Source organism: Rhinolophus sinicus, linkage group LG06 (assembly GCF_036562045.2).
Source record: "Rhinolophus sinicus isolate RSC01 linkage group LG06, ASM3656204v1, whole genome shotgun sequence".
Classification (NCBI taxonomy): Eukaryota; Metazoa; Chordata; class Mammalia; order Chiroptera; family Rhinolophidae; genus Rhinolophus; species Rhinolophus sinicus.
In genome coordinates this window covers 118,237,552-118,494,165 of record NC_133756.1, presented here as the reverse complement: position 1 = coordinate 118,494,165, position 256,614 = coordinate 118,237,552, and the positions used below count along the sequence as shown (strand labels likewise).

The 256,614-nt window shown below is 50.9% G+C and overlaps 5 protein-coding genes and 2 non-coding genes across 24 annotated transcripts; 4 read left to right on the top strand and 3 right to left on the bottom strand.

Annotated features, from left to right (window-relative positions):
* The first annotated feature begins 25,890 nt into the window (after positions 1-25,890).
* On the top strand, positions 25,891-29,610 carry TPBGL (trophoblast glycoprotein like). The gene has a single exon (XM_019726470.2). The coding sequence runs from the start codon at positions 26,905-26,907 to the stop codon at positions 28,072-28,074; it is 1,170 nt and encodes a 389-aa protein (XP_019582029.1). The 5' UTR covers positions 25,891-26,904; the 3' UTR covers positions 28,075-29,610.
* Positions 29,611-39,881: 10,271 nt separating this feature from the next.
* On the bottom strand, positions 39,882-111,387 carry ARRB1 (arrestin beta 1). 7 transcript variants are annotated; one of them, XM_019726468.2, is made up of 16 exons: positions 111,074-111,387; positions 64,599-64,629; positions 62,804-62,864; positions 61,083-61,127; positions 60,174-60,370; positions 58,805-58,864; positions 57,880-57,947; positions 55,644-55,779; positions 54,692-54,776; positions 54,149-54,221; positions 53,203-53,340; positions 51,977-52,060; positions 50,687-50,710; positions 48,404-48,474; positions 47,561-47,612; positions 39,882-46,233 (listed from the first exon to the last, which is right to left on the bottom strand). In XM_019726468.2, the coding sequence occupies exons 1-16, from the start codon at positions 111,091-111,093 to the stop codon at positions 46,122-46,124; spliced, it is 1,257 nt and encodes a 418-aa protein (XP_019582027.1). In that variant the 5' UTR covers positions 111,094-111,387; the 3' UTR covers positions 39,882-46,121. The 7 variants fall into 7 exon arrangements, with proteins under 7 accessions (XP_019582027.1, XP_019582028.1, XP_074191861.1 ...); XM_019726469.2 differs by lacking the exon at positions 111,074-111,387 and adding an exon at positions 77,187-77,206; XM_074335760.1 differs by lacking the exon at positions 111,074-111,387 and adding an exon at positions 76,881-76,942.
* Positions 111,388-137,961: 26,574 nt separating this feature from the next.
* On the top strand, positions 137,962-143,151 carry RPS3 (ribosomal protein S3). The gene is made up of 7 exons (XM_019726464.2): positions 137,962-138,109; positions 139,261-139,391; positions 139,670-139,763; positions 140,198-140,292; positions 141,756-141,943; positions 142,416-142,612; positions 143,078-143,151. Exons 1-6 carry the CDS (start codon positions 137,966-137,968, stop codon positions 142,607-142,609), a joined length of 846 nt encoding a protein of 281 aa, XP_019582023.2. The 5' UTR covers positions 137,962-137,965; the 3' UTR covers positions 142,610-142,612; positions 143,078-143,151.
* LOC141572531 (small nucleolar RNA SNORD15) lies at positions 138,956-139,104 on the top strand. The gene has a single exon (XR_012497856.1). It is a non-coding gene; the product is annotated as a small nucleolar RNA SNORD15 (small nucleolar RNA).
* LOC141572530 (small nucleolar RNA SNORD15) lies at positions 142,158-142,300 on the top strand. The gene has a single exon (XR_012497855.1). It is a non-coding gene; the product is annotated as a small nucleolar RNA SNORD15 (small nucleolar RNA).
* Positions 143,152-151,076: 7,925 nt separating the features above from the next.
* KLHL35 (kelch like family member 35) lies at positions 151,077-168,986 on the bottom strand. Of its 3 annotated transcripts, none has more exons than XM_019726462.2 (7): positions 162,187-168,986; positions 158,844-159,719; positions 157,526-157,710; positions 155,798-155,916; positions 154,961-155,149; positions 153,439-153,627; positions 151,077-152,520 (listed from the first exon to the last, which is right to left on the bottom strand). In XM_019726462.2, exons 2-7 carry the CDS (start codon positions 159,713-159,715, stop codon positions 152,332-152,334), a joined length of 1,743 nt encoding a protein of 580 aa, XP_019582021.1. In that variant the 5' UTR covers positions 159,716-159,719; positions 162,187-168,986; the 3' UTR covers positions 151,077-152,331. The 3 variants fall into 3 exon arrangements, with proteins under 3 accessions (XP_019582021.1, XP_074191860.1, XP_019582022.2); XM_074335759.1 differs by having other exon boundaries at positions 158,844-159,716; XM_019726463.2 differs by adding an exon at positions 153,280-153,338 and having other exon boundaries at positions 152,357-152,520; positions 158,844-168,986.
* Positions 168,987-169,119: 133 nt separating this feature from the next.
* Positions 169,120-256,343, bottom strand: GDPD5 (glycerophosphodiester phosphodiesterase domain containing 5). Of its 10 annotated transcripts, none has more exons than XM_019726455.2 (19): positions 255,518-256,276; positions 234,730-234,826; positions 220,849-220,931; positions 209,618-209,794; positions 194,267-194,370; positions 191,210-191,303; positions 190,505-190,564; positions 184,784-184,882; positions 184,435-184,528; positions 183,882-184,027; positions 179,924-180,006; positions 178,630-178,780; positions 177,862-178,080; positions 177,132-177,289; positions 176,646-176,793; positions 175,193-175,275; positions 174,619-174,633; positions 172,270-172,382; positions 169,120-170,076 (listed from the first exon to the last, which is right to left on the bottom strand). In XM_019726455.2, exons 4-19 carry the CDS (start codon positions 209,732-209,734, stop codon positions 169,928-169,930), a joined length of 1,833 nt encoding a protein of 610 aa, XP_019582014.1. In that variant the 5' UTR covers positions 209,735-209,794; positions 220,849-220,931; positions 234,730-234,826; positions 255,518-256,276; the 3' UTR covers positions 169,120-169,927. The 10 variants fall into 10 exon arrangements, with proteins under 10 accessions (XP_019582014.1, XP_074191854.1, XP_019582015.1 ...); XM_074335753.1 differs by lacking the exon at positions 255,518-256,276 and adding an exon at positions 245,365-245,383; XM_074335756.1 differs by lacking the exon at positions 169,120-170,076 and adding an exon at positions 170,104-170,272 and having other exon boundaries at positions 255,518-256,280.
* Positions 256,344-256,614: the final 271 nt, after the last annotated feature.

Here is a 256,614-nt window from a genome sequence, read left to right as displayed (position 1 = left end):
CAGGGCTGTTGTGTGGATTGACTGTGATATTGTGGCACCATAGTAGTTATCTATTGCTGACTAACAAATTACCCCAGAACTTAGCAGCTTAAGACAAGTATTTATTATCTCACAGTTTCTGAGGATCAAGAACCCAGAAGTGGGGCCGGCTCGGTGGCTCAGGTGGTTGGAGCCTCGTGCTCCTAATGCCGAGGTTACCGGTTCGATTCCCACATGGTCTAGTGAGCTGCGCCCTCTACAGCTAAGATTGTGAACAATGGCTCTCCCTGGAGCTGGGCTGCTGTGAGCAGCTGGAGGTGAGCGTGAGCTGCCACGGGCTGCTGTGCTGCCAAGAGCAGCCGAATAGACCTGGCGTGAGCTGCTGTGAGTGGCCAACCTACTACCTCAGCCGGGGGAGCACAAAGCTCATAATACCAGCATGGGCCAGGGAGCTGTGTCCTGCACAACTAGACTGCTTGAACCAGAGTGGCGGGGGCGGGGAGAGAAAAAAGAACAACAGCAAAAAAGAACCCAGAAGTGTATTAACTAGGAGATTCTACTTCAGGATTTCTCATGAGGTTGCAGTCAAGTGTCATCCAGGGCTACAGTCATCAGAAAGCCCAACTGGGGCAGCAGGATCCACTTCCGGGCTCACACTATGGTTGTTATCAGGCCTCCATTCTTTGCTGGCGGTAAGTCAGAGGTTTCAGTTTCTTTCTACACAAGACTCGCCATAAGGCTGCCCAGGACACAGTGCTGAACTTCCCCTAGAATGAATGATCCAAGAAAGAGAATGTGTGCTGCCCAGATGGAAGCTACACATCTTGGAAGTGGCATGCTATAACTTTTGCCATATTCCATTGGCCACACAGACTAACCCTGGTAAAATGTGTGGGAGGGGAGTACAAAAGGGTGTGGATACCAGGAAGTGTGGATCACTGGGAGCCATGGGAAGCTGGCTTCCACAAGTGCCCAAAACCATGCCTGCCACGCAGTCGGTACTTATTCATTAGTAGCTGCTATGATTCTCCCACTGTTCACAGACTGGCTGGGGAGACAAGATTTGGACATGAAAAGATGAGCGAACTTGGCACAGTAGACTATGACTTGATTTGGGCAATGCTGAATTGCATGGTAGAAAAAGGTGTGCTGGACAAAGTGGTGGAAATCAGGGAAGGCTCCCTGGAAGAGGTGCAAAGGAGAGGAGACAAAAGATGAATATGCCTTCCCACGGCAAATCCCCTCTTCCTCATTTTACTAGCAACAGGGATAATAGAGGCATTTATGCAATGCCTCCTCCTTTGCCAGTGAGTGGTCTAAGAGTAGACATGGGACCTCATTTTGATCAATGAAATAATGGGGATGGTCTAGTCGGAAAGCTCCTCTCCTGAATAAGAGAGAGGCATGAGGGGAGGAGACACTATTTGTTCCCATGCCCTTTCTTCCTGCTTGGGAGGACATGGCGCTTGGTGCCACATGAGCCATTTTGTGATCACAAGGGAGTCTCCCTCAGCCTTAGAATGGGGAAAGTCTGGGTTGTCAGGGACATGGTTGAATCACTAGACCAACCCTGGCTCCACCTTTCTCTAGCTTCCTGTTAAAGAAACAAAATGTTTAAGTCACTCTAAACCAGGTTTTCTCTTACTTGCGTTCTAACTGACTCAGTGAGCAAAATAGTCTAGTTCCCTTTGGGGTTATCACCTTTTCCTGAGGAAGAGAGTGTGGAAATGCAGAACAGGAAAGGACCCTGGGACTGGAGGCAGGAGTCCTTGGTCCTACCCCAGCTCTGCTTCTGAGTTGCTCTGTGATCTTGAGCAAGTCCCTGCTGCTCTGGGCCTCTAATAATTATAGCTAACACTTATTGACTACTTACTATGTGCCAAACACTTTGTTAAGACCTTCCCTTCCATTATCTCATCCAATCCTCACATCAAGTCTGCTATGCCAATATTTTTACTCTCTTTGTTTTAGGGATAAAGAGACTAAGGCCCAGAGATATTAGGAAATTTGCCCAAGGTTACACAGCCATTTAGTGTTATATCTCTGGATTCTGAATTCAGGCTCATCTCTCTCTAAAGCACAGGCTTCTGACCATAATGTTATACTGCCTGGTGATAAAAGAAAGTCTCTGGACAACATGACCTCTAAAGGCCTTTCCATCTCAAAGATTCTTTGATTTGCTATTCCATGTCTAGCTACATGATGAGCAAACCAACTTATCCCAGAGAAGAAAGAAATAAGGACTGTCTTAAAAGTCCATCTGAAAAGCTGTCGTGTGAGTGGGAGGTTAGATTTACTCAGTGGAGCTCGTAGGACATGAACTGGACCAGTGGGGGACACTACAAGGAGATACAGTGCAGTTTATATAAGGTAGAACTTTCCAGCTGCTGTTCAGCAGGGATAGAATTATGCACAGATGTAATGACTCCCCTGTCAAGAAGCTTATGGAAGCCTGTGTTTGATAAGCTTTTGTCAAAAGTACCGCATTGACTAGGGACGGGACCGAATGGCTTAAAATTTGTGGTAGGAATTAAATGGGATAATATACTAGAATACTCCCAGCACTTTAACTGATACAAACAGAGGGAATTGATAAATGATCGTTTCTTCTCCCCCTTGACACTGAAATTCTTGCATTTTAAGATTCTCTAATATGAATTTTTGGTTCTTTGGCTCTAATATTCTACAGTTCTATAATTTCAACACACTGTGATTCTGCCCTGCTAAGATGTTATGATTTTAATACTCTAATTTTCCATGATTGTGTGGCTCTAGAAGCTGAGCAGTCTATGATTTTGTAATTTAATAGTCTCTAGCTTTAACAATCTAAGATTCAATAAAGTGTCTCTCACCAGCTCCAGAAACATGAGGAAGTTGCTCTAAATGCCGTGCTTCAGTGGCCTGCAAACACATAGGGCTACTCCCTCTAACCCTCTTACCACTTCACTGCCGTCCCCCCACAGCATGCTTTCCATTCCAACCAACCCTTCCCGGATCCATACCCCAACTCCACTCTGCTGTCTCCCAACTCACCAGATAGGTACATTCACTCTCTATCTGCTGGTGATTGTTCACTAAATAAGAGCCTTCTCTGTGTCCAGCTTGTGCTTATTACAAAGGGGATATAAGAGGATGAGAAGTCATAGTTATGATTCTCAGGGGGCCTAAGATCTAGGGACCCAAGTCCCTTGCTTTTGTTTAAGCTCAACTCTACCAGGAATGCTTCCTTGATATCTAGCATTGATATCCTCACTTACATGTGTGAAGATCTGAACTCTTTGGTTGGTTATTGTGAACATTTTAACTTATCTGTCCATCCTGTATCCCTGATTATAATTGAGGTTTCCTTCTAAATCAAGAGCATGTCTCTTCAACTAGACTGAGAGTTTTCCAGAGGAAGACCATGTCTTCCCCATCGCACTGGACGCTCCCTGTAGACATGAGCCATGACTCTCTTATATCATACTTGAGTTAGAGTTAAAGATAGAATGATGTTCCTCCACCAGATTAATAAATTCTCAAAGGCAAGTTTGTGTTTCTGCCATTGCACTGAGGATTTTATAAAAGCAGAAGCTACATCTCCCCTTAAAATGAGGAAGTCCCTAAGGCCAAGGACTGGGCTTCCCCCCCAGACCGGGGGCTGTCTCCTTGCGAGCAAAGGGTCTAGGGCTTTCTCCTCTCTTTTTTATTCATTCAATCCCAGCCCAGGACTCGCCATAAGAAGGGATCTTTTCCCTAAAGCAGATAGACAAATAAATGGAAAACGGATGATTCCGGAGGCAGAGTAGGAACTCAAGCCTCTCTCCAACGTGTCCAGACCCTTTCTTGCTCTGTCCTGGGCCATCTCCTAAAAGCTGCCATCTCTCTGCCCAGTGGGCCCCTCCCAGCTCCTCTCAGCAACTCGGAGCAGTAAGTGAAGATGTCAGCACCTTGGACAGCGCCCAACCCATTACAGGGCTCTGGAGCCAGCGGAAGCCAAGCTCTCCAAATCCCTTAGCCTCTGGGTGATGGATTTCCTCGTTTCTCAATTTGATTAAAGACCCGTAGATAACCAGAGCGCCTTGTTCTGTTCTCTTCTCTCTTCCTGATGAACATAATTAACTCCGTCAGGCTGGGAATACTTGCTCTTAAATACTGCCTGCCCAGCCCCCACCAGGGCATGAATCAGTAAAACAGGGCCAGAACACTTGGAAGATTCACATGTTTCTTCCTGGGGAATGGAGGTGGGAGAGAAAACTCTCCCCAAGAAACACAGGGGCTGTGAATGGAGTCTTAAACGTGGTAGTTGGGTAAAGAAAACCATGAATTAAAAGTCAGGAAATTTGAAGTTTAGTTCTGGCTTTGCCACTAATCTAAATATGATCTAGAGCAAGCCACACGTCCTTTTTTAGTCAATTTTCCATTTGTAAAATGAGGATGTTGGACTAGATAATCTCAAGTGCTATATTCAGTGCTAAGATTCTGTGGCAAGGATGGGAACTTTTAAAACAGAGAAGGAAAGAGACTTGCCCGAGGTCACACAGCAAGCTCATGGCAATGCTGGGTTTAAATTCATGGCTCCCGGCTTTTACTTCAATGCTAATTCACTTGCACAGACTTTCCCCCTTCATCCACATTACAGACTTTGTTGCCTGGGAATGGGGCTGAGGAAGCTGAAGATACTTGGGATTGAATTCACCTGTGCCAACAAAAGACTGCAGAGAGCATAGGAGAAATAATTATAATTGGGGGAAAGGAGCACCTGATAGAAACAGAGATACAACCTCAAACTCAAAAAAGTCCAGAAAGGTTCTGTGACATCTAAGGCCATCTAGTAGAATCTTCTTAAAGAGAAAAAGTGAACTCTTATCCCAATCAAGTGTTGAGGGGTGTCTCTGTCAGAGAAGAGAAGGGAAAATATCAATCATCAAGTATATATTAGATTACTGAAGTGTGCCCAGCTCTGTTCTATGCACTTTGGAGAGGATATGAAGAACGATATATGAATTCTTTTCTCTATATCTTTGATGTGCTACTTCTTCTACTTGGAATTACTTCTAATGCATCTATGTACATCCAAATACTGCTGTTCCATGAATGCCCAAACCAAAAGTCTCGTCTGGAGGGAAGGCATCCACAACCTTAACCAGATGCAATTTTTCCCTCCTCTAAATCCCAAAGCATTTTCTTTGTGTCTGTTTTATAGTACTCAGCATCATCTGCCTCATTGGCTCCCATCCCCTCCCTGAAGAAGGCGGGGCGGGCTTGTATTTTATTCAGCTTTGAATCACTCAGAATACTCAGCACAAGATTTGAAACGTAGTAGAATCTCAATAAGTATTAAATGGATGGATGGAAGGGTGATGAATATAGATGTATGTGTGACTGGGAGAGAGAGCAGAGGAAGGGTTGGCTGTGTGGATTGGTGAATGGATATATGGGTGTATGGTGGGTGAGCGGATGAATGGATAGATAAGTGCATGATCAGCTAGATGGACAGAAAATGGATAAATGGGTAAATGGGCTGGTTGATAGGTGGGTAAATGGACAGCTGAATGAGTGCATGAGTGAATCTGTGGACAGCTGAATAGAAGGGGATGGAGGTGGACAGTGGAGTTGATGAACTGATAGATTAATATACAGTTAGACAGTTGTTGGGGATGAATGAGTGGATGGATAATTGCTGGATTGTGTGGAAAGATAAATGTAGGGGTAGATGAAAAGAGGAATTATGGGAAAGAATCATGGAAATGTTCCTAATATCACAAAGATCATTTTCATGGCTAATGTCAGAAAAATGACTATGGGGGTTACCTGACTCTATGTTTAAGCTGAGTCAAAAATGTGGCAAGGCCCCAAAAGGTTTCAGGCAATTTCGGGCTTATCAATGGAAGTCTAGTCTCAAGATCCAAAGATCCAAAAAAAGGTGATGGTCCTCCCTGGTGGACCTGAGCTGTTCACACTGTCCCACTGTCCTGGAGCCTGTCTTATGGTCCATGCGTCTTGGATGATGACATCCATGGCTTAGCCACGTGGGAGATACAGTGAGGAGGAATCTGTGAAGTCTACCAAATGAACTGGTGGAAAAACCCAGGTGTTCAGCCTGGAGAAGACCAAAGTCAGGGGCAAAGTTTCGGCATCTGGCTAGCTTTCCAGAGGCAAATCTGGGTCCCAACGGAAGGCACATGGCTGATGTCATAGACCAGGGGTGTCACAACTGCAGCCTGCGGGCCAACTGCGGTCCACAATCCATTGTTAATTGGCCTGCAGCAAATTCCAAAAATATACTTAGTTTACTTAAATAAACCAGGTGAGGCAATACGTACTTCACCTCGAGTGAGTGGCCCAGCTGTTTGTGTATTTTACTGCATATGGCCTTTGGTAAAAAACGTTGAAAAAAGTTTGGACACCCCTGTCCTAGACCCTTGTGAGAAAGGTCATAACACAAACGGAGGATTATCTGAGGGGTGTGACCCCCTGCATCGCTGGGGGTACATACGTAGGATCTGGACATCCTCCATCAGAGAAGCTGCAAAGTGGGGACTTGCTTGCTATGGAAAGTAAATAAAGGCAACTCTGAGGTCTCTTTCCACCCCAAAATTAAATCATCTGTTCATCTCTTTGTCAACAAATTAGGTTTAGCTGTGCCCTGTGCTCGGCTCAGAATGCCAGGAATTTCTGTCCGGAGCTGAGGGTTTGGGGAGATTTGAGAGACAAATAGAGTCTTATGGGACCCTCACCTTTCTCTCCATGTAGAACTGGGGTTTGAAGAATGAGGAGGAGCTGAAAATGTTCTTTCCGAGACACAAATGGTTGGGGAGGGGGGGATTTAGAGCCACTCAGAGCCAACCCATGACCTAGATTCTCCGTAATTAATGAGCCTACGTCACTGATGTGTTGGCTTCTGATCAACCTGTCTCCCTAACCCCGCCCAGCTCTCTGGTATGAGATTAAATCAATTAGAGGGAGGAGATCTGGCTGGCGCTGGTTGGGAACAGTGGATAATTCACTTACATAACAGGGGATTGAGGTTTGGACAAGGCCCTTGAATAGTGGGCATGGATCCCAGATCCCAGGCCTTTAGAGAGAGACATCAGGACTTGGGAGTGAATACAGGAGGGGAAAGGGAGACCAGGGGAGGGGGCAGAAGTGACTCCAGGCAAAGGCCCAACTTCCATCCTCCTGTTGAGAACTAACCCTCGTGTTCTCTGGGCTTGGAGAGGACCAAATTAAATCACTCTTCTTTCAATAAATGAAGGGGGCCAGCCACCAGGATCGTTCAACAGCTAAAATCTGGCCAAGCCTCTCTCCTTAGTCTGGCGTTCAAGGCCCTGCAAACTCTCTAGCCGCATCTCCTGCCTCCAAGGTATGGGGGTGGACAGAGAGAGAGACGTCCTGGTTTGCCCTTTGTGCTGGGTTCTGGCTAGGCACTAGAGGTACAGAGAGAAACAGACCCAGTTCCCTCAGAACTGCTGCCTGGGGGGTTGGGGGAATACCACAACACTGTGCCAAGTGGTATAACAGGCCTGCAGGGGCAGGGCCCAGACGTGGCACAATGAAGGACCCTCCGGGAGCCAGTTCCTGAAGGCTTCCCAGAGTGGCAGTATTTGCACTCACTAAGCCTTAAAGGAAGGATGGATTAGTGGGAGTTCATTGGGCCGACCTGGTTGACAGAGGGCCTTGGGCAGTGGGAACAGCATGTCCAAAGGTGTGGCAATGACAAAAGTTTGGCACACATTCTGGGAAGGAGTTGGTGTTGATGGAGCCTGGAGTGCAAGGTAAGAAGGAGGGCTATGAGGCAGGAGACGTAGCAGGGTCCAGGTCTCACGTTTGATGGCATGCCAAGAAAGGCCTCAGGCAATGATCCCCAAGTCTCTGATTAATCCACCCTGAGCACAGACAGTGGGCCAGACCCTGCACTGAACTGGGGTCAAGTGGGAGTGGGGGAAACAGAGATGAAGCAGACTCAGGCCCTGCCCTCTGGGAGTTCTAGAAGGACACACAAATATTTCCCCTTGCCATGCTGGATAGTTCCAGCTTGGCTCTGGGTGGGATTCAGGTCTGGCTGGTGTCTCTGGAGTTCTACTTGTTGGCTGGGCCTGCCCACAGCCTCTCGCCTTAGGACTGAGATAGTCGGGGAAGTCGTCTTTCTGCTCAAAGGTAAGCTGGCCTCTGGGGGCCTGTTTCTGCCACTTAACTGGTCTCCTGAAGACTAGTCCTGTGGCAAGCAAGGTCCCCATGAGCAAATTCTTATAGATGAGAGATAATGATGGGCTGAGCTCGTGTCCTGGGGATGGAGGCAAAGCATGGACCGAACATTTATGAGGTAGACTGGAAGGGTCTTGGGAGACACCTAGGGTTTTTATCTCGGGTCACGCCACCCTCTGGGAAACACAAGGGCACGTAAAGACGGGAGGGGAAGAAGATGAGCTGCAAAGGTTTCAGGCTGCTCACGTCACAGGATTCATCGGATGGAGGCCCAAGGAGCCTTAGTTCAAACAGACCTCACACAAGCTGCCTGCAGGAAGTGAGCAGGTGGAAATCCCTTTCTGGCCTGCTCTCTCCCTTCCTTCTCTTCTGCAGCAGTTCTGAGTACCTCCTCTCTCTAGGTAGGCTCTGGGTTGAGCAGTGAGACACACATCTAGGGTCGCCTTGTTCTTTGTCCAAAAGGCCAGCATTAAGCACAATATTTCTAGCACATCCAGTACTTGTCCGCATGAAAACTTTGGCTGGGAATTGAAGCTAGTGCCTGAAATTTATTCTACTGTTGAAAAGATTTAGGGACTAACCTTTGTGGTTGTAAGCAATAGAAACTCAGACTAAGTAAAACAGAAAAAAAAATATTGGCTGTTCCAGTGGGCAGCTCAGAATGGATGAGAAAGCTGGAGAACCAAATGACTGGGCAGCCGGATTGAGAGCCAAGGTCATACCATAGGAAAAGCTGGTCCCAATGGCTCCACCAGTAGAGCCTTTGAACGTCACCACATTGCACATGCAGAGGTGTCACTGCTCATGACAGAAACATAAATGAATCCTAACAAATCTTCCTTCCAGCCTCACTAATGGTCACATGGAAGTCCTGAGCCAGGTACAGTGGGCCAAATTGCCAGGTGGTGGCAGTGGAAGAGTATCTGACCCTCTTTGGCTTTGAAATGGAAGGGGGGGGCCCTAGTTTCCATAAAGATTCTCCTAGTGGGAGATTCACTCAAAATACAAAGCAAGGGATTAGTATTAGGCAGCAAAACACGTGACAACTGTCCATTGCACCTTCAATGAGGACACACTAAGTTCTGGGTGCATGGCCAGGAGTTTTATAAACCCAAATCTGCAAAGCAACTCTCTAACTATATAATGGTTAATCCCATTTCATAGCTGAAGAAATTGAGGTTTTAGTGGTGGAGTAACTTTCCCAAAGTAAGTGATGGAGCCAGGATTCGAATACAGGTGGGTTTTTGTTGTTGTTGTTATAAATAGGTTATGTTTTCTCCTAAATTGTAAACACAGAGCACTTGTACTTATGGTTCTTAACATGTTTTTTTTTAAAAAAAAAACAAAAACAAAAACAAAAAAACTGTGGGGCACAGGAAAATAACTAGAAATAAACATTCCAATGTCTTCACACAATGGTTGATGGGATAGTAGAATTATGAGTAATTGTTTTCGGCATCTTAATGTTTTTCTGTACTTTCCTTTTTTAAAAACAAAGAGCATGTTTTACCTTGATAATCATAAGAAAAAATAAAGTAAAACAGTTTTAAAGATTATAGCTTATTAATACAATTATGGAGAAAATATGCATAGAAAAAAGACTAGAAGGAAATTCGTCAAAAAAGTCTCTGGATCACATTTCTCCAAAGAGGACATACAAATGGCAAATAGACATATGAAAAAATGCTCAACATCACTAATCATCAGAGAAATGCAAATCAAAACCACAATGAGATATCACCTCACCCCAGTCAGAATGGCTATCATCAACAAGACAAATAGTAACAAGTGTTGGAGAGGCTGTGGAGAAAAAGGAACCCTCATACCCTGTTGGTGGGAATGCAGACTGGTGCAGCCGTTATGGAAGGCAGTGTGGAGGTTCCTCAAAAAATTACGAATAGAATTGCCATATGACCCAGCAATCCCTCTCCTGGGCATCTACCCAAAAAATCTGAAAACATTTATAGATAAAGACACGTGTGCTCTAATGTTCATTGCGGCTTTGTTTACGGTGGCCAAGACATGGAAACAACCAAAATGTCCTTCGATAGATGAATGGATAAAGAAGTTGTGGTATATATACATAATGGAATACTATTCGGCGGTAAGAAAAGATGATATAGGAACATTTGTGACAACATGGATGGATCTTGAGAGTGTAATGCTGAGTGAAATAAGTCAGACAGAAAAAGCAGAGAACCATGTGATTTCACTGATATGTTGTATATAAACCAAAAACAACAAAAGAACAAGACAAACAAATGAGAAACAGAAACTCATAGACACAGACAATAGTTTAGTGGTTACCAGAGGGTAAGGGGGTGGGGGGTGGGAGATGAGGGTAAAGGGGATAAAATATATGGTGATGGAAGGAGAACTGACTCTGGGTGGTGAACACACAATGGGATTTATAGATGATGTAATACAGAATTGTACACCTGAAATCTATGTAATTTTACTAACAATTGTCACCCCAATAAATTAAAAAAAAAGTATCTGGATCGTGGGATTATGGGTGTATTTATTTTTCTTTCAACTTCTAATTTTCAAATTTTCTACAGTGAGCACACTCTGAAAAAAAGTAAAACCAGTTGTATTTTAAAACTAAGCATAAAAATATTAGCAAAGAAATGGTACTGCCATGTCTTGGTCCTTTCAAACACCTACAGTCATGTCCTAGAGTGGTTTGGAAGCCGAGGTAGTTCTGAGTTTTCTGGGGCAGCCTGGCAGTCCCTTGCAGTGTCTGCTGCCAGAGCTGGCATGGATCACAGTCACACTTATCTCAGGCCGAACACTCTGAGCCAGGGTGGGAACAACCCAGCATGCCCACCTCTTGTAACAATGTGGATGTTACCAGGCCCTGCGACACTGAGGGTTCTGCCCCAGAGGCTGGAATCCTCTTCTCTGCCGGTTTTATCTCTTATTTCCCAGGCTTCAAGTTTTACCTTGTCCTTTGTGATGGAGGCAGGGCTGCTCAATCACGTGACACCAAGGCCCCTCTGAGGTGCCTTCTGCATCTCTTCTTCTGAGTTGCAAGCCCCCAGTCCCCTCTCCGCCCTGCACTGCTCCCACGATGAGTGTCATGGATAAACAGCGCATTTGGTCCTGTCTGGGCCCCAGTCTGGCGGGGGAGTCAGTCCTCAATCTCAGGACGACTCTAGGCTATTCCCTGCCTTACGAATGTCTCAGATGGAAGAGGCAGTCCCTAGTTTACAGGAGCTCCCAGTGTGATGGGGAGACAAGTGGAGAGAGAGTAGGGGCTGATTTATATAAGAAGACATCAGTCTCAGCCAACCTGGACTCCTGAGCCTTCTGCAGGACCCCTACAGCTCCCCACCCCTTCCTCCCAGCGGGACAGTCACTGTCATGGCCGCCCCCGGCCTGCAGGGCCCATGCTCCCTCCCCTCCCCCACCTCCTCAAGCACAAGAAGGTTTTCTTGTGGCCTGTGCATCCTCTGGCAAGTCCCCCAACCCGCTTCTCAGTTTCTTCCTGGGCAAAGTGAGGCAGCTAGATCATCTTGAAGGTCTTCCAATCCAGTGGGGACATTCTGTGTCTCATTAGCCCCTTCCCAGCTCCTCCCCTTTCCTTTCGCTTCCCAGCATCTTCACCAATCTGCTCCCTCTCCTCCTCCTTCCAGGTACACCCTCTTGTTGCCAAGCCCTCAGAAACTCCAGGCAGAGGTTTGCTTTGGCTCCTGCAGTGGCCAAGCTGCTGCAGTACGGGATGCAGTGGGGCAGAGTGGAGGCGGCTGGGGAGGGGGGGGGAGGAGGGCCCAGGCCAAGGCCGAGGTCGAGGAGGCTGGGCAGGGCAGGCGGCCAGCCCTACTAGCTCAAGCCAAAGCTACCTCAGCAGCTTCTGCTAAACTCTAGCAAGGCGTCTACGCTTGGGTGGCAGCTCCAGGGCTGAGAGGCTCATGGGGGAGGGGCCCTCTGCTGAGGTCAGCGCAGCCTCCATAAACCTCTCAGGAGGCCACAGAGAGTCCCAGCCCAAAGCCTGCCCTCAGGGATAAGAGGAAAGGACACTTCCTTCTCCTTAGGGGAGGTGACTCAGGTCCTGGTAAGCTAGAGTCCAGGGCTGAGAGGGTCCCCAGAGGACATCTGCTAGGAATCTCCTCTACTCCCCCACAGGGCATAGGATCCCTACTCACGTGCCTTCTGGGGCAGGAAGCTCATTCCTTTCTATGGCAGTCCTCTCCACTGAGAGCTGGTTCATGCATCAATGACCAAACTGCCACCAGTGCCTCCTCTGTGCCAGGACCAGTGCTGGGTTCTGGGAGTGCAGAGATGCATGTGGTCCCGTCCTCAAGGAGCTCGCCCTCTAAGGGGAGAGGCAGACATTGCCCACAGGCTGCAATGGGGGAGCTATGGGAGCCCAGAGGCAGCCCTGAGGCAGCCTTGGAGCAGGGTGGGGGGTCAGGAACTGCTTTCCATAGCAGACAATGGGCCCATGGGACCCTGACTAAGCAGGCAGTTTCAATTACCACCTGGATATCTCCACATCTCTAACTCATCAGGACCAAGGCCAAGTTCACCCTCTCTGTCCACCCTGCACCTGGCCTTCCCACTCTCAGTGAATGGTCCCACCATCCATAAGCCAGACACTCAGGAGCCATCCCTCCCACTCGCCTTGTACCCGGCCTGTCACCAGGCCCTGAATGACAAACCCACCATTTCTCCCACCTCCACACCACCACCCAGCCCAAGCACCAGCGTCTTTCACCTGTACTCCTCCAAGCGTCTCATTTGTCTTCTTACACTAGCCTCCTCCAATCATGCAGTGATGGTGATCTTTCCAAAATGCAAATACAATTGTCACCTCTCTGCTTAAAGGCCTTCAGTGGCTTCTTCTTGCCATTGGAATAAAGGTGAAAATCTTGAACTAGTGTGGCCTGCCCTTTGCAGACCTCACCAATTATATCTGGCAGCGGTCCCTCCTCCATCTCCAGCCCACCAGGTTTTATGCCCCACTTCAGAGACCTTTGTACTTGTTCATTGCACTGTCTCCCCTATGGGCCAAGGACGTGGGCTGCCCTCCTTTCCTCCTCCAAACGACTCCCATGACATCTGTTCTTTGTGTGTTCACTGCCTCTGAACACCAGCCTCTGGCCCTTCTCATTTGAAGGAACAGCTGCGGGACGCAGCCGGGGGTTATAAAGTAATCTGCATCTTGGAGCCTGTGCTCCCGGAACCTCCCAGCGTTCCCGGAGGCAAGCCCCTGATTCCAGCCCCAGAAACCTTTCGGAACCCCCACTCTCCTCCTGCGCTCTTCTTCCATTTCCTGACTGGGGGCTGGGAGTAGGGAGTTGCCAAACCTCCCCATCCCCTCAGCCTGGACGCTTCTGGGACTTGTAATGGAGCTCAGCGCTGAGTGGCAGAAATGAAGTGCTCAGGCTGGGGCTTCCCTTAGACCCTCAACCTCTGTGTTCCCTGGGCTCCCAGACAAGCCAGCCGTCCTCAGGCCTCGGGCCAGACACTGCCTCCTCTGTGTAGTTTGCTGGGACTCCCCAAAGCAGGAGGCCCCGGTTTTCCCTGGGCTCCCATGCCACTGGGTGGTACGCCCTGTCAAAGCCGTTGTGTCAGTTTCTCTCCTCAGACCAGAGCTGCTCAGCTTCCTCATGCACTGTTTTCATCTCTGCACCCCCGAGCCTGGTGGAAGGGTGGTCCCAAAGGAGAGGCTCAGAAAAGCCTCAGCGTTAGAATTCGGGACTAACATCACATAAATATGTGTTTCTATTTTCTTTTTATATAAACTACTGTTCAGCTCTGTCTCCTCCCTCCTGCATATTTGTGAGAAGGTGGACCTCTGAATCTGACCAGTTTTGATCTCAGCTCTCCCTCTTACTACTGGTGACCTTGAGCAAATGCTTAGCTTTTCAGGACCTCAGTCTCTTCCCCTATAAAATGAGAACACCACCCTCCTCTAAGAGTTTTCATAATTCAATGAGCTATCATATGCAAAGGGTGTGATATACAGTATATGCTCAGTAATTCCTTCCCTTCTCCCCACCCCAACCTTTGAGCCCTGAGAAGGACTTGACATTTACCTCCATGAACTTGAACCTATGGTTGACAGCTGTAGGTCAAGTCAATCCAGATCATTTTGAAACCCAGTTCTGCCATCTGATATAGTCACTCTCTTGCCTATAGATTTTAATACAAATGTTTTATTCGGCCTCATCCAAATCCTTCAAAAACACATCAGACTGAGCGAGTCAGGAGGAGGACTAAGGCCCAAGCAGAGCTGGAGTCTGCCCCCCAGGCTGCCATTGATGCACTTACCAATCCTCCACCGGTAGTCCAGGCAGCCAGGGACTCCCCTAGACTAATCACTACTTGATTCTGCCCCTCACCTTACTATAAAAATACCTTGGAAGAGCTTCCAAATGCCTTTTCAAAGTCAAGATTCTCAGGACTCTGACAGACCCCTGACCTGTTCCTCAGTTCTCCCAAAGGAGGAGAGAGGGGAGGTTAGCCTGACTTCCTTCAAGTAAACCTATGGTGGGTCCTGGTGATCGTTACATTTTCTTCTTCTTCGTGTTTTACTGATATAAATCAATGTTTTTCTGCTGTGTTTGTTAGTGCTATTAAATCTGAAGAATTTTCAGTCCTCTCTGAAAGGTCTCACTTAGAAATGATCAAATTAACCCAGGCTACTTGCCTACAACGGTTGGCTGTTGGTTGAAAACAGCTCAAAACACTTACTGAGAACCTCCCTCTACCGCAGGAAATTTGGTTTCTGATTGAAGGAAGGTTTCCCATAGGAAGGTAAATTTCCATCCTGCTCTTGTGACTCATTGTAAGTGTAAAATGGTGAAATTCAAATAATTGCTGTCTCCTTTTAATCTTGCGTCAAACAGTCACTTGTTAAAAATATAACAACATTGTATCTTAATAAAAGCTGTATATTTTAAGACCGAGAAAAGAAGCTTGGCCGACTATGATTTTCAAAGTTTTGTAAGATTATTGAGAACACAGAAAGCCAGTACAAGAGGGAACATAATGAAATCCAGCAGGAATAATTTGTAATTAGAAAACCCCACGCAATTCTTCAGCCAAGGAGAATGGTGATCCATCTTAAGAAACACATGTGTCCCATGCTGGGCACTGATGAGCCTAATCAGACACACTCCACTGACATTTTTCACAACACCAATGGGCCCCTAATTGCTGGTGGGTGCAGACTGGCAAGCTTCTTGCTGCTTCTCTCAGGAGATCATGATGATTAAGAACAGGCCTGGGGCCAAACAGCCAGGGCTGGAATCCCAGCTGTCCTCCTACTCACTTTGTGACCTTAAGCAAGCGACTTACCCTCTCTGTGCCTCAGTTGCCTCATTGTTAAAACCAGGACTGAAAATCACTACCTTTCAGGATGGTGGTTATGAAGACTGAACCAGCTGCTATGGGAAGTCTGCCTGACCCAAAATGTGTGTCTCCCACTCCCCGGTTGCTACTGGGGTGCTCATGGGCAGGGCCAAAAAAGGCTCCCCTCCCCCTCTCCATTCTGCTGCCTCTCTCCTTTGTGAGGGACACTTGGCCCCTCCCAGAAGATCCCGCCTGTGTGGAGGGGCACTGTGCCCACAGGGACCTGCCCTGAGGCCCACTGTGTCCTCTGGTTCTCAGAGCCCCCCACCCCACTCTGGACCACATCTGGTCCTAGCCCAGCTGGCCTGGTGGTGATGTGCCCAGGTTAAGCAGGGGTGGCTTGGCTCCAGCAAGGGCTAAACGTTCTTCATTGTGTTTTCTCTACAGCCATCGGGGGTGGGTAGAGGGGCAGGAGGAATGGCAGAGGGGAGAAGAAATGCACTATTCCCACACTCCTTCCTCCCCTGCCTCCCCCAGGGCCGGGCACAGGTTGTGTTCATTCCAGATTGTCCTCAGCCCCAGGAAAGCCCCTCCAGAGGCCTCCTGCATGGTGTCTCAGGGGCTGGGAGTGATCTGGCTCTGTCTCTGCAGCACCTCCATCATCCCTCCATCTGCCTCCCTCTTTATGTCCTTCCCTGGTTCTGCCTGTCCTGCCTGTTGCGTTCTACAGCGCCTCTCAGCACTTGCCACAGGCCTGGCTCTCCCCAGGCCGAGCGCAGAGGTGGGGGCACAGAGATGACACAGGCCAGGGCTCTGCCCTCCAAGCATTCATTTTATAGCAACAAGAGCACAGGCTGCAGAGCACACAGCCTGAGCTGGACTCTCTACTTGGTCCCTTTTAAGCTATGTGATCTTCGGTCAACTACTTAACCTGAGTGTCCACCTCTTTACCAAAAAATGGGGGCCAAAGTATCTCCATTTCAGGACCCCTGTGAGAATTAAATACAATCATGTATATAAAGTTCTCCACTCAGGGCCCTGCCTACAGTGGATGCTGTGAAGTCTGCCTGCCTTCTGTTCCTCTAGCCAGCGGCCTCTTCCAGAGGAGAGGACCAGGACAGAGTCTATGGGTAGATATAGAGCCCCCCCTAGCAGGGTGGTTGTGGTGGTGGTGGACTAAGGGCCAGGGTCTGACGGGCCTGCGTGGGGCCAGGCCTCGTGCTAGGTGGTGTGGGGGCACAAACCAGCCATGGCTCTGCCTGCCAGGAGCTTTCTTTTAGATGTAGACTCAGTCCTCTGACCTCTTTTTCTCTCTCCCAATGGCTCATTAGGGCTGATTGTGGGCTCCTTTTTAGCCTTTCCTTTTCTGGACTTCCAACTGGCTTCTTTTTTCCTTCCCCAGGGCGGGGCTGGAGACACACTGGCAGGGCCGAGCTGAAGTCCCCGCCTCAGCCAGGCCCTACACTAAGGAGCGGGTGAGAACTCTTTATCCTGGGTGTACCATGGGGGCTGCTGAGGCACAGAGTTTGGGGTGGCCCCAACAGGAAACTGCTTCTTGACCGTCCAGGCTGCTGTCTATCCATGTGTCCCGAGGGTCCTGTCCTAAGTCCAGGAACATGTGGGGCAACCAATAATCAGAGTTGGGGCCAGTCTGCAGGGTCTTCCTGCCCACTCAGGCCTTCCAGAGAGGAACGAGCTCAGCAATCCCCAGAGAGATCACGCCCTTATTAAGTTGAGGGAAGATACCCTAACCCCATCTGAGGCCGAATGCTTTCTCTACCATTTTGAAACATAGTTGGGGAAATCTAGGGACCTAGAACCTGACCCACTGGGGGAAACCAGCACTAGATCATCCTGGTAAGTGGCCAACATGAGGCTAGCAGGAGAGAGAGGCTATTGCGTGGCAGAGAACCTCTAGTTCTCGAGGCCTCGGCTGGTGGCAGTAAATGGCCTGCCTGCAAAGAGCAGAGCTCTCTGGGGGCTCCTGCGTGTGCTGGGAGCTCCAGCACTCCAGCGGTGGGAAGTGAGCCAGTCATGTGTCCCATGGCCAAGAATTACCAGCAGAGTGGGCTGAGACCCAAGGTGGGACCCAAACATCTTCAATCTCTAAGAAAGGACTGAAACCACAGTGAAATAAAGCTGCTCCAGCTGGGCAGAGAGAAGGAGGGCCACAGTCATGGGACTCAGGCAGGGATGCCACTTACAAAGAACACAGATCAATGGAAAGGGTAGGTAGGTCAGGAAAATGTCATACAGGAGCTCTGAGCACAAGCAGAAAGAGAGAAGGGAGTGGGGGAAGAGGATTCACAGGGAACCTTCTGGGAAAAGGGCTGTCACTATGAAGATCGGGAAATCTGGTGTCCAAGATTCAGGAGGGGAACTGGAGGTGGGTTCACCAACCAGCCAAAGCACCAGGGCCTGCGCTGGGGTTCCCTCTGCATTCTAGGTGGGTGCTGCGGGAGTGATGCTGGAACTACGTAGGCCAAGGTGTCCTCCATGCTCCAGCTCCAGCGGGCAGGAGGCTGCCACATGTTCTCATCACGCCTTCTCACCTGGAGCCAGAGCCTGCTGGCTCCTCTGCTAATGGCTTCCAGGTGTGTCCTTGGGCCCCTGGGGGAGACATCCTGAAGGACACACCCCCTCCTACCCAGGTCCCACCCGCCTGCTCCCCTTCAGCTGCAGAACCTGGGCTGTCCTGAGGCAGGTGGTGGTGACTGGTGCAATCTCCCTCCAGGTGGGAGGGGTACCAAACGTCAGACCGCCTGCTTCTCTGATTGGCTGCTGAGCTCTGAGCCCCCTTACCAATGTCATTTCTGGCTCTTCGGTACATTCGGTGTGTGGGTCCCAGGAATAACATGGGAGTTGTCCTATGGAATGAGGTGGCTGACGGCCTACATCTCTTTGGGGGGAGGGGTTACCCTGGTGCCTCCTTGTGAGACTGAGTGTGTCTGTGCCTGTGGGTCTCCATAACTGTGGGCCTGTTTCTTTCTGCAAATCTGTAACTCTGTCTGCATGTCTTTGCAACCATTTCTCTCTATTTCTCAGGCGATATGTCCATGTGTTTCTCTGTGCATTTCACAGCAAAGCTTTCCTTGACTGTAACAACAAATTCCTTCGGTGTTTATTGTCTAATAAAAAAAGTCCAATATTGCCCTTCCCGCTTCATCTCCCTAAGGCCCTAAGTTTTCATTCCAGAGTTATTTTCAGCCTCAATGGGGAGAATCTGATTTATGCTCTGCTGGGGGTGCCTTCGACTCAAGAAGATGAAAGGCTCATGGCTGATGAACGGCAAAGCATCCGGGAAGCCAGAAATCACTCCCTGGTGGCTTAGAGCGGCTCCCAGCTCCAGACACCTTACAGGCACTGGCTTCATCTCCTGGTCCAGGGGGATGCTTGAGTGAGTCTGTGACCCGGGACCAGAGCTTATATTGACCGTCAGCTTTATCATCAGCATCCTCACCGTCACCCCCTTCTACCAACATCAGCACCACCACCGTTCTTTCCCACTGTCACCATCGACACCACAACTAGTATATCACAGGGACTGTCACCATCAACACTGCTGTTCAGTTACTAATGGCAAAGGTTCTCGTTATTTTTTAATAGCTATTTTGCCTTCTTCTTCAATAATAAGGACCACAGCTATTTGCTGGCACAGTGCCTCCCACTTAAAAGACTATTATTTCCCAGGCCCTTTGAAGCTAGCTAGAGGTAGCCATGTAAGTGAAAGTGTTGAATGAAACTAGGGGAAGTGCCCATAAGGGGAAGGTGGACCCTTATTTATTCTTGGCCTCCATCTGCTACCTGATGTGATGCTGGTGCTCTAGCAGCTGTTTTATACCATAAGAATGAAGACTACATACTAGGGAAGGCAGAGGGGGAGGCTGATCGGAGTGCTGGTTTCTCATGATTGTGGAGAAACCATTAAGACTCTGGACTGCTACTTCCGGACTTTTTATGAGAAAAAGAAATAACTATTTCTATATCATTTAAGAGATTGTTATTTTGGGCATTCTGATGCATACAGCTGAACCTAAACTTCATTAGCATACATCACCACATAGTTTGCTTTTAAATAGTCCAGGCCAATGATTTCTATATGAGAGATGGGGGTGTGATGGGGTGGAATTCTAGGACATGGGAATGATTCCATGATTCCTACCCTTGGGAAGCAGCCATTCAGAATCAGACAGTGGCCAGGCAGATAAAGAAGTTCAGCACCACGGACAGATCCAAGAACAGCGTAATGAGGGGACAGGGCCGGGTACGAAGTTTTGTGGTGGTGGTGTTTTTCCTCAAGATCTGTTCATTAACCTCCACTCTGTGCCAAGTGCTGTGCCAGGAACTGGGATAAATATCAAGACAAATTTTCACCGAGTCCACATTTAGCTCCCAAGACCAGAGCAAGTAGATCAACGTGGGAAAGCTTCCTAAAGCATAAGACAGAGACTGAGAAGCCCGCTGAGGGAGAAGGAGAAATAGCTATTGAACAAGAAGGCTGCATGACATAAGGACAGAACACTGAAGAATAAGGGACCCTGTGGGGTAGGGGAGAGGGCTCCAGGTTTGGAAGAGGGTGAGTGGGTCAGTTGGTCTGTGAACTAAAGGAGAGTGCAGCACTATATGGGAGTGAAAACGTGAGTTCTCAGAACCCTTCTATTCTTCAGTTACTGTGTCAAAGATTCCAGTTTCTGGTCCCTAGAATCTGTGAGACTGTGATTGCAGGGTATATGGAATCAACGACTAAGATTCTGCAATTCTAATTCTAAGGCTCTGAATCAGTTATCTACTGCTGTGTAACTTAACGGCTTAAAACTGCAACCATTTTATCTGTTCACAATTCTGAGTCAGCAATTTGAGCTTGTGTCAGATGCGTAGTTCTCCTGGTCTTACCTGGGGTCACTCAGGCACCTGGAGGCAGCTGGAAGATTATCTGGGAGCTGACTGGTCTAGAGGGCTTCAGCTGGGATGGGTCATTTCTGGTCTCTTCCTCTAAGAGGCCTGCATGGGTTGCTACACATGAGAGGGGAGGGAAGGACCGGGGAGGGGAGGGAAGAGAAAGGGAGGGGAAAGGAGAGGAGGAGAAGAGAGAAGAGAGGGGAAGGAAGGGGAGGGGAGGAGAGGGGAGGGGAGGGGAGAGGTTGAATTCAAAGACATGGGAATGATTCCATGATTCCTACCCTTGGGAAATAGCCATTCAAAGGCAGATCATGGCCAGGAAAATGAAGGCGTTCAGCACCACGGACAGATCACGGAACACAGTAATGAGGGGACAGGGCATTTGTGTAACAACTGACAGCAGGCTCTGAGTGTTTCATTCACCACCATTCATATTACCAGCACCGTAAGAGTCTTATGTTCTGATTCAAACAGACCATGGTTCTATAGCTCTCCGAGTTTGTGGTTCTTAGAATCCAATATTTTGATTCCAAGATTCTGTAATTCTAGAAGTAGGTTTGGTACAGCTGAGAACGATCATGAGGACCCGAGAGGATGCTAAGGAAGTCAAGCAAACTAAGGTCACTCCCAGGTCTACGCAGGAACCCACCTGCTTCTCCCATTCCCATTCCTATCCCTCAGTCCCCAGCTTCCTGCCTGGAGGAAGGCAATGGCACGGGCACCAACTTGGGAATCAGAAAACACACCTTTAATCTGGGGTGACCCCAAGCATAGCTCTTACCGCTCCGTGTCCTTATATAATAAAAAGAGATATCAATCCTGGTCTGCCAAATGACACAGAACAATGGTGAGGCCAGGAGAACTGGGCCCACTGATTTCCATTTTCAGGAGCCTGACCCTGGCACAGCTTCTTAGGACAGCTTTGCTCCCACCTTCTGAAACTGCATCTACAGCTGCCGAGACCCTGAGTTTTCAGGAAACTAAGATTTAAACAAGTTATTTCCCTTGGTGTGTCCTGACCTCTACCTGCAAAAGAAAGGAAGGAGGGGAGGGGAGGGCAGGAGAAGAGAGGAAAAGAGTACAACTGTTCTTTCTCCTTTCCCCCAGTCACTCCTGCTCCTGACCCAAATGAGTCTACACTGGGGCCAGCTCCTGCCTGGCCTTGAGCCTCCGTCTGCTCTGCCCTTTAGCTTCCCCAAGAACAGGAGTGTAGAGACAAAAAGTAGCTCGAGGAGAGGAGACCTAGACTAGGGCAGCAATTCATGAAACTTTATAGCTACAGGGCCCAGTGGCAACCCACCAGCTGAACCACCATGAAGTACAAGTGAGGAAATAGAAGCCCAGAAAGGGATAGGGACCTGCTGACGGTCACACAGCCAGCCAGTAGCAGACCAAGACCAAAAGCCAGATAGAGTCACTTCCTTTTTCTAAAAATCTGTTTCTAATTCTAAACTGGGTATAACAAACCCAGCCTGTGGCACCACTTAAAAACTGTAACGCACTGTGTAAAGGTAGTAAGGAATCGGATTTTCCCTCATGACCTGGAAGTCTGGGGTGGGGGCTGAGGGTGGGTTGAGCTGGAGGCAGGAGTGCTTATGACTTTCAGAGGACTCAACCAGCTTACTCACCTTTCCTCAGAGGCCCAGGCCACAGAGTGGAGGAGCAGGGTATTAAATATCAGAGAGTTATTGAAAAGCCAATGTCCACCCCTCAGAAGCACTGTGGCCTCTGCTGACTCAAAGGAGAAAATGAATCTTGGGCCTATGGATTTTCCTGAGTCTCATGGCGGAGGGGGGAGGGAGAGTGAAAAATGGGAACAGCGAAGTCTGCAGTGGAGTTTTCCCCTCCTGCCAGTGCAGAAGCTACGTCAGAGGAAAGAACCTGGGGCCTCCCCCACTGTCTAATGACCGAGCTCCATCATGTCAGCCCAGCCCAGCTGCTCCTGGCTGCTCCTCCGCTTGCCTTAGAGGAAGGAGGAGCGGAGGGAAAGGGAGGTGCCGGGATAAAGGGACCTTGGATCACAGGCTGCTACGGGCATCAGACTTAGGAGAACCCCAGACCATCCTACCACCACTGTCTAGTCGGGATGGGGCCAAGTTCAAGGTCATACATTGGGAGGGCAGGGGCACCAACTTGGGCAAATCACTATTACCTTCCCCTCCATGACCCCCACCCCTAAAAGGCCAAGGGGCACATCACTCAAAAGCCTGCCAAGACTGTCCTATCCTGTGTTTATACACACCTTCTTGCAGACAGGGAAACAGCTGGAAAGGAAGAGGTGCCCAAGGATTTCAGTAACACAGACCCTTCTGATGGACCAAATGTAGCTGGAAGAGGATGGGGAAGGGGCTACCCACTGGGTAACTTCAGGAAGTCCCCAAACCTCTCCCGGATCCCTCCCAAGGCTCAGTGGAGTTTACAGAGGGCAGGGCCTTTGTGGGGAGAAAAGGTGCCCTAGTGAAGGTGAGCAGGGGAGGGGACAGAGCCTTGGACGGTTGAGAGGGGCTCGGGGGTCCAATGGGATAATAAATTCAAAACTTGGGGTCCAGAGTGGCTGACCTGGGGGACTTTCAACCCGGCATAGGGAATACAACTTTGTTTGGGTGGGGCTGGGGTGACTCTCGTGCTGAATCCTAGGGAAACCCTGAGGGCCTGAGCTCTTTGCCCAGAGGTTCCCCTGGGACCCGACCCAGTCACACTCCCCAGAGAGCGAGCCTGGGATGTGGAAGGCTGTGGCAAAGGAGAGGAGCAAGAAACCTGAGCTCCCGTCAGACTCAGGTCCAGTCAGCTGTGCAACCTGAGGGAAAAGCACTTCACCTTTCCGGGCAGCTCTCTCCTGGCATAAAGTGTAGATGGGGGAATCCTCACCTAGTCTGGGAGGGAAGGATCGAGCCAGAGGTTTTTAAATCATTATTTCAATGTTCCTGATGACACCTCCATGCTGAGCTCCGAGCTGTGTGCTGATAACGCAGGGAATCAGACCAGACCTGAGTCTCCAATGCCGACAGTCAAAGGGCTCAGGGGAGCTCTAGCCCTCTTATCACTAAGTGGAATCTAAAGGAGAGAGAAGGAAGCCATGAGGCCTTCCTGGAGGGGGCAGAACTCAAGCTGAGCCCTGGGGGCAGTGGGCTGGACTGGAGAAACTGTCCAGGGGAAAGAGCACCCTCGCGGGACAAGCAATCTGAGTAAAGATACTTCCACTGGACGCCCCAGAGAATAAACACACAGCCTCCCATGCAATTCGACATACATTTATTGAACACCTACTACATGCTGAACACTGACAGCCCTAAGATGGACAGGGCTGTTCCTCCAGAGAACAGATACCCCAAAATGGCTCACAGACTTGGCTGCAGGGGAAGCTGGACAGATAAGGGAACACCTGCACAAAGACGGGCGGGTGGGAAGGAGGCTGGGGAGAGGAATACGGAGAGACAGCGAGTGTCAACTCACTCCTTTTACTATCAACCATGAATTTGCTGTGTTTGGGAGGGGAGAAGATGGAGCACAGCCAAAAGACATGGGAGCTGTTTCATCCCAGAAACGGGCAATGCCTCATCCAGAGTCAGATGGTAAAAGCATGGCAGGATAGGTGCTAGGTCCCTAGATGCCAGATGATACGGCTTTTCTTGTTTTGAAGCCCTTTCCATTTCCTTTATCCTGTGAGAGGACTAGGAAGGAGAGGATTTGAGAAGCCCACCTACTTTCCAGAAGTAAAAGCTGACAGCTTCAGAAGGGTGGAGAAAGTTCCAAGGTCACACCAAACCCACGCTAGCATCTGTTCCTGGTCTGGAACATCTGCTTCCGGGTTTGGATGAGATTTCCCTGTGGCTCAGAACCCTCACAGCTGCAGCCACTACCTTGGACAAAGCCTTGACAACCACTGGCTTTGGGGCAAGTCTCTGACCCTCTGGCCTCTGTTTCCCCATTTATAAAATGATCACTGCCTTGTGCTCTGGCACCTAAATGATTCTAGGTTCTCTTTGGCTCTTTTCCCCGATTGAGGTATCTAGCACCGACCCCCATCCCCCCGCCATGTAAGGCTGCCTACGGCCCTGCAGCACTTTCCCAGGAGGCCAGTGGCCAACCAGGAACCAGCCACCATGGGGACTGGGGACGGGGCTCTGGCCTTGACAGTTGGACTGTGATTCCTCAGACGCTAGAGGCTAAAGGGGCTCCATGCAGTGGGAGAGGAAGGCCAGAGACCTTTTCACTCCTTCATTCATCTAGCAACATTTACTGTCCACTGTCCACTAGACACACAATAGTGAAGAAGAGTCAGTACCTCCCTCTGGGGGAGATGTCAGAGTTGGGACTTGGAGTTGATGTGGGCTAGGGCGGGGGCTAGGGGGAGGGTGGTGCAGGAGCTGAGGGCCCAGCCCCAAAGCATCTGTCTGAGTATTGGTGTCCATATGTGAAAAGACACCACAGCCTGTCACCTCCATGGACCAAGGGCATGGTGGAGGGCAGGAATGGACTCATTGGAGTGTTGGCCAATCTCTGGATGCACGTGCTTGTACTCGTATGCAGGGGTCTCTAAGCTTGCCCCTCCGAGAATGCACCCAGGAACTGCACGGGCTCAGAAGTGTGAACATTCAAGTATGAATGTGCTTATGAATCCACGGGCACATACCAGGATGCATTCAAATCTGCACATGTATGAGCCTGCACGTATTTGCATGAGGCACATCTGAGCCTGCCTAGAACCCTGCACAAGCTTCTGCAAGACTTCTGATGCATGTGTATTCACACCCAAGTTAGCATGAGTCTGTGTGTGTTCACATGTACATCTGTACAGACACATTCCATCACGCATTTGTAAGTTGCTGTTCTCATCTGCCAATACCTGGGACTGATGGCAGGGATAGGGGAGAGAGAGGGAAGGGGGATGGAAGGCCAGGCCCCTGCCCCAGCATCAAAAGCCCTAGTCCTTAACAATGGTCCTTGCCTGAGACCCAAGCAAGCCACTGCAGGGTCTACCGCTTCTCCTTAAGTGGTATTGATCTGTCGGTCGCTCTGTTAAATATAACCTCAGGGACAGAGTCAAACCAACAACCGTCCCTAATTCAGGAGAAAGAGACTGACTAATTCTTAGGTGGGGGGAGCCTCTATCCCAACTAGCTCTGCTGATACCAGAATGGCCTGCTGGATCAAGTGTCAGCCTGAATAATTCATGCCAAGGCCAGGAGTGCTCCCTTTTCAGGAGTCTGTCTCTTTAAATCAGGTCTGGAGCTTCCCAGTTCTGCCAAAAAAAAAAGAAAAAAAAGAAAAATCCAGAACAAAACAAAACTATAAACAGCTCAGCCCTGGCCCCCTCTAAGACCCCCTCCACTCCATGCTGCAAAATCTGCTCCTATTCTCCTAACCACTGGCTCCCCAAACCCTTCCACCCATTCACCACTTCTAGGTGGGGTACCCTGGAGGCAGGAGGGGCAGCTGATGGTGTCCAACAACGCCAGAGTCCTTGAGATCCAGTAGAACAGTTTAGGGGAGTGCTGGGGTGCTGGGATGCCGGGGAAGGGACAGCAAAGAGTTGAATCACCACACCCACCGTTCCCACAGCTTGGGAGTGTTTGGTGGAGGAGTCCAGCCTGGTGGAGGAAAACCAGATGAAAGAACTCCAGGTGTAGCAGCCAGTGAGTTGGGGAGGGAGGGGAGAGGGGAGGAAAGGGAGGAGGGGGTATTGCTGACTTCCGGGGGTGGGCATGGGATGGGGGTCGACAAAACGCCAGTCCCACCGGACGTGCAAAAAGGTGATACCCGAGCCAGGGCTAAAGTCACTGGAGTTGTAGGCAAGGGGGCTGAGGCTGGGGATTTTCCAGTTTCTCCTAGCACAGCCCTCTCCTTGATCACAGAGATTAGGAAGAGGCTGGAAAATGAGTAATTATCTCAGCCCACCCCTCATCCCTGCCTGCGCTTGTAGGGGGAACGCTAAAGTCCTCTCCCCAAATTATCGCTTCGTGGTGCTGACCCACCTGCCGGCTTTTCCCGGTCCGGCTCCGCCCCACACGTGCCAGAGAGGAAGGAGGAAGGAACCAGCTTAAACTTGGGATGGGGGAGATGAGGGGGCAGCAAGTCAGATCCTCGGAGAACCAAACTTCTCAGGAGCCCCCGAGAGGGGGGAAAGAGAAAGCGCTGCAGCCCAAAGCCTATTCTCGGGAGCCTCCCACCCCGCCTCTTGGCGAGGAGGGCGCGGAGAGTCCGCTGGGGGCGGAGGAGGAGGCCAGGAGGCGGGGTGGGGGGGAGGCAAACCCTGCCCACTCGGCTCCGAGCCCGGAACGGCCGCGGAAGCCGGAGGCCGGCGCACAGGGCGAGTAGGGCACCAGGGCGGGGGGCGCCGCTCCCCGCCAGACCCCTCTCGACCCAGCCAGGAAAGTGAAGCCTCCTCGGACTTTACAGCCAGCGGACAGACCGACCGCGACTGCCAGCCTCTCCGCATCAAGGACTTACCCCACCCGTCCCCCTCCCCGCCCCCCAGGCGCTCCGAACTCACTGGTGAGCGCGACGACCCGGGCGCTGAATGCGGGGGCAGCCGCGATGGCCCCGCGTGCGGGACAGCTGGAGCCAAGGGGGCCGCTGCTACCGGGGCTGCTGCTCGTGGCAGCGGCGCTGAGCCGGCCCGCCGCGCCCTGTCCCTTCCAGTGCTACTGCTTCGGCAGCCCCAAGCTGCTGTTGCGCTGCGCGTCGGGCGCCGAGCTCCGGCAGCCGCCGCGGGACGTGCCGCCCGACGCGCGCAATCTCACCATCGTAGGCGCCAACCTGACGGTGCTGCGCGCTGCTGCCTTCGCCGGCGGGGACGCGGACGGGGAGGAGGCGGCGGCGGGCATCGTGCGCCTGCCACTCCTGACCGCGCTGCGCCTCACGCACAACAACATCGAGGTGGTGGAGGACGGCGCCTTCGACGGGCTGCCCAGCCTGGCGGCGCTCGACCTGAGCCACAACCCGCTGCGCGTCCTGGGCGGCGGCGCCTTCCGCGGGCTACCGGCGCTCCGCTCGCTGCAGCTCAATCACGCGCTGGCACGGGGCGGCCCCGCACTGCTGGCCGCACTGGACGTCGCGCTCGCCCCGCTTGACGAGCTGCGCCTCCTGGGCCTGGCAGGCAACGCGCTGAGCCGCCTGCCTCCCGCCGCGCTGCGCCGGCCGCGCCTTGAACAGCTGGACGCGCGCCTCAACGCTCTGGCGGGCCTGAGCCCCGACGAGCTGCGCGCACTCGAGCGCGATGGCGGCCTGCCCGCGCCGCGCCTGCTGCTCGCCGACAACCCCCTGCGCTGCGGCTGTGCCGCGCGCCCCCTGCTGGCCTGGCTGCGCAACGCTACGGAGCGCGTCCCCGATGCGCGGCGCCTAAGATGCGCCTCCCCGCGGTCGCTGCACGACCGCCCTTTCCTGGACCTGGATGAGGCGAGGCTGCGCTGCGCCAACCGCGGCGCCGACGGTCGCGGGGAAGAAGGGGAACTCCCTGGCCCGGAGCTGGAAGCCTCCTATGTCTTCTTCGGGCTGGTGCTGGCGCTCATCGGCCTCATCTTCCTCATGGTGCTCTACCTAAACCGCCGCGGCATCCAGCGCTGGATGCGCAACTTGCGCGAGGCCTGCCGGGACCAGATGGAGGGCTACCACTACCGCTACGAGCAGGACGCCGACCCGCGCCGCGCACCCACCCCGGCCGCCCCAGCCGGCTCCCGCGCCACCTCACCGAGCTCAGGGCTCTGAGAATTGCCTTTTGGGGTTTGGGTGTGTCCCTGCCAGCTGATGACCTTATTGGGGCTGCCTGGCCTGAAGCCTTCGGTATGAGACACTTGAGAGCTTGGGGCTTTTGAGACCTGACGCTGACCGATCTGAGACCTTTGGATTATGGCATCATTCCCCCCGCCCCCCCCCTCCGCCCCAGGTCCCAAGCTGTACCCTTCTTCCCAGCTTTGAAGGCTCTCACCATCAAAGACCCAGAGACACCCCCTTCTGATTCCAGAAACCCTACCCACCCATCCCAGGCTCTGACACACCTCTCTGGATCCACCAAAAGTCCCCCCTCCCCACCTCCCACCATCGCCTTTCAAGACTCACCCAGAAACCCTGTCCTAAAACCTGAAAGCCTTGAGACTCTCCACCACTCTGTGCTTAGAGCCCTAACCTCCCAGAGGGAAACACCCTTAATGTCTCGGACCCCCATCTCCAACTTGGAGCCCTCAGCTCCCTTCCCAGGGCTTGGGCCCTCACGTCTCATTCTGGTCTCAGAAACAGAGCACTCCCACAGGAAGGTTTTTGTGGACTTTGAGCCTTTTTTTCTCATCCTGCATAGAGACCCACTCCCGGGTTGGGAACCCTCTCCCAATCTGAGGATGTATTTCATACCACCCACCACCCTCGCTTTCTTGGCCTAGGCTTGGGGCTCAGCTGCATTGGTCTCTCCCATCCAGGGACAGGTACACCCCATTATAGCCTTAGTGTGGAGCCAATCCTCAGCCTTTCCCACCAGGGCTCTGATCCCCCAGTACTCAGTACTTATCCCCAATCTCAGACTCTCAGCTCTTCATCCCCATCTGAGTTTCATGCCCCTGCCCAAGTGTTAGGCTCTTGATTCCCCCCACACCCATAGCTTGCACTCAGTACCCACCCTTGCCACTCATTGGGTCAGGGTTCAGTGAGGAATCCATCCCTGGGATGTGCCCACCCCTTTTATCTCCTAGGATGAGCTCTCCAGCCCCGCAAGATAGGCGCAGATGCCCCCACGCACACACACCCAGCCATACTGGCAGATCCCCATGGGGAAGGGAGAGTCCTGGGGGTGTGAAATCAGGCCTCAGCACCAGGGTCACCTGCCCATCATGGCCTCAGAAGGGTGAGGGAGGGGACTGTGACGGACTGGGAGCTGCTGCCCACATGCTGTTTCCCACCCACGTGCTTCTACTCCCCTAAGGATTCCTTGCTGCTGTACCTCCTCCCCCATATGCCTTCTGGAAGAGGAAGGGGGTCTAGTCTTCTGTCTCAGGCACAAGCCCTCCTGTTCAGGGTCAGAGCCTCAGCGCCCTGCCTTCTGCATGATCCCAAAGCACAATTGGTGAGTGGGGAGGGGGCGGCCTCTCCCTGACTCCCACCCCCTTGGTCAGGCAGAATGGGTGGCCTGCGCTGTCTCCACAAACAGGAAGTCACCCTCTTCAATATACTGGCTGGAATCCTGCCTTCCCACACCTACCCCCAAATCTGGATGTCCCTTGGGCAGTTTTCTATAAAGTCTGCAATAATCTCCGATACTCTGCTCTTGTAAGTGGTACCATGTCATTCCTGCTGACCTTGGGGCATTGGAGGAGGTGGAAGGGGATACTTGGGAGGGCATTTTGGACTGCCCTGAGGTGAGGCAGTGACCCTTGGTGTCTTCTCCCAGGCTGTGTGAGAAGAAATGGGCTCTGGCCGTGTGTAGCAGGATTTAGGCACGTAGACTTCCCATTGGGATGGCATTGCTGTCCAAACCAGTCTGCTGTTTATCCTCTGAGATGAGGTTATCCGCGGCCAGGGTGGGATCCTACACCGCTTCTACATCCTTTTATCCTCCCATTCCTCATGGGGATGGGGATGGGGGTTGTGGGGGAAATGTAGTCGGACTGACAAGCGCTAGCATCAGACAAGGCCACCAGGGAGGAAATCCAGCCACAGAGAATTGAAGCACTTAATTCAGACAGGAAAGGGGGGGGGGTCATTGTTGGCTGTTTTAGCATCATCCCCTCTGACAAATTGCCTGATACTTCCATATGTCCTTTGTCACGCCATGCTCTCCTAGCTCTCCTCAGGGGTAAGAACTGCCCCTTAGGTGTGTGAGAGGCTGAAAGGAGAAGCAGCCTAGAGGTAGGGGTGTGGATAAAATGTCCACTTGAGATGTGGAGCAAGGAGGCAGGTGGGTTCTGGGCCAGTAGGGCCAGGGTAAGACTTACGTCCTGCCTCAAGGTCCCCAGGCTGGGTTATTTTCCCTTCAGGGTCTCAGAGCCCTGGAACCATACGGCAGAAGTCCAGAATTGTGGCATTTTAGAATCTTAGGGCCACATAATCCTAGAATTTGTGCCTTCTAAACATTGAAAAGGACCTCAGAGGTAATGTGGGAGCCATCTCCTAAACCATCTCAATAAGGAGCACCCTCTCTTGAGGAGGTGCTCACTCCCTCCTCTCCTGGGAGCATCCGTTTCAGTGCCAAAGGAATCTGCCTCCCAGTCCCAGCTTTGCCTTGAGGCCAGGAGCACACCTCACCCTAGGACAGCTCTTTTCAGAGTTGGAGGCAGTGGAAATTTTTCGCAGTAAATTCCCTATCCCTTTTCCCAGTCATACCTCATGAGAAGGGGTTGAATTCTCTCAAAGCATTTCCATCTATCAATGACCTTCAAAGGGTGCTCCACCAATCCTCCAAGACAAAATAGGGTAGTGTCTCTAACACAGAGAACTATCCCTAACAGGTCACCTCCCCAGTTCCGAAGACGTGCCCTCTAATGATGTAACCAAAGACTGCAATAAGTCCTGGCAAACAAAACCTGCTGTTGGCTGTGGGTTCATTGTCAGCAAAAGTCTTTGAGGGTTCAATGTGAGAGCTGCTGCTAAGTTAAGTATCAAATCAAGTTAAAAATCAACTAATTGAGTGCCTAATATTTGCCACTTGATATTTACCTTTAGTGCCCACTAAATGTCTCTGGGCTGCCACCCTTCTTGCAGCCTGTTAGTGGCCTTTGTCCTTATGGGACTCTCAGTAGATCCCCAGGGCCCTCAGCCTGCCTCCTCTGCAAATCCAGCCATTCATTCAGCCTCTACTGAATACAACTTTGCCAATTTCAGAGAGGCGAATGACCCAGGGGAGGAGCCATATTTAATCAAGGTCTAGAGAAAAGAAGTCCCAGGAAACTGAAAACTCAGAGTAGGGATCCGTGACCCCACCTATAGAGACTTCTTATAGGAAGTCACATTTGAGTGAGGTTTTGAAGGATGAGTAGGAGTTTGCAGAACACAGGAATATCAGAAGTATCAGCTTGTGCAAAGGCCTGGAGGCAGGAAGATCTTGTTAGTCCAGGAATTGCAGAAGACCATTCATGTCTGTGGTAGTAGGAGGATGAATGTGGGTGAGACAGTCTGTGTTCCCCACCTTCTCCACTGGGAAGCACAAGAGGGACGCCCTCTGCCCTCAGATGAGAAATCAGGGAAATGGAGAGGTGGGATATGTGGGACAGGAGAGCTGCATGGTGCCTCTTACTTGTTACTTCCTTCTGCCCATCCTTTTTGTGCCAGGCCTCATGCTGGGCCCTGGAGACATAGAAAGGAATCAGAACTAAACCATGCCCACTGGAGGCTAGATGGGCAGGGGGATAATGGAAGGGGCCACTGGAAGAGCCCAGAAGAAAGCTTGCAGGAAAAGGTGAGATGGAGGGATCTGGCTAGCCCTGCCCTGACACCCTGGTGCCACCCACCAGCCTCTCAGCAGTGCCGAGGCCCCCCTGAATGGCCAGCTTCCCACTATAATCATATGCTGTGAATGCTGCTGGAAGTCTGAGGTTGGCAGGGGACTGCAGGGTCCCAGTGCCAGGGGGAAAAACTCCCTCCAGGATGTCGCCTTAGAGAGTAGGTACGGGAGAGAGCAGGAAAGGGAGAGGAAGTATGTGTGACTGTCAGAAATGTGAGACATGAAACCAGCTATGCACGTTGATAAACATGTCAGACTGCCTGGGCTTCTGTGACCCTGTAAAAACGGAAATTCGTCTCAAAAACAGAGGGAAGCCACGATCACCATCTCCTTGAGACGTTTACCTCCATGACCCCTTTACTCCCCACGCCCCGCAGGTCTGGGAGTGGGAACTGCCCACCTAGAGTCCAGAGGATGGGGTTTCAGTCTGAGTTAAGCATGACTTGTCATGTTATTTGATTCTTAGTCAGAAATACCAATTGAAATCCTACTGTGTGCTGGGAATCCAGCAGTGAACATGGTAAAGCCAGCTCCTTCCCCCGTCCGAACTGACTTTGGACACCCTGTCCCTCTCTGGCTCCAGGGTCCATCTGTCCAGGCTGGGGCTGGACTTGGGACCTCCAGAGGCACTGGCTGCTCTCACTGAAGTCCATCTCCTTCTTCATTAAGTCTGCCTGGCAGACTCACAGCCCTAATTTATGGGCGTGGCCTTTCCCAGAATGGGAGAAGTGACGGGGGCAGTTAATATTCCTGGGGTAATGCACTTGGCTACCTTCAGAGTCCCCTCCTCCACCCTTTCACCCCTTCCTCAACACCCCCACCCTCTTACCTCAGTGATGCCTCAGGGCAATTTATCCTGGCCGACCAGTCCCATGCAGAACCATCTCAATTAATCCTTCGTTGTACGGGTAGGGAAACTGAGGCCCTTCAGGTCACAGAAGGTGTCAGAACAGAGCAGAACCAGAGTCCAGGATGCCCTGGGGCTCTCCCTGCCCTGCTCTGGGTCTGTCAGACCCAGGACCACCTCACCTCTGTATCTCTACTCCTGTGGTCATTGCCTTCTGCAGCCAGAGCCAAGCCTGCGGCAGCCGGGAAATGGAAAAAGACTGCAAACAGGAAGGCGTGGGGAGGACTCTTTGGCCTTCATCTGCAGCTTCCAGCGGCCTCAGGAACCCACTGTAGCCTCCTTGTCGTGCGGGGCAGCCTGTGGGGTCTCTGCTCCCACTCCCCACACAAGAACGCAGGATATGGTGAGGCCAAAAAGGAACACCCACGGAGCCATAGATGGGGGAGTCATACCACTATATTCTCTCTGGCGGCACTATACTCTCACTGGAGGCTGGATGCACACAGTCCGCAAACCGCCATCCATGCTTGCCAGCCCAGCCGCCATCTTCTTGCTAGCCCCCATTCTTTCTCTCTCTCCTCTCTCCCTCTCTTCTCTCTCCTAGCGTAGCCACAGCAGTTATATTAGTGGCCAATGGCTCACTGGTTACAGCTGACGGCCAAGTAGCCACAGCTGATGGCCATGCAATCACAATTGATGGCCATTTACTACCTAAGCCAGCACCTGTCTATGTGAGGCTGAGAGCCTGGAAACTACTTTCTGGGGCTCTGCCCCCACACTCCTGCAGGCAGGAACCCTGCTGGGGAATCCTTCTCTACCCCTCCCTGAGAAGAGAAAGAGGTTTGTTCTGGACCCCCAAGCTCTGAAGTCCCAGGCATGAAACTCATTCTTCCTGAGCTTCTCCTCTCCACTGAGCACTGCTGAGTTGGACCAAATCCTGCTCCTGTCTTCATTGTGATAATAGAAGCTCAAGGGGCCCCTAACTAAGGTGACCGCTCAACCTAGGAAACTTTGGAGAGTGAAAATGGCTACTATTAATGATTACATGGTGTCATGCAGGGCGGCCTGCGGGGTCTCTGGTCCCGCTCCCCACATAAGAACGCAGGACATGGTGAGGCCAAAAAGAAACATGAACGGAGCCATAGATAGGGCAGTCATACCACTATAGTCTTGCTGGTGGCTGTGTTGGAGACACAGGAAGCAGAAGCCACACTATCCGCAACCTGCTATCCACTGCTTTCTGCCAACCCACCTCACTTGCTAGCTGCAATCTGCCGTGCTAACTGCAATCCACTCTTGCAGCCACCATCTTCTTGCTAGCCCCCATTTTTCTGCTAGTGTAGCCATGGCAGTTATATTAGTGGCCAATGGCTCACTGGTTATAGCTGACGGCCAACTAGCCACAGCTGATGGCCATCCAATCAGTTGATGGTCATTTACTACCTGAGCCAGCACCTTTCCACGTGAGGGCGAGAGCCTGGAAACTGCACTCCTGGCTCTGTCCCCACACATGGGGACAAGAATAAGCTAGGACTGTGCCTGGCTGGGGACCTGGACTTCATGACTTTTGACAACACCTGGATGGGAAAAGAAAAAGTGCTAGACTGCTAGACTAGTTAGTCTGCCAGCACTGCATAACTAATACACTCCCCACTATTGACCCTGTTCTCCAGCCACACCAACTGCTCAGATCTTAGTAACTGAGCCCAGCTATTCCAAGCTCCATACCTTTGCTCACACAGTACCTTCTGCCTGGAATGCCCTCCCCACAGCATGAGTCCCCTCTGCTTTCCTGACCTCACCCTCTTCCTCATGTCACTGTGCCCCACCCCCCGCAGACCTTTACTTGTACTGATTGGTTTTCTGGCCCATTGTGGGCACCAGACCAGATGCTCCCCACAGGGGCCCAGTTCCCTTTCCAGTCCCCAGCCCTGGTTCACAGAGAAAATGTGTGAACACTGCCCCTGGCCCACAGAAATCCACAGGACGGGAGGAGGAGCATCACGTCTCCCTCCGCTGCACGTCAGGTGCCCACTCCCTTTGACTCCCACAATCTACCACCTCACTGAACTGAGGTGGTGGTTCCTAAGATGCCTGCATGGCCAGCTGCTTATTGCTATTCAATCAAGTGAGAAAACAAAGAAAATGCAGCCTAAGGATATGTAATCATGCAAAACATAATTTAGCCTTAGCTTCTTGACTTTGATTTTTTAATACAATTATAGTTCTCTGGCCCTCCATTTGGAGTACTTATCCAGCGTCCTATCTGAGCAACGTTTGCCATTGGCTGGTTCAGCCTTAATTCCTTGCCCCCAGGGAACTGCAGCGACATCTGTTGGCCAGTTGTGTCCAAGCCGGACCAGTTTTAATTTTTCTTTGCATACATGCGCCATCTGCTGGTAAAGATGGGAAAGTTCCTTTTTGGATTGGATTTAGTCACAATCCATTCAACAATAAGTGCCTACTATGTGCCAAGCACTGGGCTAGGAAGAAGCTGAGGATACAGTATTAAAGAAAAATGACAAGGTATATGCCCTTATAAAATGATAATAGTGATAATTAACAGTTATATATGCTTACTATGTGCCAGGGATTGTTCTAGGCACTTAAGACATATTAACCCATTTTCGCCTGATGACAATTCTATGAAGTAAGTATTATTATTATTCCTACTTTACAAATGAAGAAACTAAGGCACACAAAGATAAATAATTTTCAAAGTCACTCCACTAATAAGGGGCCAAGTTAGACTTAGAACACAGAGCCACGTGCTTAGACTATAAACAAATAAACAAACAAGATACTTAGGAGGAAAATAAATAAACAGTGATCTGAGAACGATGGGGAAGGGTGTCCTTTGAATGGGGTAGTCAGGCATACTCCCCTCCCCCAGAAGGTGTCTTACCCTGAAGAATGGGAGGGAACACAATTGGTTAGGAGCCCAGAAAAGATCCTTTCAGGCAGAAGAAACAGTGAGCGCAGTTTGTTTGAGACAGAATGTTCAAATATCTGATGAGAGTCCAGTTCTGGCTACTCTACCCCTAAATACCTTTCCAATCAGTCCTTCTTCCGCTTCTCCATCTGGTCCCAGCTCTCAGGTTCCTCTCTGGTCCCCCTGCCTCCAGCCCCCCACCCCCACCCCCACACCATCCATACTCTGCAATGCAGCCAGGGATCCTAGAAATGCATGAGTTTGATCCCTCTCACCGACCTGCTTAAACCTGGCTCACTGTCTTCTGGATAGAAACCAAGTTCTGAATATCTGTAACCTCCCTCCCATCTCCTGCCAGCTCTTCTGGTTCCCTTCATCCTAACCACACCAAAGTCCTTACAATTCCCTGAAGGTCTCAGGTTGCCTCACCCCCTGAGACTTCCCATGTGCCATCCCTTGTACCTAGAATGCCCTCTCTTCACCCGCCTAACTCCTTTTCATCCTTCAAAACTCAGTTGAAGCAATTCCTCCTCTAGGAAGACTGCCTTCTTTCCCATCTCACCCACTCCAGCTGGACGTGATGACCCCTCCTTGGCGCTCTCATGGCATGCCACGAATACATGTCAGCCTCATCTCCAAATTTCTTAACAGCCAATCCATACTTTTGTTGTCATACCTTATCCTCTTATGAATCTGGAGGTACCTTGAACAAAGGGATTGTCTCATTTATCTTTGTATCTTCAGGGCCCAGCATAAGCCCTAGTAAATGGTACAAGGCCAGTAAATATTGTTTGTGGTTTGTGAGCTATAAATTGTTTAGTTTCTTTTCCAGCAGCCACCCCCCACCACCACCGATTTTTTGGCTTTTTTGTTAAGATACATATTTGCATAGAGTATCCACTCTTTTTGGCATACAGTTGATTTGGACAATCAAGATATGGACAGTTCCATCCCCACCCCCCAAACCCTTCTGTTGCCCCTTTTTGTAGCCAACCATCCTTCAACCCCAGCCACTGGCAGCTAATGGTCTGTTTTCTGTCCCCATAGTTTTGCCTTTTCCAAAATGTCGTATAAATAGAATCATACAAATTTGTCCTTTTAAGTCTGGCTTCTTTCACTTAGCATAATGCATTTGAGATTCATCCATGTGTTGTAAGTATTGCTAGTTTGTTCATTTTTATCACTGAGTAGTATTCCATTGAAAGCCTGTACAATAATTTATCTATTCACATTAGCTGAAGAACATTCCAGTTTTTGACAATTACGAATACAGCCATTATTAATGTTCATGTATGGGTTTTTGTAAGAATATAATTCTTCATTTCTTTTGGGAGTAGAACTGCTAACTCTTGTAGTATGTTTAAATTTATAAGGAACTGCCAAACTATTTTTCAAAGTGTCTGTGCCACAGCATAGGGAATATAGTTAATAACATTGTAATAACTATGTGTGGTATCAGATGGGTTCTAGACTTGTCGGGACGATCACTTTGTAAGGTACATAAATGTCTAATCACTATGTTGTCCACCTAAAGCTAATGTAATATTGTATGTCAACTGTTATTGAAAAATGATTTTTTAAAATACATTTTTAAAAAACTGTTATTTATTTGTGTTTTTCCAGGACCCATAAGCTCCAAGTCAAGTATTTGTTTCAGTCTAGTTGTGGAGGGCGCAGCTCACAGTGGCCCATGTGGGGATCGAACTGGCAACCTTGTTGTTAAGGGCTCCGCACTCTAACCAACTGAGCTAACCAGATACATAATTTTTTAAAAAGGTGTCTTTACCATTTTTCATTTCCACAAAGAGTGTTCCAGGTCTTCCATATCCTCACCAGCATTATTTATTGAAAAGACAACAACTGGATTGCCTTTGCACCTTGTTGGAAAATCAATTGACAGTGTATGTGCAGGTCTAATTCTGGTTTCTGGCTCTCATTCCATTTATGTAGACACTGCTACCACACTGCCTTGATTACTGTAGCTTCATAGTAATTCTTCAGATCAGGTAGTGAGTTCTGTCTTCCTTCTTCCTCTTAAAAATTGCTTGGCTATTTTAATTTCTTTATCTTTTCACATAAATATTAGAATGAGCTTGTCAATCTACAAAAAAAAAAAAAAAAAAACCCTGCAGAAAGCTTGATTTAGATTGAATCTATAATCAGTTGGGAGAGAATTGATACGTTAATAGTGTTGAATCTTCCAATCCATGAACATAGTACATGTCTCAATTTATTTAAGTTTTCTTTGATTTCTTTCATCAGCATTCTGTGCTTTAGAGATGTGCATAGGGGTTTTGCACACATTTGTTATATTTATACCTAAGAATTTTTATTTTGGTGCCATTATAGATGGTATTTTTTTTTATTTGGCATTGCCTTTTTATTTCCAATTTCCAGTGTTTGGTGTTACTATACAGAAGTACAATTGATTTTTGTATATTGATCATGTATCCTACAATCTCTGTTAATTCCTTATTAGTCCTAGTATCTCTTTTGTAGCTTTCTTGGGATTTTCTATGTAAATAATCATGTTGTCTATGAATAGAGATCATTTTATTTCTTCCCTTATCATCCATAGGCCTTTTATATATTTTTCTTGCTTTACTTCACTGGCTAGGACCTCCAAGAGGGGTGTTAAATAGAAGTGGTGAGAATAATCGTCCTTGCTTTGGAGGAAAAATATTCAGTCTTCTCACCATTAAGTATAGTGTTAGCTGTGGGTGTTTTGTAGATGCACATTGTCAGATTAAAAATGTTTACTGAGAGGTGTTTTTTGTTTGTTTGTTTGTTTGTTTTATGAGTGGGTATTGAATTTTGTCAAATGCCATTTCTGCATCTATTGAAAAAATTTAGCTGCATCCAACAAATTTAGTTATTTGTGTTTTCATTTTTCATTTAATTCACAGTATTTTCTAATTTTCCTTGTGATTTTCTCTTTGACCCATTTAGATATCTGTTATTTAATTTCCCAGTGTATGTGAATTTTCCAGATACCCGGTTAAATGTCAGAGCTCCCCTAAATTGTGGTATCCAGGCCAAAGTGGTTATTTCTATTTTATGGATGAGAATTAAAGAAGAGCTGGTGATTTGCCTATTTGTTCTCTAATCTAATCCCCTGACCTCCTGCCGTGTATTTCAGTGCACCAGTGCACCAACCATCACAAACTACATTTCCCAAGATGCCTTGAAAATTAGCTTTTAATTCGATTTTGCCAATAGGAGGCGCAGGCATGAAATTGGAGGGTGGGAGAAGAGAAACCAGAGTATTTCTCCCACTCTCTCTGCTTTGGGCAGCATCCCCAGCAAGAGCTGTGTTTCTTCTGCGGTCTGGATCCTCAGATCCCGTCTCTCCCTCAGTGTTCCTGCTGCGCTGCCCCGGTTCCTTAGCTCTATACCACCACCTCCTCTCCCTGTCCTTCCACCCTACACGTGGTCGTGGTTTCCTGCTGTACCTGACCTCTGGGTTGCCTCACATTCCATTTGCCCTTTCAACTCCTGCAACATTTTTATAACCAGTTTCTTCGATTATATTCCTGCTACTGAAATACCAGCATATCTGGACTCAGACTGATACAGTCCATGGGGGAGGGCAGCATGAACATCCTAACTCAAGTCTCCTGATTCAAATGTCGGTGTCTTCCCACAGCGCTCCTCTGGCTGGAAGTGAGCACCCGAGGAAACAGACCACCTTCTGGCCAACCAGGAGGGCAATGCTTTGATCTTAGTTGCACATTATTTTACAGGAATGTAAAAGAATGTTGTTTTTCATATATAATCAATTTTCTAGGAAAGTCATCTTATATTCATTGGCATCTTCTTTTTGCATTCATACAGTACATGATCATTTGAATCTTGCTCACCTCGCTCCTCACTCCTCCCAGGTGTTCTTTTTGGAACAGGTATGGGATAAGTCATGGAAAGCTGAAGTGACTTCCGGGAGACCCAGCAGAGCAGGCGATGAGAAACGAACGAAAACCAGGGCTGGGACTGGGAAGGCCTCCAGAGGAAGTGGTCATGCCAAAGAGAAGATGGGATGGCTTCACCCCAGGAGCAAACAGGGGTCATGGGCTCCAGTGGTGTCTGAGAGGGGTCAGAGGTCTTCTCCCAAGGCCACAAAGCTGGTAAATGGCAGAGGGGTGAGGAGAAAGTTTCCTGGCAGTTTCTAGAAGGGGTGCAGTTTGGAGTTGGAGCCACAGACAAGGGAAGAAAGCATGTGACGGAGCCACCAGCCCAGGACATCAGGGACAGCATTTTCTGGTCTCTGTCCTGACAGGGGCTTATGAGACAGCAATAAAAGCACAGCAAGCATCTGTCACAAAGAACCTTTAATGGTCTCCGATTTATGGTTCTTTTGTTCATTTGTCCTGTTGAATAAACTGTAATAACTTATCTGACATAATAAGGAATGCCACAGGTACAACAAATAAACCTGGTAGGTGGCCCAGGAATGAGAGTGTCACAAAATCATCACTGAACAGAAGGGTCCACAGACCTGGAGATGCAGTTCCAGCTACTTGTCACTCCCCATGCCCAGGACCCACACACGGTCACTGTGTCAGGCTGAGAGCTGGCTCCCGTGGATTAGGAAGAGGCAGCCACCCACCACCGTGCCTGTGTCTGGACCTTAGCACTGAGCAGAGATTAAGACAGACAGTGCATCCTGTGCTTGTTCCCAAGTGCTCTGCTGATGTGCAATGCAGGCCTGACCACACCCCGAGTTTGTGAGGCTCCCGCCTCTCACATGACACCACCTTTCATACCCACCCCTCCTATGACCCTTGCAGTAATCCCTGTTAGGTGGGCAGAGTCTGGCACTAGCCCCGTCTTACACATGGAGAAACTGAGGTCAGTGGGTTCCCAGGGCCCTCAGCCTCACATCTTCATCTAGAATGCCCTGCGGGGCGAGGGTGGGGCAGGCAGGATTCTGTGCCAACAACAGGTCCAGGTCTCATCAAAGTGCCCACCCCTTCGTGAGCCCGGCTGAGGGGCCTGGGCAGAAGGCAGGCTGGCAGGGAGAGAATTCTGGAGATTGCAGGTGGGGGACCAGCCTCTCTTCCAGGCACTCTCCTGTGGCCCACGTGTTTGGTTGTCCACAAGTGTGGCCGTGGAATCCTATTAGAATTGCCGGAGGGCAACTTACTGCCTAAAAGGTCTCTGGACAGATCCTGCCCTCACAGACGGGACTTTTGTCATTAAGTCCTGCCTCAGTATTTCTTTGGTGAAACCTGAACTTCCATCTATCTGGTTGTAATATAAAGAGGAATCTGACTCTAGTTTCTCCTTCTCCCATCACACTGTTCCTTCTGTCATCCCATGGTCCTGGGCCAGGAGAGGTGAGGGTCATACTGGGGTGCAGACACAAGTTCTGGGGCGAGGGCTAGGCCTGTTTCCTTGCTCCACGGCCCCCACTCTTCACGGGCCAGTATCAGTGTCAAGACTCATCCTCACTGAGCACCAGGCCTCTGCCCAAATCAAATGTAGGCCACAGCTTTAGGGTGGGGTGCTAAAAAATCATCAGATGTGAGTGTGTGTGTTTGTAACAAAGATACTTTGTATTGGAATGCTAGAGCCATTCCAACATGAAAAGCAAGAGTGGAACATGTGCTTGCTGGTCTAAGATCAAACCTCAGAATGGTGGTTTGAAGAATTTTTTTCTTCAAAAGAAAGTTTGAAGGTAAAACCTCAATAGGCAAGATAGATAAAAGCAGAGTTGTCCTGGCGGAAGTGGGAATGTGGGGAGGGCTGGAGACCTAGCCTACGCCTCCACCCCCCTCTTCCCACCTTAGCAGCCCCTGACAGAACTCTGTGTCACACCGAGGGTTCCACAGCACCTGGTTTGAAAACCACTGTGTCAGCGTGTCTGCAGGTCATGGGTCCTGGGGACCTGTGCTTTGACTTCCCTTTTGGAGTGGAGTTGGGAAAGAGCGATGAGGGGGAGTGATGCTCCTCCTTCAACAGGTCTCTCTTTGAAGCCACTGTGCAGCGATGCTGCAAGAGGGTATCGGAGGTGCTGATCCTGCCCCAGCAGGGAGGCCATCTCAGTCCTGGAGGGAGGACGAGGTGATGGAGCTGCCTGGACGAAGATGACAAAACACAGACCCCAGGCAGGCTTATACACGAGGGGTGGGGAGGAGTCTGTTTTGGTCCTTGTTGACTTTAAAAAGTATCAGAACAAGTATAGGCTTCTGTCCATGAAATCCTATAGGAACTCAAGATTGGGGCCTAATGCCTTCCTCTGGGACGAGCGGAGAATGTCCAGTCCTCAGTCACTGGCAGGAGAGAAGCTGCCTTTGTGGGCTAACGAAACTACCGGGGGACGGGTCAGCTGGGGCCCAAGTCTCAGCATGAGGCCTGGGTTCTCCCCAAGCCCAAATAGCTCCTAAGTGTCATTAGGAAGCATTGGCAGCTGCAGTTGATCCTGAAGGCTCCCCAATTGAAGGGGGCCTTGTACTTTGAAGGGCAGGCAATTTCTATCCCACCTCACCCTTCGGGTTCTCTGATGGAGCAATGATTCAGGGGCTGAGGGCTCTCCCTAACCTGGGGCCAGAGTCGACGCTTCCTGGCCTCTGCGGGGCCTGAGATGGAGAATGTGGGTGACACCATGCCTGGGAGGCTCCAAGATGCTCCCCATCCCAGCCACTGACAAGATCCATATTTTGTCTCTGTCCTGGTCGCTGGGACCACTATCCATGGGCATGGCATTCCTACCTAGTGTCTCAATTTCCATCTCAGCTGGGTCACCAAAGCCTAACTGGATGCATCTCATTCTGGTTGACACCCACCTGCCTGAGAAGCAGGCAAGAAATGAGGACCTGTGGAAGGAGGGCTCAGCCCACGGCAAATTCCTGTGTGATCCTGGGCCACTCCCCCAAGGTGGCAGGGTCATGGCTTGTACAGCCATTTGCAATTTACAGGGCTGACTTTCATCTCAACTGACTTTCATCCGTCTGAGAGTCACAAATCCTTGAATCAGGCAGGGAAGGGATTACTGTCCCATTTTACAGTCAGAGAAACAAGCCCAAGAGGTTAAGTGACTTGCTCAAAACCCTTCAGCTGGTTGGGTACAGTCAGGACTGGGAAGCATTGTGGACTTCCGGGCCAGTGTGCTTTTTGCTGCACCATATGGGAACCAGCTTGCCAGCGGCTCCCCCAATTGAACCAACACCCCAAGTGAGCCCACTCTCGCCTGCCTGGGCTCTGAGGCTGAGGAGGCACATAGAGTCCAGCGAAATAACCCAATCCTTAGCTTCTCGGACACTAAACTCTTCTCCTAGTTGGAATGTTGAGGAGTCTAGCTGTCCCTCTGCCTGGGGCTTTTCCCTCAGGACCGTACTGCTACTTACATGCCACCCTCCTGGCCCGCTGGGAAGTCCCAGTGTGGCGCTGCATGGTCAGCACAGGTCCCAAATGTGTGCACAGAAAGAACTGGCACTACGGGCTGGTGCCTGGGGCCATGGGGCTCCCCAACTCCCAGGGTCTCACATGACTCCAGATGGAGAGGGACCCTGCAGAGAAGGACTCAGTCAAGTTTGGGATCTGCAAGGGGAGTGGGGTCTGGAGCCAACTAGAAGCTTGGGAAGCTGATCTGGGCCTTTCTCTTAGGAAGAGGCCAGAGGACACGCTCGGACCTGTGCATTCCCTGGCCTACAGCACATGGCTATGCAGGAGGGGTAAGTGGGGCTAATCTTCAGCCTGTGCACCATTCACAAAGCTGTACTTTCTGCTGTGGGCTGAGTCCACCTGGAAGAGACACCGTTTCTAATTCACATCAAGGCACTATATGGGCTAGCAGCAGCCATGGATCCCTGAATGATGGCCCCGTTCCCCCCCCACCCATGACTTTCCCCTGACCTTGAGCTTCCTGAGAACAGGGGCTAGGACTGACCCATCTCTGTGACTCTGGTTATCAGCCAAATTCAAATGAACTTGACCTCTGCCCTTCTGCAGTCCTGCGCCCAAAGAATAAAAGGCTAGACGGGGATATGACGCTTTCTATAGCTGGAGAAATTTCAGGTAAACACTACGATAAACCCAAAAGTGTGAGAGAGCTATTAAGGGAGCGGAAGCTCAAGAAACCAGCCTGACAAGTCTTTCGTGTGCACAGGTTAGGGATGGGGGCCAGGGGGTTGCAGGGGAGTGATCATCCCAAATCCTACAGGGTCTTGTATGAACCCCAAAGGTTCCAGAGGAAGACAATGGAGACCGTATGCCTGTCGTGTGCGTTATTCCAGCATTTGATCAGCTTTACAGTTGCCTGATGAGGTGCAAACGGCCCAGCCAGTTCTAGCAGGGGTTGGACGCCCAAACACCTACAGCTAGGACCCCAGGGTAGCCAGGGGAGTGCAACTCTCCAGAGCTGACTTGGTTCGAACCTGGGGTCCCTTGGGTTGAGTCTTCGTGAGATTCAGAAGGGAAGGGCTGGGGTGCAGTGCCAAGCATGGGAACTGGGTACTCTCACCATGGAAAATGGGTGCCTAGTCCACCCCAGGAGGGGATGGACTGAAAAGTGTTGAAATTTAACTTGTGTAATAAAATTTTGTTGTCTCCGTTTCAGACAAGTATGAGATAGAGATACAGTGGTACCTCGGGTTTCGAACGTAATCTGTTCCGGAAGACCGTTCGAGTTCTGAAACGTTGGGAAACAGCCGACAGCTAGGCCTCAGGATCTTGCACTCAGCAGAAGCCGCGTGACGTGTTTGACTTTCGAGGCGTGTTCGAAAACCAAAGCATTTACTTCCAGGTGTATGGGGTTTGTAAACCAAAATGTTCGTCAACGGAGATGTTAGAAAACCAAGGTACTACTGTAGGAGGGAGCGGGAATTGAGGAGAGTCTCTTGTCCTACAAATCAATATATTTGCTTGTGCTTAAGGTAAACCTGAGGGGTCAGCATCCACAGGGGACTGTGACCTCCTGAGGCCCTATTACAAGCCTTCCCCACCCCAAGCCTCAGCAAATACAAGCTCTGTCCTTTTGTAATACTCAGGCCCCAGGGGCCAGCAGCTCATGTTAGCTCTGGCTGCCTCTTGACATCAGGCAACTCTCCAGAGACCCAAGAAGGGCCCTTCCCAGGCCTGGGGCTGGGGGTAGGCGCTCTCTGTAGCCCTGCCACCTCTGAGGTCCCATGAAGCGTTAATGTTTACAAACTCTTAGAGGCCCTTTGTGATCATCTGGTCAAACCCCTTGGTTTTCTAGGTGAAGAATTGAGGCTGAGAGAGGGAAAGGAACTTGCCCAAGGTCACACAGTAAGTGAACACCAAAGGCCATTCTAGAACGGACACCTTTGAACACTTTCTAGCTCATCGTCTGCCTGTCCTATTGCACTGGAAACACCCCAAGTCCCAATCATACCAACACCAGCCAACGGGTACTGGGTCCCCATGATGCTGGAAATTATTGGGGAGAGTCGTCAACTCCCCAAGGAAACAAAGGGCTTCTTGCTGCCCACCAGCCCCCTCCCTTTCAGGTGAGGGCATCCTGATGGACCCTGCCACCATCTAGGGAAGGACGCTCCCCTTAGACTGTGGGTACAGTGGCCTCAGGCACTCTCTCCCAGCCTGCAGGGCCAGCCCAGCCCAGCCCTGGAGAACTACAAGGGGAGGCAGGAGGATACCGGTGGCCCCAGCCCTCTTTGAACCTCTAGCCTTACTTCCCGTGGGATCACTGATTGCTCTTAAGTCCACAACAGAAGGGAATAGGGCAGATTCTCACCTTCCCACCCCTGCCCCCATCTCTCAGAGCCACCCTTCACGAAACCTCAGGAGCTTTGGCTCACTCTTAGGGGATTGGAACTTTCTGAAGACCCCTCCCTTCTCTTTCTCTCTCTCTCTCTGCATATTTATAGATAGGACACACGCATAAGGTACAAGGTAGCTAGGATGTTACATCTGACAATACTGAAATAGGCTTGAGCTAGTCCACAGTTTGCCTTACACTAGGTAACTGCTGGTAAGAAAGTCAGTCCCGTTGCTGTCTCCACTCCTGGGGTCTACGCCAATGGCACTGTCAGACACAGGGGCAGGGACAGGGTGGAAAGGGAGAGGCATTTGGTGGGTCAGAACTGCAAAAAGGCGTTGGGAATCTAGCCCCCGTCCCGTCTGCCCAGCCAGCCGGAAGAAGGCGGCCTTCAGTGTGGTCATCCTGTAGCTGCCAGACTGTATTAACCACCTGGGACGGTGGACATCCTCTGACGCGTCTTGAGCCCTCATCCCCATCCCTCCAAGTCCTTCATGCCCCATCCTCCCTTCTCTGCTCCCCATCCCAAGTCAAATTCCAAGGCCAGAGCCATGGTGGCCTTTCTGGGGGTCAGGAGGAAAAGAGGGGAAGTGAGAGGTGACTGTGGTAGAGGGATGAAGGTCGTGCATGTGGCTCTGTTGGCATGGTGATGAGGCCCGTTCTGAGGCCAGAGGTTCATCACCATGACCTGGAAGACCACTGGGCCCCTGGTAGAAACTGGAAGAACAAAGGGGAGGGGGCACCAGAATAGGAAGAAGGCGAACAGGCAGCCCAGCGCCGGAGGCCCTGGCGCGGCCCAGGGGAGGGCCGGCCCCGTCTATCGGTCGTTGAGCTGAGGCGAGCCGGCGCCGTCTTCCTCCTCCTCCTTGTCGTCCTTCATGCCTTTCAGTCTCTGACGGGCAAAGTCCTCAAACACAATGTCATCGTCACTGGTGGGAAGACAAGGAAAACGGGGCGTGTTTGCAGGGCGGGGAGACTGGGCAGATCCAGAGGGGTCAGAGCGCTGGCCCAGCCGATGGGCCTCAGGCTGGCCTCCATTGCTGACCTTGGGCAGAAAGGCCTGCCAGGCTGGCACATCCGGATGCCCAGCAGTGACAGGAGGACTGGTCACATCTGGAGATACCAGAGGGAGGCATGAGTGTGCCTTTCATGCCACAGCACTGGCAAGTGACCCAGTTCTTGAGGAGTTGGGGGAGAGGGCGGTGGGCAGTGTGGCTGGGCTAAGGCCAGAGGAAGAACTTATTCCCACTGTGAGAGGCCACTTTCACAACATATTCTGAATCCCCCAAGAATAGGCCCAAGAAACCCCACCCACCCACCCACCCAAAGAACTACCCTCAAGAAGCATGCTTGTTTGTACACAGAAAGGAGTGGGCTTGGCTTACTGGAAGAGAACACCAACCGTGAAGACCCTTTCTCTAGGAAAATGTCAGCTCACATTCTACCCAGAGGGATCTGGGAGAGGAAAGGGTCTGGGGGGTAGTGGTGACAAATCTAAATAGGGAGGCAGAGGAAAGCTGGGGAAAGGAGGTGCCTGAGTGGGGTTTGAGGACTAAGGACTGCTTCCAAGAACAGTGAGTTCCCTTCTACCATGAAACATGTCCACTTAGCCCCACCCAAGCCCCCCGCCCCCCAGAATTCACCCAGCTGCATAGGGTGTCCTCATGGGGTGACTTGAGACCCCACATCCCAAATATCTCCTGGGGGACAAAGGAAGGGTAGATTTGGAGCTGGAGCGAGAAAGCTGTTTGGCCCTGGAGGTAGTTCATGATGTCGGCCCAGGTCCCCCACTCTGGCCACTGTCCAGTGATGCGATCACCTCTGACTGCAGGGAAATCTGCATTGGTCCTCAGGAGTCAGAAGCAATAAGATCCCTAGAACCTTCCCCAACCCCACAGCCTGATTCCACTGGTTGGTTGCAGGAAGGGCAGGAGAGCCCCTGCCCAGGGCCATGAACCAGCCCTGTTTGAGCTGAGCTGGCGCTGTGGATGGACGAACGAACTGACCGACGAACGTGCAAGGACGAGGGAGGAAGACAGACCCCACCAAGGCAGGAGGAAGAGGAACAGGCACGGAGGGTCCTTCAAGTCACATGCAGGCAAGCGGGTTGCTGAAGAGGCGAGCAGAGGCGGCTCTCAGCAGACGGGGTTAGACCAGCTGCTCCTCAGGGTTAATAAGCATATATGCAAATGACCCCGTTGCCCACCACCGCCCAAGGCCCGCCCCCCAGAAGTCTGCAGGCAGGGTTCCGCTTACTTTGTGTCAAGTTCTATGAGATTGGTATCTACTGGTGCCTCGTTCTCTGGAACTAAACACAGGGTGGGCGGGCGCCCGTTGGTTAGTGTTGAGTGGGCATGGAGCATAGGTCCCTGCCCCAAACAACCAAGTGAAGACGAGGAGGGCAAAGGAAGAAGGGAGTGGGGAAGGGAAGTTGGTCTCTGGCCTCAGAAATACCTCAAGTCATCCTAAAGGCAGGAATAAGGCACTAAGGAGGACCCCGCTGGCCCAGGAGAACAGAACACTTTCTGGATCCTGCTCCTTTTGGCCTGTCTTTGATTCACTTCTTGTATGCACGAGTTTCACTAACTCTAAAACAACCTTCTTTTTTTCTTTCACATTTTCACATCTCCCAACTTGGGGTATTTTTACAATCAATGGCACTGCATAGTTTAATTGTGGAAACATTTTTCTTTCTTTGAGGTACATACTATATATCTCTTTCAGCTGAAACAATCTGAGACTTAATTAAGTATGGAGACGGTGGGTCCAGGGGCCATCTTACTCTTGTAGCCTCTTCCCCTATACTTGGATGCAAGACAAGGGTTCCAAGCATGGCCAGTGGGTCCCCCACCCTCTACTCCCAACTTCCCCCCTCACCCTCGTGGAGAACAGAGTCAGACCTTTCTGTCTCCTGGGGGGTCAGATGCAAATAGGAATGTAGGCCTCACAAAAGATCCTGGGAAGCTGGGGAAGAGGGGTGACCCTAGACTTTAGGTTGTCCCAGAGGGAGGTGGGGTGAAGGGGAAACATGGTAGCTGGTAGAGAAGGGGGTCAGCTATCTGGAAACCCCCACCCCAGTGACCCAACGATCCTGCTCACCTTCCCGATGTGGGGGTTCCTCTTTGGGCTTGGGGTGCATTAGGGTGAAGGGCAGCTCCACAGCCACGTCACTGAAACAGAGACCCAGAACCGGTGAGCCGCAAGCCCAGGCTCGGGCTGTGAGACTCAATGCCCTGTCAGTTTGGGGATTGGGAAGGGTTTTATAGTCAGAGGAGGTAGCTCTCTGGGTTGAGAGGTAGGAAATCTGGTCTCAGGCCGGGGATCTGCCATTCTGTGAGCTTCAGTCTCTCTAGGAGTTGAACTAGGAGACCTCTTCTGGCTCCAAAAAGAAATGGAAACCTCCCCTTTTCCCAAGAAGGGTTTCTGGATTCCCACGAGCTGGGAGGAGGCGTGGGGGGTAGGGGGTAGGGCGGGGAAGGATGGCCCAGGTGTGTGTGCACCTCAGTCACTTGTGGCTCCAGAGGTGTCCAGGGACCCTGCCAACCTCAAATCACCACAGCCAGCCCAGCCTTCCCTGACACTGTACTTCCCAACTTCCTGGTTGGAACTACCCCCACCCGCACTGTCCCATCTCCCGGCATCTCCAAGAGGCTCCTATAAAAATGCTCAGGTGGCCCTAGCACCCCCCCATCTGGATGATGCCCTGACGAGGTTAGTTTAATCAAATTCAAGTTGGATGGGACCCAGGCCTCAGGGCTGTGGACACTGTGCACAGAGCCTTGAAGCCGTGTGGGGATGGAGGGTGAGGATGGTGAGTAATGGGGGGTGGGGGGGGACACCAGCCAGTGCTCCTGACAGGGCCTCCTCCCCCCTTTGGCCCTGATAACAAAAATAACAAGACACACGGCGCTGACTCTGTGCCAAGGACTATTCTAGAGTAACTCTAATCTTCACAACCATGCTATTATTATACTCAATGTACAGATTGGAAAACTGAGGCACAGGAGAAAAATATATCTTGCCCAAGGCCACACAGCTATTAATGGGAAATGACAGACAGGATTCCGACTCCATCATTCATGCCCTTAACCAATGGGTGATAAAAGCTCAGAACTGAGAAAGTGAGTCCTACCCACGCTCTGCTCTCCACTCTTACAAAAGCAGCCCTCGAAGCTCCTCCTCTTACCTTGGGGTGGTGTCACCCTAGGAGGCCCTGCCACCTATGAGTGCTGCCAGGTACATGCTCATCCTACTGAGCTTGCTGCTCAGGCCCAGTTGGGAGGGAGGACGGTACAGGGGAACAGAGTGGGCAGGGGCATGAGCTGTGCCACCAGAAAGGTCTATTCTGCCAGCCCCACCACTCACTGGGGGGCACTTGACATCCTCAAGTCTCACTGAGCTCATCTGGAAAATGGGGATAACAATGTCAACCTTCTAGAAACACTAGAACTTCCCAGAGATGGTGTAGGCAAAAGGCTTGGTTAAACTGTGAAGCTTGCGGCTGTCAGAATCGTTATCTTCCCTCAATGGGAACATAAACATTTCATAAGGCTGTTGAAACAACTTTTATTTTCTTTTTCGTACTTTGCATTTTGCTTCCAAAAGGGAATTACTTTCCCGAGGTCACCTGGAAGAGTGAGCTCTCAGAATGGAAGCTGCTGGAAGATTGAGTTTCCCCACCTTCACTGAAGCCATAAAAGATATGGGTGGAAGAATCTGGACCTTAACTTTCCAACTTAATCAAGGGCAGGGGTTGTGTCTGATTCCTCTCTGGGATCTCATCACCCAGCCCAAGCTGGGTACAAGTCTGGGTTCCAGAAATCTTTACTGAATTATACTGAACTGAATGGAATTGAATTAATTTCACCTTCCATGGACTAAGATTTTTCGGGACGAGTAACATTGCCATCTTGTGACAGGAGGAGGCAAAACCACTGCATGTGGGGTTCGTGCATTTTTGGAATGCATGTGGGTCCAGCTGGCAACATGGGGATCTCGTCCACAAAAGCAGATCTCTACAGGCCCTCTCCTTAGCAACACTCAGCCAGCAGTTCATTCTCATTAGTGTAGAAGTTTGAAAGCCATGAAGCCTGCATTTCTCCAAAACATGCTGCAATTCAAACTGATTGTGGCTCACTCCCCAGATCAGTGAAGCTGGTTTTGCTGTTTGCAAAGGTCCTGGTCACTTGAGTGGGATGCAAGGGAGGGCAGGGTGAGGTTTTTAAAGGGGGGAGACTGTGTCTCCCTGGACTCTTGGGAGAGGGTTCTCGTTCCGACACACGCCTGAGCCTGGCAATCAAAAGTGGCTGCCAAGACTCCTTCCAACCCAGCGCCCTGCTGTTCGGGAAGATGGGTTGATCAGGTCAAAGGGAGGGACTTTACCTGGATGCAAGATCTCCCAACAGGCTGGGTGGGTCATAGGAGGCGGGAGGAGTGGTCAGGAGAGAGTTCAGAGAGGAAGAAAACAGAAAGCATGTTCATTCACCACCCCTGCTGCCCGTCAGGGTAGAGAAGACCCTGGGACACACTCCCACCCCACCCCCCTGCACGGCTGGAACTTCTCATTCAGGAAGACACAGACATGGCATTAGCCCTGCCCGGGGCGTGGGGGGACTGAGATACAGGCCTGGCTCAGCCACACCCCCTGCCAAGCCTCACTGAGCCCCAGGATTTTCATCTGCAAAGGAGACCGTAAAACTAACCCCTGTGCTGCCTGCCCTGGGGAGGCCCATCTAAGGACAGAAGGAAGCCATTTAGGAGCCACTGAGGATTTCTCGAGGAAGAAGCTTTAAGCGGACTGTGGGTACTGCAAGAATCACAGGACATAAGACTTGGGATTTGCGTTTCTGAGATATCCCATAACATGTGGTCAGTATTACATGCTGCCACCTGCACGAGGCATTATTCTCATAACAAAGGGGATTTGATGTCTAATGCTGAGCTTTCAAATATCTTTGCAGAAACTGATCAATTAGAAAAGAAATCCCTGTGACAAATTAGACAATCCTAATTCCAGATTTATAACAGCATGTAGGGCCAATACACGGGGAAAAGTAGCTCTCTGTGAGCCTCCCGCCACCAGACTATGTTCCAGGGCAGGGAATATGTCTGGTCCACTTCCATGACAGCCCATGACCTGAGATTAGCGGAGAAGATTGCAGGAAATGTTTGGGGAGCTGTTCGGACCTCTGTTTCCCTATCTGTAAAATGGGAGAGTCAGAACATCCCCAATCCAGCTGTGGGATTCTTAGCCCCTTTAGCCATTTCCCCAGCAGATCAGCATGGACATGAATGGGGGTCAGTGCTGTACCCCAAGCTATGATTAGGGGCACAGAACCCCCTGGAAACCCCACAGCATAGGCTCTGAGGAAACCTCCCCCACCCATGTGCCCAGAGTGGTGGGGATAGGAAAGAGGGGGAGGAGGAGGAAGGAAAGACGGGAGGGGTAAGCGAGGGGCTGAAGGTCTCTGAAGCTGGAGAGGGGGAAGGGTAGAGAGGAGAAGAGAAGCAGGAAGGAAGAAGGGAAAGAACAGGAAGTCCTCAAGCTTGGTTCACTCTCAAGGTGATGCAGCTAAAGGTCCAGCCAACAGGCAGAACCGGGCAGCGGGCTGTGGGTGGTCGGGGGCACATCCCTCTGCACTTCGGGGTCCTGGGCTGGGCTAGAGCACTCACCCGCCCCGGGATACCACCAGCTTCACTTTCACTTTGTAGGAAACAATGATGCCCAGGATCTCTCTGTTTGCTCCTTCCCTCAACCTGCAAGACAATACAAGGCAGTCGGTTCAGGGAGCTCGCAGGAGGGATGGGACGTGGCAGGCATTGGGTGCAGTAGCGGGCAGAGGCCACCCATCCGTCCCCCGAGCCCCTCAGCCATGAGCAAGCAGAGAGCAGAGTGTGAGAAAGGTAAGCTGTGCCCTGAGGGGGCGGGGACTCGGAGCCCTGGGTTCCATATCTATCTGTGCAGCCCTGGGAAGCCCCTCCTCCTGGGCCTGAGCCCCAGCAGCGCAGAGAGGGCCAGGCTCCTCCTACTTTCCAATGAATCCACTCTGCTTCCCTCATTGCTCAACAACCAGTGGGGCACAAAGGGCCAGACAGGGATTGGGGGATGGGGTGCAGTTGGTAGGGGAGGGTCGAGGGTAGCTGGGGAGGCTCTGCAGCAGGTGGTGCCTCAACCAGGTCTTGAAGACAGGATTTGAGCCAGGGTGGAAGAGGGCAAACGCTCGGAGGTGCGTGGCTAGCCTGTGCAGGGGGTGGTGAAAGAACATTCGGGCTGGAGCACAGGGTCCATGTTGGGAGTCCTGGGCTGGGGTGCTGAAGAGACAGGCCCACACCCCACCAAAGGACCAGACCTGAGCGGGTAGGGAAAAACAGGTTCCCATTCCCAGGTCTCAGACAGTCAGTGATGACCATGGGGAAGGAATGACCATATGTCCCTGGGATCCCTGCCTTTGGGGGGCACCCCCACATCTGCCCTGAACTCTCCAGCCTCCTGATTCATTCTTTCTTGGAACCCTTCCAGGAGCCAATCCCTCCCTCTGGCCTTACTATGCCCCAGGGACACATCTCATCTGACTGAAGACACTAGGTTAGGAGCTGCTGCCTCTTGCAGGAAGCCTCTCTGGGTTGCCCTCCCCTAGGCAAGCCAGCAGATCCCTGCACTGACAAAGGGAGCTGGATCTAGGGGTCCATCTTATTCTCCAAGTCACCCCTGGATAGCGGTGGGAGTAAAAGGACAGCTTCCCTGGTAGGTCAAGCTCCTGAGGATGGGCTCTGGACAGCACCTGGGAACAGGGTAACCCATGGCTTGTGCTGGCACTGGTGGGACCAAGGTGGGAGTGGATCCACTGGGGGCTGGGAGAGCATTCAAAAGCCCGGGACCAGGGAGAGTGGGTCCTCACAAAGTGCTAGAAGCCAGATTCGTGTCTTCATGCTTGAGCTTCCCATCCAGGGCAAGGCCCCGCTTCTCTCGATTGTTGGCCAAGAAGGGGGTCAGCGTGTAGACCTTGCAGAATGTTGAGCTGGGTGCCACTGTGTCACTGGGAAGAGGGGAGACAAGTGTGGAAATGCCCCCATCCCCGCCTGAGCCAACCCCAACCTAGCCAGGACGTCTCAAAAACCACATAGTAACATTTGAAAACTGTTTTTAAGTGCAAAAATTCTGATTGCTATTACATGTAAATAAACACACACATACAGAAAAATTAATGAAATGTAACTGCCCCTAAAAAATATTTGCAGGTCAAGGAGAGAAAAAAAACAGGTGTGCTTTCTAATAGGAGCATCTACTTCCTTTAGGTAAGAAAAGATGTTTCACTCGATGTCTCTTCGCTTCCCTTAGTGGCTCACAAGTTTGGGACAAAGTTCCATGCTCGATCCTAGTAGCTCTCCTCAAACCTAGATTTTTAAAATAAAATAATTCTCTACTCTCCCACACAACCCCTTTTATCCAATGAGCTGGATTATTCCTTTATCAGACAAGAAAAGCTGTGCCCCTAGTGCCTTACCCTCTTTGCCTTGGCTGTCAGGAAGCTCAGAGCAAAGTACCTCTCTTCAATGTAGGTTTCTGGTGCAGTGTAATTATGACCTCAGCGCCCTTAGCGTCATTAGCTCTTATTTTGCCATTCTAATTTTTGCAGGTCTTTTCCTTGACTATAGCATGCATTTTCTTATACCTAAATCAAGTGGATGTTTTCTAAAGGGCTGTTGTGAGGGTCATGTACTATAAGTGGCAAGGAAGTGTGAGCGCAGCCCTCTGCCAGGTGGAGAAGAGCCATGAGGGCCAGTAACTCTTGTTCCCAGCCAATCCATGTGGGCAGGGCTGGGCTTGGGCTTGGGCTCACTTACTCAGCCTCTTCCATGGCCACGGGACACTTGTACTGGGCTGTGTTGAAAAGGCAAATGTCCGCATACTGGCGCACTGGGGAGGAAGGGGGAGACAGGTGGCATGAGAAAGGGGTGCAGCTCCCAGGCATTCTCAGCTCCCCCAACGTGGGAAAGTTCAGCCCCAGGCAATGGCCAGAGTCCACGGGGGGGGGGGGGGGGGTCTTCCACAGGACACAGGCCCCATCTTCCACTTAAACAGCAGCGCCCAAACACACCCATTCCCTTCCATAACCAAAAATCTTTCCCTCAAGGATGGTTTTGCCCAGAGCCCAGGAAATCTAAGAGGTGGCGGCTTAAATAGTAAACTCATTATCTGGCCAATAGGCAGCCTGTGTTACCAGCCTCAAAAGCCTTACCCTTTGGCTTAGAGCAGGCCCTGGGCTTCCCCGTGGGTCACTAGTTATTTACAAGGCTGTTAACAAGCAGAGAGCCCTCAGCGACCCCCACCCTTCGGAGGATTCCCTGTTGCCCCACCCCCGCCCGGCTGGCCCTCTGCCCGGGTACCCGAGATCTTGATCTTCTTCACCGTCTTGTTGGTGTTGTTGGTGACGTGAACATTGACGCTGATGGGTTCTCCGTGGTAATAGATCTGGGAGGCGTGAGAAGGGAGAAGGGGTGGGTGGGAGGAGACCAAAGCTCTAGAGAGGCAGAGGGAGAAGAGGCCTCCCACACATCTCCTGGGGTCCCCAGACCTCGGCCACTCTGACAAGGGCCACAAGTTCATAGCAACTTGCCACTCATGCTGGGCCACCAGGTATGTTAGACTTCGGTTCCTTTGTGGGACCTTGAAAGATACTTGAATTAGAAGGTGATATTCCTGGGCGCTAGGCCTGGCTTAGTCACCAGAAATGGTGCTAACAATAATAATAACGATGAGGAGGATGAGAGCAGTGTGTCCTTGGACAGGTGACCTAAGCCTCAGTTTTCCCCTCTGTACAATGCAGGAGTTGAGCTAGGTGATGTATCAAGTCCCTGCCAGCTCTGGCTGCCTGGAATGTTAGACACAGGAGATTCTAGAAGAAGCAGGAGAAAGGTGGGGAAGGGCTAACTGGCTCACTGAGGGAACCAGGCCTGAACCCTCACGGAAGGGCCTCCACTTGCGTCTTGCCCCAAGAACGTGCCTTCAACTGTCTCCCGAGAGGGAAAAGGGGTGCACAAAGCTCAAGAGGGAACGAGGGTGAGGGAAGATGGCCAGGACCCAAGAGCCTTCAGGGCACCCTGACTTCTGAAGTCAGTTGTATGCCTCAGGCTCATGACCCCCTCTGCCACCCTTTTAAGTACCAAGAGGCTTCCCTGAATCCCCCAAGGGAAGCCTCGGGTCCCCTGAGTCCTGTGCTTCCAGGGCTGGGGGCAGAAGTGTCAACCCAAGGAGTCCCGAGGCCACGACAGAGCTGAGATCTGAGGTCCCAGCCCTGGTTGAGCAGCCCCCACCCCCTGCCAAGTCCAAGCCTCCTACCTCCTTATCCAGGGAGGCCTCTAGATGCAAGGGCTTGTCCGACATGAGGAACTGCCTGGTAGTCTCGGCTGTGGGCTGGGGGCCAGGCCTCTCCGGGGCATACTGAACCTTCCTGATAACCAGGCGCACAGAGTTCCTAGTGGAGATGGGCGGAATGAAAGATGACAAGAGTCACCGCTTCTAACCCCTTTCCTTGCAATCCTCATATCCCTCTCCTGCTCAAGGGACTGCCACGGCTCCCATGGCCTTTGAATCCAGTCCAAACTGCAGAGGTTGGCACGGGGGATTTGTCCCCGTCTGGCTCTTCTCCATTCGCTCCCTCTGTCCCCAGTCACCCCACTTCCTCACTATCACCCTTCATGGACTATCTGGTCCTATCTCTGAAGCTTCACTCGCATTGGGCCTCTGTAACTCCCTCTCCCTACGGCTTCTGTTCTTTGCTTCCTTCTTCAAGGCCTGGCTAAATGCCTCCTCTTCCAGGAAACCTTCCTGGATCCATCCACTTGGATCTTCTCCTGGTCTGAACATGCACAACACCAGAGCCGAACCACCCCACGGCAGCACTTCATGTGGGTCTGTCTTGGTAGCCAGCAGGAAGGTAAGAAAGGGGCTGTCTTCACTTCCTGTATCCCTCATGCTACCTGATGGTGTAAGCCACTTGAGGACAGAAATTTTTGTCTCAATTGTTCACTGCTGTATTCTCCGCACTTGTGACAGTGCCTTCCATCTAACAAACGCCTGCTAAATATCTATTAAATAAAAATATGCAAAGTAGACAAAGGCCCCGTAATGAAATGGGGGCTTGGAGAGGTGACAGGTTCAGTTGGGGGAATGCAAGCCGATAAAGAGGAGAACCTCAGCGAGAGGATGGAGGTGCAGAGATGAGATGGGGCTCAACAAAGGTGACAGGGCTCAGGAAGGAAACAAGGACACGAGGGTTGTGAGGGCATGGGGACTCAGTGAGGCAGTCTCCATGACATCTGGGCATGCCGGCACCCCCATTTCTCAGATAAGCCTCCTCCATTCCCTGGAACCAGATGGCTAGGGTTGATTTAAAGTCCTAGCTCTCCTCTTACTAACTGTATGACACAGTAAATTAACCTCTGTATCTCACTTCTTCACCTGAAAAACATCAACAGTAGCAGGACCAACCTCTTAGGGTAGCTACGAGGCTTAAATTAGTTCATACATGTCTATCACTTTGAATAGTGTACAGCACTTAATAAGTTCTTGATAAATGATATTTGCTGTATCATTATTCTGGTACAGACTTAAAATGTCCCGTTGGTGTTGGTGGTGAGGGTGTTGGCTCTGTGTCGCTTCTCTTCCTTGCTCTAGTCAGGCTCCACCCCCACAACCCACAACCCCTTCTTTTCCCCTAGTCTCGTGCCTTGAGATGAAAAGGGGGACAGAAAAGCAAGGGTGAAGGGTTCCATCTCTCCCCACACATGAGCTGCTCAGGCTGGAAATGGAGATGCCTGCAATACACCCTGTGGCCTCCAGGTGGCAAACTCAGCGCACACCATGAGAGGTTGCAGTGCCTGCAGCCAGCCTCCGGTAGGAACTGTCCCAGGCAGGGTGCATCCGAGTTGAATGCTGACGCGGACGTGAGAGTGGGGCTGGGCAGTCCACCCCACAAGTCCGGGCCAGTGTTCTGGGCTGCCAGCCTGGGCTCTGTCTGCCCAAGGCAGTGCCTCTCAGGAGAACGCTGCCCCTCTCTGAGACATGAGCTGACCTCCCTCTCTCTCTCCCCTGGGTGGGTTTACTTTCTCCACTTCCCTCTCTTGCTTAGAAGCCTCCCCTGACACTCCCACCACCACCTGCTGCTGACTGCCTCCCAGGAGAACTGGGAAATAGGGGTCTAGGATGGCCTGGAAAGAATTGCTCACTGTTTAAAACAATATGAATTTTGGGCTTTTCCGAAAACAAAGTAAAAAGATACGCAGTCTGGAGGGGACAAGACTAAAAGCAGGGAGATAAGGGAAGCAGGTACAGTGGTAAAGGAAAAAATGCTGCAGCTTGAGCCAGGGCAATTGAGGCACCTCCCCCAGGAAGCCCTCCATGACCTGACAGCCTTGCAGAGTGCCCTTCTCACAGCTTCCAAGGCTGGAATGTATGGCCCCTCCTTGAACACTTCCAGGTATTGTTACATCTCTTCTTCTGACTCTGCCCAGCCTGCCTCCCTCCATCTGTCAGCAGCTAGCCCACACCCGGCCAGAAGCTGTGCCCTTCTCACCGTTTGTGGATCTTCTCCTCCAGGTTCTCCGCACAGAAGGCTTTGACTTCATAGTCCACACCACAGGCCTGTGGGGAAGAGGTCACTGCCCACAGGGCCTTGGAATGGGCAGGGTCTGGAGAGCACAGCCAGCCACCCTCTCATTTTACAAACAAGGATGCTGGATGGGGACCCCAAGCTCCCACAGCCCGGCAGCCCCTCGGTCTTACTCAGGAGCCCTGTGCTCAGCACCAGGGCCGTGCCACCTCCTTCTGCAGCTGCCTCCCCATCTGACCTCCCCCCAGAGCTGCTCCCCAGCTTCCCCAACACTGGGCATCCCAAACCACCCTAACTGGATTCCACTCCCTGGACTCCTGCCTCATCTGAGTGGCCACCCTCACCAAGGCAGCTGCCCAGACACAACAACCGGCGCCTCGGGAGCCCTGTCTGGGAGCACGTCCTGTGTGCAGACTCTGCACTGGGTGAGTTGCTTCAGTGTCTCACTGCACCCTCACAACCACACAAGGAGGCACATCTTATTATCTCCATTTCACAGATGAGGAAACGGGCTCAGAGACCTGGGGCCTGTGACACTAGTGATGTCACTTCTCTCTGAGCCTCAGTTTCCCCACCTATGAAATGACTGCCCCTCCATATAACGTGTGAGGCCAGGTGGTCGTCCCGAGAACATTTTGGTCTTGCTGCAGCCAACGCCAAGGTCAGTCAGAGTGAGTCGGGAGAGACTCTGCCACATAACTGAATGTGGAGTGAGGAGGACACCGTAACTGTCTGAAAAGAGACTGCTTATCTGGGGCGGGTATCAGACTGGCCTAGACACAAGGAGGCTTCTACAGGGAGGGTTCCGGCACCTCCCAGAGAGAAAGCCGGGGGCCTGGGGACACAAGTGTCCTGCACCAAGAGAGATACTCGCTGTGGGCTGACCTACCTTCCCTGTGTCCTCAGGCCCCGGCTGCAATGTCACAGAGCATGGAAGGTTCGGAGGGATCTGTTACAAGGACACACAGAATGAGCCTCCTGTCACATTCCCCACAAACTGCCCCATGTCTCCCACCCCCACCATCCCTCACACATTCATCACACCAGGGGCCCCTAAGAACAAGCGTGTCTCTTCCATCAGGACCAGGCCAAGCCACGCCCCACACGGGGCCAGAGGCCCCTCCAGAAAAGCCAAGGACTTCAATGTTTTTCTTTCTCTAAAAGGATTAGCTTAGCCCAATTCTCAAAGAACAACAGTTGAAAAAGATCTTTCCATGTTTATTGTTGTGGACAGAATAATGCCCCCCCCTGCCCCCGCCAAATCACCAAAGCCTGTGATGTGACTAAGCTACCTTACACAGCAAAAGGGACTTTATCTGTGTGATTAAGGATTTTGAAGTGGGAAGATTATCCTGGATGATCCAGGAGGGCTGGATAGAATCACAAGGGGTCCTAACAATGAAAGCAGGAAGCAGAAAAGTCAAGTGTCAGACTGATGGGATGTGAGAAAGACTCATGGGCCATTGCTGGCTTTGAAGAGGGGTTTGGGGGGTAGACCACAAGCCAAGGAATGTGAGCAGTCTCCAGAGCCTGGAATAGGCAAGGAAACAGATTCTCTCCTAGAGCCTCCAGAAAGAACGCAGCCCTGCTGACACTTTGATTTTAACCTGGTGAGACCCACTTTTTACTTTTAAACGCCAGAACTGTAACATAAGAAACTTGTGTTTTAATTGGCGGGTTTAATTGCCACCAGGTTTGTGGTGGTCTGTTACAACAGCCACAGGAAACCTGTACATCCCCAATGGACAGGATAATCCATACCCTCTCCCCATCTCTAACCCTCCCAGAGAACAAGGGGATTTCACTGAATCACAGATTCAGGGTCTGAGAAACAGGACATTTGAAAACCTAGAATCTTGGAGTCTCAGAATGGAAAGGGGACAGAGCAGGGAAATCTACTATTTGCTATCCAGTGTTTGTGAGCTAGGCTGAAGCCGGGCAAGTGGATAGCCAGTCTGAGGAAGGAGGCAGCCTTGTAGTGACCCCACGGTGAGAAAGGGTTCCTTCTTTCTCTGCAGCCCTCTAGACCTTCCTTTCTCCCACCAAGGACCTGGACTCAGGAGGGTCTGAGGAGTAGCCCAGAGGTAAGAGTGATGCCCCTGGCAGAGGCCAGAGAAGGGACACTCGCCAGGCAGTGTAAGTGACAGTACCCCAGGTCCCAGGGTACACTGGGAAACTGGGTAACGTTTAGCTGCTGCCCCAGCTGCCCCAGGTGCCTGCCCAGCGGGCTTCCCACGGGTGGTACTGGCAGTTCTGACCTCAAAGGTGAAAGGGTAGGCGTGCTCGCCCAGCTTCTTGATGAGGCGCTCCTGCAGCCGTGTCAGGGGCTTCTTATCCTCGGGGGCCGGTGGGAAGGACTGCACATTGGCCACAAACAGGTCCTTGCGAAAGGTCAGGCCCAGGACATCCAAGTCCTCCCGGCCATAGCGGAACGCGCAGGTCAGTGTCACATAGACTGTGGGAGCAGTGGGCACTGAGGGGCTTGGCAGGGCAGCAAACAAGCCCCCTGGACCCCAGAGCACCAGCTGTAGCCCTGGGATTGGCCCACCTGGAGGCCACAGGTCGGTCCCAACGTTCCCGTGGGGAGGGCTGCACTGCCTTTGGGACAGGAGTATTGGGTACCTGGAAGAGCCACCTATGGCCTGGCCATTGGGAGGAGGTGGGGGCTGACTGCTCGGTCAGTTCCGTCCTCCACCCCCCACTCCAGCCCATGGGATGTGTGGAGGGGCACAGTTGGAAAGAGCAGAGGGAGGGGGAAACAAGTGCTGGGTGGTGTCTGGAAGGCATGGGGTCTTATCCCAGCCCAACCTCTGCTTCCAATCTTCTTGCTGACCTTGGACAATACCCTCACCTCCCTGGCAATCCATGTTCTCTTCTGTAAAACAAGACTCTAACTTCTGCCCTGTTCGTAACCCAGCCTTGGGATCATCATGATATATTGTAAAGTGCTCAGGGCATTGAAATGGTATTTCCTAGTGGGATGGGGCAGGGCTGCCCAGGCTAGAGGAGGCCAGGGCACCTGCTCTGATGTGCAGTTGGGGCTGTGGAGGGAAGAACCAGTGGGGATGGGTAGGGAAGAACCAATAAGATTGGCCGCTGTCCTGCCTGGGAGGTCGGAGGGCGGGGGACGAGGAGGCCCCGGGACAGGCTGGGGGTGGGGGCCTTACCTCTCCTCTCCTTCAGATACTCAGGATCCACTAGGACCACACCATCTGGAGGAAGGACAGAGAGTTGAGCAGACACCCCCATAACTTGCCCTCTCAAATGCCTGAGCCCCAAACACCAAGCCAGACCGAAACCCAACCATCTGTCTGTCCAAAAGCACTGTGAGAGAAATGGGGAGGCCACCCCCACCCCCACCCATGGGCTGGCCTGACAGATCCAGCTGGTGATTTGGGGCAGGTTACTTAACTCCTCTGTTTCTTCATCTGTTAATAAGAATAATAACATGGGTCCAAAACCCCTACGATCAAGTATACTTTGGAATTTAGAAGTTTTGAATTGTAGAAAGGCCATATGTGGTACATGTTCCATATAGTCTGAAACACGCTCTGCAGGGTCAGGGCAGCTCCCCATGACCAAACCCACAGACACCTCTGCAGAGAAACGTGACTGTTCTCCCCAAGAGGCTACCTTAAGGCATAAACAGTCTCCTATCTAGTCAGGTCAGGTTGGCCACTACATCAAGGCTGTATCAAACTTAGGAACAATTTTCGGCTTTCATAGCTTTTTGAATTCGGGATTTACAGGTCAGGGGTTGTGACTGTAAAGTCCTATGAGGACTAAATGAGTTAATATGTGGAGAGCCTTAGACGGTGACTGCCACATCTGACACTTGGGAGAATGTCCCAAGGCCCGGCCTTGGGAGTGTCAAGTGCAGCCAGACACGAAGGACATTTTCTATGCCCAGAACCCGAGAGGCCAGAAACATTGGCTAGGCTCCTCCCCTTACCTGACGTCCCCAATTACCTCTGGCCAAACTCAACCCAGCCATATGTATTAAGCAAGCAAAATTGTTTCTCTGCCCACACCGTACGTAACCCACCCCAACCCCACACTGCCCCCCACAGCTGACCTTTCAGGGAACCTCGGAGACCACATCTGGCAGTGAGGGCCCGGAGGGCTCCTGGCCCTGTGCCAATGCTGGGAGGGTCTAAGGGACGGCTGGTCAGGGCAGTGCCCACCCGTCCCCACAGCCTGCCCTGTATCTTCCCTCCTTTCACTGTGAGCATTCCTTCTGTGCCTGGGCACCAGAGGCTCAGGGGGAACTCAGTGCAGAGGGCATCCCCTGACCAGGGGTATCAGGAAAGGCTCCCCGAGGAAGGAAAGCTGTAACCAGGTCTTAAAAGGCAAGTAAGACTTGTCAATTAGAGGACCAAGGGGCAGCGCCAGGCAGGCAGCAGAAAGAGAATGGCTGTCAGGCTGAGGAGAGCAGATCCTGGAAGCTGGTAGAGAGAGAACGGCCAGGCCTAACCTTAATTAAGTGTCCTGTCAGTGAGGCCGGAGGGCTTGGACTTGCCCCTGAGCTTGCAGTGGAACCACAGGGGATAGTTAAGCATCAGGAAAACACAATCAGCTCAATGTTAGGATGGAAATAGTATTTGTCACTGTGGGTCATTTGGTCAACTCTGGACAAGTCCCCAGGGCTCTCTGGGACCCCCAGGGCCCAGCACGGAGCCTGACACGACGCAGGTGCTCTGTGAACAGCTCCACGTGCCTGGTATGCTGGTAGAGCTGCTGCCCTCTCGCTGCTGCCCTCCCTTCCCCAGCCTCTGTGCCACCCCTGCTGCCATCCTTAATAGGCCAATGGGTTGGAAACTACACCTTGGAGGGGTCTGGCCAGCCCTGCCTCCCCAATCGCCTTCCTCCCTGGCCTCCAGGGACTCACCCACAGGGTCCACGAGGTCAATATGGTCCACAAAGTCCCGCTTTCCCAGATAGACGGTGAGCTGGGGAGGAGAGGCACAGGACACGTTAGCAGCTATGGGCCCGGAGAACATACCCCTGAAAAGCCCCATGCCCTTGCCCTGGATGAAACCTTGGGAGCTGCCCCTGAAACTCCTAGACCCATCCCCAACCCTCATCGAAATCCTAACTGGTCTTGGACCCGAGCCCCAGCCCCACTATTAAGAATAACAAACCCTTGGACCATTTTGAAAGTACTTGTTCATCCCAACGCCTATGAAGACGTTGCAATTGTTCCCATTTGATAGATGAGGACACTGAGGCCTGCAGAGATTGTCATTCCACCCCTGAGGGTGAAGCATCTCCGAGAGGCCAAGGAAACAGCGGGGACAGAGGTGTGGTGCTCTGAACACTGAGTTCTGCGCAGTCTGGCAGAAACCACTTCTGTGAGGGCTGGCTGTCCGAGCAGTGAGAAATCCGGAGCTGGCACCCCACTCAGTAGCCAGCCTTCAGGGAAGACCCTGAGCTAGAACCCAGAGGGTCATCTTAGACGTTCCTAAATCCTGAGGTGTCTCCCTCCGTCAGTTTCCAGCCCACCCCTTCCCCTCTGTCCCTACAGACACTCCTGCCTGGACTATACACCAGCCCCCCCACCCCACCCCACCCATGGCCTGCTCTCTGCAGCCTCACACCCCTCCTTAGCCAGACTGGCTGTCCTAAAATGCAAATCTAATGATGCCGTTCCCGTCTGAAAACCCTTTAATGGTTCCTCGGTGCCCAGAGGCAAGATGACAAATGGGTTTCATTCCAGATGCCAACTCTGATCGATTGGTAGGAGCTGCCCCGGGGGCCCTGGGATGAGACGGAATCTAGGATAGACTCCTGGCTCAGCAGCAAAGCTGAATGGCGATACCTGCTGTGGGAGTGCACGAGGTGCCACTTGCCAGCCCAGGCCAGGAGTACAAGGTCCTAAGCTGCCACCAGCCTCCCCAGGACCAGCCCTACAGCTACCCCGCCTCAGCTCCAGTCTCCTTCTTGGCACTCAGACACAACGGCTATGATCCCCTCACACTCTCTGATTTATGTGCATGCCCAGAATGCCCCTTTTCACCCTGCCTGTGTGGAAAGACGTGCCTCCTAGGGGCAGCCGTCCCTGACCACCAGGTGGGGTCCTGCAGCCCCTGGGCAGCGCTTTATCTCACACTTGCCACATTACATTAGAATCATCGGTTTCCGTGTCTGCCCCATCTGGCTGTGACAGTAGCACAGGCTGTGTCTTACTTGTCTCGGTACACCTACCCCGAGCCCCTCCGCTCACTGGGACCTGACATGAATGATGTCAGTAATATCTACATGCTAAACTGAGAGAATTTCAGCATGGAGCCTGGGGCCGGTGAAAGAAAGCAGGGCAGCGACTGGGAGCTGCCCCCGATAACTAGATGAAGCCAGGGTTCACTAAAGAGGCTCCAGAGGCCTCTCACACCAGGGAAAGCAGTGCCCTGAGGTCCTTGGCACTTATTCCAATTACTGCACTCACACGAGTCTGTCTGTGATAGGCTGCATTTCCCTCCACCAGGCTCCACCAGGGCAGGGGCTCCCGGAAGTCCAGGGGAGTTTCCCACCTTCCCACAGGCAGAAAGTTTCTGGAGAGGGCCCCTCCCTCTGTGGTCAGGGGCTCCTATGGACCTCAGATGGAGGTGTGCAGAGTCCTGCATGCCTAAGAGGCAACCAAAGTTTGGGGTCAGGGAGGAGCTGGGGTGCAGCTGTCATAGACTCACCTTTCCATTCGGGCTCGCCTTCTTGAACACCCTGTAGAGAGAAAGAGAGGAAAGGCCAGAGTTAGCATATCCCATGCAAGTGAAGGCTGCTGCAGGCCATCCCTCAGCAGGACGGAGGACAAGAGGCCTGGAGTGATTCTCAGGCACCATCCAAGCCTCGAGAGCATGATCAGATCCCACCATCTCCTCCGCTACCCTCACCCAAGCCACCACCACTGCCATGACAGCTGTCCTGGGCTGGGGCCCCTTCAGCCTGTTCTTCACCAGGCAGGTGGAGAGAGTCTTTCAAGATGTAAGTCAGACCAGGCTGCTCACTTGCTCCAAGTCCTCCCAGCCCACACAGAGGACAAGCCTTGTCTGCGTGTCTGCCCACGTCCTTCAGCTCCTGGCCTCACCTCCCACGTTCCTCCCTCACTCTTCCAGCCACGGAGCCTCCTTGCTGTGCCCCCACCACACCAGGGTGGTTCCTGCCTCAGGGCCTTTGCTCTAGCAGTGCCCTCCCCTGGGACTCTCTCCCCTCACAGATCGGCTCGCCCAGCCTTACAGGATGGGGCTTCACCCGTACCCACCCCTGCTCCCACTCCTTCTCACTCTACTTTTCCTTTTTCCACAGCACTCACCATTTCCTAACCTACTATGTCACGGCTGCTCACATTTATGCCTGTCTACTCTGCTAATGTGTCAGCTCCATGAGGGCTGGCATCTTTGTCTCTCTCGTCCACTGATGTATGCCAAGTGCCTAGATGGGTGCACCTAGTAGGTGTTCAATAAACGTGTTAATGAATGGCAGGCAGCAAGCACTCCATAAATATTAGTTGAGTGGATGAATGAATGAATGATTGAATATTGGAATTAACTGAGAAACGGAGACCCAGGAAACAGAGGGGCTGTGCCCGTGGCCACACAGCAGACAAGCACTGGATGCAGAGTCAGGCGGAGGTGTGCTCTCCAACTCCCACCAAGCGCTCACCCTTCCACAGCACACTGCTATCTCCAGCATCTCCCCCTGCCCGCTCCCCCTAGTTGGGTCTGGGAGCCTGAGACCCCCTCACCTATCTCCCATCATCAAGCCCCAGAAATTCTCAGAGTAATGTTAGGAGGGAGAGAAGAAAAGTGAAAGATAGAGACAGAGACCCAAGGGAAGGTGTTAGAGGAGGGAAGGGCGGAGGGAGAGGGCAGGAGAGGGACATGCTCCAGGAGGTGTGAAAATAAAAGATGGAATGAGAGATAAAAAAAGCAAATGAATGAAAAACGATAGGGAGAGACAGTCCCAAGCAGAGAGAGCGAGAGCAGACACAGAGAGATGGAGCAGGCCCACATGTGGGCCAGCAGGATCACACCCGCCAAATCCTTCCCCAGGAGCGAGAGGGCCAGCAAGGCGGGGTGAGTTCACATTGTCACTGTGACAGTCACTCCTCTAAGGAGCTGGCAGTGGCTCTGTGCTGCCTCTGTAGCACGCTCCCCCCCCACACACACACACCCCTTACTTCTGTGGCCCAAGGGACCGTGGATGCGTCTAAGCTTGGCTTGCAAAGAAGAGCCTGGTACATCTCTCCCCCACCTCCCCTAGGAGTTCTGAGCGTTTCTCCTCCTCATAAATATTTATCAGATTTGGAATGTGAAGATGCCATAGTCAGCTGGGGTATAATAATTGCTAAAGTGAGAAAAAATGCAGATCACATGGTTAGACCAGCAGCTCCCAAGTTGGGCTGGACCTGCAAAGGAGACCAGAGATCCACCTCTGGGCCACAGGAGGAGGGTGGGAGCCAGGCTGGGAGGACTGAAAATCAGGAAGGGAGGAAGGGTGGTAAGAAAGAGCTAGCGTTTGTTGAGCGCCTAATTATTTCTCCTAACAGCACTGTGACATAGGTATTGTGACCCTCATTTTATAGAAATGTAGTAGTTTGCCCAGGAACACACAGCAAGCAAGGAGCCAAGTCAGGATTCCGAGCTAATTCCGCCCGTCTTCCTCCAGAGGACGGCTACTGTATATCCAACCCTGCTGCTTTCCTAAAGCAGGTGTTTCCAACATCAGGAACAGAAAATAGGGAAAATGAGGGCAGGGGAGGGGAAGAGGAAGAAATGAAACAGCCATTATTCATTAAGGGGTGAGAAGGAGATTAAGGGTGACCAGAGGCAGGAAGTATGATCAGTGGTGGGGCATGTCCTGTGGCTAACTCAATCAGCCCCCTGGGGGGCCACCTCCTCAGGAAACTGACACACGGATGGCTTCCTCAACAACAGCAGCAGCTGCCATGACCTGAGAGTATGTTATGCCCTAGTCCTGTCTCTAAGTATTTTTCCCAGAACACTGTTGATCGTTCAACAATCCCACTTGAGAGATGAGGAAATTGAGGCTCAGACAGACCAGTGAACGGTGGCTGCCCGTCTCCACGCTGTCCTTTCCACTCTATCGCACAGCCAAGCCCTCCCTGAAGCAACGTCACCAGCTTCCTGACCCCAACGCTGTCAGAAAAAAAGGCCCCTCTGGAGGTGTTTCCAGATCACTGGGACCCCCACGTGTGCAGCACCACACAGATGGCTTCTGCCTGCCCACTCTGAAAAGCTAGGATAAACACGCAAGACTGTGATCAAAGCTAATCTTCCAAATTGTGGGATGGCTGGGTCTGTTTCACCCCCAAGTTCCATCTATGCCTCACAAGCCTGATTCTCAGACTCAAGACCTGTTCCCATAAGAGAAATACTGCTGGTTTTCTAGCTGATTAAGGCTCACTGGAGACTAGGAACAGAAACCCACCGAGGGTAGCTCAAGAAAAGGAGAGGGTATAAGGAGAAAAAAAAAAATCTCACGGGAAGAACGCGCAGGCAGGATGCACTGGGGCTGGAGTCAGAAACGGGGAAGCCATCCGCCCTCTCAGATGGTTGCTCTCTCTCTCCACCTCTCCCTCTGGGGCTGCATATTCTCCCGGCTGCACTGCTCTCTGTGCGGTTGATCCATTGTCTCTGTGGACCAACTCTCTCTGCTTACTCAGGGCTTTTCTGTTCTTCCATCATTTTGGTTTGCATCTGGCTCTCACTCTGACCCTGTTTCTACTCTGCCTCACTCAGCTTCCCACTGTTAACTGTTAAATGGCCCAATTCCAAATTCCCAGGAGAGGAATTTTATTGGTCAACTTTGATCAGGTGTCCCACACCTGGGCCAATCAGCTCTGCCTAGGGTGTGTCATGTGGTCTGTGAGGCATGGGAGAGGAGTCTATAAAGCAGTATTTTTCAAACCAGGGGTCAATCCTTAAGTTGGTAATGAAATCAACTTAAAGAACTGCCACCAGCCCTTTGCTGTTGTTGTTTTAATGGAATGGAATAGAAGATGTAAGCATGAGATGCAGACAGCAAAGGTATAGTAGATATTACTGTCCATTCCCCTCTAAGGCTGGGCAAATTTCTCCAGTGCTGTGAAGTTACACATGCCAATGTGGCTTGCTCTGGCCAATGAAATATGAGTAGAAGTGCCACATGTCACTTCTAGGCAGAAACATTTATCAGCTGGTGCATGGTTCCCCATACCCTTTGTGTTAGTTTTCCATAGAGCCTATGACAAATAACCTTGAACTTAGTGGCTTAAAACAACATAAGCTTATCTTACAGTTCTGTAGTTCAGAAGTTCAAATTGTACCTGGGTTAAAATCAAGATGTCAGCAGGGCTACATTCCTTTCCAGAAGCTCTAGGGGCAAATCTGTTTCCTTGACCTTTCCAGCTTCTCAGAGGCTGCCTGCATTCCTTGTTTCATGGCCTCTTCCTCCATCTTCAGAGCCAGCAGGTTAAGTTTTTATCACACTGCTTCACTCTGACCTCTTCTGCCTCCCTCTTCTACTTTTAAAGACCCTTATAAATACATCCGTCCTCCTATTTCCCTATTTTAAGGTGAACTGATTAGCAACCTTAATTCCATCTGCAACTGTAATCCCCCTGTGCCATGTAATAAAACACCTTCAAAGGTTCCAAGGATTAAGATCTAGACATCTTTAGGGAGCCATTCGTCTGCCTACCACACCCTCTTTCCTCTGCCACTGAAACCAACAATGATCTGGATGGGGAAGACTCCAGCAACCTAAATTCCAGGGCACTCCTGCTACGTGATAGACAAGTATTATAGCATGAGAGAGAAAGAAAGCTCTTGCACCACTAAGACCTGAGGGTTGTTCATTACTACAGCAGACCAGCTTCTCTCAGCTGATATACAAAGTATTATTTAGTGAAACTTTCATGTTAGGTGTACTGAGTTACAATGTGAAATGAATTTCATGCTGCAAATGTTTTAACACGTCTAAAATAAACATGCTTTATCAGTGTCTACCGTCTGTTGGATCCTGTTTCCTGATTCCATTCCATCAGGGTGGTGTTGCCAGAAAGGCTGGCAGGTCAGTTCTCCATGATCGAGAATGTTGGCTTCTCCAGTGATCCCCATTCCCCACCTGCAGTTTGGGGTACCTGTGGATCAATGTTGACACTAATATTTTGCTGCTATTCTGTGAGCCACCAGTCCTCCCAGAGTCTATTTGTGCCTGTAGGAAGAAGCCTGCACCAGGAGGGACCCAGAACAAAGCACCTTCCGTGACAGATTACCCAACAACCAAGAGTTTATAATCCCATGTAATACAGCCAAACAGTGGAATATTATGTAGCAGTGAAAGTATGCTTGCATCTTTCGTAACACAAGGAAATGCCTATGATGGAATACTGAGCAAAATAAATCAGGATTCAAAGCAGTACATTGGCATGAGCTCAATTTATACTCAATACATACCAAAAGAAAAAATAATAAGACATAATGTTGTTAAGATGGCAATACTCCTCAAATTGACCTATAGAGTCAATGCAATCTCTACCAAAATCCCTGTTGACGTTTCTGCAGAAATTGACGGGCTGATCCTACACTTCACATGGAAATGCAAAGGACCCAGAATAGCCAAAACAATCTTGAAAAAATAAAAACACAACAAAGTTGGAGGACTCACACTCCTGAATTCACAACTTAATACAAAGCTATCATAATAGTAACTGTGTAATACTGACATAAAGATAGACATATAGATCAATGGAACAGATTTGAGAGTCCAGAAATAAACCCATACATTTATGGTCAATTGATTTTTGACAAGGGAGCCAAGACAAGTCAATGGGAAAAAAATAGTCTTTTCAACAAATGATGCTGGGACAACTGGATACCCACAGGCAAGAATAAATAAATAAATAAATAAATAAATAAATAAATAAATAAATAGAAGTTAAATCCCCTACTTTACACTGTATACAAAAATTTACTCAAAATGGATCAAAGACCTAAATATAAGAGCTACAACTATAAAACTCTTACAAGGAAACATGACCTTGGATTAGGCAATGATTTCTTAGATATGACACCAAAAGCACAGGCAACTAAAGTGAAAAAATAGATAAAATTGATTTCATCAAAATTAAAAACTTTTGCGCTCCAAAGGTCACTGTCAAGAAAGTGAAAAGACAATCCACAGAATGGAGAAAATGTTTTCAAATCATGTTATCTGATAAGGTTCTAGTATCCAGGATATATAAAGGCCCTATTATGATTCATTAATAAACAGGCAAATAACCCAGGCAATAAACAGGCAAATAAAGGGTAATGAAGGGTAAAAAACAAACAAACAAACAAAAAAACCCAAATGTTCATCAATTGATGAATGTATTTTTCTAAATGTGGTACACACATACAATGGAATATTATGCAGCTCCAGAAAGAGGTAAAATATGGACGCATGCTACAACATGGATGACACTTGATAACATTACGTTAAGTTAAAGAAGAAGCCAGACAAAAAGACCATATATTGTTTGATTCAATTTATAGGAAACGTCCAGAATAGGCAAATCTATAGAAACAGAAAGTAGATTAGTGGTTGCCTGGGGCTGTGAAAGTGGGAAATAAGAAATGTTTACTGATACGTAGGAGTTTCTGTTTGGGATGACAAAAGTGTTCTGAAATTAGATAGTGATGATAGTCATACTACCTTGTGAATGTACTAAAAACCACGAAATTTTACACTAAAACAGTGAATATTATGGTATGTAAATTATATCTCAATTTTAAAGAATACTAAAAACAAACCCCAAAAAATGAATGAAAGGAAAGTAATAGGTGTTGAACGAGACTCCCTCCACCTACCCACCCACTTCTTTATATCCCTTGTTTTCCATTTTGTACAATAAGCATAAATTACTTTCTAAAAATGCGAGGGCTTCCCTAGCAAGATATGTCTCAAGTCTTGGTGAAAGGAGAGTCTGGAAAAACCATTGTAAGTAAAGTAGAGAAATATGGAGCCTGGACAGAATCCTTCGATGTCAGAGTCTCTGCTTCTGCAATTTCCAACCAGAGTCCACTCCCCTATGATTCCTTAGATCCCTCCCCAGGACTGCTGTGTCAGCGGTGAGAACGCCTGTGCTATGTCTTCTGCTCAGCTATCTCCTTCTCCAGGAAGCCTTCCTTGACTCCCCCTATGTCTGGGTTAGATGCCCCCCAACACCCAATGTGTCCCCCTTCACAGCATTTCCCACACTTTATAACGCTCTGTTTACTCACCCTCTGCTTCACTTCTATAACTTCAACGAGAATAGAAATCTTATTTGTGTTATCGACACTGGATCCCTGGGGCATAGCATAGTGCCTGGAGCACAGTATGTGTTCAGTAAATAAATACAGGTTGAATGTTTCTGGATGAATGCTCTAAGAGAGAATGAGTCTAGAGTGAGAATAGATGAAGTTTAAAAAGATGATGGCTGGTGATGATTCTTTTCTCTAGGTGAGTCCTTTTCACTAGGACTCCAGGGATCTCTCCCGCCTATACTTCTCTTTGGCTGTCAGAATCAATGGGTATTAGGCTTAGAAAATGCTTCCTAGGGGCAGGCTCCCAGTTGCCGTCAGGCTGAGTCAGGAATACAACTGATACACCCCAAACGGGCCTCTGCTCAGTTTTAACTAATGGCTCTCCACTTATCATTAACTGGCCCACATTCACACAGCCCCTACCAGTGCCTGGCTCTGGGGGCACTAAAATGAAGAATTCCTTTTTCTGCTGACAAAAGACCATGGTATGGCCAAGTTAGAGAAACCCGCCAGGTATGACATCCTCCACACATTAAGTTCTCCCTATAAGCAAGGTGCACTTCGTGCATGGTTAAGATATATTATTGCATCAAATATTCCCTTTTTTTTCAGAGAAGAAACCTAAGACTCAGCGATCCTACATAACTTACCCCATCATAAAGCCAGTATCAGAAAAGAGCAACCCCATGAACGAGCCACCTAGGGGAAATCATGTAGACAACATTCATCTTACTATCCGTAAAAGCAGATTCACTACCACTGACTTGAGAGCATTCCTTTGTGAAGCATCAGAAAATTCATGTTGGAGAAAAATCCTATGAATACAGTGAATGTGGAAGGACCTTCAAATATTACTCAGTCTTCAGTCAACATCAGAAAACTCATCAAGAAGAGAAACTAGGCGCCAGGTACTGTTCTATGTATGTCGTAAATCTTAACTCATTTGTTCCTCCAACATCCTTGTGAGGAGGTACTACTATCATCCCCATTTCGCAGATGAGAAAACTGAGGCAAAGAGACTCTAAGTAATTTGCCCAAGGTCACACAGTTAGTGAGAGACAGAGCTCAATTTTAGAGCCCAGGCAGTCTGGCTCCAGAGATCACACTTTTAACTGCTCATAATTCTACCTTATAGGTGGGATTGTGTGGTACTATCTGGGAAGTCAAGAGCTTCAAGGGAGGTGGAAGCAAAGAGGGAGAAGAATGCTCAGAGGTAAAGAGGTGACAGGCCTGCCAGCAGAGGCCCGAGGTGCTTGGGAAATAGTGGGCACACTGGAATGGCTAAAATGTGTCCTGAGTGCCTGGGAGGGGCACCAAGGAGGAGGCTAGGCCAGAGAAGGGTCCACTCGCTGCCCAGATAGTCATGGAGCCAGGTTCTGGACTAGGTATAAAGGGTCTTGAATACCAAGCTAAGGAACTTGGACCATATAGAAGGCTATGGAGAGCCCTGAGCATTTGGAGGAAGGGAGAATGATTGGCCAGGACTGTGTTTTGGACACAGAGATGTCCCAGACCCCGTAACTATCCCCCACCCCTGACATCCATCATGGCTCAGTTGGGTACGGTGGGGACCATGCAAGGGGGCATTTACTCTGAGGTACAGCCGCCCTACATTCTGACCCACTTTCCTGGGTGTGAGAACAACCATCAGGGAGCCGGGAGGCGTGAGGAGCAGGTGGCTGTGGCAGCAAACAGGTTTCTAGGGCCCTTATCACACTCTCCCTGGTAGCAGAGTTATTTGTGTACAGGCTTGTCTGCTCTGCCAGAATTGAACAGCCCTCCCTGTGTCAGAACATTGCCTGCCTGTTTACCCACCATTAATGCACCTGCTTCTCAGGACAGCCCAGGAGGGGGAAGGAAGCAGAAAGTCAGGATATGTCACCCCCATTTCACAGATCTGTGGAGCCTGAAGGATCGCAGGGCAGCCAGCTTCATTTCCCAAATAGAAAAAGTAAAGCCCAAGGGAGGGAAGAGTTTTGAGCTCCGGCCAAGAAACTTAGGCTCAGAGACTTGTTGGTGTGCCCAGAGCCACACACAAGAAGGAGAACCCCAGGCTTCTGGGGCTCCTGTCACATTCCGGCTCAAAATCTCGCAGGCTCCCTTGACCTCTGCATGACCTCTGCAGGCTCTCAGGGCACCTGGTGGTGTCTGGCAGGTCTGAGGGGCAAGGGGTGGTGGATGGGGGGGGGGGTGGCTAAGTCAAGCTCCCGGCCTCTGGACTTCCCACAGGCTTCTAGCAGACAGCAGTTCCTCCAGCCTCCTCTATATTCACGGGTTCACTTGACTGGCCATGATCCATATTTGTGGAGGTTTTCAGGGGGTGCAGAGTGAGGAAGGAGGGGAGCTACCAAGTGGCCATGACAGAGGAGAGGGTTTCTTAAAGTTTGGTCCATTTTCTGGCATCCAAAAAACAGGAGATCTAAAAGTCAAAGGCTAATAAAAATTTCACTGAGCAGGCTGGCAGCTGGGCCCCAAAGAGTACACTGACCGCACGTGAACACTCTCCAACCTTCTCTAGGGTCGAGATGGCAGGAAGGGAAGGCTGTTGGCAGAGGAAACAGTATGGATGCTGAAGTAAGCAGACCCTGCCTGACTCCTGTGTGACCTCGAGAGAGTTTAGCATCCACTCTGAGGCATACTTTCCCTGGTCTGGAAAATGGGAATGATATCAACCCCATAGGTTGAAGATATATATAAAGACTTGGTATCCAGTATGGAATTGTTAAAGGGCAGCCGGCATCAATGGTACTATAATTATTACTATTATTATTTATCACTCCCCTGGCCGACACTCTGCCCTCCCCTCCAGTGCCCAGGGGAGAGTTCTTCCCAAATGTTCCTCAGGTAAAAAGGCCTTGGGGGTGGGAGGAGGTGGTTATGTTGCCCCTGCTGGAGACAGGGAAGTTTTTTGAGTTATCTGTCTTCCTCCCAGTCTCAGATGAAAAACAACAGATTAGGACTAAACTAAATTCCACTTTAGTCCCTCAAATTCCAGAAATCTCCAGGGACAAGCTGTTATTCCCTCTTTCTGTACTAGCCTTTCTGTCAGTTCTCCCCACTGCAATCCTTCCCATCCTTCCTTCCCAATGTCACCTCATCCCAGAAGCCTTCCCTGACCGCTTCAGCTTAAAGTACACTCGCCCTGACTCTTCTTATCTCGGAAGGGAGTGGGGCGCGTTTCTTGATCCTCCCCGCTCTCTGCTCCCCTTCTTTCCTCTTTCCACCCATCTTTCCTACTTCCCTCCTTGCTTATCTTCCTTTTATTTTTCCAATCTCTGGCACTGGCACTGTTCTTACCTGCAGGAGATACAGCCCTTGCGCCCCATTGCCAGGGCACCTACTCTCTGGAGCAGGGAGACAAATGCTCCACAAATGAACACGCCCTCTTTCAAGTCAGAGCATGAGGGTGGAATATGATGGAGAATGTGCCCAGCTCAGCTCCAGGCACAGAAGGGCCACCTGACACATGTACACCTCCCCCTCCCTCCCCTCCATCCTCCCCACATCCCCTCGGCATCCACCTTGTGTCTCTACAGCTCCGCTCCTTGGCAGCCTGCCTTGGAACTGAAACCCTGACGAACTCCAGAGAGCAGGAACCCTCTTCCTTCAGTCATTCACTTTCCTTGCTACATAGTCGGTGCTCAATGAATATTTTGAATCAACAAATAAATGAATAAACAAGAGCCAAACTCTGAGCTCAAAACTGGGGAAAACTAGGACCTGGGCCAAGCAGCAAATCAGAGGCAGGCGGCCTGGCCACCAGGATGAGACACAGGTGGGCCTGTGGGGCCTCAGCAGGAGCCCGTCAGGTACAGGGCAGTCCCAGACACAGGGCAGTCTGCTTTTCCCAGTGGGAAGATTTTATTCGAAGTTTTATTTGTTTTGCTTGCCAATTTGAACACACAAGCTTCTAAGAATATAGAATAACATGTGAAAATGAGATGTTAAATTCAGAAGCATTACTTTTTCCCTAATATCACGTTTCATAAAATGTCAGAAAAGGTCAGCATGGATGAGCATCTCCGACTCGCAGCTCATCAACCACTATGGGGGCCAGTCAGGGCCTGAGGGCCCTCTGTGGTCAGGGGTCTGTAAGGAACGGAAAGCTACAGCCTAAGGTGAGCGCTCTTTCCTGAGAAAGAATTTTTTTTTAGTTGGGGAGGAATCCATGCCTTATATTTAGCCACATATGGTGCCTTAGCTGGAGCTGGCTCACACAGGCTGGTAAGAGCCAACTGTCACATTCTTAGAAATTTCGCGAGCTAGTTGTTACCCACAGCCCTTGCCAGTGGCTCTACACTGGGGGTAGAATTTGCCCCCCAGGGGACATTTGGCAATGCATGGAGACATTTTGGGTTGTCACAATTTAGGGGTGGGGTGGGGGGCCACTGGCATCTAGCAGGTAGAGGCCAGGAATGCTGCCTGCACAGTGCACAGGTCAGGCGCCTCCCCACCCCCAACAAAGAATCCCCAGTCCAAACGTTAACAGTGCTGATGATGAAAAATCCTGATCTAAACTTATAATTAAATCAATTATATTAAAAACAAGGGAATGCATACTCAAAACCTATCACTTACTAATTATTTTAGTAAATTTTACTATGATGCGCTTGAGGTGATTTATGTCTACTAATCTATATGGTGGGCATGCTATCTGGTGGTGTCCTCCTGTGCGCCTCTTCCCAACTCCACGTTCAAGGACATCATATTAGCAGTGTGAAATCTGTGGTGGCAGAATTTATACCACAGAACCTGGCAAACACCACAACCCCCAACCCCCTTTTTTTCTGGACAGCCGATTGCTACCAGTGTACCCCTGGGTGTAACCCTCAGTAGAGAAGAGAAATTCACAAGGCTGGTAGATGCTTCTAAGTCCCAGGCCAGGCAGACAGCTCAGCACCAGCCTGCTCTATGCCGCTTGGAACAGGGATCTGAACATGGCCACATGCACAAACTCTACACACCACACACACACACACACACACACACACACACTACAGGCTGCATAAATATCACACACCCTACATACATACTTACAGACACCACGTCCACCACACATGCACACAACATACCACATACCACACATACCACACCACAAACACATTGTATACACTTGCTACATATACCTACACCACACACATACCATATATACTTCACACCTCACACCACATGTACACCATACATAGACATTTCTACACCACACACGCACACACGCACACACACATAAATACGAAGCACACTACACACCTGCATCATACTCCCCACACACATCTCACATACAACCCCACACACATACCACATAAATACACATGCACTGCCACAGTAGCCCACAAGCCAGCAGAAGACTAACTCAAATGAGGAGAATATAAAAAAACACCAGTCTGACTGACCACTTCTTGAGCGTCTGAGCATCCTTACCTTTACTACGCCCTCATCTGTGGCCCACACTCCCTCCACCCAGCCTGCTGAGGCGAAGGTCTCAACACCCCCCTGGGAACACCATCCAAGTGACCCCATCTCAATGCTCACTCCAGAGCCCTAGGAGAGTGGTCCCCTACCCTGCTCTGTGCCCAGCTCTCCACAGGCTCCGGAGCTGAGCCGACTGGCTGTCGTCTCCAAGGGTCTGGCCTCCACCCCTTCCCAGGGCCCATGACAAGCAGTTCCCTGGGTGACTCCACCCACCTGGCTACTTTAGCTGCCACCAGATGCTGGTACATGCACATCTCCATCTCCAAACAATCCCTCTCCGACCCCCTACACAGCAGCCTTGGGACATCTCTATTTGGACGTCCCCTGACTTCTCAGTCAAGTCCCAAACAGACTTCCTGTCTGCCCACACCTAAGCTCCCTTCCTGTTTCTCACCTCAGCTCTCTGCTCTGCCCACCCCAGAGGTCAGCACACAGGAAGCGCTGAATGCACATCTCAATGATGTGAATCCTACAAAGAGGGGAGAAAAACTTCCTTAGGAGGCAGATAGGAAGTCTTACCCCATTTTATAGATGAGTCTCGGCAAAGTTAAGGGACCAGCCCAGGAGCAGCATCCGAGGAAGACCCTGGAAGACCCAGAGCCGGGGTCTGCAGGCAGCTGAGTCAGGCCAGGGCAGGCCCTGCAGAATCAGCTCTCTCCAGCCCCAAATGAGGGGGTAGGTTACAAAGAAAAGGAAAAGGCGTTCCTGAGATACGTGTCCTGTTTCCTCTCCTGCTCTGGGCTTCGCAGGCCTTGGAGGGCGGATGTCTCTGGGCTGGCAGCACTCAGCCTGCACATGGACTGGCTGAGGGTGAGGGTCTCCAGGGCCCTTTGCTCTCCAGCAATCTGGCCTGCATGGAGACAGGGGCTCCCTGAGGTGAGCTCTCCAGTTTCCCTTCTCAGCCTGGAGCAGCCAGTGGATACTCGTCACAGCCAGGAGCCTCTTGTCCCTCAGACTGTCCCATAAAGACACCTCCACTGTGAAGCCTTCCATGTCACCATTACTTGCTATGGGGACCCCTCTACAGTCCCCCTCCTTCCCTTTCTCCTTGCCCCACAGCAGCCAAGCCCATCCTTCTGCCCAGCTCTCTGTGGCTACTGCCTGTAGATCTGGGCTCCCCATGAATCAGGTGGGGAGGTGGGAGGCAGGGAGGAGGAGGGCAAAGGAAGAGGCCATCAAATAGGGCTTCTCAGTGGTTTTGACAAAATGAACCTCCCCCAGCAGATAGAGGGCCTTCCTGAGGGGAGAGGTCAGATCTCCTCTATCAGATAAGGATTTCTCTGAGGGAGGCGGCCATGAGTCGTCCATCAGATAGGAGGCTTCTGAAGAACAAAGTCATGCCTCCTTCCTCAGACAAGGAGCTACCAGAGGGCAAGAGCGCTATGTCCCCTCCATGAGATGGGGAGTCTCAGGGAACAGGAGCCATGCTCCCCTCATCAGACAGGAGTCTGTCTCCTGGAAGACAAGGCCATGCCTCCTCCATCAGTCTAGGAGCTCCCAGAAGGCACGCTTCCTATCTGCTGCCCCCACAACAGTTTCCAGAATAGACTTCTGCTCAGTCTAAGACACAGAGAAAGGCTTCCCCCTGGGGCAGATCTGGGGCAATTCCTGCCCACATCTTCCCTTGCACAGGTCCTATGCCAACTTCCCATTCATGCCCTCAACTGAGCTGAAGCTTCCTTGAGGTCCTTAAGACAGCCATGTGTCTGGGCAGAGGCCAGCGGCTATCTGTCCTGGCCGTCAGCTTCCTGAGAGACAGTGAAGTGGGCAACTGGGAGATCCCTGACACGAGGATATTCAGCACAGGCTGTGCACCCAGCTCTAGTCTGGATGTGTGGGCTGGACGGGTCTCTGCTCCTGGCTCAGACACTAACTGCACAAACCTCTTCCCCCTGTGGCCACCAATCACCTCCCTCCCCAACCTCCCAACTCTGAGAGCACCCACCCCTGGCTGAAGTGGCAGGAGACACGAGGGTCAGCAGGGCCCTTCCCGGGTCCCACCTTGAGGATATTCCTGGCCTTCCCCAGGTGGGAGCCGTCCCTGAGCCTGGTCTAAGCCGCCTCCATAATCGGCTTCCCTACACGTGCCAGCTCTAGGGAGCCGCTATTAGTTAGCATCGATCCACAAAGTGCTTTGCCTACGCGTTTTATAAGCTCAGCCTCACCAGGGGCCTCCACGCCTGTGAGCGAGAGGTAGAAATGAGCAAGCCCAGACCACTGGTCAGAGCAAGGGACCAGCTGAGCCCCAAGACCAAGGCCCAAACAAGCCCAGGAACAGCACTCAGCACTCAGTAAATGTTAGCCAAATGTGCATTCACTGAAAAGCAACTTGACTGGCTTGGTAACTCAATCTGGGTATATTTTTGTATTTAAAAATAATATAATAATAATTATAATAACTAATTATTATATAATAATAATTATTATTATAATTGATGTTTATTAAGTATTTAGTACAAGCCAGGCACTAGTCTAAGCACTGTATTAACTAATTTAATCCTCACAAGAACCATATAAGGTAGATACTCTTATTATCCCTACTCTACATACGAGGAAATTTAGACACAGAGAAGTTAAGTAACTTACCCAAAGTCACAGAGCAGAAAATAAGAAATGTACCATCTACTTGATAAATCAAGAAGTAAAAACATAACAATGCTTCTGAATTTTAAAAGAATTAGATACTTTTGAAAGATACAGTTTATCCTAAGTGTGTTCCAAACCAAATCTATTCACTATTGGACATACGGTGGTATAGTTCAGAATGTAAGAGGTTCTATAAAAGAGTAGCATTACAGTTTAAAACATGTGCTTATCAGTCATTAAATCATGTTGTCCTTCTTTTGAAACTTTTAAATGAGTAGTCTTATTAAAATTTAGAAAACAAAACACAAGAACAATTAATTTGAGATGTATTGTGTATTTGTCACGGGCTAGGTACCTTATATACTTATCATGTTTAATCTGGAGGACAATGCAAGGGCGGAAAAAGGCATTATTCCCTTGAGGGAAGCTTTACTGCATCCAGGCTGAGCATGCCTATTTTATATACCTCCTTGGTAGGCGTGACCCCCCCAGGATGGGCGCTGCTCCAGGGCAGGGATTGTGCTTGGCACAGAGAAGATGCATCATGAAAGAGGTAGGGCTTGGGGTTGGGCAGGACTGTCGCTTCATCAGCTTGCATTTCAGCTGTCCAGAGTGTTCAATGAGACCCTGGTACATCGTTAGAGCTCTGTAAGTGGTACCCACAATAAACAGACTGGACGCTTGGCCTTGGACAGGTCCCTGTCCATCTGGGCCTTAGCCGGCTCACAGGCTCTCAGTGGGGGTCTCGTTACCTCATAGGGGCCTGGGCCGCGGAGAGGAGATAATGGGTATGAGGAGCTCCTAGGAGTCCAGAGTGCTGGGCAGAGAGAAAGGCCTGTTATTAGGACAAGGCTGAATTATAGAGCATTTTTAAGAAATGCATTTCCATTACTTCCAAGAACAGACAGGCCTGTAGATGAGGCGGTCAGTGAAGCCAGCCAAGAGCAGCTGCCTGTGAGGCAGGGAGCAGGGAGGAGTGCTCGCCCGAAAACCTCTCCCCAAACCACACCCTGGGACTTGCTAATAAACACCCCCACACCCACCCCAAACCCTGCACCTGCCCCTCACACTGGTTGCCTTCCTTTTTCCCGGGGCATTGTGAAAAACCTGCCAGGAGGGATGGTGCTGGCCCCTTCGATAGCCACCAATCTGTCTGGAGTGACAGCGTCGGAACCAGCTCTACCTGTCCCAACCTAGATGTTCATTTTTCCGAGACCCAGGGAGGCCACACAAATGGTGACAGACGTGGGGAAGAGCAATTGGGAACAGGGTCTGAATCTCTGCCCCGGCATGTAATGGTTCTTCACCTCACCTGTCCTCACCTGGATAGTGGGATAACACGACCTACCTCCAGAGTGTTGAGGGGAATGAACAAGTGGATGTCTGCATATGCCTGGCACATCGTCCAAGATTGACATAGGAAAGGATTAGTGCACTAAGCGGCACCGCAAGCGCCAGGCTGAACAAGGCCATCAGCGTCCTGCCTTCATGTGGTCTAAAGTCTAGTGGGGGAAAGATTTCAGTAATCACACGAATAGCCAGGGGTTGGAGGAGTCTTTGACCACCATGCCGCATCTCCCGACATCCCTATGGCACTCTCTGTGTTATCCAGTGGGCTGAAGGCACTGGGACGTGGACCTCCTGGGGGCACTTAAGAGTGTGGCAGGAGGGCTTATGGAATATGCTCCCTAAGGCCTGGGCAGTCCCTCCCTTAGCACTCTCCCCTTGGCTCAGGGTTCACCTGCATCAGGAAACCTCATGACCAACATGGCCCCCTCGGTGTCCTGAGTATCAGCTGGAGGCCCCAGGTAGCGAGCACAAGCATTCACGTCACAGAAAGGGAAGGAAGGCCCTTGTGTCTGGAAGACTTGGCCACCCGCTTTGAGCTGGGACTCCTGTGAGTCTGAGTTAGTCATGGGGGTCTGCACAAATCTAAGGGCTGGACTGCCATGTGGGGACCTTCCCAAACCAGACTCCAGGAGGCCAGCTCCCCTGGTGCCTTTGCCATCCTGCCTCTGTCCTGTCACAACTACAGTGACCTTGAGAAGCAGAGGGGCCCGTGGTGAATGCAGTGCCCACATATGATAGAGGCGACAGATGCACAAACCAGCAACTAACTATCCGACACAGGAACCATACGAGGGGACTGTAAAGGGGGTGACAATAACTCGGAGGGAGAGGCTTGCTTTTTCACAGATGGATAGGGGGCTGCTGAGGAAATTACAGAGAGCAGGGGACATCAGAGCTAGGACTGGAAGGGTTAAGAGTTTGCCAGGTTGTCAGGGTGCAGAAGAGAGACCAGCAATGTGAAGAAACGCACACGCATGGAATCACACATCCTTATATAGCAGAGTGTACATTTCAAAATCACTCTCTCATTGGATTCTCTCAAATCCCATAATGGTGTCATTACCTGCCTCCACCGCATCACATGCACATGCAAATAAGAAAGTGAGGTGCAGTAAAGGCAGGTGATAAGCCTAAGGGCAAATGGTGAGTGCCTTCTGAGCAGAGGGAAGGGGTGGGGACGGGTGCTGGCTGAGATGGCCCTCTTCTCATGCAGAACAGTGGGTATTCCTGGCAGGCAGCAATCCTTCACTTCTGGCCCCTGCTGGTCTGTGACACCCTCCTCCCATTCCCAACATACATACACTCTCCTCTGGGCCCCAGGGCCTCTCGGAAGGGGGCTGGCAGAGGGACAGAGCAGCGTGGCCAAGGCCAGGCCCAGGAGGCAGAGAAAGAGCTGACCATTTGCTAAGGCCCAGCTTGGAGGCCCTGCCCCACCCTCTCCCACTCATCCTGAGCACTGATAACCCCGACCTCTCTCCCTGTAAATCTCTTCTCCTGGCCTCTCCTCTTCCCTTCTCTCACAGAAGCTGCCGCCAGCCTCTCCCTCTTCTCTCTCCACCCCTTGCCCTCCCCAGGGATCAGTGAGCTCAGCCTTTCCCATCAGCCATCCCTGGGAATGATGGGAAATGCTCAGCAAGCCAGGAACTGAGAGGAGGCCTAACCCAGTGAGGGAGGAGGAGAGGGGGTTGCTTTTCAAGGGCTGCTGGGGTCTCCTGGGGCGGGGCTCAATTCTGCTGCTTCCTAGGAATCCCGGGCTGGGCCAAGGGCACAGCTGGCCTGTCCATATTGCACACTCCAAATAAGGTGGGATCCCACTGCCGGAGCTATATGGAGTCTCATCTTGTGAATGGGGAGACAGGCCCAGAGAAAGAAAGGGAAAAAAAAGTATATTGAGGGGCTGACTGCCATGTCCCAGGCACTGTTTGAGCCTTTCACATTTCTTGTCTCATGTAATCTTCACAACTACCCTGCAAGATATGTGTAGTAGGCTGAATAATACCCCCTGCCCCCCAAGATGCCCATGTCTTAATCCCCCGAATTGTGAATGTTACCTTATGTAATAAAAGGGATTTTGCAGATGTGATTTCAGTTAAAGATCTGGAAATGGGGTGATTACCCTGCATTACCTGGGTAGGCCCAGTGTGATCAAAAAGGTCCTTATAAAGAGGGACACAGGAGGGTCAGAGAGAGAAAAGTCAATGACAGAAACATTGAGAGACAGACTAGAAGATGCTGCAGGGCTGCTTTAGGATGGAGGATGAAGTCAGGAGCCGAGGAACGCAGGCAGCTTCTAGAAGCAACAAAAGGCAAAGGAATGATTGTCCCCTAGAGCCTCTGGAAGGAACAGGGCCCTGCTGATCTTTAGTACTTCTGATCTCCGGAAGTGTGAAAGAATACATTTGTATTGTTTTATGCCACTGAATTTGTGATAATTTGTTACAAGAACAGTAGGAAACTAACATAATAGGTAGCTCCATTCTCATTTTGCAGATTGGGAAACTGAGGCTCAGGGAAGCCCCAGGACTTCCTCAGGTCCTGCAAGCTCCCCTCCACACCACATTGGCTTGCTGGGACTCTCCATGAGCTCTTAAGGCCAGAGCCCCTTGGTCAGGGCTTCAGGGTCATGGAGAGAGTCTCAGGAGGAGGCAGGGATCTGCCACCACAGGGCGGAGGTTGAGGACAGGGAAGGGATCTGGGGAAAAGAAAGCTCTGCCTGCAAGGGGTTATACTACGGCTGGGCCCTTCTGAAGCCAGTGATTGAGTCTTGCCCTGCGCCAAATGGTGAAGCAGGGAGGCATGTAACACAGAGGAAGGGCCCTGGCTACACAGCTGGACTTGGTGGTCTGAGTGTTTCCAGGATTGACCAGGATTAGATGATATCACCCCAGGATCTCTCTTTGATCCTGATACAATCCCTAGGAGGAAGGCTCCTTAACCTTCTTCCAGTATTACTGGTCCCAGGGTTAGTGACTGGCCCAAGTTCTCATAGCCAGTAAGAAGTCGAATCTGGGTATCCCTCATGACCGACTTAACAAAATGCATCACAACCATGACTCATGGCTATTGAATGCTGAGTGCCTGATACTGCCTTAACTCACGCAGGTTTCTCAGTCCCTCCTCTGCCTACAATCTCTTAAGCGCTCCCCACAAACCCTTTGCCATCTGGCCCCTGCCCTGTCTTCCAGCCTCCCCTCCCACGCTCCCCTGCCCCTCCCCCCACACACACCCCCTCCAGCCACACTGACCTTGGTCAGTTCCCCAGAGCTACCGAACTCTAACTTTGGAATCTCCCACAGGGCTCCAGCCACACCAGGCCCAGGCCACACGCACTTGTGGTGGAGAAACCATGAGTTCTGGCCCCTCCTGCTCCTCCTTGTGGGTAAAGGAGAGGGAGCAGGGCCTGGAGTCGGCCTCAGATGGTAGGAGGCCTGGGAGGCTGGAGCTGACAGGGCCTGAGAAAGGTGGGCATTTCCTACACAGTAAAGGCAACTGCAGCCTGGATGTGGGGCAGGGTGTGAGGTGTCACAAGCCAGGGAGACAAGCCCTCCCAGAAATGCACACCCCAGGACACTGGAACTGAAGGGGCCGCAGAGAATATCAGGTCCTGTCCCTCAGGTCACATGGCAACTCTGAGGCCCAGAGCAGTGCAGGACATGCCTCCGCCCCACCGTGGGTCAGAAGGGAGTCAGTTTGGGATAGTGGTTAAGGCTTTGGGGTCTGCCACTCACCAGCTGGGTGACCTCGGCAAGGAGAGAATCATTCTGATTCACCTCTAAAATGACAGTAATAATTTTATTCTTGATGAATGCATGGGAAGCACTGCTGCAGTGAAGACTGATAAATTAAAGCTGCTCTCACCATTGAGAGAGCTGGGCCTGGACTCAGGGCCTCAGCTGGGGGAGCTCAGCCCTCTCTGTGCTATACCTGGTGGGTCTAATTTAACCCCCAGGCTGGACCCCAAGGGAGAGATGGGCACTCAGCTATTTCTAAAGCCACTGCTTCTGGGCCCTCAAGGCTGGTTCGTTCTTCATCTCATCTGATCATCTCTAGGAAAAGGATTATAAGCCTCATTTTCCTTGTGGTTAAAGAAAGGACCCCTACCCCCACCCCAAGGGAGCAAGCCTGGCTGGAAGGGCTCCTGATTCAAACCTGAACTCCCCACTTCCACGTGGCTGGAAGGAAAGAGGGATGGCCAACCATTGAGCACTTCCTGCGGGTGGCGCTGTGCAGGGGCTTCCTTGCAACCGCCTCACTTCGACCTCGCCACAGCCCGAGCGCCGGTTATGAAGCCCATTTTGCTGAAGAGGAAGCCAATGTTCCCGAAGGATTAATAGTTTGCCTGCCTGCGGCACCAGCCGGCAAAGCCACATTCCTACACCGCTCCAGGAGCCTCTGGGTGAGGGCCCATTCCTATTCTAAAGCGCTGTGGTCTAGAGCCTTTTTGAAGGGAAGGAACCCAGGCCAGGTTACGAGGCCCTGAGGCTGCCTGCTGAGAAGCCTTCAGCCCCTGCGGCCCATCTCCTCCCTCCAGGCCTTCTCGTCTCACCTCAGCCTCCCCCAGAGATCTGTTTATTAATAACCAGGAAAATAACACATCGTAATGCTGTTGCCTCCATCTGGACAACGCTGCCCACCTCAACGCCGAGTTCACATCCACTTTATCTCACTTGTCTCAGACGTTTACTCGCTGGGCATTTCCTCAGAAAGCTTTTGGTGACCCCCAACTAGGTCAGATGCCCCATTAGGCATTCTCAGAGCACTTCTCACAGTGCGCCTCTCTGGCTGGCTGTCTCCCTGCTCCAGAGCATAAACCCCATTAAGCCAAGCACAGTCTCTGTTTGCTGCCATGGCGTCCCCAGAAGTGTGCCCAGTGCTGGCACGCGGCCTCAGGAAGCCACTCTCCATTGCCTGGGCCAGGCACTGTGCCCACTGCTGAACCTGGGCATCACATTTAATCCTCATAATTACTCGAGGCGGTGGGGAATATCAGTCCCTGTACAGATGAAAACAGTGAGACTGAGAGAAAGTGAATTCCCCGAGGACACCCAGCTGACCTGGTAGGCGGCTGGGACCAGCATCCAGGACCAACCACATAATTTGTGGGTCCAGTGCAAAATGAAAATGCAGGGCCCCTTGTTCAGATTGCAAGACGAGACAGAAGAGCACTGAACCAATCGTGAGGCCCTTCTAACTTCAGGGCCCAGTGAGATTGCACAAGTTGCAGCCCACGAATCCGGTCGGGTGTGCTCTCAGACCGAAAGCCAGGCTCCTCCCACTGAGAGCCCTTGGGCACCTGTCTGTAACGCGTGGTTCTCACACTTGAGCATGGGTTAGAATCACCTGTGAGGTTTGTTATAACCCAGCTTTCCAGGGCCCACCGCAGTAGTTCCCATTCAATAGGTATACGGTGGGCCTGGGAATTTGCAGTTCTAACTGTTGCGTTTCTAAAGGTGATGCTTCTGCAGAGGCCCTGAGACACAGACCACTCCCCTGATGGATGCATATTTAACAGGGGCGTTCCCAATCCAGGGCCTTGTGGGAGGTGACATTTAGGAGTGGACTACCAGGGCTGAGGATGCCCAGAGTCCTTAAATTGTACTCAGCCTCAGTCGAAAGGGCCCGCCCTGCTAAGAAGGAGTGTGTGTGTGTGTGGGGGGGGAACGGGGAGGATGGGGAAGGAAACAGGAAAACTCTACACAGTTACCTTGTTTTAATTTCTGTAACAAGCTTGAGAGGTAACTTCTATTATCTTTATTGTAGAGGAAACCATAGTATAAAGAAGTCAATTATTTGCCCAAGTTCACAGCCAGGAAATTATGGAGACCACAGTTGAATCTGGTTCTAGTTTATGTGTTGTCTCAACCAGCTGGCCCTGACAGGTCCTAATCCTACAACCTGCTCAGCCCAGGGGAGCAGAGCCATAAACTTGGGATGGATTCACACAGTCCCAAGCCCTGGCAAGGCCCCAGGACCATCCCCCTCGGTACTGCCTGCCTACCCTCCAAGCCCAGGCCTGCAATACAAAGACCTGGGACACCGCTGAGGGGCTAACTGCTGACATCCCAGCAAGCCAGGGTGCCCACCCCCAGATCAGAGGTTCCACATCCAGGCCCTTCTCACCAGTCTCCTCTGGCTACTTGCCCAATGCACCCTAAACACCATCTGTTTCAGAGTTTGCACAGGCTGTTCCTTCTGCCTGGAATGCCCTTCCCACCCTGCCTATTTGTCCAACTCTTACTCACCCTTCAAAACCCCAGGTCAGCTCTACCTGCTCTGGAAAGTGCTCCCTCCACACCTTGTCCATCCTCACCACTCCATCACGCCACAATCTGATTCCCTTGCTGCTCCTCCAACCATTCATTCTACAAATATTTATTCAGCATATGCCTTGCTCCAGACACAGTGCAAGGTGCTGAGGATACAAGGTCCAGAATGAACTCTGTCAGGCCAGGGCATGGGTTTCCTTCACCCTTTGAACCTCTACCAGGAGGGGCAGGCAGAGAGGGGGGCCAGCGAAGGTCCCCAGGGGGTGATGGGACCTCAGCTGGGGATTTAAAAAGGTGGGGACAAGGGGTGGGGGGGAGTGATGCAAATTCTACATTCCAAATCATTGCCAAATTGTTAGGAGCAGCTCCCCAATGCATCTGCATCAGAAGTAAAGATCCTTGGCAAAGCAACACAAAACTACTACCAAATAAACACAAGGCATGCTATGTGTCTCTGTGCCAAGGGGCCACGTTGGCTGTGGGCTGCCCTAGAAAACCAAGGCCCAGAGAGGGAAGCTACGAGCCCAAAGTCCCATAAAAAGCAGAAGGCCTGCAGCCTCCTCCCCCAGGAGATGTGGGTTTTAAACAGTGGAGGAAGGAGGAGGCAATGTGCCCCTACCCTGAAGGCATGCCCTGCAAACCCCTCCACTGAGGTAGAAAGCATTATGGGTGCGATCTGGAAAGCCAGAGCCCACAGAAGTCCCACGTGGGAAAGGATGGCTGCTGCCTGCCTGAGGAGGGGAGAGGCTGGAGTGGAGCCAGGCTGGCAAAGGAAACATCTTGAGAAGCAAGCAGGAGGAAGGGAGGAGGAATGAGAAAGGAGGAAAGAGCCAGACACGCAAACACCCCCGCCTCCTCTTTCCAACCAAAACAGAATCCCCAGTCGACTGAACCTGTGAGGAAGGAGACAGGGATGGAAGCTGAGGCCTCAGCGGGGCAGGTGGCTGGGAAGGCACTGGGGTTGGAGCGTCTGGAAGTTTTAGAGGCTGGGTAGCCCTGCCAGGCGTGGGGGTGGTGGGGAGGCCCCATCAGTCATCAGGGCCTGCTCAGCTTTATACTCAAGGGGCCGACGCTCAGCAAGAAGAGGATATGGGCTCCATCCACCTGGTCACTCTTACTGCTCCTGTAAGACCCCACTTGTCACAAAGCCCCCAGACCCGACCTCTAGGCTGGGCTGGGCTCCAGCAAAAGTTAGAATAAACTCAGAAAACACTGTGGAGTGAACTGACCTGATGAGGGAGTCCAGGCTTAGCCCTCAGAAAGCCCACAGTCCAGTGGGAAACCCAAGGAATTCAAAGGAGGGAGTGTGGGCACCGAAGCTGCTCTGGACTCCCAGACAACCAGGGACTGGCAGCCACTTCAGGCCAGTGCACAGCACTTAACAGAGGCCTTTTCTCTAGTAGGTGCACTGCTGGGATGAGGAGTCAGGGGGAGCCGTGGGACTGAGGAAGGGGGGTGCGCCATCTTTGTCCCTCACCCCCACTTCTCTCTCCTCCCCCCCCTTCCCCTCCCCTCCCTTTATCTCTCTCTCTCTCTCTCTCTCTCTCTCTCAGTGCTGGGAGCTAGGGGACTTCCAGGGACCTGGATTCTGGTCCTAGCTCTGGAACTTGGACAGATTCCCTTGATTTCTGTGGGTCTCTCCATTACCTCACCTGTACAATGGGACTCTCCTGCCCACCCCCTCAGGGGAGGCATGAGGTGAAGAACAGGCATCCAAGTACCGTGTTTCCCTGAAAATAAGACCTAGCCGGACAATTAGCTCTAATGCGTCTTTTGGAGCAAAAATTAATATAAGACACGGTCTTATTTTACTATAAGGCCGAGTCTTATACAATACAATATAATATAATGTAATATAATACCGGTCTTATGTTAATTTTTGCTCCAAAAGACGCATTATAGCTGATTGTCCAACTAGGTCTTATTTTGGGGAAACACGGTAGGTAAGAACTGAGACCTCTGGTATGACTGACTTCAGTACATAGCAGAGAATCCCACCCTGCCCCCACTCCCACCCCATCCCTGGCAGGTACCCTCTTTCCTCAGGCTTCCAAATGGTACAGACAGCCTAGGAGATAGGCTGTGGTCAACAGAATAGTCAGTCAGGCCTGGCACCTAAGGAGGAGAGTGGCCCCAAAGAAAATCCACTTCTGTCCAGTGGCCTTTTCTCTCCTTCTTCTTTCCCTCGTCACACATATGTCCCCACCATCATTTGAGAGGCTTTATTGTGATCACTTGTGTCTGGGCTTTTCCTCATATCCCTCCTCTGACTGGCTGTACGCTGCTGGAATGTAAAGGTCCTTCTTTCATTCACTTTCTTATCCTAGTGAACCAGTCTGCCTTGGTTGAAACCTCCACTCCCTAGATACCATCAATCCAAGTGATTCCCTGTCCCTCAGCCTGTTTCTGCCTCTGTAACTAAGGGAGGACCGTAGGGCCTACCCCAAAGGATTGTTCTGAGGATTAAATGAGCGTGGTGCTCGGCACCTAGTAATACATACGTATTAGTTCTATTACTACGAATAATACTCAACAAATATTTATTGAGCACCTATTGTGTGTCAGACAGCGCTGGCCATCAGGGACATACGGTGACTAGGGCAGATTTGTGCAATGGAACCTGTCCACGTGAAGTTTCCCTTTTGGCCAGGAAGACAATAGAGCTCGGCACTGCACACTCCAGGGGGCGCCACGGCACAGATCTCAATGCCAACAGCATCCCCTGCAAGTGTACAACACAACAGTCCTGTAAGAGAGGCATCAAACAAACAAACAGGATGAGGTGACTCTTTTGATAAGTGCTGTCAAGTGCAGTGCTCCAAGAGGCCAGGATGGGTGACCTGACCAGCCTGAAAAGTTCAGAAGGCTTGCCCAAGAAGTGACATCTGAAATAGGAGCTAAGAAAGAAGCAGTCATAACCCTGAAAGGGGCAAGAAGTGGCGATGTTGCATTGAGGCAAAATGGAAAACAAAACAAAACAAAACAAAACAAAACCCTGGCTCTGGGGGAAGGAACGAGACTCCTGAGGGAACTGAGGAAGCTGGGTAGGCGAGGCCGGCAAGGGCAGGGCAGCCTTGGCCAGGAGTCGGGATTTTACCATCACTGTGATAAAGACAGTGGGGTTTCAGCAGGGAAGGGACATGATATAATTACACTTTAATACGCTCACTTTGGCTGCTGGGTGGAGCATGGAAGGTCTGAGAAGCTCAAGTGGACACAGGGAGGCCAGTTAAGGAGCAGGATCAGTGACAAGACTGCTTCGGGTTCAAATACCCGATCTGCCATTTATTAGCTGGAATAGAGATCACAACAGCACCAGCCTCCTTGGATTGTGTGCAGATTAAATGAGTACCTTCATGTATGTAAAGACCTTGTCCACGGAGTGCTGTGTGTTTAGCTGGTATCATTCATCCAGGTGAGAAATGAAGGTGGCCCAGAGTAGAGAGGTAGCAATGAGAGAGAGAGATGTGGCCAGATTCCAGGGATAATATCACCCGATCTTGTTGTAAGCACCCAGCTGCTCTAGCCCCTGTGCCAGCTGCAACCACAGGAGACCATAAGCCAGAACTGCCCAGCTAAGCTCTTCCCACATTCCTGACCCACAGAAACAGGGATAGGAAGATGAAGACTGTTGTTCTGAGCTACTACGTAGATTATTGGGTGATTGGTTATGTAGCCAAAGATAAACGGAACAACTCATATTGAGAGTTACCTGGAGGGAATCTCCTCCCCACAGGCAAGAAGCTCACTTTAGGAGCAAGAAAAGGTATGCAGGGGTGAGGAAGGAGGGTGGCAGCGGAGCCTGGGACCTCTGCAGCTTCCATGATTCCGCCCTCGGGAAGTGATCGAATAGCTTCAAAGTTCACCATTTCAGCATTATTTACAAGAGCAAAAAACTGGAAATAATGTAAATGCCCAATAAGGGGGCAGTTCAGTAAACTGGGGAGCAGTCACGTAAGGAACTCTGTGTGTCATTAACAAATACAGGAATTAGGATAAGTTAATGGCATGGGAAATGCTGAAGGACAAAAAGCAGTAATCCAAACATCACACAGTTGACGCACAATTGTGTGTGAATACACCGAAGAGGGCTGGCCGCGCCCCAAGGGAGGCAGAGACCGGGTCTTTGAAGGCTGGAGCTCAGACCGGACCCCCTGACTCCCACTCTAACCCCGACTCTGGCTGGCCAACCCGAAGAAGACTGTCCATGCTTCCTCCCACGTTCCTTACGTTCCCTCACCATCTCAAATGCATAAAAGAAACCACAAACTTAATTCTCTGAACTATTTACTTCAGTCTGTTGAGATCTTGCTTCAAGGTATATCTTCTGTTTGGCTCAAATACATTTTTATAAGAATAAAATAAAATAACCCATTTTTATAAAAACCCATTTTAATTGATAAAAAACCCATCTTATAAATTAAATCTCAGCCGATGTGACACCTGAGGCCCATTCCAAACACAGGCTGGTGAATTATGCAGCTCAGAGATCTGGAAGCCAGAGAACACTGAGAAGAACCCCCAGAACGCAGCCAGCCTGTCTTCTCCTGTGACAGGTAGGGAAACGAAGGCCCAGGGCCTTGCTAAGGTTCCCACAAGCCCAGATTATTTTCAAATGCCATGAAGGAGACCTGTCTGATCCTAGGGGAGCCGGTGCCTGCTCAGGCAGCTCTGGAGAAGCAGGAGGTAATGAACAATTTTCATTACAGCTGAAGCTGCGGGCGTAGCAGGGGAGCAGGGTCCCGTGGGTGTGACTCTGGGACCAGGATGTGAGGAAGCTCGGGAGAGCAGGCCCTGAGTCATTCTCACAGCTGTGTCCTCAGAATACAGCCCAGCGCCTGGCTCAGCAGGGGTACTCGGTAAGTGAACAAATAAATAAAAATGTGAATGAGCGATAATGACAGTAGCTAACATTTACACAGTACTTACTTTGTGCCAAGCGCTATTCTAAGCGCTTTATAGGTATTAACTCATTGAATCCTCAGGAAAACGTTCAGGTTTCTATAATGAAAGATGAAGATTCCCATAATAAAAACTTGATTATTCCCATTTTATAGGTGGGGAAACTGAAACAAAGAGGGGTTAAATAACCTGTCCAAGGTCATGCAGCTTCCATCCCTGGCAGCCTTGTTCTAGAGCCTTTGGTCTTAACCAGCCTGCCAAACCGCCACCCACTTGACGCCTTTACCCTGTCACAGCTGCTCTCTCCCACACCATCCTTTCCCCAGTAGCCTCATCTCAATACCCATGTCTCATCCCCAGTATCCCTTCCTAACAGATGTTGCTTTTGTTAGCAATTAAAAAAAATAATTTATTGGGGTTAAAGTCACATGGCATAAAATTTACCACTGTAAAGTCAGTAATTAGTGGCATTTAGTACATTCACAGTGTTGTGCACTCTCCATCTAGTTCCAAAACATTTCCATCACTCCACGGTAAAATCCTCCACCCATAAGCAGTTTCTTCTCCCCCAATCCCAGCAACCACCAATGTCAGCTGTCTGTGTCTATGGAGTTCTCTACCTTGGACATTTCATGTAAATGCAGTCATGCAGTACATGACCTTTGTGTCTGGCCTCTTTCACTTAGCACAGTGTTTTCTGTGTTTATCCATTTTGCAGCATGGATCAGGGCTTCATTCCTGTTGATGACCGAATACTATCCCATGTGTGGCTAGACCACCATTTGTTTAGCCAGTCATCCATCGATGGACAGACATTTGGGCCATCTGATTCCACTTTGTGGCAATTGAGAATAGTCAGTGCTGCTTTTTGATCCATGACCCTGTGAGTGAGGACTGTTGTTCTGTCTCATTTCCCAGAAGGTAACACTGAGGTTCATTCACGGTCGACGTGGTGACTTGGACTGAAGCCGCCCATCTCCAAGACGAGAGTGTCCTTCCCTATGTCCTCATCTCCTCCCAGCCAGTCACTCATCCCGAGTCACACTTTTCCTGGGCACCAGTTACCACATGCCAGTCTCTGGCCCAGGTGCGGGTAACACAGAGTGGATGTCTCCTCGATGGCCTGAAGCCATGGAGATGGGCCCCCAGCGCAAGGGTTCCAGGATCCAGGCACATCATGTCCACAATGAGTGCAGAGGCCGGAGTGCCCTGCTCCTTTCCCTTCCTGGGTCTCAGCTTTCTTCCCTGCATAGATGGAAGATGGCCCCCAGCAGAAGTCTCCAGAGATCTGTACAGCACGACTGTCCAGTAGAGCAGGAATTGTTAGAACGGGCCTTCAGGAAACACAAAACTCACAACCCTGGAGTAGAGAGGGAGCATGGGACCAGGACAGCCAGTGGGGGTTTCCCGTCAATCAGTCATTTCACCTCTTAGACATAAATACACTAGAAAAAGCCTTTTGCTACTTGTCCCCACTATTTCTTCCTGCTGTGTAACCTGGAGCCAAACCTTCTCTGAGCCTTCTCTGCTCAAAGGCAGGGGCTCAAGCATTGAGAATTCCAGATTCTAGGTTGGGAGGAGTGGATTAGCCTTAGAGGGCCCTTCCTGTTGAAGACTACTCTCATTCAAGCCATTTCTTTGTGTAAGATGGTGTGGCTATGACCCTGGAGATCCACAGAGGCCACCCCCTTCCTGGCCCTCCAAGAAACCACCTTCTGCCACACATAATGAGACCATCCTGAGGGAGTATCTGGCATTCAGTGTGAAGGCAAACAGTCTCAGCCCAGTCACTAATCATCACCGCTGCCTCCTAAAGCCCCCGTCACACATGACAGGAGCCCAACAAATACATGATGAATGAATGAATGAATGAATGAATGAATGAACGAACGAACGAACTAATGAACAATCCCTTGGTGATTTCCCAACTTCTACTGCTCTCTAGTCTATTTTTCTATGTAGCTGCCACGTGATCCTGCCTCCCCTGCTGTGTGGCCTTGGGAAAACTGCTTAATTTAGTTGAGCCTCAATTTCCTCATCTGCAAACAGGGACTCCACTGGTGGGGTAATTAGGAAGATTGAAAAAGAAAGCACATGCCAGCACCTCAGGCCTAAGGAAGAGTCCAGGAAAAGCTGTTGAAGGAAAATGTTTCTCTTTGGCTACCTCCCCACCCGACCCTACCCCTCCCAGCCCTAATCCTCGAATCCCTCCTCTGTTCCAAAGGCTGGAGGGAAGAGCCTCGCCCCTGGGCCGGCCCCTGGCTGGATGTAACTGTTTATGCCAAGCCCAGCCTCCCAGGGACAAGTTATTTTCTCTGCTTGTAATTAATTGCAGAAGGCCCGGCTGGGTAATAAACTCTGCTGGGGAAACATAAACAGTGTGCACAGAGCTCCACATCCATTGTGAAGCCAACAGAGAGGGTCTGGGAATGGAATGTTCTCCCCAGTCTCCTCCCAGCCAGAGGTGGCGAGGTCATTAAAGGTCAGAACTGGAAGGACCCTTGGAGATCACTGGAAAAAGAGCAGCTGATGTGATGGGGCGCTTACCTTGTTCCAGGCACAGCTGAGCACTTGATTCTTTGGGACCACTACTTCCCCCATTTTAAAGAAGTGGAAACAAGCTGAAAGAGGCAGGGTGACTTGCCCCAACTAGTAAGTGGTTGGGCTGACGTTAGAGAAGGGAAAGGAAAGGACAGCCATTCATTCAAGAAAAATGCCAGGCACTGGGACCTGGGGACACAGCCCCAGCGGCTCTTGCATTCCAGCCGGGAGAGGCAGATCTTAAACGCTGACCAAATAATGATTGGATTACAGGGGTGCTAAGAAGAAAGGAGACAAAGTCGCTTGTGCAGAGGGTCATAGCAAATTACAAGTGGCCATTTGAGCTGTGAAGGGCAGAGACCACACAGTAGGCCTCAGCAGGAGCGCATAGTGGGTGCACAGTGAGTTTCTAGCTAAAATTTAGCACTCTTTCCTTTGGGCCTGTTCATGGTGTCTCGAAGGTACTGTGCCAGGGCTGGGGGGTATGATGATGGAAGAAGAAAACATAACCTCTGCCCCCAGGAGCCCACAGTCCAACTGGGGGTTTGCACAGATGGGTAAAGGGCTGGAGTGCAAGACAGGTTGATGGGGGCTATGGGATAGGAGAGGGGACAACCAACATTTATTGAGGACCTACTTGTGCCAGGCACTGTGCTAAGCCCTACATTATCTCATTTAAGCCTTACCACAACCCAGGAGTGGGGGAGATATTATCACCCCCCATTTAAAAGATGAGAAAACTGAGGTTCGGAAAGATTATATAACTGTCTAAAGGTCACATATAACAAGCAATAAGAGTGGTATGTGAAACCTGGCCTGACACGAAAGCCCATGTTCTTTCCTCATAGCATGCCGCCCCCACCAGTTTCCTCCCTCCCCGGCCTGAAGAAGGCACTTACATTGGGAGGGACAAGAGGCAACCGGACTCTGCAAGGGGAAAGCAGCGCACCCTGCTGGCCTGGCTTCCTTTCTGAGCAGGAAAGGTCAGGTTTGTCAGCCCCAGGAACTTTTTCCAGGCACAAAACAGGTTAGGCTCCTCACCCACCCCCCAACCCGGACCCAGAAGCAGGGAAGGTCAGTCCAGACTTCCACCCTGCCCCTCCCCTACAAAAAGGCCACTCAGTTTACAATAGCCCTTTCGCAGGGAGCTCTACTTCACAGCTTATAAACACTTGCACCCTCTTAGCTCATCTGATCACTACCACCCTATCCAACCAGCCTGTATGGGTGGCACCCAGCATCATGTGAATTTCACAGACAGCAGAACTGACTCCATCCCAGTGGAACGGGTGGGCTCCCCTGAGCCATCTCCATTCAGCTTCCATGAACATTTACTGGCTCCCATGACAAGCCTGGGGCTGTACCAGGCAATTTCATCTGTGGTACATTCTCTAAACCTTCCCCCAGCCTTTTCGTGTGGGTACAATATGTCCAGTTTGTAGTGAATGAGACTGAGAGTAGAGGCCTTTCCAGTCTCTTATTTACACAGCAAGCAGGCTCAGCCTGGCCCAGGACTAGCTCTCAGGTTCTGCCTCACCAGGGAAGGCTCTAACTGATGAGCAGGTCCACAGGGTGGGATGAGACCTCCCTGAGGATATGCAGCACCAGGGCACCAACATCCTGGCACAGAGGACCACCCAACCAGAGCAGGGGCACATCCAGGCTTGACTGGGCCTGAAGCTCATATAGTTTGGGAGCCCTCTTTAAAAACAAAAACAAAAACACCCCTTCCTGTGCACATTTCACAAAACCTCTGAGCACTCGGAGGCACTGCTAGGCCTTGAAAGGGCCCAGGAGCACGAAGGGCCTGAAGCTGCAGCTGCACTGGCCTCATGGTGAATCCGCCTCTGGGCTGGAGGAAGGGCCCAGAGGCGATCTGAGTACAACCCGCCTTCACAAAGGCCCTGCCTCCAGCCCAACAGACAGAGGAGGCTCCAAGGCGGCTCTGGCTCCGGAGGACATTCCTTCTTCCCGTTATTCATCCTGCTGCTACCAAACCCTCCCTGCAGTCAATCCAAGTCTGTTTTTCTCTCTCTTGCCAAGATTTCAGAAGCAGCAGAACCATCTGAGTGCAGGGCCTGCCCACAGGGTATGTGTGTACATCTGGACAGCACCACTGGATTTCGTGGCTGGAAAGATGCTTTTATGCCTCGGTGGGCAGGGTCACCCAAGCTGTGCCTGGAGCCCTGGGTGGGCAGGAACAGCTCTAGAAAGAACCTGATACCCAAATATGTGAAGGGTATGCTACAGCTTACCAGTGTTCCCACATCCTATTTGGCCCACACCACAGCTCTGGGAGGTTTGCTAAGGAAGTTTTATTGTCCCCTTTTACAGAAGGTGACCATAAATGACATTTGTTTTATACCTAGTATGCACTAGACACGCTAAGCTGCCTTCCACAAATGACATCTCACAGATTCCTTGGCAGGAAGAGCTGTATCCCCACGGAACAGGTGGGGAAACTGAGGCCTCGCTCAATCTCTGGGCCTGGGCCTGAGAATGGGGCTGCAACCCCACTCTCCTACCTCCCAGCACTGGCCTCTGCCCAATCTCATCACAGTCTAATGTGAACAGCTCAGAAAGCAGTGGACACACATGCTGTAAAAGGCCTCCAGCTTCTGAGGCAGAGGAGCAGCTGGGGGCTTGTTATAGGCTTTCCCATCCTCCACACGCCAAAAAAAAAGTGGAAATCAATGAGTGCCTTCTCTCTGGATGTCTCAGAGGAAGAGCGCATGGGCCCTGGAAGCCTGAAATTTGCTTGAAAGCAATCGCCTTGTAGACTTGGCCTTGTGTCTTCCCACACCCTGCCAAGCAGCAGAGGGCCCCCTCCCACCTCCCTTCCAGACCCTTCCCAGGACCACTTCTCACCCCACTAGCCAGCCCTCCAGCGCTTGCTCTTGCTCATCCAAGTCCCACCTCTGTCCTTCCCTCACAATTCATTCATTCGTATATCCATTCTATAAACCCTTACGGAGAATGGAGCATAGGGTGACCAACTGTTTCCATTCGCCCAGGACCAAGGGGTTTCCTAAGATGCAGGTGAGATAGTCCCAGGAGAACTGGGATGACTGATCACCATAATGTACTGTGTGTCTGGCCCTGTACTGGGCACTGAGGACACACTAGACATAGTCACTGCCCACAGGTAGCTTCCAGTCTGACAGGGGGTCTCATGCAATGAGGAACCACTGTCAAAAGCACCCACTCAGCACCTTACACACATTATCAACTGCAACCTTATAAGGAGGGTATTATCATCTCTGTGGTATATATGAGAAAACGATGGCTCAGAAAAGTGGCACGACCTGCCCAGAGTCACAGAGCTATCAGTGACATGCCAAGACTTGAACTCAGATCCAACGAGGCAGATAAAGGAAAGAGCAGGTTCCAGCATGAATATTTAGAAGACAGAAAAATATAAAGACATGTTTCATTTAATCAATTTTTATAGTGCCAGTGTCTGGCATGTCCTAGACGTTCAGAAAATGTGTGTGAAAGGAAGGAGTGTATGCCTTAAGGATAGAAAATCCCAACCCCCAATTCAAAATCTATACATTTCCCTTTTCACCGTCAGTTTTAGCTATTTTCTTCCAGCATCAGGGCCAGAAAGGAAGTGAGAAGAGGGAAGGAGCGCTTCTCCTTCAGCTCAGCAGCTCAGGGCTCACTTCCTCCAGGGAATCTTGCCTGACTCATTCCCCCACCCAACCCTGGCCCCCACTTATCTGAGGCTCCTATCAGAAGCTGGAGTCTAAGAGGTACTGGGCATGTATCTGCTGTCTAGCACAGGAAACTGTCACGTCAACAGTCAACTATGATACAACATGCCATCATGGAAGCCTGCAAGGTACTGGAGGTGCATGGAGGAGCGCACTGTCGCTGCCTGGGCAGGAAGCGTGGAGTCCAGGGAAGGCATCACGCCCAAGCACCCAGCAGGTGCCCAGTGAAACACGTCCAACTGAACGGTGCTGAGGTCAGGTTCAAACTTAAAATGCAAGGGAGGTCTCACCCGTCAAAGGAGAAAGGCACGCCAGACAAAAAGACTTGCCTGAACATAGGCAAAGAAGTGTGGAAAGTACAGCCAAAGTGCGGAGAAACAGCCAGAAAGTCAGTGTCGCCAGCGTGTTGGCTGTGTGGTGAAGAGAGTTGGGAGAGGAGCTTGGGAAGGAGATTTGGCTACAGACTATGAAGGGCTTCCAGGGCCAACTGAAGAATGTGGACTATCCTATGAAACAGAGCACAACGGATCGATTTTTAAGCAAGGGTAGGACAGGGTCAGATGTGAATTTCAGAATAAAAGAGGGTTTGAGGAGGGTTTAGACTGGGCAGAGGGACGGCAGCCAGAAGACGACTGCAATAGTCCAGGCCAGAAGTGGGGTTTGGACCAAGCTAGTCGTATTGGAATGGGGAGATGAAAAGCACTATGGTGATGGGGACATGTATCCATCACCATCAGGTTGGGTACCCTGAGCGTTAGGATTTCTCTTCTGCTGTGGAGCTCTGTGCTCACACACCCCCTCCCCCAGCTCTACACTCCAAGGGAAGCTGAGGCTGGAGGGAGCCAGGTCAGTCTTGGGGTCATGGTTCTTTGAAAGTTCTTCTGACTAAAAAATTTTGGCTTTTTTCTTTTCTTTTGCAAAGTTGACTCTGTAAAATGGTGAACATAAGATATGGCTGGACTGTTTCAAGTACATATACTGAGTCGCTGCTGCTGAAGTCAGCACTCTAAATAATATGGAAAATGAATACGAGGTCTGACAAGTAAGTTCGCAAACTGGTTGCAACAGTGTTGCTAAACTTTTTTGATATCGGAGGGATTAGTCATTATGAATTTGTACCAAGTGGACAGTTAACCAAGTTTACTATTTGGAAATGCTGAAAAGGCTGGTGAAAAAGTTAGACGACCTGAACTTTTCGCCAACAATTCCTGGCTCTTGCATCACGGCAATGCACCAGCTCACACGGGACTGTCTCTGAGGGAGCTTTTTAGCCAATAAACAAATAACTGTATTGGAACACGCTCCCTACTCAACTAATCTGGCCCCAATGACTTCTTTCTTTACTAGGAGATAAGGCAAATATTGAAAGGAAGACATTTTGATGACATTCAGGACATCAAGAGCAGTACGACGACAGGTCTGATGGCCATTCCAGAAAGAGTTCCAAAATTGCTTTGAAGGGTGGGCTAGGCGCTGGCGTCGGTGCATAGCTTCCTAGCAGGAGAACTTCGAAGGTGACATAGTGATATTTTCAGCAATGAAATATATAGCACTTTTTCTAGGATGAGTTCATGAACTTAATTGTCTGACCTTATATGTGCATATTAATTGCTTAGTTTTACTGTCTGATCATCTTTGTCATTTTTAGTATATGTTTAAAAATCTATTGCAAAAGAAAGAAAGAAAGAAAAAAGTCCTCCTTACTGAGTTTAAAAATGCTTCCAGGTTTCTTCCACTGCACTGGGGCTATACAGCCCCATAATAAAATCAACCTGCTAATATGCTGGGCACTTTCATTAGTCCAGATAGAACAGAAAAAGCATGCAAACTTTATGCACAGAGGCTGTAAAACTCACCACAAAGCTACCGATAGAGGGGAGGTGAGAACCCCAGCCACTGTCTCTCTCCACCACGCCCCAGGCCCTCAGAGCTACAGAGATAGCACACGTGGCCCCATCTACCACACAACAGCCCCAAAGCCTAGAGCTCTTTCTCATAAGATGTGGTTTCCCAACTATTTCACGTCTGTCACTCCCCTGGAAGCAGTCATCCGACCTTGGCAGGGTCTCTTCGCTGGAGAGAAGCCTTTGCTCCCGCTGCCCTCCACCAGAGGAGATCTGGGCAGACCCGGTTTCCAGCGGTGGGGTTTGCTGAGCCCGGTGTCTCCTCACGTACCTCCCCCAGTTCCTCTGTCCAGGCCGAAGCATTCAACGTATGCCACGTGGCAGAACTCACTTTTACCCTAAATTTTATGTCCTCAGGCAGTCTGCAGTCCCCGGACACCCCTTACTTAGACAGCAGATGAAACAAGTGTCTAACACTATGGCTGGAATATAGTGGGTTCTCAAGTATCTGATGAAGGAAGTCAGTTCCGACTGAAAACATCTGTCGCAAATACCACCAAGACAAGTGTCCCCTCTGGCTCACTTCAAACTCACCTCCAAAGCTGGCTCCAGTATCCCCCTCTCTGAGGAGCTGCTTCTGACCCCTACTATTGAGTTTGCTCTGCACCAGTATAAACTCATCTCCATCACCCCTTCTTACATGTGTTGTAATAATCCAGTTCCTCGCCCCCAAAAGATATGAACAGTACTAGGGGTGAGACCTGTCTGTTTCCTCTTCATACTCAGGGCCCAGCCCAGGGCCTGCAATGGGACGGATACTCACAGAAATACTGGTTCCCAGGCACCAACTTGGGAGGGCTGGGGTAGTCAGATAGAAAGAGTATATGCCAACCTTGAAAATGTCTAGCTCGGAGGACCACCAGGGGGTGGGGGGCCGGTGTTTCTTGTCATGATATTATCTGCCAGTCCAGAACCCAGGAGGACGAGGCCCCAGCCTATGAGAAGGTGCATGGTCTTAAATGAGAGACAGAAGCAGGGCTGCTCCTTACATCAGCTGCCCATTGGGAGAGGGACATGCCACTGGAGTGGGCCAGGCGGCTTGTCTGGGCATGGCACCCAGCAAGCGCTTGAGAAATGTTTGTGAAATTGAACGGAACAAACTGAAAAATGCTGGCTATTTGTTCCTCTGGCTGCATAGAAGCCAGCTCCCCTCTGGGGGCATTCTGCAAGCAAATTATCTCAGGACATGGCCTGTTTCCTCTAATGAGGCTTCTCCCCTTTGCAGCTCAGCTCCCAGGAGTGTGGGAAGGGGGGCAGTGTGCAGAGCCAACCCCAGTGGCCTGCACGAAGGTAGCACACACAGCGCTCCTCCCGAAAGGGTGTGGGCAGCACCTACCACCACCTCAGGCAGGGGGATGGTCACAAGGCCCAGGAATTTGAGCAAAGCAGCACCTCCACCACAGGCCCCTCTGGGGAGGAATGGAAGAAGGAAGCTGGGAGTCGTGCTGAGTTATGTAACCAGCTTCCTCAGAGGCAGAGGCCCTGGTGTGTCACAGCCCAGCCCTTTGGGGAGAGGCTGGGGGAGGGGGAGGTGGCTTTCTTCCTTGTCTCCGCTGCCTGTCCTCCAGACGTTGGCAGACCTTTGTGGCAGGCACTGCTTTCCAAGCGCCCCAGCTCCAAGGAGGCTCCACCCGCCTAGGGGTTGGGTACCAAAAAGGGCTGTTGTTGTCCGAGTATGTGAAACAAGTGGCCTGCTGGCTTCCGTTACAGAAAACCAGGCTCTGGGCTCTTCATTGGCACCTCAGGGCAAGGACGAAGGGAGAGAAGCCTGGTCCTCCACAATGCCCACCCGTGCCCTGGCTTCCTGCCCCACATTCTCCCCACTTCCTCCTAGAGAATCTGCTATGGGTGAGGGGCCAAAAGGGAGGGGGCCCAGATTGCCCCAGCACCACAGGGCTCCTCCCTGCCTAGCACTGGGCAATCTCACTTCCCTTTCCTGCCATCATATGAGCTTCTCTTCTGGCCCAAAGCAGTCCCCGCCCCCACACACCTCGCTGTGTGCACAGTCCAGGGCAGGCCAGAGGAGGCAGGGATGCAGGAGAGATGGGGTCAGAGACAGAAAAGCTGAGATCCACTCTAGGTCTTGAATAATAACAATGATTTGTTCTTATCAAGTCCTTACTCTCTCTGCCCCGCCACCACCTGCAGTGGGTGATACCATTCTGGCGCTCAGACTTGAAGAACTTCACCCAAGCTCTTGGAGATTGGGAGCAATACTGCTGGACAGTAAAGCCAAGTCTGTCTGACAAATCCATGCTCCAAACCTCGTGGCTCCACCTTCAGAGAGCCCCATCCTCACATGCCTGGGGTTGCTACTTGAGAAATTCCTAGACTGATGGAAAAGACACTGTGCAGCCTTACATGGTCTCTCACTGAGGACACTAGCTTGCTAGGACAGTCAGGAGGACAGGCAGGGACAGGACCTGACAGAGGCTGAGGGCTTGCCCGCTGCCACCAGTCTTCCCTTCGGATGAACCTACAGCAAGTCAGTCTCAGGCTAGATGTCTGCCCCTTCCAGAGGGCAGGGCTGCTAGAGGCCAAGCTGAAACACAGCCTGCCCTCTGTTGATGTCTTCTCCCCTTCCAGCTCTAGAGGCAAGAAAGAAAGTTCCTAGAAACCTTCTGGGCCAATGCCTCCCTTACTTCCTGCTTGACACATGGAGAAACTGAGGCCCAAAGAAGCAAAGCAGCTCTTCCATGGTATCACAAGGACAGTGAAGAAGTGGGGTCCTGTCTCCCAGGCCAGAGTCCCTGCCCCTGAGTCATGTCCCTTGGGTGCTGCCCCCGTAGAGCACCCCCTCTCATCCATCTGTCTGTCTCTCTCTCCCTGCTCTCCCGGCTTCTTGCTTCCTTTTCCCAGCTCTGCTCTGCAGGCCCTGCATTGCATCCCTCTCCTTCTCACGTCTCTCTGAGCCTCACCACTCCCACCTCCTTTCCATCCACTCCTCGGGGCCAAGAAGCAATTCTTGGGTGGTTTAATTAGCTGATTATGACCTCAGCCTGCTGGATGCAATGCCCAGAACTCTGTCCCCAGTAATTAGGTGGGTTCTGAGTACTTGCCCAGTGGAAGCCAATGGGGAGTTCTGTGCTCTCCAGCTGCATAAAGAGTTCCTTGATCACCAGTGGGTCATTGGAAGCCATGGTCCCCTCCTCAGGCCAGGTGAAACCACACTGGATATGCGGTAGCCAGATCCACATGTCCATCCTAAAAGGGGACTCCCCACTCTCCTGTGCCACTGCCTGGACCCAGGAAAGGCTCAGTAATGTCTAAGGATGGGGATGGTGAATGGAGCCCATCCTCTGGGGGGTGGGGGGGAGGGGCAAGAAAGGATGGCTCCATGGCTGGGGCACTTATCTAAGAAGTAGGATTTGGACAAGCAGAGAGACATGAAGACGGCATTTTAGATGCAGAGAGCAGCAGGAGCAAAGGCACAGAGGCTGGAATGAGCCACCACCCCCCTTGCTAGGGAGCTCTGGCTGTCAGAAAACACATTCTCCTAACAAGGTAAAGCTGCTCAACCAGTGACCTCCGCCCTGTGGGTCACAAAGAATAATTTAATACCTATGGCTCTAGGCCACCTTTAGATAGTTCAAAATCAGCACTGATGCCCCATTGTCTGCCACAAGCACACTGCTCCCCCACCCCCCAAGTATATCTTTTCCCAGTAAAACACCTACATTCAGCCTCCTTTGCTGAACAAATGTTTACAGAGCTCAGTGCCATGCCAGGTCTGCACAGGTGTTAGGGACAAGAGACTTAGGCCAAGTGCCTTTGGCCTCACAGAGAAGACATCACAAGTGTGCAAATAACCAGGACCCACGCACAGAGGGAGGGGTCGGTGCTGCAGAGGAAGAGAATGGCACAAAAAGTCACAAGGCACTTGGAGATCTGGGAGGGCTTCCCAGAGGAGGAGGCTACATGTGATCCAGTCCTTAAAAGACAGGAAGGGAGTTGTGTGAAGTCAGGTCACCACCCGTGTACTGAGGGCCAACGATAAAACAGGCTTGTGCTGAGCCCTTTGGGGCCTCAAAAGTGAATCAAACAGGGTCCCTCCCTTGGGGAGCTCATAGCCTGGAGAGGGAGGCAGACCCAGTGAGAGGTCATCCAAGAGCTAACCTCACATAACACTGCCCTTGTGCCCAGGACTGTCTCCAAGCCTTACCTATTTTAACTCATTTAATCCTCATGAAAACCCACTGTGCAGGCACTATTACTATCCTGTTTTATTGATGAGGGAGCTACAGCAGAGAAAGGGTTAAATAATTAGGGCAGGTCACCCAGCTGGTAAGTGGCAGAGCTGGCATTTGAAACCAGGAAATCTGGTTCTTGTTAGAGCATACTCAGTATGTTAATCAGCCTCTAATCTATGCTAATCAGATCACAGAGGGGGCTGTGGCCATCCAAAGGAGGGTGTCCATAAGGAGGGAACCGCCTAGGCAGAGAGAATGAAGCCTTCCAGGACGTGCAGACCTCTGCAGGTGCTTTGAGAGGTGGAAGGCTGCTGAGAGGCGAGGACCTGAGGGAGACAGCACGACCCTCACTACCCAGACCCTGCTCCCCGGCAATCTCAACCCCCTGGTCTGTGGCAGAGGCCTGCGCTGCCCAATTCCCCGCTTCTGATCCTACAGAAGAAAGGTCACCCTGAAACTAATAGAACACAGGAAAGGGGTGACTTAGCCAAAAGGGCCTCACACAGGCTGGCTGATTCGGCTTCCATAGGGACACGAAGACCCAGAGAGGGTAATGTCCTGCCCAAGGTCACACTGCAAATGAGTCAGCATTGGCGCACACCTCTGGGACCCTCCTGAGAAGGTGCATCCCAGATGTCCATTCCCCACCCTCTCCCCTGGCCCTCTGCCAAAATGCACCCATGCCCATTGACTGCCCAGGCTGGGAGGAGGGGATGCAGCTGCCAAAGAAAAAGCGTGCAGCTTCTCTCAGTGCACCCAGAGGCTCAGGGCCAGTATGGGAGGGACTTCCTGCCTCATCCTCTTTAGTCTCTGGGCCTCTGGGTGCACTCAGAGAGAGAAGCTGCATCCTGCACCACCACTGAACAGCTCAGATCTGGAGTGAGGAGTCCCACCTCCTGCTGGCCTGCTGTCAGCTACATCGCCCCACTTTGCTCCAGGCTCTTTAGATCCCTGTCCAGGTATAGCAGGTCCCGGCTATGGTCTTAGCCAGGCTCAGCCCAGACCTAGGCAGAGGGAAAGCTGCTCAATTGCTGTGGTGACTTCAGTCACACAGAACTCCAGGAACCTGTCTGGTCCAGTCCCTGGGCCCCAACCTCCTGGGGACCTCGTCTGGCACCAGGTTTCCTGAGAAGGAACAAGCAGTTCCTCTAAAGTGGGACTAAAGATGGGCCCATCCCAGGAAGGAGGAGGTGCGTTGCCAGAGAGATGACCCTGCCAGGGCCCCTTGGGGGATGGGGGGGGGGGTGAGGACAACAGTGTCCTTTGTTCCCCTCTCAAAAGCAGCCACCCTATCCTACCCCACCCCCTCTGTTCTACACCCCCTACTAGGACACAAGCCTCCCCTGGGGCAGGACCTGTCCGGTAACAGGAGGGAGGAAGGGTGCCCAGGAACCATCAGGGACAATACCTGTTCTAATCCACGGGTCACGCTGCAGACATGCCCACCCTCAGGAGAGATGTAGGCGCTATGGATCCCACCTGCGGAAGTCTGTCTCATAGAGGAGAAACAGACTTCGCTCGCCGGAACCCCATTCTGATAAGGGTGGTACACCCCCACCCTCAGAACTTCCAACCTGATGGAGGAGACCCCTCAGCACCCAGTCTAATGTGGGAAGCATGACTTCCACTCTTAGGATTCCCCAGTGGGTTAGACCTGATTTCAGCACTTGGGGAGCTCCTAGACTGATAGCAGAAGCAAAAAGAGAGGGAGTTCAGTCCAGTCAACAAATCCCTGCCAGACAACTCCTATGGACCAGACCCAGAGGTAAATAACGGACCAGCAAAGAGCAAACAGAAATAGTCCCAAACCACAAGGAGCTCACCTGCTGGAGAACAAAGACACGTGGGGTATGGATACAGGAGTGAGAAAGTGCCTTGAAACGCACCCACCCCAGCACCCAAGGCCCTCTCACCAGGGCTGCCACCTCCCTCGGCAGCCTCACCCCTCACATCCATGCGTCACATTCATGCATCCGCATCTACTATCTGCACTTTGGCATCGGCTCTTCCTTCTGTCTAGACCACCTAAGCCTTCTTCCTGCTCCAGGACCCAGCTCAGGGGGCACCTCCTTCAGGAAGCCTTCCCCAAGACCCGTAGCCTGAGTCAGATGCCCGTCTTTCAGGAGCCAGAACACACATACGTCCCCTGTGACCAGTTCACACGCCCTCCATGTCCCTCCAGGCCCTCGGCTGAGCCTCACACTCCAGGTCCCCACACTGCAGAGCCCAGCCTCACACCCTTCCTCCAAGAGGCTCACCCCACTGCCAGGCATGGAGAAGAGCAGGCTTCTCCCCTTCTCCTCTGCCCCTGGACCTAGCTTTGTCCTCATCACTCCATCAAATTCCCTCATCAAGTCACCAGCCACTGCCTTCTGGCTAAATCCCAGGGGTCTTTTTCCAGCTTGCCCTCTGTTAGTCCTTCCCTGCTTCTTTGGCTCCCAGGACACAGCCTCCCTTGTGTCCTCCCTCCTTTCTCCACCCTCAGCCATGGGTACTCTCCAAGGCCCCAGCTGTCTCCAACCGTCCTCTCTTCATAGGCCACACTTCACTTTCTCCCTGTGCCATGTTATCTACACTCCCCTAGTCAACTACCATCTCTAAACAAAAGACTTTCAAATCCCCACCTCCCACCTTCATCCTTACCCGCCCCCCACCCCCAGATCCTGACTTACCTCTGCACAAGTCCCCCTACATCTTCCTCAACTTCTAGTCTGGCTTCCTGCCCAGCTCTTTACCCCCTGCAGGCCTCATGAGATGGTCAGCATGGTCACTCTGGCAATTGTGGAGCATGTCCCGATGGAGGCCAGGAAGCTCCTCGGGGCAGGCTGACCCTCAGCTTATTGTTCTTCCATGGCCCAGCCCTGAGATCTGGCCAGCCCACAACTCAGGACCCCTGAACCCATGCTTCAACCTCGGGCACGGAGGCCCAAACTTGGAATGAAGAGAGCCATGCAGACATCTGAAGCCCAGAGGCTGGCCTAGAATCAGGGACCGGAGTCGATGGGTCAGGCTCTACTTCTCTTCCCAGCAGCCCAAGTGACCCTGGCCAAAGCCACAGGACTTCCCCACGTTCTAGCCAAGATGGGTCACACAGAGCTTAACTGCCAAGAGAGACAACAGCCAAGGCTCACAGAGAGCTGGTGATTACGTGTCCTCATGACATACGCCCTCCTCCGCCGCCAAAAAAGAAGAGTTCATAAACATTTGTAGGAAAGGAAAATCCATTCCACTCCATTGCCTTTCAGGAAGTCCCTCCTGTTATCTAACAGCAAGAAGCAGAAGGGAGGCACAACTTGAGGACAGGGCTGCCAGGGAGATGGGGGAGGCCCTCTGTCAGCCAGACAAGCTCCCTCCCTCTGAGTGAAAGGATGGAGCAGCAGAGGCGCTTTGTGGGCAGACAGGCCTGGGTTCAGAAGTTCACTGGCTGAATGCAGTGGATCAATTATTTAATCTCTCCTAATCTGTTTCCTCATCTGTGAAATGGGAACAACAGTCCCTTAATAGGATCATTGGGAGAATCAAATGAGATCATGCGTGTAACTCCTGACACACCAGATACCCAACCAGTGAGACTAAGAAGCTCCACCACCTTATTCATGTTTCTCAATTCCATCCTCTCCACAGCCTTGGTTCTGAGCTCGCCTTCTCTCAGGCTCCTCCTCAGCCTCCTCACAGGTCTGCCTGCTTCCAGGCCAGCTCCTCCCATCCACCCTCCTTGCCACTGCCAAAGGCCCCCCTCTGAAATGCAGATGTGCTCCCATCCCTCCCCTCCTCACACTCCTCTCTGAATCACCATCAACTTCTGGACAAACTCTCTCCTCAGCTTGACATTCCAGGCTGTTGATGACTGGCCCGTGTTTACGTCGTAGGGCTCACCCAGCATCCCCAGCCCATCTCGCAGGCTGCACATGTTGCTTCATGCTTCCAAAGCTGCACATTCTGCACCCTCTGCCAGGAATGATGTCCCTAACCCTACCCCCTTGGCCTCCTCACCCTTCCAGATGAAGCTCAGGAGCTCCAATGTCACCTCCTTTCCAGGGAAGCTTCCCTTACTGTGCCCCCACCGGGACTTGTTTGGGGACTCCTCCTTAGCCTCCCACAGCACGTCACTCTGCATTATAATCACCTGCTCTGCTCTAAATCCTTTGGGGACTGAGTGGAGCTATGCATCTTGAACCCCCAGCCCCTGGCACTCAGTCAACATTTGTGGAACGGATGTATGATTGTTCCCAGAGCACCTTGTTAGAACAGTCAGCATACGTGTACTACTTGCCCCGTAATGAGTCTTATCAGGTATTTAGCTCAGCCCTTCTTTCCCCCTCGACCCCAGAAGTTCCTAGAGGGCAGTGACAGTTTCTGACTAATTCCCTTTATCACTTTCATATTGTGGGTGCAAATCCAGGCCCAGAGATAAACATGATGACCCTTAGAATATTGGATATTTGTCTGAGATAAAGCAGAGTCCCAAGGCTTTCAAACAAGGAAAGATACAGCCCATTATTGATTTTGCCTTTCTCTTCCAAATTACTCAGGAAACCTGCCTAGAAAGGAGAGGGAGGCCTCCTGGGGCTACAGGAAAGACAGAGGGGAGCAGGGCTACCCTTGGGTGGAGTGTAGCCACGCCTGGGCTCCAGATTCAGGCAGTACCTCTTCCCCTGCCAAGTGAATTCAGTACACACAAGGAGAGCCCTGAAAATGTTAAGTATTAATAGCTCCAATTTACAGATGGGAAAACTAAGGTCCAGAAAGGTGAAGACAATAGCCCAAGGTCCCCCAGGGACTTAGAGACAGAGCAGGGGGAATCATGGGAAAGGCTCTGGCCCCAAGGATAGGGTCTCTAATAGGTGCCTCACTGCTCATGGTGTCCCCATCCTGCTGACAACCCATGGCAACAGGGGACCAATGACATTCCTCCCCAAGTCACAGAGAGGCAAGCCAAGGCCCAAGAGGGGCTGAGTCACCGTGATAGCGAAGCAGCACAGGAGGAATAAAAGAGAGGAAGGGCTCCTGACTCCCTGCAGGGGAAAAAGTCAAACCTCACAGTCAGGTTGATCTTGGCTTTGGGGAACATAGATGTGGTGGAGGAGAGAGAGTCACACATCCTCCCTCCTGCAGAAGACAGAGACCTGGCTCACAGTGCTGGCCAGCCGGCTGCAATGGGGACTAGCCATCAAGGTACATGCAGACGACTCACGATCTTCTGAAGCCTCCCCCACCAGTCTGGGCCTCCCACACAGAGCAGGGCACCCCACCCAGGCCTGCAACCCAGGGCCCACAGGGGCTGGCAGTATCCAAGGGCAAGTCACAGAGAAACTGACCGAGTGGGCTCTAGCCTCGGCCCTGCTTCAGACCCTTCCTGACTTTAAGCAAGTCAGGTAACCTCTCTGAGCTCTGGTTCCTCTTGAGGGAAACGGGGAAGAGGAAAATTAGCCTCCTTGAAGAGCTGTCAGGAGAATGGTTGGGAAGCGTTTCTAAACCTTTGGAACACAAGTTACCTCTGAGCCTCGATTTCCATTTCCAATTTCGGAAAATGGAAATAATCTCTGGAGAACCTTTCTCATGCTGTTGAGAGAGTGTGTCAGATGGCAATGGGTGTGACATTGCTTTGTCAGTGGTCGCAAAACGTGATGACCTCTGGGGCCATTTCTCCCTCGTCTATTAGTTCCTTCAGGACACATCTTTGATCCCGACAGTATTTCTAATACACAGCAGGGGCTTGACAAATAATTATTGGAAGCAAGAAGTGACCGAGGGAGGGTGGAGAGAGGGAAGAGAGGGGGGGAGTGGAGCACAAGGATAGGAGACAGGAAAGAAAGGAAAAATGAAAAAGAGGGGGTTGTAGAAGGTGTAAGAGGAAAGGGAACTTGAGGAAGTGGGTAAACTGAAGGGGCAGATCTAAAGTGCCTGACTAGGGCTGTCCCCAGGGGCTGCCCTGCCCCAGCCCTCCCCCCCCCCCTTTTGTCCCAGTTTCCCATTTCAGAGGCAAAGCCTCTCCCTTTCTGAGTTAGGGAAGGCTCCTAAGAAGATAGGAGCGCCTCTCCCCACCCCAGCTCAAAACAGATCCGAGCCAGGCCCTGAGGGCTGGGGAGGTCAGACAGAGGAAAAGGAAATCAGTGGATGGGATGCGGTTTTCCCAGGCTCCAGGGGGGCCTCCCACCCTGTGTAATATGTGTGTGTTTCCACTCCTTGCCACGTGAGGACTGGAGTGAGTGTGTCAGCAGCCCAAGGTCTGTTAGCTTGTCACCCTGGGGTACCAGTCTGTGAGGGCATTAGTCTGGTTTGTGTCCGTGGGGGGTCAGTGTCAGTGTGGTTTTGCTAACAATGTGTTAGTGAGATAAGTGCCAGCACAAGGGTTCTTGTCGATAAGGGTGATAACACGTGTGTGCCAGAGTGAGTGAAAGTGACAGTGCATGTGTATCAGTGTAGACCAACATGTATGTGCTAGCATGAAGGTGTGTGAGAGTTGATGTGTGTTGGAGTGTGACATGACTGTCAGCTAGCATGTGTTGACAAGTGTGTACCCGTGTGTGACAGTGTGTCACTGTATGTGATGAGTGTGAGCCAGCATGAGCGTGCCCATGGATGAGTGTGCCCATGTGTCCAAAGGACCGTGTGTACCACTGTGTGTCAACCTGCCCCTGTGTGTCTCTGCTGCTGCTGGCTGGGAGTGTGTGTGTGTGTGTGTGTGTGTGTGTGTGTGTGTGTCGGCGCTGAGGAGCCAGGAGCCTGATGGGGCGGCCGGTCCTCTTCTCTTGGTACCCGTGCCCACGGCCCTGCCAGCGACCACACGGAGACCGCTGGGGAGAGGAGAGCCTAGTGCCTCCCGAGCCAGGCGTTGGGGGTCCTGATGTGACCACGAACGCAGGGCCAGAACGCGGATTAGAACCCCTGGCCGTGCCCTCGCCCAGCTCGCCCCCACGCGCACCGGGCTGGACTGCCGCCTGCACTCACCGCGTCCCTTTGTCGCCCATGGTCCGCGGCGGCCGCAGGGAGGTCCGCGGCGTCAGCACCCAGGCTGGAAAATCCCCGGCCCGCAGGAGGAGCGGGGCCAGCCGGCTCTGGCTGCCTGCTCCGCCTCCTCCGCTCTCCCGCCGCCGCCACTGCCCCCGCCCGGGTCCACGCCCGCCGCCTGCCAGCGCCCAGGCCGCGGCCAGGGGCGTGGAGCAGTGCGGGGAGTGTGCGTGTGTGTCTGTGTGTGTGTGCGCGCGTGTCTGTGTGCGCGCGCGCCGCCCAGCGAGCTGCCAGGGCAGGGCAGCCGGACACTACAGGGCCCGCAGAGTATTTGGGGGTTCGCCCGCGCGTGTGTGTGTGTGTGTGTGTGTGTGTGTGTGTGTGCACGTGAGGGCACACGAGCGGGAGGGTATTCGTGCGGGAGTGTGCCGGCGCGGGTACGTGTGCACGCCGCGTGCGCGGGACGATTAGGAGAGTATTTGTGCAGATGAAGCTGTGTGCACGTCTTTGTGCAGCTGTGCGTGTGTGCACACGCACTCCCCCACGCACGCTGGGGACAGCCTTTGTGTGTGCGGGCAGGTGAAAGCCTAGAGTCTACCCTGGCGGCGCCCCTGGTGGGGTAGGGGTGGGGTAGGTGTGAGACTCCGGGTGCCTGGCAAGGCCTTCGCCCTCTGCTCAACCCTCCCCCTACCCCAACTCCCCGCCCTTCTGGAGAGAGAACACCCAACCACCCAACAGGGACAGGAAGCCGGAGTGGAGAGGGCTGGGGAAGAGTGTCTACATGGGGGAACTGATGAGGATGGGAGGGGGACCCGAGGGAGCGGGGGCAGCGGTAGTGGCAGCCCCGGAAGAGGAAGCAGTGAGAAGAGGAGATAAGGAAGGGGCATAGGGCTGGTATGCTACAGCCTCAGAGGCTAGCTTGGCAGGGTAGCATGATGAGAAGCGCCCTGGCCCAGCTCCTCGCCTGCAGTGGGTAACCCTGGACACCACCCCTCTCAGAACCAATCTCCAAACACATAACGTGCGAGACTAATACCAGCTTGCAGAATTGGTCATAGGTGTTTGCTGGTCTTCCCTGAGTGCCTGACACATAGTAGGTGCCTAGTACAGGTTAGCTCCTCTCCCTGCAGGCCTCTTGGCATCCTGAGAAATCCTGGCTGGAACCCTGCTTTGTCTGAGGTCCCTTCCTGCGTTGCAGATAGTGGCCGAGTGTGAGGTCTTTCACTATTGGGATTTGGCTAATTGGCCCTGATAGGTCCCTAATCTTGGAGTATTAATGGGAGGAAAGGAAACTATTATTTACTCCGATGTGATTGTGGGTCTGTAAACATCTCCTGTAATTATGCTCAGAAAGTTACCTATGCTGGTTATACATAGCCTGGTAAGGATATCCCAGTAGAATTACTGTAATTATGTCCAGATGGGCAAGTGGTAGGGGAATGGGGACTGCTAGGCAGGCAGGGTGGTCCAGGGTCTGGGTAATATTATCAACTAGGAGAGTGTGGATTAGGGCCCAGAACTCTCCTCCTGGCCTTGGCCTCTGGGCTTCACCCTCACTCCCACCGGGGAGGGATAGGTAGCCACCTGCTATTTCTGCTAAGGTCAAGTATCTTGAGAGAAGTACAGCAGTTCTGTGTGATGACAGGAGGCTCACTGAGTGAGCCAAAGAGGACTCTTCCCAGGATCAAGAGGCCAAGTCCTGCCACTCTCTGCATCAGTTTCCCACCTGGAAAACCGTGGTTTGATCAAATCACATGATCTCCAGTGACTCCCCATGATGATGCCCAAAGCATCATTTGACTCAATATAAAACATAATGTTATAAATTACTTCCACGTAAAACAAACTACCCAGGAAGATGCATCAAATCGCTTCTGGTAACCCCTGTCAGCACACAGCTCTTCCCAGCCCAGTTTGGAAAGCATGGTTCTAACATTCTCCGGACACTGAACAGATTGGTAGCCTGTGGACTCAACATGCCGTATTCAAGTACATCCCCGCTAGCCTATGAACTTCACGAGGGAGTGTATGGTATGCCTGACACTATTTGATACTTACAATTCTATGAGATAAATGTTCTTTTCCCTTTTATATAAATGAGCAAAATGACACTTGGAGAAGCTAAGTTTGCCCAAATCCATAGCTGCCTCTGGCCCTTGGCCCCTGACCTCCCCTCCTCTAAGCTTCCCCAAAAGGAACCTAGTATGTCGTAGAGCCGGATCGTGGTCCTTGATTTATTCTTCATTCAATAACTGTTTGCTGAATGTGTCATGCATGGTTCTAGGAACTTACAAACCGTGATCAATAGGACAAATGGAGCTGTCATTCCAGTGAGGGGTCTAGGATGGGGGAAGAGGCGGGAAGTGGGTATTTTTGCTTTACCTGTCAGGCTTTTCAGACAATGTTGTTATATATTCCTAGTATAATTAAAATTAACACAAATGGAAAAGTAGTAGTCTTGAGGAGACCTCTATAAATATAAACAGTCTAATTTCACGCAGTAGTAAGTGTTACAAAGGAAATAAAGCAGTGATGAAACAAAGCATGATGGGGTCAAGTGTACTTAGAAAAGGGCTCTTCAAGGAGATGCCCTCTGGGCCGAGACCTGCAGGTAAGGAGCCAGCGCTGTGTGGTGTGTAGGGAAAGCCAGGGGAAGAGGTGCCCAGGCAGAGGGGAATAGCAAATACAGAAGCTGGGGACTGGGTGCTTGGGTTTGGGTGAACAGGGGAGTGGGGCCGATCACGCAGGATGGTCTGAGGCTGAGGAGTTTGGGGAGCCAGTGGACACTTAAGAGATGAGGAACACTACCTGCTTTACATTTTTAAAGGTCACTCTGGTTGTTGGATGGAGATGTCTTGGAGTGAGACAAAGCAGAGGCAGGGCATCCCATTATTGTAGTAGGCAAGAGAGAGCGGACGGTGGTGTGGACTAGGTGGTGGCAGCAGAAATGAAGAGACATAAAAGGGTTCATATATATTTGGAGGTAGAACCAACTGCATCTGCTGAGGGACCAACTGTAGACAGTGGAGGATCCAGGATAACTCTGAGGTCTGGGGCAGGTCTATTTGTTCTACTGGCCATGCAGGCCACCTCCCTGCACAGTTCTCCAAGGACACTGATGGCCGAGAGGACCTGGATGCTCCTTCCTTCCTATCTCAACCCATTTGTAATACATACTCCACCTGAAAACCACAAGGATTTTTTTCTAAAAGTCAACTAGATTCTACTACTGAGGCCCATAAGAGATGGTCATCTCCAACTATGCCCCAACTTGGGTCAGTCACATGCCTGAAAATCTACCACTCACAATAACAATTCCTTACAAAAGACAAATACCTAGATAGGGAGAAAAACAGTATTATTCCTATTTTATAGATGAGAAAACAAAAGCTCTAAGCTCTGAAAGGGAAACTTCCTAAGCCAAGGACATAGCAAACAAGAGGTAGAACTGTAGCTCAAACTGAAAGCCTCCGCTTAGCTTGTCAGATAGTTGAATGTCGGAGTCAAGTGTTAGTGGATGGGTGGATGAGTTTTCAGCTCCCTTTTCAACAAAGGATGTGAGGCTGACTGATGCATGCCTTGGAGATGCTAAAGGTTAATAAACCAAAGTGCTTTCCTACCTCTGCCCCAACCAGAAATCTGGGTGTCATCCTTGCCTCCCCTCAATCCTTATCAAGCTAGTCCTGGATATCTACCACCTGAGTGTCTCCATATAAAGCTGGAGAGGTAGACAGGAGCCAGACCATCCTTGGACTGGGGGGGTCATATTAAAGAATTTGGTCTTTATCCAAAAATCAATAAAGAAGCTTTGAAAGATTTTAAGCAGAATGGTGACATGCTCAGACATGCGTTTGGAGAAGACAGCTCTGGCTGTTGTGTGAAGAATGGATTAGACGTGGGCCAGAGGGGATGCAGAGGAGGAGACCAATTAGGAGGCAGTGTCAGCAGTTTACAGGAGGGATGATAACTGCATTCCAGGGAGAGGACATTCAACAGCTGCAAAGCCAGGGAGGAAGGAAAGGGCAAGACACTTTGGAGGAATTCAGCTGTATCTGTGGCCAGAGCACACAGAGGGGAGGGGAGGGGCTGGAAAGGAGGATGGGGCTATATCCTGAGGAAGCAGGCTCACTGATAGGTCAGCTCCCAACATGGCAGGAGCTGTTTTAGATCTCCAATTTGCCTAATAAGATTTCTTCATGGTGGGATTACTGGTATTTAACTGTCATTAGGTGGACAATTCAAAGTTTTCATTTGTAATCAACAAAACCAATTCTGGCTGACTTAACCATACAAAGAACATATTAGCAGGAAATTCAGGTAGGTGGTACTGCTGAATAAAGAACACTGCTACTCATTCTCCCACTATTGCTAGCACCAAACTTAGCCCCAGAAACTAAACATGGCCCCTGCCACCTCTCACCAGAAAGGATTCTTTGCTGGGCCTACATCTTTGAGTTAAAGTCCCCCGTGCATCTGACTGGCTAAGCCTAGTCATGTGCTCTTGCCCTAGGTCATGTGACCCTGCCCTTGCTGCAAGGACACAGAAACTGTGTTGTTGGCATTTGTGATTTCCATCTGGGAGGCAGGCTTTAATTATTCCAAGAATCACAGGGTGGAGGATTCCCCAAACATAAGAAGGAAGTTTAGAGGCTGAGTAGCCGAAAAATGCAAATATCCATTTTACTGTGAAATGCAGCCAAGTGAGCTACAGTAAAAGTTCAGAGCCAGAAGATGACAGGAAAGGACAGACACCCGTGTTAACAGAGAGGCCTTTGCCCAGTTGTCTTAGTATTGTTAGCTTTCTAAAAAAGAGAGATAATGGTTCTGATTCTAGTAATGGTGTTTAGCTTGTGTCAGAATAACCCTCTTGGAGATAACAATTAAACTTTGGAATACAATATAAAAACAAGGATTTGAAGGCAGTGGAGAGAAAACAAAAACAGTTGAAACTGGAGGCGATTTCACTCTTGAAAGATGGGAATCACACTGAATGAAATAGAATTTTATATGCTTTTCCCCTAAGGGCACTCCTGAGTCTTGACAGCGTAGGGAAGCTAGAATTCAAGCAGAAAACTTGAGGGAGAAGAAACTTTCTTGAGGTATTAGAGGAAGGAATTTGGGGCTGCTAGAATGGCTAGAAATTGAAGCGTGAATCCTGGAAAGGAGGAAACCACAGAGGGGTTAAGACTCCAAATCTACATATAGGCTGATCTCAAGTCCTTGGTTGACCCTTAACTGTACATACACAGGGATGATCTCAGGGGAAAGTAGTAGTTAGGAAGCCAAAAGAACTAGGCAGAGATTTCAGACATGTCCCACCACAGGGGAGATAAATTTGAGTCTCGCCAAGTGATAGCAACTTAGTGACTACCTTGGGCTTTCCACCGAAACTTCATAAGTGTCATACCTTAACAATAAAGACTGTGTCCCAAGACTAGGGTTTTGGCCCAAGATTAAAGGCAAAATAAAATAGACCCAATACCCAACAATTGGAAACAATCTAAATGTCCATCAACATGTATAGACAAAATGGGTAGACCAAATGCAGTATATCCATACAAAGGAATACTATTTGGCAATTAAAAGAAACAAAATACTGATATACGCTATGACATGGATGATCTTCAAAAACATTATGCTATGTGGAAAAAAAAAAGCCAGACACAAAAGACCATATGTTGTATGATTCCATTTATATGAAATGTCCAGAAAAGGCAAACATAATATGTAGAGATAGAAAGTGGATTAATAGCCTGGGGCAAGGGTGAGAAGGAGGGTAATGGGGATTGACAGTAAATAGTAATAAGGGATCTAGTTGGGGTGAAGAAAATGTTTTGTAACTTGGTAAATTTACTGAAAAAAATCATTGACTTGTACACTTGAAATTATGAATTATGACATGCCTATATCCAAAAGATGCCTCAATAAAGTTATATGTTTTAAAACTAAGTGATAAAATCAATATAAACTATTTTAAATATCAAGCCATGAACTGTAACAATTTTTTCTCAGATCATCCCCAAAAGGGCAGTTAATTAAGAGGAAAAGATAAATTTCAAAAAGAATTGATGAATGTTCTCTTAGATTGCTGCTTGATGCAATTCATGAATAGGAGTTATTCAATTCCTCCTAATGAATAGGAGGAAGTCAATTAATGAATAGTTTGAATAATCAAACTAACACATTGGAAAAAGTTTTTAATGTTTTCCAGATTTGACATAAAATACTAACATTGATGAAGATAACAAAAAATTAATGACAGGGTACTACAGGGACAACCTCAATGACAAACCAGTTAAAGAGTAAAAGTGTATTTAAGATTAGTTACTGTATCAAAAAATAATGAACAAAAAGGCCTGAAATCTTAAAGCTCATATATGAAAAAACATTAAAATTTTGTATCATATTTGATACAACCTTAAAACTGCATGTGATATAACCAATAACAGATTTTTTTTTTTTCTAGTTTGTATTTTTATTATTTTTTTTTCACTCTGTCAAAAAACAATGTTTTGCCAATAAGGGACAAAGAACTAGGCCACTGACATGTTTACAATTAGAAAATATCTAAAACCCATTTACAGTTGGCTAAAAAAATAGTTAAAATTAGAACAATATTCATTTTAAAGTAAAGAAAAAGCTCAACTTAAGGTTATAGTTGAGATTTTAATTGTCACATTTTCAGATTATGAGTGGGGGAATTAAACGCTTGAAACATTTTATGTTGTCTTCATTTAAGAGTATGAAAAAAGGAAAGTGAGTACATGTGGCTCTCTTGCTATAATTCTGAGGAAACTGTCAAGTCATGCTCCTAACTCACAGCAATAAAATACACCAAAACAAACAAAAAAAGCAAACCAGAGACTTCCTCAGCGGACACTCACATTAGAGTCCCTTTTCAGGGGTTTCCATTATGTTTCTGGTTAACGGTAACAATTCTACAAGTGTAAATAAAACACAAGAAACAGTTTCTTTTGTACTGAATAAGAAAGCTGCTATTTATGTGACCTTAGAAAAGTCTTACAGGAATTTGTAAAAACTCATTCAGAATTTAAGCAAATGTCTTAGTTTCTGTATAACAGATTTTTAAGCTAAAAGAAACTTTTCAAAACCATGAATCATAAAGAAATAATAATAAATGAAACATATCTGCCTCAACAAAGCACAAAATTGAGCTTCCACAGTTCAGGATGATCAGCCAATAATTTAACTGCCTACTAGAACAAAAGTCAACACTCTCCATAGGAAGATGACAAAATCCAGAGTGTCTGCAGCATATCATCAATAATGTCCAGCACAAAAATAAAAATTACTAGACATGTTAAACAAACACACAAATAAACAAACAAAACAGGAAAATGTAACTCATAGTCAAGCCAAAAAGCAGCCTATAGAAACAGACTCCAAGATAACCCAGATGTTGCAATGATCACACAAGAATTTTAAGTCCATATTATAAATACGTTCAAGAACATAAAGGAAAATAGGCTCATAATGACTGTACAGATGGGTAAATTTCAGCACAGAAATGGAAAGAAATAAAATACAATGGGAAATTTAAAGCTCAAAATATTTGAAATGAAAAATTCACTAGTTGGGCTTACTATAAATTTGTGGGAGCAGAAGAGTGAGTGACTTTGAAGATAGACCTAAATTATCTAATTTGAAGAATAAAGAGAAAAAAAATGCCTTTCTGACTTGTGAACAAAATCATGTAATTTCAGTCCTCCAAAAGAAGTGACACTTCACCAAAGAAGCTATACAGATGGCAAATAAGCTTATGAAGATGCTCCACGCCATATGTCTTCAGGCAAACGCAAATTAAAACAGCAATGAGATACTACTACACACCTATTAGAAAGGATAAAAGCTGAAACATTGACTACACCAAATGCTGGCAGAGATGTGGAGAAACAGAAAGTATCATTCATTGCTAGTAAGAATGCAAAATGGTACAGCCATTTTGGAAGACAGTTTGTTGGTTTCTTACAAAACTAAACATACTCTTTCCATATGCTCTAGCAGTCATGCTTCTTGGTATTTACCCAGAGTTGAAAATTTATGTCCATACGAGAACCTGCATAGAGATGTTTATAGCAGCTTTAGTCATAATTGCCCAAATTTGGAAGCAACCAAGATGTCTTTCTGTAGGTGAATGGAAAAACTGGAGTACATCCAGGCAATAAAATATTATTCAGTGCTAAAAACAAATGAGACATCAAATCATGAAAAGACATGGAGGAACCTTAAATGCATATTACTAAGTGAAAGAAGCCACTGTGAAAAGGCTACATACTTTATGACTCTATATAACATTCTGGAAAAAGCAAAACTATAGAGACAGTAAAAAGATCAGTAGTTGCCAGACATTGAGAGGGAGGGCAGGGATGAATAGATGATCAGAAATGATTTTTAAGACAGTGAAAATACTGTATGATACTATATCGGTGGATACGTGTCATTATGAATTTGTCCAAATTCATAAAATGTACAACATCCAAAGTGAACCCTATGTAAACAATGGACTTTGGGTGATAACGATGTGTTAATGTATGTTCATCAATTGTAACAAATGTACCACTGTGATGCAGGATGTTGACAGTGAGGGAGGCTATATATGTGTGGGGGTAGGGGGCATATAGGGAATCTCTGTACTTTTCTGAATGCTTTCCCCTTAAGATCAGGAATAAGGCAAGGATCTCAGTTCTCACTACTTCTTTTTAACTTGATACCAGAGATCCTAGCCATTGCAATAATGAATGATTGTAATGTAACCCAGTAATAAGAGCATGGTACATAGTAGGTACTCAATAAATACTTATTAAATAAGTGTATTTTAAAGAATGAGGTGGGTATAACAATCTGGTCTCCTCCCAAGGTCAAACTCTAATGTTCCCCAGTCATCCAATTTTGGAGGCTAAGAAACCACCTTACCTTAATCTACCCTACCCCCTACCCCTCCGTGTACCCTCCATTGGAGCCCTTTCTTCCCTTCACCTTAGCCATGCAGAAATCAGCATCACCTGCTCCCTGATCTGTGCTCCACCTACCCTACGACTGCAGACCCTCCCTCCAAAATGCAGACAGCAGATCATGCTGTCTGCTCTAGAGGTGACACCCATAAGTCATGGGTGCCTCGGTTTCCAACAGAACAAAGACGGAGGAGAAGTGAGAGGTGGGGCTAGTACTGCCCCCTTGGAAATGGTAACCAAATGCCCAGGTTTGCCCAGGACAGAGAGTTTTCCTGAGATGAAAGACTTTCAGTTTTAAAACTGGGACACTGGTGAGCAAACCAGGAGGGTTGGTCACCTTACCTCCTAGGAATCCCGCCCCCCGCCCCCAACCTCCTACATCCTGAAAAGGAAAATGCACTTGGGCTCTAGACCCTTCCCATGGTGAGGAGTGCCAGCTCTAGGGTGAGCAGTCTTTTGTAAGGATTGGTTTAAACGTCAAGGGCATAGAGAGCTCCAGAGGCTCTGACCCAAAACAGGGTCTGAAGCTCAGCCAGTTTTAGGTAAATTGTTAGATGAATAAACATGTTGAAGGAGCAGAAAACAGGGACCCTGCCTCTGGGAACTCCCCCAGCCAAGGTGGGTTGTTTTCTGCAGCCAAGACCCTGCACACATTGCGCCTCACCTAGCCCCGTCATTTCTCTTCCCACCGTGTACATTCTATCAAGCACCAGCATGCTTTGCATTCAACATTTACATACACTGAAATCACTTTTATAGAATATTTTTATCAAAGTAATACATGTTTTTTTCTAAATGCTTCAATACAGAATGTTAACTAAGGACTAACTCAGTGTTGCTCCATCCTATTTCTAAAGGAATAGACCCCCTCTCCAAAGGAAACCCCACAATCTTTTCTGCTTTGAGGTGTGGTGGCTTTCACCACAAACCTGATTAATATGCATATACCTCCATTCTTGATTAATTGAATTAATGTGTATTGGCTCTGCTCATGAAAATTATGAAGAAACCTGCTCACCTACGCTATGGCTCTTCTTCCAATTCTTTCAACATTGTGTTCGTTATAGTGTTAGTTTATTCTTCTAGAGATTATTTCTTCAAGCTCAATAATTATTTAAAACATTTATCTCCAGTTCCATCCACTTTAGCTATATCTCATGATTTCTACTATGTAAAATAAAATTAGCACCTGTACTCAGTTTCACCTCTCCTAACTTTCTGATTCTGACATTTATACTATTAGTTACACTGCCAAGTTATCATACTTACATATGTTCTGTAATTGTAATTAAGTCTCTTGTACTTTAGAGAGTAATTCTGATCACTGAAATCCAATAAACAACATTCACAACATCAAGATTAGACATGAATTCTAATTTGAGATTATATCGAGTCCATAACAAGAAAGGGCTGTTAATAAAAAGGATTAATCGGAAAATAGGAAAAAGTTCTGAGAAATGAAAAATATGATTGCCAAAATAAAAAGTGCAATTTGACAGTTCAGAAGTTAGTGCCAGAAAATAAGGAAGTACTTAAATAAATCAGGATGGGGAGTGTCAAAGGGACACAGAAGCCAACCTGAACGAGCTCTCAATAGCCCAAGCTAGGACAATTTGAACAACAAAATAAATAATGTAGTTGGAAGATAAGCTAAAGTCTAAAATAAATATACATGAGTTCAGGCTGATCTAAATAAATGATTGAATAAATAAATACTACATGGGGAGAAGGGACAAATCTTCCTTACAGCAGAATTCCAAATAACATATGTAGCTACTCTCCTCTCCAGATGGAGCTTAATTGGCTCTCCTGCCATGAATGTGTGCTAGATTTAGTGACTTTCTTCCAAAGAATAGAGTACAGAAAGGAAAAAAATAATAACTTTACAGTGGCAAAATCTAACAAACTGCTTTAATCAGGTGATCAAGGTTATGGTCACCAGCTAATATCATGTGATGAGAGGGGTTCTTCAGCTTTGTGCTGTTCTCCCTCCAGTCTAATCATGAGAAAAAAATTCAAATTGAGGAATGTTCTACAAAATACTTGACTCGTACTCTTCAAAACTGTCAAAGTGATTAAAAAAAAAAAAGACACAAAACAAAGACAGACTGAGAAACTAACATTGTAGACTCAGGAGACATGATGACTAAATACAATGTGGTACTGAACTCAGGTCCTGGAACAGAAAAGGATGTTAGTGGGAAAACTTGAAATTTGAATGAAATCTGGAGTTTCAGTAATATTAATGTATGAATGTTCATTTCTTAGTTCTGATGTACTATGGTTATGTAAGATGCTAACATTAGAGGAAAGTGAGTGAAGCGTTTATAGGACTTCTCTGTATTATCTTTGTAATTTCTCTATAAATCTAAAATTATTCAAAAATAAAAAATTTACTTTAAAAATGTCTAGAAGCAAAAGTCATAGAATTCACCAAAAATAAAGAGACAAAATTTTTTTTAAATGAGGGGGAAACTATCAAGTCATACACAGTCAATTTAAGAGACCTGACATCTGTGTAATGAGAATTCCAGAGAGAAAAGGGAAAAGAGAGGCAAGAAAATAATCAGAGAGATAATAAAAGAAAATTTCCCCAGAGCAATGAAGAAAAGAAGTCTTTATATTAAAAGTGCTTGTTAAATGCTAGTAGAATCAAAGAAAAAACATGCAGCCTAGAGTCTCATTAGGTTTCAGAAAGTCTAACAGCTTCTGGAAGTTGAAAGCAAACAAGCAGTTTATCTATAAGGGAATAAAGTTCAAATTAGCATCATGCTTCTCTAAAGCCAGAAACTTATAAACAATGACCTGCAAAATCCTGAGGAGAAATGTTTTGAACCAGCCAAACTGAAAAACAAGTGTAGGAGCAAAATAGACTTGTGAGAACAAATAAAGTTTACTTGCAACGTACTCTTGCTGAAAAAATTTACTTGAGTTTGTACTCCAGGAAAACAAAAAAAAAAGGAACATATGATATAGTGCTTTGATTCTCAAAGTATAGTTCCAGGAGCAGAATCTGGCATTGTTAGAAATGCATATTCTCAAGCTCCACCCCAGACCTACTGAATCAGAAACTCTGGGGTTGGGGCCCAGGGATCTGAGTTTTAATGAGTTTGAGAACCACTGGAATAGCAGCTGGTGCTCTCAAATCCCCTTCATTACTCTGGTGCACCCATCACCCAGCTGCTGTGTGTTGCTGCACAAAATGTCCCCCTATCTCAAGGCCGACAAACTCCAGAATCGCAGTGAGACCAGGCTGAAGTTCGTCTCATGCAAAAATATTTCCTTGCTTAGTGTTCTGCCCTTGCTCTCTCCTGGTGATGATGATTAACTGAGAGAGTGGTCTCACTCTCACCACAGTTCTTGTCAGGCTCTGCTTCTGGGGAGCCTGACTTATGACACATAATATCCAAGAAACAATAGAACTAACCCAGACACGCATTGGAAAGAACTACCGGGGTGATAACTGTTTGCCTGAAAGTATTTGATTTAAATTGGAACAGGAAAACAGAAGGCTCTGAAAACAGAGTCCTAAAAATGTCTTCAGTGGGGTAAGACATTCTACAGTAGCCTGTGTTGAATTTATCTCTTGAATAAACTTGTTTCTGATTAACTGTAAAAAAAAAAATTACATATATATATATATATATATATATATATATATATATATATATATCTTTAAGAATAAAATGAATTCCAGTCAACAGATAATACAATTAAGAAGCTAGAAGCTCTTAGTCATATGGTAAAAAAGACACATATTTCTCCTCTCAGAAAGGAATGGGAAAGGTGCCAAGAAGCTCCAGGAAAAACACAAAATTTTATCAGAAAATTGTGATTCAATTATGAAGTAAACAAATGTGTGGCATGACTTTAAGCAATTGATGATATGTAAGGAGAGAGAAGTATTTGATATTAACATTTGAGATATTCCAGTTTTTGGCCTTACTTTATTTGACTTTTATTATAGAAAAATTCAAACATATGCAGAGGTAGAAAGAACAGCAACTTGAACCTCACAGATCCATCACTCAGCTTCAACTTCACAGGCTACTGTAGAATGTCTTACCCCATTGAAGACATTTTTAAGACTCTGCTATCAGAGCCTTCTGTTTTCCTGTTCTAATTTAAATCAAATACTTCCAGGCAAACAATTATCACCCCGGTAGTTCTTTCCAACGTGTGTCTGGGTTAGTTCTATGGTTTCTTGGATATTATGTGTCATAAGGATCTGCTCAATCTCAAGTATCTAATCAGTTTTCAAGTTTCTCTAAATGTCCTCTATTTGTTCCTTTTTTATAATTGGTTTGTTTGAGTCAGAATCCAAATAAGGTCTATAGGTTTCAGTAGTTGGTATGTCTCCTAAATCTCTCCCAGGCGACAGTGGAATACTCCTCTTTGGACAGCACCAGTTCAGGGATTTGAAATGACATTTCTTTCTCTGCTGATCCAGTCACCATCTCAGATCTGCAGGGGGTGTTTGGTGCCTCCTTCAAAACCAAACCCTACATCTTAATCACTATTGTCTCCTGAAATAACCACTGGGTAGTCTTCCAGTTCAGGCTGCTTCCAGCTCTTTCAAATCTTCAGTTTCTTTAGAATCAAAATACTCCCCAGGGGCGGCTGGATGGCTCAGTTGGTTAGAGTGTGAGCTCTGAACAACAAGGTCGTTGGTTCGATTCCCACATGGGATGGTGAGCTGTGCCCCCTGCAACTAACGATTGAAGATGGTGACTGGACTTGGAGCTGGGTTGCGCCCTCCACAGCTGGATTGAAGGACAATGACTTGGGCCCTAGAGAAACACACTGTTCCCCCAATAAAATTTAAAAACCAGAACAAAATAAAACTACGAATTAAAAAACACACACACAAGACTCTCCAGTTTCTTTTGATCTTAAAGGACCTTGCCTTGGTGGTTCAGTCCATATAGAAATTTGGGATCTGTCACTGCAGCAGAAACACTGAGGCAGGTGTCCAATGTCTAGGAATCTTCTGTACTTTTCTGTTTACTGAAGTTTAGTAAGAGCGCCCTTGGTTACACATATCACGGATACTTAAGTGCTGGGTGGGATTAAAGAGATCCAAACAGTGCTCTAATTTATATCTGAACTTCTCAGAAAATCCAGAAAGTTTAGGTTCGGAGCCAGAACATGTTTGAAGTTGCAAACACAAAAGGCCCTCCGGGATGACCAGCAGCCATGGATTCCAGGTTTTGTTATAAAGAGCCCACTTGACCACGAAGATGAAGGAGGTAGTCTGGCCTGGGCACACTGATTGCCATCAGGGAATCTTCTCTCCAGTTCTGGGTGATAAGTTCTGAACTTTACCCTTTGCCTCCTCTTTATTGTGGTGGCTGGTTATAGGAGGGGCAGGAAGGCAGGACGTATGGAACACAAGATGAGGGGAGCCTTGACCTTAGCTTTCTGAGACCTCATAACGACAATAGTTTGGTGTAAAAGTAATTGCGGTTTAAAACGTTAAAAATAATTGTAAAAACCGCAATCATTTTGCACCAACCTCATACTAAATTGTCAAGCCAGGGTCTGAATCCAGGTCAGTCCAGCTCCATATTTTAGCCCCTTCTTCTTCTCCCCACTGGCAGGGAAACTGGGAGCCAATGGGGAAAGTCCTAATGCTATCTGGGTTTTCCCCAATAGGCCCAAAGGGAAACACCTAGAATCAGAACGGCCAAGTTAAACAGTAAAACAGTTGACTCAGACAAATACCAATAGACACTCCCAGAAACATGAAACCAAAGGTCAATCAACCAACCAATCAACAAAAACAGTCCTTTTGACAGGTGAGGGGAAAATCAGAGAATTATTCTGAATTATTCAGGTCAAGTCTTCCCTGTTGCCCTAGAGGCCTGAAGGACACAAACATCAGCCACCTCATTTTTGTGGGGGTGGATGCTGAGTCCCTGCCCTCAAGGAAATGTCCTGGGTGCTCGCTCCCAGTGACTCATGAACCCCTGATGCAGGGACAACTTTCATCACATTCGCATCGTCTGTTCTCATTGCCAGCCCAGGGCCAGGCACAAATAAACCCTCACTGCATGAATGAATTTCAGTTTCGAAAATTAGCCCAATCTCTCTGCCACCTAATCATTCTCCAAACATTTAGTGATTTTTGTAAATGTTTAGAAAAGAGGAAACTGTAGTCAGGGAAGGGAATTGAGAGGTGAAATGAGGCGTGCTGCCTAGTAGACATATTTTTTAAATGCCTTCCTGGGTGAAGTAAGGGAAGCAGAGGAAGAGAACAACCAGCCTTAGAACAGCACCCCTCTATGTGCTGAGGAAAAGGCTTTTGATTTCGGGAGGGGGTGTGGGACCGGCCGGGACTATGTGTTGTGTTCAAGGGTTTCTAAGGATCCATAGCCCTGAGGCTGGGAAGGAGGCAGATGGGAATGGTCCTCAGGAGCCTATCTTCAGGCCTCCAGGAATGGGCTCATTCCGTCATCATTCAACATGTTTTTTATTGAGCACCTACAATGTGCTAAGCGTTGAAGTTTAAATTCCTGTTCGCTCCTGGAGCTTACATTCTAGTGAGGCGAGCAGGAAAACAAGGAATAAATAAGATAAAATTATAAATGCATTTACCCCTTGACCCAGAAATGTCACTTCTGGGACTTTAGGCTAGTGCTCCCTCTGTGCAGTGAAATGACGTAGGCACAAGGTTACGGATTGCAGTGCTGTTTGTAACAGCAAAAGACTGGGCACAACTTTTCATCTTGAACCATGTGAACACAGTATCCATTCAGATCAAACCTAAAACTTCTTAAATGTAATATGGGTTTTATTAGATGATGATAAATGTGTTATGGAGAAAAATAAAGTAAGAAAGGGGACTGGGTAATGCTGGGAGGCAGATGTTGTTATTTTAAACAGATTGTCAGGGAAGGCCTAATGGAGACGGTAACATTTGAGTAAAAACCTGAAGGAGATAAGACGCATTGGGAAAGTGTTCCAGGCAGAGGTAACAGCAGGTACGAAGGCCCTGAGGTAGGAGCCCATCTGACATGTCCAAGGACCAGCACAGAGACCGGCTGGGTTGGAGCAGAGCGAGCCAGGGATAGAGGGTGTACCAGCATGGGCACCCTAGGCTCTCTGAATCAGAGCAACAGTAGTTATGCGTAGCGCATGGCCTAGTAGGCTCCCTTCTCATGCTGGACTTTCCAGTTCATTCAATCATTTCCCCCAATGACACCTGTCATGATTTGGTATATGTTTATTTACAAAATGATTACCACAATAAGACTAGTTAACACATCATCACCTCACATAGTTAGTTACCTTCTTTGTGTGTATGTGTTTGAGAACTTTTAAGATTCACTGTCTTAGAAACTTGCAAGTATATAACACAGTATTGTTAACTATAGTCACTATACCGTACGTTAATTAGATCCTCAGAACTTATTCCTCTTATAACTGGAAGTTTGTACCCTCTGACCACCTCCACCCATTTCCCCAACCCTTCAACCTCTGGGAACCACCAATATATTCTCTGTTTCTAAGAGCCTGGTTTTCGGTTTGTTTGTTTGTTTGTTTTGTTTTGTTTTGTTTTAAGATTCCACATATAAGTAAGATTGCACAGTAATGGTCTTTCTGTGTCTCACTTATTTCATCTAGCATAATGTGCTCAAAGTTCACCCATGATGTCGCAAATGGCAAAATTTCCTTATTTTTATAGCTGAATAATATTCCATTGTACATATATTTACACCACATTTTCTTTTCTTTTTTCTTTTTTTTTAAACCAAAATGTATTTATTTAATATATTCACCACAAGGGTTCAACCAGAGACTTAATTTAAAAACAGAAACAAAACCAATATGACACCACAGCTGAAGATTCAGAGTCCCATACAGAACTTAAGGAAAGGACAGCCCATCTAATGAAAAAATAAAAGATAGCACAATGAGAGAGACATTAGACAGCCTGGGTCAGGGCTCTTGGCTGGAGACCTGCTTTGCGTAGTTTTCTTGCAGGTAATTCTTAAAGGCTGTACACCACATTTTCTTTACCCATTCATCCATCAATGGATATTTAGGTTGCTTTGTGTCTTGGCTATTGTCAATAATGCTGCAATAAACATAGGAGTGCAGATATCGCTTCAATATCCTGTTTTAATTTCCTTTGAACATATACCCAGAAGTGGAATTGCTGGGATCGCATGCTAGTTTTATTTGTAATTTTTTTGAGGAAACTTTTTTTTCAGAGTGGCTGCACCAATTTGCATTCCCACCAAGAGTACACAGAGTTCTCTTTCCTACACATCCTCCCCAACACTTGTTAGCACTTCTCTTTTTGATGACAGCCATTCTGAGTGTGAGGGGATATCTCACTGTGGTTTTGCATTTCTCCGATGATTAGTGATATCGAACATCTTTTCATATATCTGCTGGCTATTTCTATAGATTCTTTGAGAAAGAGTTATGACTGAGATTGAATATCTCCAGGTGTTCATTTTTACTTTTAAATTATTTAAAAATGTAACCAATATACATGCATATCACACAATATTCAAAAAGGGTAGTCAGTGAAAAGTCAGCCTCCTTCCCATGTCTGAAACCCAGCCCGACAGCTCCCTATCCAGAGACCATATCCAAAAGCAATTTCTGGCGGTTTCTTTCAGAGATACTCAATGCATACGTACTTACATATACAGCCTTTCTCTTTAGTTTTTACACAAATTGTAACATTTTCCACTTGTTCTGCCCTTTGCTCATCTTTTTAAAAAATCTGGAAAGTGGTTCATCCCACTGTACATAGAGCCAAGTCATTCTCGTTGATGATTTCATAGCATCCCACCTGATGGGTGTATTGCAATTTGTTTAAACAATTCCCTAGTGTTGAACATTGTGGTGGCGTCTAATCTTTTGCTACAATGAATATTTCATGCATATATAAGTTCTGGTCTCAAACCACAGGGGAGCAGAGGGGACCTGTGGGAATATATTTTCAGGTAATTCCCTAGAAGTGGAATTGCTGGGTCAAAGGGCAAGTGTATTTAAAGTGCTTATGCTATAACCAAATTGCCTTCCAGATCAATTTACTGATTATGTCATTTTGTGATTGTGAAAAACCTTAATTTTTAATTCAGAGAAAAACACAGCATAGCCATTGTCTTGATGATAGAAACCATGATTTATAAAACATCTATATGTGTCAGAAACTTTACACATATTACCAAAAGCACTCTGACGTCTTGGAAGTACAGTGAATCAAGCCTTTGGGTTTAAGGCACCCCACAAAGTAGGTGGCAGAGCCAGAAATCAAACCTCGGTCTGTTGGGCTCCCTACTCTGGACCTGGGTCTGGGCTTTGTCACCAGGCAGGAGGCTGACACCCTGGTATGAGGAACTAGATTCCAGCATAACTCGGGGTGATGTCACGTGACAGATGACAAGAGGCCTGAACCAAGGGCCTAGGAGCACATGATGGGTTGGGGGAGGACTGGGGCAGTTAAAAGGGCTTTACAGAGGTGAGAGCTTTTAAGGTGACGCCGAAGGGTTGAAGGAATAGATTTTTCTGGTGAAAAGTAGACTGTCTGGATCTCCATCTTACTTATGCTACTTCCTAGCTGTGTGACCCGTCTCCTCATCTATAAAATATAGCATCTAATTCATAAAGTTGTTGTGGGAATGAAATGTGTTAAAGCATGTTTAAAAAAGGAAAAAAAATCACCTGACACTTTGCTTATTATTGAATAATAAACATTAGCCATTTATTAGCAAAAAACAAAATTGTTTCCAAAGGCATTTTAATTGATAATCTTTGTCTTCATGTTGTTTAAAAATTTTAGTTGGCAGACTGGTAATGATGGGATCTGTTATTTGGCTGAAGTTGACAGGAGGTGATGTTATAACAGACCAATCCAGGCACCACAAAGGTTTGATCAGAGCAATGCCAAGCCCAGCACAGCAGCTGTCAGTTCTCAGTAGCTTACATATTTTGCCAAATAATAATTGTTTAAAAGTGTTGAAATGCAGTTATACCAATGTAGATTTTTTAAAGTTAACATTTATTTAGTTTTTATTATGTGCCAAACACAACTTTATCTCATTTAATCCTCACAACAAGCCTATCGGATAGCTACTATTGTTATTCCCAATTTACAGACAAGGAAACCGAGGCACCAAGACAGCTTTAAGCCATTGCCCAAGGGCACCAGAGCTGGGATCCACACCAGGCTTGGGGAAGACCACAGCCTGCTCTCACCTCTCTGCAGACCTGCCTCTCTCTCAGTGGGAAACTGGGTCTAGAATCAAGTTGTTGAGTTTTCCCCAATCATTGTGCTCTTTGGACGTGAAGCCATCTGAACTCTTGAACTTCTGCAAACCCGAACAGTTCTGGTCTCAAACCACAGGGGAGCAGAGGGGACAGGAGGAGCCATGAAATTTTCCCAATCTGGGAACTTTAGAAAGCAACTCTGGTGGAGCAAAGAGGAGGCCTGAGAAGTGAAGAGAGAGATCGCAGGCAGAAATATTTATAGGAGGTGTTGGAGCCACAGGGTGACTGTATGTAGGGTCAGGAGAAGTCCTTGGCCTGACCTTCTTTCTCCCCGGGATGATACTGCAATCCTCCTAAGGCCCTTGTCCTGCAGGAAGTACCTCTACCTACTGGGTATTAAATGTCTGTAGTCGCAAGTGGCTATTGAGCTCTTGAAATGCGAAGTGATGTAAATAGAAAATACACATCGGATTTCAAAGACCAAATACCAAAAAAAGTAAGATATCAATACCTTTGTATATTAATTACATGCTAAAATGATATTTTGGATATGTGGGGGTAAACACAAAATATAAAATTAACGCCACCTGTTTCATTTCCTTCTGTAAGTGGCTACTGGAAGATTTGAAATTATGAATGGTGGCTCACATTATATTTCTACTGGACAGTGCTGGTCCATAACCTTCCTCCAGGCACCTGCTTCCCGTCCCCTTCGTGAGAAGCCTGACAGTCGGATGTGCTCTCTGCCAGCCTTTTCACTTGGGTGGACCGCGCGTCTGGGTTTCCCAGGACCAGACCGGGTCCGCTGTGCTCTGCCGCCCTCTAGCGGTTCCTCTTCCAAGCTGCTCTTCTGCGACATCCCATCTTGTGATGAGTCGGGACAGGATTTGGTATCCTGAAACACTTTGTGATCCCCAATCATTTATTCCACTCACCTACTATCCTGTTTTGATTTTAGTTAATTCAAAGTCGCTTTACAGAAAGAATTTAAGAAATGTCCTGGTGCCTAGTTACCATCTTCTCAACAAGTCTCAATACAATTAAGATGGAGACATCTTAACTTCTCCAAATGTGGCTTTTTGTTGGTGGAAAATTATCGATAAGGTCTGGAAAATGATATTGCCTGGCCCTTTAAATTCCTGGACGTTAATAGGTAATTTTATTTGGGGAGCTAGATTTTTGGTCTTAGAAGGCAGTTTCTTTTTGTTGGTAAAATGAGTTAATATGAATACTATGGTAAATAGGTTAAACTGCATTGTGAAGATTATGGAGCACGGATGTATATAAAGCACTCAGCACAGTTACTGGTACATGATAAGCTCTCGATAGAGTAGTGATCAGCGCATGAAATTACTCGATGTTTACGTAAGTAGCGATCTATTATTCAGAGTGTTAGGGCTAGAAGCACATGTGCTCCTGTGTGCTAGGACCCTGGTTCAGATCCTTCTTGATGAGTAAACAAAGGGCAATGGAAGGAAATTAAATCTTAGTGGGTCACTGAGCTGGGAAAACACCCAGCTGGTTCGGGGTCTTCCTGGAAAATCACCCAGCTACCCCAGACCTGCATTCACTCAACTGAACAGGGCACGGAGAGCGGACAGGGAAGAAGAAGTCATGGACCCACTCCACACAGTACTCTGTATTTACCAGGGCGCATGAAGGCATTCCCGGGCTTGTGCAGAATGGAACTATAAGTTCAAGGAGAAAAAGAACCAATATAAAATGTGCAACTGTTCAAGAAAAACTAGTCTGTGTATTTTTTGGATAATTGTGGGTATCAAATCACTGGCATTTATAGTCTCATGGAGAAATTTAAAAGAGTGACTAACTGCTTTATTTTAAAGTATTGACATTATGATAATGCTGGAAATCACAGTATTTGCAAGTTTATTGAAAAGTTCTACCTATGTTAAAGTTCTACATAGTTTAGAATGTACAAAGGAAAACTGCAACCTTCATATTCTTGAAAGGGAGAGTGTGTGCACAGAATTTTGAACACCAGGCCCTTGGCTGTATAACCAGGAGTGGGCTTGCTGGGGTTTGGGATGCAAAAATCAACATTCCTCAAGGATAACAAACTTTCCAAAGCCACTTTGCACTAATTTACATTCCCCCCAGTAATGGAGGCGAGTTCCATTGGTCCCATTCATCCACAACACAGGATAACTGTGTGGAGTTCTGTACCATTTACAAGGCAGACGTGTCCATTGTCTCTCTGCAGGAGCGCAAGGCTACCAGTTTACTTGGAGCCAGAACCAAGCTTTTCTAGCCTGTGGAATCACAATCTGGAGAACTGGATTAGATGGTTCTAATGGCTTCTCTCTACAAAACCCAAAGCACTCATCTCTAAGATAGAGCACTCCCTGCTTGGAGCCAGTCCTGTCATACCCCAGGCCTGGCTCCTGTCCCTGGCAGCGTTGGCTATATACGAACCCTTGGCTCTTACCCCTCCCCTTTGTCTCCAAGCTAACCAGCTGCCTGATCACACGGCTTTGCTCTGGGCAGGAAGCTGGGCAGTTGGTCGCACTGGCTTGTTAACATCTTTTTTTTTTCCTGTCCTCTGGTCACCTCAGTGTATGTGTGGGTTTCACTACTCAAATCCTGGGAAGTCAGTCTCCTGCCCCTTGTTTCTGTAGAGCACGCCCACCTCCCTGGCTATGTCTGTCCCACATTCTCAGCCTCTTGAATGAGTCGCCAAAGATGCCCACTTGGCTAGCGGATCAGTTAAAGGGGTAAGGAGAGAAGCAGCCCCACCCCTTTCTGGGAAAAAGGGTGACGAAGGCGCTGTAGTTGCTGGTGATTACCGCCAGAGGGCGAAGTACTCAGCGCTTTGGGAGAGTCAGGTTAGGAAAGGCGGAATTTCCGAGTTCTAAAATTAAACTGGACAAACTTACTGCAGCTGTGTTCCTTGTCCACCAACTGGACTCGGTTACACTCCCAGGAAGGGTCCAGCTGGTGTTTCTTACCTGCACCCCTTCCCGCCCCCCAAAACACACACCACCACCACCACCACCACCACCACCACCACCACCACCACCACCACCACCACCACCACCACCGTGACTACCCTTCACTAGCCCTGGGGAGGTTCTTGTTACAGCTGTCCTTGGGCTCCACCTCTCCAGACCAGACCTTAATCCCACACTCCTGAAGAAAGTCTGATGGTTTGGGCCCTCCCTGGTTTTTTACTCTTCCTTGGCCACGTCTTTCTGCTTCAGCAGTCTGATCTCTGGCCCAGTTATTCCTACATCTTTCCTTTAAGGAAGCTTCCTCTGCCCTATACACTATAATACTGGTAACCTTACAGTCTTCCCATGGGATGGGTTTATTATTAGTTTCATCCCATTCTGCAGAGAAAACTTATGCAGAGATAACTCAACCAAGGTCACGTAGCTAGGAAACAATCAGACCAGGAACATGAACCCAAGTTGTCTGGCTCAATTCTATGATCACCAAGAATGTGAACCCAAGTTGTCTGGCTCAAACACTATGCCACACTAAACAGATGCTTGGAAAAGTTTTGCAGAATGAAAAAACTAGAGTTGCTCCAGAGCATCTTTCAATCTGAAAGACGTTTTATCTGGCCCCGAAGGCAGGGATTTGAATGTAAACCCGAGCTGTTTGTGTGGATCCAGCGGCCACACAGGCAGTTTGCTCAGAAAAACCTGAACAAGGTTAAATGGTTGCTCTCACTGAGATCATCTCTACCTGCCCACTGGATGGACCACTTGGGCCGGACCACTTCTCATAAAGGAGAAAGGGTATGTGTATGTGGAAGAGGGGGCTGTGATGCTCTCACTTTCTTGTGTCCAGGGCTCTAGAAACAATCCTGAATTCCACATGATAGGCCTGCTCCACCCAACCAGAGCTGATCTGGAACAGGGTGAGGTCCCAGGAACTCAGCTGAGCAGGAAGCTGGACTTTGAGTTTCCCAGAGCCCCAGGCAAACAGGCAGCAAGATTGGTAAGACTCCTTATAAGCTTTCTTTTGTTCAATAAGCCTGTAAACAGGAACTAAGTGCCCTCTCTTTGCCAATCATGGTGCCAAATCTCATGGAAACAAAGAAAAGAAAACACCATTGATTTCTGCGGTTGAAAGATTACAGCAGCACTGCCCAACATAAATATAAGCCACATATGTAATTCTGAAATTTCTGGTAGCCGCATAAAAAAAAGCAAAAGAAACAGGTGAATTCAATAGCATATTTTATTTAACTCAATACACCTAAGATGTTATTGTTTTAACATGAATTATTGTGATATTCTTTTTTTATATACTTGTATTTAGTCACTACATAATATTTCGTAACTATTTCCTTGCTGAAGGGCTTTGCGCTGTTCTTTTTTTTTTTTTTTAAAGATTTTATTGGGGAAGGGGAGCAGGACTTTATTGGGGGAACAGTGTGTACTTCCAGGACTTTTTTCCAAGTGAAGTTGCTGTCCTTTCGATCTTAGTTGCGGAGGGTGCCGTTCAGCTTCAAGTTGTTGTCCTTTCAATCTTAGTTGTGGAGGGCGCAGCTCAGCTCCAGGTCCAGTTGCCGTTGCTAGTTGCAGGGGGCGCAGCCCACCATCCCTTGTGGGACTCGAGAAATTGAACTGGCAGCCTTGTGGTTGAGAGGATGCGCTCCAACCAACTGAGCCATTCGGCAGCTCAGCTCAAGGTGCCGTGTTCAATCTTAGTTGCAGGGGGCGCAGCCCACCATCCCTTGTGGGACTCGAGAAATTGAACTGGCAGCCTTGTGGTTGAGAGCCCACTGGCCCATGTGGGAATTGAACCGGCAGCCTTTGGAGTTAGGAGCATGGAGCTCTAACCGCCTGAGCCACCGGGCTGTCCCTGAGCTGTTCTTAATTTATGTTTTCACTCTTGCTAACAGGGCTGTAGCGAGCATTCTTGCATCCACCTCCATGTATATTTGTGTAGGTGTTTTTCTGGAGTAGATACAAAAGAATGTATTTGCTGGGCCAAAGGGAATCTATAGCTTAAATTATGGCGGGTATCATCAAGTTGCCTTCCAAAAAGAAGCCCAGTTCACACCCCACCTACAGTGTGAGACTGCTTGTTTTCTCACGCCCTTCCATACACTGGATCTTACTTTTATTGTAAGTAAGAAATGTGAGTCCTTGAGCAATGATACAACGCAATAAAAACAAAACATCTTTTAAAATTTGTTCTACAACCAACAACATCATAACCCTGGAGGAAGTAACATAGTTAACACGAGGGATGGGGAAGGAAACAGCCAGTAAAGGAAGAGTATCTATCACACAAAGGGAAGGCATGATTGCTAGAGCAAGGTCTCAAAGGAAAAGAACTAAACTTGAACAAGAACACACAGGGGAGGCTGACCTTGGTCAAAAAGAGGGTCTCTTTCCTAAGTAGGGAAGGATGGCCAAGGACACATACAATTATAGGACAGGTGTCGTGGGGGATATCCGGCAGGGTCTCTGCTCCTGCTCTCCACATAAGAATGCAGGATATGGTGAGGCCAAAAAGGAACACCCACGGAGCCATAGGTAGGGGAGTCATACCACTATATTCACTGGCGGCATCTGCCTCTCGTAATCCGTGCTTGCTAGCTCAGCCACCATCTTCTTGCTCGCCCCCATTTTCTTGCTAGCGTAGCCACAGCAGTTATATTAGTGGCCAATGGCTCACAGGTTACAGCTGACGGCCAACTAGCCACAGCTGATGGCCATCCAATCACAGTTGATGGCCATTTACTACCTGAGCCAACACCTTTCTATGTGAGGCCGAGAGCCTGGAAACTGCTTTCTGGGGCTCTGTCCCCACAACAGGTGAGAGGCAGTTCTTGCCTGTACAATCTATTAGGGGGCAATAAGTTAGGAGGCAGGTTGACAGCTAAGAATGAGAAGGCAGTTCTGATTTGATAAAGATTATGATAGGCACTGTGGGAGAATGAGAGCCATAGCTGAATGAGGAAATATTTCGACCCCAGCATGCAAGGCTGGGTGCTCTCCCACAGTGCCCACATCCCAAGTGAGAGCAAAGCAAAGTCATGTAGGCAGATTCACCTGGGTTGAAATTTTAGCAGCCTGGCAACACTGAATTAACAGGCCATGAGCTGGATGAAGAGAGGAGTGAAGAACAGAGGGAGATGACATGTGAAGAAAAAACCTGTGCCTGGGTTCCTCATCTCAGTGACGGTTGTCACCAAGCATCCACCACTGGAGTCAAAATCCAGGCCATCAGGGCCGGCCCGGTGGCTCAGACGGTTGGAGCTTTGTGCTCCTAATGCCAAAGGCTGCCAGTTCAATTCCCACATGGGCCAGTGGGCTCTCAACCACAAGGTTGTCGGTTTGACTCCTCGACTCCCGCAACGGATGGTGGGCTGCGCCCCCTGCAACTAACAACGGCAACTGGACCTGAAGCTGAGCTGTGCCCTCCACAACTAACATTGAGAGGACAACAACTTGACTTGGAAAAAGTCATAGAAGTACATACTGTTCCCCAATAAAGTCCCATTCCCCTTCCCCTGTAAAATCTTAAAAAAAAAAAAAAGAAAAGAAAGAAAAAAGGAAAACCAGGGTATCACTGTCAATTCCCCCCTTTAACCTCAATTCATCATCAAGATACATCAGGTCCATAGCCTATCTATCTCTTTGGTCCATCCACTTCTTTTCAGCTTCCCTGGTCCCTCTGCTCAGCTCCCTCCAGAACTCTGTTAATCCCATGATTACAGGACAGATCTTTGCATCAGAGTTGTTTTAGTGGTGGGGAAAAGCTCAAATGGCTTCTAGGACCAGACAAGAAATGAATGAAGCTGCCGGGGCACATGAAAAAGCCCTTTTGCCATCTAACAAGGAAGGAGAACACAATCATGAGGAAATGTGGGCCTGATATTTTGCTAGATCCTTCTATATTTTTAAAGAATATCCTTAAACAGTTTAATAGAGAAATATACTGATTTTTAAGTGCAGGCAAACTATTCAAATTTAAAATAAATCTGTTGAAGTGTTTAGGGGTGAAGTGTACTGATGTCTGCAACTTACTTTGAAATGTGTCAAAAGATGCATTGGTGGGTGGGTAGAGGGATGGATAGAGAGATATGTGATAAAGCAAATAGAGCAAAAATGTTCATTGCAGCACCTACGTGATGCATATATGCGGATGCACAATTCCTTCAACTTTTCTGTACACTTGAAAATTTTCATAGTAAAATGTGGGGGAGGGGGGAATATTTTTAATTGAAAAAGAATTGTGAGGCCATGAACCACTACTTTGTTACTTCTGTTACAAGTTATAACAGACTTTATGAACGTGAGGTAGGGAGAAATGAGTTAACAATATAAAGCACACAGAACAGCCCCTAGAAAGCTTAAAGATCTTATCATTTGGAACGGAGGAAATGAAAACAGATTGGAAGAGCTGGTCCCCTAAACGAATTTCACTGTAGACTTTCAGTCAATTTTCATTTCAGTGTGGAGTGTAGGGCCCAGGGTTCCATGCTCGTTAAACTCTGTTCCTGTGTGAGTTTATACTTTGTAATTTTCGTCTCTACACCTCATGTTGCTCATTTTTAAACTACAGTTATGAGAATTGGGCTTGGACTCTAAATTCCCCAGCAATATCCAACTTCAGATTGACCGGCTCCGCCTGTTTCCGCCTGTAGATGTCTCCATTACTTTTCTTTTTCCTTGACGGCCTCCCTAAAATAAAAACTATGTTTCCCATGAGCACCCACAGGCGTCGACGTCGCGCAGTTCTTTGTCGTCACGCCGCGCCCTTTATACCCACTTCCGCCTGCGAGCCCCTTCCTTTCCTTTCGGCGGCGCACGGCGGCAAGATGGCGGTGCAAATTTCTAAGAAGAGGAAGGTGAGACGTTGGGGCCCGGGTGCAGGGGATCGCAGCGCCGCGGGAGTCAGGGGCTTCTCGGCGTGCTGTCGCGGTACCCGGAGGTCCGTGCCCTACCCTGGGAAGTGGCTTGGCCCCCGAGGTATTCCCGTGGGCCGCGGATGGCGGTGGATGGAGTACGGGGCCCGAGGCGAGCGAGTGCGGTGTGGCGGAGAAAGGAAGGGACGATTTCTGCCGGTTCCGGGCGCAGAGCAGAGATGAGCACCGGGTGCCTCTCCTGCCTCGGAGAAGGCGCTTGTGAGCATTTTTTGGTCAACGAATAAAGTTAGTAAATGTGGTATTTTGAGGGCATGAGCCATTCCCTTCAGATATTAACATCATGGATTTGGGGAAAGGTAGGTAGCAGTGTATTCTTGCCGCCTTAATACTCGTATCTGGGTGCAGACCCCCTTCTGACCCCAAAGACCTTTAACTGGAAAAGCAGCTGACAACTTGTTGCTCCATCTAGGAGACCTGGGAAGAACGCTTCCTCGGGTTCAACTCACTTTTTCATGAGAGAAAAGTGTAAAATTCATTAGCTTTAGACATAGGCAATTAGACATTTTTTGTATACTTACATCCATGTGAAAATTAAATCCACGAGCTTTTGTGAGGATTTGCCAGGTCGGTAAGACAGGTACATCCAGTAACGCAAGATAACATGGCTGGGATTCTTCTGACGGTCCAAGTCGTGCCTGCACTGTGACTGACTGCTTAATCTGTCACTTGGCTGGTGGTCCTGCTGTGCGGAATGAATGAGTTGTAAATGTGCCACTTTCAAAATTTTTCATTTAATTTATGTACATATAAATGACAGTCTTTAAAACCCTTCAATGAAGAGAAGATGACGAGTCTGACTGGAGGTGTCGTCTTTGTCCAGGTGCCCCTACTCTGTGCTGCGTTCTGTGACACAGTTTTAAGGGTCCTGGGTCAGAGTGACCTCCAAAAGATGACGTAGAGGCATTTGTCTGAGAAGGGTTGCTACATTCCTGTTGGAACAAGGGTGATATGATTGATGATGGGGAATTTGTTGGTGGTGTTGAATTGATGAGGGTTGTATTGGCTGGAAGGCTAGTAGGCAGGAAAAAGTGAGACTGCACACAACCTAATTTTGAACTTTACTTTTTGGTTAGTTTGTTGCTGATGGCATCTTCAAAGCCGAACTGAACGAGTTTCTCACTCGGGAGCTGGCTGAAGATGGCTACTCTGGAGTTGAGGTCCGAGTTACACCAACCAGGACAGAAATCATTATTTTGGCCACCAGGTAAAAATTTACTTTCCTGGTCATCACCTGTAATTGTTGCACGTACACTAACATGGTCCGTTCGGTAAACTTAAGGGCACAGCCAATGAATTTGGCCTTAGGAAATGTAATTTTTTTAATTGCCTTTTTTTTTAATCTAACTATTCTTGTTGTCCGAACTTTATACTTGCTTGCATTGTGTGAATGAGATTTTACTGCTACATGCATGCAAGATTTGAACTTACATCTGGAATTTTGTGAGAGCTGTGAATTGTCACTTTTTTTTTTATTTTCCCCAGGACACAGAATGTTCTTGGTGAGAAGGGCCGAAGGATCCGGGAATTGACTGCTGTGGTTCAGAAGAGGTTTGGCTTTCCTGAGGGCAGTGTAGAGGTGAGTGATCCTGACTGATGCTAGAGGTTACTGTGAACCTAGAAATGGCACTTTACGATGGTACTTCTAAAAACCCTTACTGTTACACTGAAGACTTTGTTCATGGTCAGTGAGTAGTGCTCATTTCTGGTGGTTAAGGGATTTTTACATTCATCGTGGGTGTGGTAATGATACATATGATGGATTGGCTGCCCCATCAGTCGCCTTGGTTTGGCTGTAGGAAGAGCTGGGCGAGGGGAGGGCAATGAGGAATGGCTCAGCCTAGGTCCCTGAGTGTGTGCTGGGTGTGGGTAGTGGAAGTGCTTTAGTATTTGAGCGATACTGCAGTAATCTATACAAAACCTGTATGCTTGAATGGTGAATGTGCTCAATTTTAATCGAAAACAATGATGAAAATAACATGTTTAAAGATATACCTTGTTTCTTTCTTAAAGCTGTATGCTGAAAAGGTGGCCACAAGAGGTCTGTGTGCAATTGCCCAGGCAGAGTCTCTGCGTTACAAACTCCTAGGAGGACTTGCTGTACGGAGGTGAGTGTCCCTGTTTTTGTGGATTAGAATGTGGCTTGTCTGTCGTCTTGTTCAAATGAACTTTTCTTCTACTTGGCAGACTGCTGATCTCTGAGGGTTTTAACAAAAGCTATTGTCAATCCACGTCCTTGCTGAACTGGCACTCTAGCAAGAAAGACTAGTAAAGAAGCGAGTATTTAAAGAGTGGTCATGTTATGATGGAAAACTGTTCTAAGTTTTGGGGAGTAAAACAAAAGTAAAACTCCAGGGAGGGGAGGTTAGGATTCCTGTTGAAGTCATTCAACTCCATATGGGAGAGAGCTTAAAATCTAGTCACTTATCTTTGTGAGCTGTGTGTAGATAGTAATGTGAGGAGGCCTGGTCTATAAAGGACATGGAGTGATTAGATTGGCCCTGAAGCTGGGGCTACTGATAAGATTTCTTTGTGCAGTTTGACTATGAAATAATTGGAATGCCTTACCTGGGTGTTTGGAATTTAGTCAGTACTCAGTGCAAAGCCCAGGGTGGGGGCTTGGTTCCGCAGAGGAGGGTCATGAGGGCTGTGCTGTAGGTAGGTAGGATGGGTGGGAAAGGCGATAGGCGAGGACGTATAGTAGACTACCTGGTTTAAATGCCTGGGCCATCATCTGACAAGGGGAAAAATTCTCAGTAGCCCAGTTAGTCTGTTTTAGCAAGCCTTCCAGGTAATTTTTGCACACATTTAAGTTTGACATGGAAGTTCTGAGACCTAAGCAACTTAATTGAACTTCTCTGACCCTTGGATTTCCTGTCTCTAAATAGGGATCATTGTACCATCACCTTTTGTGAGGATTACATGAGATAATGTGAAAGGGCGTGGGGCATGTCCATAGATCTTACTCCTTTACCTTCTGTTGAAAGTGGAAGCTGGCTCCAGTTAGTATCTCCCAGTGTGTAAACTAATGAGTGAGTTGGGGGGTATATTTTAAGGCTTATTTCCTAGTATTGATTTTACAGACCTAGAAACTGTTTTTTCCCCAGCATGCTAATAGTCAAGGCAGCTAGGGTCCTATATTAGTAGTTAGAGTTCCCAATGAACATGAGTCCTGGAGGTTGAATACTTATGCCTGAGCTTTGCTATACCTACCTTCCCAAATTGCCTGTTGGCCTGGCATAGGGGCTGGGCTGGCGGGGGGGCGGGGGGGGGGAGGGATTTTAATCTTGAGGTGATTCTAATGTGCACGAGGGTTGGAAAGTACTTGGTTAGAAGGAAATCGGCATGCATTCCCTGAAGAATTAGCCTAAGATTAGGTTTGATGGGAGTGGACAGGAACTTCTCTCTCTTGGGCCAGGATCTGGTCAAATTTTATTCTCCGTTAAAGGAACATTGAAAGCAGTACAAACTAATAAGTCCTATTTTGATTTTTTAACAGGGTGGGGTGGGGTTGGGTGACCCTGTCTTTGGTGATAACATAAATGGATATGTGTCTCTTGTTCTCCCAAAGGGCCTGCTATGGTGTGCTGCGGTTCATCATGGAGAGTGGGGCCAAAGGCTGTGAGGTCGTGGTCTCTGGGAAACTCCGAGGGCAGAGGGCCAAATCCATGAAGTTTGTCGACGGTCTGATGATCCACAGTGGGGACCCTGTTAACTACTATGTCGACACTGCCGTGCGCCACGTGCTGCTCAGGCAGGGTGAGCAGCCAGGAGTTCGGGGGCAGAGGCCTTAGCAGATAGATGTGGTTTTCCACACCTACTTCAGTGTTTGGGAAATTCATCGTGGGGGGGTGGTAGAGTACGTTTGTACTCCTGGGGTTTATTGATTAGCTGCACTGAGCTGAAAGGAGTGAAGTGTTGGGGTAAGTCAGATCCGAGAGTTGGTTTGTCTTTGTCTTGGCTCCTATATACCCTTCAGTGATGACACGATGACGAGTCAGAAAGGTCACATCCTGCTCTTGGCCCTTGTCGGCGCCACGTTCTGTGGCACTGCATGGGTTCCTTTTGCAAAAGTGTCCTGTCCATTGATTGATTAGAGGCATTTGTCTGAGAAGGGACCCAATCCAGGGATGCTCGAGTAACTTACGGTTCTCTTCCTCTACCCTGTGCTATTGTAGTGGGGGCCGGTGAAACCATAGCTAGGTCCTAACCATGGTCCTAATTCTCCTAGGTGTGCTGGGCATCAAAGTAAAGATCATGCTTCCTTGGGACCCAAGTGGTAAGATTGGCCCTAAGAAGCCCCTGCCTGATCACGTGAGCATTGTGGAACCGAAAGATGAGATACTGCCCACGACCCCCATCTCAGAACAGAAAGGCGGGAAGCCCGAGCCGCCTGCCATGCCCCAGCCAGTACCCACAGCATAACAGGTATGTCTGTAGCAGCCCCTTGGGCAGAATAGGACCCTATTTCTTCGCCTCCTTATTAATACTTCTATTGCACACTGGTGAGCACCAGGTGAATAATAATTGGATTACACTTTACATGGGAGAACGCAGGTTTGAGCCAAGGACGTTTTCACCCAGGATTCTGTTGGGAGGGGTGTGTGGCCTTGGTCTCCTAAATTCCTGTTTACTACTGTGTTTGAAGTAGGAGTTTTCCTTTATTGTCCTTTGCTCAAAAATTTCAAGGCACTCTTGCTAGTAATTAGCTATTTGTTCTTCAGCAATCCCCCGAAGCCAGAACACCTGGCTTTTTCCCCCTAAATGTTCTGTGTGTAGTTTATTAATCTTCATGTAAACCCTAAGTGGGAGTGTGTACCCCTTGATAAATGAAAAGAACCTGACATTCAGATGAAGTTTCTGTTCTTACTGTTGGGCTTTATTTGGTTTTAGGGTCTCCTGGCAGCTGGATCTGGAGTCTGGATGTTGCTCTGTAAAGATGTTTAATAAAATCTTGTTAAAAGATACGTGGCCTGACTAGACTGTACATCCAGTGTTCAGACTGAGGGTCCATCACCCCGTCGGAGCCTTATTTGATTGAGTCTTAGGACTCCCTGCTCACCGTGTTTCTGTGCTTTGCGTGACGCTTGGTTTCAGCTGTCTTTGGGAGGCAAGGGCCACAACAGGAGGGTACAAGCGGAGCTAACCAGAGAGCCCCCCTGTTGGGGGTAGGTGGTGACAGTGAGGGCTTATGGGTAGCAGGGCAGTGTCTTGATGAACTCATCTATAGTTCAGGGTTGTAGGTTTAGAAGAGGGATATATTTAAAATGATTTTATTTTCCTGATGAATAAGGGAATCTACATTGTATACAGGAGATACATACACTGGCTATTATGTTTTGAGTTGTACTATGCTCTGGGTATTATACTTCACACACTTCCTCATTTAATCCTCAACATTTCTATAAAGTGTAAGGGGAATTTGCGCCACTGATAAAGAGCCTGGAGCACAGAAGTAAAGAACATTTAAGTTGTCTACTGTTCTATTTGTCATATTTTGAAGTGTTTTCTACTCATGTCGATTTATAAGCAACTGGACATTCTTGGTATATTCAGGTGAAACTACTGAGGGACAGACTGGGGTGACAATTCTACAAGACTAACGATAACTAGATTGATTTATTGTAGAGAGGGGACTTTCCTTCCTCGTGGCAACTGCCATGGCCTGGGAGGCCAGGTACAGTAACCAAATCGTCAGGTGGTGGTGATGAGGCCTGGCTGTGACGGACCCCGGCTTCACAGGCCACCCAGTGGGTTCTCTGGTTGTCTTCTCTGCTAGACTGAGCTGCACAGGGGCAGACACTGCACATTGTACTGCTTGGCACATGGTATGGGTTTAGAACAGGAGTGAACTAATTATGTTGGGAGAGCACTGACAGGTATCTCTGCCCCCCCCTCACTTTTTTAAAGAGTCTGATGTTTATATTGACTTAGTTTAGACTAACTTCTTACTGTCTTTGTCACTATTGATGGAATTGAGACCACATCTCATTAATAGATACTCCTCTATAAGGCTTTATTTATCCCTGTGGGTAAAGCTATTGGCATTTTGCAATTTTATTGGAAATGGTGGTGTTTGAACTGAGCTAAGCTGCTTTTTTCCTGTACTTCCTGTACTTCTGGACTTGTGCAGTTTGGTTGTGAGGGGATTATTTTTAGTGAAACTAGTTCAACTAATTTGAGCATCCAGAGAGCTGGGTGCTGGCAACAGGTTATGACAATCCTGGTCACCTAGGATCTTAGCATCTACATCTGGTACTGGCACAGTCAGTCATGGCTCTTTTAAATTCCTGACTTTCCTAATGAGTTTTCTGCAAACAGTCCACTAAAATTGGAAATTAGTTTGTGGGGTTCAGTAGTGCTATTAACTTCCCACCAGGTGGTGCTGTAACAAAAAATGTGCACCAAAGTGTCTTGGGAAGGGAAAAATAAACTTACTGAAGTACTGATGCTCCTTGACCGTGAGGTTATATCTGGATAAACCCATCATAAGTTGAAAATGTCAATCAAAAATGCATTTAAAGCACCTAACCTACCAATATCAGTCTAGCCTACCTTAAATGTGTTCGGGACACTCCCATTAGCCTATAGTTGGGCAATTATCTTGTTTCATCTCAAGAGTAATTGCTTTCCTCTTCTACCAGGAACACAGATGGGCATTTTGTAGATATGAAAACAACACTATCCAAAAAAAAAACACTGGCAACGCAGTACAATACAGAGACTGGTTGTTTACCCTGGTGATTGCGTCGTTGACTCACTGCCCAGCTCACGAGAGTATTGTACTTCATACTGCTAACTTGAGAAATATCCAAACATGAAGTATGGATATTTCTAAGAATGGATATCGCTTTCGTACCATCGTAAAGTTGAATCGTAAATCGAACCATTATAAGTTGGGGACTTAACACATGCAGGAAAGTATGCAAATTAGCTTACTAAAAAATACAGCTTAAATTACCAGCACAAACACCCCTCTATAACCATTACTTAGACCATGAAAGGGAGGGATTTTTAAAAAATCTTATTTCAAAAAACCACACAAGATAAATGTAGCACTTAGGTGAGCACTCAGTAACCACAGCCCATCAAGAGATGTAAGCTTCTGTCCCCTTAATCCACTGGGATGTTTCTTGATTCTATTTTCTTTGAAGTTCTTTGTTTCCTAGTTTTTCATAGCTTTTATTAGCTATTTATGCTTTGTGTATGCCCAACAAACTGAATAAATTCTTCTTACTCTAAAAAAATTAGTTGAGCTTTTTAATGCAATTGACAAAAAACGAAATGGTAAATGTTCAATTTTACTCTTAAGGCCCTCACTCCCCATGCCTCCTAGGAATCAGAAATTTTAAGAAGCACATACGGTAGTATTGGACTTAAATCTTACGTTAGCATTCTGCATGGCACTTCCATGTACTAAATTTACGGAGTGTCCTGTGTGTCATCTGCCAGATGCTGAGTGTACCGACATGATTAAGGCATTGATCCTGCCTCAGGGAGATTTCGGTCCAGTTCAGGCCATCCAGCTTGTAATCAAGAAATATTTGTTGAACTCATCTTCTGTAAGGCATCATCCCCAGATTTTCTCAGCAAATGATTTTTCAGCTGTTCTTTGTCACTTCCTTTAAGGTTCAAGGTTCTAGGGAAGAGCATCTGACTGGCCAAGCCTGGTATCTGACCCAGCTGCCAGAGGTGAGGAGAAAGGTAGCTGGCCCCTTTGGCTTTCACAGTGGAGATGAGGCCCAGACTCACACACATCGTTCCCCTCCTCAGCAGGCAAGGGGTTGATGCTGGGCAGCCAAAAACGTGAAATAACCCTTGGGACCCACTGCTGGAAATATGGTTGTTGGCAAGATGGAAGCAAGTGCTTTTCATGGACTTTTCACCAAAAGGTTACTGTCAGGCTCTGAAGAGTTAGGTTCTGGTCATTAGGATATGTGGCAGCTGGTGACAGGCTGCAAATGAGCTGGGAGCTGATTGACCCATCAGGCAAGGAAAGAACACCTGTTAAAGTGTGATCTTGGCAATAATCCCAGAGGGCAAGCAAAGGTTGGGGACCAGTGGACAGTACTGGAGAACCAGGAAAAGAACAAACTGGTGAAGTCAGAGGAAAACAGTTAAAGCATTTTTTGGAGGGAGGATTCTGCCTCCAGATAGAATCCAGGCTCGCAAACCACTTTTGTAAAGGCTGCTAGAGCCCACAGCCGGGTGATGTGTGGATCCTGCTCCCCTCAGCTATGATCTCACATTCCCATGGGGAGGTCCAAGAAACTTTAGCCACAGACCCCAGCTCACCTCCAGTCAGCCAACCCTCTCCATTCCTAGTTGGGAAGTTAGGCAAAGGTTATGTCAGCCAGGATGGGATGGGGTGGAGGCTGCCTTTCTCTGCAGAGAAAAGGACATACATCCCTTTTACAAAGGGAACTCAAGGTAATTGTGGAGAAGCTGCGCTTTGCAATCAGAAACCTAGCTTCAAATCCTGGCACCAGCACCGATTCACTGAGAGTCTGATTTTGGACTTTTCTGATCCTTGGTTATCTCACAGGGCTGTGTGGGAATTAAAGGAGCTCTAAATACCAATACATATGTCTACCGTGTTTCCCTGAAAATAAGACCTAGCTGGACCATCAGCTTTAATGCATCTTTTGGAGCAAAAATTAATATAAGACCCGGTATTTTACTATAATACAAGACCAGGTCTTACATAATATAATACCAGGTCTTAATTTTTGCTCCAAAAGATGCATTAAAGCTGATGGTCTGGTGTCATATGGGGTCTCTAGTCCCACTCCCCACATAAGAACGCAGGACATGATGAGGCCCAAAAGGAACACCCACGGAGCCATAGACAGGGGAGTCACCACTATATTCTCGCTGGCGGCTGGGTTGGAGACACAGGAAGCAGGAGCCACACGATCCGTAACCAGCCATCTGCTTTTCTGCCAACCAACCAACCCCTTGCTAACTGTAATCTGCCCTTGCTAGCTTAGCCATGGCGGTTATATTAGTGGCTAATGGCTAACCAGTAACCGCTGATGGCCATCTACTACCCGAACCAGCAACTTTTCCACGTGAGGCTGAGAGCCTGGAAACTGCTCTCTGGGACTCTGTCTCCACATCTGGCTAGGTCTTATTTTCGGGGAAACATGGTAGTTTTTGTCATCTGTTATCTCTGGAGACAACAGTTAAGAACCCAGGCCTTCAAGCCAGACTCAATTCAAAACCAGGCCCACAACTTACAGTATGAGTAGGGGTACGTCAGTTCCATCTCTGCCTCCATTGACTCATCTGCATGTAGGGTTTTGAAGCACGGTGCCTGACTCACACCAAGTGCTCAGTAAATGCCAGCTGTTGTTACCATTACTACTTAATTATGTGCTTTTGGGAACCATTAATAGCTAATTTCATGGTAATGGATTCTCCCCATCCTAAGGACCCTGACCACAAGGGCCGTGCTTTCTGCTGCAAAGTGGTCGGAGCTGGGCAGGCATCCCCATTTTATAGGTAGTGAACTTGGCCTTTTACTGTGCCATGCTTCGTCTAGTGATTGTTTCTGAGCTCTGACGTTGCTGTGCATGAATTCAGCTGTTGTCAGTAGAGCCTGCCGACATCAGCAGGAAAACATTTAGGTATCATTGAAAGTCAACATTTTCAACCTCAAAGGTTGTTTTTCTTAACTATTATCTTTGGGGCATCAGATTTTTGATGTTATTTAATCTATAAAACAAACCATTCCCATATTAGTTATTAAAGCTACATCTATAATTTGATAAGCAGCATGATCATGGTGAGAAGATAACTGTTATGTGCCATGAGCCTGCTGTGAACATACTTAACCTCAACATCCCTGTAATGGGCAGATTCCATTACTAACCTCATCTTACAGCGATTTTAATAAACCCATGTAACACATCTTAGGTGAATGGGTAATTTCTCTTAGGCTTTGAAAAACATTTAGAAAAGTATTTAGAATATCTCAAGATGCCCACTTCTGACTGCAGAACAAGTAGCATGAGACCCTAAAAACAACTTACCTGATCCCATACCCTCACATTCACAATAAGATGGAGCCTCAGTAGCTCAAATACAAATGAAAGCACTGAGCCTCAGTCCTGTATTATGTCACTTAGCGGGCCAGGTGCAGCTGGGCCTTTGTCTACTGAGCGGGGAGGACTGCTGTGATGGATTCATCCCTCCCTCACTTGGTGGGCCATCAACTGCTCCCATGACCAGCCTGCACCAGGCAGCCCTTTGTGTGATGAGCCGGAGGAATTGGACCCTTTGCATCTTCTAAATTGCCTAGAGAAAGGGTCGTGCTTTCCTGGCCTTTAAGAATATTATTGCTTTTTAGAGGGAGTGGGAGGGAGAACATAGACAGCAATAGGGCCACTTTCCCATCAAAGGTGGGGGACCAGAAGAGATGGATTTTTTAATACTGGTCAGTATAACAGGAAAAATAGTCACTATCACCATATGGATTTACTCCTATATTAAGTCATTTTACAAATAATTTACAAAAGAAAGGGATAGTGAAAAACAACTTTACAAATTTTAACAAGTATTAGCAGAACTCTACTAAAAACCACTGAATTATACTTTTCACATGGGTGAATTTTATGGTATGTTAATTATATCTCAAAGTCATTCATATATATATATGTATATATATGTAATACATATATCTCTGTATATGCATACAAATAGATGAATTAAAACAGCAAACAATTTCAAAATTTTCCTTGTCTTGAAAGTGTATGTACCCAAAATGGGCAGCTTCCCTTCAATGCAATGAAATGCTCAACAGCTGCTTTGTGTGAAGCTGGAACTTAACTCATGAACTATGATTGCAGACTTCAAATACATCTCTAATAGGCTCTAGCTTATCGTCGTGTCGGGGGGTTTTCTGGTTTACTGTTTTTTTTGCACTTGCATTGTCAGCATGTAATATTTTTGATGGCTCGTAATTTTGTGGAAGAACAGCCATTTTCTTTCTCCATAATTTTAAAACATTTTCATTTTTAGATTTATAAGAATGACCAAGCCAATGAATTAAAAAAAATTTTTTTTAATAGCATCTGTTTCCCTCCAGTCACCTTTTTTACTCAACTGTCTTCAGCATGTCTCCACTTGTGAAATGTAACAAACTGTATCAAGTAAATTTGGGGACATAAGCATCATAAAAGATGAAAGAATATTGTCACACCACCTTTTAGCAAAACAGGATGATCCAGGTTTTTGTCATAAATATTTTGTGTGATGAAATCCTTCCCGTTGAATGACTTTACTAAATAATGACTTAAAATACCATATTTCATTTCTGTTTTTAGAAATATATTGTTCATTTACCAATTCTGGAATTCGAAAAAATTCATCTAGGAAAAATTTTGCTAATGTGACCAATTTCCCCATCATCCTTAGAGGCTAGAGTGCTGCTGTGTGCCTCTGCATTCATTTTCTAATTTGTAATAAGTGAAATGTCTTCTGTCAGTTTTCTTCTCTTTAGTCATTATGGGTGGAAAATGAAAAATCCTGAATTCTTAACTGATGTCTCTAGACTTCTTTTATACCTTCTTGAAAGATGATAATCAGTATTTTGGGCAATGCAATGTGGAAACTGAAGGATGATATAATGGCGATATTTGTTTCATTGTATCTTTTAGGCAATACCATCATTCTTCCTTTCTTAGTATTGTTTGGCATAGTTGGGAATAATTGATGAGTAATGAAATAATTTTTAGGATGATGAAATAGCAAAGTTTTTCAAGATATAGGAAAAATTAATTCATCAAGATCTCATAATGTATTTTAGATTTATGAAAGAATCCAATGAATGTATGTGGTGATTGCAAGATAGAATGAGTTTTATTCTATTTTTAAAAAAAATAAGTATATTTCCTCATTGGTCCTTGGAAGCCCATTAAAAAAGAATAACAGTCATCAAATATTGATCCTTACAATTAGAATTATTCAAAGAAACTCAAAAGACCAAATTTGGCTTCTAAGGCTTCTGATGGTATATCAAGAATTAAGTTTTTGTTCTGCAAACCTGTGTGGCTAAGGGGCCGTGCTCAGGGTTAGTGCTCTGGACTTATGGTCAGGCTGCCGGGGTGGGGATGGGGCAGCAGTGGACGAGGAGCCAGGGCAACCTTCCACATATGGACTATTAGTTAAACCAAGAGACGAATGTATTAGTCTAAACAGTAGTCCTAGAGAATTAGGACATGTGGGGTGTCACCTTTTATGTTCCTGCGAGCTTCACTCACCAGGGATGTGAACTATGTCTCCCCTCATCCAAGGAGGCCCCAATGGCAGGACAATATCCTTTCAGGCTGGGATTTCCCTTGGTGAAAATGATGTATCTCCTGCTTCTAAACAACTCCTGTGCTTCACTCAACTGATTCACTTTCTCAGATTATCGTGTTTCCCCAAAAATAAGACCTAACTGAACAGTCAGCTCTAATACATTTTTTGGAGCAAAAATTAATAAGACTCAGTCTTATATATTATATATGACCCGGTCTTATTTTACTATATAGTAAAATTTACTTAATTTACTTATAGTAAAATAAGACTGGGTCTTATATTAATTTTTGGTCCAAAAGACGCATTAGAGCTGATTGTCCGGCTAGGTCTTATTTTCGGAGAAACGGTAGCAGCGCCTGGGTGCATGGAATGAGCAGGCTTTGGAGGTAGCTGGACCCAGGTTTGGAGATAGCTCGAATCCTGGCCCTGCCGCCACTCACCAGCAAGTGACTTAGTAAGCAAGTCACTTCACAACTCAGAGTCTCTGTCCTCATTTATAAAGGGTGGGCGGGGTGATAGTATCAACTCACCGGTGTATTAGGAGGTAGAAACCAGGAAACTTAAGATTTAATGTATGCAGTGAGAGGCTTTGTTCTGGGCCCTGGGGGGGACACAGATGAAAATGACACTTCTGCCTCAGAGGGCATCCTGTGTGTATGTCGGGAGACTGGAGAACCTGAACCACTGGGCCTCCACCTCACAGAATAAAGGCCTGACCATGCATCAGGTGATAGAAGGGGGACAGATGAGGAAGGGACACAAGGAGCGAGTGGTCAACCTGGGGTGGAGGATGTCAGGTCTACCCAGATAGACAGTAGGAAAGGGCATTGGGGGACATGAGTGATCATCATGGGGTAGCTGCTTGGCACACAGGAAGTGCCAAGCCCAGATGAGGCGCCCATGTCCTTAGGGAGAGCTTGCTCCTATTTTTCCTACTCGGGCTTTTGCCAGGATAGGCGTGTAATACAGCCACCGTAGCTGTGTCATGGGTATTATCCATGGGGTGGGGGCAGGCAGGCTCTGAGGGGCTGGGCCTCCACCCCACTCCCCTCCCCCCCTCTGCTATTATCAGCTGTGTCCAGATGGTCACAGTCTCCTTAATCTGCGCTAATCGGAGGGTAGGGGCTCAGCTGGGACGTGGGCCTTTGTGCTGGGCTGTGAAGGGCCAGCCAGCCCCAGCTGAAAAGACCGCAACACAGACAGGGCCCTGGGGCTTTGGAAAATGGGAGGGGCGTGGGGCTGGCTCTGTGTTGGAGGAGATGCAAGGAGCACATGAGAACTCTTCAGAAGGCAATCTGAGTGCAAATGAGAGGAAGCCCCAGATGGGGTCCGGCCAGCTCCTCTGTCCTCCAGGCCTTGGAAACACAGGCACAGAACCTGAACCACTGGGCCTCCACCTCAGAATCTGTGGCACCTTTTGTTTCCTCTCTTCCTCTGAGCTCACCCCTCGATTAGACACAGGAGCCTAAAAAGGCATTTGTACTGTCCTAGTTCTTCAGGTGGTAGGAGCACAGATATTTTATTATTCTTAAAACAACAAAAATAAAATAATCTTTTATGCACGAAATATTTCATAATTTTTTTTAAAAAAAATGTCCACGCTGCTATTATGAAGATAAATGAGGTAAAATAGGTGTTTTATAGAGTCAAAGCAGGGGGCAGCTACTTCTCCAGACAAAGGAGGTTTGAGCTGGAACACAGACCCAACCTTTGAATGAGGTTTTATTTCTACAAGAAAGGGAGGCAATAAGTGAAGAAGCTATTTACATGGAGGTGCCACGAGGGAAGCAGAATAGTGAGTGTCCCTTCTCTCTGCCTCCCGACTCAGGTCGTCCCACTGTGAGTCACCTGCCCAGGCTCTGGACAATGGTGACGCAGCCATGGGAGCTGGTGCAGCGCTGCAGGGACGGCTGGGCCTCCACCTGCCCACTGCTGGGGTCAAAGGTGAAGACCCTGGCGGTGCTTTCCCCATGCTCATCCCGCCCACCAAGGATGTGGACCTTCCCGTCACACACAGTCACGCCACAGCTCTCCTGGGTGAACAAACAGAAAGACAATCGGCTATGGGGTCCAGCCTCTGTGCCTAGCCAGCCAGACCAGACAATAAAACCCACAGAATACGAGCAGGCACTCCGAATGGTAGACAGGAAACTGGATGGAAGGCAGGAAGCTCTGATTTGACCCTTACTAAATGAATAGCCTCAGACAAGTCCCCTAACCTCTCTAGGCCTCAGTTTCTTCATCTGCAAAATGAGAACAATAGTACCTTCAAAAAGTTCCTTTAACAGTTAATGGGGTTAAGCATGGAAAGCATTTTACTTAGTGCCTGGGATGCCGGAAGCACTCCAGTAACAACAATTAGCACCACCGCCACCATCTTAAGATCTCAGACTCAGAGAAGCCAGAAATCTCAGGCTCTTAGGATCACCGAAGGTCGGAAGGGGAAGGGCCCACCCTTGCAAACACAGCCCTACATAGTTTTTGTAGAGTTTCAGGAGAGGTGACAGGTGGGAGAGGTGAGGAATACAGGGGCCAGAGCATCCAGAACATGGGCCTCCCTTCTCTGATGTCACTGGGGCAGGGGAACTTACCAAGTCCCTTCTCCTCGCCCCCCAGCCCCCCACAATAGGCTACCAACTGGTGGCCTTTAGGACAGGAGAGAGTGCAGGGTCATTCAGAATAAGCCACCCATCTGCGGCTACAGCACTTGGGGCTGGGGTTCCAGGCTCTGCATTAATGTAACTGGTAGCCTTGGGCTGGGGCCTCAATCTCTCTAAGGTTAGTCTCCTTACCTGTGAAATGCAAGGCTGGCTGTCATTGTGAGGACAAAGCTAGAGAACTGGAAAACCACCTGGCATGGAGTTAAGACACAGGACTCACTACCTCAGAAGTGCTCTTCCCTCTCCCGAATGGAACCAGTGCCAGGGCCATGCCCAGGAGCCTCCACTCACCACAGGGCTGGGGAGGACAGCTGCCTCCCTCCAGACGTCTGCACCAGGGTCATAGGTGAAGATTTTGCTCAGGAGGCCCCCTACCACGTAGATGGTATCCTCCAGGCAGACGGCATCAAGACAGCGCTGTGAGAAGGGGGCTGGCGACCGTAGGCTCCACCGGTCCTTCTTGGGGTCAAAGCACTGCACCTGAGGGGCAGGAGGACCAGCAGTGGTGAAAACCCACCCCCCAACTGTCCTGCTCATGCACTCCCACCTCTCTGTCAGGGGGACTCGCTGAACACGACGTGTGCCTGTGCCTGCCAGGCCTGACAGCACTAGTCTGGGAGGGTATGACGGAGAGACTCACTGTCCCTGGCCTCGACTTGCTCAGTCTAGTTCCACCTTCTGTCCTATACTCCTGAACTCCCTGTGTCGAAAGCTTCCTCGTCTTCCGAAGTCCAGTGGGAGGTCTCCAACCCAGGAGATGGCGATACCATCTGCATTAGTGCTACAGAGGGACCTCAGAGCAGGTCCCCGTGGAGATGTGTCCCGGCTGCACACACTGTCAGTCAACCATCTTCCCGCTGCTCTAAGGGCATGACAGGATTCCAGCTGGCGTGTCGCAGCTCCCATTCCCACAGCTGGTTAAGACACCTTTCACAATTCCTGAGGGTTCATACCTGTACCTGCCTGCTTGCCATGACTTCCTGTGTCAATTATTTCTTTGGAGACCCCCAAAATGGCCTATAGCAAGTCAGTGCTGCATGAAAGGGTACTGAATGGGGGCAGTTCCCCAGCCAGCCCCAGGCGGGTGTGCAGGAAGAATGGAAGCAGGATAAGGAGGGGCAAGTGATCCTGGGTTGGAAAGATTCAAATCCCAGGGCCACAGGCCTGTGAGGCCGGCAGGGGAGGGAGAGAGCTGCCATGACGAAGATCAATTTTTACTCACAAAAAAGCCTAAATGTCCAACAGAAAATTGGGTTAGTAGACTAGTTCACCCACCCAGTGGCCTATTATAGACTCAAATGATGGCTGTGAAGAGTTGCTAAGCATGTGGCGTGTTTCTACTTAAAGGAGAATAAAAGCACAACGCAAAATTTTACTAACAACACAAAACTAAAACAAAAGCAAAAGTCAGTTCAGAGGAACCCTGGAGGCAATACACCAAAATATTAATAGTAGTTATCCTTAGGTGGGGGGATTATGGGTGATTTTTATTTTTCGGTTTCTCTGTATTCTAATCTTTCAGTAATGAATGTATTTTTTGTTTTGAATGGTGGAAAAACATTTTCATCCCCCTCTTGCCCTGGCTTAATTTTTAATCAGTGAAACCATATGGCACCAGTCCACACTTTCGGGCCCAGCTGTGCTGCTGACCCGCTGTGTGACCTTGGGGTAGTCTCAGAACTCATTTCCTTGCCTCAAACATGAGGCTTACTCCTCAGAGATGTTGACTGGACTGAGAAAATGGACAAAAACAGGAAAGCGCCGGTTCAGGGCCCACGCACAGCAGGCTTTCCAGCACCCTCTCCACGCCCACCTTGTCCGTGCTGACGCCGTCCTGCCCCGCACCCCCGATCACGTAGAGCTGCCCGGCGCAGGCTGCCACGGCTGCTGAGCTCACGGCCTCCGGGAGGGGCGCCGCGGCCGCCCAGGTGTTGCAGAAGGGGTCGTAACGCTCCACGCTGCGCAGGCGCTGCAGGCCGTCGAAGCCGCCCACCGCGAACAGCTGTGGGTGAGCAGAAGCCGGGGTGCCCCCCAGGAGTCAGGGCTGGCTGCGTCGGGGGCCCACCGCTTTGGGATGTGTGCGATGAGCTATTCCACCGCAGCCTTAGGGCCAGGCCTCCCTAGGACAAATCCTACTGCTGCCACTACCCTGTTTCTGAGCCAACCTTAGCAGATTTCCTCTCATTAGTCAGGGATAATGAGATTGCTCTCTAGTAGGATGAGTACTGAATGCGGAATTGATCTGTAAAATACTTGACACCAAGCTGATGCTTAATAACAATAGCTAGGAATTAAAGGTTTACCACCTTAACTGAGTCTAAGGAGCACTTTGATTGGCATTTCTGAATTGGGGATGTAACTTACAAAGATAATTGGCAATGTCTTGTGGTTTCTTTGGTCTTAAGTGGCACAATCAAGATGAAAACCTAGGCTATTTGGCCCCAGAGCCCACACCCTTGACCGCTAGGCTATATACTATTACAGTAATTACTATCAGCATTGGCATTATTATGTGTGACCTTGGGCAAGTCCTTTCCTTTCCGAGGCCTCAGATCCCTTCTTACAAAGACAGGGTCTTAGAGGCCTTCCCTAAGGGCGCCCGTAGATGTGCACCTCGGTCCCCAAGGCAGCAGCTCCTGCATGCCCCTACCTGCCCCTGCACGACCGCCATCTTGTGCCTCCACCTGCCCTTGTGCAGTGAGGCCACCTTGATCCACGTGTGCAGATGGGAGCTAAACATCCACACATCACGGCTGTTGATGTGGCCTCCTAGGGAAAGAGAAGCAGCTGTTGCCCCAGAGCCAAAGGCAGGGCTAAGGGGAGATAGCAGGAAGGACTTCCTCCTGGGCTGGTGTGAGACTTCGGGCCTGTGACCCAGACAGTATGCTTTGAACACGAGGTGGGGAGGTCTGAGTTAAGAAAACAGGCAGGGACTCCTGAGGGGAGACGCCCAAGAGATTCAGGGAGAAGGAACTAAGCACTGGGCACCCTGTGGTGGCACCCAGGCTCTGTGCTCAGGGAAGCAGAGAGGGGGGGACTTTAGAATTCTTCTGAAGGTAAGAGTGTAAAGGATACCCAAGACAAACATCAACAATGTGCTGGGGCGGAGAGAAAGCAGGGCCACCAGCTCTGGGAGGGAGGGGTAGAGGGTAACCCAATAATCATGGCTCACGTCTGCTTTCACCTCCATGACAGCAAACTCAAAGAGGCTTAAGAGACCAGGAAGGATCCGTTGAAGGTCACATGGCCTTCACTGCAAGAACACTGATTAGAGCCAGAGCTTCCAGCCCCCAAGCCCAGCATTGGTGCTCATGACAGGCACAGCACGTGCCACGGGGCCAGGCACTGGGGATGCAGGCTGTGGACTCTCCCTCCCCTCGTCTTGCTGCCCTGGGGTTCCTGACCAGGGTCTCATCTCTCAGGAGTAGCCTCCCCAGGGACAATCCTGACAGCACCCCTCAGCCTGAGCCACATCCGTTTTGTAGCCCTTGCCTCTGTATTTCCGGCGGCACCCAGCAGCGGCGGCACCCGGCAGCGGCCCCACATGTTGCTCAAAGGCAATCAGTGGTCAGTGATAAATGGCCTGGAGGTCTCTGAGGCCTTCCTGGCTCATTCTCATCCTTCCCAGGCACCCACAGCTCCCTACAATATCCAGCGCAGTCTACCTAGGCCTGGAGTCAAAGCCTCCCTGAACTGACTCCAGACTCCCTTTCCTGCCTCATCTACCATGGCTTCCTGTCCTGTCCCAGATATACTCAACCTGCACTTCAGAGCCCTGGGGATCCCAGATTCCTTTCTGCACTTTCCTACCTTTGTTTATTATGCTAGTCCCTCCGAGTTGGGCCACATTCCCTGAGTGGAATTCCCCACAGAATTCTGCCTGGTCATAAAGTGAAGTCCATTCCCCCTCTCCAGGGTATTTCAGGGGAGCAGGGACTGTGTTTTATTCTGAGTCTCCAGGGCCTGAATTTCAGGGAGGACACAGTCTGTGGTATCAAGCAGATACAGTATATGTTTTTTCTAGGTCGCCAATTTTGAGACAATGGGGAAATTCTTAACCTCTCTGAGCCTGTTTTCTCATGTGTGAAATGGGGTTATGGAGAGAATTAAATGATAAGGTGCTTAGCATAATTCAGGGCACACAGTAGGCTAAAGAGACGTGATTAACACTAATATGAATTGAAGCTGTCTTTACTGAATAAAGGGCAGAATCACACCAGTGATTGGTTCTGCAGAACTACATACCATTTCAGCCAATACAACTAGGTAATCAGGAAAAATACCACCCTCATCTCCCAGTTGGAGGAAGAAACAAAGGGCGGTTGGAGGGAGGGGATGAGCCAATCCCATGGGGCTCCCACTTCAGCCCTGCCCTCACCGGAGATGTAGATGTCATTGCGGAGAGCACAGGCGGCGAACTCTGAGCGCATGTAGCCGGGCAGGCTGGGCAGTGGGGTCCAGTGCCGGCTTTCTGGGTGGTAGGAGTCTGCGAAGGGCAGCTTTAGGAGCCCCGTGCGGTCACAGCCACCGATGACCACGATTACTTCAGCGAGGTCCATGAATCTGGCACGGGGATAAGCCCAGTACTTTTTGATCCACACCCACGTTTTGGCCCTCTCTCACCCTCTCATTGACCACATACGGGCCTACTGCTCTTCCATGCCCTTCTGCCTCCCTCCTAACCCCCATGCTGGATTCCGTCACCTCCAACCTTTCCTCTGGCTATTGACGGGACGAGGGCCACTAATCCTCACCCCATTCTACTCACCTCTAAGTGACAGAAAAATAATCTTGACATAGTCCTTAACCTTAACTAGAAAAATCACCTGGTTTAATCTTTATGCAAGCTCTACTAGGCAGGGATTATTATTCCCTTTACAGAGGAGGAAACTGAGGCTCACAAACTTTAGCTTGCCCGAAGTCTTGCAAGCCAGTAAGTGAAAGAGTGAGAATTCAAGCTCAGGTTTATCTGACGCTAACCCATTCTCTTCACCCTTTTGTGACCTCCGCTCTAATGCTGCTGCCTCTCTCCGCCTATAACCATCTAAATGTATACCCTAATCACTAATCCTTCTGAACCAGGCTACACACCCTTTCTGCAAAGCATTTTGCCCTCCCACTGAACCCTCAGGCTTCTGACCCCACCAGAAGTCCCAAACCCTTTCATTTTAGAAACCCATTGGTTTCCTACCTAACTGCTTTGACAAATATTAAACACCTTCTTTGTACCAGGACGTGTACTTAATTGGAGATAAAGTGGTAAGACCGAGGAGTCCTCGTCTTCTATCCCTGGATGGATGACAGACCATCTTGGACTGCTCCACCCAAAGTCTCCCAGTGTGTTCCAGGCTGCCTATTTATATACCTTACTAATCTGAGCTCCCGGAACATATAGAGTGTTTCCAAATCACTCTAGAGGCCCAGGCACGCAGCACAAGACCTGCACAGGGAGCACTCAGAATTATGAATGAATGAGCAAAAGAAAGAATGTGCGTAGGGTGTGAGATCCCTGCACCTCCCTATTGGACTGTTAACTCTTCAAGGACAAAATGTCCAACACTAAGCCTAAGAAATATTTGTTGAATGAATAACTGCATCTCATTTAAGAGGTACTATTAAGTCATTGAATTAAAGGATGATGAGTGAAGAAAGCGGGAATAACAATGGGCGAGAGGCAAGAGGGCTGGGGGGCATACCTCCGAGGCCGGGCCCGCAGTGCACAGGTCTCTCGGCCCAGGATGAAGCAGGCACGGGCCTCGAGCAGCAGCGGACGGCACTCGCCGCAGGCCTGCAGCAGCTCGTCAGCCTCCACCTTTTCCAGGAAGTATTCCGGCGCCAGGAGGGGCAAGCGCACGTGCTCCAGCAGGCGTCGCAGCTGCCCGCATCGGGCCGGCGCGTCGTGACGCACCCAGCGCATGGCCGCCTCGAACACGGCCTCCTCGCGCGCCACGCCCAGCGCCGGGTCGGCCAGCAGCGCTGCCACCTCGTCAGGCGCCAGCTCCAGGAAGTCGGCGTGGTGCGCCACCTCGGTGAAGGCCTGGCGCAGCACGTGGCCGCAGCGCTCCGCCAGTGAGGCGAGCGAGAAGGCCGCGGCCACGCGGTGCAGAGCCAAACTATTGGCTGCGCGCAGACGGCCCTCGAGGAAGCGTGCACAGGCCTCGCGCAGGCCCGCCACGCCCAGCCGCTCAGCCAGCGCCAGCACGGCGGCCGCCTCCTCCTCGGCGCGCAGCCGCACGCCCGCGCCGTACACGTAGTCTAGCACCACAGCCAGCGCCGCCGCCGTCCCCGCTGGTCTCGTGCCCGGTGTCTCGGGCACCACGGGCACCACGGCCAGGCCGCGCTCCAGGCGCCCGGCCGCGAACAGGCTGTGGAAGTAGGCGCTGCCCGCGCTGAGCGCAGCTCGGTGGCACGGAAAGTCGCGGCCGCCAGCGCGCAGCACCACGTCGGTGAGGGTGCCGCTCCGCCGGTACGCGTTGAGGGTCTGCAGGACGCGCTGCGCGTGGCAGGAGCCCGCGCACGGTGCCTCGGTGCCGAGCTCTGGCTCCTCCCGCACCCGGCCCTCCAGCATCCTGCTGGGTAGAGTACACAGACAGCATCGGGAAATCCACGTGGTTGGGGCCTGACAGAAGGCAGGCGGCCCCTCATCACAGGCTGCGTGAACGTTAGTGGTGTGCTAGCATTCATTCAACGGCTCTTCCTTCCAGCCACCCACCCAGATCCTAATGGCTGCAAGGATCTCGTCTCTGCCCACCTGAGGGGCGAGGCACTGCCTTAGCTGGAGCACCTTCTCCCTCGCTTATCCCACTTCAGCCACATTACCCTTCCTAGTCTTCAAACTTGCTAAGCTGTTTCCAATTAGTATTGACAGGAGACAGATGGCACACTCTCAACTGGGGTCATCTGAGGGGAATCTAATAAAAGAATGGTTTGCAAAAGCATAGACAGTGTTTAGGGACTCCTACCAGGGATGGAGCAGTGCCACGTGGCTACCAACGCTAGGGAGCCTTTACCTCTCCAGGGTCTGAACGGGGAGGATTGGGAGGCTACTAGAACCTGCACAAAACATCTGTATAGGGAGAGCCCCTTAGAGGAACTGCAGCCTTTGGTAAAGGGATTCAGGCTACCCAGGGAGACAGAGTGTAGGTCGCGCGCGGTATAACTACCTCCTCCTCTTCCTCACCCATCCTGTCTCCTGCGGATCTCCCGTGGGTGCTCCCCATTGCCAAACCCTGATCAGTCCTTCTGTTTAATACCTGCCCCTCCCCCAGCAGCACAGTGGTCAGTACCTATTCAAGGTCGAGTGAATGTATTAAACAAGTATTTGTTGAGAGCCTTTTCTGTACCAGGCAATGGTCCCTTTCCTCCTGGAGTTCACAGCTTGGCGGGGGTCCCATGGGAAGTACAGAGTATTATGGGAGCGCTTAGAAGATGCACTAAACCCAGGTGGAGGGGAGTCAGGCAAGGCATCCTTGAGGAGGATAGGTACAATTAGCCAGGTGAAGGGAGGGAAGTGGCGGGAGGGTCTCCAGCTGAGAGAACAGCCTGTGCAAAGGCCCAGGGGGATGGAGGGCAGGAGGTTAGAGCTCCCGCTGAGACGGAAGTCCGGCCATCTCTGTTTTCAAGGAAGCACCGTGGGGAGGTAGAAAGAGCCTGGCTCTCAGCACTGATCCAGGTTCTAATTCTGCCTCTAACACGGCCTCTCCGTGACCTGTGCAAATCATTCCTCTTCCCTGTCTTCATCTGAAATGGGCTCATAATGCCTACCTCACAGGGTTGTTGTGACTTTGACTCTTAAATGGAATGTATGAAGAGTGCTAGGTGCATTAGCACCAACTCAACAAACGGTCCTTACATTGTTCTTACTCAAGAGGAAGGGAGCACACCTAGTTCCTTTCTTGTATATAATTTCATTTGATCCTCACAACCTGAAAAGTTTCTTTAGAGCCCCACCCTCTTCTTTTTTAAGTTTGTCACGAGGAAACAAGTACACAGAAGGAACCTGCCCTTCAGAGGTTGGTGTGAGGCTTAAAGGAGGAGTGTTTGTGAAATCTCTCTACAGACTAAAGGGCTGTACCGTGCCCTGTCATGATTTGACCATTATGAACATACAGCCTCCGCTTGCACACCTCCAGGGACAGGGAGCTTACTCTTTATGTGGCAACATACTCTAGGGGAGCACAGCTCTGGCCTCTGCCCCTTGTCTCTCCCTCTGTTCTCATCCCAGCTGCTCTGCCTGCTCTGAGACTGCTCTGCCCTGGAGGTCAGATCTTGCCCAGGGTCACCCTGGCTTTCACTGCTCACGCTGAGGTCCTCCGGGGTGGTGGGTCCCCTGCCTCAGAATCTCAGCACATGAGCATCCTGGTGGGCAGGGTCCCTGGAAGTTAACAGCTTTGCCCAAGTAGAGGGGACAGGCACTGCGCCTGGCTCCAGACGGCATGCCTAGCCGCTCAGCCGCATTGCTAGAGTGGGAGTGTGTTGCACGCAGCAGCCCAGGACCAGTGGAGGGAGGTGAAGGAGGTCATCAGAGCGTGCTGCCTCATTCTGTCCTCTCAGGACTGAGAAAGCAGCCCCCCTTTGAGCTGAGATCCAAGAGAGCAGGTCTCATCAGCGTAAGGAGGGACTTCTCCCTGCAGAGATGTGCCACGGCAAAAGGAGCTGTCTGGGGTGATGAGGACATCGCCTTCTGGGAAGTGCACGAGTACTGTTCCATTCATTTTATGGCTGTCTACTGCTCTGGGCCCCGGACACAGGGACAGCAAACCCAGTTTCCGCCCTGGGCATTCCCAGTCTGGGGGCTGGAGGGCACCTAGTTGGAACACGCAAGGTAGGGATTCCAGGCAGCGCTCCATCTGGCATTGTCCCATCCCTCCTCAAGTCATAGGTCCGGATGCAGACTCAGGGACCCGGCCCCTAAAAGTTGACATGCCACCCTGTCTTTTTCTCATACCCACACCCTCGCCAACATGCTCAGCTTTATAGACACCACAGCCAGGACAGCCCTGGGTCCTAAGTCCCACCCTGGATGTTGCTGTCACTTACCTGGCCACACCCTCTCCCAAGTGCCCCCACAGCTGCTGCTCCTGCACGGGCCACTCCTGTCCTGCCCTTGTACCTCTGGCAGCCGTGGTCCAATGTCCCTGCCACTCTGCTCAGACTGCCGCTCAGGCTCAGCTGTAGGAGGACAAAGGCACTGGACGCCAGACGGGAGAGGAGAGGGGGAGGGGAGGAGGGGACACTGGGCTTTTGTTCCACTCTGGGACCAGCCCTGGAAGGGAGGGAAAGGGAGAAGGCAGGACTAAGCATGGGATTGACGGCGTGCAACTCCAGGTCCGTGTGCCTGGATTGGGGTGAGTGGGCACTGGCTGTGCCCCTGACTGAGGCACAGGTATGAGGGTGTGTTTGTGTGTGTGCAGGGGAGTGCCTGCCCTGGGGAGACGGTGTGCAAACAGGGGGTTGTGAGCACGCAGGTGATCTCGGGTACCTGTGTGAGTGTGGACGTGCATGGGACTCGGCCACGGCGTAGCACTGGGGTGGGTGTGGAACCGTGTAGTGGCAGATGTGACCCAGAATGTGACTGCATGGCTTAGAGGCCTAGGTTTCCTTCTGCCCTGTGTGACACTGTGCTGTGTCTGTGTTCCTGCTGATCGCAGACGGGTCACTGTGGGACCGTGCATCTGCTATGCCTCGCGTGTCCCTGCCTCTTTTTCTCTGATTGTTCGTTTCTGTGTCTGACTGGAGTCTCTCTGTGGACAGTGGTCTGTGCATGGACAGTGTGGTCCTTTGTGGTATGGGCTACGTCGAGGTGGTTTTCACTCAACAGTGCACCTGCTGTGGAGGGGGCGCAGTGGGACAGGAGTGTCCCACAGTGGCGTCCTGGGCAGGCCTGGTTGGGGTGGAGAGAACGAGGCAGCTCTGGGCTGGCCTGGCCTCCTGGAGCTGGAGGGAAGCGACTCCATAGGCTGGTGCTGCTGGATCATTTGCTGCCTCTACAAAGGGCCTCAGGGCCTGGTATCCGTGGAGTGGGTGAGGGGATCTGGCTTCATGCAGGAAGACAGTATTTTGGGGGGAGATTGCTTTGCCAAGAGCCCGCATTGGCCTGGGGCACCTATGGCCCATTCTTGGCACTGGCTTGACACACCCCACGGCCCTGGGCAGATCATTGCCACCCCCGTGGCCCGAGTTTCATGTCGGCAGGAGGGCTAATAGAGATTCCTGCTCTAACTGCCATGTGAATATACCAAGAGCAAGGTATATTCTTCCACTTATTTGTGTGTTCTTCAATTTTTCTTCAGTGTCTTGTAGTTTTCTGAGTACAGGTCTTTTACCTCGTTGGTTAAATTTATTCCTAGGTATTTTGTATTCTTTTTGATGCAATTGTAAATGAGATTGTTTTCTTAATTTCTCTTACTGATAGTTTGTTATTGGTGTATAAAAATGCAACCAATTTCTGCACATTAATTTTGTTTCCTGCTACTTTACTGAATTAATTTATTAGTTCTAATAGTTTCTTGGTGGGATCTTTAGGGTTCTCTCTATATAGTATGTCATCTGCAACTAATGAGAGTTTTACTTCTTTTCCAATTTGAATGCCTTTTATTTCTTCTCTGATTGCTGTGGTTAGGACTTCTCAGATGATGCTGAATAAAAGTGGTGAGTGGACATCCTGGTCTTGTTCCTGAGCTGAAAGAAAAAGCTGTCAGCCTTTCACCATTATAATGTTAGCTGTGGATTTGTCATATATGGCCTTGTTGAAGTATGTTCCTCCTATCCCTACTTAGCTGAGAGTTTTTATCATAAATGGATGTTGGATTTTGTCAAATGCTTTTTCTGCATCTATTGATATGACCATGTGAATTTTATCCTTCATTTTGTTTATATAGTGTATTATGTTAATTGATTTGCGGATATTGATCCAGACTTGCATCCTGGGGAAAAATCCTACTTGATATGGTGTATGTATGATCTTTTTAATGTATTGCTGAATTTGGTTTGCTAATATTTTGTTGAGGATTTTTGTATCTATGTTCATCAGGGCTATTGGCCTGTAGTTTCCTTTTTTTGTAGTGTCTTTGTCTGGTATTGGTATCAGAGTAATGCTGGCCTCATAAAATGAATTTGGGAGCTTTCCCTTCTCGTGAATTTTTTGTAATAGTTTGAGAAGGATAGGTGTTAATTCTTCTTTGAATGTTTGGTAAAATTCACCTGTGAAGCCATCTGATCCAGGACTTTTGTTTGTTCGGAGTTTTTTGATTACTGATTCGATTTCATTAGTTATTATTGGTCTGTTCAGATTTTGTTTTTTCCTGATTCAGTCTTGGGAGATTGTATGTTTCTAGGAATTTATCCATTTCTTCCGAGTTGTCCAATTTGTTCAATGTCATTGTTTGTAGTATTTTCTTATAATCCTTTGTATCGCTCTGGTGTCAGTTGTCACTTCTCCTCTTTTATTTCTGATTTTATTTATTTGGGCCCTCTTTTTTTCTTGATGAGTCTGGCTAAAGTTTTGTCAATTTTGTTTATCTTTTCAAAGAACCAGCTTTTGGTTTCATTGAACTTTTCTATTGTATTTTTAGCCGCTATTTCATTTATTTCTGCTCTAATATTTATCATTTCCTTCCTTCTACTCACTTTGGGCTTGGTTCTTTTTCTAGTTCTTTTAGGTGTAAGGTTAGATTGTTTGAGATTTTTCTTGTTTTTTGAAGTATGCCTGTATTGCTATGAATTTTCTTCTTAGAACTGCTTTGGCTGTGTCCCATATATTTTTGGGTCATTGTGTTTTCATTTTCATTTGTCTCAAGGCATCTTTTGATTTGCTCCTTGATCTCATTGTTAACCCATTCATTGTTTAGTGGCATGTTATTTAGCCTCCACGTGTTTGTGTGTTTTTCAGTTTTTTTCTTGTAATTCTAGTTTCATACAATTGTGATCAGAGAAGATGCTTGATATGATTTCAATCTCCTTAAATTTATTGAGACTTGTTTTGTTGCTGAACAGATAGTCTGTCCTGGAAAATGTTCCATGTACACTTGAAAAGAATGTATATCCTGCTGCTTTTGGGTGAAGTGTTTAAAAAATATATCAATTAAATCCATCTGGCTTAATGTCATTTAAGGCCACTGTTTCTTTATTGATTTCACTTTCAGTCTGTATGTGTCTTTTGATTTGAAGTGAGTTATTTTGTAAGCAGCATATAGGTGGGTCATGTTTTTTAATCCATTCAGCCACCGTGTGTCTTTTTATTGGAGCACTTAATCCATTTACATCTAAAATAATTATTGATATGTATTTATTGCCATTTTGTTTATTGTTTTTGGTTGTTTTTATAGTTCTCTGCTCCTATTGATCTTTTCCCTTGTGGTTTACTGTTTTTAGTATTTTATTTGGTTCCTTTCTCTTTGCTCTTTGTATATCTTTTGTCGGTTTTTGGTTTGTGGCAGCCATGAGGTTTATGTATGTCATTCTGTATCTATAGCAGTCTATTTTAAGTTGAAAGGCATTTAAGTTCAACTATATTCTGTAAAGACGACATTTTTACTCATCTCCTCCATGCTTTATGTTTTTGACATCACGTTTTAGATTTTTTTGTGTTGTGTATCTCCTAACTACTTATTGTAATTTGAGTTTGATACTTTCATCTTTTGACCTTTGTAGTAGCTTTTTAAATGTCTCATTTCCTGTATTAAGTTTTTACCTGTGAGATATTCCCCTTTCTAATATTTTCTTATTTCTGGTTATGGCCTTTCCTTTTCTGTTTAATGAAAACCCTTTAACATTTATTGTAAAACTGGTTTAATGGTGACAAACTCCTTTAGTTTTTGCTTGTCTGGAAAACTCTTTATCTATCTTTCAATTGTGAATGAGAATCTTGCTGGGTAAATTATTCTAGGTTGCTAGTTCCTTTCTTTCAGTATTTTAAAGATGTCCTGCTGCTCCCTTCTGGTCTATAAAGTTGCTGCTGAGAAATCAGCTGATAGCCTTAGGTGGTTTCCTTTGTATGTTACTCATTTCTCTCTTGATTCTTTCAAGAGTATCTGTTTAACTTTTGCCATTTTAATTACAATATGTTTTGGTGTGGGTCTCTTTGGTTTCATTTTGTTTGGAACTCTCTATATTTCCTGGACCTGGATGTCTGTTATCTTTTCCAGGTTAGGAAAGTTTCCCGCCATTACTGTTTTTCCCTGAAAATAAGACCAGGTTTTATATTAATTTTTGCCCCATTAGGGCTTATTTTCAGGGGATGTCTTATTTTTTCATGTACAACAATCTACCTTTATTCACATACAGTCACGTCATCATTTTCTGGAACATCGTCATAATGTACTAAATGCGTCTGTCTGTCAGATCTTAACTGGGGCTTATTTTTGGGGTAGGTCTTGTTTTGGGGGAAACACAGTATTTCTTTAAATAAAGTTTCTGTCCCTTCTCTCTTGTCTTTCGGAGGTCCCTATAATGTGAACGTTTGAGTACTTAATGTTATCCCAGAGGTCCCTTAAACCATTCCTCATTTTTAATATTTTTTTATTTTTGCTGTTCTGATTGATTTCCACTAGCCTGTCTTCTGGGTCACTGATCTGTTCTTCTGTGTTAGCTAATCTGCTGTTGATTCCTTCTAATGTGTTTTTCATTCCCATTATAGTATTCTTTATCTCTGATTCGTTCTTCATTATACTTTCTATAGTTCTCCCTGAGCTCCTCCATTCCACTCTCAAGTTTGCTGAGCATCCTTATGACTGTTTGAATTTTTATTGGGCAAATTACTTATCTCCGTTTCCTTAGTCCACCCCCCACCAACCACCCCGGGGATTTTTCTTGTTTCTTCATTGATATTCTTTCTTTTCATTTTGTTTGACTTCTGTTTGTTTATATGAATTAAACAAAATAACTCTCCTACTCTTGAAGAAGTAGCCTTACGTAGTAGAGACCTCTGTGCAGGCTGTATGTGCCGGTGGTTTTGGCAGCCTGGTAGGAGCCGAGCGAGAGTCTCTGGCATGGAGACCCTGGCCTCCTGAGAGGAGTGGTTCCAGGTGGGGAGGCCAGGTGTGTGTAGTAATATCCTGTTGGTTGTGCTTGCTCCTTTGTTCAGGGCCGAAATGCGCTTGGGTGATGCGTCTGGGAACACACTGAAGTGACCTGGCAGGAGGCCAGAGCACCTGAGTACAGCCGCCACCCTATCGATGTGGACAGGGACACAAACAATGGTGCTCATAGGTTCCTCTGGCCGGGAGAGTTCTTGCAGCTCCCGCAAAGTCCTGCAGCTTCCTAGCCTTCTCTATTCCATCTTCTCCTGTTTGTTGTTCAGATGCTGTTTGTGGAGTCCTCAGTTGTCTCGTAGGAGTAATTGCTTTCTATGTACACGTGTATGTTTGACTTTGCTCATGGGAAAGGGTGAGCAAAAAGGGAGTTTAGCATCGTCCTGTGCTGCCACCATCTTGGATCTCTAGATTCGGGCACCTTTGTCTCTGTAATTGGGAAGGAGGGGCTGAAAGTTCACGCAGGGCCCTGGAGGCAGTGGAGGGTGGGCTCAGCCTGGAGGAGGGCTCACCTGCTGAGGTCCCAAGGAGGAAGGAAGGAGTCTACAGGGTATGCTGGCAGGGGAGGAGACCCGTTTCCTGTTTCCCTGTGAGTGGGCAGTCAGGCTGTCCTTTGTAGACAAGGGGAGGATGGCAGGAAGGTGGGGTTCTCAGTAATCCTGCAGGTCAAGGGGCAGGGCCTTTCCACTCAGAGCTCCCAACTCCCTCTATCCCCTCCTGAAGACTCGACTCAACTTGCACAAGTCTGAACAGGAGCCGGGGCCATGTTGGCCAGGGGTGATGACTGCACAGGAAGCGTCTGGCATGAAAGGTCAAACCCATTCTCCTAATGTGCCTGCCAAGGCTGGAGAGGAGGTTGTGGGGCATTTTGGGTAGGGCAGTGTACCCCACCCCTGACTCAGCTGTTCCAGGTTTCACTTATACTCCCTTGTGCCCAGGGAGAGGCGGGAGCTGACCTCTGCCCCAGGAGGGGAAGCACTTGGCAGATGCTCAGTAGGGGAAAGGAGGGATGACTCTGTCACAGTACTAGAGGTTAATATGGGGGGCCCAGTCTGGGTTCTGACATTTGGGAGGGGTTTCTCTTCCTTTCCTCCAAGAAGGGGCCATAATCACTCAGATCCCAAGAATTCTATCCAGAAGCCAAACTCCTGCTTGGCAAAGAGACACATCCCTTGGCTCCCAGAAAGCACTGCATTTATTTAATGCAGGCTGGTGCTAGGGTTGAGTTCCCTACCCCCGCCTCCCCTCTTAGGACACACCCAAGATCACACAGACTCTTAGGCCAAAGATGGGAATTATAGACCTGCACTGACTCCATTGCTGCCCTCCTTCACAGAGGGCAGAGGCCAAGGACTGAAAGACAGGAAGGGACATCTGTGGCTCCAGGGGCTATTTGGGTTTTCAGCCCAGGTCCCCCATGGTGCCACTCTTCAGTCAGGTCCAAATCTCTGAGATGTCCAAGCCCAACCTCTGCCATGGGGGGAAGGCATCTCCCAGCTGAAGGCCTGTCCATCCGGCTGTCGGCCAGGGAGCTCAGAAAGCCTCCACGTGGCTGTGAGGGGACCTCCTCGTCCCACTGCCCATCGCTGCATCGGGTGCAGGAGCCCGTCCCATCTGCCATGCCATGCTCACCCGGTTACGGATGGCATGCACACACTCTGGGCGAGGCCGGGTAGGACGCTGGCTCTGCCTATTCTAAGCTATGTGGCCTTGGATGGTCACTTTACTCCTCCAAGACCGTCTCCCCCAGCACTATGTGGGGATACTGGTCCCCAACACCAGGCTATTAAGGAACCCCCGGAGCCCTGGTGAGGTGGGAGAGGGACTCACCCATCCTGCCACCCTCCTGCTCATTTCTGAGAATGGCTCCTCCTCAAATCATGGGGGCTGAATCCTAAACCTAGCGAGCTCTGCTCCCACCCTCCCAATGGCAATTCAGAGATGACGTGTCAAGATGGCAGCTTTAATCACTGTGGCCAAGGCCCCTCACACTCCCTCCACTGTAGGCCACCAAGGCCACATGCCCACCCATGACCATACCCAGGACACTTTTCCCCAGTGGCCACTGATGTGAGAACTGAGGTTGTGTCAGTGCATCTCCTGGGCCACTCTGCCCCAGGGGTCTGCTGGACACTTGGCCGTGTTCTTCTGGCTACCTCCAGCTGCTCCTGGGGGCCATGGCTCAGGCCTTCTCCTGGGGCAGGGCCAGCAGCAGTGGGGGCTGGGAGGCTGGTCAGGAGGAGTGTCTCAGCAGGCTTTCCTCCTGAGCTGAATCTCCTTGTGCTTTGAGACTGACGGAAGAGCAGAGCTGCTGGGGGCAGAGGCCTAGCCCAGGCCCTTGAGGCAGGAGAAACTCGGAGAAATCAGCTGCCTCCTCACAGCACGGACAGGACAGTCATGCGTGGGCATCCACATCCTTCATTGCCACAGGGGCATGGCCTGGCCCAGCGACCCATCAAAGCTTGCAGACCAGGGTGTGAGGGAGGGTCTCAGAGGAGGACCGGGCCCCCTACTTTCCAGAAGAAGGAGCCCCAGGCCCGCAGGGGCACCTGAGAGGCTGGAGTCCTGGCCCGACTGGGCTCAGGGGCGAGGAGCGCCCCCTCCAGGAGAGTCCATGGTAGACAAGGGCTGGAGCCCACGAGGCGGCTGTGGAGCCAGCTCCCAGAGCACCCCGAGTCCAGACGCTTCTGCCAGCTCTCCGGGTTCCTTGATCTCCATCTTAGGCACAGCCTGGGAAGAAAGGTCTTCAGCTAATGGCCACTCTGGTCTATGAGCGTCTTGGCACGGCTGCCAGTCCCTCGGGGGCCCACAGGGGTGGTGGCGCTGTTGGCATACGTGTCGTAACTGTTGTCTGAACACACAGAGAGCTCATCGGACACCTCTATGCCGTCGCTGATCTCTGTTGGGCCAGAGGGAGGGAGAGTGTGAGCGGGGGCAGGAGAGGGGTGGACCGGGATGGCTGGCATCATTCGTGGGAAGGGGAACCGCAATGACTCACGTACTTGGAAGCTGATGAAATCACTGCGTTCAGGTTTGGTATTGAACTTGGTATCCAAGGCCGTCCTGGGTGTCTAGTCTCCCCTGCACGCCACCTTCTAGCCACAGAAACCCATCTGCACCCTCCTGAGCATGGCACCCAGGTGTTTCCTTTCCTCAGGGCCTTTGCATACTGGTCCCTCTCTTGGGAGTGACCCCCGATCAACCCCTCCTGGTCTTAAAATCTGGCTTCCTTCCTCTCATCTCTGTTCCTGCAGCCTCCTGAAAGCACCCCTGGCTCCCCCCAGGCTGGGATGACCCTGCCTGTTTCCCCTGCCCCATCATATCCTATACTGTCACCGTGTGTGGCCCCCAGCATCTGGAGCACTTCAAGGACAGGGGCGAGGTCTGGGCATGTGTGTTCCCAGTACCTGGCATAGCACTGGACATACAACAGAAGCTCAGGAAAGGTCTGCTGAGGAGGGCTGACCGCACCCAGAGGAGATGCAGGTGGCTTGATGGGGTGCAGGGGCCCTGGAGAGGAGCTCTCAGCCTGGGGGGAAGATCGTGGCTGACTCCCCGGAGCCTCCACTCAGAAGGCGCTCAGCGAGTGGCCTTGGGGACTGTAAGGGGGCGGGTCTGGGTGGGCAGAACCGCCCTGACCTGGGGGTGGCCTCCTGCCTTCCATTCCTTCCACCTGCCCCTCCCGACTGCTCTGGGCCACGCACAGTGCAGGGGCTTGGGGACTCACCCCTCCTTCATGAGTTCCCTAGTGTGGCCAGAGGGCTATGGGGCTCGGGGAGGCGCTCCAACAAAGCCTCGGTGCACAGGGAAGGCTCTCTGGAGAAGGTGGGTTTTCGAGCAAAGGTAGGAGGAATGTAAGTGCCCCACAGGCAAGAATCTGTACCCCAAGCACCTAAAACAGTACCTGGCATTCATCTCTTGGAGGAATAAGCGAAGGAAGGAGTGACAGTAGATGGTTACACTATCCTTGATCCTTGGAGCCAGCCCCACCAAAACCAGTCACCGCATGGGGCTCTCTTTCGTGCAGAGTTTACCAAGCACCTCTGGGCCCAGTGTGGGCTAAACCTCACAGATACCCGGTGATGCGGTGCTAGCCCATTACAGACGAGGAGTCCGACGCCGAGGGAGGTGAGACAGTGTACTCTGGTTCCCACAGCTAGTTAGGGATACAGCTGGGATTGGAATGCAAGGGCATCGGCTCCTAAATACTCTAAATCTCTCCTGTTTCCATGTCCACATCTATCACCTGAATTTCTGAGATACATTCTGGGAAAACGCCGTGTGAACGTCTGGGAAAGGACTGACCACATCCGTTCCTCACGGCCCTGCTGACAACCTTGATTGTGGACTTCCCAATGAACTACTGTTTAAGCCACCCACTTTGGGGTACTTTGTTATAGCCCTACCACAAACGTGGCCAAAGACAAATCTGCCACGACCCTCCCCTGCTGTCAGAATGAAGTCCGAGCCCCCCGTCCCCCCACAAGCTGTAGGGAGTGATATTTAGTTCTTGGTGCCCTTGCAAGCAGTGTTCCCTCACTACCTCCGAACACGTGCTGTCTGCCTAGAATGCCCTTCCCTCCCTCTGCACCCGTCACCCACGCCTCTCCTAGCCATCATTTCCATTTCAGCTATGTCACCTCCTTGCAAAGTGGGTTCCAAAACCTTCCTCATTGTCCCAGGGAGCTCTGACTCTCTCTCCTTCTTTGTACCCCCATTCTGGTTCAGCACCATCTGTTCAAGGTCTAGGGACACCCAATTTTCCATGTATTTGCTTATATAGCTGCCTCCTCCATCAGACTAGGGCTGGCAACAACAGGAGTGAAATCTGTATGTGGGGTCCCTGTATGAACAAGGCAAAGGGGGATGGGCCTTCAAAGCAGACTCCTCCCCTCACGCCACCCCTGCCCACCACCCTGGGGGCTGACAGTGAGCTGCAGGATCTGCAGTGGATGACTGTCTGTGGAGGGTGTGCCTCCGTGTGTGTGGATGTCTGTATATCCGTGTCGTGTCCCTGCATGTGTGTGCACGTGTGGGGTGAGTGCAGGGCGCGGAGCCCAGTGCCAGCCTCGGCCTGTGTGTGGCTGCGTACCCGAGAAGATGAGCTTCTCCTTCATGATGCTGACGTCCCGGCTGGCCCGGCGCACGGCTGCGCTCAGCATGATCTGCTCAGGGTTGTAGCTTCGTATGCCACCCAGGCGCCACCTGCAGAGACGGCCCTGTGAGCACTGGGTCCTTCCCTACCCTTCCCTGGGGCAGGGACCTGCCCACTTCCAGCCTCTCTGGATCTGGCCTGAGAGACCAGCAGGACTCTTGTCTGACTATGCAGATGGGAAAACTGAGGCCCAGCGATGGGCAGAGCTGGGCCTTGAATCAGATCAGAGTCTGCTGACTCTCAGCCAGGGTTCTCCTGCTTCCCTCTAACGTCCAGAACCCGAGGTCAGCTCCCCCTTGCCCAGGAAGATGTTTTGGGGTTGGTTAGTTCTGTCTCAGGTGCCCCCAATTATGTACCTGATCCTCTTTGGCGGGGATAAATTTGGGGTGGGGGATGGCTTAGCAGGAATGACTGATGACCTGCCCTGGGTACACCCCAATCTTGGGGAGTCCCAGGTCCTGTCTCCTACGGCTCCACCATCATGACCAGGCAGAGCAGAGCCAGAGGAAAATCCCAGAGAGGACATGAAGGAAAGCAGGGAGGTGAGGGGAGATGGCAAGGGGCCTGGCTCAGAGCTGGTCTTCACAGGTTGAGAGGCAAGGGTGTTACAGAGACTTGGGGTGAGGTCTGCTGCTACTTTGTTCTAACAACCCTAGAAGAGTGGGGTGCATGATCCCTAACGGGAGGCACGAGCTGGGGCGTTAATACCTCTGATGGCCAAGGCAGGGGCCAGGCGCAAGAGTGGGTGTGGGGGTGTAAACTGAAGTGGACAGAGAGGTGGGGCTGCACAGGGCATGCAGAGGCCAGGCAGAGCCGGCACGATTTTTCCTGTTGTAGTTCCTCTGAACTAGCCTCAAATCCCTGGCTCCTGAATTAGAGACTTTTTCTGTGACCTGGACAGAAGGATTCACTGGACCCCCCCCCACCCAACCCCCACCAAGAGAAGCGGGGGTCAGCTTGGAAACAAGAACCCAACTCCCCAGGGCACTGAGCCCTGCTGGGGTGGATGGAGGGAGCCCAGACTCCACAAGAAATCACTTGTTTCCAGATGGGGTCAGCGCAGCAGAAATGGACAGATGGACAGGCAGATGGGTGGGTGAACGCTGCAGACAGACGAGGGGAAAGCAGGAGGCAGAGGGGAAGGCGGCCTGCTCTCTGGCTGGGCTGGTGCCCTCCGTGTCCTTGTGGGCAGTGAGCCAGTCTCTTATTTACCACTGTGTCTCCGACAGCCAACCTCAATACCTGCTTGTGGGGGGCGGGGGGCCCTAAATACCTGTTGAGTGAATGAGTGGAAGAATGAGGCCCACAGGAAGTGCTCTTTCCCCCAGGCTCCCCCTCCATCAGGCCTCTCACCTCCAGGAAGACTGATCCCGCCTTGACTATGTTGAGCGGGCCGAGCACTTCCGTGCCAGCACCTGGGCCATCATGGCCACCTCCCCAGCATACGGGGCTGTGTGCCACAGCCTGACTCCTTGCTCAGGCCCAGCACAGCACCTGCCAGCCCGTGTGGATGTGTGCCGACTGAGAATGGGGGAGGGTTGCATAAATCCCCTTCACTGAGCTCGTCCCACAGCTGGGGAGCACAGAATTTCTCCTGGAAGCAGGTCAGTGAAGCCCCCTGACCCAGGAGGTCCCAAGGCATTTGACCTCTGAGACCTAGGTCTCATTTTGGAAGTTAACATTAACCCCAGGAGGGAAGGAGCAGGCGAGGGTCTCTGCAGCCAGGCCCATCTAGGACACTGTGAGACCCTCCCCAGGGAAAGTGGGGGAGGTTGTGTGTATGGGGGGGGAGTCAGAGACAAAGTGAAAAATAGATGAGAGAGACACAGAAAGATAAACAGAGAGTGAGCTATGGGAGAGGCAAACCCAGAGGTGGGGAAGGTGACAGACGAGAAAGGCAAAATGGACTTGGTAGTGTGCGTGCTGGGCACTGGTGATGGCCCTGCAAGTGACGGGGACGTGGGGTGCCCAGGCAGAGCCCCTTCCCAGAGGAAGACCCTTTGGAACAGAGAGAGGCCAGGTCAACAACCTGCAAGGAAACACTGGTTCCCCATCTGCAGAAACAGCAGCAGGAACAGAGAGCAGAGGGGTACACAAGGCGAGATGGGAAAAGAAGGGAGGCTGAGGGAGGATGGCTCGGGAGGGCGGAGGTGTCTGGGAGGGTGATGGTGAGGGAGCCTGACCCAGGCACAGCGCTCAGTGCAGGTTTTCAGAGGAACTGGAGAAAGCGGTGGCGAGGAAGAGGGAGGAAAAGGAACAGGAGGAGGGAGACCACACCAGAATTACCTGATCAAGTGATAGCTGTGAGATGCCAGAGTGCAGCAGAGGGGGAGGTTGGGGAGAGAGAGGAGGGACATGCGCCGGGTCAGAGCGGTATGGGACAGAGAGAGAACATCAGTCAAGAATAAAACCCCTTCCCATTGGTTCATGGCTTGTTGGGACCCCAGCCTGGCCCTCAGCCCTCCCCTGGGCCACCTCCCCCTCCCCACTGCAAGCACCATCCCAGCTGTTGTCCTGAGGGGTCGGGAGTCTCCAGCATGGCATGACCAAGTGCTGAGTGCTGGTGGGAACCCAGGCCTTGGGTACCAGGTGAGGAGACAAACCAGAGAGGAGCCACCAAAATGCATCAGAGTCCACACAGCAACTCACAGCAGAGGCTGGCTCTGGGCTCCCAGCTGGGTGCTCATTCCAGAAGCCACCCAGCTCTGGGGCACTGGGAGTCCTCCTTCTCCCCCGCACAGGTTATCTGGTCAGGCCTTCTCCTGGCCCAGGGCTCAGGAGGAGGGTCACCTGTCTGGGGTGGGAGCTGGGCCTGTCTGGGGGCAGGGAAGGCCATGGAATGTGGTCAGAGCCTACTCACTTCTGGAGCACGAAGATGCCGACGATGAACGTGAAGGAGATCAGGTCGGCGGTGACCCACATGAGACAGTACTCGTCCGGGGGCTGTGGACAGATGGCCCGAGGCCAGCCTCTAGTTATGGCCGGTCCACACCGGGCTCCAGACTGAGGGCCCACGGGCAGGAGGACCTGTCACCATTGGGGTGGGGCAGGGGAAGACCTGGAGGAGTGGGCGCTGTGGGCCTGGGTGTGTGTGTGTGCATTAGCGCGCACGTACAGGAGCAAAGAGATCTGCGTGGTGTGCAGGGTGGAGGTGGTTTGTGTTAAGGCTGGAGCGTCTGTGTGCTTAAGGGGGCTCAAAGCAAGAGGTGAATAATGGAAGACAAAGGGCAGCCGGTTGGTGCAGTTGGTTAGAGCGCGGTGCTCTTAACAACAAGGTTGCCGGTTCGATTCCCACATGGGCCCCTGTGAGCTGCGCCCTCCACAAATAGATTGAAACAACTACTTGACTTGGAACTGATGGGTCCTGGAAAAGCACACTTAAAAAAAAAAGTTTAAAAATAAAACAAAATAATGAAAGACAAATAGATGAGTCGAGGGTGCAACGTGACTGCAAGTGTGAGTGTGTGTCTCTGTGTGGGTGTAAGAGCACATGTATCACTGCAGGGTGGGGAGAGTGGGCGCTTCCCTTCTAGGGCGAGTGGAGAGGGTGCCAGGAGGGCAATCTGGACCTCAGGCAACTGGAGGAGAGGTGGGGCAGGGGCACTTCCTGCTGTTGGTCAACTTCTGTGACCCCAAAATTCAAGTGTGCTCATTGCTACTGCTGCCACAGTCAGTGTTATTGAATCTCATTCTGTGCTGAGCCTTTGGAGGTTTTTAAGGACAATGGGCAGGCAGATGGACTGGCCCCTCCATAACCTGGATCTGATTTACTGACCCTGCCTTAGTGGTAACGAGACGCTCCATCTGCCTGCACCGCCTCAGAGGGCGGCAGTGGGAGCACAGGAAGGAAGCCAAGGGCTCCCCAACGCCCCCAGTGGCCGAGCTGGGACTGGCAGTCAGCTCCATCAAGCAACTGAAAACTGGTTCCATTCGCTGTAACCTCAGGACATTTTTAAATGTTCTCCATTCTTGTCTTATTACCCTTTTTCTAATGCCTTCCCTTCCTTTAAAACAAAATATAATAAACAACACCCCAAACCAAAAGACCCAAGTAGTTGGGCAAGAGTACTCTAGGGGTCTTAAGTGACATTTTCTCCCTGTGGGTCGGGCCCAGGTTCCTCCCACCTCCCAGCACCCCAGGGCAGACCCCGGAGGCCATGAAAATCCTCCTCGTGCCTCAAGCCTGTACCCCTCCCAGCACTCCCCCCACCCTGAGACCTCACCAGAGCCCAAAGTATGGAGCCTGCCCCCCCCCCCCCGGCCTGGGTGCTCCCCCCAGGTGCATACTGGCCCCCAAGAATCTTCCAACTCACCATGATCCAGAGGGGGTTAGGCACCTGGGACAGGGCATGGGAGTTGTCAGAGGTGACGGATGGGACGCCCGCGCACCACATCAGGGAGAAGAGCCACGGTGCGTTGACCGTGTAGAGGTTCACACTCAGGTTCCAGGATGCGTAGTCCCTGTGAAGCAGGCGGCAGGCTGGGTGCTATGCAGCCCTGGGCCTCTGGCCCAGTGGGGAAGCTGGTAAAGCAGGGCCCCTTCACAACCTAATGCCAGCCTCACAACTGTCCCCAGAGGAAGGATTCTCCACTCACTCCCAGAAGGGCAAGCTCAGAAACAAACCCAGGTCTGCCCGACGCTCTGGACCTCTGCTCTGACCCAGGAGCTCCTGTGTGTCTACCCCTCTGCCCGTGTGTGTGTGTGTGTGTGTGTGTGTGTGTGTGTGTGTGAGAGAGACAAGAATGAAGGAACTCAGTCCTGCCTCCTCTGGGTGAGCGGGGGCAGGTGGGATGGGCACCTGAGCTCCTGGCGGGACACCTGAGTGTAGCGCAGGTTCAGCCACTGGATGTGGCCTTTCTGCAGGCTGGTCACTGCCTCCTTGGAGCCTGACGTCTGCTGGAAGCCAGGAGCCACCTTCCGCACAAAGGGCCTCTGCCTGCTAGGGAGCCACATGACCTGCAGGCAGAGATGGGGCAGCCTCAGGTTTCCCATCTGTAAAATGGGGTTAGTGTGTGTACCCCTCCTCAGAGCACCTGGAAGGTTTAAGAGACGGGACCTGGCACACGGTGAGAGCTTACATGTAACAGTCATCCCCCAGGGGACGTGGTCCCAGCCACGCCTGTGAATTGCTTTGGCAACAAGCCAGGGAGCTTCCCCTCTAGACCCCTGTCATGATGAGACTGATGACCTAAATGTCAGTTACTGTGCACGTGGCCACCAGCATCTAGTGTGCGTCACAAGTTGGCATGGGATTCCTCTAATCTACAAATATTACACAACAAGAATGTGGGCAATGCTTCGCGGAAATAACTGTTTGTGAGAACCTGGACCTGCTCCTGCCCTTTGTACGTTTTAAAGGACTTTCTTGTTCCCCTCCTGTCCCCACGATGACCCCACCAGAGAGGGGAGGGGCATGCTACCCCCATTTTCCAAATGTGGTCTCTGAGGTCTGGAGAGGGGACCCAGTGAGTCTCCGCTGGTGTCCTGCTCCAGCCAGGTCTGGGCTCCCAGGCAGGGCCAGGCCTCACCTGGTGCTGGGGGAAGCCTGAGCGCAGCAAGGCCTCCAGAGTGATGTTCAGGAAGCTGCCATGGAAGGGGTGCTCCCGCGGAGGGTCACGCAGGCTGAGCAGCAGCGTGGCATTGCCCTTGGCCAACTCCAGGAGCTCCACGAGGCTGCAGATGGACTGGTTCTGGACCTCCCTGTGGTCGGAGGGTGACAGGGAGCTGGCCGTCCAGAAGGGGTCCGTCTGGCGGAGACAAGGACACACATGGCTGCCTCACCAACCCTGTGGGGGCCTCCATGTGCCTTCCTGGCTACTAAGCGTGGAGACCCCCGAGCTGCCAGTGTGTGTGCATGTCAGGCTGACTGATGGCTGCGGCCCTGTGGGGCTTTAGGACACCCCAACCCTAACCTCTCTACCCCACACCCTGCTTCCCAAAAGAATGATTTGCTTGGAACATAGCCCAGCTCCCAGCACATTTCTCCTTTAGTATTAATAGCATTTCAGACCAGAGAACCAACCTCCCTTTAGAGTTTTACAGAGCTCACAATTTTAACTGTGGACTATTGTCACCATCCACTTTCTCTGGTGGGGGACACAGAGCCAGCACAAGCAGTGACAACCATGCTATGAGGGCTACAGTGGCAGGAGTCCCAGGAGGCTGCCAGCCAGCCTGGCTGTGAGGGAAGCTCGGACAGTGGGGGTCACCTGAGCTGATGGCCGCCCTGGCCCTCTACTCCATGGGGTCCCCGCCCGTGCTTTCCATGCCTAGGACTGGGACAGGTGCAGCCAGACCTTCAGGAACCACTGGCCAGCATTGAGCCTCTGCAGGACAGTCCAGTTGAGCATGGAGGCGGGCCTGCGGGCGAGCTCTGGGAACTCGTCCTCCACGTTGGTGGTACGCCGCAGAGTGGCATCGTGCATGAGGAAGGGCACGCCGTCCAGGCTGTAGGAAGGTGGGGCCACTGAGTCACTGCCCATCCAGGTCCCCCACCTGCCCACAATAATCACCCCACACACACACACACACGCACTCCTCCCACCCACTTACACCAACGCACCCCGGAGCCCAGGCAGGCCCCGCCCCTCTCGGCCTCAGGTTCCCTGTCTGCACAGGGAGGGCACTGGACGGATGGGTGACTCCATCAAGCTTTCTATGAGGGGCAGATGGGGTGGGGACTGCTGAGGACGGAGGGCTGGGCCTGATCTCTTAGCAACCTTGGAAGGTAAGTGCCACCTCATTTGATAACGGGGAAAAGGAGGCTGGAAAAGGGAAGTACCCAGCTCAAGGCCCACAAGCCCGTAAGCAGTGGAACCTGGCTTAGAACCCAGCCCATGTGACGCCATAATGAGAACAGTGCAAATGCAGGCCCCTTTGACATTGTATTCCACCATCATCCTGGTCTACTCCACTGCAGCTGCCAATAGCCTGTGTGGTACCTTAGTGTGAAACAGTAAAAGGCACCTGTGCCCCACCTCCTCAGGGTATGTTACCACCATCTACTAGAAAGTTTTGATAAATCTATAATTCGATGATCTACACTGGGAAAGCGTCCTCACCTATGTGGTGCCCTTGTTCAGTACCCAACCTGTGCAACTATACATGGCAGCCCTGCCCCTCTCCCCTTTTTAGAGATAATCTGTTAGATTGGTGTGGATTCTTCCTGCCCTTGATACTATCACACATATATCTACTTGTAGAAAATGTATAAATCATTTTCATGTGGTCTTTTAAAATATAATTGACATCACAGTGAATGTATTGCCCTTCAATGTGCTTATTTCACTTATCAGAGTGTTTGAGCTCCATCTTTCTGAGCCCCGCAGATCTAGTCTTGTTTTCATATGGAGAAGTCCCAACCTGCTAACCCTGCTTGAACCAAGAGCATCTGTTCTTTCCTGTATTTTATGTCCTGGAGTTTGGCACAGATTCATTTTCACAAACAGGGTGCCTGTTCTGCAGTGGATAATCGAAGCCTCTGCCCTCCCATCTCCGAGGCTCTGGGACCTGAGGTTTCTCCCGCAGAAACCCGGATGTGGATGCAGTGGGGTTGGGAAGCAGTGCCGTCCTCCCAGCCCAAACACCTACCTGATGGTGACATCAGCTTGTAACCCATACAGCTTCTGCTCTAGGGCTTTTCGGAAGGACATCAGTGTGTGCTCTGGGGCCAGCTGGGGGGAAAGGAGGTGGTGATGGAGGAGCTGAGATTTAGCTGACGTACACCCACTTTCCCAGCCAATGGAAAATCTTCCATGTTGGGCCTGGTTCTAATTCCAACTCCTCCAAGCAGTAGCTTTGTGACCTGGGCACCCACACAGCTTCTCTGAAGCTCAGTTTCCTCGTATGTGAAATCATGCCTGCATCACAGCATTTGTTAGGGGGACAGGGCGGCAGGGGTGGTTAGTGTTAATGTACACAAAGGTGGGGTGGGAGGGCTTTTTTTTCACAGTCCTCTGCCTTATGGCAGTCTTGGGCTGGGGCTGAACGCCAGGTTTTTCCCTTGTTCTACCCTGAGTTCAGCTGAAGATCCCGGAGGGAGAGGACACGGTAGATAGGATGGCAAGGTGTCAAAGGGGTAACCATTTTCTTCATCTATTCAGTCATGACAAGACCACCTCTGAGACTGTTGCCTGGATTAAAAGCCCTTAGCATGCTGTCTGCTATACAATAAGTGCTTAATAAATGACAGCTGCTCGCCCTACAGCATATATGTCAGAAGATTCTGGTTCTAGCCCTGACTCTGCCATTAACCAGCTTTGTGACCTTGGGTGCATCTTTCTCCTACAGACCTCAGTTTCTGCATTTTCCCCTTGGGAGCATGTATTCAGTGTTCACTGAGGGTTCTTCAGTTGGGAGAGCTGCAGTTCTGTCTCCCTGGTTCTGTCTGGTGTGAGGACCCTGTCATACCCTTTGCTGCCGCTGGGGGTCAGCACCATACCAAGGATTGGGCTAGGACCAGGAAACCAGGGAGGGAGGACTCCTGACAGTGAAGGGGTGGGGTGGAAAGGGTCCCCATGGCTGATCTCATTCCCAAGACATGCTCATTCCCATCCTCTCTCCCTGTGGCCAGGCTGTTCCCCAACATGTAACACACGCCCCTCCTCTGGGAGGCAGCCTGGCATGGCAAGGGCTTTGGAGCTGAGAAGAAGCAATTCCATTTCCCAGTCACTGACCTGGGCCATGACCTCATTTTGGAACCTCAGTTTCTTTAGCTATAAAATGGGCTAATGTTATCATAGGTGAGATAACACATCAGCGGTCTGTCTAACATGAGTTCCATTTTTCCCGTTTCCCTGATTCAGAGCAGCTTTGGGGAACATGCTGCCTGTCTCCCAGTCAAGTGGGCTGTGCGAGGTCCCACCTAGAGGTAGAGCGGGACAAAGAGGCATCTAGAGAGAGGTGTGGACTCGGTGGAGTTCCCACCCATCTCATCTCTGTCCTTTGGCCAGCCTCCCACGAGTGACCACCCAAGGTGCCTTCACTCTCTTCTGCCTGGGCTGGGGCTGCAAAAAGGTAGGGGCAAAGTCTCTTTCTAAAGGCTTTTGTCAACTCAGGTCTCCTTGGGTTAGGAGCTGGCCTCCTAGAGAGAGCCACGGGAAGTTGGCCCTCCCTGGCCAGCCTTGGGAGTCCAGGAGGACGCCAAGAAGCATGCAGGATTCCAGGGTGACTTCTTAACCCTATCTCAGGGCTCCCACTACCTCGGGCCTAAGCCCATGTGTGGTTCTGCTGTCAGGAGTGAGTGTGAGTGTGAGTGTGTGTGTGTGTGTGTGTGTGTGTGCGTGCCCGTGGGGTGGGGGGGTTGTCACAGTCAGGTGGGCAGGCCACTGTGGTTAAGAGTCTAAGCTTTGGAGTCGGTACGACCTAATATTAGTGCGCACATGAATGTCCGTGCGTGCACACAGCACCCAAGGGCGCACGGACAGCACCCCCAAGACAAACGTGCACAGGGCTCCCCACAGATGTGTGGGCCCAGAATCAGAATCTCCCACACGGAGGGCGTTCCGGGGACCAATGCACAGCTACACACCGGTACAGATAGACACACGTGCCGTCACAGTGACACGTGGCGGAGTCGTGGCAGATACCTTTGCCAGCCCCTCAGAAAATACAGGAATGCAATCAGCCAGATGCACAATGTGTGAGATTCTACAGGACAAGTGATTGTTTCTTCAACAAATAAACAGCACGCAGAACACAAGGAAGGGGGCTGTTACTTAGAAGACATGATTTGTAACAAGTCAATTTTAGAAGGATATTTTGGAGACAATAAAGGAAAACTGAACACGGATTCAATGTTAGGTAATATTAAGGAGTTATTCATTTGGTTGGGTGTAATAAAAACGTGGTTGTGCTTATGTCCTAAGAAAGTCCTCACGTGTTAGAGATACATCCTGAAGTACGTATGGGTGAAATGATCCGATGGCTGAGATTTGCTTTAAAGTATGACAGCAGAAAAAAAAAGTAGGGCGATAAATGAAACAAGAATGGCAAGAGGCTGATAGATGTTGAAGGTGGTATTGGGCCTTACTAATGCTATTCTTCACTAGACTCTCTCCATTTCTGTGATTGTTTGAAATTTTTGTACCAAGAAAAGAATCCATGCTGGGCCACCTCACTCCTTCCCTTGCCCCTCGTTCCCCACCTCAGCACACCCGCAGGTGCCCTCCTCCAGCCTCCAGAGCAGGGGGGTGGGGATCTGGGTCATGGATGGATGGAACAGGAGCTCTCATCTTGGGCCCCGCTGCCTGGGATGGCTGTGCTTCTAATTACCCTCACTATAGACAGGGGCGTGAGGCTCAGGGGACAGGTGACCCCCAAGACATACAGGCAGCATATAGCAAACCTGGACCCCAAATCCACCTCCCACCAATGTCAAAGCCATGGCCTTTCCAGCTGGTTGCCTCCAGGAGGTGCCGGGACCAGCAGCAGTGTGCTGGGAGGGCACCAGGCTCCAGCTCAGGGGCACAGGTCTCTGAGTTTTATCTAGAAAAGGGGCACAATAATGCCCACCACATACAGTGGGGGAGAACTTAGGGTGATTCGCAGTCCTGTCAGACTCAACACCTCCTTTTAAAAGTTACTTTGTGTGGCCACCTAGACTACTCTAAAATTGAACGACACGCGTGGAACTCCCAATCATTGTGACAACAAAGAAAAGCTCTCCCAAAGTCCACACGCGCCCCCTGAGGGAGAGGAGTTGTACGGCCTCTCACTCAGAACCGAGGTTCAAGGACAGGAAGCCCAGGACCTGAGAAGGGGGCAGGTCTGTCCAAGGTACCAGGAGGGTCTCCCAGGCCCGTAGCTGCACGCTTCACATGTGCTAAGTCCTGCTCCACAGGGCCCGCTTGTGAAGGGCCCACGGGCAGACACTCGGGCACTCTCCTTATCCCAGGGTACAAGATGAGGAAAGCAGCACAGAGAAGATAGAATGGGTCGGGGCTCCCACAGCTGCCAAGGGGCCAAAGGAGCCTGGCTCTGGAGAATGCCCTCTCCAGGGCCGGGTCTACTGTGGGGTCACAGGGGTGTCGGTGGACAAGCACGTCTCTTACTTTGACTCCTTCTTCTCTCCATTTCAACCCAGTTCAACTGTCTTCCCTTTAGCAGTGGGCTCTGAGCTACGCCCCGCCTCCCCTGCTCCCCATAGCCGGGCGGGTTCTCCTCCTGCCTGGCCATCGCCTGTGGGCCCTGCTCTTCCCCCTACATCCAGCAGCTCTCTTTTTCCTGGGCCTTCCTAACCCACAACCTGGCAGTGTCTGGAAAACCCTCCTGTCTTTCCAGCGCCCTCTTGATAAAAGTTACATCGTTTTTAGCAAAATGCCTTCTGGGGTCTTCAGGGTTAGAACCCATCTAAGTTCTCCAGCGTTTTCATCAAACCTTCCCACAAACTTCCCAAAAGGGCTAAAAATTGTTGCTATTCTTATATTACATGTATTATATGCATTTCCCTACAAGGTCTTCCAAGGAGATAGGTCTTTGCTTACCTCCCCCTAGAATGGCAGCTCTGTTCCCCCCACCCCAATCTGTTAGGGCCCTCCGTGGCACTCACCATGGGGGCCCCGCGGTGGCCAATGAGGGCAGGCTTGGGGCCCAGGTCCTTTTTCTCCATGATGCAGGGGGAGGAGATGGTGAGAGGGGCCAGGTAGAGGGCAAACACCACGGCAAAGAAGGTGCACAGGATGGCCACCTGGGAGGCTGCAGACACAGGCTGTGAGCACTGTCTGCCCAGCGTTGGGCTCCCACCAAGCCCCACCATGAGCCCTGGGCGGGGGGTGGGGCAGGACCCCTCTTCCCTCCACATGTCCTGACCCAGATGCTCTGAGGGGAGCGCCATGGGAAGCCCCCATCATTGCTGGGAAGGTGACCCTGGCCTCTAACTCACATAAACACACCAGGATGCAGAAGAGGAAGCAGGAAAGGCTGATGGAGGCTGCAGCCCCCCCATGGAACCCAAGGGCCACGCTGAACGAAACTCCCCACATTGAGAGCGAGGGCCCCACCTCATCTGCAGGACGCCCAGGTAAAGTCTAGGTGCAGGCAGGACTAGCTGGCCTGGGACTTGAAGGGCATGGAGAGGGCAGGTCCTGCCCAGTTGTACTTACAGGACCGTTCTGCCCGGGCGAACTGTCCCGCCACGATCCAGGAGAGGGCAGTGATGGCAGCCAGGGCCCCTATGTGCAGGAACGGTGCTGCGCCCTTGTGTGGGAAGGGACAAGAGGGACCGCTGACGCCCAGCCATGCCAGACCCTTTGGTCACCAACATCCCGATGGCCCATCTCTATCCATGGAGCAGGCAACTCTGTCTAGGAGGAAACTGGGAGTCTGGGGACTCTGGACGATAGCACCCTCCCTTGCTCCCTCTGGGCTTTGGTCTGAAGAGATGGGAGTGATAAAAAGGCAGTGCCTTGTTCTGAGGGTTTGGGGGGAGCAGCTGCGACAGCCCCAACTCACCTGCAGGGAGATGAGCAGCACCTCCCACTCGTCCTCCCACAGCTGGGTCACGGCCGACATGGCTACCACTGTGGACACCAGGATGGCCACCAGTGCTATCTGGAAGGGGGAGAGCCAGCAGACAGGGGGTCAGAGCAGGGGTGGCTGGACAGCCCGCAGGTCCCCAGTGTGTCTGAGAGGGGAGCAGAGGTAGAGAAGCAGAGGGAGAGACTGAGAGACGGACGGGAAGAAACAGAGTGCAAGAGAGGCGAACAAAGCAGGGAAGGGGGGAAGAGGGAAGAGACAGGCACAGACTGAAAGAAGCCAGAGAGCCAGAGACGGCAGTGAGAGGCAGGAGGAGGCAGGCAGACCCAGTGAGGGAGGACCAGAACGCAAGAGAAACAAGGGAGAATAGAGAGCATACCAGGTGGGAGGGAGCTGGGCGGGGCTCAGCCCCAAGGGTGTGAGGAAGGAGGTCACCCAGCCAATGGGGGGAGGGCGCTCTCCAGCAGGTCACATCCAAGGCCTTGCCCAGCCCTGCCAGCAATTTGCAGGGAAAGGCTGACTTGCCTAGACCTCAGGGGCAGGAGGCTGAGGAGCCAGGTCTCCTGCAGTGGCCTGATACCCAGCACAGCCCTACACAGGCTCACAGGAGCTCTTCAGGCTCCAGCAAGCCAAGGTGGGGGGCGGGGCTTCTGTCCCACCTATGCCATTGCCAAGGCTTGCTCTCAGCCCCAGCTTCCAAGGTTCTAGCTTCTAATGTATCATGGGGGCTGCCCTTGCAACCACCTCCTGGAGAAAGCAAGCACAGCTCTGATGGAAGACTAGATGGGACCTTCACAGGACAGAGATCTCTGGGGACGGGTGGGATCTCAAACAGCTAATGCAACGCCAGATGCTCCCCAAAAGTGAAGCCTGGTTTCTGGCTCCTCAGCCCACCCCCGACCCCCGCCTTGAGCCCTGGCTCTTACCTTCCCCACACTGCCAGGCAGGCCTTCCTAACACCCAGGTCACACCTTTGTCCCAAAGCCCCTAGCCTGCTCCACAACGGGCCAGCCAAGGCCAGCACACTGTGCCCTGACTGACCCTAGGGCATGCCCGAAGCTGTTCCATCTGCCAGTCAGGCCCTGTCCCTCTCTCTCTTCCTGCAGTGCCCCCTCTCAGCAGCATCCTGAGAACCTGCCAATGACGATGGAACAAGCTCTTAATTGAGTTTCCAGGTAGTGAGGGCAGAGACGGGCCGATCCATCTCGATTTCCTGCCAGGCAGGGAAGATGCCTTCTTGTCTGGGAGGAAGTTTGCCTTTGCAGGTTTGCCATGCCAGCCTATCTGCCTGGGAACAAATGTTCCACTAGGAAACAGTAACAAGGCTGAGATGGGGAGGGAGGGGCTTTTCGGCTGTGACATACCACCCAGGGTGGAGGGTAGAAATGCAGGTCAAGGTACAGAGGGCCCACAGGTGCCTAGGAGTGGGGAGGCCCTTCCTGTTTTCTTCATGTTTATACTCCTAATGTCCCAGGTGAGGTATTATCACCTTCATTTTAAGCATAGGGAAACGGGGCTCAGAGCACAGGGTTTGCTTGGTCATGTACTTTGAGGGGGCAGATCTGGACCCAAACCCCATCCCGCCAGTCTCAGAGGTCGTGCTCTTTCTGGGCTGTGCTGTTGCAGTGACGGGAGACCAAGCAGTGTCCTAACCGTCCGCTGGAATCCCCCCAGTGTGCAGGCTCCCTGCCCCCTGCCAAGCAGGCCCAGGGCACAGCAAGCACCTCTGAAGGGACGTTTCTGAGAGCATCTTATGGCAATATTTAATTGCTAGTGGAACTACTTGCAATAAAACTAATTCCCCATAACCCTAATGCAATTAAACATTTTGTTCTGAATTTTGCAGTTAAGCATAATGGTGTAGTGGCACCATTATGCTCAGCAGCATTGCTGCAAGTCTGTGGGATTCCCCGCCCCCCACATGTCCACCCTGCATCCCGACCATGTGACCACCATTGCTCAGATCTGACTGGACAGGAGGAACCCCACCCAGAAGGCCCACCCACTGTCCTCTGAGTAGGCCTGTGATGCCAGAGGCAGGGATGGGGACACAGGAGGTACACCCGTGTGTTCAGTGAGCCTTGCCTGGGTGCTGGGACTCGAAGAGTTGGAACCCAGCCTTACAGAGGTGCCACAGGTTGGCTTGTTGGGGGTGCCTGGAATCTGGGTCCTGCGGTCCAAATGGCAGATGGTTGGCCAAGGCTCAGGGCCACATGTGAGTCATATCCATCAGTCAAATCTCAGCTCTGCTGCCAATGGGGATGGGGTGGGGTGGGGTGCGTTAACCTCTCAGAGCATGATTCCTGAGAGGTGAAATGCGGAGAGGGCGTGCCTACCTGAGCGGGGATTGGGGAAGATAAAGGAGAACATGCAAGGGAAGTGCGTAGCACAGTGGTCGGCCCCCAGATAGCAAGTGCTCACTAAACGTTAGTGGTATAAATTTTTTAAGTGGGCACCACATCGGAGGAACAGGATTATTACAAGGAATAAATGAAGTACGATGTAACGTGCCTGACACATCGTCAGTGCCCAGGAGGGATGGTCATGACGAGCACAGAGCCTGATGATTCCTGGGCACCTCCGTCCGCCAGCCTCCCCTCCTCAGGACTCGGGGGAACCAGACTCTCAAGATGAAGATCTTGACGAAAACATAGTACAAAACTGCACTATTTAAAGCAGTATGATACTCGTATAAGACCAGAGAGATAAACGAAAGTAAATAAAAAGCTCAGAAACAGATCTAAATACATAAAAAAATCAGAATATGACAAAAGTGGCATCTCAAATTAGAGGGGAAAGGATGGATTCCTCAATGGAGAGTTGGAAACAGTGGGAAGCCATCTAAGGAGAACAAAGTTTGATCACACTATATCCCAAAATAACTTCCAAAGAAACAAAAAATTTAAATGTTAAAAAGAAGTAGAAAAATAGAATTACCAATGCTACCGAGTTTTTTTGTAATCTTGGAATGGGAAAGACTTTCTTGACACAAAATCCAGGAGCCATAAAAAGAGATGACAGATTCACATTCCTAAGAATAAAATATATTCCTATGGCAAAAATACAACAAGCAAAGTCAAGTGATGAGTGACAAACTAGAAAGAATTACTTGCAGTTCATCAGCCAAAGGGCCAATTTTCTGAATCTATAAAGAGCTCCTGCAAATTAATAAGCAAAAAGGGGAAAAGATTTGAAAAGACAGTTTATAAAAAAGAAAGTACAAATGACTTAAGTACATGAAAGACTGACTCAAACTCATCATCCGGGAAATGCAAATCACAAGTACTGAAGCACCATTTTTCACCCATCGATTGTCACAAGTCAAGAAATCTGCAAACACTACAGGGGCAAGGGTGGTTTTATAAGCACAGTTATAGATTGCCCAGGGAGCACGAAATGGTGGCGCTTGGTGGCAAGGAGGCCATTTGGCAAGAACTATCCCAATTCCCGAAGGACATCCTTTATCCAGAATTCCCCACCCAGGGCACTGCTACATTGTCCTGGCACTGAACTGAAAGCAGCTGGGATGTCACTGGGCCCATCAACAGGGGCTGGCTAAATACCTCAAGACCCAGGGATTAGATGGGGGTGGGGGGTGGGGGGGGATGGGAGCAGGGGCGGGAGGTCGATGGGAATCTCTCAGTGTACTGAGGGGAAGGCGTTCCAGGAGTTTTATTACGGTGCAGAATGGAGGATATAAGTAGGCTTGTATTTAAAGAAGAATAAAAAGTAATGTGTGTCCTGACATATACTTAAAATATCTCCGGAAAGATAATAGGGAGATTTACACTGCGTACTTTTTTGTACCTTTTTAATTTTGAACCATGTCAATGTAGTAGATGGTCAAAATTTGGTTAAAATAAAAAGAGGATAAGGAGTCCTTAGAATCTTTATATCAGATGATAGAATCCTGGAAACGGAATGGTAGAGCCAGCCCCTACTTGAATGCTCTGACCCCAGGGTGCTCCCTCCCTCCTGGCACAATGGGTCCAGCTTCGCCATCAGCGCTGCCTGGAAGGACTTTCCTCGTGCTGAGATCTCAGGGCAGGGGGCAGAGGGGAGAGGAAGGCAGGGCTGGCACCCAGAGCTGGCCCCAGCACAGATGAAGGATCTGGTCCCCGCCCCCCAGGAGAAGAGTCCCTGCAGTGCTGTGCCACCCCGCTGGCTCAGTGCCTCTCTACCAGGATCAAGCAGTGGTGACCCAGCCTGCTGAGAACCAGGCATGACCCAGAGGAGGTGACCAGGGTGTGTGCCAGCCCGACCTCGGCTGCCAGCTGGTACAGTTCTTTCAAGTGTCAGCTTTGCAGCCAGGAGAAGAAAGGGCCTCACAGAGGGGACTCCACAAGCCCAGAGGAGACCTCCGGATATAGTGACAAGGCCGGGGGACCCCAGGGTTGCTGGCTGCTCTTCATCCCCGCAGGACTTCAGTCCCAGGGTCTGATTCCTTAACTTCTGACCTCGAAGGTCCCCCGGATGCCCACAGGCACCTCCCACTCCACACAGGACAACTTGAGTTTCCTATGTCTTTCTTCGGGTTTCTGCTCCATGACCCCGTTTTAGCTGGAAGTGAACCCCTCCCCTCAGAGTCACTCTGGATCCATCTCGTTGGCTCATGGTTATTTCTGGAGTTTCTGCCCCTTCTTAAAACGGCATGCCCACTGTCAGTCAGGCAACGGGAAAGAAAAGATGGCCCAGCCTTCCCTGAAGGCCCAGGTGCTCCTGGAGGAAGGGGCTCGCTCTTGGCCAGCTCTGTGCCACCCCTGCGCCCACTGGGGCCTCCAGAAGAGCAGGCACATACATTCAGCACCATGTGTGCAATGAACAGGAAGAACGCTGCAGCTTAGACTGTATGAAGCCTTCCTGCTTTGGGCCCAGCCCGGAGGAAGGGGCAGTGGGACACAGAGATGGGCGAAGCCAATTCTGACCTGCAAGCAGCTCCCAGACTGGGGAGAGTTGGGGTCAGGGAGCCCGATGGAAATGGACAACACAGATGCTTGGGACTGTGGTAGGCAGCTTGCGGGGCTGGTGGAACCCACGCAGCCTGTGGGGTGGGGGTGGGGGTACACTAAGGAAGGGTCTGAAGGAGAGAGAAAGGGAGGCAAGAGTGAAGAGAGAAAATAGAGAAGAGGCAGACATGCTGGCCGGGCCTGAGATGTCTCCTGTGGCAGAAGCAAGTGGTGACCTTCCCATGACGGCAGCAGGGACACAGCAGCAGGGGCCAGGCATGCAGGGCTTGACGCTGGGTGCGGGAGTTTGGATCAGCCAGGGAGCAATGGGAGTGGTGGAAAGGACTTTAAGCTGGGAATATCACTGGATCGGGGTTTAGAATGAGCTCACTGAAGAATGAAGAGAGGGTGAGACCCGAGGCAGAGCCCAACCAGAGGCAGGAGCTGTAATCCGTGCTGGTTAATTGCACGTTACAGGGTTAGGATCCTGGATCGCCCACGTATTAAGCGGGAGATCTTGGGCAAGTTACTTAACCTCTTTGTACCTCAGTTTTCCCAACTGAAAAGTGGGATGACATTGCCCACATCATAGGCCTACTATGAGGGTGAAATGAGTTAACACCGGCCGGGCTGCGAGAAGAGCTCCAGGCACACAGTGAATGCTCAGTGCTAGCTCCTAAGCAGTTCTAATCACGACCCAGAGGACCCAGGCTCCTCTCTGCTTTCCAGCCACCATGGAGGCAGCCCTTACCTTGTGCAGCCAGTGCAGGTTCATCTGCTGCCCCACAGCGATGTGACACAGTGCCAGGACCTGCAAAGGGGGGGCCTACAGTCAGGCATCATGTGTGACTCAGGGGTTTCCGCCACTTCCCCAGACACCTGTCTCCCCACTGCTGCTCTGGGCCTGGCCCCGAGCAGTCAGCAAACCCTCCTAGCCGGCCATGGGACTGGCCGCCCAAACCCAAACCTGGTCCCCCCCCAGAGTATCCCAGGTCTCCAGGCTCCTCCTCCTTTAGGATTTCTCCCTTAAGAGGTCACTGGGCCCTGCGGTACTTGGACTGCTCACTTAATGTTTGGGGAGTTCCAGGCCTCAGGAAGCTGAAGCAGATTTGAGCCTCGCCCCCAAGGAGACCCCAGTCCAACATGGGACTGAGCTGAGTCTGAGGGCGCAGAATACTGGGAACAGGAGCCCAAGCAGAAGTTCCCAGAAGAGGAAGTCTGCAGTGGGTCCTAATAGCGGGATGGCTCTCGCCGGGTCAGAGGAAAACACTCAAGAATGGGGCAAAAGCAAAGTGACCTCCTGAACCTTGAAGGAACCAAGGCCCAGAGGTGCAGCAGCCCCAGAGGCCCAGGTAAAAGCCACTTTAGAACAGCGTGGGCCCCTCCATCAGCCAGCACGGGCCAAGCCTCCCTTCACGAGAGCAGGGCCACCTGCCCTCTCAGACAGCGCCATTACCAGGAGGCCCGCGATGTAAGTGAAGGCGGCGGCTGTCGTCATGAGGATGGGCACAGACCAGTCACTCCAGTAACCCATGCGGTTATAGAGGTACCTGCAGGAGGAGAAGGGGCCGGGCTCAGACCTCCGCCCGCCGGGAACCAGGACGGAAGTTCCCTTGGGCCGGGCCCAGGGCCCTGCCCACTCCGTAAGGATATCACTGTGCCCCTGGTCATCAGCCAGGCCTGTTCAGGGCTCGTGGTGGGCACCTGGGCATGCCAAGGGCACAAAGAAGAAGACAAATCCCCATAGACACAACAATTCCACTGCCCAGACCGTGGCCGATGCTTCCAGTGGGCTTCCTCCCTGTGTTTATCTATTTGTACACACAGCAAAGTTGGCACCTGCTGCCTACGGCGTAGTGGTCAGAGTTTGGGCTGGGGAGGGAGGTGCACGCAGATTCGAATCCCCACTCTAGGAGGCAGGGACCCTGTGCAGGTGACAGTTCTAAGATGCCACGGATTGTGACATTCATCTCCATTTCAATATTAAAATGTGAAAATAAGGGGTTTTAGAATTAATAAAATGCCCTTCACAGGGTTTCCTGAGGATGGGGAGGGGTACGTGCCAAGTACTCAATCAATTCTCTTCTTCTAACAACACAAGCATTTACTGCCATCAAAAAAGTCCTAAGGAAACGTGATTTGTTTAACAGCTGCGTGGTCTTCTATTGAATTAATGTACCATATGTAGCCAATCTCCTACTAACAGCAATTAATTGTTTCCAATTATTCACTATTATAAATTAACACCAAGAAAGAAAAATGTGCACGTATCTTTCTGTATTAGTAATTATTTCCTTAGGATAGACTCCTAACAAATAGAACTATAGGACCAGAGGGAATGAACTTTTAAAGGCGCCTGGTAGATACCACCTTGTTGCTCTCCAGAGAGATTGAATCACCACAACCTCCCTGTACAACTGGGGAAACTGAGGCTCAGAGAAGGCAGCAACTTGCTCAGGGTCATCAGAGAATCTGAGCTGGTGCCAGCTGGGCAGTTTCAGGACTGCTGCCATTTTGAGCCTTGGCAGAGGGCCGGGGGCGGGGGGACAGCAGGAGGACACCGTGGGGCATCTGCCTTCCTCTGTGCCCTTCCCTGGCCGCCACCCTCAGATTCCAGGGGAAACTCTACCGCCGGGAAGATCACTGAGTGTACTCTTCTTACTGTATAGTTGGGGAAACTGAGGCCCAGAGAGGGGTAGTTCCTGGTAACTGCTCCTGAAAGATGTTTGGGCTCCACTTGTTTCTCACTTTTGCAAAGGAGCTCGCCTGGACAGCAGCAGCCCAGATGGCCCCGTCCTGGCTTTTGGCATCCAGCCCTGACCACATGGGTCACTCACATCTTCTCACTGCGCGAACGATCCCCAGAGACTCCGGAGACCGTGAGGGCTGGCCCAGGCTCTCCTGAATCCCAGCATTGACTGCAAGAAACTGAGGTGACAGGCTGAGGGAGCTGCAGTGTTCAGGCCATGCCTAAGTCCCAGACAGGCCTTCCTTCTGCAGTCTTCCCGACAGAGCCAGCATCCATCCTCTGCTTGAGCCACCCAGCAACAGGGAGCTCACTCTCTGGGAGAGTGGGATGGCTCTGTGGGCAGCATGATACAGTCAGTCAGGCTTACGTCCCTGTCCTAGAACTGTGTGCATTTCGCTGTGTGACTTTGGAAAGGCCACTCGACCACTCTGAGCCTTGGTCTCCTCAGACTGTCCTCAATATGTCTTTTTGGTACTAACTGGTTGTGTGGCCACAGGTGAGTCCTGCCCCTCTCTGAGCCTTAGTTTCCCCATCTGTACATGACAGGGGTGGACCCATTGATCTCCCAGGCAGCAGACCTCCAGTTTGGCAGAACTAGCCAGGGCTGCCGTGGAGGGCTAGCTAGCAAGGAATGTTCCTGTACACCCACAACAGTGCCTGGGCTGTGGATACCTGCAAGGATGAATAATTGATTTACGGCATTTAATAAAAGCCAGAGGCCACCTCTGGGACTCAGCGGGGGCTCAGGCTCATCTGCCAGGCTGCCGTGGGACAGCAGCACGTCCTTTACTCTCTCACAAATAACAGAGGCACAGCCCAGGGCCATGCAGCGGGGAGTGGACACCTGACTCCACGAGCAGAATCTCCAGATCGTCACAGAATCCTAGAACCATGGCCCACCAGTACCCACCCCAAAGTCCTAGGAATCACCAAGTCCAACATCATGGCCCCGTTGCAGGCCGGTCTCCCAGGAAGCAGCCCTCAGGCTTCTGTCGAGCTTTGAGCCCTCTCAAGTGCATCATCTCATTTCATCCTCAGAGAGGCCTGAGGAGGTGGGAGGCACCCTATTTTACAGAAGAGGACACGAAGCCTCGGAGAGAACTGGAGACTGGCTCCCAGTCACACTGAGCTGAGGCTCTGACCAAAGGAAGACACAGCACTGAATGGGGAGTGAGGACGTATGGCTTCTGAGCCCCAGCTCTGCCCCCAGTTGACTGTGTGACCTTGGGCCTTAGTTTCTACACTTGTCAATGGAGGAGTTCCCACGAGAATTCCAGGTCCTTCACCCCCTCCCATGGCCTTTCACTGTTTGACAAAGGCAGGCAGTGGCGGTTGGGGGTGAGATAGAAACAAGTGCTCTCCTGTATCGGCATCGCACTCTGACAGCCCTGCCCTCGGACCTGGGGCTGGCGCTCCCAGAACCATAGCATCTGCCAGCCCTGCCCAAGGCCCCGTTCAGAGAGTTTCGGGGTCCAGGGTCCGGGGCCATGTCGTCTGCTGAGGCCCTGGGCTCTCTGGGCCTTGGGGTCCTTGTGTACCAAGTGGGCCTCTGGCTGAGCCCCCGGCTGAGCCCTGTCCCAGCCTTCCATTCCTATTTTCCAGGACAGCCGCCCCACGAAGGAGTTCCCTGCTCTTCCCAGCTGGCCTCAGCTCCTGCTAGGCTTTGTCCTTCCCAAAGCCACAGAGAGCGAGCGGATGGCAGAGCTCTGAGGGCCGGCCTGGGAGAGAGGCTCACACCCAGGCCCCCATCCCTCCCCCACTCACCAGTTGAATTCGTCGTAGTCATTGCGGACTTGCCACCAGAAGTAGAGCCAGCTGAGTGTGAGGCCAAAGGTGACCGTGAGGAGCAGGAACCAGAGGCGTTCCCACTGGAAGAGCAGAGCAGAGAGGGGTCAAGGGGGGTCAGGGGCCGGCCTTCCAGGCCACCTCCCACCCACATGTGCCCGTTTCTCCCCCTTGGTAGCCAAACCTGCCTGGTAGGCATTGCTGCCCTCTCCATACTAGTGGGGGGGATCTGTGGCTCAGAGAGGGGCAGTGACCTGTCCAACATCACAGAGTCACTAAATGACGGGGAGTTAGGAGCAGGGTCAGGGGTCTATCCCAGAGCTGGGCCCTTTCCGCTGCAGCCTGAGGCCTTTGCAGTGTGTGCCAGTCTCCTCATTCTGGCGATGGTCCCGGGAGCAAAGGCCACGTCTGCCCTGAGCTTTCCACTGGCAGAGTGATCAGCAGTCTGTGAGGTCACATCCCTCACCCGCTTCCCTCCTCACATAGGCTACAAAGCAGGTATTGTTCTTACCCACCTCCAACCAGTGCTGCTGATAAAACCACTGAGGCCCAGAGAGGCAAAGCAACTTGCCCAAGTTACACAGCATGTTAGGATTAAATACCCCACCCCACCCCCGTATTTGAGGAAATACACTAGCCCCTCAAGGCGAGGCCCATCTGTCTCTTGCAGAGGTGGAGGTGGGGGCATCTGACCCTCTATGGCTGCTTCCCAAAGGGCCAGCTTAGAGGTCTGCAGGCGCTTCCGCTGAGCCCTTGGGTTTATCCTTGCTTTCATCCGCCCCCTTATCTCAGAAGCACAACAAGCTTGGACATCCTGCTCTCTGGGAAAACTGCTGAAATCATCAGAACAAACCAACAGCCCTTAAGGGGAAGTCAGTGCTGGAGAGAAGCAAGACCACCTTCCCTTGAGGGGCTGGAGGCCTTGGAGCTGCCAGGCATCTCTCACGTGGGCACACTGCCCAGGAGGCTCCTTGCCGGGCTCCCTGTAGTTCACCTCCACCCTCACAGGATAGCCAGCTCTGAGCTACAGTTCTAGCCCCATCTACCATCTTGATGGCGCCTCACTGCTTAGCCAAGCAGGAGCCCCCTCTGGGGATGCCCCCTCATCCCTCCAGCTTCATATCCCCTACCAGTTCCTTCACTCTGGAAGGGCCACTACCCCCGGGGTCTGGTCACCTAACATTCCCATTCATCTTTCAAGTCAGCGCAAGTGTCAGCTCCTCTGTGAAGCCTTCCTGGACTGCGCGCTTGCCGCCCACGCACCCTCTTTGGTGCTCCCACAGCATCAGTGTCCCTGTCTGTAAACTCACACTCGGTACACCGTGAACCTCTCACATGACCATGTCTCCGAGACGACAGCCCTGCATCCCCTTGGGTTCTGTGAGGACTGCCTCCATCTACTCCCTTAGCATTACGGCTGTGAAAAGAGGAGGACACCTCCACCCTGCGCTGCCAAGAAGACCACAGTGGAGTGGTTACGCGTAGTATCTGGAGCCAGACTCTCTGTCCACGACTTACTAGCTGTATGACCTCGGGCACTGCAAGCTGATGCAACCTCTCTGTGCCTCAGTTTCCCCCTCTGTGAAATGAGGACAATAATAGTACTGATCCATGGGGCTGGTGTGAGAATTAAACGAGATAATACAAGCCAAGTACTCAGAACCATGCCTGGCAAGCAGTCAGCATTCTATCAGCATATCTGTAAGTATGTTCCACCCTCCCCCAGCATGCAGGAAAGACCCTCAAACTCTGATGACTCATGACTACATACACTGAGCACTGCTCCGGATGTCGCCCTGGGAAGGAGGGCTCGAGCTTGGGTGACAATTAAGCAGCTTCCTCCACTCACTGTTATGTGAGAAGCCAGGCCACCTTGCTTGGCCCCACTTTGTACGTAAACAGACATGAAGGTGACAACACTCTGAAACTGTCTTTCCGGCAGGTGGAGGGGGCTGGCTTCTCAGAGAGTAGGCCACTGGTGTCTGCCCCACCCAGACACATAATGGCATAAGCCCCGGCTCTAGGCCCAGCCTTGCTCAGGAATGCAGGGCAAGCCACGTGCACTCCAGGAGCAACGGATCCTTGGCAGCCACCAGCCAGAGAATGGCTGGGATTGTCTGGGGGAGCAGAGAAGGGCCACAGTTCAGTCCCGCTTCCTGTGGCTGGGTCACGGGACCCTGGCGCCAAAGGGGCTGGCCTACACTGCCATGTCTGAGCCAGCACCCCCACCCTGGCTGGTCTAGCATTCCGCCCCCCGACTCACTTTAGTCCTTGTAAGAGTCCCTCTTTCTGCCTCCAATTCTTATTTGCTCACAATGTGTTTGCCCCCATTTCCTGCAGAGTGCAGCTGGTGGGTCTCAGGCCAGCTTGAACACCTGGGTCTTGCAAGACTGATCCACCTCTTCTCATGTCATGCTCCAGCCCAAGAGCCCCCCTGGCCTGAGCCCAGGACCCCCTCTGCCCCACACATGTACTTCTGCATGCCACGCACCAGATCACCCACAGTCTCCCAGACAGGCGCTTTCTAGCCCCAGGCCTTTGCACAAGCCATACCCTCACATCTAGAAAGCAACCTGGTCCACGGGCAAACCCCCTGCTGCCTGGGGCCTTCCTTATGCCCACAGGGAGCGCTCCCGTGCCCCATGTCTGCAGGGCAGACACCCTGTAGCTCTACAACAGTCTCTGTGTGTCAGTCCCCCTGCTGTACTGTAAGCTCCTTGAAGAGCTGGGTGGTCTTCATATTCCCAGGGTTGGGTGGGAACTTAAGAAAGATTTGATAATGAAACAGTCAGTGAGGAAACACCCTTTCTCCTACCCCCACATGAGACCACCCACGCAGGAGAGGTTTTACTGGGGGCTTACCACCCGACCCCCACACAGGAGCGCTTAGTCTTCTGTGGACCCCGAGCTGGCAGTGGCGAGAGGCCCTCTGCCCAGAGATCGCTCTACCTCAGCAGGGGCAAGGCCACCGAGCCTTTGGCCAGTGCACAAGGTTCTGCGGGGGCCTGCGCGAGGGGTGCGCCTCGGCCTGTGATGGGCCTGTCCCAGGCAAGCAGCTAGGAGATGGACAGGTGGTGGCACCAGGGCCCTGGGACAGGGGTAGTGTCACAGGTGTTGGGAGATCTCCTGTGGCGAGGTGCGATGTAGGAGCCAGGGGCAACGCTGGCAGGTAGCCAGGAAGACTGCAGGTGTCAGGAGGGCCCACAGCAGACAGGGGTCTTGTGCACTAAGAACCACTGCCCTCCCTTGGCTAGATCCTGAGAGGAGGGCAGGAATGAGGGGCTGCCCCGCCCTGCCCCTGGGAACCAGCCAGGGTGACAAGATTAGAAGTGACAAGTGAGTGAGGCACCCAGGGCATGGCAGGATGAGGGCAGGGCCTAAGCCATAAGGAAGTAGAAACCCCATTATCAGAATTGGGAACGAGTTGGGGTTGGAGGCCACCTAGGGATGACAGTCCTGGGAGCTGCAAGCCAGAGGCTCCTTGGCCACAGGGAACCCATTGACGGGGATGAAGAGGCCCCAACGCAGTGGGGAGGGAGAAGCAGTGGGGAGGGAGACAGCGGGTGACTCTAAGAACAATCAGAGGAAAAAACTGAATGGCAGGGGCTGGAAGAGGGGGAGGGGAAGGCAGGGACCTGCGGGAGGAAGTGGCCCAGAGAGCAGCTCCACTGACAGAGAGGCTCCAAATGGCACTAAGGGTCCTTGTCAGGGCGCGTTACAGGAGGGGCCTGAGCCTGCTCTGCCATTACCCAGCCAGCCTGGCCCTGCTCCCAGGGGACCTGGGCTCAGGAGTCAGGAGAGGGCCGGTTGGCCCACTGGCGCTCTGTCACCTCTCACAGTGCCTGGGGGGATTTATTCATGGGTGTTTATCCCCAGCTGAGAGCAGAGGAAGACACTGAGCCTCAGAGAAGGGCCACCATGCACAGCTGAGCAAGTTGTGGACCCCAACACTAAAAAGTGCCACTCATATTCACCATCAGTGTGCGCATGTGTCATGACGATTTTCCAGCAGATGTTGGTCAAGAGTCCTGGTGAAGGGGTGCCTTTTGCTAATTTGCACAAAGGCTCAATCTGGGTGAGTAGAGGTGACTCAGCGGTTGAGCAATGTACCCAAAGTCACCAAGTGGGGGAGGAGTAGAGGTGGGATTGAACCCAGATGTCTTGACAGGAGGCCGTCTCTGCACAGTTCTCCCCAAAGCCCACCCTTGCCCACTGGGACCAGTACGGCCACCCCAGGCCCAGCTCAGCTTGCTGGGATTCCCCTCTCTCTGGGTCCAGCCCCTCCGACCCCCCCAGGGGCAAACCTCTCTCTCCTTTGTGGAAGCCCTCTCATTGCTCCAGCCCCCAAAGATTGCCTTTCCCTGACTGCTTCTGCACAGACTCTTGTGACCCACCAGTTTGACCCTCAACCACATTCTGAATTGTAGAGATGGAGAGAGCCCAGGCTCAAGAGACAGACAGACCTGGCTCTGCTATTTGGGCAACTTATTCAGCCCCTCTGAGCCTCAGTTTCCTCACCTATAAAACGGGAATGATAACGCCTACCTTCGAGGGTTTATATTAAACGAGGCGATGTATGCCAAGTGGCACACAGTAGGAGCATAATAAGGAACAGCTCACTGGGCTGTGGACTCCTTCAGGGCACATGGTGGTGCTCAGATATGGTGTGAGAACGGAAGCTGTGAATGTGACCGTCTCCCAGGGAGGCTTTAGGGCCACCAGTGGACAAAGCCATCATCCAGCCCCAGAATTAACCTCAGGCTGAGCCTGGGAGCCCCAGGGAACCAAGGGAAGGTGCTCCTGTGACACCCCAGCCTCCTTCAGAGCCTTGCAGCTGCTTGGGAGCAGGACAGAGGGCAGGCAGTTTGTAAGCTGGTGGGTGGAGTAGGCACGAGGAGGGGCTCCGAGCAGCTGGGGAGGGGACGGGCCCCGGCCAAGGATGGGCTAGGATGCTCCCTCACTGCTCCACAGGTGGCTGACAGCATCCCAGAGGCCCCAGCCCCAGAGGCTGCGGGCATTCAGCTCCACACCCTCTGCCTCACCGCCTCCCGTTCTTGCCCCGACCCTCTAGGAAGACGAGCCCCTCCATCCTGTGCCCAGCAAGTGTGCCAGTTTCCCCAAGGCCACTGCTTTCCTCACTGTCTCATGCTGATTGTACGTCTTCTCACCCTTCTTTTCCTCTTTCCCACCCACTCCAGAGCCTTCTGTGTTCAGAGAGAAACGTGTGCGGCAAGAGCTTCTCAGCAGCTGGGGCTCACTCAGTCACCCAGACGGCTGCAGCCATACACCCAGGACCTACACAGGAAGCACGGGCACAGGTCCTGCTGCTGCCGTTGCTGCCCCAGACTGTGGCCCCAGACATTGCTCCCACTGCTGGGGACCCCGCAGGGTCTGGAACACCTCCCCTCGGTCCCCACACAGAACCTGCGTTGGGCTAGCACCTGAGCAGCAGCCACCACCCCAGCCTGGCACCAGCACAGACTTCAGATTCACAGAGTCGCAAAGCCAAAGCTATCTGGCTGGACTCCTGTTTCCTGTCTGTCACCCCTGGGAAAAAACTGCCTCTGCAGCCTCCAGGGCAGGAGTTCACCCTGTTTCTGCTCCCACAGCTCCAGGGATGGGCACTCCCCCTCTGGATGCTGCCCGCTCCTCCTCTGGACCAAAGGTTGTAAGACAGAAGCCAGATAGGGGCAGGCTGCATGTGGGAGTCCAGCAACAGTGGGTTTGAGTCCCAGAGTGACCACCTACTGAATGGGTGACCTTGGAGAAGACAGTCATGTATCTTCTGTGAGTGCCAGTGTCCTGCTCTATAAAATGGGGGCAGCAGTATTGGCGTCCCGCGCAGAGCGGGCCAGGAGGACCTGCAAAGGGTCTGGCGACTGGAGGGCAGGAGGAGTTATCTCCCTTTCCTCTGCCCCTCCCTGAGGCGCATCTGAAATCTGCCTCCTTGACCGCCACTCTTCAGCTGGTTCTCTCATACCACACAGAACAAGTCCCACAAAAAGGCAAGAAATATTGGAGTCAAATGACCAGGACGGCCCTTCTCCCCACTAGCCGCGTGGCTGTGGGCCAATCAAGACCTCAAGCCTCAGCTTCCTCTGTTCACGGGGATGACATCACTTCTACCTCACGGGAAGGCTGCCAGGCCCGAATCAGATTACAGATGGAAGCTGTAAGTCGCCAAATCCACGATCGTTCCTGTAATTATCATCTCGCGTCTGACAGACCTTTAATTATGTGAAGACAGTGATCAAGGCTTCCCCCGCCCCCTGCTCCGCATCAAAATTTTCTGGCTGCTGAGGACAGCCAGTAGATGGCCCATTCTCGGCCCAGGGTGTGTGCCACGGTCAACAGAGGCAGAGGTCAGGTCTGGCTCTGCAGGAGCCGACGTGGATGGAGGAAGAAGACCCTGGCATGGCAGCCACCCCATCTCATCTCACAGCCCTGCAGCGCTGGCTATGGAGGACAGAGCCCGACATGAGCGCTTCACAGAGCTGGGGCGTACTCCTCAGAGCCCTCTACTTGCCCCAGTTCATCTCATCCTCTCTAAGCTCTGCAAAGCAGGCAGGATAGTTAGAGGAAACCAGGGTTCAGAGAGGAGAAGTGACTCGCCCAAGGTCATAAAGGGCAAACATAATGGTGGAGCCAGAATTCATACCTAGCTCTGGGTGTCTCCAGTCCCCAACTATGCCAAATCAACAAAGAGCAGGACGTGTAATTATCCTTGTGTGACAGAGGAAATAGGCTCAGGAGGCCTTGCCCAAGGTCACACAGCAAGACACAGGCAGTGCCAAGGAGGCATCCCTGATTTTCAGATTTAGAAAAGATTTCAGAGATCATCTTGCCTTGTCCTCGAAAGGTCCAATTAAGAAATGGAGAAACTGAGACCCAAAGAAGGGGACTGGCCTAGAAGCATGGACACAGGACTTGTACATGGTAAACTGGTACAGAAATGACAGAGAACCCAACAGAGGCTGTTGGGACATCTGGACATCCATTTGGTAAAACATATCATTAGACCCCTACCTCACACCCACTACCAAGCTAAATGCCAGTGTCTCCCCACCACACTGCTTTCTTCCAGGCATTCTACACACGTGTGCTGACCCTGGGATATAAATCAGGCCTGGACTCCACTCTGAGCAACCCTCACAGATGACTGACCAGCCAATAGGCAGTTCCATTACTAGGAGCGAGTGTGACAAACAGGAATGCATGGGCTGCTTAGAGCACACCGCTGCTTATGGGATGACGGAAAGTCTAGAGGGCTTCCAGGAAGAAGGGATGCCTGCAACAGAGCTGAACAAAATGGGCTTGCTGGGATGACAAGGTTAGGGAGCCTTGATTCAGGCAGAGGGAGGGAACGGAAGGTGCAAAGGCGCAGAGCCAGGAAGGTTTTGTTTGGGGGAACTGGCTTCTTTTCTTATGGGCTTATAAAGGCTTTCTCTACGTAAGACTGCTAACTTTCATGTATAGTGTATATTTTTTCTTATTTTATCAGTTGACTTTCATTTTACTTATCATGCTTTTTGTATAAAAATTTAAATTTTTATGCAGTCAAATGTATCTTTTCCTTTATAGGTTTTGCCTTTGGTATCATGTTTAAGGAATGTGGCCCAAGGTTATATATCTAACTCATATTTTATACTGGTAATTTCCTGGCTTCATTGTCTACGTTTAAATCTCTAACCCATCTATCTAGTATATCCATCTGTCTAGAGCTCCAAATGGATGTCTACGTGTGTGGAGAGAGAATTGAAAGTCTTATTACTAAAGCATTAAGATTAGAATTTCTTTTACTTTACATCTTCCCAAGTTGCTTGAATTTTCTCAACAAATGTGTGCTTCCTAAATAGAAAAGAAGTTTAAGAATAGGAAAAAAAGCAACACATTTTAATCCATCTGGGATTTATTTTGGTTTGAGGTAAGAGGCAGGGATCTAATTTTACTTTCACCAAATGGATCCTTCGGCTGTGCCTACACCACTTGTGATATTTGCAATAACTCTCACGTGCGTTTAGTACACAGCACATTCTCAGATGTGTGTGGATTGTTTCTAGGTTGTCTGGTCTGCCCGGAGGCAGCCCTCTCCCCACGTGACGACTCTGGCTGGCACGGCCCCTTTCGTCTGGCTAAGCTCTGGCCTGAGACACCCCTGTGGTCTTGGCTCTGTTTCGAGGTCCCTGAGTCTAACTGTGCCCTCAGTACCACACAGCCCTGCAGAGAATGGAGCGTGAAATTGAGGGGTACCTAACAGGTCTGCCCACCTGTGGGCCAGATCTCAGGCACCCAGTTCCTCCAATCACCAGCCTGTTTCACCCTCATCAAGTTCCAAATGGGAGGACTGTTGCACAGAAAAAGCTTAGGAAATGTCAGCTGGGAAGGGTACAGGGAGCTCCTGGAAGGGAAGGATGGGCAGGTCCCAGCAGGAATTACTTTGGCCCTGACACGGGAGATTTGGGGGAGGGGAGTTGTGAGGAGGTTTGAGATGTATGACAGCATTAGGGCTGAGCAGGCAAAGGGATTAGATCCCTACCCCAGCCAGCTCCTGACAGCCTAAGAGGCTGGATTTATTTTTCTGGGCTCCAGAGAGCAGGGCACTTAGGAGTCTGTCTGCCCTTCTTCTGTTGGGGGGCAGTCAGAGCCACCATTAGGCAGGAGAATGGAAGCAGGCCCAGCCTGGGACACCCTGTCTCTCTGCCCATCCTGTGGGTGGCACTGGCCCTCAGGAAGACCTGAGCAAGGTGCTGGAGGCCCTTAGGAGCATTACCCCAGAGCTCCTCAGAGGGCCCTGCTGAGGCCACAGGGCGGGGGGGCCACAGCCCCTGCTGATCCCCCACCAAGCTGTGCCACCGACACTACCCAAGCAGCTGCTCAAGGTGGCCACGAGTGTCATGAACGAGGCTTAGCCGCTTCCCTGGAGCATGAATGGCCATGCCAGGTACCCTCAGCACCATTGAGAGAGGAGCTGGGTGGGGTGTGGGGGCTGAAGACCAGAGATGGCCTGGTTTTATCACAGAGATAAATCCTCAGCTTTCCGCACGGCAGCTATCCCGGGCTCTGCCAGCCTCTCCTCTCTCTCTCATAGATGCAATAATGTCATCTCCCGTTTTCTCATCCTCTTAGCAACCCTGTAAGGTTTAAAGGATAAAATGGGGTGTTATCACCCCCATTTCAGAAGTGGAAAAACTGAAGCTCAGAGGGCACCTCTCTGACATGTTGGGCCCCTCTTCCCCAAAGCACCAGAGATGGGAACAGCCACCCCTTTGCAAGTCTGTAGGGAGGACCATTTCCCCCCAAGGTTGGAGCAGTGGTCCCTCTGGGATGAGGCATGTTGCTATCCCTTATCTAACTGCACCCTTGCGGCATGGACTTGTACCTCCATCTAACCCACGAGCAAGCTGAGGCCCAGAGAGGGCCTGGCCTTGCCCAAGGTCACACACTAAATCACTGGAGGAGGCAGGGTAGACTTCAGACTGCAGGTCCCTCAGCCAGGAATGACTGAGCACTTCTGGCTGGCTCCAGGTACACCCTGGAGCCCATCCCAAAGGCTGCTTCATCCAGGGAGCCCACCTTGATTCCAAGTGGGAATCCACTTTTCCCTGCCCCACATCTCTGTCACAGGCATACATGGTGTTGACAGAACAGGGAGGTAGGGAGACAGCTGGGAATCCTTCTGCCCACTGGCAGAGCCCAAGCCCAGCTCCAAGGATAGCCTGGGAGGTCCTGCAGCTGAACCAGCACCCTTCCCAGCCCGCCACAGCCAGGAGCAGGGGAATGCGGCACTCCCCTAACTCCTGCGACCTCACTGGGGTCCTGTTCTACACACGATTGGCACCATGGCGGGCACATTCCCTACTGCTTCCTCACTCGCTCTTCAACTCACCACTCGGTCATCCCTCTGGTCCTTGCCTGAGCCCCTCCTGTGAGCCTGGCCCTGCCCTAGAAACAGAGTCCAGTGGAAGACACAGAAAGTCACAACCCACATGGGCAGCCCAGGCCCAAGGAGCTGCTGGAGCCCAGGGAGGGAGGGAAGAAGGGAAACAGGCCTGACTTTTTGTTGGGGGAGGGGGGGAGTACTTCTTAGAGGAACAGACATTTGTAATTATCCCTGAGAGGGCGAGACAAGAGAGAAAGAGGATTCCAGGCAGAGGGGACAGTGTTGTGAAAGGGTGAGGTGATCCTGGGAGGCTGCAGGGGCCTGTGTGGAAGGGGGCAGAGGGGTGCTATGGATTTCCGCACAGCAGGTGTCTTCCTGCTCCCATAGTAGGATGCAGACAATTGGGGGCGGGGAGATTTATTTTGTCTGCATTTCACCCACTAGTCTTGGACTCCATTGAGACCACTTTCCGTCTCTCACTCACCACGGGCCACAGCATGGTTGCCATCTCCAGGAATGGCCTCACCCAGCCAGGCTGGAAATCCTGGGATGTGGGAGCTTCATCAGAGACTCTCAATCTCTTACACAGTCAGACCTCCCAGGTGTCTGTAGAACCCCTCCCTCTGCTCCCTCCTGCATCCCCCTTCCCCAGGCGGAGGCCTCAGCCTTTCTCATCTGGCTCCCTGCCCTCCCCACCTCCCTCACTGTGCATTCTCCATGATTTAACTGGAATGGTCCTCGCACAGCCCAGGTCTGACTGGGCTCCCACAGCCCAGCACAGAGGACAGGCTGCTACCGCCCAGCACAGAGGACAGGCTGCTACCGCCCGGGTCGGAGGACAGGCTCCCACCGCCCGGGTCGGAGGACAGGCTGCCACCGCCCAGGATAGAGGACAGGCTGCCCAGCACAGCTCCAGGCAACACCCTGCCCTCTTCACACCAGAGTCACACTGGGGTCGAACGGTTTTCAGTTCCTAAACACATGACTCTCTATACACGCAGCTCCCTCTGCCTGGAGCACTTCCCCACTCTGGAGTGACAAGACTAACTCTCTCAGACACCAGCTCAGGCAAGCTTTGATGCCTGGGGTTCCCCCACCTCCACCCCCCACCACTTGGCAGTGATCACCTGGGTGGTCTGGGTATGTTGGTCTTGTCTGATCCCCCAGCCACCTGAAAGCTTCAAGGGAGGGGGACCAGGTCTGATACACATGTGACCCTCTCTGGGCCCAGAACAGATATTAAGACAGGTTTGTTGATTGAATAAGTAACCAGTGCATCCCAGACAAGCCTGGTATGGAACAGGGGAGAGGGCGCAGGACCGGGGGTGCAACTAAGGGCAGTACAGGCTGTGCCTTCAGCTCCTCAGCTTGAAGAAGTCACCAACTCTTCCTGGAGCCCCATCTGTAAGACGGAGGGGGTCACACAAGCTCAAGATGGCCTTCCAAAGGGAAACTACTCCAGAAGTGCAAGAAAGCTGGCTGGCACAGTCTCCTTCAGCATCAGGCTGGGAAATTCTTCCAGGCATCTGACCTGTATCCCTCTTGCCACAGAGAAGCTGGTTTTGACACTGCTGCCTCCCATAGACGCACATCTTGGGGGGGGGCGGGGGGGCTATGGGGACGGCCTGAGCACTGTCTTCTGTCCTACCCATCCCTAATTGGCAGTATTGGAGTAATGAGTCATAGAAAACAACCAATTAATTATCCCCAGTTATAACAAGCTTTTGGTTCCCTTTCCTCGCGGAGTGAGCGGCCTCCTGCTGCTGCTAGGCTCTTCCCCTCCCTGGGCTGGGGACAGGAGAATAGGTCATTTCACCTCTTAGTCTCCGGTTTCCTTATTTGTCAAGTGTGTGTCCTGGGGGGAGGAGACAGTGTGAGCAAACTGTACTGCAGGGCCAGAAGCTCGTCAGGGAAACACGAGGAAACAGAGGGTCCCGAGTGTGACATTCAAGACCCTCCCTCTCTTCTCCCACTAGTCCTGGTCCCGGGCGCTTTCTCCTCCATCAGGCAGCTTCCCACGTCCTCCCCGGCCCTCCTTTCTCCTTGTAAGCTCTCATGTAAAACCACCCAGACTCAGAACACACGAGTCCTCCTCCAGCTTCCTGAGGTTCTTGCTGCAAATCTATCATGGAGCCCAGGTGTGACATGGTGTTAAGCCTCGATTTCTCCTTCCATAAATGGGGCACCACAATTAAACATGCCCCAAAAGGGTGTTATAACAGTCAACAGGGCAATGCATGTAAGCCACATGCTCCCTGCATACAATACACACTCAAGTGTTAACTGCAACTCTTACTCTCACACTTTATTTCCCAGCGTGCCAATGAGACGAAAATGCTTCTGTGGCTCACCACCTGTCTTTCAACCCATTTCACAGAGGTTGGCTTCACAGAAGAACTTGACCCCAGGCTTCTCTGAGTTGGGAGATGCAGGGGGGTCTCCCCCCAGAGGACCTGAGGGGAGGCAGTGCCTGGGTGGGGTGGGGGCCAGGAAAGAGGTCCCCAAAGGAGGAGAGGAAGGTGGGGATGAGAAGAGGCGCAGGCCCAGAGTCGGGCTCCCTTGCCAGGGGCCTCTCCTCTATACCAGGCCCCATCGTCTCCCCTTTCCCAACCCAACCTGTGCTCCCGGAACTCACTCAGGGGCTTCAGCTTGTTTGGCAAAATTTGCAGAGCACCGCCTCTGAGCCAGCCCTGACTTCGAGACACCAGACAGCTGTTTCCTTCACTGTGTCAGGCCAGGGAGACCAGCCCCCATCTCAGGGGAGGGAGGGAGGGACGAGGGAGAGAAAAGAGAAGAGCAGAGAGAGAGTGAGAGAATGGGTGAGCGGACTGAGGCTGGAGCCCAGGAAGTGGGAAGGGAAGCAGGAGCAGAGGGAGTGACGGGGAAGAGGGAAGGAGGAAGCCTGGGGTCACCTGAGGGGAGCTCAGCCCTTCCCACAGAGGCCCTGCATCCAGAGCTGCTGCAAAACCCTCTCCCCTCTCCCAGGCAAGCTGGCGTGTGGCCTCCTGAGGCCCTTTCTGCTTTTGTCCCAGACCTCGTACCCCAGACTGTGGCATTTGCAGAACCTGCACTGCTCGGGCTCCCAGTCATCTCAAAACCGGTCTCAGCGAACCACTTCCTCCACCCTGGGCCCTGTGCTGGCCACAGCCAAGACCTATCACTTCCTGACTCTGCAGCCTACGACTGGCTGGCCCTGAGCCCACCAGGGGATGTACACCTGGGAGATATGTATGTCCTGGGAGATACACCTTCCTCCAGCATCTACTCCAACGGCCACAGGGCTTCCTGCTTGGGAGCTCAGCCATTCTTATCCTCCTTCCTTGGCCTCAGCTGTCTCCCCACCCTCCAGCTCCACCCCCACCATGAGTGTTTGGACCTACACCGCTGGGCCAGAGCTCTGCCCCTCACCAGCTGTGTGACCGCAGCCCAGTCACTGACATCCTGGCTTCAGTTCCCTCACGTGAAATGGTGGCCACGACACCTAGCTCACGGGCTTGCTGGGAGAAATACGAATGGCAGTGTGTCAGTGTTCAGCAAAGCGCCTGGTGCAAGACACAGGGGGTGCAGGTTGGCTGCTGAGCTTCTGACTTTCCCAACACAGGGAGGCCCTGCTGCCTGCCCCAAATCTCTGGGGAGAACGGAGCTCAGCATAAAGCAGAGTGGCCGAGGACTTCTAAAGTCTTAGCCCAACCACGCTTCCATTTCAGAGATGGAGAGGCCAAGGGTTGGGAGTCAGGAATGACTGGTCTTAATGACTAGTCACAGCTAGCACTGTGCTGGTCACTTCCTGTTGCTATGGCATGCCATCCGCCCAGCAGCTCCTTGAGAGGGGTGTAGACTATTTCTCACAGTCGAGACAGCTCAAAGTCAAGTAGGCACTGTGAATGAAAAAGGGGCTGTAACAAATCGAACTAAAAGGAACCTCACAGGGTGATCCGATCACAAGTTCCTAACTGGACAGGTCATGGTGGGGAGTCACATCCTAGGCCTGTAACTTCTTTAGAAAAAGGTTTACCTTTGCCTTAAGCGAGCCCTGTCCACTGTTTCTGTGCATCTAGGTTAACACACCTTTGAAAAGCCTCTTTTCTGGACCCCTGGGAAGAGTAACCACCCTCGAGAGAACACATAATCGATCCTGTAATCTAATCCCCACCGTGTGTTCTCCCACCTTCATGTAATCTTTCCTCCTTAATTCCAAATGCATTGAAGAAGCTGCAAACCTGTTATTCTCCAGAACATTTGAGATCTTGTTTCCTGGCACTGTCATCAGTTAGGCTCAAATCCACTCTAATAAAAATTCTCTACAAGTTTGCACATTTCTTATGTCGACAGTACAAGTAGAAGAGGCACAACTGGGAACTGAGGTCTGTCTAACTCCAGCCTGCATCACTGTGGGGGAGACCCCATATGTAGAGAGAAAAGGCTGCCCCAGCAGTGCGGGGCCCTGCCCTGTGGCCTTGGCCAGGCCCCATCCTCTCCCTGGCCTCAGTGCAGCTCATGGCCTCTGTGCTGAGAGTGGGGACATGGCCACGCACGAGGCCAGGAGCTCACCAAGTGGTACCTGCTTCTCACCATGTGGGGATCACGAATCCAGGCTCCTGACTCAGTCTAGCATTGTGTCCCTCACCATCACAGGCAGAGAAGGAGGGCACACAGGGGACACTCTTCCCCAACCTTCCTATCCAGACGGCCCTGTGATGCCTGCTCTCTGACCTTCAGCCGCCACTCCCACCCTTGGCATTCCTGCCTGTTTTGGGATGGGCTGAATTTGGAGGCTGGCTGCTTTGTACAGACAAGAAGAGAAGAGGAAAGTTGTTTTTCAGGTAGCAAAGCTTTTAGATAAACACAATTTATCTCTCGCTCTCCGCTCTCCATTCCCTCTTAAAGGAATTGGGTTCCTTCAGAGAAGAAACTAGATTCACTGGCTGATAGCGCCCCAGGGATGAAGTGCAGCTCAGAGTCTGGACAGTGGAGCTGAGCACTGGAGGAGGCTTTCTTTATCTGGCTGAGCACCTGCTGCCAGCTCTGGCAGGCCTGTGGCTCAGGTGACTGAGCCCTGGTGCCAGGGCCTCGCCCTCCCAGCTCCTAGACCCCCCTCCTCGCCCTTGTCTCCAGGCACCCCACCTGCTTGCCTACGCGTCTAGATCTGCCAGCAAGCTGAGGACTTCTGCTCACCTTGGAGTTTCTCCCCTGGAGCCCCCCTCCCTGCCCAGTCCCCGTGCTGTCGGAGGGAAGTTACCAACTGGCTGTACCCCATGATGGGATGGCCATACCTCCCTACTCAACGGGACTTAAGGATTGCCATGGGCCCATTTGACAGAGGGAGAATGGAAATCCAAAAGGGGCACTGACCGGTCCAGAGCCACACAGTAGGGGGACAGAGCTGACACCCCTCCCCCCAGGCTCTGGGGCTCCCTGGGTCTCTTTAACCCAGTCCTAGGGGGGCTCACCGGTGTGGTGTCATCATGGGAGCGCTGGTAGCGTTTCCAGCGACAGCCGTAGATGCCTGTGAGGCAGGAGAGGCACAGCTGGGGCTCGTAGTACTGCAGGGGCTGGTGTCTCACCATGCTCGTGCCCGAGGCCCTGGCGCCCGGCCCTCAGGAGCCCATGGAGGCCCCAGGCTGGTCCTGCGGGAGGAAGCACAGGTCTGTGAGGGGGGGAAAGTAGGGGGTCAGTCCCACAGAAAAGGTCATGGTAGCCTCGGTCAGGGTGAGTCAGCCTCTGCTGAGCTCTGCATGGGTCCCAGTCCCACCTGGAGTCAGAGGCACACCCTTGCAGATCTCCCAGGACAGTCCCCTGACACCCACCCCTGCTCGACCCACAAGCCCTCCTCCAGCCGCACTGGCTCAGCACACGCTGCTGCTCCCTCTGCCCAGTGCTCTTCCCTGAGAACCCCATGTGGTGCCCTCTGTCCCCTCCTCTCCTCAGGTCTTTCCTCCAATGTCCTCGTGTCAACCAGACTTTCCCAAGTCACCTTCTGTAAAACTGAAACTCCTTCCCACACTCTCTCAGCCATTTTTAGCTTTATTCTCTCAATCATGTTCTCAAACGTAATTTACTTACTTTGTTTCTTGTCTGACTGCCCCACTATAATGTGAGTTTCATAAAGGCAAGGATTTTGTCTGTTTCATCCTCTGTTATATTTCCAGGAGCTAAAACAGTGCCTAGCACATCGTAGACTTTCCAAATAAATGTTTTAAAATAAATGATCATAAAAGCTCACATGTAGTGAGCACTTAAAATATTCCAGGCACTGTGTGAACACTTTATATGCATTGTTCCATCTCACTGTCACTATACCTGGCAGGGACTGTGCCCTAAACCTATTTGATAATTGAACAAACTGAGGCTGAGAAAGAGAAGCGGGGCAGAGCCTGGCCTGTGGTCACACAGTTGGGAATCTGCTCTGGTGCCCGAAAATGTTCATTCCTTCAGGCTCAGGGAGACCCAGCCCGGTGGGGCCCGTGGGAGGTTAGTGGAAGAATGGCAGGTGTGTTTCAGCTTGCGATGCCACCAGGAGCAACTGCCCCAGCCCTGCTTGGTGCCCTGGAGATACCTGCTGGGGCTCAGCCTCCTGGCGCCAGCAATGGCCAAGTGTGGCCCTAGGCTTGGGCACCTCACACACCCTGATGTCAGGTATTATCTGATCCTCAACACCCACCACTGTTATTATTGCCCCATTTTACAGATGAGAAGCCTGGGGCTCAGAGCTGCAAAATGATTTGCCCAAGGAGTCTGGACTCAACTCCTGGTCTGTGGAACTCCGGAAACTTGAAGCCATTTGTTCTGGATCAGACCCCGTCCTAGGCCCTGGGGACAACGTGAGCAGGACAGACATAGTGATTGTCTTAGGACCCTCGTAGCACTACTGAGGGGCACGACCAGCCCCTGACTAGGCACCAGGCACCGTTCCAAGTGCTCCATGCACTAACTCTAACAGCAACCGATGGGGGATCATTATTTCTTTATTGAGATATAATTCACACTCCGTAAAATTCACCCTTTTAAAGTGTACAATGCAGCACTTAGCATATTCAGTTTTCAGGACCGTCACAAAGTTGTGCAACTATCACCACTATCTAATTCCAAAGCCCTTTCATCATCCCAACAAAAAACTCCATACCCATTAGCAGTCACTCCCCCACCTACCCTCCTTCCACCCCGGCCCCGGACAGCCAGTCATCTACTGTCTGTCTCTACGGATGCGTCTAATCTGAACATTTCATATAAATGGAATCACATAATACATGCCCTTTTGTGACTGGCTTCTTTTACTTAACATAATGTTTTCAAGGTTCGTCCATGTTGTAGCATGAATCAGAATTGCATTGCCTTTTAGGGCTGAATAATATTCCATTGTACAGAGATACCATTTTATCCATTCATCAGCTGATAGACATTTGGGTTTTTAATACTTTTTGGTTGTTACGAATAATGCTGCTGTGAACAAGTTTTTGTGTGAATGTATGTTTTCATTTCTCTTGGCTATATACTTTGGAACGGAATTGCTGGGTACCTGTGTGTAACTTTCTGCGGAACTGCCAAAGCCATTTTCCAAAGCAGCTCCACCATTTTACAGTCCCAAAGTGTTATCGTTACCATCCCCATTTTACAGACGAGAAAACTGAAGCACAGAAAGGTTTAGCCATGTGCTGTAAGTCACACAGCAGAGCCAAGTGGTCTGGCTCCAGGGGCCTTGCTCTCACCCAGGGGTTGGCAAACTAACTTATGGGCTATATCCGGCCAGCCACCTATTTTTGTATAGCCCACAAGCTAAGAATGGTTTTCTACATTTTTAAATGATTTAGGGGGAAAAAATCAAAACAAGAACACATTTGTGACACAGGAAAATTATATGAGAGTCAAATTTCCGTGTGTCCATAAATAAAGTTTCATTGTCAAAGGGTCAAATTCATTCAATTATATGGCTGCTTTAACTGTCACTGCAGCGTTGTGTAGTTATGACAGAGCCCGTATGGCTCACAAAGCCTAAAATACATACTGCCTGGCCCCTTCACAAGGAATGTTTGCTGACCCCTGCAGCCACAGGCCTATCATGGCTCATAAGTGCAGCGCAGGATGGAGAGAGTAGAGGGAGGCCGTGGGCATTTACTGTGGGCAGGGAGGGTCAGGGCATGCTTCCTGGAGGCAGCACTGAGCTGAGGCCTGTGAGATACGCTCCTCTGCTGCCTCTCTCTAAATACCCAGGGCTGTACCACAGGGGTGCGCTGGGCTTCAGACCCACCCACAACTTCCACCTCTGGGCCTCACTCACAGCCTCTGCCGACCGGCCCCTGCCCCCACTCCCACCCCCACCAAACGCTATCCTCAGCACAGGGATGGTAGCCTTCAGTCTGAGCCGGGAGATGCATTAGGGGCTTGCTGGGAACACGGACTGACCCGGTGCCTCCTAATGGCTGGGAACTGTCTGCTGCAGCCGCCATGCCCATGGCTCCCTGGGGACTGGTGTGGATCACGGTGCAGCTGCTGGGGATTCTCTGAGCCAAGCCAAGCCCAGGCCTTGGGGGGACAGTAAGGCATGGGGATGCTGCTGTAGGCGTCTTAGCTCCTGTGGGGTGGGGAGGACTGGGGAGCAGATGGGGGATGCTCTCAGCTTTACTCAGCTAGATCGCACCCTATGCACCCCCAGGTTAGGGCCCCCACTATCAGGCCAACCACCATATCTGCCCCCACCTCCCCAGGAAGGGAGGAGGCAGCTGATACGTAAAAAGAGGCCTGGATTCACCCCGTGTCAGCCACTGACTTGCTCTGCGGCTGCGGCCTCTCAGCTCTTCGCTGAGCCTTGCTTTCTGAATGTGAAAAATGGGGTAACAGCCTTTGCCTGGACTTCTATAGGAAACTGGTTGCAGTGGGGCGGCGGGCCAGGAGGGCACGTGGCTGCAATGACTGAGGTACAGCAGGTGAGCGTTCTGTGAACAGGGGCCCATACCCAGGTTCCCTGGCCCTCACATTCCCTTCTCAGGACCCCAACCCTGGGACTAGTTCCCATATGTCCTCTGCCCTCCCCTGCTCCCCCTCCCCCACAAGTGAGCATTACAACCCACTAAGGAATGGAAATTCCATTTCAGATCTGGAAAAGAGGGAAGGAGAACTGCCTGCACCAGGCTTGAGTCCAGGACCCCGCTGATGGCGGCTCTTGGACGCGCCTCACCCCAGACGAATTGTCACACTACTCATAACTTCAGGGGCATCTTTGGGAGGCAAACCTCTTTTCTTTCCTCTTCATGTTCTCCTGGGACCATCTCGTCTACTCCCACGGCTTCAGTTACCAGGCGCAGCCAAGGCCACCCAATCTCTACCTCTCCATTGAGATAGCAGGCTCCTGGCTGTCTGGGGGTGGGGGTGGGGGTGGGGTGTCACCCAGGCCCTGCAAACCCAGCATGGCCCCGCTGACCTTCTCACCACCCCCAAGCTGCTTCTAACATCTCTCAAAGCCCTTTTCTCACCATTCCCTTGGCCACTGCCCTGGGGGCAGGGGGGGGGGCGGCGGGAGGGGGCACTGCCCACCAATCCAAGCTCTCACCTGCAGCCAGAGTGAGCTTTTTAACAGGCACATGACCGGATGGGGCCTGTCCAGCTCCTCCAGCCTCACCACTCCAGAACTTGTCCCTTCATTTGATTGACACTTCCTGACCCTTTGACCCTTAGCTCAGATGTTACCTCCTCCAGGGAGCCTCCCCTGAGCCCTACACTTGGTTAGAGTGCTCCCAGGCCTCCCATAGCCCTGGGCATCGCTGACTCTTCCTGGGCCCCCTGTGCGAGTACTGTGCATATGTCCCTTTCCCCCATGGGCTGGCCTGAGTTATTCCCCTGTCCCCAGTGGAGAGTCCAGGGCGGCAGAGGAGGAAGCACAGGGGGCTTCCTGGACTATATGCCCGAGGAGGCCTGGAAGGTCTGCTAACAGAGATGGGCTGTTCACTAGTCATTAGGACAAGCTTCCAGAGCCCAGACTCTCCCTCCTCCCCCACTCCCCTTCCTGCCAGGCTAATGGCATTACTTAGGATCAATTGATTTCTCCAAGCCGTCTCCCAGGGCTGCTGATATCAGCCAAGTTCCCAAGACATCCCCTTCCTGGAGCTCCTGCTGGCTCTGGGACAAGAGGAATCCCCCACCACTGGGCCTGATGCTCGTTCCAGGGCCCCCCCCTCAGCCCACAGTCCCGGTTTCTCTCTGAATTCCTGGTCCCTGCCCTGAACTTCCAAAGCCTCTGGTTTACACAGGGAAGGGCCTTCCAGGTGTCCAGGACTGAGATGCAGTGAGCACCCACTATGGAGCTTGCAGGGTCCTCTCCCACCCTGACATCCCGGGAAGGCACCTGACCCACTTCCCTGTTCTTCCTCCCTCCTGTGACCGCCAGGCTGCCAGGCCCTTACTGCCCCCAGATCCTGCTGCCTCTGGCCCCAAGTCCACGCCCTTTCCTGAGAAAGAATCTCAGGCCAGGTGTCAGGGCCTGAGTTCCAGCCTGTCTATCTCACCTGACTTGCTATTTGACTGCAGACAGGTCACTAGCTCTCTCTGAGCCTTACTTTACCCATCTGAGAAATGGGAAGTAGATGGAGTAACATATAAAGGGACCCAAGGCTGCGACAAAAAGAAAGAAAACGGGGCAGCTGGTTTGCTCAGTGGTCAGAGCGCAGTGCTCATAACACCAAGGTCGCCGGTTCGATTCCCACATGGGCCAGTGAGCTGTGCCCTCCACAACTAGATTGAAAACAAGGACTTGACATGGAGCTGATGGGTCCTGGAAAAACATAGTGTTCCCCAATATTACCCAATAAAAATGAAAAAAATAAATAAATAAAACACTGATACATGCTACAACATGAATCTTGAAAAACATTATGATAAGTGAGAGAAGGTAGTTACAGAAGGTGGTGTGGGGCTTGCTGGGCCCACACTGAACATTGTACCTGTGTCATCTTTTGAGGACAACCTTCCAAGTTGAGTGTGACAGGCTTCTGTTAAAGTTTAGAAACATGGGTCCCAGGCAAATCGATGAACAAACTGTCGTCCATCCAGACAATGGAATATTATTCAATGAGAAAAAGAGATGCACTATCAAGCCACAAAAAAACATGAAGGGACCTTAAAAGCATATTGCTAAGTGACAGAAGCCAATATGAAAAGGCTACATACTGTATGGTTGCCAGGGGTTAGGGGCGGGGAGTGCAGGGGATTTTTAGGACAGTGGAACTATTCTGTATGATACTGTAATGACGAACACGTCATCCTACATTTGTCAAACCCCATAGAATACACAACACAAAGATGAACCCTAATGTAAACTAAGGACTTTAGTTAATAATATTGTATTAACGTTGGCCCATTAGTTGCAACAAACGTCCCACCCGAATATAAGATGTTAATAATGGGAAACCGTGGGGTGGAGGAGGGAGAACATATAGGAACTCTCTGTACTTTCCGATCGGTTTTTCTATAAACCTAAAACTGTCCTTAAAAATGTATTTAATTTAGGTATCTATAACGATTGATGAATAGATAAGCAGACCCAAGACATTAAGTGATTTGCCCAAGGCTAAACAGCTAATGGGGCAGAAGGATTTGAAACCAGGGCTGCCAGTCCTAAAATTGTTCCACAGTACCAGCCCCACCGGGGGTGGGGGGTGGGGTGTGCCCACGTTTCTGCCGCCTTCCATGTCTATGCCAGCTACAACATCTGGGTCACTGCAAATTGCACCTCTAGGGGCCAAACTCAATATTTTGGTTGGCACCAGGGGAACAGGGGCATGGACTGGAGCCATGAACCCCGGAGAGGAAAAGGGAACCCCCACCCCCACCCCACATCGGGCACAGGGCTCGGGTTGGCAGAGACCTGACCCTTCCCAGCAGCCTGCCAGGTCCCCAAGGAAGGAGGCAGGACACGCATACGGAGAAGGAACCGCTCCCTTTCTTGGCTGTGGCTGCCCTCACTGGGGCCTCAACCCCAGCCCAGCCCTGGGACTGACAGGCTGAGGTTGAGCTCAGCCACCAGCAGGCGGGGTGACCTCCCCCTGGCCTCTGGCCTCGGCTTTCCCAGCTGTATCACGGGAGGACCTGAACACTACCAGATGATCTCCGAGGACCTTTCGGGCACTCAGCTTCTAGAACACTTCTCCCCCTCCTCTCTCCTCATTCCCAGGAGAAAAGCAGAGATGGGACAGCACAGGGAGGAGGGAAGGACCATCCCACGGTCCTTGACCAGTCTGAAGGGAAGAGCCCCCTACATTCCTCGGGGCCCTGAGCCTGCCACTGACTGGAAAAGTTAAAATAAGGATGAGAGCTGCAGGGAGGCCTGCGACAACTTTAGAGGCCTCGTCACCCTCAGCCCCAGGCCAGGTGTCTCTACCATCTTTGACAGAGACCGAGGTACAGGAGTCATGGCCTGAGTAACTCACAGTGATGACGCCAAACTTCACTGAACGTAAAACTCAAGGCTTTTAAGGCCATAGTGACTCCTTGCCACCGTGTGGGGAACATGGCCTCGGAGCGAGACCAGGGGCTCCCTGTGGTCCTTCCTCACTGCTTTGCCCATTCCGTCCCAGCGTAGGTGTGCCTGTGAAGCCATCTTAGCTCTGGGCCCCTCTGCCCATCCTTCAGGCCTGCAAACTCCTCCTCCTGTCAGCTCAGGTGGCCCCTCCTCCAGGAAACCCTCCCTGCTTGTGTCAGGGTCTTCTAGACCCACAGCTCCTGTGCTCCCTTGGGTCCTAGCACTGATCACTGCACAGCGGCTTCCTGGGGAGAGTAGGATCTAAGCGGAATTCAGAAATAAGGGAGGTTTGTAGCCCAAAGGGAAGAAGGGGGCTCTAGGTGAAGGACTAGCACACGGAAAGCATGGTGGCAGGGAGTGGGGAAGCAGGGCCTCTCCCAGGGCCAAGGGTGTCCCCAGGTTCCAGACAGCAAGTTAGCCCCTTGTGGGTTCCATCTGGTAGTGGTGGGAGGTGGGGGGTCTGCTGCCAACAGGGTCCTCCTGCTCTCTGGGGGCTCAGGGTCAGCAGGGAAGCCCCGAAACAGCTCATCAGCTGGGCTGTTTCCCCCAAACTAACAACCAAACCCAAATGACAAGATAAATCCCTGGTGAGGTGTGGGGGAGGTGTGTGCTAATTCTGGGACTCCCATTCTCTGAGGCCTGAAAACACTAGAGAAATGTGGGACCGGCCAATCCCAGACCCCTCCCTGCCACCTCCAGCACAGCCTTAGCTTTTGAGGCACGCTCACAGATTTGCTCTATTTCTCGTTGTATGGGCCTCATCAGATAGTTTGAATTGAGAGATCTGGGATGCCACCACCACACTGTGGCCCTGGGCAGGTCACTCCACTTCTCTGGGCCTCCGAGAAAGCCCTAGATTCTACCGAAATCGGCAGAGAAGGTGGGCTGACACAGGGCAGGAAGGCAGTCTGTCACTGAGGCAGCTGCCAGCAGAGAAAGGTTGGCAGAGGAGGTGCCTGGTGGGAGGCCTGGGAGGGAAAACGACAGGGTGGGCCAGCACTCTGTCCTCCTGTCACCTGTGCTCATTCTTTGGGAAAAAGGTACTCAATGGCCGAGGCGGGGGCTCAGCAGGAACCCTCAAAGTATCAATCATGTCATAATTAGGGCCATTGATCTCTTTCCAAGGCCGTGTCAGAGCCTCCCGCTTACCGCTTACCGACACTTGGGTCCTGAGACACCTCTGACTGCTCTTCCTCTGGGGAGCAGGCCAAGGCTGACGCAGCACAAGGCAGGCTGGCTTCACCCCAGACGTGAGCTCTCCAGTTCCTCTGCCCCTCCTGCTGCCCTCTCGAAGGAAGTGTTCCCTGCTTCTCCCAGGGAACTGTGGTCTCTGGAACCATCCGTCCCATACCGAAGGCTCTTTAGCTCATTCAGTAAATGTTTAAGAAGCTTCCACTCTGTGCCAGGCACGGCTGGGAGCCAAAAGAGATTCACAGAGAACCAGACATGGACCTTTCTTTGAGGGGAACGACCTCATGGAGAAACAGCAGCTACAATGATAACCACATGCCCAGTGGTTTCCAGCTGATAAAGAGCCTCCCCACACACTGGCTCATTGAAGCATCTCGCCAGCTGCACAGGTAAGTACCAGATCCTCCGTTTACAGAAGAGGGGGGAAGGCTGGTGGAGGTCGGGATAGGGCTGTTGAGCCACACCCACAGCAAGGCCCTCGGGGGACAGACCCGCATGTTTGGGGCTACAGGCTGGACAGGAGCCAGGATGAGGACCCCGCCCAGGGGCCTTGGGTTTTCCTGGTACAGAAAGCACCTGTCTTTCCCAAGTCAGGGCTATGAGCTTGGGCAGAGTAGTCACCAGGTGTGACCTGACCTTGCCTAGAGAGCAGAGCTTAGCATCTCAGACTCAAAATCTCCAGCTGCAAACTCTCTAAACCAGAGTATTAGAATCACCTCACTCAAGACTCATATAATTATGGAATCCTGGTTTAACCCAACAGGAATCTTGGAACTATCCCTGGATTTCAGACTATTAAAGTCTTCAAATGTCAGCACCAGGAAAGCCCTGGAGCCATTCCATCCAGCCTCCCTTCCCACGCAGAAATCCCCAGGATAGCTCCTAGACGTGGTTCCCCAGCAGACTGGCCTGCACAGGCTTGTATACTCTCTGTGACAGGCCCCTGCCTCCCTGGAAGGCCGAGTGGTTCCCTCCTTAAGCAAGGACTGCAGGAGGGCCCTCCGACACAAGCAGCCTGCCCCCTGCCACCCGCCCTCCCCCCCAAAGAAACCCCCCCAAAACTGGCACTGACAGGTTCTTCCTGAAGCAGGCAGAGTGAACAAATATCCCCAGGGCCTCTGGTGGGGCCTCAAGGGCCAGCCCAGGGCCTGGTAAGGGGGGAGACTCTCCCATCCTCTCACCCTGGGGTGACACCCCAGACCCTCCTAGGAGCCAAGTGATTCTTTCAGGCTGGCTTTTTCCAAAGCCTCTCCCTGAGTCCCAGGGAAGGGGTGGGGGGGGGTGGTGCCCGAAAGAGAGGAGGAGAAGAAGGAGGAAGCTGAGTCTGGCAGAGACTTGCACGGAGCAAACTTGTCTCTGACTAGTTTTTGCCCCTGAGGGAATGGAAAGCAATGATTTATTTTATTTATTTATGTAAAATGAAGTTATTATACAAACAGCCTTCCCAAACAGGCCCTGGGGTGAGAAGAGAAGCCAGTCCTACCATTTAAGGAGTCTCTCTTGCTTCCTTCCACTCACACCTACCTGCCTCCCCCCGCCCCTCCTCACACTGCACTGCTCCGAGCGCCCCACACTACCCACCTTCCCACTGCCACGCCTTTGCTCATACTGGGCCCTCTGCCAGGAAAGCCCTCCCCATCACCCCATCCTAACAAATGGACCCTGTGCAAAGCTTGGTCTGACACCCCCACGGAAGCCCATTGCCTCCTCCCTTTGTGCTCACATCATCTGGCAGAGCTTGGAAGACGTGATCACAGGCCTCTGTGCACAGTAATTATCCGCTTCCGCGGCGGCCTTGCCCACCAGGCTGAGAGCTTCCCCAGGCAGAGACTTCTGATCCACTCAGCCAAGCTTTCCTGAAGAGCCACAGGGTCTGTGGCCCTGCGCCGGGAGATGGAGACGAGACAGCTCAGTCCCCACCCCTGCTGAGGACTCACTGGGCAGAGAACCCGTATTCCTGCACTGGGCCAGCACTAAGGAGGCGCCCGTTTATTTGTCAGTCAGAAAACCTGGTTAAATGCGCAAAAGAAGGAAAGAAGGAACCCATCAGAGCCTCTTAAAACCACACAATTGCAGGGCCACTTAGGAGCCTGGTCCCAATTCTGCCTCTGAATAATAATTAGCCTTTCCCTATTTACAGAAAAATTAAGTTACTAAAAAAAGTTTCAATTAAGTGTTTTCAAAAAAAAGTTTTCTCTCCCACAATTTTTTCTTAAACCTCTGCTATCTGCTTGTACGTTTCTGTTCCTGGTCTAGTATCAGATGCCCTCAGATTTAGCACAGAACATCGATCCTCAGGGTCATTTCCATCTCTCTTCGTCATGGTGTTCTGTAGAGAATAGCAGCCCCTCTTCTCCCAGGCAAGTCTGAACACCTGGCACCTAAACTTTTCTTCCCCTCTTTCAGATTTCCAGGTTTCCCTTCAGTAATCACAGAAAACTGGCCTTGTGTGAATGGTGAGGAAGGAAGTCCCCGGAGCCGGTCACCAGCACACCTTGGAGTTTCATGCCAATGGCATGATTCAAGGCTTCCAATTCCTTTGCTGAAGCGTCACTCTCTAGAAAATGTGTACCCAAGAGCCAGCCTGCCTGGGTTGGCAACCCAGTTCTACCACTTACTGAGCAGATTCCTTAACGCCTCTCTACCTCAGTCTCTTTATCTCTAAAGTGGGGATAATAACAGTGCCAACCTCATGGGCGGCTGTGAGGATTAAATGAGCTAACATACACGTAAGGTGTTTAGATAAATAAGTACCACGTACACTGGAGTAAGCAAGACACAACTCTACGCAGAGCTTCAGGTTTTTTTCTTGCCTATAAAAATGGGACAATAATCCCCGTTCCCCCTGCCTGTTTTGGGTAAACTGTACAGTGCTGCCCCACGGGAGAGGCAGACATTGTTTTAGAACCCAGTGGGCTGCCCTGTGTAGCTTGTCTCTAACTCCTCTCTCCCCGCCTCCTTCCTTCCTTCTTTTTTTTTTACCTGGAAGAAGGTACCAGTGGCTGTGAGCTGGGCCCCTGGGGTGTCCTGTCCACGGAGTTGGTGATGTCACGTCACTGGGAGAGCTGCGGGGACAAGGGGACACACTCGTCAGATCACTCATCAGTTCACCCTGCCTTTTCCTTTCCCACCTGACCCTTAATGAGCCCTCATCGTGTGCCCACCTTGTGTTGGTTGTGGGGCCCAAGGATGGGTCATATCTAGCCCCTGCCCTAGAGAAGTAGCCACGCTGGTGGGTGAGCGGTGTGGGTGAGTTGTGGGCCATGAGACCCTACACATGCAGTCCTACCTCCCCACATGCTGCCCACAAACCAGCCCCAACCCCAAACCCAGTATAACCTGCTCCCTGAACCATTCTTGCCCCCTACCCCAGGACCCACGGACACATGATCCAATGCCCAGCCACCCTGGGGCGAAACCTGGGGCTGTGCCCAGCTCCTGGGGGGCAGAGGCTCTTTCGTGCTGCCCAGGGACCTGCTTCTCCGGTGGTAGCCGCCAAGCCAGCTGTTCTAAAGCAGCCGCTGAGAGAGGGCCAGTGGGCTGGAGGCGGGATCTGGGCACCGCAATTATGTGGCTGACTTCTGACTCATGCACCACCTCCCCCATCACCAGCTCTTAACAGTCCTCCTGCCCAGGAACTGGGAGGAGAGAGGTGCCAACAGGCCATGGGGAGAAAAGAGGAGGGGAGGGGATGGGGCTCCGGGGCTTCAGAGGATGCTGCCACATTGCCCACCAGGGGACATAGGCTGGCAGTGCCAGAGGCCTGCCTAGGTGACCCAGAGTATCAGAGTCAGAGCCAGGGCTGGGACCCAGATGTCCTAGTGCCCTGCAGACCCAGGGCAGTGGTGGCTCAGGCCTGGTGCCCAGCCCAAGGCCATGCCAATGAGAATGCTCTCCAACTCATTTCGGCCCTCGAATCACACACCAGCAAGAAACACACAGCTAAGAATCAGGAAGGGGGCAGAGCTGGGCTCACAGACAGCCTGGAAATGACATCCAGCTACTGGAGACAGACTCTGGGGCACCCCCAGCCCTGCCTCCCTCCACCTCCAACCCCCAGGTTTCTCACAGTACCCTGAACGTACTGCACTTTACAGTTTACAAAGCACATTTATTTCCTTCATCTCCCACAGTGATTTTAAGACCTAAGTGACAGAGAGAATATAAATAAAGCAAGGCTTCTCAAACTTGAATGTGCAAAGAAATCAGCTGGAGATCTTGTTAAAATGCAGTCTGACTCAGTAGATCCAGGTTGGGGTCTGGGATTCTGCATTTCTGGCAAGCTCCTGGGTGGTGCTAGTGCTGCCAGGTCCAGGGACCACAATTTGAGTAGCAAGACCATAGCTGTTAACAGCACGGACACTGGGTTCAAAGTGCCTAAGTTAGAAGCTTGGCTCTTCCTGTGTGGCCTTGGGCAAGTTACTGAACCTTTCTGTGCCTCAATCTCCTTATGTATAAGACCACCACCATCATCATCATATCATCCTACCCCATAGGGTGGATATAAGGATTAAATTATGTAAAATGCCTCAAGTGATTATTATTTCTAATTTTAAAATGGAAATATGTCCTCTGAGAGCTGGACATACCCAGCAAGGTGGCAGAGCCAGAATAGAAACCCAATTCTCTTAATGTAAATCCTGCAATACCAGGGTGCCACAAAATGTCAGAGCCAGCAAGCCCTCCCCGCACTAGACAGACATGGATATTGAGGCCCAGAGAGGGGCCGGGAACTGACAAAGCCACCAGAAAGTTGGTGTCAGAAACCCCATTCCATGACTCTTGGCCTAGTACTCTTTCGATCACACCTCACTGTCCTTCAAAGAAGAGAAAATGTTACAAATTTGCCCTGGGGAGGGTCCCAGCTCAGCTGTCAGCCCCCACCTGGGCAGCAGATACCCTGGAAACCGGATGTGGGAATGACTGGATGTGGAGGCTGCCCCCACGCTCAGGGCCCAAGCGCCCTGTTCTCTCAGAGCCCTGCCCACCAGGCTGGGTGAGGAGGAGAGTCTAGCATTCTCCTTCCAGCTCCATCTCCTACCTCCAGTCTGTGGCACTGCTCAGCCTCAGGGTCACCCATCTGGGGTCGCAGGCAGAGGGTGGCACGGCCCACGCCTGTCTCCACCCCCACCTTGGCTTCCCAGCAGGGGGCCAGAGGGAGCCTGTGAGTCACTTGAAGGAAGTGCTCAGCCCCAAACAGGAAGTGGCTCTTCAAGCAGAAACTCCCTGCAGGATCTCGCCAGGGCCCTGTCACAGGTGTCCTGGGCAGCAGTTGATGAAGGAAGGGAAGCTGACTGGGGCATAGCAAAAGCTATTCAGATTTTACCTGAACTCAAATAGGCCCCCTTCCTCTGCATTGTGAAAGTTGGCCAGGGGGCTTCTTCTCTGCTGTGCAATCTGAGGTAGATCAGAACCCTTCCTTCTCTGAACCTCAGTTCCTTCATCTGTAGGAGATAGGGCTGCACTACAAGACTATTATGGCATTTCTACAATGAAATGAAAAATTGGAGGAATAAATATGGGTTTTAAATAAGTGAACAAACGCATATATGGATGAAATGAATGAATGACTGCGGATACCTAGATTTAAACTCCAGCTGCTGGGAGAAGCTCAGCCCATCCTTGACCCTGAGCTGGAATGAATGGGTTGGAAATTCATTATCTTACTTGTTGTTATTCATCTTCCTTAAATGTATGTATATAGCTCATATTCATTTCAATGTTTAATATTAAAAGTATTTTGGGGAACCTCCACACTGCCTTCCATAACGGCTGCACCAGTCTGCATTCCCACCAACAGTGTATGAGGTTCCTTTTTCTCCACAGCCTCTCCAACACTTGTTACTATTTGTTTTGTTGATGATAGCCATTCTGACTGGGGTGAGGTGATATCTCATTGTGGTTTTTATTTGCATTTCTCTTATGATTAGTGATGTTGAACATTTTTTCATATGTGGTATATAAACCAGAAACAACAAAAGAACAAGACAAACAAATGAGAAACAGAAACTCATAGACACAGACAATAGTTTAGTGGTTACCAGAGGGTAAGGGCGGTGGGGGGTGGGAGATGAGGGTAAGGGGGATCAAATATATGGTGATGGAAGGAGAACTGACTCTGGGTGGTGAACACACAATGGGATTTATAGATGATGTGATACAGAATTGTACACCTCAAATCTATGTAATTTTACTAACAATTGTCACCCCAAAAAATTTAAAAAAAAAAAAGTATTTTGGGTCTTTATTTACAAGTTTGGTGACATTTTTATGACCAGAAATATGACATAGGAACTTAATTCTTATTTATATCAAGGGTAAAATTGGTTTTATGTCATTTCATTAAAGTCGCAATTTCCAAGAAACTAATGACGATCGTCAGGAAGGACTTAACGATATCTGTTTCCCAGTAATGCGGAGCAGCTTCTCTTTTTTTGGCTTTTCTCCCTGCTCCAATTTGTCATTCTAAAAGTACTCATGAATTAGTGTGATTCACAGTAAATGCACATGGTGTCTGGGGAACACCTTACAGTATAGTAGTCCCCCTTTCCACGGTTTCAGTTACCTGCGGTCAACCACGGTCCAAAATTATTAAACAGAAAATTCCAGAAATAAACAATTTGCAAGCTTTAAATTGCGCTCCATTCCACCTAGAACAGGAATCATCCCTTTAGTCACTTCGTAGCCATCTAGTTACCACTGACTATCATGGTCTCACAGTGCTTGTGTTCAAGTAACCCTTATTTTACTTAAGGCCCCAAAGTGCAAGGGCAGTGATGCTGGTAGTTTGAATGAGCCAAAGAAAAGCTGGAAAGTGCTTCCTTTAAGTGAAAAGGTGAAAGCTCTCAAATAAGAAAAAAAATATTATGTTGTTTTGTGCTAGTCTGCTGAGTGACCACGTTCACATAACTTCATTACAACATATTATTATAATTGTTTTATTATTAATCTCTTACTGTGCCTAATTTATAAATTAAATTTTACCATAGGTAGGTGTAAGAAAAAACAGTAAATATAGCTGACGTTTGAACAGCATGGGTTTGAACTGTACAGGTCTACTTAGGTGCAGACTTGAAAAAAAATCCCGTAAGTATAAGTGGACCTGCACAGTTCAAAGTCATGTTGCTCAAGGGTCAACTGCATTTTTAACCCACGGTTGAGAACCTGCGTAGGCAGAGAGCCAACTTAAGTAATATGAGGATTTTCAACTGCACAGAGGTCAGTGACCCTAAACCCCAAGTTGCTCAAGGGTCAGTTGTATAGGGTTTGGTACTATCCATAGTTTCAGGCATCCACTGGGGGTCTTGGAACATATTCCCCACGGAAAAGGGGAGACTACTGTATTTAACAATTCATATTATTCAAGTCAATGTAACATGAAGTGTGATACTAATTCTTTACATTGGCAACTCGATAGGACAGTAAATACTAGAACTGTCAATAGTTTCCTATTTATAAAATCTTCAAAAATTTGAATTAATATTCCATCTCTGTTTACATCATTTTATTTTAAAATATGATATTCATTAATTATGATGTGTATAGTTTTGACTTCTAAAGTATTTTCAAGGAATAAAAATGATTTTTGGAAATACAAATTTTCCTTTCTTTATATTTACTTTAATTTACATTTTTGATGGAAATACATTCACATTCTATATATACCCTTTCAACAGTTGCATTTTGTTTTTAATCCTTTAGACTATTACCATCAATACAGAATTTTCAAATGATATGAAAATCTTGATTATAACAATTACAGTGATCTTGCTAAGATGAAGACAATAAATATATTTTATGAAATAGTATATGAACTAAGTCTTATTACTCATCTGAACATTAGCAGCCCTCAAAACACCCAGATGTACTAATAATTAAATTGAGTCTTCCTTGATATTTTGTCACTTTTAGTCATATAAAACCATAACTTGACATATACATTTCAATTTGCATTATGAAGATGTATTTGTCAATGTGGAAAAAAAATCAGACTATTTTATTGAATAGTTTCTTGGTGTGTTTTATAACCTTCAGATACCTGACAAAGATATAGGGACCTCTATTTGTATTTTTGTCTTGGGCCCTGCAAATTTGGGGCCAGGCCTACCTGTCCACTCTCTGCCTGCCAGCTGTCACTTTTGTGGAGCCCAAGCTACCTGTGCCAGTCACTTCCCCTTGCTGAGCGTCACCTGGGCTGCCAGTGAGCCCTGTTGTCCCCAGAGTCTGCCTTTTAGAGAGCGCTCTGTACGTGCCTAGTTACAACGTGGGCCTTATTTCCAGACCTGACTCGAATGCGCTCAAGGGCAGTGACATGACCCGCCGGGCATGTCCCACACCCCTGCGGCTCCTTCAAGTCCCTTACATTCCAGCACCACCTGTGAAGGGACCCGGATGGGAGGGCCCAGCAGCCTCTGGTCCACCAGGCTGGTAGGCCCCTGGCTATCAGGCTAAGTGAAAGGCCTGTGGCCACCACAACTGGTTTTCTCCTCCTCTGCACCCTGACTCAGTCTACATCTACCCAGGCCCCCCTCTCCAGCCCCCTTACTCTGGGCCTACTGGTCACAGTGACCTCCCCTTTGGGCTAAAGCCACCAGAATGCCCCTCTAGCCCCTGACATCCGGGCTGACAAGTCTCCGGGCTGACACGTTCCCTGCCCACCACCCTTCCTTCCTAGCATCTTTCACAAAGAGCTTCCAGAGGACCGGAACTGGGTTCTAGACGTGGGAGCGGGGTCGAGGAGAGAGCAGGAGACTAAGAGCAAGAAGCCCTGGGTCCTGGGCCTGGCTTGGCCACTGAAAGGCAGGTTGGCCTCCTCTCTAGGCTCAGGGCCTTCATTTGTCAGACGGCGGGTCTGCAACCAGCCCAGTCTGCTTTGTGGGGTGATTCAGATAACCGAGCAAGCAGGATGTGACAGGGCTTTGTAAACTGTAAAGTGCTGAACCATGTGACCAGGGTCTAACGCATCTCTCTTGTGTTTCCTACTCGGCCTGACGTAGGCAGAGTCCATTGACCATGACACTGTCCACCATTTATGGAGGGGCTGGTCGTAGCCTTATGCAAGGCCAAGATTTCTCTGTCCGTTCTCTCACATACTCCTCTTAGCCTCCTATTGCAGCACGTTCTACAGATGGCAAAACAGAAGCTCAAGGGGGTTTGGGTCTCTTGCTCAAGGGCACAGCTAAGCAAGTGGCAGAGCCAGGATTCATACTCTGTCTGACTCCCAAGCCAGTCTAGACAACATAAATCCCGTCACCAACACACATTTCCTGAGCTCTCCTGTGTGCCAGGAGAGGCCCTGAGGCCCCGGTGGACAGACCTCCTGCTGGAGGAGCCTAAGGTCTAATGGTATACAGCTGCTACAGCTGTATGAACAAAGGAGGCAGGAGCCGGGGGAGGGGCCCAGGAGGGCCTTGCTGCTGGATCAAAGCCATCTTCCAGCCTAACCCAGTGGGGACCCACCACAAACAACAACAAATACCTGGGAGTAAGCACATTTCTTTCCCCTGCACACCACCCTGGCCAGCCATTCCCTGCCTGCTTTGGGGCATGGAGGACAGGGAGGGACCCTAGACATTTCAGACCACTTCCTCCTCTGGGACTACCACCCTATGTCCACCCTCACCCCTGGGGTCTGCGGGTTCCCCAGGCTTCAGGATAGGGCACAGCCTTACACTGGACTAGACATTACGCCTGGAGAAAGCAGAATCCTGCCTGCCCATCTGAGCACAGAACCCCTTACACAGTAGGTGCTTAATAAATGGTTGCCAGATGGGCTAATGACTAAATAGCAGTGACTGACCACTCCTGTGCCTGGCTCAGTTCATTGTGGCCATGGGGAGGCTAGTTCAGGTTCTGAATCAGATGGAGCCTGAAGGCCAGAGCCAAGCTGATAAAGGGTAAGGCCCTCATGTAACCAGCCATGGGGCAGGGAGCAGATCTGGCCCTTTCACCTCCACCCTTTTGCTGTGTGATTATGGGCAAATCACTTCGCCTCTCTGGGTATCAAAGTGGTTAATATTATGTTGAAATCATCTGATTTTAGGTGAACACCTACAAAGCTTTGGTTAGAAACACTGAGGCTCAGAGAGGGGAGGTGACTTGGCCAAGGTCACACAGCAGGTGACGGAGTCTAGACTAGTACCCAGGCCTGTTATGTTCTGTGGGGCTAGACTCCCAGAGGCCACATTCTCGGTGATATTCCTTGTGATATCATGGGGCAGGGAGAGGGAGGAGAATAGTTGAGGCAGGTTCTATCACGGCCAACCCAGGCTGACATCACCACTTCAAGTCATCAGAGCCCTGGAAGTGCTTCTATTTGTTCATTCCTAAGATCTGCTGACCAATATGAGTTCCATAAGCAATCCTTGAGCACCTTGTATGGAAAAAGCCCAGGAGACACAGTGGGGTAGGGTGGGCTAGAAAGAAAAGCCAAATTCAATTGAGGTGGGGACGGGCCCCCGGGGCCTCAATTTCCTCCGTGGGGCTCAGTGCCTCCATGGCCCTGACCTAACTTTTGCCCATAGGCTGTGTGCCATCCCCTGCTCTTCCGCAACCCCTCTGGGCCGTGCAGGCAGATGTGGGGGTGGTACAGAGGCAGACTTCTCTGGAAGGGGCTACCGCAGGGCTCCAGCCCAGGCCTGGCAAGGCTGGAGAGGTTGCCTGAAGCCAAGTCGTGGGGAGAACCCTGGGGGCTGGTGCCTGGTTTGCCAGGCTGTGTTGCTCTGTCACGTTCTGTCTCTGGAAGCTGAGAGACAGTAAGCCAGCATCTGGGGTTGGGGAAGCAGTGGGGGGCACAGGGCAGTTCTCAGAGGTCCTGCCTCTCGCTGACCAAATAATCCTGGGACACGCATTCTGCACCCCTTTCTAACAGGTGAGCAGAGCGGTCACTGATTGGTGCTTCCTCTGCACCGGGTCCTCTATAATCAGCTCTGTACATACTTGACCGTGCATAATCTGCACACAATCCTCGGGCGCGGCATCGTCATACTGCACCCACGACCACTGGTGCTCCTTACCATTCTGGAGCACCCTGGGTTGCATGGTCCTGCCCAATTGCCAGCACCTGTGCAGGTACATGGGCAGACAGCCCTCAGGCTCTCAGAATCCCCTTGCCTAAAGCCCAGCAATCCCCCAGAGTCCCCTTTACCAGCGACCTGGTGGGTGGAGGTCTAACTTGTCCAGCACCCTTGCCCCTGGCACAAAGCTCTGGCTCCACATCCCCACTCTAGGGACTAAGCCACGTTCCTCGAGGGGCTTGACGTGAACCACACTCTTGCTTTTCCTTCTCTTTCTGGTTCTACTTTCCCCAGTCTCTTAAGTTTTTTTTTCCTCTGGAAAACTTCTGACATGAATCACTGACATGAACCCTGGTCTCAGGCTCTGCTTCTACATCACCCAACCTATGAGGCAGGTGCCACTCATTTTTCCATTTCAGAGATGAGAAAAGTGAGGCTCAGAGACATAGTTGTCAAAGATCCCCCTTGTGGCAAGACTTAAATTGAGGTCAGCCCAATGCAAAGCCTGAGCACCGACCCCTCCGTCCACCACCAGCATTATCTGAGCCCATTTACGTCCTTAAACCCTGTCCCCTCCTGTCCATCTGAGCTAACTTTTTTTATTATTATTGCAAGGAAAGCAAGAGAATCGGATGATACAAGGGGGATGACTAAGTCTCGGATTCCTCTGTTGGCTCAGATCCTGTTTTGGTCAATCCTTGTGAATCAGGGCGGGTCTGACATTCTGGGAATGCAGGGAGACTTCAAACCAACTTCATGAAAACAAGTTGTAAAAACACTGGCTGCCACTCAAAGCTGCCGGCTGATGTGCTTGGCTCCACAGAGTTGGATTAAACAAGTTCACAAGAAGGGAACACACAGCAGGAAAGACTTAGGATAGACCCAGAGGAAGAACTTCCTAGTAACTGGAAGTTGGGCCCAGCCTCCTTGGAAGCAGATGAATCCATGTCCTGACCTTCCCAGGCCTTTCTAGTTTTAAGCGTGTATGAAGCCACTTCAGTGAGCAGCGGAGACACAAAACTACCGCAGGCCAACGCCGCCCAGCCCTGAGCTTCAACCACTGACCTGGAACCTAGTTTATGAGGATGCTCTGACCTGATGGGCCTCCTGCCTCCTAGGAGGTCAAAGTCTCCATAGGTGAGGGCCCCAGACCCATCCCACCCTGAGAGCGGATGGAGGCCCTGGAGCCTGGCGAAGCTCAGGGCAGGCCTGAGGGCCATCATGCCGCCGCCTCTGCCCCCGCTTTCCACAACTATCCCTCCAGGAACAGCCCCCACCCCAACACTCCAGGAGCCCGTGTCGCCACAGAGGCCTATGGCAAGTGTGTATAGATCAGGTCTCACCCTCCTCCTCCTGCCTCCAGCACCTTCTCTCCCCACTCCAGGCAGCAACAAACAGGGCCGAGTCTCACCCTTTTATCCCCTCCACACCTTTCCAGCTAGCACTCCCTCTTTTTCCTTCCTTCTCATCCAAACTCCTCAAAGAGTTGTCTACACTCACGGCTCCACTTCCTCCTTCCCACCTGCTGCAAACCCACAGCCTCTATTCCCACCAAATTCCACCACGACTGCCACTGCGTAAGCCCACTGGACGGTTCTCGGCCCTCCCCAACTCTGTGGACCTCGCCCTCCTTCAGGAAACGTCCTCCTGCCTGGCCTCTAGGACACCAATTCCTCCAGTTTCCCTCCTCCCTTTCCAGCCCCAGCCCCAGCCCCAGCTCCTCTCTCTGCCCAGGCCCCCGCTGCTGCTCTTTATCCTAAGCCCCTTCCCCTGCCTGGCCTTCACATTCTCCTTAGGCGATATCATCCGCCACCCCTGTCTCCGCCTAGACCAAGCTCCAGGCCGAGTACCCAATGAACCTCGGGTCACCCTGCCTGGGCATCCCATAGGCATCTCACATCCAGTGTGCAAATGGGAACCCATTGCATTCCCCTAAACCTGCTCCTCCCTCTTCCCCCATCTCGAGTGACCTCCATTCTCCCAGTCTTCCAGGCCTGGAAGGTGAGAATCACCCTCCCCACTTCCCTCGTCCTCAAACCCTGAAATCCCATCTGGCACCAAGCCCTGCTCTATTCTCCACCCCTTCCTCTCATCTCTCACCAAACATCCCTCACATCTTGGCTCAAACTGCCCTTGTGGGAAGCCTTTCTTAACTCTGCCGTCAGACCTGGGCATGCCTTGTCCTGTTCTTGAGTGGCCCAAACAGCCCTCAGTTCATCAGCCATGTTAGTGTCCAGTTGCATGGACACATCCCACTGCCTCCGGCTGCCTCCGGAAGTGCAGGGGCAGCGTCTGACCTGACTCAGGGTCCCAGCACCCAGCCCGAGCTTCGCACAGAGGGGCCTCCAGAAAAGGATTCCCAAACCTGGGAAGTTGTGTTTCTGCTGAATTTTCCCCACTGGTGAGGTTTGGCTCTCCCTGCGGCGCACAGCCCCACCCTCCCTTTGCTCTGCCCCTCCTCAGCACTTAAAACCCATGAGAACTTGGTCTAGTCTCCGTTTAGAGGCATTCTAACCTGCCTGTCATTTACAAGATCACATGGGGCCTAGAGGGAGATAAGGGGCCCCCTCACATGCGTGCAATTGCTCACACAAACACGTACAGGCAGACATAAGCCAGTGCACAGAGTGCAGATTCAGACAGTCCCAGGTAAATAAACACGGGCACGTGGCACAAGCACATGGCTCGGGAAGGTACACGCAGATGTGCAGACAGGCCCACAGGAGCACAGCATCCTGGAAGCGGCATGGACTTCGGCCACTGCCTCCCTGAGAGCACCAGCCTCCAGACATCATGGGCCCAGGAGTTAAGATTATCTTGGCCAGGGCTCAAGACTGGTTCTCAGAGCTGTCGGGCAGGGGCTCAGGGAGAGGGGGCAATAGCCCACAGGACAGGGCACAGCCCTGGAGGAACTCTGCCCGCTTCAGCCATTCCTTCCCTCTCAGTCGCCACAAACTCTTCCTCCAGGAAGCCCTCCGTCATCTCACCCTCCCTCTCAGTGCCAGGGGAGGAGGCTGCCCCCAAAGGGGACCCTGCCTGGATCCCACCCCAATCTTTCCCTTGGGCCCCTTCTCATATCCAAGGGGAGGGCTGTACCTGCCCAGTCACAGCTCAGAGCTTTTAGGATCAAGACACCCTCCTTTCCCCAGCCCTCGTCCTGCCCTGCCTCCAAATCCCAGCTCAAATGTCCCTTCCGATTGACCCCGGCAATTCCCTTTCCCAGATGAAGCATCATCATCAGAGAGAACTCAGCACTGGTGAATTCATTCAATCCTCCAGACAAGTTGCTGCTGGGGTCTGTGTTCTCACGATCCTCTTACAGATGAGAAAACCACGGCTCAGAGAGACAAGCTAACCTTCCCAGGGCCACACAGCTGCTAAGCCCTTCTTTTCTTTCCTTGAAACCATGTTCCTAGCCACGACCTCCCTCCGGAGGGAGCACTCGCCTTTGAGGGTGGTTGGGAAGAGGCTTCAGATGGAGGGGTGGGTGGGTGGGGGGGTCTAACAGGGAGGCACGCTGCCCCTCCAGAGCACCAGTCCCCACCTGAATCGCAGGCAGCCCTGAGGGCCACTGCACCCGGCTGCAGTGATGTGAGGGGCCTGACATCCCCAAACAAGGCTGGCTCGTTTACTGTGGGATTTGGAGCAAGTCACTGAGCCTCAGTTTCCCCATCTATGATGAGAGGGGGGCTGGATACCACAACCCTTGGGATCTTTTCCAGTTGGACCCTGCAAGGCTGCAGAGTAGGGAGGGGTGTTGGAAGGGGAGACCATTAGGGGCGCAGGAGCTATTCTCCACAGCGGTGCTGGGGGCAGAAGAGGAGGCCCCGCCTACTAACCCAGAGTCAGCTGCTGAGCTCCTCCAGACCTGGTCTACCAAGACAGTCGCCCTCCAGCCCTCTACCTTCCCCTATAGGAGAGCTGATCTGAGCAGAGAAAAATCACAAAATACCCAACATACTAGAAAGTGAGGGAAAGCCAGCTAGGTTGGGAACGCATATCACACGCAAAGCTGATGCAAATGCCGCAGGCAAACACCTGGCTTTGAGCTCCATCCCTCTGCCCTCTCCCTGTACCCCCTAAGTCTAGTACCTCCCCAAGTCCTGCTGATTCTGCCTCAGAAGCGGCTCTCCTGTAGGGCACTGCAGCCCTTCACACTGCTACCTGAGAAATGGCCAAGAACTCCTTGGGACCTACGGGATCAAACCTTGTATGTGAAGTTTTTGTCGTCCTGGCCTCAATGCACCTTCCTGGTTTCCCCCTGCTCACCTCAGGGTAGCCCCAGCCACCTGAAACTAAGTCCCTGCCCCCGGGGACTGCATTTTGCAACTCTACGCCCTTACACAGCTAGTTCTCTCTGCAGGGAATGCCTTCCCACTTGTCTCTGCTTGGTGAACTCCTACAGATCCCTCAATACCCAAATGGGAAAGGCTGCAGTTCAGTGAATTGGCGTTTGTAGTGGAAGTCAGGTCCTAAAGACAGCATATCATGAGTAAATTGCATGTGGTCAAAATCACCCTTACTTTTGATCATATATGCAAGTACCTCTTATCCATAAAGCGTAGGCACTATACTAGACAGTTCCCACGTTTTGACTCATCTAATTCTCACAACTGTGGCAGATTGTATTTCCAAATACATCTGTGGCGATCTCTCCCATCCCAATTGCTCTTCTTACAATGAAACTCTGACACTCTTCTCACGGAGAAGCAGGGTCTATGTCACCCCCTATCCCCTCCCCCGCGGAATCTGGAAGAGCTGAGGACTAATGGCTGAAGTGACACTATAAAACTTCCAAGGCCAGGTCACCAAACGTGATGCGGCTTCTGCCTCATTCACTGGGATACTTCCCCCAGAGCGCTGAGCCACCATGCATACAATCTGACTGCTCTGTGGGGAAGCCCAGACGGGCCACGGAGCGGAAAGAAGCCCCAAGACTACATGAAGAGCCAGAGAGGCCTGGCCAACCTCCAGCTGCTCCAGCTTGCGCTGCTCTAGCCATTATCTGACCGTGACTGTATCCCCGTGGAAAACCCTGGGCCAGAACCGCTCAGCTGAGCCCATCTGAAATTCCTGATCTATAGAAACTGGGAGATAATAAAATGATTGTTATGTAAAGTCACTAAGTTTTGGGGTGATTTGTTATGTAACAACAGTAACTGGGACATCTTCTCCACTTTAGAGAGGAATCTGAGCACAGAGAGCTTAAGCAACTTGCCCAAGGTTACAGAGCTAGTAAGTAACTGGTAGAGCCAGGACTTGAACCCAGGTAGTTAGTTTAGTCCCAGAACCCACACTATTCACTACTATGCCCTACTAACTGCCTCTGAGGTCTGACTGGTCTCCAGGCCCACAGCAGGTCCCAGGGAGTGGTTGCTGAATAAATGACAGCGGGAAGGAATAAGCAAATACAAGTTGAGTGAGCGAAAGCAGAGAGTGACCTCCCAGGTGCAAAGCAGGGATCTTAGACAAGCCTGCACCATGCAAATGAACTTGACATGAGCTCCTTGTCACTGAGGCAGCTCCAGTGTCCACAGCCGTGGGAGAGGGTGACGATCAGAGGTGCCTGTCAGATGCCACCTGCCTCTGCCCTCACAGAGGACCCTGAGCTCATCTCCCTGCTCCCCACCTCCCCCAACCCTGCACGTTGCAGAGTTAGACAGGACCCTGGAAAGCCAGTCCCTCCTAAGGACAAGGCCTGTGGATCCTGGGGACTGCAGCAGGAAGGTCCCCAGGTAGGGAGGTTGGAGACCTGGCAGGGCCATTGACTGGCTGTGTGAATTTGGGGAAGTTCCTACCCCTCTCTGGGCCCAGGGGGGCTCTCCAGCTCCACTGTTCTAAGACTCACCAGATGCTGAGCTGGCCTCGTAGATGGGGGTTGAGGTGAGTTTGGTTATGTGGGTCCAATAGTCCACGGTCCTCTAAATCCCCAAAGGGATCTGTCCCTAGAAGGAAAGTGGGTAATGAGAATGAATCCTACCGAACACTCACGGGAGCTGGCTGTGCACCAGGTGTTTTGACAAGCGCAATTTCTAATCCTTGCAGCAACCCCATTAGGCACAGGAGCAAGGACACAGGACTCAGATTTGCAACTCAGGTGATACTGGAAGCCAGGATCCAACCCAGGGCCACTCAACTTCAACACTCCCACCCTTCTCACAACAGCAAGAGGTAGAAGCAATCCAAGTGTCTAACAACGAACAAATGGATAAACAAAATCTGGTATATACACACGGTGGAATATCATTCAGCTTTAAAAAAGAAGGAAATCTTGTCATGTGCTACAACCACGTAGCAAACACGGGTGAGCCTGGAGGACATTATGCTAAGTGATACAAGCCAGTCACAAAAGAGCCGATACTGCATGATTCCACTTACGGGAGGCATCTAAAGTAGTCAAATTCATAGAAACAGAAAGTAGAACGGTGGTTGCCAGGGCCTGGTGGGGGGTAGAGGACAGGAGTTGTTGTTTAATGGGTATAGAGTTTCAGTTTTGCAAGATGAAAACGTTCTGGAGACCTGTTGTGAAACAATGTGAACCTAGTTAACACCCCTGAACTGTACCCTTAAAAATGGTTAAGACAGTACATTTTATGTTGTATGTGTGTGGTTTTTAAACACAGTTAAAAAAATTCCCATTCTGAGAGCAGAGAGGGAGGTTAGGAGGAATATGAAGGAGGGAAGTCCAGGCAGGCTTCACGGAAAAAGGGGCATTTGAGGGGGGCAGGATTTGGGCCGAGATGAATTTAGGGCACTACAGAGACTCCCGCCTTCAGTCTCCGCCTCCCTCCCAGGACCCAGCTGACTCCACCTCCCAGCCCATCACAGGCCTTTGAGATCTCCACACAGAAGCAGTGCCCCGGAGGGGAAGAGGCATTAGTCAAGAAGGGATTTCTTGAACACCTACTATGTGCTCCCAGGCCCACTTACTGGGTGACCTTGCGCTAGTTTCTGTCCTGCTGGGGCCTCAGTCTTCCCATCTGGATAATCAGAGGATGACCCACGATTCCTTTCGATTCTCCCACTGGGAATAACCTCTGAGGGGCAGGGCAGGTGGGAGGCACCAGAGAGGGGGACCCGGAATCAGGGGTTACAGCCTCATGATCCTGCCCCAAGCAGCCTCTGCCCATTTCAGAGGGGAATCTGAGACCCCCTCTCAGGAGGTTTCGTTTCATTCCAACTCAACAAACAGGAGCCTGTACCTACTATGTTTAAGACATACATTTTATGTCTATGTTTGTGATAGGATTATAATGCCTCCTCCCAGCCCAGTACTGTTTCTCCTACTCCCGGCTGCCAAAAGTGGAGCAGGCTCTAACCTGGGACAAAGCATGAATCGTTGCACTGAGTGACAAAGTCCTCATGTCCAGGGCTCTCTCCAAGAATTCTGACTCTCACCTCTTCCCCTGACTCAGGAATCCTTTGCGCCTAGAAAGAACGAGGGGGGGCCTGTCTTTGGTTCCAATGCCCGCTCCGCCAAGTACTAGCTGGGCCTTAGTGTCCTCATCTGCACAGCGGGGATAAGGACACCTCTCACAGTGCCCTGGTGAAGATTAGAAGAGTCAAGAGCACAAAGCGCTGAGCCCAGGGGCTGGCATACAGTAGGCGCTCAATAAATGACTGCCATCACCAGCTCTCTCCTTGAAGACAACAGCCATTTTCACTGATCTGTTCGTTCCTCTCAGAGGCCCACTTGTTTGTTTGAACTCTTCCCAGAAAAGAGTATCCCCCAAGAATGCCGGTGCTGCTCCCAGCCATCCCCAGGGAGAAGGAGCAGCAAGCAGCCTTGCTTGATGGTAAGAGTGAAATCATCATCAGGTGGAAACAAGAGAGAGGAGTCCGGGGAAACCCAGTGGCCACCCCAGCACCCTCATTCCCCTCTCCCTCCCCCACCCAGGAGGACCCACGGTGCCCCAGATCCTGCTAATGAGCTCCCTGGGGCCCTGCTGGGAGGCCTGATAGGATCAGGCTGCTACTTAAGTCGCACAAAGCCTTCTATTCTTAGCTGAGCAGGCCTAGCTCTTTCTCTGCAGCCGCTCAGCACTACCAGCCCCAGTCCAGGGGTGTGGGACTGGGGGTCAATCCCGACCACAAGGAGGGGGTGGGCAGCCCTGGGACCTGACTGAAGCCTGAGGCCCACATGAGGGGGCTGCAGAGTAAGCCCCCTAAACACACACACACCAGGGTGTCCGGGGGGCCTGCAGGGGCTGGATAGAGATCTGGCTCAGATGACCCCTAAGGTCACTTCCATGTCCAGTCTGGTTCCCAAAGTCTTGATTTCAAAGGACCAAGATTCTAAGGTACCGTGATCCGGTGCTTCTAAGATGTGGGAATAAAAGGATTCCATGGTTCTAGTGAATCAAGGCTCCAAGATGCCAACAAAGACCTGAGATGTTGGGCTTGTGTGCGCACCTCCACTTCCCTTTAGGAGGTAGAGGGTGGCCAGCTCCACCATGACCCTTGAGCCCCAGGGACTCAGCACTCCCGGCCCCCCCAGATCTGCTGGAGGCAAGAGTTCCTGGGGAACCTCGGGGGCACTGCAGGAGAAACAGGAAAAGGAGGAAGGGACAGGCTGATGACACGCTGAGGCCCACCAACACCTGACAATGGTGGGCAGGGCGTCCACAGGGCCAGCATACCCGTCAGACAGGCCTGGAGAGGCTGGGCAACCTGCGCAAGGTCATGGCTGGAAGACAGAGGAGCCAGGGGGAGTATGCCAGGTCTGGCTGGCTTCAGAAGTCATTCCTCACTCGCATTGCTCCACTTTAGGCCACAGCGTCCCAGGACCACCTCTTCCAACATTCCCTTTTAGACGGAAAACTGAGGCCCCGAGAGAAAGGTCAGGTGATCCAGGGGACAGGGGACTGGTGACAGAGCCAGGCAGAATCATTTCCACTGACTGTCCCCTATTCCCTGGCCAGGTCCCCACCTGTGATCCTCCTCTGGATTCCTGGATTCCCCGTTTCTACCCACCAGAACCAGGGCTCTCGGGGCAGGGCTGTCGCCTGCTCCCTCAGTCCCCAGCACAGCAACTGCTCCCCAGGTCATCTGAGGGATGAGCTGAGAATAAAGGGATAGGACAATGGGTCACAGCCTCATGCCCAAGGCTGGCAGCTGAGCACCACATGGTCAGGCAAGGGCTGACCCTGACACGTGTCAGGAACGTGCCCATGGGCACGTGTCAGGAATACTCAGAGGCTAATTAGCCAGCTGTCCATTAAGGAAAGCAAATAAGGCTCCACTCGGCTGGCTGTCACAGAGCCTGCTGTCACCAGCATAGGGAATCCAGCCTCAGCTTCCTCAGCCACTGGCCTGCACCCTGGGCTGCCCTCCCCAGACTCCCCCAAGCACCTACTACCATGTTTCCCCAAAAATAAGACTTAGCCGGACAATCAGTTCTAAAGTGTCTTTTGAAGCAAAAATTAATATAAGAGCCGGTCTTATTTTACTATAAGCCTGGGTCTTATATAATATAATACAATGCCTGGTTTCATATTAATTTTTGCTTCAAAAGATGCATTAGAGCTGATGGTCCAGCTACGTCTTATCACTGGGGAAACACGGTGTGTATCAGTTGCTCTTTTTTCTCCAACAGAGTTTTATAGATAATTTCGCACCTGATTCTCACAGCGCTGAGTTAGGTATCCTTTACCTCCCTTTTACAGGGACAGGGAGACAGGGACTCACCCCTAGGGCAGCCTGGCTTTGCCTGGGCCCAGAGTGAAGCTCCCCCACACCATGGTGATTTAGAGGCTCCTCTCCTGGGGTCATAAGTTGAGAACATGTCTAAGCTGCACGGACCATTTCACAGAGCTTAACACGTTGCGTATGGCGGGGTTTAAATCCCTCATGAAGATTCTCGTGATCCGTACGCAACGTGTTAACAGAAATTTCCTTTTCTTGCTTAGAGAGACCACAGGTCAAGTATCTAAAAAGCCAGTTTGTTTGCTCTGGGCAGGAATTAGATTCTCTGTAAACTGGTGGCCTACTATGTGCCTGGAACCCCACTGAGAGTCCCACCCATGGGGTGGTTTGATTTGACTTCACACCAGCCTTGTGAAGTTGGCTTAGGCTGAGCCTCAGAGTGGCTATGTCACAAATCCAAGGTTGCACAGGCATGGAGCGGAGCTGGGACAGGAACCCAAGTGTGTCAGGCCTTTTTAAGATGGGGGAGAACTGATGTTTATGTTCACCGGGCTCTTTTCTCAACAAACTGCTTAAGTTGACACTGATACTCCTTTAGAGCCTTCTCTGTGCCTGCCCCAGCCCCTCCCTTTACCCCGTGCTAACCCAAGCAGAGGGAGCATCTGTGATGCCTCTGGGTGCCAGCGGAGCCCAGCTGCCTGCCCCCAACCCCAGCCCTGGTGGGTCCAGAACACCACCCGGGAGCCACTCAGGAACAAGGGCATTGAGAGGGACACACAGACCCCTGGGGGAAAGGGTGCTGGGCACAGCCCAGCCCTGTCCCCCTGCACCCCATCCTGGGCAGGGTGGCTTTCACCAAACGCTCTGTGTGACAGGCTGCCGGCCTCCCAGAGCAGGTGCCCCAGGTTCTGTTGAAATAAAGCATCACCCACACCAGAGTTTGGAGTTGTCCCGATTGACACCACCCGGCACCAACTGGGAAATAGAGGGGATGGAGGGGTGACAGCCTTGTTCAGTCCCTCAGGCGCTATGCCCCCCAACACCCAGCTACAAGGGACACAAGCCTGTGAGCAGTATAGACAAGCTGGGGAGGGGGAATTCCTGACATGTGCTCCCACCCTTCCCCTGAGGCCAAACCCCACACTCTGCAGGCCTCTGGGATTCTGCTGGGGAGGGGGAAGTATCTGGCCCCAGCCAGCTGATTTCCCTCCTACTTAAATGCACACAGACACAAGAGTGCAAACACACAGCCTGAACTGCCTGTGCAACTTGTACATAATTCATGGGCTCCTCTCCCTCTGGCCTGGATAAAATGTACCCAGTAGGAGAAGCCACACAGCGACTAGTGAGCAGCCACCCCTTCCGGGAAAGGGGTGAGTCGGCCAGAGGCCTGAGGGGTTATGAAACTTGGACCGGTATTATTACCAACAAAAACGGTTTACATGCGTGGGGCTATGTCAATTTACCATATGCTTTCATAAACTGGATCTCATTGCATCTTCACAAAAGCCTAGGGTGGGAGTTACCATTGTGTTCATTTTACCGATGGGGAAACTGAGGCTCAGAGAGGTAAAGTAACTTACCCATTTTCACAGAGAAGGAAGAAGCAGAACTTCTCACCCTGCACCAAGCTGCTGCATGCACACAACCCTCAACCCCAGCCTGGCTCCACTCCCCTCTCCCCCAAATCACAGTCTGGGGCCCTGGCAGAGCCATCAGTGAGGACAGAGAGGACACCAGGGCATTTCATCCTGAGCTCAGTGGGCCAACCGCTGAAGGACGAGAGAAAGAGGAGTGAATTCCGCTAGCAGAGCCGGCCTGACCGCTGCCCCAGCAAACAGGCTGCCCCCTACCCAGGGTCCACTAGGGCACCCCAGTAGACCTGGAGGCTGGGTGCGAAACGGTCTGGTCTTCCCCAACACTCACGCCAGAATTCCTGAGAGCCCTTCAGAGCTGGAAGGGATGTGCTAGGTGACCTTGTCCGAGCACGAGCACGAGGAACCCAAGCTTCAGAGGCGGGAAAGACGTGTCCAACGTCGTCTAGTGGAAGAGTCCCCTCAGTCCACACACCTACCAGGTGCCAGCCAGGGACTGTGGCCACCGGTCTAGTCTTCAAGGCACTCCCAGTCAGGTGGTGTTTGGACCCTTAGGAGGTGCCCCAGCCAACCTCTCCAGCCCATCTCAAAAGACTGCCCCCCCATTTTCCTCCCTCTGTCCCTATCACCCCAGGCTCCTTACAGAGTCCTGAAGATGTAACCCACCTGTTGTTACCACTAGACTTTTGTTGTGCTGTTGCTCTTCCAAGAATGCCTTTCTCAGCTGACCCGAGCCTGCCCACCCCCAATACCCCACCGGTAACCTCTGCCCTCTTTGCAGGGCCTCAATCCGCTTCCCCCCTCTGCTACTCTCCCCACCCCTCAGCTCTGGGTGATCCCAGGGAAGGTCTCCCTCCCTCCCGCGCCCTGCAGAGCCTCCCCACAGCTTAACCTCCCTTATGACACCCATGCAGTCTGCCAGGGTCGTTGCTCCTGGAACTGTCTCACACACACTCCTTAGCACCCGGGACTACAGCTCTGCTGAACTGAGTAAATGTGTCGCACACCCACCACCACACAGACCCAGAACAATTTAAAAACTAATTTCTTCCTTTTAAGGCTTGTATTTGTCTTTCTTTAAAAACCCTTAGTGGGCACGGAGAAATGAAATGGAAGGTTCTTAGTCAGATGCCTCTTGGCATTTCCAAATGCTGGCTCTGTGCCTGGCACACAGTAGATGTCTGAGATTCCTTTGGTGGATGAAAGAATAAAAATATCTCCTCACCTTCCCCTTCTCCCTGCTGCCTGAAACTCCACCGTTATTATCAATTCTTCCCTGGGGCTAAATTCTGCTCCCTCTGATCTTCTCAAAATGCAAACAGCCCTGGTCAAGAAACAAGCTTTAGCTGGAGGCTTCTGTGTGCAAAGTGGGACAGTGAGGGTTTCCCAGTCAGTTCTTCCTGCAGTGTTTTCTCTAGACTATTAGCCCCAGACCATGCATGTGACAAAGGCGTTGCATGTTCAAGCAAGCTTGGGGAAGGCTGGCTGCTCACTGTGCCACCTGTCAGGGATCCCTAATTCATGTCGACACATTAAAGGCCTTGGGAAGTCCTGCTGTGACTTACGTAACCTAGCATTTCTGGACTCTGTATGGCCATGTGTCCTTGGACTCATTACCATTCCAGGGAACTAGGGCTCCTCCGAACACAGTCTGGGAAGTGGGGACTAGATGGCGTGCCCAGGTCCACTGCAGGACAAGGTCTGTGCAGTCTAGGGCGTTGGTGGCTGGCACCCAGCCAAGGCCACACTTCCTTGCACTGACCATTTTACAGAGGCAGAGGTCTGACCTAAGCCACCAATAACGATCCTTTGTGACAGAAGCAGAAAATGAATGGGGCATCATACAGCTCACAAATGGAGCAGAGAAGAGGGAACAGATAACAGGCCAGGCTGGAGACCTCAGTTCCAATTACAAATACTGGGCTCACTGCTGGCATCTGGATAGGGGACCTGATCCTGCTGAGTTATGCTTTTATCGTCTGTGAAACAGCGATAATACTATTCTCAAGGGCTGTTGTGAAGATTCGTTGTGGTGATGGAAGCAGAGGCAGATGACACGCGGTAAAACCCTGGACTGGCACTTGCTATGTACATCATTATTTCCCTGCCTGCACTGCCGGGAGGGTGTGTCGTCATGTCTTCATTGATCACAAGCCACGGCAGAGGTCCCCAATCAGGATGGATGGATGGACGGTGGGGGAGATTAATCCCTAGCAAGACCCAGGACCAACAATGGCTGGCTGAACAGGCATGAATGAATGACCCAATTCGCAAGCCCAATTATCCCATTCTCAGTCCCCAACTGGTGGAAGCAGCAGATTAGGAAGGACACACACATATGCACACAACCACACACGCATGCAAGAGGGGAGAAGAAACTGGTTCCGGGCTGCTGGAGGGTGGTCTGTGGGCAGCAGAAAGAAGGATCAGGGTGAGAAGAGCCAGAAACTGGCAAAGGCAGAAACTCTTGCTGAACAGCCGCAGCCGCCGGAGTCAGTGGGTGTGAGGGCCCACAGGTCCCGGCACTGCCAGCAAAGCCGTCAGTGTTCCCAAGGCCCATCCCTGAGAGGCTGACTGGGGCAGCGTTGTGCAGGGAAAGGAAGTGATCAATCCTTTTCATGAAGGTTTCCAACCAAAATGATTAAAGGGTTGTTTTTAAAGGGGATAGTGAGCAGAAGGAAGGTTTAGGGGCACAAGCCTTAGCTGCCTGGAAAAATAATACTACTTACATAGACATTTTTAAGGTGCCTATTGTGTGCCAGGCAAGTGCTGTTAGGCATGGGCATGAGGGCACAAGGCCTCTTCAGACAGCATCACTCTGTGAAGACTAGATACACGAGGTGCCGGGTCGCTTGGTCACTCAAGGACAGAAAGGGAGGTGTTGGAGAGAAAAGCCAGAGACAGGAAGTCTGGAGGACCAAGCTAAATCACTACCTGACCTCGGGTAAATCACTTCCTTCTCTGAGCCTCCGCCTTCCCATCTGGAAAGTGGGCTGATAATAAAAATCATGACAACTACTGCATGGCACCAGGTACTGGACCAGTGGTTAAGGCCTTATCTCACCTAATGGGCACAGCCAGCAAGACAGCTGTTGCTAACTATCTGTTGTGGGGAATGACGGACCCTTTCCGATGAGCAAACTGTGGCTCAGCTGGTTACTCACTTGCCTGAGGCCAGAGAGTTGGTGGGAGCTGAATTTAACACCAGGTTTGTCTGATTCCAGAGCTCACACTATCCTTGCCCTCCCAAACAAGTCCCGTGCCACCTCTCAGATTGCCATGAAGATTCAGTGACATCATGGATATCAAAACGCTTTATAAAAGGTAAACTATTATGTGTCCAAAGCCAACAAGAAAGAAGTCTTGATTCCCCCACGAAACCAAACACGGAGGTTCACAGGGGCATTCAGAACTGGTTGCAACCCAGAACTCCTGGATTCCTGATCCCTCCACCTCCTGCATTCCTTAAACCAACTTGTCTCCAGGGAAAGGAGCCGGCTGTCTCAGAGCTCCAGCTAACGTCCCCAGCATACAGGTCTCCCCCTCAGACCAGAAAACTGCCTGGCTCGTAACCACCTGGCTCCCCTGTGCTCCGCCCCCAGACGGCACGGCCCATGGGGGCTCTCCAGCACCCCCACTGACAGGCTGTGGGACCTCAGGCCAGTCGTCTCATCTGTCCGAGCCCCGGGTTTCCCACGCACAACATGAGGGATTAAAGCACATTTCATGTGGGAAAGGAGCTACTCCAACAAGGGACTCAGCTGCCCTTGAGTTGGATGATGTTAGCTGGGTGTGGAGGAGGAGATTCAAACTCTCAAAATCCCTGGTCTGAGGAGGAAGGTGCTGCCCCACCCCCCAGGGATCCCAACTCACCAGCTGCCCATGGGAGCCCTGGTCTGAGAGGTAGACCCAGCTCCTACCACCACCGGCCAGCAGCAGGACACTAGCCTGCCTGCTTCCCAGGCTCTGGGGCCCAGGTGGGGGAGAGGTACAAAAGGGTCTTCCAGGGGCAGCCGGTTAGCTCAGCTGGTTAGAGCACGATGCTCGTAACACCAGGGTTGTTAGTTCTATCCCTGCCGCCAGGGCGAGCTGCGCCCTCCACAACTAGATTGAAACAACTGTTTGACTTGGAGCTGATGGGTCCTGGAAAAACACACTTAAAATAAATAAAAGTTAAAAAAAAAAAAAAAGAAAAGAATAGAAAAGAAGAAAAAGGGTGTTCCAGCTGAAATGTATACATCTTCACTGGAGAGACCGGGCCCTGGGGCACAGGCATCCTCACAGGCCTACTGTGGCTCAGAGAGGTTGCCAACTAGCTTCAGGCCACACAGCAAGACAGGGTCAAGTGGATGCTGGGACCCAGGCCTAGGTCCAACCCAGGGCTCTCTCCATTGCCCCAGAGTCATCCCTTTGGAGCACAGAGAGGAAGAGCAGTGTAAACAGTCAAGATGATGCACCAGCCCCACTCCACGCCGATCAGCAGATTCTGGCCATCGACAGCTGGGCCCCAAGCCACACGGTGAAAACCAACATCCAGTTGCTCCATTTCCTGCCTCACTCACTTCAGGTACTGACTGATGGGGTACATCTGCATAGACGATGGGCTCGGTCAAGAAGAGAAGGAGGTTCCAGAAGCAGCATCATGGATTTAAGTTAGACATAAAGAAGAACTTCCTACCTATTAAAATAGTACACAGAGAAAGGGAGCAGGATGATGGTGGTTATGGAGTCTCCTCAAAATACAAGATGCTATCTCATCCATTATATCAGTTTAGCGTCAAAACAGACCTAGAAGGTAAGTGTTACGCTCTCATTTTACAGGTGAACAATTGAGGCTCAGAGAGGTTAAGTGACTTGCCCAATGTCTTCAAAGCTCTGTTCAAAAGAGGCAGAGCTGGAATTCAAAGCCAGGACTGACTGAGAAACCCACAAACCTCCCTTCCCAACAAGGTCTCTGAGGATCAAGGCACAGCCACCCACATTCACGGCTCCTCCTCAGACAGCTGGGTGAGCTGCTGGAGAAGCCAGAACATTCCTGTCATGGAGGAGAGGGAGTGCTCAGCAGTGGCCAGCTCCAAAGAAAGGTCTCTGCATTCTAGGCCTAACCCCCCAAGACATCATACCCTGGGGGCTTCACAGAGGCTTTCCGTGCGATGTGCTCCAAGCCATCTCCCCAAAGCCCAGGCGCAGGCCCCTATCATGGGCTGCCCAGGAACCCCTGCATGGCCTCACATTCCCCTTACCTTGTCTTCAAAGGCTCCTGCGGGCCGCCTGAGCTCAGGGCAGCATGGCCCATTCTGGGGGTCAGAGGCTGATGTGGGCCCAAGAATGACCCTCCAAGCTGCCGATGGCCACCCAGCTCTGAGGAGAGCGTGTCAGGTGGCTCCATCAGGGCCAGCGCATAGCTGGTGCACCTGAGCTCACCTGATACCAGCCTACCCATGACGTTTACCCCACTCCAGAGATAAGGCTGTCCCTGGCAAGGCCACCTGAGAAGCCACCTGCAGCCTGATTTGGGGGAGGAGGCATGGACCAAGGCAGGTCCCTTGGGTCTCTGCAACCCCACATTGGAGAGGCAGGCAGCCTGAGTCCTCCAGCCACATTCAGTACCTTGCGTGGCACTGCCCCAGCCCTGTGAGGCTGGCCCCCCTTCTACAGGTGGTGAAATGAAACGTCAGAGAAGCCAAGCCACTTGCCCAAAGAACCAGTAAGAAAGAGCCAGGATTCAAACCCAAGCCTGCCCGATTCTAGAAACTAAACCTTTGAGGGCTTGCTGTGTGCCCTGAGGGCAGCACGCCCCATTCCCTGAGGCAGCCTTAGGGCCACACCACCTTGCCTCATGCTTACTCTGCCCCCTTCCTACTATGCTGTTCCCGTCCAATTTAGACCAGTGAGGTCCTGGCCTACCTTCAAGACTCATTTCAAATGCCCCGTTCTCCCTGATTTTTCTCCTTCTCCTCGGAGCTCCTCCTCATGGCTGCCCAGGCTGGCCCGTGGGGAAGAAAACTGGACTGTGCCCTGACCACTCCCACCACCCCAGTCTCCAGGTCTCCTTCCTGCAGGGTAAGGACAACCTGAGTCCTTTTCCTCCCAGCACCAGGCGCAGAACTTTGGGGATGTCTGGTCCAACTGTTTTCTTTCACAGACGGGGAAACTGCAGCTTGCTATGATAAAGTGAGAGGCCGCTTCCCACAAGAGACGGTTTGCAAGACAGGACTGGGGGTCGGGGAGCGGGGGTGGGGGTGGGGGGGGGTGGAAGAGCTGACAGGTGAGTGTCCACCATGTGGCAAGACTGGGAGCATGTCAGAGCCTCCTCACTGGAGCAGAATCTAGACTGAGGGCAGTAACAGTCCCCTTCCTCAAACTAATGATCTGGCCACACGGTGCCCTCTGGGCTCCCGCGGTCTCACTGGTGGTGACGGTGAAGGCTATCACTTCCTGAGCACTTCCTGCTGGCCAGGCACCGTCCTAAACACTGTACATTGATTCACTCATTTACTCTTCACAACAACCCTCTGAGGAACTCTGTTATCTCCACTTCAAAGATGAGGACACCAGGCACAGAGAGAGTAAGGGGCACACTGTGTAGTTCCCCAGCCACATTACGGTGGCGTTAGGATTTCAGGAGAAAGCCTGGTTTCAGAGCCTGTGTTCTAAGCTCTGCTCACTCTGCCTAAGACGGACAGAGACACGGGTTGTTCAGCTGATCAGGCGGGAGAAAACTCACAGCCAGGGCCTCAGGACCAGCGGTGGGGGAGCTGGACAGTGGTGGGCATGGTGGACAGAGGCCTGGGCACCCGTCCGGAAGGAGTGCTAAGACATCTCTGAAGAGGCAGAGATGGAAAGATGCATACCCCAGAACTCCTCTCTGAGGACAGGGGTGGTTAGAAACTTTCGGCTTGTCTTTGGGGTAGGAGTGGAGACCCCCTTCATAGGGGGTATACCCAAGTAACAACAGACGGCAGGAGTGCCTCCTGTTTGCCTTTCCAGGTCCACTTCTCCGTCCTGCCTGGTGCCCCAGAGGTTGAAGCTAATGGACGGCACTGGGCCCCATGCTTCTGGTTTCTGTGTAGATTCACCCAATAGGAAGCCCCAAAGGGGGACTGGAGGGAGGAAGAGAGCTAGTTGAGGTTTTATTGCCCCCTAGGTCCCCGAGGTGGACAGGTTCCTTCTACTGCAGGCCACAACCCCTGTCCAGAGAGCTGACCACTTACTTCCTCTCTGTGCAGCTTCCTCTTGGGCCGGAACTGCTCGCAGGGGCTGCTAGCCCTGGTGCTGTGCTCGCCTTTGTTTCCCTGCTATACCTCTATCGCCTCAGCAGTCCACCCCGGGCGGTATGTGCTCTCTGGCTGGGCCAGAGCAGACCAAGCACTGTATCAACAGCCCTCAGAACCTCCTCTACATACGCAGGGAACAAGCGATTACAGAAGAGAGGTTTGCAGGATGCCCAGGCCTCCACGCTCTCAGCCTGGGCCTGGCCCAGCACAGGGAGCAGGCTGGGCACAGGGAGCAGAACCCTGCCAGCCAAGGGAGGGGCAGAGCAGAGTTCAGCTCCTAAGGAGGATGAGCTTAGTTTCTGAGCGCTCACTGTAGGGTAGGCGCTGAGCTTTATACACCAAGCGTTTCATTCACTTCTCAGAACAACCCAAGGAAGTACATCCTATTTATGCATTTTACAGAAGAGAAAACTGGTGCTAAAAAAGCTGAAATGACTCGCCTAGGGTCATATTGCCAGTAAGTGTTAAATGACTCAAACACAAGTTTTGATGCCTCCCAAACCTATCCTGGTAACTACCTTGAAATAATTTTAGTGAACTAGCTTCCAACAGAGGCCGCTAACACAAGCAGGGTCAATTATTGGTGAGGGCCAGACAGAGGCCTCTAGTGTCTCCCCAGTCCCCTCCCCTGGATGGAAAGGAAAAAAAAAAAAGAGCCCTCTGACATTCTTCAGCTCTCCCAGGTGGGACGGGGCCCCAAGCGGGCGGTGCAGTTGGGTGTCCGGTTAGAAAAACAAGCCGTTTCAGACAAGGCTTCATTGTTAGGGAGAGGCTGACACTTGGGCCATTAAAACAAAACCAAGCAAAACAAAATGCTTGCTGCTTTGTCTTATCTCTTAAGAGACAAGGGGGACAGGGAAGGGCCCCAAGACTGGGTGTTGACCCCTCCCTCCACCAGCCATCTCCGAGACCCAGCCTCAGGTGGCTCTGTCAGGAGAAATGGCACTGTGGGGGGAGGCCAGGGCCTGAGTCCAGCCTGGCTCTGCCTGTGTCTGTGACCGGCTACCGCTCACTGCTGACGTGTCAGGCACCGCGCTGCTGCTTTCTGTGCATGGCCTCATTTGGTCTCTGTGGCCCTTTCAGAGAGAGATTGTTGTGACTTCTATTTTCAGATGAGGACACCGAGGGTCAGAGAAGACACCCCCGCAGAGAATTGCTGGAACCTAGGTGTAATGTCTTGTAAAGTCTTTCCCCATCCCTGCTTCTCCAGGCAGGGAGGTCCCAGGGAGAGCAGTGCCACAGAGGAGGGAGTTGGGAGCTCCTGGGCGTGGAGACGTGCAGGTAGCATCCTGCGGAAGCTGTAGGAGGCCTGCGGCAAAAGGCGGCCAGGGATTCTCAGTCTTGGCTGCCCGCTGACGTCACCTGGGCTGCTTGACACAGTAGCGATGCCTGGGTCTTGCTGGGAGGGTGGGGTGGGGCCCAGGCAGGACTTTTACAAGTTTCCTAAATGATTCTAATGTGCGCAGCAAAGTTTGACAGCCACAGGACCAGCTGCCCACCGAAGCCTCTCCCACCTCACAAGCGCCCCAAGCACACGTCCTGAGGGAGAAAAGAGCTTTACTATTCTGGCCCCATTTGACAAGAGGGGCAAAAACCAGGCAAAATATACTGGACAAGGTTGTGTCCTCAAGTCCCCACAGCCAGCCACAAGTGCAAGCAGCAGAAGGGGATACTGACTTTAGGACGCCTCTGGGGTGACCCCCTTTAAGGTACTTGGGGGGTCCTGGCTCCCTTGTCAGTGGAAAAAGAACTTTCTTTTGAGCCTCTTTGGTGGGAGGGTGAGAGGAATTCATCATGACGAGGTTTTTTTAATAATAGAGTCCTCTCATTCAAAGCTAAACAGCTGCAGGATTCATGCTGGAAGACCACCTCTGCTGGCGGGTGTGCCTCGGGAGCAAGAATATAAAAGAACTCTTAGCAAGGCCTGTTTATTGTTTCCTGGAGGAGATTTGGTCCCAGGCCTGGGAAGAGCTGGGACGATCAGACCGCAGCCCACACTTCCTCTCCACCTGCCGTCTTGCCTTCCTTGTGCCCTCAAAGGAGAATGTCACAGATGGCGAGACAGCGTGAGGCGGTGGGAAGAGGGAGGCCTGTGGAGTCCAGCAGACCTGGGGTCTGCCCAAGCTCTTCCCTGGCCAGCTATCCTGAGACAGGAACCACTCCCTCCCCTCCGAGCTCATTCCTAGCATGGACCGCACAGCAGTGCCGAGGTGCAAGGTGCGTGCGTGTTCACGTATGCACATGCGTATGTTAAAGGATACTTTCAAATTCATCTCCAGAAAGCCTTTCCTGACTCCCTCCCCACCCAGTACTGGACACCCCAGTCCCTGGCCTTCCCTGCCACATTCTGTTGTCACTGTTCCTGTGTCTTCCCCTCCTCACTGGGCCATTCATTCTTTCATTGCACAGAGCAGCTGCCCTTTCCCTGGGATTCATTCCATATGCCCTTCCCGAGTACCTCTTCTCTTTGAGGTGCTCTGCTAGGTACTGGAGGTATAGACAACAACAGCTAATGTGCATTGAGTGTTTATTAAGTGCCAGGTATTTTCCTGAATGCTTTACATGTACGAGTATGATTCACTTAATCCTCACCACAACCTTATGAAGTAGGTGCTATAATTGTCCCATTTTACAGACAGGGAAGCTGAGGCCCAGAGAGGTTAAATCATTTGTCCAAGTCATACAGTTAGTGTGTGCATTCGGGCTGTGATTTGAGCATTACCCTACACCACCATCCACAGACAATGATACGACCGGTCCCCACCTCAGGAGCTCACTCTTCACAATTTGGAAGTTTTATATCTGTGTGTTTATTTAATGTCTGGTTGCACCACAGACCAAAATTTCTAATCATGTCATATTGTGTGTGTGTGTGTGTGTGTGTGTGTGTGTGTGTGTGAGAGAGAGAGAGAGAGAGAGAGAGAGAGAGAGAGAGAGAGGAACAGAAATGCCCAAATGAACAGAAATTCCCTTTAAGGAAGGACTCCCTCTGCCCACTCTGCCCAGCACCTGCTAGCTGGACCCAGACGGCTCCTCCCAACTGGGTCATTCCTGCTGCTAAGGCCTGAGAATAACCTGGTCCCTGGACATCCTGCTCTCTGCCCTCAACTTAGCTCAAAGTCTTCCACGTCTCTCAACTGCCTGCTCACTGGGAAGGTGGTAGAAATCACAGCTCTGTAAATCCCATCTGACACAGAGTCCTCCCTAGATAGCAAAGCGTCCTCCTCTGGGAAGCCCTCCCTGTCACCTGGCACACCCTCCCTTCTGGCACCATAGCTGGACTCTCCAATTAGCTTCCCACTGAGTCCCTCGTTCACAAGGCTACCAAGAGGATGGGCAAGTAAGTGGACTCAGGCTGACGGAGCACCTCCCTCCCATCGTCCCATTTAACCCGCACAATACCTACTAGCAGCGCCATTTTATGAGCACAGAGGAAAGCAGACCTACACAGCCCCAACCGACAGGCCGCAGTCAGTAAGTGAGGGCTACGGACCTGCAGAGGAGGAGGGAGGATTCTGCCTGCTTGGCGGGGACCCTGGAAGCTTCTTGGAGGAGGCATCTTCGAGCTGGGCTAGATTCCTCGCTGCTCCACTCCCACAGCCACCCCAACAGGAGGACAGGCACACCTTGGCCTACAAAGCTCTGGTGCCCAGTGGGTACTTGCCACCGCCCTGGAGGCTGCAGAGGGAGGAGCAGCGGCTGCCCTGCCAGCTGCCCTGCCAATGACCCCACTGTGGCCAGGCCAGCCTGCCTCCAGCACTGCTGGCCTGGCCTGGCCCAGCAGGCTCCCAATCACAGAGTCTTCTCTGCCCAGCTAATGACCATGCTGCGAGCAATCCAGGGCACCACCCTTCTTCGGGAAAGTAGCAGCTAACTACAGGGCCTGCTGGCCCAGACAGCAACTGGGCCAAGAATCACAGCCACCCAGCACACCACATCCTCTGGCCCTGAGGCTGTGGTCTCCTCCTCTACCTTCCAGGGTCACAAAGGACACTGCAGAAGCTGGCGCTCCCAGAGCTCGGACACCACCCCACTCACCTGTGGGAAAACAGAACCACAGAGGGGGACTGATTCACCCCAGTCACGCAGCCCTGGATGCCAGGCCAAGTGCTCCTTCCTGGGTCCCATGCTCACCCCAGCACTGCCTTTCTCAGCCTTGGAGAAGGAGGCTCATTTCCAGGCTTTTCACATGCAAAGTATGCTCTCAAGGTGCTGGGGCAGAGTTAAGGAGACAGAATATCTTCTAACAGCTATCAAGTTGTCTGTTTAGTCACAGATAGGACCTCAGGCTTGACTCCTCATTCCGCACTGTCCAGCTGTGTGACCTTGAGCAAGACAATGCACCTCTCTGAACCCCCGTTTCTGGGAGGTGACAACAGTTACCTCCCAGAGTTGTGAATGAGTGTCTGTAAAGCGCTTAACAGTGCCGGGCTCATGATAAGTCCTCAAAGCTTTAGCTACTGTCAGTATCATCACCATAGTATTACTAATGAGTCTGAGGATGCATTCTGCAATCTGTAAAATAGGATGCAATGGCGGGTGTTATTTATTACTGTGAAGTGTTGAAGAGTCCGAGGCAGTATGACCAGAGGGTTGGGTAATTCAGGAATGTTTCTTGGGTAATTTATGACTGGAGTTGGGCCTCGACATGTGGAGAGGTGAACAGAAAAGAGGCAGGGATAGTGGTTCTGACAAGAGGAACCCCACAAGCAGAGGGGCAGTGATAGGTCCACATGTGGTGTGTTTAGGATACAGGGATGAGCAATGAGCCAGGGGTCCATGCAGTGGCTACAGTGGGCAAGGCTTTGAATACCCCAAAAAGGGGCCTGGTCTCCATCTTACAGGCCAGAAGGAGCCTCAGAAGGTTCGGAGTGGGCACTCCACGATGCTTTCTGAAATGTGAATTCTGTCTGACATTCAAGGTCCTCTAACCATCTGTCACTCACCCCTCTTCTCTATACCTCACTAACCCAATAAACCCTAGCATCCTCCTCACCTCTCTGCTCACTACCCCATTCCGTCTCCCCTGCTGTGAGCTCACCCGTGGTTCACATGCATGATGAAGTACCCTTTCCACTAAGTACCTGTCGTGCCACGTGCTTTTCATATATGACCTTACAGTCACCCATAACTCCTTGCCTTTTACAGAGGAGCAAACGGAGGCCTGGCAGGGTCAGGTATCTTGCTCATAATCTCACAGTGAGTACATGACACAGCCAGGATTCAACCTTGAACTGATGTCTACAGCAAGTTGCCTCTAGCCCCAGCCAGACACCTTCCTCCTTGATGAAGCCTTCCAGGCTTACTCCAGTCCTCGAGGGCCTCGCCCTGACACTTCTCATCACCTGTTTGGAATCAAGAGACCCTAACTCAGCTAGCTTGGTTTCCACTGTTTCCTGTGGGTCCACCGGGCCCCCCAACAGGAGGGAGCCAGGGTTAATAATAGGTCACTTTCTTCCCATCCTGCCTCCCTCTCCCCATATCCAAGACTTCTTATGGCACTAACTAGAACTACCCACCTCCTAGGGGTGGGAGGGTAAGGAAGAGGGTTCAGAAACTCGGCTGGGCACAGAGCAATTTCCTTGAGCCTGCCTCCCAGCAATGAGGGGACCCATAAATTATTCACTGCACCTTTGTGCCTAAGGGAGCTCAGACAATGAGCCAGAGGGAATGAACACCAGTTCCCCCCAACCCTGGCCCTGCGGTGGGAGGTCAGAATCCAGATTCGTTACCAGGGTCCCCGAGCAGATTCTAGAGGGCTATGAGACCAGGAAAGTGGCACAGGGGAGCCTGACACACAGGAGTCCCATCTGAGCAAGCCTAGGTCTGTGCGCCGGCAGCAGTAGCCTGCATCCTAAGGCAAGTCTGAGAATTTTCCCATATTTTCTGGTAAAAATTTAGGCTTCTTTTCCTTATAGGGAAAGAAATAGATATTTGGCCAAGCACTGTATATTTATATTCCACTTAATCTTCACAACAACCTCATAAAAGAGGAATTCTAATGTATAGAAAAGAAGCTGGGGCTCTGATGAGTGATTTGGCCAGTGTCACATGGCCAGTGGGAGGTAGAGCGGATTTATGCCCACCTGGTCTGTCTCACTACTATCTGCCCATGCCACTTAGCCCACCCAATTAATTGTGAGCTAGTCACCACACTGCCTTTTCCATCTGGGTAACTTCCAGGGCACCTGGTATGCAGTTGGTGCTCAGTTCCTGAAGCAAACTCAAAGGCCCTGGGTAAGTGGTTTCACCTCTCTGAGCCTCAGTCTCCCACACAAGGTAGTCATGAATAACAAGCCCAGTCTTGGCAAACACAAAAACTCTTTAGCACTTGACAGTGTGCCGGATACGGCCCCATTATCTGAACAGATAACACACAGCCCACAGCCTGCCTTGACCCCATTTTATAGGTGAGGCTGGGAACCATGAATGCATCTGAGAGGTCCCAGGTGGCTCCCCAGTAATGTTATGCCACACTCCAGGTTCCTTCCATCACACCATGAAATGAGATCACAGGTGTGAAATTATCTCATCAAAGAAGAGCTTTGTTTAGAGGCAGGAATTATTAGGAGAATTTGAATCCCCATGGATTACATGGGGAGGGGGAATCCCAAGCCCCTCAGTCACCTTCTCTTGAGGTTTCTGGACCCCTCCACCCACAAGGACTGAGTTTCCAGCCTTCGGGTGACCTCTCCAGCCTCCTCCACCTCCCAGGTGCTTTCCAAGGTGGTTTCCCCTAGACTCCAGGAAGCTGGGCACAGCAGGGGTTAACTAGTCCCAGCCAAGGCCACAGGGCTCAGACCTGGGCCATGTCTCCTCCCCCTTCCAACCCAGAACAAGAGCCTACAGAGTCCAGGCCAAGCCCTCTTTCACAACACCCCTCTCCCTGCACTGCCCCGGGGGGGTAGTAGAAGGAGCCCCTGCCTGGGAATCTAGACACCTGGGACTGTGCCCCCCCACCCCTGGCCCTGGCAGCCCCAGCATTGATACCTAAAGCAAGCCCTCCCCTCCTAGGTCAGCAGCGTCTTGCAGGTTCCTCTGCCAGGAGAGGCTAAGGTCAGACCTTTAGTCTGGGCCAAAGGCTATGGGGTTGCTGGCATGTCTTGGGCCCCAGCACCAACCACACAGACTCTCACAACAGCCTCATACGTAGTCACCCTGACCTCACATCAGGGCTGGGGAAAACCTCAGCCACCCACCCAGAAGTTGCTAACTGGAGAGGCGGAATGGATACCTTGAAGGATGTCTTTTCAAGTGTACCTGTGGCTCAACCCCTCACTCACTGCTTTAGGACCTTGGACAACTGGCACCCCTGGATACCCACCCCACCCTTAGTAACGTGAAAAACATGAGCTGGATGAGCCCTGAGGGGACTCATCTCGTCCATCTTGTCCAACTTGGGGACCTCTACATGAGGTTCCCCAACAGATAAACTGTCTCAGGACCTCCAGAGTGCCTTAGAGACCCTAGAGTATGGCAGGCAAGGGCCAGGGGCCGCTGTTCACCGGTCCTGGGCCCACAGGAAGGGAACTGTGGAAGTAGGAAGCTTCCCACCTCTGCCCTCAACTCTGGGTCACCTTTCCTGGGATGTGACATACCCATGGAGTTGGGGGGGAGGAGACCCGAAGAAGCCACCTACTTCCAGCCTCAGGATCAGTTCTAGGATGCCCCAGTGGCCCCATCTTTACCCCTTCCCCCACCTCCTATCTAGAGGCTATCCACTTCCTTTCTTTTACTCTTCAATTTCTGCTTCTTTCTCTCTCCACTCACAGCCTCCTCACAGTCTCATCCCCAGAGTGGAAAGAGCAGGGTCACTCAACCCCGTTGAGCCTCAGTTTCCCCATCTGTAAGAGCCCATAAATGTACAGGACACCTTCTATCCCACCGAGTTATTAGTGAGCCTTAATGAAGGGACCACTCCGGCAAGGGTGGGGCGCGGACCCGCACACAATGGGCGCTCGATAAGTGCCCGTTTTCTCCCTTCCCGACTCCCTTTCCCGCGCCCCCTCCTAGCCAGTTCCAGCCTCAGCTAGTGCCCGGCATACTCCCGCAGCTGGCCCCGGCGCTGCCCGGATGGGGTCAGAAGCCGTCCTAGCCCCGGCATCCGGGGCTCTCTCACCTGCAGCTCTCGGCTCCCGCCGGCCGCCGGGGCAGAGGGGCCCCTGGGTCCTCTTCGGGGCAAGCGCCAAGCCCTTCGCCTAGGATGGCAAGTGGTAGCTTCGACTCTCAGCACCAGCCCGGTCCGGCTCAGTCCGACTGTCCAGCCCGCCTGGGACCCCTCACGCGGCGCTGAACCCCGGCCGGGGCTTCCCGGGAGCTCGCAACGTCCCAAGTCCGAAGCAGCACCGGGTCGGAGGCAGCTAAAAGTCCTGGTCTAGGGGAGACAGAGGCTGGGGGCGTCCGGGCTCCTTTGCACTCAGTCGAGGGCTTGGGGACACCCTGCGTTAAGCCCGGGCGGAGAGCTGGGGACTCCGACGCACACTATAGAAAGGCTGTGAATAAGCCCGCAGCCATGGACCCGTAGGGTGGGCCAGGAGCGTCTCGCCCAGGTGCACTGGATCAGGGTCGGGGGCTACGGGGGGGGGGCGGCCACGACGTGCCGGACTGCAGGGCTGAGAGCGTCCCAGCGCGGAATCCAGGGCCGGGGCAGGCGGGGTAGGTCAGGACGCCTGCGAGGAGCAGCGGCCGCCAGCGCCGGGCGGGGAAGTCTTCCTAGGTCCAGACTCGGCTCGCTCTGAAAAATGGGGGAGACCTCCGTGCGGCAGCCGACTCTGGGGCTCCGCACCGCAGCTCCACTTCCTCCTCTTCCCCCGGCTCGCACGCCGCTCGCTCAGCCTCGCGCCGCAGCCGCCGCCACCCCCGCCGCTGTCAACGCGGTCGCCCACCCCCGCAGGAGCTGCGGCCCCAGCGGAGCAGAGCTGAGGCAGCGCCGCCCAGCGCCTGAGCGCAAGCCGGCGCCGCCCCGCCCGAACTGGGCGGAGTCAGCCCGAAACCCCGCCCCCTCTCCCGGACCAAGAATCCTTTCCTCGGCCCAGCAGCAGCCAATGGGAGAGAGAGTGGGAAAAGAACGGAGCTCTGCGGAAAGTGGACTCTACCTCGGAGAGGGCGGAGCCGATAGTGGAGAGGTGCGGCTGGAGCGGGGACAACGCAGGGGGGTGGGGGACTTTAAAGAGAGGAGCTGGAGGAAGGGTAGCGTGGGGACCCGGATGGAAGGAG

Bases quoted from the DNA above. Each gene is read 5' to 3' on its own strand.
- TPBGL (XM_019726470.2), top strand. From the start codon at position 26,905: ATGGCCCCGCGTGCGGGACAGCTGGAGCCAAGGGGGCCGCTGCTACCG.
- ARRB1 (XM_019726465.2), bottom strand. From the start codon at position 67,465: ATGGCTTCCCCGTTTCTGACTCCAGCCCCAGTGCATCCTGCCTGCGCG. The intron at 64,630-67,409 runs GTGAGATTTTTT...TTCTCTCTACAG, and splicing joins CCTGCCTGCGCGTTCTTCCC to GGTGTTCAAGAAGGCGAGCC. The intron at 50,711-51,976 runs GTGAGTGCTCTA...TGACCCACCCAG, and splicing joins CTGGTGGTATCCCGGGGCGG to CCTGTTGGGAGATCTTGCAT.
- RPS3 (XM_019726464.2), top strand. From the start codon at position 137,966: ATGAGCACCCACAGGCGTCGACGTCGCGCAGTTCTTTGTCGTCACGCC. The intron at 139,392-139,669 runs GTAAAAATTTAC...TATTTTCCCCAG, and splicing joins ATCATTATTTTGGCCACCAG to GACACAGAATGTTCTTGGTG. The intron at 141,944-142,415 runs GTGAGCAGCCAG...TAATTCTCCTAG, and splicing joins CCACGTGCTGCTCAGGCAGG to GTGTGCTGGGCATCAAAGTA.
- KLHL35 (XM_019726462.2), bottom strand. From the start codon at position 159,715: ATGCTGGAGGGCCGGGTGCGGGAGGAGCCAGAGCTCGGCACCGAGGCA. The intron at 155,150-155,797 runs GTAGGGGCATGC...GCTCACCCACAG, and splicing joins TGGCGGTCGTGCAGGGGCAG to CTGTTCGCGGTGGGCGGCTT. The intron at 153,628-154,960 runs GTGGGCGTGGAG...CCTGCCCCTCAG, and splicing joins ACGGCGTCAGCACGGACAAG to GTGCAGTGCTTTGACCCCAA.
- GDPD5 (XM_019726456.2), bottom strand. From the start codon at position 209,734: ATGGTGAGACACCAGCCCCTGCAGTACTACGAGCCCCAGCTGTGCCTC. The intron at 184,529-184,783 runs GTGAGTTGGGGC...TTCCCACACAAG, and splicing joins TGCTGCTCATCTCCCTGCAG to GGCGCAGCACCGTTCCTGCA. The intron at 175,276-176,645 runs GTGAGTTGGAAG...ATCTGTCCACAG, and splicing joins CTAACCCCCTCTGGATCATG to CCCCCGGACGAGTACTGTCT.